Here is a 288,358-nt window from a genome sequence, read left to right on the forward strand (position 1 = left end):
GCAGAAAAACAGCCCCATGATGTTTCCACCCCCATGCTTCACAGTAGGTATGGTGTTCTTTGGATGCAACTCAGCATTCTTTGTCCTCCAAACACGACGAGTTGAGTTTTTACCAAAAAAGTTATATTTTGGTTTCATCTGACCATATGACATTCTCCCAATCTTCTTCTGGATCATCCAAATGCTCTCTAGCAAACTTCAGACGGGCCTGGACATGTACTGGCTTAAGCAGGGGGACACGTCTGGCACTGCAGGATTTGAGTCCCTGGCGGCGTAGTGTGTTACTGATGGTAGGCTTTGCTACTTTGGTCCCAGCTCTCTGCAGATCATTCACTAGGTCCCCCCATGTGGTTCTGGGATTTTTGCTCACCGTTCTTGTGATCATTTTGACCCCACGGAGTGAGATCTTGCGTGGAGCCCCAGATCGAGGGAGATTATCAGTGGTCTTGTATGTCTTCCATTTCCTAATAATTGCTCCCACAGTTGATTTCTTCAAACCAAGCTGCTTACCTATTGCAGATTCAGTCTTCCCAGCCTGGTGCAGGTCTACAATTTTGTTTCTGGTGTCCTTTGACAGCTCTTTGGTCTTGGCCATAGTGGAGTTTGGAGTGTGACTGTTTGAGGTTGTGGACAGGTGTCTTTTATACTGATAACAAGTTCAAACAGGTGCCATTAATACAGGTAACGAGTGGAGGACAGAGGAGCCTCTTAAGGAAGAAGTTACAGGTCTGCGAGAGCCAGAAATCTTGCTTGTTTGTAAGTGACCAAATACTTATTTTCCACCATAATTTGCAAATAAATTCATAAAAAATCCTACAATGTAATTTTCTGGATTTCTTTTCCTCATTTTGTCTGTCATAGTTGAAGTGTACCTATGATGAAAATTATAGGCCTCTCTCATCTTTTTAAAAGGGAGAACTTGCACAATTGGTGGGTGACTAAATACGTTTTACTGTAGAAAGCTGCTCAGAAAGCATCTGCAGGCCATCCACGTAAAAATAAAAAATACAATATAAACATATGAACACTGAATTGAAGATATACCAAACAACATGCTTAAGTGCGATATTATTACAATAAACATCTGATCTCAGGTACGAGCTTCAGAAGATGTAGAACATTGACCACAAAGTCATAGAAAAAACAGCCACCACTTTCCATCACCATTGCATGTTTTTATCTATCACATTTCCAATGCCTAACACTTTTATCCAGAGGCGTTTCTAAGGTTTGCACACATTCATGGCAGGTTAGGGTCCAGGAAAAGGTGTTCCTTTTATAAACGCATTTCATGCCATTCTAAATCATTTTCAATGTTGGACTTGAGAAAATGAAGATGGTAATCTAATCAATTATATTGCATAGTGTAGCAGATGTAGGCTGTGGATCAATCAAAAGCACGTTGTCGACCAGCGCACCGTACTGACGACAATGGGCCTTTTAAAATGGAATTTCTATTTTAGCTGTGACTCCAGTGCCTTTAAGACCAGACGATGCTCAGTAGCAGTATTAGGGAGGAGTGCACCCATGCATAGATCCATTAGGCAAAAACCAATTTCACACAGAGGGAGCCAATGTTATGAATATTGAGTACTAGCCTACCTTTAGCTGTGCTCCAGTAGCTTTTAGAGGGATATACAACACCGTGCACAACAACCCCAGCCTTACCACACCTTTTGAAACCAGCACCTCTTATTAAGGCTGAGTCCCAAGTGGCAACCTATTCCCCATGCAGTGCACTACTTTTAATTGGCTTTCTTCAAAAGTAGTGCACTATGTAGGGAATAGGGTGCCATTTGAAATGCTCCCTAGACTGCCTTGTTCCACACAGTATATGCCCTAAATATGGTTTAATATCACACAGAATGTATCTTACAAGAACAGTGTGCTTTTCCCAATTAGATTTGCTCACCTCCTGCGTCCTTTTTTCTCTCTCGACTCCTTTTGAAAAAGATCAAAGGTAATCGAGGAGATTCGGCGAGGAGAGGGAACGTGGATGGAAATGCACTTCTTTGAAATGAGACGGTCCTTCTCCACTCATGCGTCATCAGGCAACTTACATTTACAGGGGTGGAACACCTAAATAAATGTTTAAAGTTATAAAAACAATTAAGTTACATATGTAGGATCTTAATTTGATCCCTCTTTTGTTGCTGAGAATTTAACTGCAGAGCAGGAAATACCAACAGAGTACTGTCTTCTGTTTGCCTACTAACGAATTGACACACTACTTGACCACTTATCGGTTTCTGGGTCATGGAGGAGAGAGGATGGAGCAGAGAGTACGAAGGATGAACATTTACCCAAATGAGAAAACCCCTATATAAAGATATTACATATGATAACGTATGACATCAACAATGTGCCACTTTTTCAATCAAACACCACTGAAGCTGCAATGGAGATAAAACATACAGTAGGACACAGCTGGTCTCAACCAACTCTAGCTCACTTACTTGCTGACCATCCTCACCAGCGGTCATGTAAGATTATGCAAACATGCAGCCTACTTCAACTAAAGTATGTCATGTATAAAATATGTAAGTCTTATTCTTTTGAGAGTTTCCCTGTTAAAACTCTCTGAAGTCGAATGATGCAGCCCGCAATCAATTTAACACGATAAACAATCCCCATCAAAATCGGTCTGGTTTGGGCCTCCCGGTCGCGGCCGGCTGCGACAGAGCAGCCGGCCGCGACCGGGAGGTCCGTGGGGCGAAGCACAATTGGCTTAGCGTTGTCCGGGTTAGGGAGGGTTTGGCCGGTAGGGATATCTTTGTCTCATCGCGCTCCAGCGACTCCTGTGGCAGGCCGGGCGCAGTGCTCGCTAACCGAGGGGGGCGGGTGCACAGTGTTTCCTCCGACACATTGGTGTGGCTGGCTTCCGGGTTGGAGGCGCGCTGTGTTAAGAAGCAGTGCGGCTTGGTTGGGTTGTGCTTCGGAGGACGCATGGCTTTCGACCTTCGTCTCTCCCGAACGGGAGTTGTAGCGATGAGACAAGATAGTAATTACTAGTGATTGGATACCACGAAAATTAGGGAGAAAAGGGGATACATTTTTTTTTGTAAAAAAAAAAAAAAAAAAAAAAATTCTGTCTGGTTTAAATCAGATAAGTTTTTTCGTATGGGCTGCCACTCAGTCCACCGCATCCGCCTATGTCGGCCTTCCACACTATGGAAAGGGGAGAATCTCACGAACACGATGGTGTTCTCCATTTTGTTCTACAAACCTCACAAGTGTCACGGAACTCATCTGAAGGTAACCCGGTACCGGATTAAAGTTGGAGCAAGAACTCTACAAGGTGACAGAAGAGTCCCACAGGGATGGTGGACCATTCTTGATACACACAGGAAACTCGAGCGTGAAAAACACAGTTGCGTTTCAGTTCATGACACAATCAAACCGCTGCGCTCGGCACCTACTACCAAACCTCTTTTATACTGATAACAAGTTCAAACAGGTGCCATTAATACAGGTAACGAGTGGAGGACAGAGGAGCCTCTTAAGGAAGAAGTTACAGGTCTGCGAGAGCCAGAAATCTTGCTTGTTTGTAAGTGACCAAATACTTATTTTCCACCATAATTTGCAAATAAATTCATAAAAAATCCTACAATGTAATTTTCTGGATTTCTTTTCCTCATTTTGTCTGTCATAGTTGAAGTGTACCTATGATGAAAATTATAGGCCTCTCTCATCTTTTTAAAAGGGAGAACTTGCACAATTGGTGGGTGACTAAATACATAACTTTTGTCTTGCCCATTTAGCCTCTGAATGGCACACATGCACAATCCATTGTCTAAAGGCTTAAAAATCTTTCTTTAACCTGTCTCCCCCCTTCATCTACATTGATTGAAGTGGATTTAACAAGTTACATTAATAAGGGATCATAGTTTTCACCTGGATTCACCTGGTCAGTCTGTCATGGAAAGAGCAGGTGTTCCTAATGTGTTGTACATTCAGTTTATAGTCCCTGTGACAACTGTCTGGCCATGTATTGGGTCCGCGTTATGTCCCATGAACCTACTGTTCAACAGTCTGATGGCTGAAGGAATGAAGCTTGCCCTGCTCCTAATCTTACTGAAACGTGAGACCTTTCATCTCCTTCAGGTGAGCATATTTATCTCCATTTCCTTTCACAGCACACACACATCTATAGGGCTGAACCATGTATATAAATAAATGGTCTGCTATAGAACATATACCATGGTGCTTAACAGACCTGGGGTAGAATAGTATTTAAAATCCTCTGCTGTGCTTGGTTGAATTTGTCTGGTGGATTTTAACCCAAAAGTGGAAACCCAGCCAATCTGGCACTCCAATCTCAAGCAAACAAAAAAAAAGTATTTGAAAGATTCATTTGAACCCAGGTCTGGTACTTACCTACAAAACAGATCTCACCTCACCTTGCTCTCCTGTCTCTAACATGCCCCACTGTTTCTCTCCAAGGACACATAGTCCAGCGGATAGGTGAAATAATTGTTCAATTTTATGATACAAGTATCAACCTTTGTACACTAATACTAGACATCTCAAATCAAATCAAACTTTATTTGTCACGTGTGCCGAATACAAAAGACCTTACAGTGAAATGCTTACTCTAACCAATAGTGCAAAAGGTATTAGGTGAACAATAGGTAAGTAAAGAAATAAAAACAACAGTAAAAAGACAGTGAAAAGTAACAGTCTATAAAAGTAGCGAGGCTACATACAGTCACCGTTTAGTCAGGCTGATTGAGCTAGTATGTACGTGTAGATATGGTTAAAGTGACTATGCATATATGATGGATAGAGAGTAGCAGTAGCGTGAAAGAGGGATTGGTGGGTGGTGGGTGGAGGGTGGCGGGACACAATGCAGATAGCCCGGTTAGCAAATCTGCGGGAGCACTGGTTGGTCGGGCCAATTGAGGTAGTATGTCCATGAATGTATAGTTAATGTGACTATGCATATATGATAAACAGAGAGTAGCATGAGCGTAAAAGAGGGGTTGGGGGGGGCACACAATGCAAATAGTCCGGGTAGCCATTACCTGTTACCTGTTCAGGAGTCTTATGGCTTGGGGGTAAAAACTGTTGAGAAGCCTTTTTGTCCTAGACTTGGCACTCCGGTTCCGCTTGCCATGAGGTAGCAGAGAGAACAGTCAATGACTGAGTGGCTGAGGTCTTTGACAATTTTTTGGGCCTTCCTCTGACACCGCCTGGTGTAGAGGTCCTGGATGGCAGGCAGCTTAGCCCCAGTGATGTATTGGGCCATACGCACTACCCTCTGAAGTGCCTTGCGGTCAGAGGCCGAGCAGTTGCCGTACCAGGCTGTGATGCAACCAGTCAGGATACTCTCAATGTTGTAGCTGTAGAACAATTTGAGGATCTCAGGACCCATGCCAAATCTTTTTAGTTTCCTGAGGGGGAATATGCTTTGTCGTGCCCTCTTCCCGACCGTCTTTGTGTGTTTGGACCATTCTAGTTTGTTGGTGATGTGGACACCAAGGAACTTGAAGCTCTCAACCTGCTCCACTACAGCCCCGTCGATGAAAATGGGGGTGTGCTCGGTCCTCCTTTTCCTGTAGTCCACAATCATCTCCTTAGCTTGGTTACGTTGAGGGATAGGTTGTTATTCTGGCACCACCCGGCCAGGTGTCTGACCTCCTCCCTATAGGCTGTCTCGTCATCTTAAGGAAAATGTAAAAGAATTGGAGGTAGATTTTGTCCATTCCCCCCCTGGTGCTCATTTTCAATATGGCTGATGAAAAATGGGCTAAGAAACCCTAGATATGTAACTGGTTTGATAAATGCCACCTGTGGTGCTATGCTCCGGTCAGAGAGCATGCAGACGAAAGAGACAGAGCCAAAGTTCACATATTTATCAAAGACTTGTGGTTGGACATGGGAAAGTTGGATTTGTGTGTGGTGCTGCAACAGGAGAGACATTTTAAGCACATTGCATAACATACAAGTTAAAGGTGATAAGGATGAATCTAATAAACCAATATATCTCAAATAAGGAAATTACATGAGAGCTTAATGTAATGACTTAACAAAAATATACATGGCAAATAGGAAAGAACCTTACTCTTAACACAACTGGAAAGAAACTGAGGAATGGATTGACAGGAACACTCACTTCTATCATCAGGAAGTGCTTTGAGAGGCTAGTTAATGATCATATCACCTCCACCTTACCAGACACTCTAGACCCACTGCAATTTTCATACCATCCCAAAAGATTCATGGATGATGCAAACGCCATCGGACTGCACACTGCCCTATCCCATCTGGACAAGAGGAATACCTATGTAAGAATGCTGTTAATTGACTACAGCTCAGCCTTCAACACCATAGTTCCCTCCAAGCTCATCATTAAGCTCGGGGCCTCGGGTTTGAACCCCGCCCTGTGCAACTGGGTCCTGGACTTCCTGACAGGCCGCCCCCAGGTGATGAAGGAAAGGAACAACACCACCACTATGCTGATCCTCCTCACAGGGGCCCCACAAGTGTGTATACTCAGCCCCCTCCTGTACTCCCTGGTCACCCATGACTGCATGGCCACGCATGTCTCCAACTCAATTATTAAGTTTGCAGATGACACAACAGTGGTAGGCTACCAACAACGATGAGACAGCCTACAGGGAGGAGGTGAGGGGCCTGGCGGAGTGGTGCAAGGAACCTCTCCCTCAACATTAACAAAACGAAAGAGCTGATTGTGGACTTCAGGAGACAGAGGGAGCAGGCCCCCATCCACATCGACTGGACCGCATTGGAGAAGATGGAAAAGCTCCAAGTTCCTTGGCGTACACATCACCGACAATCGGAAATGGTCCACCCACACAGACAGTATAGTGAAAAAGCGCCTCTTCACCTTCAGAAGACTGAAGAAATGTGGCTTGGCCCATAAGACCCTCACAAAATTTTACAGAGACTGAAAAACAGCTTCTATCTCAAGGCCATCACACTGTTAAATAGTCATGACTAGCTGGCCCCTCCCAGTACCCTGCCCTGAACTTTAGACACTGTCACTAGACATCTACCACCCGGTTACTCAACCATGCACCTTAGATGCAGCTGCCCTATGTAAATAGTCATGGAATACCGGTCACTTTAATAATGGAACACTTGTCTCTTTGAATAATGTTTACATACTGTTTTACCCACTTCATATGTACAGTGCCTTTGGAAAGAATTCAGACCCCTTGACTTTTTCACATTTTGTTACGTTACAGCCTTATTCTAAAATTGATTAAATAAAAATAAAATCCTCAGCAATCTACACACAATACCCAATAATCACAAAGCGAAAACATGTTTTTAGATTTTTTTGCAAATGTATGAAAATGTAAATACAGAAATACCTTATTTACGTAGGTACTCACACCCTTTGCTATGAGACTCGAAATTGAGCTCAGGTGCATCCTGTTTCCATCGATCATCCTTGAGATGTTTCTACAACTTGATTGGAGTCCGCCTGTGGTAAATTCAGTTGATTGGACATGATTTGGAAAGGCACACACCTGTCTATATAAGGTCCCACAGTTGACAGAGCATGTCAGAGCAAAAACCAAGCCATGATGTTGAAGAAATTGTCCATAGAGCTCAGAAACAGGATTGTGCCGAGGCAAAGATCGGGGGAAGGGTACCAAACAATGTCTGTAGCATTGAAGGTCCCCAAGAACACAGTGGCCTCCATCATTGTTAAATGGAAGAAGTTTGGAACCACCAAGACACTTCCTAGAGCTGGCCGCCCGGCCAAACTGAGCAATTGCGGGAGAAGGGCCAACAACCCGCTGGTCACTCTGACAGAGCTCTAGAGTTCCACTGTGGAGATGGGAAAACCTTCCAGAAGGACAACCATCTCTGCAGCACTTCACCAATCAGGCCTTTATGGTAGAATGGCCAGACGGAAGCCACTCCTCAGTAAAAGGCACATGACAGCCCGCTTGGAGTTTGACAAAAGGCACCTAAAGATTCTCTGGTCTGATGAAACCAAGATTGAACTCTTTGGCCTGAATGCTAAGCGTCACGTCTGGACGAAACCTGGCATCATCCCTACGGTGAAGCATGGTGGTGGCAGCATCATGCTGTGGGGATGTTTTTCAGCAGCAGGGACTGGCAGACTAGTCAGGATTGAGGCAAAGATGAACAGAGTAAAGTATAGAGAGATCCTTGATGAAAACCTGCTCCAGAGCACTCAGGACCTCAAACTGGGGCAAAGGTTAACCTTCCAACAGGACAACAACCTTAAACATACAGCCAAGACAACACAGGGGTGTCCTTGAGTGACCCAGCCAGAGCCAGACTTGAACCCCAACGAATATCTCTGGATAGATCTCAAAATAGCTGTGCAGCGATGCTCCCCATCCAACCTGACAGAGCTTGAGAGGATCTGCAGAGAAGAATGGGAGAAACTCCCCAAATCCAATGAAATGTTATTTGTCACAATACAATGGGTGTAGACATTACTATGAAATGCTTACTTACAAGCCCTTAACCAACAATGCAGTTCAAGAAATAGAGTTAAGAAAATATTGACTAAATAAACTTTTTTTTATTTTTTTTAAGTAACAATAACGAGGCTACATACAGGGGGTACTGGTACCGAGTCAATGTGTGTGGATACAGGTTAGTCAAGGTAATTTGTACATAATATAAAAAAACTATGCATAGATAATAAACAGCGAGTAGCAGCAGTGTGTCAATGTAAATAGTCCGGGTGGCCATTTGATTAATTTTTCAGCAGTCATATGGCTTGGGGGTAGATGCTGTTAAGGAGCCCTCAGTCTATGACTTGGGTGACTGGAGTCTTAGACCATTTTTTGGGCCTTCCTCTGACACCGCCTAGTATATAGGTCATGGATGCAGGAAATTATTTGCCCCAGTGATGTACTGGGCCGTACGCACTACAATCTGTAGTGCCTTACGGTCGGATGCCGAGCAGTTGCCATACCAGGCGGCGATGCAACCGGTCAGGATGCTCTCGATGGTGCAGCTGTAGATGTTTTTGAGTATCTAGGGACCCATGACAAATCTTTTCACTCTCATGAGGGCTGTCTTGGTGTGTTTCACGACTGTCTTGGTGTGTTTGGACCATGATAGTTTGTTGGTGATATGGACATCAAGGAGTTTGAAACTCTCGACCCCCGTCTATGTGAATGCGGACGTGTTCAGCCCTCCTTTTACTGTAGTCCACGATCAGGTCCTTTGTCTTGATCACGTTGAGGGAGAGGTTGTTGTCCTGGCACCACACTGTCAGGTCTCTGACCTCCTCCCTGTAGGCTGTCTCATTGTTGTCGGTGATCAGATCAACCACTGTTGTGTCATCAGCAAACTTACTGGTTGTGTTGGAGTCGTGCTTGGCCATGCAGTCGTAGATGAACAGGGCGTACAGGAGAGGACTAAGCATGCACCTCTGAGGGGCCCCAGTGTTGAGGATCAGCGTGGCAAATGTGGTCTACCAATTACCACCTGGGGTGCAGCCCATCAGGAAGTCCAGGATCCAGTTGCAGAGGGAGGTGTTCAGTCCCATGGTCCTTAGCTTAGTGATGAGCTTTGTGGGAACTATGGTGTTGAACGCTGAGCTGTAGTCAACAGCATTCTCATGGGTCCCCCTGCTCAAGCCAGCACATGTCCAGGCCCGTCTGAAGTTTGCCAATGACCATCTGGATGATCCAGAGGAGGGATGGGAGAAGGTCATGTGGTCTGATGAGACAAAAATAGAGCTTTTTGGTCTAAACTCCACTCGCCGTGTTTGGAGGAAGAAGAAGGATGAGTACAACCCCAAGAACACCATCCCAACCGTGAAGCATGGAGGTGGGAACAGCATTCTTTGGGGATGCTTTTCTGCGAAGGAGACAGGACGACTGCACCGTATTGAGGGGAGGATGGATGGGGCCATGTATCGCGAGATCTTGGCCAACAACCTCCTTCCCTCAGTAAGAGCATTGAAGATGGGTCGTGGCTGGGTCTTCCAGCATGACAACGACCCGAAACACACAGCCAGGGAAACTAAGGAGTGGCTCCGTAAGAAGCATCTCAAGGTCCTGGAGTGGCCTAGCCAGTCTCCAGACCTGAACCCAATAGAAAATCTTTGGAGGGAGCTGAAAGTCCGTATTGCCCAGCGACAGCCCCAAAACCTGAAGGATGTGGAGAAGGTCTGTATGGAGGAGTGGGCCAAAATCCATGCTGCAGTGTGTGCAAACCTGGTCAAGAACTACAGGAAACGTATGATCTCTGTAATTGCAAACAAAGGTTTCTGTACCAAATATTAAGTTCTGCTTTTCTGATGTATCAAATACTTATGTCATGCAATAAAATGCTAATTAATTACTTAAAAATCATACAATGTGATTTTCTGGATTTTTGTTTTAGGGGTCTCTCACAGTTGAAATGTACCTATGATAAAAATTACAGACCTCTACATGCTTTGTAAGTAGGAAAACCTGCAAAATCGGCAGTGTATCAAATACTTGTTCTCCCCACTGTACATGTGGGTAGAGTTATTAAAGTGACTTATGCATAGATAATAACAGAGAGTAACAGCAGCGTAAAAGAGGGGGGGCAATGCAAGTACTCTGGGTAGCCATTTGATTAGTTGTTCAGTAGTCTTATGGCTTGGGGGTAGAAGCTGTTTAGAAGCCTCTTGGACCTAGACGTGACGTACTGCTTGCCGTGCAGTAGCATAGAGAACAGTCTATGACTAGGGTCGCTGGAGTCTTTGTCAATTTTTAGGACCTTCCTCTGACCTTCCTCTAAAAAAGACTGGTTTTCCAAAATGACCACCAACCACTTACATTGGTTCTAACTGGACAGGATTCACATGGCCATATTGCCATAAATAATTGGTACATACAGCCAAGTGATGGCTTAAAATGTTTGAAGTGGTGTAGAGAATACAATACTATGACCCAAGTGTGTCTTATGAATGTTACCTTTAAATTTGATGCAGAAATGTGGTGGAAATATCCCCTAAGATTCGTATGTTGTAATTGGGCTTCATTAGTAAGTGGTACAGTATATTAGGCCCAATGATAGCTTAAAACCCCCTAGAGTCGATGTCCGCACCCTCGTGGAAATCTAATTGGCATAATAAAAAAATCCCTATAAAAAAATGTCAGTTTAAGCTAGAGATACTGTATATGTTTTTTAGCATTGAATGGGTCTCAATCCACTGCATCCGCCAATGCCGCACTTCCGCATCTGCGGTGAAAGATGACAGAGCTAAAGTGATGTTTGTCAGACCATGAGACATCGGACTTCTCACAAAATTGCTTGTAGCGTCCGGACAGTTTGGCCTAGAAACTATAAGGACCCCTCTATGGAAAGATGAGACTGTCACGTACATATCGATTGTTTTGCTCTAAGACGCCCACAGGCCTCACAAGACTCGTCTGAAGGTCGCTCAGTATCATGGGTCCTCAGATCCTCAAAAGGTTCTACAGCTGCAACATCGAGAGCATCCTGACAGGTTGCATCACTGCTTGGTATGGCAATTGCTCAGCCTCCGACCGCAAGGCACTACAGAGGGTAGTGCGTACGGCCCAGTACATCACCGGGGCCAAGAAACATTTCTAAAAACCTGTTTTCGCTTTGTCATTATGGGGTATTGTGTGTAGATTGCTGAGGACTTTTATTTATTTAATCCATTTGAGAATAACGCTGCAACGTTACAAAATGTGGAAAAAGTCAAGGCACTGTAGGACAGACACTTCAGAACATCCGTTTGCTTTTTGGGGGGGACTATCTGCTCCATGTAGTGAATCTGTTAATCAATGCATTTGTAACCCCTCTTAGACTGGGCTTAGACTGTTATGGATTTTAAAATGTTCAAGGTATTGTGGAAAATACAATCAAATGGATCATGTTTTTTTGTTGTTGATGGTTTTTTTTTTATATGACCACAAATGTAGCCAAAATGCTGTCCAAATCAATGCTTTTTCACAATATCTGATATCTATGGATTAGAATGATATATAACACGTACCTAAACAGTGCTTGCATAATAAGTAATGGTAGCCCTAGTATCGTGTCCTATACATCTCATTCAAAAAGGTAGAGTTCTGTTGGATTGGTTCCATGTCCATGGTCCATTTTCAGCATTCTAATTATAGGGTAGGAGGTACAGGGAAGGTTTCTTGTCACATTTCTTGAAAATGACAAAATACAGAATATCATGTTTTATATCATTGTAATTAGTATACTTTAGGGAACAGCCATTTGACAGTTTTAAGAGTTTAAATGTAATACTCTAAAAATGAAAGTGTTCAAGAATCAGTCATTTTGGTAGATTTATGGGCACTTTTCTACAAAATATTTAATAACCCTCTAGCAAATTTCCGCAGTCAGTTTCCTGATCTTTAAAAGAAAAAAATCTCTCAGATATAGGACAGACACTTTAAAACAAACTTCCTTTACATATATTTTGTGTGTCTGTTTTTCCATGTATGAATCTGTTATTCAATGCATTTCTATGGGCTAATAGCAGTAAGTCCAAATTCAATGTTTCATCAAATAATTTTTGGGGGATACCTAAAGGTTTCCTAAGATTCCCAATCAAATAGCTAAATGATCCTTGATATGACCATCTTGGTCACGTTCTTTACTCATGATGCGGCCAAAACTAAACAGCATGCACCATAGGATAAATGTGCTCTGATGAAAACAATACAGTAGGCTAGTCTGTAGCTTATTACTGTCATCTACTCTGAAATCCGCACAAAGAATATTTTACTCACATCACTCATCTAAATGCATATTTTCATGAAACCGAGTGAGATAAAATGGTTATGGTTGGCATTCAGAATGCAGCTTGGACGTTTCACCTGTAAAACAAGAAGAATTGTCATTCATGATTGACAGCGATAATGGCCTATTTTGAAATTAGGTAGGCCTAATTTGGTGTTTCTGACAGTATAAAAAATACAAACATTTATTCACATTTATTCAATGTGTGTAGGCATAGGCAGATGTTGCATTTGGATTATGCGTTTTTTGCATATGCAATTATTATTGAGAAATTACGTCATTAACTTTTCTTTGCTCAGCAGCACATAAAAAATAGCACTAATAGGTTAAATCTGCAATGGCACTATTACTAGACATCTTTGTTTAGACTTTAACTTACTTTGGGTAAAGGCTGAAAGGTCTCATCATAAAAGTATTTAGCTAAAATGGGTTACCCGTCTCTCTGCCGGACATAATACATTCCTATGGGATTTTACCTAAAGTGACTTGTGCAGGGCAGGTTTCCTGTAATTTTCCTAAAATTGACACAAACAGAATATCATATTATATATCATTGAAATCAGTAGACTTCAGGGAAAACTCATATTACTTTTTTGTGTTTACATGTAAACTATTTGACCTACTTACAAAAATGTTTAAGGATACATAAAAATGTTTAATGGATACGTATCTATGGATTTGTTTGCCATTTAATTGTATTTTCCAGACTCACTCAAACATTTTAAGCCATCATTGGGTTGTATGTACCAATTATATATGGAGATATGGTCAAGTGGTTCTAGTCCAATATGGACCTACGCAGTTGGTGGCCATATTGGAAATGGACAAAATCTGTGATTGCACTATAGCCAAAAATAAATGGCTGCCTTGGTTGACTGACTTGCTTCCCAGACTGCCTCCAGGTATCTCCGAGTGACGCAGCGGTCTAAGGCACTGCATCTCAGTGCAAGAGGTGTCACTACAGTCCCTGGTTTGAATCCAGGCCCAGCTGCGCACATCTGGCCCAGCGTCGTTCTGGTAGGCCGTCATTATAAATAAGAATTTGTTCTTAACTGACTTACCTAATTAAATAAAGGTTACGTTAAAACAAACAATCTAGTATTAGTGTACCAAGTTTGATACTTGTATAGTAAAGTGGAAAGATCTCCAGTACTTTTGGTTCTTATCCGCTGGACTAACAGAGAGAAACTCATTTAATGGTATTTTTTAACAGTCTAAAAACAGTTTCCCCCACCAACACAGAGCTGTTAGGAAGCAGACCAGTGAGGCAGCAGGGCTAGAGAGATAGTGGGGAACTCAAGTGCAACATGGCTATGAGAGAGAGGTTGCATCCCAAATGGCACCCTATTTCCTATATATAGCACACTGCTTTTGACCAGGACCCATACAAAAGTAGTACACTATATGGGGAATTGGGTGCCATTTGAACTGCAGGCAAAGAGAAGAGAAATCAGTCTAGCCTGAATCTGTAGCTGGAGTCCTCTGAGAACCTACACTACAACAGCCGACAGCCATTGGGATGCAGCACTCCTCTTCTGGCTTGTTTGATCAAAATGCCCTCCCTCCACCGCACCACAGCTTAAATCCACAGTTTTAAAGGTATCGTCCCAAATGGCACCCTATTCCCCATATAGTGCACTACTTTTGACCGTGGCACATAGATCCAAAAGTAGTGAACTATGTAAGGAATAAGGTGCCATTTGGGACGTAGGCTAACAAAGGATCAGCTTGGTTAATTTCTGGTTGATGCTGAAACTTCTAAAAGGCCTATTTTAAGTTTAACAGTAAACAAACATACACTGAGTATACCAAACATTAGGAACACCTTCCTAATATGGAGTTGCACCCCCTTTTGCCCTCAGAACAGACTCAATACATCAGGGCATGGACTCTACAAGGTGTCAAAAGCAGTCAACAGGGATGCTGGCTCATGTTGACTCCAAATTCTTCCCACAGTTGTGTCAAGTTGGCTGGATATCCTTTGGGTGGTGGACCATTCTTGATACACACAGGGAACTGTTGAGCATGAAAAACTCAGCAGTGTTGTAGTTGTTGTCACAAACCAGTGCGCCTGGCATCTACTACCATACCCCATTCAAAAGCACTGAAATATCTTGTCTTGCCCATTCACGATCTGAATGGCACACATGCACAAATCCTTATTAAACCTGTCTCTTCCCCTTAATCTACACTGATTGAAGTGACATCGATAAGGAATCCTAGCTTTTACCTGGATTCCCCTGGTCAGTCTACATCATGGAAAGAGCAGGTGACCTGGATGCAAGGTTTTGTTCTAATGTTTCAGCACTTGAAGGAGGGAGGGGGCTCTTCAGCTTAAGTTGTCGATCGACTTTCATTTTCTAATAATTCCTATAATTATCTCGCTCTTCAACTCTCTCTTTCCTTTCTCTCCCTCTTTCTCTGTCTTTGCTCATAAATATGGTTGGTACTGTTTCTCCTATTGGTGTCATTGGTTGCTTGGCCAGGAGGAGAGGTTTATTAATATTGTCTATTTTCAGTGTTTTTGCACATTCTTAATGACCACAATGTGCCATGGCAGTTCTCAGAGTAAAGCAATAGGGTTTTGTTATAGCAATGTCATCATTTTGTTTTTCAAAACTAACAAAAAAATAAGACATTTCTGCAAGGCTACCAATTTTTCCTTTGCAATTAGAATAGAAATCCTTGCAACAATATCACTCTACATTGGTTCCAAACTTTGCTATGTGAAAGGAAAAATAAGTCTATGGTGAAGGAAGATACTGTATAACCACATCAGACAAATTAAAACATGTTCTGTATGTGATTTAAATAGTCATGTTGCAAATGTGTATGATGAAATAGTCTTCCCTTTCTGACAGACGGGAGGAAGAGGAGGAGTAGCAGGAGGGGTGTGTGCGCATGGGTTGTCCACAAAAACAGTGCCTTTTGCGTCCCTTTGATATTTTAAGTAGAAATTGTGCACCAATATTGACAATGAAGTGCACTTTAATATCGACCATATAGAAGATTCAATAAATCTGTAATCTCTACATTTTGTATATGAATAAAGATCAAATGTATAATTTTGACATGTCCCTCCATGCACCATCTGTGACTTCTGGAAGATTTGAACCCACTTAAGCCCAACATTTCTCAAAGTTTTCACCATCATTGAAAAGCCCTAGTTATTTTGTTGCTATGAAGATTATTATTTATTTAATGTGATTAGTGATTAATTTACATATGTCCCTCATTTAAGGTCAACCCTGTTATGTGAACTGAACTCTCATTTAAGGTCAACCCTGTTATGTGAACTGAACTCTCATTTAAGGTCAACCCTGTTATGTGAACTGAACTCTCATTTAAGGTCAACCCTGTTATGTGAACTGAACTCTCATTTAAGGTCAACCCTGTTATGTGAACTGAACCCTCAATTAAGGTCAACCCTGTTATGTGAACTGAACTCTCATTTAAGGTCAACCCTGTTATGTGAACTGAACCCTCAATTAAGGTCAACCCTGTTATGTGAACTGAACCCTCATTTAAGGTCAACCTTGTTATGTGAACTGAACGCTCATTTTAATAATGGTGAAACTATTCCTTTTAAAATATTTTTTTCAAAAGAAACACAGTCAAATCATAGTGTAAAAGTAGGTGAGCTGATTCTACTCTTTTTGGCCATTTTCTGGTGTTTTGTGGTGGAAAACTGAGTCGAGCATAACAGGTCAGTCACCCTGTTACTCATAGACAGGCTAGACATTTTTTACAATTTCAATATTTTTGTGACACTTCCCACTGGCCAAAAAACTGGTTGAATCAATGTTGTTTCCATGTCATTTCAAACAAAAAAAATCTTTGTGATGACGTTGAATCAACATGGAAAACTGCTTGGATTTGAAAAAAGTGATCAAAGTAAGGGAATTTAGTCTTTTTTTCTACCCAACTTTTACCCTAAATCCAATGACATGGTGACATTTATTTCCTTGATTTCAAGTTGAATTCACGGTAGTTGATAACTCCACCAAATGTAAATCAAAACTAGACGTTGAAATGACGTCTGTGCCCAGTGGGTTGCATTCAATTGCCACTTCCTGTTGCACACAACTTGCTTCCATTTCCTCTGTCAAGGGGATTTATAGCTGATTAAAATGAAGTCATCAACCCTGTTATGGTCAACCCTGTTACTTTATTTGGCACTTAATAGTGTTTTTAATAGTGTTGAACATGTGGTCTTCAGGACAGAATGTCAAAAAATATATAAAATGTGACGGTCTACTTCTCAAAAAGCACTGAATTGGTGGAATGACCTGTATGTGTGTATGTGAATGTTTGTTTGCGTGCGTCCGTTTGTGTGTGTGTGCATGCGTGTGGTGTCTGCATACGCGTGTTTGTGTGTATGTGTGTGTCCGTGCGTGTGAAGTGAAGGAGCGACTGCGTCAACAGCGGTCTTAATAGTGTTGTTGCCCAGGTATTGATTACCTGCTTTATGGTCAATTATCTGACACAGTCCATCAGCTGCTACACACCAACAGCACAACAGACAGGCTGGATAGAGGGGCAAAGAGGGGAGAGGAGAGGTGGAAAGAAGGGAAATTAAAGGTGGAAAGAAGGGAGAGGATAGGTGGTAAAAGGGAGGCAATATGTAGAAAGAGTGGAGAAGATATGTAGAAAGAAAGGAAAAGATATGTAGAAAGAAAGGAGATGTAGAAAGAAAGGAGAAGATATGTAGAAAGAGAGAAGATATGTAGAAAGAAAGGAGAAGATATGTAGAAAGAAAGGAGATGTAGAAAGAAAGGAGAAGATATGTAGAAAGAGAGAAGATATGTAGAAAGAAAGGAGATGTAGAAAGAAAGGAGAAGATATGTAGAAAGAAAGGAGAAGATATGTAGAAAGAAAGGAGAAGACATGTAGAAAGAAAGGAGAAGATATGTAGAAAGAAAGGAGAAGATATATAAAAAGAAAGGAGAAGACATGTAGAAAGAAAGGAGAAGATATGTAGAAAGAAAGGAGAAGATATGTAGAAAGAGAGAAGATATGTGGAAAGAGATGAGAAGATATGTGGAAAGAGGAGAAGATATGTGGAAAGAGATGAGAAGATATGTGGAAAGAGGAGAAGATATGTAGAAAGAGAGGAGATATGTAGAAAGAGAGGAGAAGATATGTGGAAAAAGAGGAGAAGATATGTAGAAAGAGAGGAGAAGATATGTGGAAAGAGAGGAGAAGATATGTGGAAAGAGAGGAGAAGATATGCGGAAAGAGAGGAGAAGATATGTGGAAAGAGAGAAGATATGTAGAAAAGAGAGAAGATATGTGGAAAGAGAGGAGAAGATATGTGGAAAAAAAGGAGAAGATATGTGGAAAAAGAGGAGAAGATATGTGGAAAGAGAGAAGATATGTAGAAAAGAGAGAAGATATGTAGAAAAGAGAGAAGATATGTGGAAAGAGAGGAGAAGATATGTGGAAAGAGAGGAGAAGATATGTAGAAAGAGAGGAAAAGATATGTGGAAAGAGAGAAGATATGTAGAAAAGAGAGAAGATATGTGGAAAGAGAGGAGAAGATATGTGGAAAGAGAGGAGAAGATATGTGGAAAGAGAGGAGAAGACATGTGGAAAGAGAGGAGAAGACATGTGGAAAGAGAGGAGAAGATATGTGGAAAGAGAGGAGAAGATATGTGGAAAGAGGAGAAGATGTGGAAAAAGAGGAGAATATGTGGAAAGAGATGTAGATATGTGGAGAGGAGAAGATATGTGGAAAAAGAGGAGAAGATATGTGGAAAGAGAGGAGAAGATATGTGGAAAGAGAGGAGAAGATATGTGGAAAGAAGAGAAGATATGTGGAAAGAGGAGAAGATATGTGGAAAGAGGAGAAGATATGTGGAAAGAGAAGAGAGTTCGTGCAAGGAAAGGAAAATTGAAATAGAGCTGTTTTCCTCATTTGAGTTTGCTCCTCTCCCTCCTCCTCATGCCCTTGGCAGACACGCAGGGGGAAGACTGTCTGAGACACAATGTTTGCTTATAATTAAATGGATCCAGACACCTCTTCAATAACTGAAAAACATTTGCATCAGAGGAGAGGATAGGGGAGCATGGGGAGGGGGTGTAGACTAAGTGCTGGGTGCTACTTTGACACCATATATTCCATCCTCTAATGGGAAGGGAGTGCTGAGTGTGAATAGTGAGTATCATCTGTATCTTAACCAGAGTAATCAAAGGGCGCTACGATCTTATGATGCATTTATTTTGGTCCGCAGGCGACCATTACTCTCCTCCAGTCAGAGCACTAGCCACTACCCACCCTCCGCTACGCCGCCCTGTCATATAGTACCTGCCACCCACCCCGTTGCCATGGTGGTGGGAGGTGTTCTAAATGTTATTGTTAGTCAGTCAGAGAGTGTTAAATTGAAAATAGATGAAACTATCTGCCTGGGTTGGAAATGGAAGACGCTGACTCTCCCTCTCCCTCCGCTCTTTCTTTTTTGTCTAACTCTTTAGGGTTTTGAAACTAAATATTCAAATCTATTGTTTTGTCTTTTAGGAGACCAGGGGCTGTATGTTTCAAGAATATTAGAGTAGGAGTGCTGATTTAGGATCAGTTTAGGATTTTAGATCATAATGAATAGGATAAGATGGACAGGGGAGAACCTAATCCTAGATCAGTACTCCTACTCTGAGACGGTAGGTTATGTACACTACCGTTCAAAAGTTTGGGGTCACTTAGAAATGTCCTTGTTTTTGAAAGAAAAGCACATTTTTTGTCTATTAAAATAACATCAAATTGATCAGAAATACAGTGTAGACATTGTTAATGTTGTAAATGACTATTGTAGTCGGCACTTTTTTTATGGAATATATAGGCGTACAGAGGCCCATTATCAGCAACCATCACTCCTGTGTTCCATTGGCACGTTGTGTTAGCTAATCCAAGTTGATCATTTTAAAAGGCTAATTGATCATTAGAAAACCCTTTTTGCAATTATTTTAGCACAGCTGAAAACTGTTGTTCTGATTGAAGAAGCAATAAAACTGGCCTTCTTTAGACTAATTGAGTATCTGGAGCATCAGCATTTGTGGGTTAGATTACAGGCTCAAAATAGTCAGAAACAAAAGACCTTTCTTCTGAACTTCTGACCATTCACAAAGACCTCTCTTCAATCTTGGTTTCATCAGACTAGAGAATCTTGTTACTGAGGAGTGGCTTCCCTCTGGCCACTCTACCATGAATGCCTGATTGGTGGAGTGCTGGCAGAGATGGTTGTCCTTCTGGAAGGGTCTCCCATCTCCACAGAGGAACTCTGGAGCTCTGCCAGAGTGACCATCGGGTTCTTGGTCACTTCCCTGACCAAGGCCCTTCTCCCCCAATTGCTCAGTTTGGCCAGACGGCCAGCTCTAGGAAGAGTCTTGTTGGTTCCAAACCTCTTCCATTTAAGAATGTTGGAAGCCACTGTGTTCTTGGGGACCTTCAATGCTGCAGACATTTTTAGGTACCCGTTGCCAGATCTGTGCCTCAACACAATCCTGTCTCGGACCTCTACGGACAATTCCTTCGACCTCACGGCTTGGTTTTTGCTCTGACATGCACTGTCAACTGTGGGACCTTAAATAGACAGGTGTGTGTCTTCCTAATCATGTCCAATCAATTGAATTTACTACAGCTGGACTCCAAGTTGTAGAAATATCTCAAGGATGATCAATGGAAACAAGATGCACCTGTACACAATTTATTTGGAGTCTAATAGCAAAGGATCTGAATACTTATGTAAGTAAGGTATTTCAGTTTTTTATTTTTAATAAATTAGCAAAAATTTCTACAAACCTGTTTTCACTTTGTCATTATGGGGTATTGTGTGTAGATTGATGAGGGGGGCAAAAACAATTGTATCAATTTTAGAATAAGGCTGATGAGACAAAGAGGGAGAGGCACGGAGGGACAGAGACAAAGAAGGAGAGGCACGGAGGGACAGAGACAAAGAAGGAGAGGCACGGAGGGACAGAGACAAAGAAGGAGAGGCACGGAGGGACAGAGACAAAGAAGGAGAGGCACTGAGGGACAGAGACAAAGAAGGAGAGGCACGCAGGGACAGAGACAAAGAGGGAGAGGCACGGAGGGACAGAGACAAAGAAGGAGAGGCACGGAGGGACAGAGACAAAGAAGGAGAGGCACGGAGGGACAGAGACAAAGAGGGAGAGGCACGGAGGGACAGAGACAAAGAAGGAGAGGCACGGAGGGACAGAGACAAAGAAGGAGAGGCACGGAGGGACAGAGACAAAGAGGGAGAGGCACGGAGGGACAGAGACAAAGAGGGAGAGGCACGGAGGGACAGAGACAAAAAGGGAGAGGCACGGAGGGACAGAGACAAAGAAGGAGAGGCACGAAGGGACAGAGACAAAAAGGGAGAGGCACGGAGGGACAGAGACAAAAAGGGAGAGGCACGGAGGGACAGAGACAAAGAGGGAGAGGCACGAAGGGACAGAGACAAAGAAGGAGAGGCACGAAGGGACAGAGACAAAAAGGGAGAGGCACGGAGGGACAGAGACAAAAAGGGAGAGGCACGGAGGGACAGAGACAAAGAGGGAGAGGCACGCAGGGACAGAGACAAAGAGGGAGAGGCACGGAGGGACAGAGACAAAGAAGGAGAGGCACGAAGGGACAGAGACAAAAAGGGAGAGGCACGGAGGGACAGAGACAAAAAGGGAGAGGCACGGAGGGACAGAGACAAAGAGGGAGAGGCACGAAGGGACAGAGACAAAAAGGGAAAGGCAAGGAGGGACAGATCAGACAGTATCCTATGGTCGGTAAAATAGTTACTTGTCCTGGATTCATATCTAATGAGTAAAAAAAGAAAAATGCGTACTTTTGCCAGTTACGTAAGTGGGATCCTGTTGAATATTTAATATGATCTGGTGTTGTTCTAAACTCCCCACTGGCGCTGACACACAAAGTAGTATTTTCTGCATATGAGCTCATTCCACACATTCTCCCAATGATGACATTATCACCCATTCGCCCTCTAGTCTCCTGTAAGATGTAGATTTTACAAAGGCGTCAAGAGACTGGTTGGGTTTTAGATTGTCATCAATAAATGTAGCCTCAATGAGCTTCTCAGCCATGGAACTGATTCCCACGATTGTATCATTATTGTAATTTCAAGACAATGAGTCCTCAATCTACCTACATAGTACCTCTCGAAACATACACAGATCTGTACAGCAAGAACTGAAAGATGATCCTCACTACCATCACAATGAGAGCTAGTACAACCCAAGTGTCCTGGGTTGTGAGATGGCAGCAAGAGAAGTAAAGAACTTAACCAGTGAGCAGGACAATAGGCTTTTTTTATACTTCATTTATATAGACATTAAAATCATGTCATGTCGGCCGGTAATAACCTTCATCAGAATCAATAGAACTACCGCAGTTTTACCATATTAAACGTAACTATTTTACACAGTATCGGCCCTCCTTGCTAGAGTTAAGAACAGAGAATACAGAACACAGCTGCTCTTTGACATTCCAGGAGAGGCTTGAGGTAAGGCCTTACAGGAGCGTGTAGGGAAATCTCTCTCTCCATAGCCATCTGAATACTAAAAAAACATTCTCTATTATGTGTAATTGCACTTTATCCAGCTAAACAAGGGACTTGATCAAACCCTAGCAATGTTTTGTTATGCAAATTGCAAAATTCGCAATAAAAAAAGAACTCCCCTTGAAACTTTACAAAGGGAAATGGCTGAACACATCTTCTCCCTTTTCTCTGCACAAAGTACAGCTAATTAGAATGGAACGTAAACACAAAGACTGTCATTTGAAAAGACAAGTAGTTTAAGTGTTCAAGTCAAGCATGCTAAAGAACATGGTAGTTAGGTATGATGATTCAGAGGTAATTACAGTAACATGTGAACAAAGAGGGTGGCATCCCAAACGGCACTCTGTTTCTCTAAATAGTGCACTACTTTATGGTCAAAAGTAGTGCACTATATAGGGAACATGGTGCCATTTGGGATGAAGCCAGTTTAGCGAATTCGAGGGATGTTGTATATGGATCTGGATGGGCTGTGTTCAGCTCAGTAGCAGAAAGGATACACATGGAACAGGCAGCTGTGGTCACAAAGGTTCACCCATTGGCCTTCTAGTCTCCTGTAAGATGTAGATTTTACAAAGGCGTCAAGAGACTGGTTGGGTTTTAGACTGTCATAAATAAATGTAGCCTCAATGAGCTTCCCACCATGGTTCTGAATCCCACGATCGTAGCTTGGGAGAGAAAAAAGACCCAGCAACTTCCCAATTGCACCCAATTCCTTATGCAGTGCACTACTTTTGACCAGGGCCAATAGGACCCATATACTTAAAACAAACAGGAATGTATTCAGATGAATTGAAGACATACAGATCCCTATGTTCTTATCATACATGTACACTATGGTTTATGTTAGATCTTAGCTCAGTGTTATTATTTGCAGAGCTTAGGGTCAGTGTGTTATTAACGATGGCAGGAAACATAAGTTTGAGCTCAATATAAACTGTCAAACAGCAGGTGGCTGTGCTGTTACAGCAGAGACAGGCATATGGCAAAACTCCCTTTGAGTAGGTAAATGTGATGGAAAGTCTAACCCTATGGCAGCTGGGGAAATGTCTGAGTTCCAAATGGCACTCTATTCACTTTATAGTGCACTACTTAACCATAGGGCCCTGGTCAAAAGTAGTGCACTATATAGGGAATAGAGTGCCATTCGGAACACACTATAAGCGTGCAATCATCATTGCTGGGGTAAAAGCATCAAAGCTCATGGCTAGTGTCTGAAGTCAGCAGAGGATGTGTGTGACTAGTGTCTGAAGTCAGCAGAGGTATGTGTGTGACTAGTGTCTGAAGTCAGCAGAGGTATGTGTGTGACTAGTGTCTGAAGTCAGCAGAGGATGTGTGTGACTAGTGTCTGAAGTCAGTAGAGGTATGTGTGTGACTAGTGTCTGAAGTCAGCAGAGGATGTGTGTGACTAGTGTCTGAAATCAGCAGAGGTATGTGTGTGACTAGTGTTTGAAGTCAGCAGAGGTATGTGTGTGACTAGTGTCTGAAGTCAGCAGAGGTATGTGTGTGACTAGTGTCTGAAGTCAGCAGAGGTATGTGTGTGACTAGTGTCTGAAGTCAGCAGAGGTATGTGTGTGACTAGCGTCTGTCAGCAAAAGAGGTATTTACTGAGAGCATAACAAGACTTACACAGGGACTGACAACAAAAGCCACATGGAACACCACAGGCAATGGAATCTTCATGCTGTTGTATTAAATTGTCATTAAGGCCTGAGTGTGTGTGTGACTAACCTGCTATTGAAGAGGTCAGAGGTTGTTCTCCACTGTGTCTAGTAATTGGTACCCTCACACAAATAGCTTACATGTATCTCATTTCCTCTTAATATGTTTAAATTCATAATGAGTATAGCATGAAAAAGATCTGCAAAAAGCAGAGACCATCTCTGTGGCCCCGGCAGGGCTCCATGTACAGTACGTTCCCCTCCCTCCCTCTTCCACCCCTGTCCTAATCTCCTGTGATTGGTCAAAATACCAATTAGTGGGGGGGGGGGGGGGGGGGGGTGTAGAATTGGGCTGCCTGTCTAAAAGCAGCAAAAGTGATACAGTGATCTCCCCCCAGCCCCAGGCAAAGTACAGTCATTTACATGTGGTAAACAAGTGTTTGAAAGACATCTGAAAGACAAAAAAAACAAATCAATCAATATTGGTGGTGGATAAGGTGTTTCCCACTTAGCGCTTTGTGCAACTGAAAAAGTGCTATATAAACCCAATCAATCAAACATGTACTCACCTGACTAGTAGTGTTAATTCCAGGTCAGGGGAGGGAGACTAAAACAGCCCTCTATGGTCCTGCAAAACCGGATTCCCTAGGGCACTAAAACTAACTTCTATACAGCAGGGTAAACCCAGGGATACAGTCAAATAGACATTAGGTAAAAATAGACTGCAGCTAACACATGGTGAACACTGCTTTTATTAGATGTGTATGTATGCAGAATGCAGATGTTTTTAAAAGGGAGAGTACTTTGAAATGTAAGCTCATATTATTTATAAACATGGACACACAAATACATGTAAAATATAACTAATCAGCTGTTAGGATCGTTAACTAAAATTGTCACCAAAATAACTAAAAACTTTCAGATAGTTATTTTTTTTTAAAGACAGAAGCACTTTGGATAAATTCATAACTTGATATCCGCCTCAAAATATCAAGAATGTAGAAGCTTTCTCAAAGGGTGCCTAGTAAAACACTCAACACACACACTCAACCAGTGGTGTAAAGTATTTCAGTAATAATACGTTAAAGTACTAGTTAAGATGTTTTTGGTTGGTGGTATCTGTACTTTACTTTGCTATTTAAATTTGACAACTTTTACTTCACTACATTCCTAAAGACAATAATGTACATTTTACCTGACACCCAAAAGTACTCGTTACATTTTGAATGCTTAGCAGGACAGGAAAATGGTCCAATTCACGGACTTATCAAGAGAATACATGGTCATCCCTGCTGCCTCTGATCTGGTTGACTCACTAAACACAAATGCATATTTTCTAAATGATGTCTGAGTGTTGGAGTGTGCCCCTGGCTATCTGTAATGATGTCTGAGTGTTGGAGTGTGCCCCTGGTTATCTGTAATGATGTCTGAGTGTTGGAGTGTGCCCCTGGTTATCTGTAATGATGTCTGAGTGTTGGAGTGTGCCCCTGGTTATCTGTAATGATGTCTGAGTGTTGGAGTGTGCCCCTGGCTATCTGTAATGATGTCTGAGTGTTGGAGTGTGCCCCTGGTTATCTGTAATGATGTCTGAGTGTTGGAGTGTGCCCCTGGTTATCTGTAATGATGTCTGAGTGTTGGAGTGTGCCCCTGGCTATCTGTAATGATGTCTGAGTGTTGGAGTGTGCATCTGGTTATCTGTAATGATGTCTGAGTGTTGGAGTGTGCCCCTGGCTATCTGTAAATTATGTCTGAGTGTTGGAGTGTGCCCCTGGTTATCTGTAATGATGTCTGAGTGTTGGAGTGTGCCCCTGGTTATCTGTAATGATGTCTGAGTGTTGGAGTGTGCCCCTGGTTATCTGTAATGATGTCTGAGTGTTGGAGTGTGCCCCTGGCTATCTGTAAATTATGTCTGAGTGTTGGAGTGTGCCCCTGGCTATCTGTAATGATGTCTGAGTGTTGGAGTGTGCCCCTGGTTATCTGTAATGATGTCTGAGTGTTGGAGTGTGCATCTGGTTATCTGTAATGATGTCTGAGTGTTGGGAGTGTGCCCCTGGCTATCTGTAAATTATGTCTGAGTGTTGGAGTGTGCCCCTGGTTATCTGTAATGATGTCTGAGTGTTGGAGTGTGACCCTGGTTATCTGTAAATTATGTCTGAGTGTTGGAGTGTGCCCCTGGTTATCTGTAATGATGTCTGAGTGTTGGAGTGTGCCCCTGGCTATCTGTAAATTATGTCTGAGTGTTGGAGTGTGCCCCTGGTTATCTGTAATGATGTCTGAGTGTTGGAGTGTGCCCCTGGCTATCTGTAATGATGTCTGAGTGTTGGAGTGTGCATCTGGTTATCTGTAATGATGTCTGAGTGTTGGAGCGTGCCCCTGGTTATCTGTAAATGATGTCTGAGTGTTGGAGTGTGCCCCTGGTTATCTGTAATGATGTCTGAGTGTTGGAGTGTGCCCCTGGTTATCTGTAATGATGTCTGAGTGTTGGAGTGTGCCCCTGGTTATCTGTAATGATGTCTGAGTGTTGGAGTGTGCCCCTGGTTATCTGTAATGATGTCTGAGTGTTGGAGTGTGCCCCTGGCTATCTGTAATGATGTCTGAGTGTTGGAGTGTGCATCTGGTTATCTGTAATGATGTCTGAGTGTTGGAGTGTGCCCCTGGCTATCTGTAAATTATGTCTGAGTGTTGGAGTGTGCCCCTGGTTATCTGTAATGATGTCTGAGTGTTGGAGTGTGCCCCTGGTTATCTGTAATGATGTCTAAATGTTGGAGTGTGCCCCTGGTTATCTGTAATGATGTCTGAGTGTTGGAGTGTGCCCCTGGCTATCTGTAAATTATGTCTGAGTGTTGGAGTGTGCCCCTGGCTATCTGTAATGATGTCTGAGTGTTGGAGTGTGCCCCTGGTTATCTGTAATGATGTCTGAGTGTTGGAGTGTGCATCTGGTTATCTGTAATGATGTCTGAGTGTTGGAGTGTGCCCCTGGCTATCTGTAAATTATGTCTGAGTGTTGGAGTGTGCCCCTGGTTATCTGTAATGATGTCTGAGTGTTGGAGTGTGACCCTGGTTATCTGTAAATTATGTCTGAGTGTTGGAGTGTGCCCCTGGTTATCTGTAATGATGTCTGAGTGTTGGAGTGTGCCCCTGGCTATCTGTAAATTATGTCTGAGTGTTGGAGTGTGCCCCTGGTTATCTGTAATGATGTCTGAGTGTTGGAGTGTGCCCCTGGCTATCTGTAATGATGTCTGAGTGTTGGAGTGTGCATCTGGTTATCTGTAATGATGTCTGAGTGTTGGAGTGTGCCCCTGGCTATCTGTAAATTATGTCTGAGTGTTGGAGTGTGCCCCTGGTTATCTGTAATGATGTCTGAGTGTTGGAGTGTGCCCCTGGTTATCTGTAATGATGTCTGAGTGTTGGAGTGTGCCCCTGGTTATCTGTAATGATGTCTGAGTGTTGGAGTGTGCCCCTGGCTATCTGTAAATTATGTCTGAGTGTTGGAGTGTGCCCCTGGCTATCTGTAATGATGTCTGAGTGTTGGAGTGTGCCCCTGGTTATCTGTAATGATGTCTGAGTGTTGGAGTGTGCATCTGGTTATCTGGAATGATGTCTGAGTGTTGGAGTGTGCCCCTGGCTATCTGTAAATTATGTCTGAGTGTTGGAGTGTGCCCCTGGTTATCTGTAATGATGTCTGAGTGTTGGAGTGTGACCCTGGTTATCTGTAAATTATGTCTGAGTGTTGGAGTGTGCCCCTGGCTATCTGTAATGATGTCTGAGTGTTGGAGTGTGCATCTGGTTATCTGTAATGATGTCTGAGTGTTGGAGTGTGCCCCTGGTTATCTGTAATGATGTCTGAGTGTTGGAGTGTGCCCCTGGCTATCTGTAAATTATGTCTGAGTGTTGGAGTGTGCCCCTGGTTATCTGTAAATGATGTCTGAGTGTTGGAGCGTGCCCCTGGTTATCTGTAATGATGTCTGAGTGTTAGAGTGTGCATCTGGTTATCTGTAATGATGTCTGAGTGTTGGAGTGTGCCCCTGGCTATCTGTAATGATGTCTGAGTGTTGGAGTGTGCCCCTGGCTATCTGTAAATTATGTCTGAGTGTTGGGAGTGTGCCCCTGGTTATCTGTAAATGATGTCTGAGTGTTGGAGCGTGCCCCTGGTTATCTGTAATGATGTCGGAGTGTTAGAGTGTGCATCTGGTTATCTGTAATGATGTCTGAGTGTTGGAGTGTGCCCCTGGCTATCTGTAATGATGTCTGAGTGTTGGAGTGTGCCCCTGGTTATCTGTAATGATGTCTGAGTGTTGGAGTGTGCCCCTGGCTATCTGTAATGATGTCTGAGTGTTGGAGTGTGCATCTGGTTATCTGTAATGATGTCTGAGTGTTAGAGTGTGCCCCTGGTTATCTGTAATGATGTCTGAGTGTTGGAGTGTGCATCTGGTTATCTGTAATGATGTCTGAGTGTTGGAGTGTGCATCTGGTTATCTGTAATGATGTCTGAGTGTTGGAGTGTGCCCCTGGTTATCTGTAATGATGTCTGAGTGTTGGAGTGTGCCCCTGGTTATCTGTTAATGATGTCTGAGTGTTGGAGTGTGCCCCTGGCTATCTGTAATGATGTCTGAGTGTTGGAGTGTGCCCCTGGTTATCTGTAATGATGTATGAATGTTGGAGTGTGCCCCTGGCTATCTGTAATGATGTCTAAGTGTTAGAGTGTGCATCTGGTTATCTGTAATGATGTCTGAGTGTTGGAGTGTGCCCCTGGCTATCTGTAAATTATGTCTGAGTGTTGGAGTGTGCCCCTGGTTATCTGTAATGATGTCTGAGTGTTGGAGTGTGCCCCTGGTTATCTGTAAATGATGTCTGAGTGTTGGAGTGTGCCCCCGGTTATCTGTAAATGATGTCTGAGTGTTGGAGTGTGCCCCTGGTTATCTGTAAATGATGTCTGAGTGTTGGAGTGTGCCCCTGGTTATCTGTAATGATGTCTGAGTGTTGGAGTGTGCCCCTGGTTATCTGTAATGATGTCTGAGTGTTGGAGTGTGCCCCTGGTTATCTGTAATGATGTCTGAGTGTTGGAGTGTGCCCCTGGCTATCTGTAATGATGTCTGAGTGTTGGAGTGTGCCCCTGGTTATCTGTAAATTATGTCTGAGTGTTGGAGTGTGACCCTGGTTATCTGTAATAATGTCTGAGTGTTGGAGTGTGCCCTTGGCTATCTGTAATAATGTATGAGTGTTGGAGTGTGCCCCTGGTTATCTGTAATGATGTCTGAGTGTTGGAGTGTGCCCCTGGTTATCTGTTAATAATGTCTGAGTGTTGGAGTGTGCCCCTGGTTATCTGTACATTTTTAATACAAGACAATGGTGCCGTCTGCTTTGCTTAATAGAAGGAATTTGAAATGATTTCTACCTTAAATTTTGACACTTGAGTATATTTTGAACCAAATTTTTAGACTTTTACGTAAGTAGTACTTTACGGGGTGACTCACTTATACTTGAGTAACTTTCTAGGTATCTATAGTTTTACTCAAGTATGACAATTGTGTACTTTTTCCAACACTGCACTCAACACACACATACAATCCTAGTTGGGTCCATAGCACCATTTTTAGTCCATAACCAAAATGCATGAATGCATGAAGCAGTAGTGTGGGTCACTGGCCAAACGGAGTCCTTTAATGTAGCAGGCATTACTACGTACAAATCACACCGTGCCGACCGACGGCTGAAAGCAGCAGCTGGTGGGTTAGTTAGAGACCATCAGTGGTGAGTCAACATGTAGAGTCGCCGGAAAATGAACAGAAAATGATGCCTGATGTTCTGGTCAGAGACAATAGGATGGCCACCCGCTGCTTTTAAACGTTTGTCAGCTAGGTCTGTTTTAGACTTAAAAATGTTGAAGGCTCCTGAACTGGCGAACAAAATATCAAAGGGTTTTTATGTGTTTTCAGTATGAGGAAAATACAGCCATACTAAGAGAAAGAAAATGTGTTTGTGGTGTGTAAACAGGAAAGATACTGCCCTTGGATGTGGTTTAATGAGATCACAAACCAACATACTATGTCCTCTATCCCTAGATGTGAAATGTCTTTAAAACACATGTATAAAGATTTGGCATATAATTATGGGCTACATTTACAGGTGTCAATAACAATTTAACTTCTGGTATAAGAACTATCTTTGCTACAGTAACTATCTTTGCTACAGTAACTATCTATGCTACAGTAACTATGTTTGGTACAGTATCCGCCAGACATCACAGAGGAAAAGAGACATGCAGCAACAGTTGTCATGGAAGACGAGCCCTGTGTCCAAATCTCTGTCCTTCCTCCTAAAGTGTTTGCTTCCCTTCATGGATTTCAGAGGAGTCGACTGATGTAAGAAATATGGTGTAAACTCCCTCTGGCCCAACATTCTTACACCAATCCAACACTTTAAAATCAATGGGGAGGAGTGCGTGAGTGCACACTTCAGGGGAAAGGGGACAAATACACCTCTACTCTGTAAAGAAGCATGTCACGTGAAAGGTCAAGGGTCATCATGGTCACCCTGATGGAGTGTGCTGTACTGTGCTGTGTCTGGGCCCTGTGGGGGAGGGATGGGGGGAGGATGAGGGAGGGTCAGAGATAGGGTCGGGGATAGCGGGAGAGATGAGAAGAGGCGGGGGAAGGAAGGGTGCAGCTCTAGCCCTGCAGTCCGGTGGCAGCGTCCCTAAGGCGGTCAGCTTCCTTTTCGAGGTCAGCGTCCCGTTGGCGGTCAGCGTCCCGTTGGCGGTAGTGGAACAGGCTGGTGGTGTCCAACTCGCTGGCATACTTTATGGCCTCAGCAAACAGCTTGACCACCTGAAGGGACCACAGGGAAAGGTTCAGGGATGGGGTCAATTCAATTTCAATTCAGGAAGTACTCCAATTACAAATAATGCTTTTCTATGAGTAAAACTTGGAATTGCAGTTCACTTCCTGAATTGAAATGAAACTGACTCTGGAAAGGTGTCTCAATCTGTTTAAGAACATAATTGTCAGTTCAATTCTTGTAAGTACTGTAAGTTGCTTTGGATGTGTGTGTGTGAGCTTGCATGTGTCTTGCATGAGTATGCATGTTTGTGTACCTGCATTTGTCCCTCTGTGTGTGTGTGTGTGTGTGTGTGTGTGTGTGTGTGTGTGTGTGTGTGTGTGTGTGTGTGTGTGTGTGTGTGTGTGTGTGTGTGTGTGTGTGTGTGTGTGTGTGTGTGTGTGTGTGTGTGTGTGTGCCTTGTCACTGTGTCTGTGTACCTGGTGGTTGGTGATGAGAGGCACCCCGTGGTCCACAGCCATCCTGCGGATCAGGAAATTGTCCCTGAGGAACTTGCTGTTGTTATTGGGAAGGTTTATCACCAGGTCAATGTGGCCCTCGTTGATCAGCCTACACACATACACAGAGAAAGGTTACAGTGAACCGAGGAGAATAGGAGAGGAGAGAAAGGGAGAGGAAAAGAGAGGAGGAAATATGAGGAGAAGAGGAAAACAGGGCTGTGGATAAACAGACGAGGTAAAGCATCTAAAGATACATTTATATCTGAAGCCTTTTGTCAGACAGAGACACATCAGGATGGAAGGCAAATTATAATATGGAGGGGACACAGATGACAACCACATTAAAACAAAGGTGACATCAAATCCTCTGTCCACACACACACGCACACACCTCTCTCCTGAGGCTGACAGCAGCACTGTGTAAGGAGGAGTAGTGTGTGTGTGTGTGCGCACTCCTCTTTGTTATATTTCATAATTCCTTATAATTCTGTGTAATTGGACTGTGTGTTCTGAGACATCATTCAGAGTTTAATCACACGCCAAATATATTATAGTGATGAAGCAGTAATAGCTGTAAGGAGTGAGATGTTAGCAAAATACTAGGGATGTGCATCTTTCCCTACCATCTAGATACTGTACATGGGCTCCGATACTATACATGATTGATACGTTTTAGCTTGAAACCATTTGTGGGATTCGGTTTGATGCACTAACATTCGTTGCATAAACAAATTCAATTTCCAATCTAAATTATAATCCTCTGCTGATTAGCTCATGAGTTGGGCCTCTCTGATCCGGATCTGTCTGAACGGACTTCTGTGTATGTGTGTGTGTGTGTGTGTGTGTGTAAATGATGCATGTCTATGGTGTATCTACTATTTTGGCACCTGAGCTGAGCCATAAGGGAAACTAGGCACCACCTCACTACCAATATCAGATTAGTGGGGGAACATGTTTTTAGTCCCCCCACTTCGGTTCTGAAATCACCATCACCCACTAAATTAACTTGTCATTTTTGCAGATTAAGTGTTTGAGCTAGTAATGTATCAATATTTATCGTTTACAAATGAGCTATGACATAGCCAATTAACATATAGCACAACTTTGGATTTACCCCCCCCCCCCCCCCCCCCCATCTCAAAATGGAATGCTTATGACCGTTGAAGTTTGTACGGAGTAACCTTATTTTCCCTCCCGCTTCAGCCATCCAGCGTGCCTCACAAAACTTGATTGTTGTTCTTGTTATGAAAATATTAACTTTACCCTGTATATCTAAAAATGACCATAAACACTGATTGTTTAAAGCCAAACTACCTAAAAAACTATTGCTGTTGGTGAACCTGAACAAGCTAAGTAAAATCTCTACTAAGTCCGTTCATCAGGTATAGCCAAATGTCTCCAATAGCTTACATTTATTCCGGTAACATACAATACAATGCATACAACCGCACATAGATAACAATAACAACCTAGCAGATTTCATAGGTTGTCACTCAACTAATAAAGCCTAATATCGCGCAAGCCAATTTAGCATTTGAATGCTGAAGGTGCCGTGTAGATGTTCAAGATCAGGCCGCCAACCTCGCGTTGGTCAGTGTGTGAAGCTGGGCACAGTGCACAGTGGCCACGCACGCCTCCAACTCAATCACCAAGTTTGCAAACAACACAGTAGTAGGCCTGATTACAATGACTAGACAGCCTACAGGGAGCAGGTGTGGGCCCTGGGAGTGTGGTGTCAGGAAAACGTCAACCAAACAAAGCTGATCGTGGACTTCAGGAAACAGCAGAGGGAGCACCTCGCTATCTACATTGACGGGACCACAGTGGAGGAGGTGGAAAGCTTAAAGTTCCTCGCCGTACACATCACTGACAAACTGAAATGGTCCACCCAAACAGACAGTGTGGATCTGGAGAAGTTCTGTATGGAGGAGTGGGCCAAAATCCCTGCTGCAGTGTGTGCAAACCTGGTCAAGAACTACAGGAAACGTATGATCTCTGTAATTGCAAACAAAGGTTTCTGTACCAAAATATTAAGTTCTGCTTTTCTGATGTATCAAATACTTATGTGATGCAATAAAATGCAAATGAATTACTTAAAAATCATACAATGTGATTTTCTGGATTTTTGTTTTAGATTCTGTCTCTCACAGTTGAAGTGTACCTATGATAAAAAATTACAGACCTCTACATGCTTTGTAAGTAGGAAAACCTGCAAAATTGGCAGTGTATCAAATACTTGTTCTCCCCACTGTATGTATATTAGTGGGGCGGCAGGTAGCCTAGTGGTTACAGCGCTGGACTAGTAACCGGAAGGTTGCAAGAGCAAATCCCCCGAGCTGACAAGGTAAAAATCTGTCATTCTGCCCCTGAACAAGGCAGTTAACCTACTGTTCCTAGGCCGTCAATGAAAATAAGAATTTGTTCTTAACTGACTTGCCTAGTTAAATGAAGATAAAAAAATAATATACTGTATTCTATTCTACTGTATCTTAGTCTATGCCGCTCCTGTCACGACTCCCGCCGAAGTCGGCTCCTCTCCTTGTTCGAGCGGCGCTCGGCGGTCGACGTCACTGGTCTTCTAGCCATCGCCGCTCCATCTTTCATTTTCCATTTGTTTTGTCTTGTTTTTCCGCACACCTGTTTTTACATTCCCTCATCACTCTACGTGTATATTATCCTCTGTTCCCCTCATGTCTGTGTGTGTAATTGTTTGTTACGTGTCATGTGTGAGGCTTCATGCTGGATTTTCGCCGGGTCTTGTTTGGAACCCGTGGTATTGTATGCTGTACATTATTTGTGTGACGAGTGCGCTATTTGCTTTTTGCCTTTGGCGGGAGTGTCGTTACGCAGTTGTGTCCGACTGTTTTCCTTCTGCCAAATAAAGTGTGCCTGTTCACTCATCTCTGCTCTCCTGCACCTGACTTCAGTTAGCCAGTTGCGCAAACTTTTGACAGCTCTGACATGGCTCGTCCAAATATTTATATATTCTTAATTCCATTCCTTTACTTTAGATTTGTACATATTGTGTGTATTGTTGTGAAATTGCTAGATATTACTTGTTAGATATTACTGCATTGTTGGAGCAAGAAACACAAGCATTTCGCTACAACCACAATAACATCTGCTAAACACCAATAACATTTGATTTGATTGCCTGGGGTTGTTCGGGATGCAAAATTACTTGTTGATCAATGACTGTCAACACAGTTACATGCTTAGTTCGACACTGAAGGAGATTACGCATCAGTTGTCACAAAAGATCCACATCAAACTAGACTGCAGTAGAGAGAGTCACGAGTTTTAAGTTCTTCGGTGTCCACATCACAGAGAACTTGTCATGGACCAACAATACCACCACTCTTGACAAGATGGCGCAACAGTGTCTGTACTTCCTAAGACGGCTAAGGAAATTTGGCACGCTGCCCCGGGTGTTCTCCAAATACTCCCGCTTCATCATCGAGAGCGTCCTGACCGGTTTCATCACAGCCTGGTACGGGAATTGCTCTGTTCACAACCGCAAGGCCCTCCAGTGGGTGGTGAAGACGGTCCAGTCCATCACTGAGACCGTGCTCCCACCCATCCAGGACATCTACTCAAAACGGTGCCCGAGGAAGGCTTGCAGCATCATCAAGGACCCCACACACCCCAGACACGTGCTGTTCTCCGTAATGCTGACAGTATTGGAGAATGAGGTCTGATACCAACAGGCTCAGAGACAGTTTCTATCATCAGACTACTGAACACTTGAATTGGACTGACCACCTGCTCTGATTCTCCACACCTTAGCACACAGGCACTCATTCATGCACACACCCACACAGACATACACACACACATATACATTCATACTACACACACACATCACAACTGCTGCTACCAGACTCTGTGTATACACTGTCCCCCCATTCCCCCTCTTCCCCAATACACATGTTATTATTGGACTAGAAATTGTACCATCCTGTATTATAATTACGCTAAAATGTTTATTCTATTGAAACATTTACTTTATGTTCGTATTCTTATCTTTTATTTCTTATTGTTGTTGCTTTGTCGAGAACTTGCAAGAAAGCATTTCATTGGACGATGTATACCATGCGTATCCTGTACATACGACTTATAAAACTTACTCTTTATCCCTCCCTCTATTCCAGACAGTCGCCCCTTGCCCTTATCCCCTCTCACCTGATAATACTGGGCAAGCTGGCGTCTCCTCCCTCCTGGCTGGGCCATGCCACAGGGGTGGCGGGCACGTCATTGGCAGAGAGCCAGGCCGAGGTGGCCTCTGTAGCAAAGAGCTGGAGGAGAGACCACACACACACACAGAGGGAGAGAAGCAAATGTCAATTTGCTCTCTTTCTCTTCAGTTCCTCTGTGTTGTGGTGGGTTGTTTTGGGTTGTGCATAGACTATCAGGTCGACTAGCCGTCTAACTCATGACTGAACTTCCAATAGGAGAGAAGCATTTTGCTACACCCGCAATAACATCTGCTAAACACGTGTATGTGACCAATAAAATTTGATTTGAAGAGTAGTAATTGAGAACGATCAGTAGTACTCACCTTAAAGCCTTCTTCATTCAGCTGGTGTGCTGTGGCTAAGAAGTTGGGCCGGAACGAATGCTGAGGGAGGTAAAAACCGAATCAGAATCACAAACTAAGCCCTGGTCAAAAAGTAGTGCACTACATAGGGAATAGGGTGCCATTTGGGATGCACATGAGTCTCTGACCCTCGGTAGCCTTTGCTTTTGAACATCAATAGAGGAGAAACAGAAGAAACACCTCTCTAAGATTCAATCTGTACATTCTTTCCTCCTCTTCTCCTCTCTGTGAGCCAGATCAACAGCAGAGTTGTGTCATCACACTGTGTTAAACAGGACCAAGTAATCAGGTTTGTAAAGGCGTGTCAGATTCACAGCCATGTAGGCTGGTCATTAGGAGGGAAAGGTAGAAGAGAAACACAGCCTCGGTCGCTAATTCTGATTTCACACCACCCTCCGCTCTGTCCCTAGTACCTGCAGACACAGATTTCACACCACCCTCCGCTCTGTTCCTAGTACCTGCAGACACAGATTTCACACCACCCTCCGCTCTGTTCCTAGTACCTGCAGACACAGATTTCACACCACCCTCCGATCTGTCCCTAGTACCTGCAGACACAGATTTCACACTAGTGTCCACCCCTTGCTGAAGTCTTATTAGAGATGGACATGGACCATGACCATTTAACAAACTCTTTCTTCATTCCTCTCTCTCCCTTCATCCTTCCATCTCTCGCCCTCTCTTGCAGGGTTTCCGTAAGCCGGTAATTGACGCCTTTTGGCCGATAAAATAAATGAAAAGTCGATAAATAAAATTGCAGCTGGCCAAGTTGTCCGTAGCAGCATATCATACATCCCGATTTCGTGCTTCAGCAACATTTTCTCACTCCTTGTGCGATGCCTTATGCGCCTGCTGCTGATGATGGAGAGAGAGCAAGAGAGGAGCCTTGGGCTACTGTTTCTAGTGAAGATGGATGCCTTTTTCATTGAAGTAAAACAAAAACGGTTTAAACCAGTTTGCAAGTGTTTTGTTTCATTTTGTTTTCTTGGAAAATGTTTTCCAAATGTAATGTTGTGTTTGTTGCAATATAATATCCTGCAGCCATTTTACAGGCGCAAGACACTAATCTGGACGCTTATAAGAAATCCCACTACGCCCTCAGAGGACCCATCAAAAATTCAAAACGTCAATACAGGACCAAGATCGACTCTTAATACACCGGCTCTGAAGCTCGTCAGATGTGGCAGGGTTTGCAAACTATCACGGATTACACAGTGAAATCCAGTAGCGAGCTGCCCAGTGACACGAGCCTACCAGACGAGCTAAATGCCTTCGATGCTCGCTTTGAGGCAAGCAACACTGAACCAACCATGCATGAGAGCACCAGCTGTTCCGGATGACTGTGTGATCACACTCTCAGTCACTCCGCAGTGACCTTTCCCACCTGGACAAAAGGAACACCTACATGAGAATACTTTTCATTGACTCCAGCTCAGCGTTCAAAACCATTGTTTCCTCCAAGCTCATCACTAAGCTAAGGACCCTGGGACTAAACACCTCCCTCTGCAACTGGATCCTGGACTTCCTGACGGGCCACCCCCAGGTGGTGATGGTTAGGCAACAACACATCCGCTACACTGACCCTCAATGCGTGTGTGCTTAGTCCCCTCGTTTACCCATGACTGCGTGGCCGCGCAAGATGGCAACATTGCCAACGTGGTAGGTGGTAGGCCTGATCACCAACTACGATGAGAAGGCCTACAAGGAGGAGGTCAGACACCTGGCAGTGTGGTGCCAGGACAACAACTTCTGTCTCAACGTCAGCAAAACAAACGAGCTGATTGTGGACTACAGGAAACAGAGGGCCGAGCACACCCCTATTCACATCGATGGGGCTGTAGTGGAGTGGGTCGAGAGCTTCAAGTTCCTCGGTGTCCACATCACAAAGGACCTATCATGGTCCAAACACCATCATCGTCGTGAAGAGGGGATGACAATGCCTCTTCCCCTGCAGGAGGCTGAAAAGATTTGGCACTGGCCCTCATCTTCAAAAAGATATACAGCTACACCATTAAGAGCATGTTGACAGGCTGCATCACCGCTTGGTATCACTGCTTGGCATCTGACTGCAAGTCGCTACAGACGGTAGTGTGTACGCCCAGTACATCACTGCGGCCAAACTCCCTGCTATCCTGGACCTCTATACAAGGCGGTGTCAGAGGAAGGCCCTAAACATTTTTAAAGACTCCAGCCACCCAAGTCATCTCTCTGCTACCACACGACAAGCAGTACCGGAGTGCCAAGCCAGGGATCAAATGGCTTCTGAACAGCTTCTACCCCCAAGCCTTAAGACCGCTGAACAGGTAATCAAATGGCTACCCTGACTATTTGCATTGACCCCCCCCCCTCTCTATACATTTTTTGCACTGGCTCTACGCACACTCACTGGACTGTATCTGATTGCCTAGTCAGTTTTACTCCAGCCTATCATATAGTGGACTAGCGTGACACAGTAGTACTGAAACTTCGGTACTTCTTCAATACTAGAAAGGTTGTTACTTTCGGTAATTCTGAATGTGTCTGACGAATCAAGCCAGTTGATCAGCACAGTGGACCCCTTATTATAGTGTGCACTGTGCCTGCTCCACTTACTCACTGCTAGCCTACACTGGGAGGCTGCATCATGTTAGGTCCACTTACTCACTGCTAGCCTGCACTGGGAGGCTGCATCATGTTAGGTCCACTTACTCACTGCTAGCCTGCACTGGGAGGCTGCATCATGTTAGGTCCCCGGTAATGCTGCACAGAAGTTAACACAGTCTGGAATAATGTCCATTCAGGCTTTACAACGGAAGATGATACCGGTGCCTTCCAGCTTGTAGACTAACTTTCCTTGCTAGCTGACAGCTAAAGCTAACATCAATTCACTACCCTAGTACTTTGTTTGTGATAATATACAAACAATAACGCAAAACATGTTGATTTCAAAGCTAATTGCCAACAAAAACTTTATTCATTCCCTTATTTGGTCACTCTCACGTTTCTCCCAAAGCTGATCCTATTATCATTATTTTGATTTCACCTTTATTTAACTAGGCAATTGTGCACCGCCCTATGGGACTCCCAACCACGGCCAGTTGTGATACAGCCTGGAATCGAACTAGGGTCTGTAGTGACGCCTCTAGCAAAGAGATGCTGAGCCAATCGGGAGCCTTAATTATTAGCCTCAGCGAATAGACTGCCTCGTGAATGACGTCAATACTGGTTTTATCTGAAAACAATCTCAGACTGCGATGTCTTCCTAGCAGCAGACAGTTGCAGCAAACTCAAACTAACATTGAAATACAATCTAGCGTGTGAACTAAATTATATACAGTGCCCTCCGTAATTATTGGGACGGTAAAGCATTTTTTCTACTTTTTGTTCTAAGTTACAGATGCACAAATATCATACCCCCAAGACATGCTAACCTCTCACCATTCCAATAACAGGGGAGGATAGCATGTTTTTGGGGGCTATGATACACTACATGACCAAAAGTATGTGGACACCTGCTTGTCAAACATCTCATTCCAAAATCAGGGGCATTATATGAAGTTGGTCCCCCCTTTGCTCCACTCTTCTGGGAAGGTTTTGCACTAGATGTTGGAACATTGCTGTGGGGACTTGCCTCCATTCAGCCACAAGAGCATTAGTGAGGTCGGGCACTGATGTTGGGCGATTAGGCCTGGCTCGCTGTCGGAGTTCCAATTCATCCCAAAGGTGTTCGATGTGGTTAAGGTCAGTGAAGGCCAGTCAAGTTCTTCCACACCAATCTCGACAAACCATTTCTGTATGGACCTCGCTTTGTGCACGGGGTCATTGTCATGCTGAAACAGGAAAGGGCCTTCCCTAAACTGTTGCCACAAAGTTGGAAGCACCGAACTGTCTAGAATGTCATTGTATACCGTAGAGTTAAAATCTCCCTTCAATGGAACTAAGGGGCCTAGCCAGAACCATGAAAAACAACCCCAGACCATTATTCCTCCTCCACCAAACTTTACAGTTTGCACTATGCATTGGGGCAGGCATCTACTGGCATCTGCCAAACCCAGATTAGTCTGTTGGACTGCCAGATGGTGAAGCGTGATTCATCACTCCAGAGATCACGTTTCCACTGCTCCAATGGTGGCGAGCTTAACACCACTCCAGCTGACTCTTGACATTGCGCATTGTAATCTTAGGCTTGTGTGCGGCTGCTCGGCCATGGAAACCCATTTCACAAAGCTCCCAACGAACAGTTATTGTGTGGACGTTGCTTCCAGAGGCAGTTTGGAACTCGGTAGTGAGTGTTGCAACCTGAGGACAGACAATTTTTATGCTCTACGCACTTCAGTGGTCAGGTTCTGTGAGCTTGTGTGGCCTACCACTTCGCGGCTGAGCCGTTGTTGCTCCTAGACGTTTCTACTTCACAATAACAGCAATTACAGTTGACCGGGGCAGCTCTAGCAGGGCAGAAATTTGACGAACTGACTTTTTGGAAAGGTGGCATCCTATGACGGTGCCACGTTGAAAGTCACTGAGCTCTTCAGTAAGGCCATTCTACTGCCAATGTTTGACTATGGAGATTGCATGGCTGTGTGCTCGATTTTATATACCTGTCAGCAACGGGTGTGGTTGAAATAGCCAAATCCACAAATTTGAAGGAGTGTCCACATACTTTTGTATATATAATGTATTTGTGCATCTAACTTTCTCAGTCATCATAATTCATGATTCATTCAGAATTATCCGTAATCATTGTAGCGTCCACATTCATGTAGTAGTGTTTAGAAACATATTGCATGCTTATTTACAATAAAAGTGACTCCAAAATGACATTAATTTCTACTGAGAGCAAAATAATCTGAAACATTCTAGTCAATTTGAGCCTTTCTAGTCCATTTGACCAAACCTCTACATGTGGCTTTGCTCTGTGTGACCACCCGCCAACGTGGCTGGTGAAATAGACATTCTTACCCGCCAATGTAAAAATATACCTAATTTGGCAGGTGTTCATTTCTAACCCTGACTATAGTGGATCACTAAGCCTATAGGCCTATGCATGCAACGTGCTGATGCATTTAGTGCTCAAATCTCCGACAGCTGAACTGTGAGGTGGACAATTATCGTTTTAGGAAAGTAATATCCCTGGTTTATTGATGCCGTTGTCTGCGTGGGTGGACACCCCAATGGGTTACGCACCCAAAGCATATGGATGACTGGTCCATTTCTCAACTGTCCGATAAATTCAACTCTTCACGGCCACTTGTCCGGCCCCAAATTCTCCTAATGGAAACCCTGCTCTCCGGGTGGGTGAAGAGAATCCAGTGGTCATTTGGACATCAGTAAGTTCCATAGTGGCGAGGCGGAGGAGAGGAGGATAAAAGGATGGGACATGACATTGGTACTGTCAGATCTTTAAGCAGCACCAAGGCCTCCTGGAGTACTAGTAGCACCGGGAATTGCCAGGGACCTCACGATACGATATTATCACCATACTTTGGTGCCGATACGATATGTATTGCGATTCTCACAATTCTATATTGTGATTGAATACTGTGATTTTAGTGCGATTCGCTGTTCTAAACATATTAATCACCATGTCTGCTGCAGAGGGACAAGAGAGAGCCATGAGCAAAATGTTGATCAGTAATGGAAATAAAAGTACTGAAAACAAATTGGCTCCCTATTTAAAAAGAAGATAGGAAACAAGCTATGAAGAAAATACTGTTTTGGTGCAAGCGCAGCCAACTAGCACAACAATTATATTGCGATAGTCAAAACTATACGATATATAAAAATATACAAAAATAATATCCTGATATGTAACTGTATCAATTTTCTTCCCCCATTACTAGGTACTAGGCCTTCATAACGCAAGACATATTCTCCTGGTGGGTAGCAGGCCTTCATAGTGCTAGACATATTCTCCCTGAGCACTTGTGACATGTGGAGCTGAATGCCATGATGAGAAATAACCACTGTCAACTTTCATCTGGCCCTCAAAGGACTTCCTCACACACAGACAGTCTGTCACCGGAGACAGGGAGAATGAGTGAGAGGAGAGGGGGGAGAGAAGGGAGGAGGAAGAAAGGGAGGGAAAAGAGAAGGAGAGAGTGAAAGGACAGGAAGGAGAAAGAGATGGAGAGAAGAAGAGTCTGTCACCAGAGAGAGGGAGGAGACAGGGAGGAAGAGAGAGAGGACAGGGGGGAGGGTAAGAGAGGGGAGGAGGGAGAGAGGGAAAAGAGAAGGAGAGAGTGAAAGGAGAGGAGGGAGAAAGAGGGGAAGAAAGAGAGGAAGAGCGAGAGGGGGGAAAATGTAGAGGGGGCGAGAGGGAGGGCGAAGGAAGAGAGGAGGATGTGGTGACTCTACAGAGCTCCTAATGCCCTGTTTATCCATATCTCTCTCTACCTGATGAAAACATAGACACAGAAGACCTTCCTCTCTCAATACAAGACCACTATGTAAGTATCTGATGTACACACAGGCACAGACATACACACTTTTAACTTTCCATCAGAAGTGCTGTCACAGCCATGGGAGACCAGTCCTTGGATCGATGATCATTTATGATATGAATGCATCAGCCTTTTACAGATCCTGCTATTCAGCTTTAGTGTGGCTAGCTAGGAGCAGGCCTGAGGCACTCATTCATAACCCCACTGACTGGCTCGTTGAGGAGCGCTAGCTACATATTACACATGAACACTACATTAATCTTACTAGCTGCACACGCATGGCTGTTTCTGACACACACATGAGAAACAGCAACCTTTTTAAACTGCATCCCACATGGCACCCTATTTCATATATGGTGCACTTCTTTTGACCAGTATAATAGGGCTCTGGTCAAAAGTAGTGCACTATATAAGGAATAGGGTGTAATTTGGGACGCACATCTTTTTAACCGCTTTTGTCTACTCTGTTTTAGTATCTGTCATGTACCTGAAAACAGCTTTTTACAGAGCAAAGGACTTGGGAAAGAGACTTGGGAAGAAAAAAAAATCCTGACAATTGTGAGATTATGGATTAAACAATTTGAGAGTGTTTGAAAAAGGGAAGTGTCAGTGGACTGAGGCTTGTTAACCCTGATGTGTACTCTCTTGAACCACACACACACAGACCTGGATCCCGATGAGGATGCCTTTTGTAGGCAGCTTGAAGCCAGTGGATAGCATAGCCTTGAGGAAGGCAGAGTAGATGTTTGGTCCAAAACAAGCCACCTGCAAGGAGGGAGACAGACACCTGTTAAGTGTATATATGTGTGTGTGTGTGTGCATGTACATACATGTGTGTGCGAGCGCGTATGTGTGCGTACATGTGTAATCTGTGTCTGTGTAATGTATGTGTCTGTGTAATGTATGTGTATGCGTGCTAGTGCCTATATACACTGCTCAAAAAAATAAAGGGAACACATAAATAACACATCCTAGATCTGAATTAATGAAATATTCTTATTAAATACTTTTTTCTTTACATAGTTGAATGTACTGACAACAAAATCACACAAAAATTATCAAATTTATCAACCCATGGAGGTCTGGACTTGGAGTCACACTCAAAATTAAAGTGGAAAACCACACTACAGGCTGATCCAACTTTGATGTAATGTCCTTAAAACAAGTCAAAATGAGGCTCAGTAGTGCGTGTGGCCTCCACGTGCCTGTATGACCTCCCTACAACGCCTGGGCATGCTCCTGATGAGGTGGCGGATGGTCTCCTGAGGGATCTCCTCCCAGACCTGGACTAAAGCATCCGCCAACTCCTAGATAGTCTGTGGTGCAACGTGGCGTTGGTGGATGGAGCCAGACATGATGTCCCAGATGTGCTCAATTGGATTCAGGTCTGGGGAATGGGCGGGCCAGTCCATAGCATCAATGCCTTCCTCTTGCAGGAACTGCTGACACACTCCAGCCACATGAGCTCTAGCATTGTCTTGAATTAGGAGGAACCCAGGGCCAACCGCACCAGCATATGGTCTCACAAGGGGTCTGAGGATCTCATCTCGGTACCTAATGGCAGTCAGGCTACCTCTGGCGAGCACATTGCGGCCCCCCAAAGAAATGCCACCCCACACCATGACTGACCCACCGCCAAACCGTTCATGCTGGAGGATGTTGCAGGCAGCAGAACGTTCTCCACGGCGTCTCCAGACTCTGTCACGTCTGTCACATGTGCTCAGTGTGAACCTGCTTTCATCTGTGAAGAGCACAGGGCGCCAGTGGCGAATTTGCCAATCTTGGTGTTCTCTGGCAAATGCCAAACGTCCTGCACGGTGTTGGGCTGTAGCGCCTCCATGCTCTGGACACTACGCTGACAGACACAGCAAACCTTCTTGCCGATGTGCCATCCTGGATGAGCTGCACTACCTGAGCCAATTGTGTGGGTTGTAGACTCCGTCTCATGCTACCACTAGAGTGAAAGCACCGCCAGCATTCAAAAGTGACCAAAACATCAGCCAGGAAGCATAGGAACTGAGAAGTGGTCTGTGGTCACCACCTGCAGAACCACTCCTTTATTGGGGGTGTCTTGCTAATTGCCTATAATTTCCACCTGTTGTCTATTCCATTTGCACAACAGCATGTGAAATTTATTGTCAATCAGTGTTGCTTCCTAAGTGGACAGTTTGATTTCACAGAAGTGAGATTGACTTGGAGTTACATTGTGTTGTTTAAGTGTTCCCTTTATTTTTTTGAGCAGTGTATGTGTGTGTTTGCTTATACATGGTTGTTTGTGTGTGTGTGTGTGTGTGTGTGTGTGTGTGTGTGTGTGTGTGTGTGTGTGTGTGTGTGTGCACGCACACACACCTCTCCTGTGGAAGCCATTTCACAGCGCAGGACTGGGTCGGCATCACGAAGGCGAGGCCAGGAGAACATAGGAGCCTATCACAGAGAAGATACAAACAGACAGACCATTTTGGTATTTTAACCTGTCGAGCTCAGTGGTGGAGACCTTCCCCAATCCTAATCTTAACCATTAGTGGGGGAAATGCTAAACTGACCCAAGATCAGTGTCTAGGGGCAACTTCACCCTATATTGTGACTGGAAGAATGGAATGGATGGAAAGGTATCAAACGTGTTCAGTGTAACCTAAAGTATAAGCATTACTGAAAAAAGCAGTGCAAACTTTTCTTCTGCAATCACATATGTTCTGGTGATTTAAATCCTTATATCAGCATTATAATACTTTTTTAATGGTGTTAAAGGATGTGTCTACAGAAAGCTATTGATAAAAAGACATGTGGCTTTGGTTGGAAATTCAATCACACTTTGCTACACTCAACAACCGAGAGGAAATGGAGCATCAGGACTAGTGCTTCAAATCAAACAGGTTTTGTGACAAGGCTGCCATCTAGAGGTGGAAAATCTCTCAAACCCCCAGATCAACCATGTTGTACATGTCATGGCTGGGATCTAAACCCCGGTCTCCCGCTCGGGATGCCAACATCTTTACCACTTGGCCAAGAGGGTATTCCCTCTCAACCAGTGTCGGTGTCAACTGATGGTTATTCAAAGTTACGGTTGCTGAATCTTTGTAGTGACTGCACCAAAAAAAAAAAAAAAAAAGAGAGAAAGAGAGAGAGAGAAAGAGAATGAGAGAAAGACTTGTCATACCCTCAACTCTGACATAAATGTAAGAAGTTAGAGCTTGGCTCACGTATAGACAGCAGACTAGACTATTCACTACTGTTTAATATTCTCTTCTACGCAAGCCTGGATAAAGTTACAGCCTTGAACCTTGAGAAGTTACAGAGAGGAGAGGAGACAGGGATTATACCTGGCCCATTGCCCCCTCCCTCCTCCCAACCACAGCTATTGTGCTGCCTCTCCTTTGTAATTACAACAGGAAATTACTTTGGGAGAAAACAGTGTTCAAGCACCAGCTGGCTGGCTGACTCCCCACTCACACACCACTCACACATTTCAATCTACCAGTAACAGTTTAGTTAGTCACTGCCATAACCGGGGCCTAAAATTAAGACCCGCCAAATGCAAGTATATTTTTGCCACTGGCGGGTAAGAATGTCTAATTCACCAGCCATGTTGGAGGGTGGTCAGACTCAGGGCTTTACAGTGCGAGCATTTCATAAAAAGTCAATATCAACATCTGGGATTTTTTATTTCAGCTCATGAAACATGGGACCAACACTTTACATGTTGTGTTTATATTTTAGTTCAGTATTCTGAAGTTAGACTTTATTTTAGTTTCTTGGCTATTTACATTGTTTTATTTACAAGTTAGGTTGTTTTTAAATATTTGAGTATGCTTCCACTGCTATCGAAGAGATGTTGTCGGCCTCTATTAGTCAAGATTCTCAAAAGGTACAGTGACCACTCGAGTGGCCCCGTTACCACGTTGTCGTGAAGTGACTATCATTAATCTGATGACTGTTATTTATTGAATCAAACTAACTATGTTTAATTGTTACTCGATTAAATTAATCATGTAACAATTAACTCATTAGGAATTTGGGGCACCACGGGAAAAGTTGTTTAACGAGTTACTACCTCCTGACAAACTCTAAAGATATCTGTATATCTCTTACATCAATAATAGTCAATTATTAATTATTACCTCATCAGTCTTATTCTGAATATCGCATAATCCGTGGACCCGCAAGAACCCTAGCCCTTTTGAATATTCAGTACTACACAAATTGATTTAATTATTTATTTATTAACTAAATAATAACACAGAATACCATACACATTTACATGAGATAAAAATCCCTAGTAGACTGACACAATATGACGGCTTGTTACACAATGGAAAGGCGGTGGGGAAAGATAAAGTGAGGGAGACACAACTTATCGTACATACATTTGGAAACTACGGTCAGAGTAACCAGAATACTTAGCCCCCTAACCACTGCTCATTCAGATTAGAAATGCAAAATATATTTACGCATAGATGTCGTTCTCTGTCGTCTCTCTATTGAAACCAATCGATCCGTCTATGGGTAGTGGCTCAATATAAGGCTCTGGTTGTCTACCAGAGGTCACAATGTCTTTCTTAGTTGTAGAGCTTCTCTGGTCTTAGAGTGTTCGTTAGAAAAGATAGTTCAGACGTACCAACAGTTGTATCAGTGGGGATTGTCTTCCCTCGTGTCTTTAGTCAAAGTTCTAGGACCACTTCTTCATGCACAGCTGCAGACTGTTAATGTTCTGGTCTAGTCTACCTTCTTCACTCATGTTGAGAGTTTCTAACCATTTCGTAAAGTTCAGCTCGCGCTGTACGTCGGCTGGTCTGTAGAGTTTAAACCATTTCCCGCTGTGTAGCCACTGCTCCACGCTATCTGGTGTCAGTACAACGTTTTTAACCATTTCGTAACATTCAGCACGCGCTGTACGTCGGCTGGTCTGTAGAGTTTAAACCATTTTCCGCTGTGTAGCCACTGCTCCACGCTATCTGGTGTCAGTACAACGTTTTTAACCATTTCGTAACATTCAGCACGCGCTGTACGTCGGCTGGTCTGTAGAGTTTAAACCATTTTCAGCTGTGTAGCCACTGCTCCACACAGTCTGGCGTCAGTACAACGTTTCTAACCATTTCGTAACATTCAGCACGAGCTGTACGTCGGCTGGTCTGTAGAGTTTAAACCATTTTCAGCTGTGTAGCCACTGGTCCACGCAGTCTGGCGTCAAGACAATGTTTCTAACCATTTCAACGTGTAGCCACCTCTCCATTCTTTCTGGTCTGTATGTTAATTCTTAGCGAGTCCTTTAACCTTTTCTCAACAGGGGGTGCTGTTTGCACTTTGTAATAATTTCGTTCCCAAATTAAACTGCCTCGTACTCAATTCTTGCTCGTACAATATGCATATTATTTTTACTATTGGATAGAAAACACTCTCTAGTTTCTAAAACCGTTTGAATCATATCTGTGAGTAAAACAGAACTCATTTGGCACAAACTTCCTCACGGCGGGGGCGTCTGCCTGCTTGTCAGGGACCAGTGGTGTAAATCGATCCTGGTAAGAGAGCGACTCTGTACCCCCGATATTGAACTGCTTTCTGTGTCACTGCGACCTTACTATCTGCCCCGTGAGTTCCCCCAATTGTTTGTTACCGTTGTGTACATTCAACCAAAAGCTAATATAACAAAGGCATCAGAGATTATTTATAATCTGTCACAGAAACTGGAATCCATCTCCCCGACGCACCCAAATTTATTTTAGGGGATTTTAACAACTGTACCTTGCGCAAAGTCTTGCGCACATACCATCAGTATGTGAAATGTCACACTAGGAAAAATAGGACTCTTGATTTGTGCTATGGGACAATACCAAAGGCGTTCTCTGCCACCACCAGACCTCCTCTGGGGACATCAGACCACAATGTGGTCTACCTCAGGCCAACTTACTGTCACCTCCTGGAGAGGGAGAAACCCACAGTTAAAACTGTCCAGATCTGGAATGACAACAGTATCACTTGTCTCCAGGGGTGTTTTGACTGTACAATGTGGGAGGTATTTGAGGACAGCAGCTCTGATCTGGATGAACTCACAGAGGTTATTTCAGACTATGTAAACTTCTGTGTTGAGTCAGTTGTGCCTACTAAGACCTGTAAAATCTTCCCTAACAACAAGCCTTGGGTATCAAAACATCTAAAATCACTACTTGATAGGAAGAAGGCAGTTTATGCTGGGGGTGATAGACAGGCTTTAAGAGATGTACAACGTGAGATAAAAAGACAGATACTGGTGGACAAGGAGGCATACAAGCAAAGGGTGGAGAGGACCCTCTCCTCAGGAAACGCAAGGGTGGCCTGGCAAGGGATTAAATCCATGGCTAGCGCCCCCCATATAGGCAGGGGAAAAACCAGTGCTGACCTTGGGGGATATGAGGGCCAGAACATGGCTAATGAACTGAATGTTTTCTTCTCAAGATTTGAATCAGACAACTTCGTGTCGGAGGAAAAACAAATGGAAGCATCATTACTAATGTTTGAGAGAGTTGTTGATCAACAGTCTGATGTTCTAAAGTTGTTCAAGGGATGTAACACATACAAAAGCCCAGGCCCAGACAAAATAAGTGGGCATGTGTTACAGCACTGTGCTGAACAACTGGCTGGTGTTTTTACAGACATTTTCCAATCCTCACTCAACCAGCAACACGTTCCAGTATTGTGGAAAAAAATCAATAATTATACCAATTCCTAAAGTATCGAATCCCTCTGTGCTGAATGGCTATCGCCCTGTCGCTTTGACATCCTTAGTTATGAAATGCCTTGAGAAAATTGTGAAAAGTCATATTCTCAGTGTCACCCAGAAGCTCCTCGACCCATTTCAGTTTGCCTATCAGACCAGCAGAGGAGTTGATGATGCCATTCTTACCCTCCTTAACATGGTCTATAGACATCTAGAAGGTGCCAAATCCCATGTCAGGGTTCTGTTTGTTGACTTTTCTTCTGCCTTCAACACAATCCAGCCCTACATTCTGGCACAGAGACCCATTCTGGACTTTTCCTTAGATGGGGGGCTGGTTTTGTGGCTGTTGGACTTCCTGAGCCAACGCTCACAGTGAGTCAAAATAGGTCCCCATGTGTCGGATATACGCAATACCAACACAGGCTCTCCTCAGGGATGTGTTTTGTCCCCACTTCTGTACATCTTGTACACTAATAGCTGTACTAGTTCCCATACTGACAGACACCTCGTTAAGTTCGCTGATGACACTGCCTTGATCAGCCTGTTGCATGATGACGAGGAACATCATGGCCCGGTCCTAGATGACTTTGTAGAGTGGTGTGAGGAATCACACTTGGTCCTCAATACTAACAAGACCAAAGAGATGTGCATAGATTTCAGGAAGCGTACAACACCTACCTCTGCAACATCTATCAGAGGCCAGAATATAGAAATTGTAGAGGAATATAAATATCTGGGTGTCTTTTTGGACAGTAAGCTTCAGTGGAGTAAATGTACAGACCAGATCTACAAAAAGAGCCAACAGAGACTGTACTTTCTAAAAAAGTTGGGTTCTTTTAATATAGACTGTACTATATTGACTGTTTTACAAATCCTTTATTGAGAGTATTTTAACTTTTTGTATTGTTTGTTGGTTTGGCAATGCCACTGTCAGTCAGAGAAACATGCTGAGAAGGATTATTACCACAGCAAGTAAGGTACTTGGAGTCAAACAGACAGGCCTGGATGAGATCTTTAAGGTCAGGGCCCTCCGTAAGGCTCACAAAATCATTTTAGACCCAAGTCACCCCCTGTACCTGGACTTTGAATTACTCCCCTCTGGGCGCAGGTATAGGGCACCCCTCAGCAGGAAAAATAGAACGAGACAATCATTTGTGCCAGGTGTGATATCCCTCTTAAATAGCTCGGGCAAATGTTCCCATTGACCCCGTAAGGCCAGCAGGCTAGTCTTTTCTTCTTTTTTAATTTTTTTTTTTTAATTTTTTTAAATTTTGTATTTAAACGATTTTAACATTTTTAAAAATGTTTTAAATGTTTTATTTCTTACTATTATTATTTTTATTTTTTTATTGGTGCGTGACTGTTATTGAAAGTTGTATTGTCAATCTTGTTTTGTATTTAACGCCACTTTAAATGTGTACATGACACTGCAACAAAATTTCCCCATGGGGACAATAAAGTAAGTAAGTAAGGAAGTAAGTAAGTAAGGAAGTGGAAAGTCTGAAATCGAGGCTCTGTTCTAGGTCCTGCCTATAAATGAGCATGATAAGTATTAGTATACATACACGTCATACACGTTCCCCTAGATGTCAAGAGGCAGTGAGAGAAGAAATGGAGTGTTTATCTTGGTCTGAAGTGGAATAAATCCTCTTGGAATGACGTGTCACCCATTTCCTGTTTTCAGGAAGGCGCGAGAAGGAACCGGGGATTGCCTTCTGAAAAGCTGTCGTTATAGGCGACTACTATCTCCGGCTTTGATTTTATTTGATACATGTGACAATATCATCGTAAAGTATGTTTTTTCAATATAGTTTAATCAGATTATTGACATTTTTTCGGGAGTTTTGTCGTGTTCCGTTCTCTTCCGTTTGTTGACATGGAGAGATTCGCGCCACTTGGCAAATGTGCTTGCTAAATCGAGAGGGAAAAAGGCTGTTCTAAATCCAAACAACGATTGTTCTGGACAAAGGACCCCTTGTACAACATTCTGATGAAAGATCAGCAAAAGTAGGACCCATTTTATGATGCTATTTCATATATCTATCGAACATGTTGTGTTGGTCGTTTGCGCCTAGCTTTTGGGTACTCTCTCGCTATACCTAAGCTGGATGTCGTAATGAAGTTATTTTTAGAATTCTAACACGGCGATTGCATTAAGAACTAGTGTATCTATCAACCTGAGAAAATCTAACCCGGAAGTGAGTATTATTATTATTTTATTTTTAATCTGTTTCCTGGCCCGTCTTTCTTCCATTTAAAGGGGTATCAACCAGACTCCTTTTCCAATGGCTTCCTCAGGCTGTGACCAGGCTTAAGACATAGTTTCAGGCTTTTATTTTGAAAAATTAGCGAGATTTTTCCAAAACTAGTCAGGTGTCCTCTGATTAGTTCCTGCGCGCGAGAGGGGTAGCTCTCCATTTTGTTTTTCTCTCTTATTGAATAGGTTACGGTCCGGTTGAAATATTATCGATTATGTTTGTTAAAAACAACCTGAGGATTGATTATAAAAAACATTTAAAATGTTTTTACGACCATTACGGATACTTTTTGGAATTTTCGTCGAACGGAACGAGGCTTTGGTTTTCTGAACATAACGCACAACACAAATGGCGGATTTTTGTTATAAAAGTAATATTTATCGAACAAAAAGAACATTTGTTGTGTAACTGGGAGTCTCGTGAGTGCAAACATCCAAAGATTATCAAAGGTAAGCGATTCATTTTATTGCTTTTCTGACTTTCGTGACCAAGCTAACCAAGCTAATATAAGGCTAACTGTTCTAGCATTGATTGATACACTCACAAAAGCTTGGATTGCTTTCGCTGCGAAGCATATTTTCAAAATCTGACAAGATAGGTGGATTAACAACAAGCTAAGCTGTGTTTTGGTATATTTCACTTGTGATTGCATGATTATAAATATTTTTAGTAATATTATTGAATCTGATACGTTTGGGAATTTTCTTCTGCCTTTCAGGACCGGAACGAGGCTGTAGTTTTCTGAACATAACGCACAACCCAAATGGCGTTTTTTTGTTATAAAAGTAATATTTATCGAACAAAAATAACATTTATTGTGTAACTGGGAGTCTCGTGAGTGCAAACATCCGAAGACTATCAAAGGTAAGCGATTAATTTTATTGCTTTTCTGACTTTCGTGACCATGCTAATTTGGGGCTAGCTGTTCTAGCATTGATTCACAAAAGCTCACAAAAGCTTGGATTTCTTTCGCTGTAAAGCATATTTTCAAAATCTGACCCGATAGGTGGATTAACAACAAGCTAAGCTGTGTTTTGGTATATTTCACTTGTGATTGCATGATTATAAATATTTTTAGTAATATTTTGCGCCCTGCAATTCAGCGGTTGTTTAGGAAAATGATCCCGTAAAAGGGATCCGTAGCGCAGAGAAGTTAAGTCATAAAACCAACCCCCCCTATCTGTCAGCCATGTGCCAAGCTGATATGGCATCTTTGATCCTCATCAAGGAGAGAGAGTCATGACAACGGTAATGTTAAAGGGGCAGCTGAACATTGTCGTCTCATCTGTGATATTTTGGTTAAAAGACTCAGGTCACAAAATATTACATTAAATTGAACAATGTGTGACTCGTTTCAGGAAACTAGGCGTATGTCGCACGTCACTACTTCACAGGAGCAGCATTAAACGTAAATAATTTTAAAAACTCAAAAGACAATTTTTTTCTCAGAAATGCCTTCTGGAACATGTGAACTTTCATGTGCCTTAATAACAAACTTGTATTCCATCCATAAATACTAATAAACATTTTAAATTACAAGCCTAGTAGGTTTAGCCATGGAAAAAAACAGGAACCTTCCCACTAGCCATGATTGGCTGAGATAATGTATGGTCTGGACATTCCGGGAGATGGGTTTGGATTGAACTGTGATGTAGCACGCTTCTGTCTATAACGTGAGCTGTTCAGTATGTGTTGACAGCCCTTTCTACCTTGACGTTTTTGAAAGATATGTTAGCCATCGAGAACTACAAACGTTTTGCTACTTTTCTCAACAACATTTGATGCCCTGAATTTAGCAGGCGCTATCGACAGAGCAGTAGGATAAAGTGATGGGCTACTTTCTGCACACGCCACGGTCAGTGTGAACCGGAGTGACTTGACACAAGGCTGGTCAAACAAGATGTAGCTACAAACAAAATGGAGTTAAATAGTTCCAGTCTGCCGTGAAGCGTCCATCCATGTATACAAGTAAGAGTACATGCCTAGACAATAGTGACACATCCACTTAGCTAGATGTGGGTGAGGGGTGGTTATAGCATTTCCTCCACATGAAGGAAACACACAAGTGTGTCACTCCGGTTCACATCTAATAACGCTCAAATATTTATCAAATATTTTTATCTGGACACACTGTTTTTGATATCGCTACTATGCAAGTACTATCGCTGTACCGTTTACACCTTCTGTATCCTGTGCATGTGACAAATAAACATACATTTTATTTAATATAGCGTGTTTACCACATGGCCTCACATGTGAATCCTTAAAGAGATGGGTGGGGCTAAGGCTTAAGCGGGTGTGAACGATGCTGAATGGGTGTAGACAAAGAAGAGCTCTCCAGTAGGTTTACCAAATATTCAAGGGCCATTTTCTCAAAAGTGGGGTTACAAGTTTATCAACTTTCAAAGCAAAATTACTTTCCCATTGTTCCTTAACTGCAGTCTATGATATACAATTTTCTAGCTCTGAGTCTCTACTTTTAACCAATGTAAAAAACACAATTTCAAATATCACATTACTTCTTACTAGTAATACATTCCTTGTTTGAGAAACATTACTAAGCAGTCTCATCCACTTTGTTTTGTGTTTTTTTTGAGTAATTAATGAGAAAATATTTTGGCTCGTAAAAAATCTGGGTGGCCCCTAGATTATTATATCTACCTGCTACAGTGGCTGGTAGACAAAAAATGTAGTTTTAGGTCCTTGCCATAACACTTAACAAGTCTTAAATGGCACCCTATTACATTTATAGTGCACTATTTTTAACCATGGCAGCTTATTCCCTATACAAGTGCACTACTTTTGACCAGAGCCCATTGGGTCCACTATACAGGGAATAGGCTGGGTGCCATTTGGGAAGCATCCTTAGGGTCTAGGCAATTCAGCACTAAACTACAGAGATGTAGTTAACCTTTATTTAACTAGGCAAGTCAGTTAAGAACAAATTATTATTTACAATGACGGCCTACCCCGGCCAAACCCAGACAACGCTGTGCCAATTGTGCGCCGCTCTATGGAACTTCCAATCACAGCCAGATGTGATACAGGCTGGATTCGAACCGGGGACTGTAGTGACGCCTCTTGCACTGAGATGCAGTGCCTTAGACCGCTGCGCCACTCGAGAGCGAGTGTCTCCTTTCCACCTCATATTCATTGAAAGGTCCCTGTGTTTAGGTTGTCACATGACCTGGATTTAAACTAGTAGTGTGCTAGTGTGGATATTGGGACAGAGCCCTGTAGTCACAGAGCCTCACCTTGATTCCCACATAGTCAACAGGGATGATGGGGTTCTCCAGAGAGGGCAGAGCAGCCTCATCCTGGGGTTCACCCACCATGACCCGTGTAGCCACACTAATGAAGTCCACACCGATGGTCTTAGACACGAAGGGGAAGGAGCGGGATGCTCGCAGGTTACACTCTATCACCTGGCAGGGAGGAACACACACACACACACATTAATTCTCACTTGCTGACATTTTCATTCTAAACCAGTACAGCTGGAGGAGGATGGGCCGAGGTACTATTACCGTTAAGCACTTAGTGGCAACTGTAAAAAAGGCTAAATTTAATTGATTAATTGAATGATGTGTCCTTTAAACTAACTATTTCCACACTATGTAGTGTGATTCAAATAACCAAATCATCAAGCTTTGATTATTTGAATCAACTGTGTAGTACTAGGGTAAAACCCAAAATGTGCACCCAGCAGGGGCCCCAGGACAGAGTTTGGGGAAAACTGCTATACTGCTATACTGTGCTGTGAAAAGAGTATTACGTCACGTCTCGTCTTAGCATTTTATTTTTGTTGCTTTTACATGCTTATCGAAAGCCTAAGATAACATTTCAAGAAAGAAACTATGATCCCAATCTGGGATTTTTCTGCCATTTAAATCCCCCTAAGCTTTTTTCACAAGTCGCCTAAATCCAGTGTAAAAAATAAAATACATAAATAAATCATTTTTGGGATGGAAAAACGCTTTCAGTGTAAACCATATCCAGTGCATTCAGAAAGTATTCAGACCCCCTGACTGTATCCACATTTTGTTACGTTACAGCCTTATTCTAATTGATTAAATAAATAAAAATCCTTATCTACACACAATACCCCATAATGACAAAGCGAAAACAGGTTTTTAGAAAAAATAATGGACCAATTTATTTTTTAATAATATAGTCTCTGATAACTTCTTATGGCTGCAAGCCCGGTGTCGGTACACATATGACAACAGCCAGTCCAAGTGCAGGGCGCGAAATTCAAAATATATTTTTTTGAAATATTTATCTTTCACACATTAACAAGTCCAATACAGCAAATGAAAGATAAACATCTTGTGAATCCAGCCAACATGTCCGATTTTTTAAATGTTTTACAGCGAAAACACCACGTATATTTATGTTAGCTCACCACCAAATACAAAAAAGCACAGACATTTTTCACAGCACAGATAGCTTGCACAAAACCAACCAAACTAACCAAGAACCAACCAAACTAACCAAGAAACAACTTCATCAGATGACAGTCTTATAACATGTTATACAATAAATCTATGTTTTGTTCAGAAAATGTGCATATTTGAGGTATAAATCATAGTTTTAGATTGCAGCTACAATCGGAAATAGCACCGAAGCAGCTAGAACAATTACAGAGACCAAATTGAAATACCTAAATACTCATCATAAAACATTTATGAAAAATACATGGTGTACAGCAAATGAAAGACAAACATCTTGTGAATCCAGACAATATTTCCGATTCTTTAAGTGTTTTACAGCGAAAACACAATATAGCATTATATTAGCTTACTACAATAGCCAACCACACAACTACATTGATTCAAGGCAACAGTAGCGATAGCGACAAAACCAGCAAAATATATTAATTATTTCACTAACCTTCATAAACTTCATCAGATGACAGTCCTATAACATCATATTACACAATACATATATGGTTTGTTCGAAAATGTGCATATTTAGAGCTGAAATCCGTGGTAATACATTGTGAAAACGTAGCAAATATTTTCCAGAATCTCCGGATATATTTCTGACACTCACCTATTCTGACCAAATAACTAATCATAAACGTTACTAAAAAATACTTGTTGTACAGCAAATGATACACTAGTTCTTAATGCAATCGCCGTGTTAGAATTCTAAAAATAACTTTAGTACGACATGCAGCTTACGTTATAGCGAGACAGCGCCAAAAATCAAGGCGGAAAACACAACAACACATTTTCGACAGAAATAGGAAATAACATCATAAATGGGTCCTACTTTTGTTGAGCTTCCATCAGAATCTTGCACAAGGGGTCCTTCGTCCAGAACAATCGTTGTTTGGTTTGAGAATGTCCTTTTTCCCTCTCGAATTAGCAAGCAAAACTTGCCAAGTGGCGCGAAGCTGTCCATCGTGAACAAACGCAGAGAACGGAACACCCCAAAACTCCCGAAATTTTTTCAATATTCTGATAAAACTATATTGAAAAAACATACTTTACGATGATATTGTCACATTTATCAAATAAAATCAAAGCCGGAGATATTAGCCGTCTATAACAAAAGCTTTTCAGAAGCCAATGCTGATGTACTTTGTGCGCCTTCCTGAACAAAAGAATTTGGGGTCATGTCATTCCAAGCTCTCTCTTTTGACCATAGAAATAGCTATACACTCCAGTTCACCTCTCACAGCCTATTGACATCTAGTGGAAGGCGTATGAAGTGCATGTATACTAATAGATTTCAAGCAAATGATTAGGGAGGCCCTGGAACAGAGCCTCGATTTCAGATTTTTCACTTTCTGACAGGAAGTTTGCTGCAAAATGAGTTCTGTTTTACTCACAGATACACTGCCGATTTTGCAGGTTTTCCTACTTACAAAGCATGTAGAGGTCTGTAATTTTTATCATAGGTACACTTCAACTGTGAGAGATGGAATCTAAAAAATCAAAAATCCAGAAAATCACATTTTATGATTTTTAAGTAATTAATTTGCATTTTATTATATTCTAGAGGAAAACCTGGTTCAGGCTTTCCAACAGACACTGGGAGATAAATTCACCTTTCAGCAGGACAATAACCTAAAACACAAGGCCAAATATACACTGGAGTTGCTTACCAAGATGACATTGAAATGTTCCTGAGTGGCCTAGTTACAGTTTTGACTTAAATCGGTTTGAAGATCTATGGCAAGAGTTGAAAATGGCTGTCTAGCAATGATCAACAATCAACTTGACAGAGCTTGAAGAATTTTTAAGAGAAAAATGTGCAAATATTGTACAATCCAGGTGTGCAAAGCTCTTAACAGACTTACCCAGAAAGATCGCTGCCAAAGGTGATTCTAACATGTATTGACTGAGGGGTGTGAATACGTAAATGACATAATTCTGTATTTCATTTTCAATAAACGATCAAACATTTCTAAAAACATGTTTTAACTTTGTCATTATTGGGTATTGTGTGTAGATGGCTGAGAATTCAGGCTGTTAACAAATTCAGGCTGTTAACAACAAAATGTAGATTAAGTCACGGGGTATGAATACTTTCTGAAGGCACTGTATCCATCTTTTCATCTTTGGAATTCACTGTGACCACCACACCGAGATTCTGTATTTCAATTCATGACCAAATTGCATTTGATTTTTTTACGACTGTGAAAACGTCAAGTGATCATTTATAGCTTTCTCTAACGTATTCCATCATGCGTCACACGCACACACACACAAACTTACCATGACATCGTTGCCTTTCACTAGGAACTGAGTATTGAACGGACCAGAGATCTCAAACGCCTTAGCAATTTTCCGTGTGGCACTCTTCACCTGAGAGTAATGGAGGACAAATAGTAAATATGAAGCTTCCATCAAAGACGAACCTATAACTCAGTATAAATTATTTACATATTCACAGCCTGGGCAATAGATTTCAGTAGTGAAAAATAAATATAAACCACAGCCTAATAATGAATTCCCTGTCAGGAGTCAGTGATCCTAAATATAGGCAGGCCAACAGACTAACAGTCTAACAAATAAAATGTGGAAACTTTTCATAACGATGCACACTTTCATGATTGATGTGAGACATATTTTGAGTGAGTCAGCCCCTAGTAGGTGGGTAAAAAAAACAGCATGATACGCACACACACACACACTGACCTTCTCTAGGGCCCCCTGGCTGATGCTCTGGGTAGGTAGCATGAGGGTGGCATCTCCAGAGTGGACCCCAGCATCCTCCACATGCTCTGTTATAGCATGGCACAGCACCTGAGAAGAGATTATAACTAGTAATGAGGGATTAACATAAAATTATTATTATCCGTTTTTTAAACAACTAATTGATCAACGTTGGTTCAATTATCTGAATTCAATTTTGTTCGGGGGGGGGGGGGTTCTGTGAGATCAATGCACAGTTTCTCTACATTTACATTTAAGTCATTTAGCAGACGCTCTTATCCAAAGCGACTTACAAATTGGTGCATTCACCTTATGATATCCAGACAGAACTCAGATCAAGCCCGAACTGTGCAATATAGTAGGGAGTTGTAGTTTCCAACAGGCCAATATTCTACATAGTTTAGCACAAAAAAATTGGTAATGAACTGCAATCCATTGCGCGCTTCCTTGTCCGGTCTGTGTGGGGCAGTCACAGAGAGGGAGGGTTTCCACTAGTTACAACCACAAAGTTAAAATTGTCCATATCGTGAAAATTGCTTTTTGTTCTTAATTTTAAGCATAAGGTTAGCAGTGTGGTTAAGGTTAGGGTTAGGTTTAAAATCACATTTTAAGAAGATAAATTGTAGAAATATGCAGGCCTTATGACTATGTGGGTGTGGTAACTAGTGACAACCGAGAGGGAGGTATCTTTACCTGAAAATACATGAAGTCATACATGTATAACTAATGTATAAATATGTATGCAGGCATGACTAAGTCGCTTTGGATAAAAGTGACTGCTAAATGGCATATATTATAAAAGTCTGCCTTATTTACTTTGAAGAACTGCTAAAAATAGGGATTTTGTCAGACAGCAAAGGCAGCAAAACTATAGAGATGAGATGATGACTTTGAATTAAATAATAAATTCATCAAATAAAACAAATGTAATATATTACAGACAACAACTTAAATATTTTATTAAAGTAATTGAAATAAATTATGGTTAACAAGTGATAAGCAGTAATGGGCAGTCACTACCATAATGAGTCTTATTAATTGTTTTATTCTGTGTTATTTCAGCCACAAGAGCATTGGTGAGTTTGGGCGCTTAGGACTGGCCCGCAGTCTGCTTTTTCATGAAGCTCTCAACGTACAGTTATTGTGCTGACGTTGCTTCCAGGATAGTGCTGTGGCAGTCACAAAATTTAGTCAGCTGGTGATTGTCAAGCATATAAGTGTCGGTGTCACGGTAATTGACTGTTAATTAACATAAACACATTTAGCAAATCCTGGCTTCCACATATAGCTACAAGCCATTTAAAGTCTAATAAATCCATGTAATATAGCCTACCTTCACAATAAATCCATTATTTATTTTAGACAAGTCTAAAGAAGCATGATATGAAGAAAATGTTGTTTATTTCAGAAAAAAAGAATACATAGCATTATATTCATAGCATACACGAGCTGTCCTTCTGTTAGGTCCTGATGTGACTATGCAAAATGGCTGTGGGCTACAATAGTTCATTTAGCACACAACATTTGCTTATAATTCCGTGGCATTATTTTATAGTATGAAGAATACAATTGAACAAAGCTGAATAAAATATAAATATTTTCTCAATGATTTGAGGGAGTGCGGCTATTCTGTGTTGAGCGGTTAACAGAGAAACAGGTACTCCTTTATGCTTAATTTAGAGTTATTAATGTAACTTTAGTTGTTCTACAAATGTTGGGCTATATGTTTTGATTTTAATACATTGTAAGGCTGCACGATGAGACTAATGATGATTTTAAAAAAGTCACTTGAAAGGCATGAGCTCTGCTTTCCTTTTTACGCAGGCTGTACATACTACAATAGTCTCTCATTCACAATTTGACAAGCACTTGATAATGCCTCGAATTTCACGGCGGCATACCCTTTGTGGCCGTAATGCACCCTAAAAAAAATCCATGCCTTTTGCGGCCCAGAGTGCTGCATTGTGCCCTTCTCCCTGAGTGTGCTGCGCAACCCGAATCGCCTCTCATTCACATTGCTCTCCATCACATGATTGGGTCTTTCTCACAGGCTACAAGTGAAGACATACACATCGGGGACACAACTGCGCGTGTCCTTATCCAATTCCAAGGTGCATATTGAAGATATTGGAAGAACTGACCACATTTACTTTTCGTCAGCCAACAAAATGAATAGGCCTTTCGAACAGCAAAAGCACTAGCCTTGTCAATCTTTTATCCCCCCATAGTACAAAAGTCAACCTTTTCTATTCTGTGTGATAAATAAATACGCCAAACATAGTCTGGGATAGTAGTAGGATGTGATAGATCCCAAATTATTACAACCACTAGCATAAAAAAAATAAGTTTTTATGCAATGTGGCTAACGCTCAGAACATTTATCTTAAAATGTTGTTAAACTAGTAGGCTATTTCTTCATATTATAAGCGCAGCAATGTGCACATGGTAGTTGGCTATAAGCGCAAATGTTCCATTTTTATGGTGAAAATGATCTCTCCCAAACTTGAAACTCACAGACTGCTTACATATGCCAGTTAGGCTCTACACCCCTTGTAAAACGGATAAATGTGCTTAATTTTAAGAAGATATTTGGCCACTTTAGTCGTGATACAAACCCTATTAAAACATATAGGCCCATGGGCTGGCTACATGAGGTGTGTGACTATGATTAGAAAAAGTAGCGATAAAAAAAAAGGCATTGTTTCTTATGCTGGGCATCAATCAAAAGTGATAATATATCAAGTGATAGTCTGATGGGTGACAATATTAGCCTATTAGAATCCAAGATGGCGTAGCAGTCAGATGTCCTTTGTCCTCGTCCTGTCCCGTGTATATATATTTTATATATTTTTCTTCGCATATCTTTTTATATATATATTCTTTTCTTCTTAAAAACTCAACTTCAAAACACTCTCCTGCAACCCACCTCACCAAATGTGGTGCGGATCTGTTTTTTTTTTCTTCCTCAAAAGTATTATTCACCTCGTATCCGAAATCTACAACAGAAGCTAACCAGAAGTTAGCCAGCTCACAAGCTAACGTTAGTAGTTCAGCTAACCACAGCTAGCGCTCATCAGCTATCCTTTAGCTCGGAAAACTATTGCCAGTTTTGTACAACGCGACTCAGACCAGAGCATACCAGACCTATTTTCTCTCCATATCCCCGGATTTTTACCTCAAGCTCTGGACATTTACACCTGGATCTTGCAGCTAACTAGCTGCTATCCGAGTGACTATCGACTATCGGCTAACATCAATTCCGGAGCAAACACCAATTATCCCGGAGCTAGCCAGCTGAAGAGTTCCATCAGCCACTCCTGGGCTACAATCACCTATCCGGACCCGTTTTACTGCCGATGCGGAGCCCCACCGGGCCTTCACGACTGGGATACCGACGTTATCTGCCCGAGGGAGTATTTCAACCGGCCCCTCCATCGCGACGTAACCTGAACGTCCATATACTAACTGCGGCCCGCTAATCGTTAGCTGTCTTGAGCATATCGGCTGCTATCTGAACAGGTCTATCGAACAATCCTCTTAGGCCACTATAACTATTTTGACAATTGGATTGGTCCCCTCTACCACACGGAACCCCACTAATCTACCGACGGAATTGCACGGCGTGGCTATAAACAGACCTCCATCTTCTGCTAGCTTGCTACCCATGACTAGCTGTCTGAATCACGAAGCTAGCACCAGTTAGCAAACACAATTCTACAACTCACAACCTCTCTTTCGCCACCGCCATCCGGCTTGGATTCTCTGTCGACACGACCACATCTGGTCTGCAGACAAATACCCCATCCGCTGTGCCCTCAACCGGCCTCCGTCTGAGCAGACCCCCTCCGTCTGAGCAGACCACCCCCCCGGGCTACTAACTTTAAACGCCGCGGGCTAGCTTAGTGGAGGCCTCACTACTCCATCTACGGCTGCCCCCTGGACACTATGATCACTTGGCTACATAGCTGATGCCTGCTTGACTGTCCATTAATTCACGGTACTCCATTCTGTTTATTTGTGTTTTATCTGTCGGCTCTGTGCCTTAACTCAGGATCTGTGTGTAGTTAATCCGACCCTCTCTGCCCAGTCGTCGCCATTTTTACCTTCTGTTGCTGTGTTAGCTGACTAGCTGCTGTTATCTCACCTGCTGTTTTAGCTAGCTCTCCCAATCATGACCTGCAATCACTTTATGCCTTATTGTATGTCTCTCTCAAATATCAATATGCCTTGCATACTGTTGTTCAGGCTAGTTATCATTGTTTTGGTTTGCAATGGACCCCGTAGTTCCACTCTCCGTACCTCTGATACCTCCTTTGTCCCACCCCCCACACATGCGGTGACCTCACCCATTGAGACCAGCATGTCCAGAGATACAACCTCTCTTATCATCACCCAGTGCCTGGGCTTGCCTCCGCTGTACCCGTGCCCCACCATACCCTGGTCTGCACATTATGCCCAGAATCTATTCTACCACGCCCATAAATCTGCTCCTTTTATTCCTTGTCCCCAACGCTCTAGGCGACCAGTTTTGATAGCCTTTAGCCGCACCCTCATCCTACTACTCCTCTGTTCCTCGGGTGATGTGGAGGTAAACCCAGGCCCTGCATGTCCCCAGTCACCCTCATTTGTTGACTTCTGTGATCGAAAAAGCCTTGGCCTCATGCATGTCAACATCAGAAGCCTCCTCCCTAAGTTTGCCTTACTCACCGCTTTAGCACACTCTGCCAACCCTGATGTCCTTGCCGTGTCTGAATCCTGGCTTAGGAAGGCCACCAAAAACTCTGAGATTTCCATACCCAACTATAACACTTTCCGTCAAGATAGAACTGCCAAAGGGGGAGGAGTTGCAATCTACTGCAGAGATAGCCTGCAAAGTTCTGTCATCCTTTCCAAGTCTATGCCCAAACAGTTCGAACTTCTAATTTTAAAAATTAATCTCTCCAGAAATAAGTCTCTCACTGTTGCCGCCTGCTACCGACCCCCCTCAGCTCCCAGCTGTGCCCTGGACACCATCTGTGAATTGATCGCTCCCCATCTAGCTTCAGAGTTTGTTCTGTTAGGTGACCTAAACTGGGATATGCTTAACACCCCGGCAGTCCTACAATCTAAGCTTGATGCCCTCAATCTCACTCAAATCATCAAGGAACCCACCAGGTACAACCCTAAATCCGTAAACATGGGCACCCTAATAGACATTATCCTGACCAACTTGCCCTCCAAATACACCTCTGCTGTCTTCAATCAAGATCTCAGCGATCACTGCCTCATTGCCTGTATCCGCCACGGGTCCACGGTCAAACGACCACCCCTCATCACTGTCAAACGCTCCCTGAAACACTTCTGCGAGCAGGCCTTTCTAATCGACCTGGCCCGGGTACCCTGGAAGGATATTGACCTCATCCCGTCAGTTGAGGATGCCTGGTCATTCTTTAAAAGTTAGACAGATATAGCCCTTGGTTCACTCCAGACCTGACTGCCCTCGACCAGCACAAAAACATCCTGTGGCGAACTGCAATAGCATCGAAGAGCCCCCGTGATATGCAACTGTTCAGGGAAGTCAGGAACCAATACACGCAGTCAGTCAGGAAAGCAAAGGCCAGCTTTTTCAAGCAGAAATTTGCATCCTGTAGCTCTAACTCCAAAAAGTTCTGGGATACTGTAAAGTCCATGGAAAACAAGAGCACCTCCTCCCAGCTGCCCACTGCACTGAGGCTAGATAACACGGTCACCACTGATAAGTCCGTGATAATCGAAAACTTCAACAAACATTTCTCAATGGCTGGCCATGCCTTCCACCTGGCGACTCCAATCTTGGCCAACAGCCCCGCCCCCCCCGCTGCTACTCGCCCAAGCCTCCCCAGCTTCTCCTTTACCCATATCCAGATAGCAGATGTTCTGAAAGAGCTGGAAAACCTGGACCCATACAAATCAGCTGGGCTTGACAATCTGGACCCCCTATTTCTGAAACTGTCCGCCGCCATTGTCGCACCCAGTATTACCAGCCTGTTCAACCTCTCCTTCGTATCATCTGAGATCCCCAAGAATTGGAAAGCTGCCGCTGTCATCCCCCTCTTCAAAGGGGGAGACACCCTGGACCCAAACTGTTACAGACCTATATCCATCCTGCCCTGCCTAGCTAAGGTCTTCGAAAGCCAAGTCAACAAACAGATCACTGACCATCTCGAATCCCACCGTACCTTCTCCGCTGTGCAATCCGGTTTCCGAGCCGGTCACGGGTGCACCTCAGCCACGCTCAAGGTACTAAACGATATCATAACCGCCATCGATAAAAGACATTACTGTGCAGCCGTCTTCATCGACCTGGCCAAGGCTTTCGACTCTGTCAATCACCATATTCTTATCGGCAGACTCAATAGCCTCGGTTTTTCTAATGACTGCCTTGCCTGGTTCACCAACTACTTTGCAGACAGAGTTCAGTGTGTCAAATCGGAGGGCATGTTGTCCGGTCCTCTGGCAGTCTCTATGGGGGTACCACAGGGTTCAATTCTCGAGCCGACTCTTTTCTCTGTATACATCAATGATGTTGCTCTTGCTGCGGGCGATTCCCTGATCCACCTCTACGCAGACGACACCATTCTGTATACTTCCGGCCCTTCCCTGGACACTGTGCTATCTAATCTCCAAACGAGCTTCAATGCCATACAACACTCCTTCCGTGGCCTCCAACTGCTCTTAAATGCTAGTAAAACCAAATGCATGCTTTTCAACCGTTCGCTGCCTGCACCCGCACGCCCGACTAGCATCACCACCCTGGACGGTTCCGACCTAGAATATGTGGACATCTATAAGTACCTAGGTGTCTGGCTAGACTGCAAACTCTCCTTCCAGACTCATATCAAACATCTCCAATCCAAAATCAAATCTAGAGTCGGCTTTCTATTCCGGAACAAAGCCTCCTTCACTCACGCCGCCAAACTTACCCTAGTAAAACTGACTATCCTACCGATCCTCGACTTCGGCGATGTCATCTACAAAATAGCTTCCAATACTCTACTCAGCAAACTGGATGCAGTTTATCACAGTGCCATCCGTTTTGTTACTAAATGAACCTTATACGACCCACCACTGCGACCTGTATGCCCTAGTCGGCTGGCCCTCGCTACATGTTCGTCGTCAGACCCACTGGCTCCAGGTCATCTACAAGGCTATGGTAGGTAAAGTGCCGCCTTATCTCAGTTCACTGGTCACGATGGCTACACCCACCCGTAGCACGCGCTCGTAGCACGCGCTCCAGCAGGTGTATCCCTAAAGCCAAAACCTCATTTGGACGCCTTTCCTTCCAGTTCTCTGCTGCCTGCGACTGGAACGAATTGCAAAAATCTCTGAAGTTGGAGACTTTTATCTCCCTCAACAACTTTAAAAATCTGCTATCCGAGCAGCTAACCGATCGCTGCAGCTGTACATAGTCCATCTGTAAACTACCCACCCAATTTACCTACCTCACCCCCATACTGCTTTTATTTATTTACTTTTCTGCTCTTTTGCACACCAGTATCTCTTCTTGCACATGATCATCTGATGATTTATCACGCCAGTGTTAATCTGCTAAATTGTAATTATTCGATTTATTGCCTACCTCATGCCTTTTGCACACATTGTATATAGATTCTCTTTTTCCTACCATGTTATTGACTTGTTTATTGTTTACTCCATGTGTAACTCTGTGTTGTTGTCTGTTCACACTGTTATGCTTTATCTTGGCCAGGTCGCAGTTGCAAATGAGAACTTGTTCTCAACTAGCCTACCTGGTTAAATAAAGGTGAAATTAAAAAAAATCTTGATTTAATCGTATCTTAACATATACTTAATAATATATATGTGTGACATTTGTTTTCATTTAGAATGGACCATTATCATGCAACTCTATCGAAACAGGGGCAGCCGGTGAAAATACATAGGAATGGAGGATGCTTTCCCCGTTGGTCATTTTCATGCCAGCCAGGTAGGCTATACTTCTGTTGTAAAGCTAAACAATGTGCTTAATATTAGGAAAGTTGAGAAATAAGTATAGTAAGCCTAGCCTATAGAAATCTGATGGGATCCACATATTTTTATTAGCGGCCATCACTGTGTTTTCTCCGGCAAATGCATAGCCTATAGAAATGTTGAGCAACATGAGCTCATGGGCTCTCATGAAGTGTTTGATTAGATTTTCTAATACATTTGCATTGATGTCAGAGTGATTAGAGGAACAATAGAGTGCTGAGTACCAGGCAGTTAGCAAGGTGGTAGGCTACTAATGGCCAGCAGCAGCAAGAGAGCTTGGAGAAGCCTAATTACCGTGGAAAAACGGTAATGTAGAATTTGACTGCGATTCATAACTCGTGACCGCTGGTGGCAGTAATACGGTCACTGCAACAGCCCTATTCCTGAGGCAGTTTGGAACTAGGTAGTGAGTGTTGCAACCGAGGACAGACAATTTTTACGCACTTCAGCACTCGGTGGTCCCGTTCTGTGAGTTTGTGTGACCTACCGTTGTTGGTCCTAGACGTTTCTACTTCACAATAACATTACTTGCAGTTGACCGGGGCAACTCTAGCAGGGCAAAAATTTGACAAACTGACTTGTTGGAAAGGTGGCATCCTATGACGGTGCCATATTGAAAGTCACTGAGCTCTTCAGTAATAGCTGAATCCACTAATTTGAAGTGGTGTCCACATACATACACTATATATGCAAAAGTAACACTATTATTTCAAGTCATCACGATAAGCAGCCCTTTCACAAAAGTGTACAAAGGAATTCATCAATAGATAAACTATATAATTGATAGCAGGTAATATACGTTAATATAAAACCTTAAATGGATGAATTTCTGAAAGGGCCCTGGTCAAAGGTAGTGGACTATATCAGGAGCCATTTGGTACGCTACACTTAACTCTCCCACCCCTTCCCCTTTCCACCAATCAAAAGGGAGTAGTGTTTCAATGAACTGCGTTGTCGTTAGTACATATTAAACCCCCGATAACTGCAGCACTCATTAGCAACACACTAATTGATGAACACACACACACACACACACAATCCTGGAGGAACACACACTCTAGATAAAGCCTGTAGTTAATATGGGGGAAGGCATATGAAGAGCACACGCACGCATGCACACACGCACACACTGAATAATGAGACCTATTTGCCATTCAGTCAATGGATGGATCTGTAATGTGGGAGGAAAAAGAGAAGAAGACAGACTGAAATACAGAATACAAGGAAACCAGATATAATCTTTATAGCATATTTTGAGAAATCCTTTGATACAGTATGCCTAGAATCTGTTTATGAGTGCCTGGATTTTTTTAACTTTGGAGAATCTCTCATAAGATGGGTAAAAGTAATGTACAACAACCCTTTATGTAAAATAATTAACAACGGATACTTCTCTGAAAGTTTTGAGCTGTCAAGAGGTGTAAAACAAGGTTGCCCTTTATCACCATACCTATTTATTATGGCCTTTGAAGTGTTAGCGATAAAAGTCTGATGATAACATTAAGGGACTAAATGATTCAAGTTCTCTTGAGTCCTTCAACCTTGAAGGGCCTTATTGAGGACCTGGATAATTTATCAAATTTCTCTGGGTAAAACCTAACTATGGTAAGTGTACTATATTACAGATTGGGTCTCTCTCTAAACAGTGGTTGCCAAACTTTTTATAGTCCCGTACCCATTCAAACATTCAACCTCCAGCTGCGTACCCCCTCTAGCATCAGGGTCAGCGCACACTCAAATGTTGTTTTTTTGCCATCAGTGTAAGCCTGCCACACACACACACACACACACACACACACACACACACACACACACACTATACATTTATTAAACATAAGAATGAGTGTTTTGTCACAACCCGGCTAGTGGGAAGTGACAAAGAACTCTTATAGGACCAGGGCACAAATCATAATAATCAATCATTTTGCTCTTTATTTAACCATCTTACATATAAAACCTTATTTGTTAATTGAAAATTGTGAATAACTCACCACAGGTTAATGAGAAGGGTGTGCTTGAAAGGATTTACATAACTCTGCAATGTTGGATGGTATTGGAGAGTCTCAGACTTAAATCATTTTCCATACACAGTCTGTGCCTGTATTTAGTTTTCATGCTAGAGAATCCACTCTCACATAGGTACGTGGTTGCAAAGGGCATCAGTGTCTTAGCGCGATTTTCCAAGGCAGGATACTCTGAGCGCAGCCCAATCTAGAAATCTGGCAGTGGCTTCTGATTAAATTCAATTTTCACAGAACCGCTCGTTGCAATTTAGATGAGGCTCTTCTGTTCAGATATCAGTAAGTGGACTGGAAAGTACCTGCGTAATTGCGCTGCCCATATAATTGCATAATGCAGAAAATACACGAGAGTTCTGGGGCCTTGCTTTAACAAAATTAATAATTTTCACTGTAGTGTCCAAAACGTCTTTCAAGCTGTCAGGCATTCCCTTGGCAGCAAGAGCCTCTCGGTGGATGCTGCAGTGTAACCAAGTGGCGTCGGGAGCAACTGCTTGCACTCCACAATGTCTCCCTGTCATGGCTTTTGCGCCATCGGTACAGATACCAACATATCTTGACCACCAAAGTCCATTTGATGTCAGAAAGCAGTCCAGTACTTTAAACATATCCTCTCCTGTTGTCCTGGTTTCCAGTGGTTTGCAAAAGAGGATGTCTTCCTTAATTGACACCCTATAAACGTAACGGACATATACCAGGAGCTGTGCCAGGCCTGCCACGTCTTTTGACTCATCCATCTGTAATGCATAGAATTCACAGGATTGTATGCGAAGCAGTAATTGTTTCAAAACATCTCCTGCCATGTCACTGACGCATCGTGAAACAGTGTTGTTTGTATAGTTTTTTGGGGCCTTTTCCCCCAGCATTGTCAAATCAAACTTTAATTTGTCACATGCGCCAAATACAACAAGTGTAGACTTTAATGTGAAATGCTAACTTACAAGCCCTTAACCAACACTGCAGTTCAAGAAGAAAATATTTACCAAGTAGACTAAAATAAAAAGTAATAACAAAAAGTAAACACAATAAGAATAACGAGGTTATATACAGGGGACAACGGTACCGAGTCAGTCTGCTGGGGTACAGGCTAGTTGCGGTAATCTGTACATGTAGGTGGTGGTGAAGTGACAATGCATAGATAACAAATAAACAGCGAGTAGCAGCAGTGTACAAAAGGGAGGGGGGGGGGGGGGGGGTCAATGTAAGTTGTCCGGTGGCAATTTTATGAATTGTTCAGCAGTCTTATGGCTTGGGGGTAGAAGCTGTTGAAGAGCATTTTGGTCCTAGACTTGGCGCTCCGGTACCACTTGCCGTGCGGTAGCAGAGAAAACAGTCTATAACTTGGGTGACTGGAGTCTCTGACAATTTTATGGGCTTTCGTCTGACACCGCCTATTATAAAGGTCTTGGATGGCTGCTCTCTTTAGCAGCCTGACGCTCAGATGCCGAGCAGTTGCCATACCAGGCGGAGATGCAACCGGACAGGATTCTCTTGATGGTGCAGCTATAGAACCATGACTGGGAATACAGATATGCATCTGTTGGTCACAGATACCTTTTAAAAAAAGTATGGGCAGTGAGTTGCCTCATGCAATGCAACATATCTCCTTCGCATAGAGTTGATCAGGCTGTTAATTGTTGCCTGTGGAATGTTGTCTCACTCCTCTTCAATGGCTGTGCAAAGTTGCTGGATATTGATGGGAACTTGAACACGCTGTCGTACACGTCGAACCAAAGCATCCCAAACAGTATGCAGGCCATGGAAGAACAGGGACATTTTCAGCTTACAGGAATTGTGTACAGATCCTTGCGACATGGGGCCGTGCTGAAACATGAAATGATGGAGGCGGATGAATGGCACGACAGTGGGCCTCAGGATCTCGTCACAGTATCTCTGTGCATTCAAATCCCCATCAATAAAATGCCACTGTGTTCGTTGTCCGTAGCTTATGCCTACCTACCTACCCACCCATACCATAACCCCACCAGGGGGCACTCTGTTCACATCAGCAAAGCGCTCGCACAAATGTCTCCTTACACGCTATCTGCCATCTGCTCAGTACAGTTGAAACTGTGATTCATCTGTGAAGAGCACAATTCTCCTGCCTGCCAGTGGCCATCGAAGGTGAGCATTTGCCCACTGCAGTAGGTTACGACGCCAAACTGTAGTCAGGTCAAAACCCTGGTGAGAACGACAAGCTCGCAGATGAAAAAGTGAAGAAGCTGGATGTGGAAGTCCTGGGCTGGCGTGGTTACACGTGGTCTGCAGTTGTGAGGCCGGTTTGACATACTGACAAATTCTCTAAAAAATAATTATGTTATGGTAGAGAAATTAATATTCAATTCTCTGGCAACAGCTCTGGTGGACATTTCTGCAGTCAGCATGCCAATTGCACACTCCCTCAAAACTTGAGACATCAGTGGCATTGTGTTGTGTGACAAAACTGCACATTTTAGGGCGACCTTTTGTTGTAACAGCACAAAAAAGGAGAAATGCTCACTGACAGGGATGTAAACTAATTTGTGTGCAAAATCTTTTGTACGTATGGAACAATTTCTGGGATCTTTTATTTCAGCACATGAAACATGGGACAAACTCTTTACATGTTGCGTCTATATTTTGTTCAGTGTACAGTACCAGTCAAAAGTTTGTACACACCTACTCATTCAAGGATTTTTCTTTATTTTTTCTATTTTCTACATTGTAGAATAGTGAAGACATCAAAACTATGAAATAACACAAATGGAATCATGTAGTAACCAAAAAAGTGTTAAACAAATCCAAATATATTTTATATTTTGGATTCTTCAAAGTAGCCACCCTTTGCCTTGATGACAGCTTTACACACTCTTGGCATTCTCTCAACCAGCATCACGAGGTAGTCACCTGGAATGCATTTCAATTAACTTCTTTGGGGTAGGGGGCAGTATTTTCACGTCCGGATGAAAAGCATGCCCAGAGTAAACGGCCTGCTACAAAGCCATAAAAGCTAGAATATGCATATTATTAGTATATTTGGATAGAAAACACTCTGAAAATTCTAAAAAATGTTTGAATGATGTCTGTGAGTTTAACAGAACTCATCAGGCAGGCAAAAACCTGAGAAAAAATCCAACCAGGAAGTGCGAAATCTGAGGTTGGTCGATTTTCAACTCAGCTCCTATTGAAGATACAGTGGGATATTGGTAATGTTGCACTTCTTAAGGCTTCCACTAGATGTCAACAGTCGTTAGAACCTTGTCTGATGCCTCTACTGTTTAGTGAGGCCAAAGGAGAGAGGAATGAGTCAGGTCTGCCATGAGGTGACCATGCTCTGACCATGCGCGTTCACGTGAGAGTGAGCTCTGTTCCATCGCAATTCTGAAGACAGGAATACTCCGGTTGGAACATTATTGAAGAATTATGTTAAAAACACCCCAAAGAAAGTCCAAAGTACGTTTATCTCTAGGAGACAGAACGCATCTCCTTCCTGAGCTGTATGACGGCTGCGTGGTCCCACGGTGTTTATACTTGCATACTATTGTTTGTACAGATGAATGTGGTACCTTCGGGCATTTGGAAATTGCTCCCAATGATGGACCGGACTTGTGGAGGTCTACAATTCTTTTTCTGAGGTCTTGGCTGATTTCTTTTGATTTTCCCATGATGTCAAGCAAAGACGCACTGAGTTTGAAGGTAGACCTTGAAATACATCCACAGGTACACCTCCAAATGACTCAAACAATGTCAATTAGCCTATCAGAAGCTTCTAAAGCCATGACATAATTGTCTGGAATTTTCCAAGCTGTTTAAAGGCACAGTCAACTGGGTGTATGTAAACCTCTGACCCACTGGAATTGTGATACAGTGAATTATAAGTGAAATAATCTGTAAACAATTGTTGGAAAAATTACTTGTGTCATGCACAAATTAGATGTCCTAACCGACTTGCAAGAACTATAGTTTGTTAACAAGAAATGTGTGGAGTGGTTGAAAAATGAGTTTTAATGACTAACCTAAGTGTATGTAAACTTCTGACTTTAACTGTATGTGGGAACTCCATCAAGATTGTTAGAAAAGCTGTCATTAAGGCAAAGGGTGGCACTTTGAAGATCTAAAATATAAAATATATAGTTTGATTTGTTTAACACTTTTTGGTTACTGCATGATTCCATATGTGTTATTTCATAGTTTTGATGTCCACTATTATTCTACAACGTAGAGAATAGTAAAAATAAAGAAAAACCCTTGAATGAGCACGTTTTCCCAAACTTTTGACTGGTAATGTATATATAATGTTTATGTTTTACACCAGGTCCTCCAACCAGAGGAGGGGGTGGTAGAGTAAAAAAAGTGGGATCAGAAATTATGCAAGTAATTGTCACGCCCTGACCTTAGTTATCTGTTTTCTATATATTTTGGTTAGGTCAGGGTGTGACTAGGGTGGGTACTCTAGTGTTGTATGTCTATTGTTTTGTATGTCTAGGGTTGTTGTAGGTCTAGGGGTTTTGTATTTCTATGTTGGCCTGATATGGTTCCCAATCAGAGACAGCTGTTTATCGTTGTCTCTGATTGGGGATCATATTTAGGCAGCCCTGTTTCCCACTTTCTGTTGTGGGATCTTGTCTATGTGTAGTTGCCTGTCAGCACTCGTTTGTATAGCTTCACGTTTTGTTATTTTGTTCAGTGTTCATTCTTTAAATAAATAAGAATGTACGCATACTACGCTGCGCCTTGGTCCGATCCTTATAACGAACGTGGCAGTAATGTTGTTTGATGGACTCATCTGTATGCTAGTTTTTGTCTAAAAGACACAGACTGAAACAAAGAGGGAGATAAACAAAAGAGAAAAAAAGGGAGAGGAGAAGAAGATTACCATGTATATAGAACATATGACTACTCTTTCCTTGATAGTTGTTAGTATTTAGGCTACAATCAGAAATCTAAACATGTCCATACAGGGTCTCAATCATATATAAGCACAGCTTAGCAGTCAAAACTTCGATATTCATTAAATGTATTGCATCGGATCCATCCATGTGTGGCTTTTTTTCTTAATCATGTTTCAACATTAAAATATTACAATGACAGATCCAATTTAACCTGTCTAGGATCAGCGTGGCGCTAGCGGGACGTTTGACAAGAAAAAAAAAAAAAATGGCGGAATGTCATAATTATAAATATTTAGCTTCAATTAAATCAGAAGTGTTATACACAATATCAAATCTATACCTCTTGTTAATCTTGCCAATATGTCCGATTTCGAAAAGCTTCACTACAAAAGCGATTATCGATCAGTAAACAACACATTAGGTACAGTTACAACAAAGTACATTAGTCACAAAAGTCATAAATAGCAATGCAAAGCATCAATTACCTTAGGAAATTTTCTTCTTTTGGCAATCCTAAAGGTCACGACGAAACAATCAAGTGGCTTTTTGATCGATATAATCCATTTTTATAGCCTAAAACTAAACATTTTGTGAACGGCTTGTGTGGAAAATTCAGCGTCCATCAACTTTGGACGTAACATTCATTGTAATTACTCACTCTAAAGGGACGTTTATCAAGTCAAGTTCGGTTTCATTAGAATCCTCTGTTTGTTAGTAATACAACCAAACTTCGTGGTTCTTTTTCCGGGACATATTGACCGAAGAAATTCGATCTGAACACACCTACCAGCTACGTCATTACGCGCCAATCGATTGGCCTGTTCTTCTTTGATTGACTGTATCTCGGTCCAATGACCACTGATCTTTTTGAAATCTAGCTGGATAGATAGCCAATGAGCAGAGGTAAATAGGGATATCAAATGGTTCTACCCGGAAATAATAGGCATCTTTGTAAAGCCATGCGTGTTCGCCGCTATTCCCCATTGAAAATCAGAAAGTAAGGAGCTCACCGTTTTACGCGCCGCGAAAGTTTGTTTTGGAGCATTTTCAAGGATCAATTATGGCAAATAAATCAGCCAAATCAAAGACCAAGACGAAGTACACAGATGTGCAAGATATAATTAGTGAAATTGACCGTGAAAGTGAAAATGAGCATCTAATTGATTCCAGCGAGGTTGAATCCGTTGATTCTGAATTCGAAGACATGTTTCTACACGGTGAAGACCCAGTTTTGGATCGGTGAGTAACGTTGTTTGGAATTAGTAATATCATATATAATTCATTTGAGTTGTTTGAGATATTTGTATTTTATTTGCCTTATATAAAAATATGACTAGGGCATGAAATAAAGGCACATTGTGTATTTCTAATAGGTGCTAATTACACACACACATACTGCAATAGGCAAAAGCTCACCATGGTCACAAATTGTGTATTTCTAATAGGTGCTAATTACACACACACACATACTGCAATAGGCAAAAGCTCACCATGGTCACAAATTGTGTATTTCTAATAGGTGCTAATTACACACACACATACTGCAATAGGCAAAAGCTCACCATGGTCACAAATTGTGTATTTCTAATAGGTGCTAATTACACACACACACATACTGCAATAGGCAAAAGCTCACCATGGTCACAAATTGTGTATTTCTAATAGGTGCTAATTACACACACACATACTGCAATAGGCAAAAGCTCACCATGGTCACAAATTGTGTATTTCTAATAGGTACTAATTACACACACACATACTGCAATAGGCAAAAGCTCACCATGGTCACAAATTGTGTATTTCTAATAGGTGCTAATTACACACACACATACTGCAATAGGCAAAAGCTCACCATGGTCACAAATTGTGTATTTCTAATAGGTGCTAATTACACACACACACATACTGCAATAGGCAAAAGCTCACCATGGTCACAAATTGTGTATTTCTAATAGGTGCTAATTACACACACACATACTGCAATAGGCAAAAGCTCACCATGGTCACAAATTGTGTATTTCTAATAGGTACTAATTACACACACACATACTGCAATAGGCAAAAGCTCACCATGGTCACAAATTGTGTATTTCTAATAGGTGCTAATTACACACACACATACTGCAATAGGCAAAAGCTCACCATGGTCACAAATTGTGTATTTCTAATAGGTGCTAATTACACACACACATACTGCAATAGGCAAAAGCTCACCATGGTCACAAATTGTGTATTTCTAATAGGTGTCTGTCTTTATTTCACAGTCGCAGCGATTCTGATTGGGAGCCAAGCTGCAAATCCCCCACTGAAGCTGGTCCATCCAGCTGGACCCCTGCTGTATCCGGCACCACACCTACTCCCGCCCGGCCATCAAGGGGTGGTAAGCCGGCGGCAAGGAAGCGGAGGAAGGGCAGCGTGGAACCGTCCAGCGTGGAACCTGCCAGAGCGGAGGAGGACCGTTGGCACACTGTTCTTGAGGAGGATGTGGCCCCACCAACTCCACTTTTCCGCCCAAAACGCCCAGTAGGCCCTCAATTGGACCTGACTTCCAAATACACCCCCATGCAACTTTTTCAGTTGTTCTTCACCTCGGCAGTTCTTGATACCCTGGTGATGAACACTAATAAATATGGGGCTAAGAAGCAGGAGAAATGGAAGGACATTTCCATTTCAGAACTGTTTTGCTACCTGTCCATGGTCATTTACATGGGGGTGGTGAAGCTGAAGAACCTCAAACACTACTGGAAAACTGCACCACTCTATCAACTGCCTTTCCCCTCAACGGTCATGTCTTGTACTAGGTTTCTGACAATTTCACGGGCACTTCACATTAGTGACCCAGAGGTTGATAAGGACAACGAGGCGAAACGAGGCACAGCAGGGTTTGATAAGCTCTGCAAGATCAAACCTCTCTACCACGATATCGTTGAGGCATGCAAGACATATTTTCAGCCCGCCCAGAACCTTTCCATAGATGAGAGAATGGTAGCCTCAAAGGCCAGAATTGGCCTAAAACAGTACATGCGCAACAAACCCACAAAATGGGGTTACAAGCTGTTTGTTTTGGCCGATTCTGCGTGTGCATACACGTGCAATTTTTTTGTCTATGAGGGGAAGAACACTTGTGCGAGCGGTAAGGGACTCAGTTATGATTCTGTGATGCAGTTATTAGATTTCCAGCTGCTGGGGAAGGGCTACAAACTATTTGTAGACAACTTCTACACAAGCCCTACCCTGTTCACAGACCTGAGGAAGCTGGAGATGTGGGCCTGTGGCACCATTCGGACCAACCGAGTGGGTTTTCCAAAAACCAGGGTAAATGACATGCCTAAGCGGGCTGAGCGGGGTACCATGAGATGGATCCGTGAAGATGGCCTGCTGTTTGTGAAGTGGATGGACACTCGCGAAGTGGTGATGTGTTCCACTATTCACAAGTCGTTCGGTGGGGATCACGTTGTTCGCCATTTGAAAGGTCCTACAGGCGCTTGGACTGCCAGAAATGTCCCCATTCCAGATGCTGTGAGGGATTACAACAAGAGCATGGGGGGTGTAGACCTATCCGATGCACTGATAGGATATTATAACGTCCTTCATAAAACCATGAAGTGGTACAAAACACTATTCTATCATTTCATTGACATTGCTGTGGTGAATTCCTTCATCCTCCAGAAGGAAATGGCCAAGAGCTGTGGACAGCCCCCCATCTCACAACTAGCCTTCAGGGAGCAGCTCATCCAGGAGCTTGCTAACTACAGCAAGAACACTGTAGCACCTTCTGTCCCCTCTACCTCTGTCCCTTCTGCTCCAACCAGCGGCACGCACATGCTGGATTTCATCATTGCAGGCAGGGATGTGCCTCGGGGGAAAAGGGGCACAGTAGGGCGGCTTCGTTGTGCCCTGTGCCACAAGAAGTCCCCTGTCACCTGCAACACCTGTGCTGTGACCCTCTGTTTCACACCAGAGAGAAACTGCTATGGGATATGGCATCGGGAGCGCAACATTGTGTAGAGGACAGAGTCTTCACATGATTGAACATTTGAAGTGTAAATAGTTCCCCTTGTTATTATTTTTTTGTTGTTGAAATATTCATTTTTTTCCTTGAATTTTTCAAATATATATTTTTGGGGGTATGTTACAATAATTGTTTTGTATTTTGTATATAGGTTTTGTATCATTGTATCATTGTACCAATTCGGCCACTTGGGTACATTTGGGAAACTTGTGAGGGACACCTGGTTGACCTCATGCTCAATGGCATGTACCTCACTCATTCCTGAATGTATCCATCTGAAATTTTGGTAAAATACTGTTGCCTACCTATGTTCTCATTTGAAATGATCCCCAGTATCATAACTGAATGTTTGGCCTTTCTTGTTGATTTTTAAAGATGCAACATCAGTAAAAGAACAAAAAACGTCTGTTGATTTCCTTGTATTTTCTTCTACCAGATCTATTGTGTTATATTCTCCTACATTCAATTCACATTTACACAAACTTCAGAATGTTTCCTTTCAAATGATACCAAGAATATGCATATCCTTCCTTCTAGGCCCGAGCTGCAAGCAGTTAGATTAGGGTATGTTTTCAGGCGGAAATTGAGAAAAAGGGGGGTCATCCCCAACAGGTTAAACACATGAAACTAAGGGAATAATGATGAGCTATTCAGGTTTAACTAAGGCTTATATAACCATACCCATCTCCCTGGCACCATGTTAACTTCTTAACCAATCCCTAGCTTTGACATTTCTAATAAGGCCTCTTAAGCGGTTGTTTTCGCGATGTCGGAGGTGGAACTGCTTTAGAGCTGTCAAATCCACAAGCGGCTCCTGGCATTATGCCACTGGAATGAACATTGGAATGTGGCATGTACTCTACACCTCGATTAGGCTGATAGAAATCCTCATTATTTAGTTTAATTATTTTCTTTACCGAACAAAAATAGAAAAAAAACATGTAGTGTTGGTTCCATGTTTAAGGAGCAGAAATGTTCCATTTGCAAAAAAAGCTTATTTCTCAGAAATGTTGTGCTCAAATTAATTTACATCCCTGTCAGTGAGCATTTCTCCTTTTCCAAGATAATCCATCCACCCGACAGGTGTGGCATATGAAGAAGCTGATTAAACAGCATATTCATTACACAGATGCACCTTGTGCTGTAAACAACAAAAGGCCACTCTAAAATGTAAAAAAAAAAAAAGGCCATCTCTGCCGTACCAGGCAGAGATGCAACCAGTCAGGATGCTCTCGATGTTGCAGCTGTAGAACCGTTTGAGGAACTGAGTACCCATGCCAAATCATTTCAGTCTCCTGGGGGGAATAGGTCTTGTCGTGCCCTCTTCACAACTGTCTTGGTGTGTTTGGACCATGATAGTTTGTTGGTGATGTGGACACCAAGGAAATTGAAGCTCTCAACCTGCTCCACTACAATCCTGTCGATGAGAATGGTGGCGTGCTCGGTCCTCCTTTTCATGTAGTCCACAATCATCTCCTTTGTCTTGATTACGTTGAGGGAAAGGTTGTTATTCTGGCACCACCCGGCCAGGTCCTCCCTATAGGCTGTCTCGTCGTTGATCAGGCCTACCACTGTTGCGTCATCTGCAAACTTAATGATGGTGTTGGAGTCGTGCCTGGCCATGCAGTCGTGGGTGAACAGGGAATACAGGAGGGCATTAAAGTCCCTGGCCACTAGGAGCGCACCTCTGGGTGAGTGGTTTGCTTATTTCCTTATACAGCTGACTCAGTGCGGTCTTAGCGCCAGCGTCCGTCTGTGGTGGTAAATAAACAGCCACGAAAATAATAGATGAAAACTCTATTGGCTGTGGCCTACAGCTTATCATGAGATACTCTACTTCAGGCGAGCAAAATCTAGAGACTTCCTTAGATTTTGTGCACCAGCTGTTTACAAATGTACACTCCGGAGTGTGGTGTTCGGTCTAGCCGGTGCAGCGTATATCCCTCTAGCGGAATGTTTTCCATGTCGTCATTCAGCTACGATTCGGTGAAACATAAGATATTACAGTTTTTGATGTCCCGTTGGTAGGATATTTGTGATCGTACCTTGTCTAATTTATTGTCCAATGATTGTGCGTTGGCAAGTAATATTGATGGTAAGGGCAGATTTCCCACTCGCCGTCGGTGGATCCTTACAAGGCACCCCGCCCTGTGTCCTCTATACCTGTGTCTCTTTCTCTTGCCAATGATGGGGATTTCGACCTTCGGGTGTCTGAAGTACATCCTGTGCATCTTCGTCTAATCCGAGGTGAGTCATCGCTGTCCTGATATCCAGAATCTCTTTTTTGCCATAAGATACGGTGGCAGAAACATTATGTACAAAATAAGTTACAAAAACAGTGGAAAAAAACACATAATAGCACAATCGGTTAAGCGCCCGTAAAACAGCTGCCATTTCTTCCGGCGCCATTGTACATGTTTGATCACCACCGTTCGTCAGCACCCAGCAGGTGTTCATGTCAATGTTCGTGTTGGTCTATCTTCCCTCATACAGTATGTGAGGGAGAGAGTGGTCAAATCTAAGGCTTTATTGGATCTAAGGTCAATGGAGAACATTATTATGCAGTTTCTTTTAAGAACTGGCCTCAGAATGCTATAAAAAAAAAAGGTTAATTGACTCCAAAATACTTTTCAGTACTCTTTACACAACCTACAAAACACCCCAGGATTTTTGAAATTTGTGTCCCCCCACCCATCTTTCAATTGAATATATTCCATTTCCACTATCTGTTTGATATGTATCTGCCAATCCTCTGTTCCTTTCAAAGAGCAGCTGTAATATGTTTCCCTGCTGATAGGATGGGAGAAATGATCTAGTCTTTACTTAGGTTGTGTCCTAAATTCCTAAATGTGCCCTACTTTTGATGAGTGCCCTAGTAGTGCTCTATGTAGGAAATAGAGTGCCATTTGGAACTTGGCCTCATCAGACTGAGGTAATATAATGGAGGAATAAAATGCTACATTAAAGCAGAATGGAGTAATGCTCCAGTGTGGCTCAGTTGGTAAGAGCGTGGAGCTAGCAAATGCAAGGTCGTGGGGTTAAATTCCCCCAGAGGTCACATCCACATACTAAAGATTGAGTCATCAATGTAAGAAGATATAATGAGACAAATGTGAAGGTAAAAGTACAAAACTGCTTTAGTACTAGGATTAAACATACTATGTTGATGTAGAACGGATTAAATTCATTACAGTCTAAACGTGATGCTAAGTAATATAGCCTGTGAGTGTTTTGCTTGCTGAAGCAAATCATTCACCTTGCCCTTCATTCAGGAAATAAGAGAGGAGAGGAGGGAAGAGGGGGATGAGGAGAGCTCCTATAAAAGCCCCCCACGTGTTCCACCTTCTCCATCACGTGAGGCAGATAGATCACACATCTAGGTCCTGTATGGCTCAGTTGATAAAATGGGTTCAAAAAAGGCCACTGGGTTCAATTCCAGCAGGAATCACATACTGAAAAATATGCACATGCTCTCACGGTACTGCAAGGCACTGAAAGCAAGTGTCTTCTAAATAGCATACAGCGCACATAGCATAATGATGTGAGGTGTGTGAGTGTGTGAGGCATATCAAACTGGCTTACTTTTCCCATCTTGGCCACTGCATCCACCTCCACCTCTCTGGCTCCACGGATGAACTTGGTGATGACCACTGGATGCTCCTGTAGGAAAAATAACAACATCAGATATCTAACTCTCAAATGGCACCTATTCCCTATATAGTGCTCTACTTTCAATCTGTGTCTATAGGGCTCTCAACAATAGTGCATTATATAGGGAATAGGATTCCATTTTGGATGCACATTTGAAGTGTGCTCTGCTGCACTATGTTGGAGTAGGGGGCTGCATCCTGTTTATATTAGGATTCTACAGCAGCCCAGCTCAACTCCCCAGCTTACTGATACATACTATTTTTATTTATTTATTTATTTATTTAACCTTTATTTAACCAGGTAGGCAAATTGAGAACACGTTCTCATTTACAATTGCGACCTGGCCAAGATAAAGCAAAGCAGTTCGACACATACAACAACACATAGTTACACATGGAGTAAAACAAACATACAGTCAATAATACAGTGAAAAAAATAAAAAAAATAAGTCTATATACAATGTGAGCAAGTGAGGTGAGATAAGGGAGGTGAAGGCAAACAGATATATGTATAAATAAATAAAAATATAAAAAGGCGAAGTGAGTACAACACAGCAAGTAAAATAAAAACTAAAAAAAAACACTGGAATGGTTGGTTTGCATTGGAAGAAAGTGCAAAGTAGAGACAGAAATAATGGGGTGCAAAGGAGCAAAATAAATTAATAAATAAGTACAGTAGGTAAAGAGGTAGTTGTTTGGGCTAAATTGTAGATGGGTTATGTACAGGTGCAGTAATCTATGAGCTGCTATTATACCAGTTACACATGTGATTTGTACAGCTAGCCGGATGGGCACGGTGAGTCGAGTAGAGTAGAGCTCATTAGAGTCTGCTGAGGGGAGGACGGCTCATAATAATGGCTGAAACGGAGTGAATAGAATGGCATCAAACACATGGAAACCATATGTTTGATCTATTTGATACAATTCCACTCCAGCCATTATCACAAGCCCGTCCTCCCCAATTAAGGTGCCACCAACCTCCTGTGGTAGAGCTCCTCTTGGCGTGGTGAGTGGTATGTGTGTGTGCTGCCCCTGAGAGACAGGTGTGTGATGCTGTGTTCTGTCAAAAGCCAGGCAGGCCATGTGTATTCAGGTCACAGGCCAGAGGGCTGTTCCTCCTCCTCCTGGCTAGAGAAGTGCTGCTTAGCTGACAGTAAGCAAGGGGAGGTGTACGTGTGTGTTTGTGTGTGCATATGACCAGGACTGGTTTAGTGTGAGCAGCATGACAGGGAGGCCGGCTGCTCTGTCAGCCCCAGGCAAGGGCATGTTGAGGGGCCAGGTGGACCACCAGCACCCAGAGGGAGTGTGTTTGTATGTGTGGGCAGAGAGACAGGTAAACAACAAAATTGGCTCTGCCCCACAGCCAACATACTACACTCATCCATACTGAGAAGGTGCCAGTGAGGGGCACGAGCTGATTGAGCTCAGAGGAACTGTGTGTGTGTGTGTGTGTGTGTGTGTGTGTGTGTGCGTGTGTGTGTGTGTGTGTGTGTGTGTGTGTGTGTGTGTACAGTAGGTGAGTAGACATTAGACAAAGGTAGCATCCCAAATTTCAAACTAGTCCCTATGTAGTGCACTACTTTTGACCAAGACCCAATGGGCTCTGTTTAAAAGTAGTGCACTATACAGGGAATAGGGTGCCATTTCCATTTGGGACACAAAGAGATAGTTTTATCTGTGGTTGGCTAGAGAGAACAAATACACTTCATTTCTCCATGTAAGCCTTTTTATAAGAGAGGGGGTTACATGTGCGTGTGCATAATGAAGAAATTGTATTTGTAACTCACAGGGTGGGTGAGTCTGAGTGTGCATGTGTTAAAAGGATTTTGTATGTTGAGTAGGAAGAGGTTTTCAACTGATTACTTCAAGTAGTGCACCATATAGAGAATAGGGTTCAAGTCGGGACACAGATAATAAAGTTCCCTGGATCACCTGAGACACCTGAGTAGCCTCGTCCAAGAAGCCCCTCATCTCTTCTTCACCGTATGCCACGTTCATTGCTGAGCCACTGAAGAGGAAGAGAGAGCGAAAGAGGAAAATAATTAGAAAAATAACAAGGTTTTTTAGCTCAAATGTTGATATCTCCCAGTTGCATCATTATAATCAAGATGAAGAAAGGTTTTAAACAGCAAAACAAAAAAGTGGAGAAAAATAAAAAGAAAGATTTAGGTCAGCAAACACTCCAGGCTCTACAGAATGAGTTTGCTTTCTGAGCTGAGTCATTAAAAAATATGTATTCGGGGTATTTATGTTTTTCTCCCTTCTTCTTTTGGCCGGCTAGTTGGGCATCCACATGCTCCTGAATGCAGCCAGAGGGAGAGTGGATAATCTCCGTCCCAAATGGCACCCTATTCCCAACATTGTGCACTACTTTTGAACAGAGCCCTATGGGTTTCACTATAGGCCCTAGTCAAAAGTAATGCACTATAAACGGAATATGGTGCTATTTGGCACACAGGCGTAGACTAGAGGGACAGGGGAGGGTCAGGCTCAGTCACAACTCCTACCTCCTTTGGCCTGACTGCTACAAGGCACACATATGGCCACACAGCCAGACACCACACCTGTCTTTAAAAAGGACATTATACGGGGTTCAAGGAAAAAATATTCCTCTGTGACTCAGTTGGTTGCAGTGCCAGGATTGTTGGTTTGATTACCGCTGGGACCACCACCCATATGAAAATGCATGCACGCATGACTGTAATCGCTTTGGACAAAATCATTGGCTAAATGGGCATATCACAATCATTGGCCTAGTGATTTCATTCTTTGATTTACAACATACTCAAACAATGGATATCTAGTGTGAGTGGCTGAACTGCATTTAGAGATCAATCCTCTTCCAAGCTTATCATAATAATGGTCTGATGAGAGGTAGGCCCTAACACACTATGCGCAATGACATAATAATAGAGAAAGACAGACAGATGGACAGCCAGGCAGTCAGGCAGGAGAGGAGAAAGGGAGGAGGAAGGGAGGTGAGGGGAGAGGTTCATTCTCCATGTACACAAACCAATAAGGTAATACAGTTTACAGGGTGGTGCCTCCAGTTCCTAAAAGACCATAGACAGCCCTTGGGGACCTGAGATTCCTAATCACTCCATCATAGTTGGAAACTAAAACAAGAAGCAGCAGCCTGACAGCCCAACCCACCTGTCTGATGCTGCTCTTCTCCTGAGCATGCGAGCTGGAGGGGGGGGGTTGTGTGTGTGAGTGTGTGTGAGAGCTGTGTTGAATCGAGAACCAAAATTAGCCACCCAATATGCTTTCAATACACTTTCAAAACCAATGCTGTTGCTTGATTATGTGCAAATTAGCAATCCAGACCTCCCCAATACCAGCCCCGCATTAACACACACACACACTGTAATAAGTTGTGTTGTGTTCTTCTCAGATTGTAGGCTCTCTTTTCATTCTGGTAATTGAGTAGCATCACAGTGGTAGCAATGACAAAATATTAAAGGCTAAATTGAGCCTCCGCTTTAGCTAATCGGTCTCTCGCTGTTTTTTATACCCTCCCTTCCATATTTCATTTTGTGTTTCTTCACGCTGACTGTCGTATTTATTTATTCTTCTGAGATGCATTCAATTACTCAAAAATGTGTTTTCTAGTTGGACATATGGTGAGGCTGTATAAACAAGTTATCATATTAGAAAATACATCACATTACTGTGGATATACTGTAGAGGCCTGGCCAACATAAACAAGGAAAGATTAGTCCATTCCATTTCAATTCAGTTCATACAGGAAGTAAACTGAAATTGCAATTACTGATTTGAAATGGAGTTGACTCCAACCTATGGTTATGAGAGTGCTGTCCCCTCCCCAACACTTAGCTGAGTACATAAGAGGGGCGCAGGAGACAGGAGTAGCTTACCTGAGTACGTAAGAGGGGCGCAGGAGACAGGAGTAGCTTAACGGAGTACGTAAGAGGGGCGCAGGAGACAGGAGTAGCTTACCTGAGTACGTAAGAGGGGCGCAGGAGACAGGAGTAGCTTACCTGAGTACGTAAGAGGGGCGCAGGAGACAGGAGTAGCTTACCTGAGTACGTAATAAGAGGGGCGCAGGAGACAGGAGTAGCTTACCTGAGTACGTAATAAGAGGGGCGCAGGAGACAGGAGTAGCTTACCTGAGTACGTAAGAGGGGTGCAGGAGACAGGAGTAGCTTAACGGAGTACGTAAGAGGGGCGCAGGAGACAGGAGTAGCTTAACGGAGTACATAAGAGGGGCGCAGGAGACAGGAGTAGCTTACCTGAGTACGTAAGAGGGGCGCAGGAGACAGGAGTAGCTTACCTGAGTACGTAAGAGGGGCGCAGGAGACAGGAGTAGCTTAACGCAGTACATAAGAGGGGCGCAGGAGACAGGGGTAGCTTAACGGAGTACCTAAGATTGGCGCAGAAGACAGGTGTAGCTTACCTGAGTACGTAAGAGGGGCGCAGGAGACAGGGGTAGCCCACTTTATTGGCAAAGGCAAAGGCATCTTCCTGAAACGCACAGAATCAGAGTAGATGAAGGTTAAAGCATTGGTTCCAATTACAACTTATACTTATAACATCAAATACCTGTCTGCCTGACCCTCTGTCATTCTCTCTTTATTTCACTCAGTCTCTTTCTGTCACAATCTCTCTCTCCATTTCTCTCTCTCTGCTCTTTGTTTTCTCCATCATAATACAACAGCTCCTGGTGGGATGAACAGAGACGCAGATTGGTTCCTAGGGATACTGGGCTCTGTCGGCTTAAAGTCTAAACACGACTCACCACTTAAAATACAAGTGAGCGCTATAAAGAAGTAAGTAGATAATTAGGGAGAGAAGGTGTGAGAGAAAAACAAATATGGAATGTGTAGGAAGTGTCTAGGAGGAAGTCTAGTCCTCTGTTTTTCTTTCTCTCACTTGGTCTCTTTCCTTCATTCTAATATCAGCATGTCTTCGCTAACCCTGTTTTCTTCCTTCTAGAGTACCTAGCCCTGTCTAAGCCGAGACAGCCTATCCCCTTTCCACTCCTCTCCCTGTAGGTCCAGGAGAGATAGGAGCAGTACAACACTAAGGGAATGGAGAGTCAGACACATTTCAGCAAGTCAGTCGGTCTCCACGTCTCTGCACTTTTGACACTAAGGGGACAGTTTGTTTGTGTTGTGTGTGTGCATGTCTCACCAGTGAGCTGAGGGCCTTCCACGGGGCCTGGGCCACCCCCAGTTCATCCAGGATGGTGGAGAACACTGACCTCTCCTCGGCTCGGTCGATCTGCTGGGGGTTGGTTCCTAGGATCTTGACCCCGTTCAGGTGCAGAGGCATGGCCAGGTTATTGGGGATCTGACCCCCTACAGACACGATGCTGCCTGTACAGCCCTGGAGACTCACGGTAGGACTTTAGTTACAACATTATTCAGTTCAGTTACAACATTATTTATATCTAGAAATGAAATCTGCCATTTTTCTCATGTTTCTGGAATCACAGACTAAAATGTGTTTGACTTTTAGAATAAGGTGAAAGAAGACGGTTGTGAATAGGCTACTGGGTGCTTGTTGAGATGTTTTGTAACAATTATTTGCCTGATAAAAGATTTCATACATTTCAATAAACCTTCATCGAAGAGAGGAAAGGACAGGAGGGATGGTGGTAATGTTATCTCCCTGAATCAACAACCAGTTAATCACCAGGCTGATCTCATATCCACTATAACTGGAGTACATTCCTCTGGAGGGAAAAGTCCATATACCTCCCAAATAGCACCCTATTCCATATTTAGTGCAGTATTTAGTACACTACTTTTGAACAGGGCCTATAGGGCTCTGGTCAAAAGTAGTGCCCTACATAGGGAATATGGTGTCATAACAGCCGCTCACTGAAACCAGGCTACAAGGCTTTGGTTTAACTAGCAGAGCCGAGAGCGTCATTTTGATTCAAAAACAAATGTACTTTTTAATTACTCTGCCATTTTTAAAGTCACGTGTCACCCCTCAACCTTAACTTTTTCTTAATAAGTGTATATAACACAATGTCATTGTTAGAATCTTAATATCACAAACATAATTTGTGTTATAAGCGGTTTTAAGAGGTCATGTCATGTTTCCCCCCTGTTCCTCACCGCAAGTCATTCGCTGGCAGTCAGCCTGACGATGGCCCATCGAAACAACACCTAAACTACAGTCAGGTACAGAATTATTGGCACCCTTGATAAAGATGGGCAAAAAAAGTCTGTATAAAATAAATTATACAAATACTGGACTGTATTGCATGCAATTTGGGGGAGGGTGGGATTATATTATATTACACTAATACAATTGCTCAGAGAAAGACATTTTGTTTAACAAGTTTTTTTTTAAGTGTCAAAATGATTGGCATCGCTGTTTTTAGCACTCAAGCACCATACCCTACCCAAGGATAACCACACTGAGCCTTTTCCTAAAACGTTTTATGAGATTGGAGAACAGATTGGGAGGGATCTCAATGTGTTCTCCATTGGGAGGGATCCAATGGGAGGGATCCATACAGAATCTTTCCAGGTCCTTGATATTCTTCGTCTGTGTTTATAGACTGCCTTCTTCAATACAAACCACAGGTTTTCAGTGTGGTTCAATTCCGGAAAATGATGAGTTTGTGGTCAATAAACCATTTTTTTGTGGATTTTGATATGTGCTTAGGGTTGTCGTCTTGCTGGAAGATCCACTTGTGGACAAGTGTCAGCCTCCAATCAGAGGCAACCAAGTTCATGACTAAAAAGTCAGATGCTATTGTCAGATGAGATGAAAATAGAGCTCTATGACCATGCATACCAGTGGTGGGTTTGGTGTTGTAAAACAGATGCATATGCAGAAAAGTACATCATACCTACAGTAACATATGGTGGTGGATCTTTGATGTTTGCTTCTACACCTGCATTCTAGCTGTTTGGGGTTTTAGGCTGGGTCTCTGTACAGCACTTCGAGACATTAGCTGATGTACGAAGGGCTATATAAAATAAACTTGATTGATGTTATGAGGCTATTTTGTTTCCACTGGTCTCCAAATCAAATCAAATTTTATTTGTCACATGCGCCGAATACAACAGGTGTAGACCTTACAGTGAAATGCTTACTTACGAGCCCCTAACCAACAATGCAGTTAAAAAAAGTTATTACGGATAAAAATTTAAAATAATTACGGATAAGAATAAGAAATAAAAGTAACAAGTAATTAAAGAGCAGCAGCAAAAAAATAACAATAGTGAGACTAAATACAGGGGGTACCGGTACAGAGTCAATGTGCGGGGGCACCGGTTAGTTCAGGTAATATGTACATGTGGGTAGAGTTATTAAAGTGACTATGCACAGATGATAATAACAGAGAGTAGCAGCGGTGTAAAAGGCGGGGAGGGGGCAATGCAAATAGTCTGGTAGCCATTTGATTAGATACTCAGGAGTCTTATGGCTTGCGGGTAGAAGCTATTTAGAAGCCTCTTGGACCTAGACTTGACGCTCCGGTACCGCTTGCCGTGCGGTAGCAGAGAGAACAGTCTATGACTTGGGTGGCTGGAGTCTTCAACAATTTTTAGGGGCTTCCTCTGACACTGCCTGGTATAGAGGTCCTGGATGGCAGGGAGCTTGGGCCCCAGTGATGTATTGGGCCGTTTACACTACCCTCTGTAGTGCCTTGCGGTCGGAGGCCAAGCCGTTGCCATACAAGGCAGTAATGCAACCAGTCAGGATGCTCTCGATGTCGCAGCTGTAGAACCTTTTGAGGATCTGAGGACCCATGCCAAGTCTTTTCAGTCTCCCGAGGGGGAATAGGTTTTGTCGTGCTCTCTTCACGACAGTCTTGGTGTACTTGGACCATGTTTGTTGGTGATGTGGACACCAAGGAACTTGAAGCTCTTAACCGGCTCCACTACAGCCCTGTCGATGAGAATGGGGGCGTGCTCGGCCCTCCTTTTCCTGTAGTCCACAATCTCCTTTGTCTTGATCACATTGAGGGAGAGGTTGCTGTCCTGGCACGACACTGCGAGGTCTCTGACCTCCTCCCTATTGGGTGTCTCGTCGCTGTCTTGGGGCCCTTGTTAAGTTCAGTGGCATCATTAACTTCTTAAAAAAAAAAATGTTTACCAAGTACCAGGACATTTTAGCCAAAAACCTGGTTGCCTCTGCCAGGAGGCTAACACTTGGCTGCAAGCTCTGAGTACGTTCTCCTCTGTGCTTCAATGCAGTTGGGCTACGAACTAAAACCAGCACCGCTACAGACATACATCCATCCATGACTCAAAATGTGCACTTCACATTTCCATCTCATAAAACTCATGTCATATACGGTGTCAATGTTTATGATTACTATGTTTGATGTACAGTTACAAGATGACATGGCGTCATACCCTGGGATGTTCTGAACAGAAAGAGCCTGGTGGCCGACCTGCCTATACTGTGCCGGTCCCCTCTCTATCCGTCCCTCGCTAGTTCGCTATGAATTATGCAAGTGTTTGTGTTCTCCTAGTGGAATCGAATTTTGACACTCAGAAATGGGAGTGGACACCAGGAGTCGACGTGCAAGGAGTCGAGGAATCAATTATTTTGGAGTCGACTCACCACCACTACATCATCGTCGTTAACAGTTGGAAATATTGCAGAAAAAGGGAAGCGATAGCAGCGAAGTCCTTTATTGCAATACTTTAAGAAGTTACTTTGAGAAGACGTTTGATGCGATGCAAGTGCCTCCTCTCCCATGTACTCATTTGTTTTTACGAGCATATACCCATGTGGGTGATTGAAAGATGAAAAAAGTGTGTGTGGATCTCATTCAACAGGACAATGGCACAACACACCTCCAGGCTGTGTAAGGGCTATTTGACCAAGAAGGAGGGTGATGGAGTGCTGCATCAGATGACCTGGCCTCCACCATCACCCGACCTCAACCCAATTGAGATGGTTTGGGATGGACCGCAGAGTGAAGGAAAAGCAGCAAACAAGTGCTCAGCATATGTGGGAACTCCTTCAAGACTGTTGGAAAAGCATTCTAGGTGAAGCTGGTTGAGAGAATGCCAAGAGTGTGCAAAGCTGTCATCAAGGCAAAGGGTGGCTACTTTGAAGAATCTCAAATATAAAATATATTTTGATTTGTTTAAAACTTTTTTGGTTACTACATGATTCCATGTGTGTTATTTCATGGTTTTGATGTCTTCAGTATTATTCTACAATGTAGAAAATAGTATACATAAAGAAAAACCATGGAATGAGTAGGTGTGTCCAAAGTTTTGACTGGTACTTTATGTATACATTTATTTAGCAATGCTCACTCACGCAACGTGGCCGATTTGGTCAGCATGTTATGAGATCTTATAAGTTCTGCTAATGTCACTTTTCGTGAATTTTTAAGCATTTCTGTAATAAAAAAAAGCACATAAAAGCTTCATAATTCATAAAGGTCATATTAACTGACTAATTTGATCTCATAGAACTAAACTTATAAGATTGCCTAAGCCTGTGTGAACATAATTCCTCATTTATCCCAAAACACTATTCTTTCCCCATTCATTCTCCCCATAGGAAGGTCTGAACAAACCAGAGGTAAATCATTTCCGGGTTTTAGGACTACAAGCTGACAAGCTCTATATGTCTGCTGAAGAACGACAAGACAGAGCAATGAGAAAACTAGTTTTTATCAGTCATGGTAATTAAAGTGCTGAAAAAAATTGTCTCCCTATTTAAAAAGAAGATGGAGAACAAGCTGTTAAGGAAATTTTTTGTTTTGGTGCAGGTACAGCTAACTAGCACCAAAATAATATTGCGATATGGTCAAAACGATACGATATATCGTCAAAAATAACATCCCGTTATGTAACTATTGATTTCCCCCCCCATCACTAATGTGTGTGCGTATACGTGTATGTGTGCTTGTGCACATCTGTGCGTCTGTGTGTCTCTGAACGTTCATGTGTGTGTGTTGACTTCTCACCTCTTGCTGTGTGATGTCCAGAATGCGTTCCAGAGTCAACTCTTCAAAGTACAGGCGGTCACATTCGTCAAAGTCCGTGCTGACAGTCTCAGGGTTGTGGTTTACCACCACTGTCCGCCTGCCCATCTGACGCAGGGCTCGGATACTGGACACTGCACACCAGTCAAATTCCACACTGCTCCCTAGTGGACAGGAGGGATAACAAAAACGTAATTATTGTATTATTATAACTCAAAATGTTCAAATATTGATTTGATTGAATTTATTTTGGTTTGATACATGTTAGTTACGACAACGAACACACATGACAGAGGAGTTGGCGGATCGCAAACAGATCTGCTACCATAGAAAATGTTTTTAAAAATGACAAAATAGATATATGTCTGCTACCACCAGGCTAGAGTAAAACCATTCATTAGTATGTTGAGAACACCATGATAATGCATCTCACCAATGTGATAGGGACCACATCCCAGCACCATGACACCGTGGTCCTTGAACTCCAAGTCATGCTCCTGTTGAATGGACACAATGACACAGGTTAGAAAGATTGAAAAAGTGTCTAACTTTGACAAACACAATGCATGGGAAAAAAACATGAAGGACTACATACTCATATCTTCTCAAATAAAGGTATTGCTTATACTATTAAGAATTGCAGTGTGTTTACATCCCTTAGCCGTTTACCAAAAAAAGTGGTGGGGTGTCCACTTTGTTCTTGTTTATACTGCAGATTGGCCTTAAAAAAAAATCAAATTCAGGAGCTAACGTGCGGCACCAAAAAATTAATGGACATTGGACAAATACATTATGAATTCACATCAGTTAAGCAGGATAAGGACTCGCCTGTCCATGGTAGGTACAGTACAGGTAGTTGGTCACAGCAGGGTACTCTGCAGCAAGTGTGTCAATCTGAACAGAAAAGAAAAACTGATGTCTCCTGCAATACAGAACCTACTCATTAGACTACTATGAACACGTGACAATGTGATATGTTTTTTTTGTTTTTTTTGGGGGGGGGTGGATCAGCTTAATATTGCGGAAAGAATGTTGCTTCCAATGTAATTGTCTGCATCATTTCCAATCCCCCATATTTTTTGGGGTAAATATATATATCCATTCACGTATGCATACATATACACATATATACATACACATACCTACATAGACATACATACTTTTTTTAAAGAGTATACCTTTATTATTATTCCCCGCAAACCCTACCACCGATCCCCCAATTGGAGTAAACTGATAAACATTTCTGTTTTTACCTTCAATTTATACATCTTATACACATTTTACAGACACAGTCTACTTTATAATAGTTCTCTCTTGTTTGTTCTTAGTCCTTCCTCTATTTCTGTTGTCCATCCAGTTTGATTTCCACTTGTAACTGTGCTATTTCACAATAGCTCCGCACCTATACACATTTCACAGATCCCGTATGCCCTACATTGTTTATCTTGTTATTAGTCCCACCCTTCAGCTCCACTCAACCTTTCCCATCTATCTTCCAACATCATCCATTTCGGATTTTTATTTGCCATATATTTTTCAACTGTGCTGTGATGCTTCACAAAAGATTTGAATCTTCCTATTCTCATAGCTTCCACGGATTGTAAATTAAAAATATTTTTTTTTGCTAAAATAATTATTATATTATTGATTGATTGACTATGGCTTTTCAGATCCCCCAGTATTGCTATCTGTAGCGTTAGTTCTACGCAAATGTTGCAATTCTTCAACCATTCCTGGACCTGTGACCAAAAATGAGCTACATGCGGACAATACCAAAATAAGTGGTCTAATGCCTCCTCACAGCAGAATCTACAGAGCTGGGAAGATTGTATCCCCCATATATATAACATTCTATCAGTTGCAAGAATTTTGTACAATAATTTAAATTGAAAAATTCGAAGTTTTGAATCCGGCGTTGTTTTGCGTATCAATTCATAAACGATGTGCCATGGAATGGGTACATCGAAAATCTCTTCCCAACTATTTTGCAATTTATATGGCACAGCTGTAAGTTTTTTGGTCCTTAAATGAAATTGGTATATGTTTTTATTTATCACACTTTTCTTTAACCATTTATGTTCTTTAATATAAGGCCGACATACAAGTTCCTTACTTTTATCCCCTTCCACCTGCCTCTTCCATTTTTGTGGTAATGCTGCAATTAATTGGTTGTAATTTTGGGTAGAGCAGACATTTCCATATGTCTGTGTTAGCTGCATGTGTGACATTACTCCACCAGTCCTATTTATGATATCATTCACAAAAATTATACCTTTTTTAAACATTTCTTCGATAAATACAGTTTTCTTATCAATTACTATATTTGAATTTAACCACAAGATTTGTTGTACTATTTGTTCCGTCCTTTCAGGTGGATTCAACTGAAATTGCAACCAACTTTCTAAGGCTTGTTTAAAAAATAAAGATATTTTGGAGATTATTTCCTTTTCAAGCAACCGAAAGTGAGCAGGTGTAATCTGAATAAAGGGGAAAAGGCCCTTCTTGAACATAGGATGAGACATTCGTACCAATCTACTAGAGAACCAGTTTGGATTTAAGTATAACTTTTGTATGACTGATGCCTTTAGTGAGAGGTCTAATGCTTTAATATTTAATAATTTCTGCCCTCCGAATTCATATTCGTTATATAAATAGGCCCTTTTAATTTTATCTGGCTTGCCGTTCCAAATAAATTTGAATATTTTTTGTTCATATAATTTAAAAAGCAGGTCACTAGGTGTAGGCAAAACCATAAGGAAATAGGTAAACTGTGATATGATTAAAGAGTTAATCAGGGTGATTTTCCCACAAATAGACAGGTATTTTCCTTTCCATGGTAGCAAGATCTTATCTATTTTTGCTAACTTTCTATAAAAATTTATTGGAGTGAGATCATTTCTTTCTTTTGGGATTTGTATACAGAGTATGTCCACATCACCGTCAGACCATTTAATTGGTAAACTACATGGCAATGTAAAATGTGTATTTTTTAGTGATCCAATACGTAATATGGTACATTTATCTTAATTTGGTTTTAATCCAGAGAGGATAGCAAATGTATCTAGATCCTCTAAGAGGCCGTGGAGAGATTCTAGTTGTGGTTTTAAAAGAAAACATGAATCATCAGCGTACAATGACACCTTAGTTTTTAGGCCCTGGATTTCTAATCCCTTAATATTAATGTTTGATCTAATTTTAACAGCTAACATTACGATGGCAATAATAAATAGATATGCCGATAGTGGACAACCTTGTTTTACTCCTCTAGATAGTTTAAAACTTTCTGAGATGTAGCCATTATTTACTATTTTACACCTAGGGTTACTATACATAATATTTACCCATTTTATAAGAGATTCCCCAAAATTGAAATATTCTAGGCATTTATATATAAACTCCAGTCGTACTTTATTAAAAGCCTTTTCAAAATCAGCTATGAAAACCAGGCCTGGTGTCCCCGATATTTCATAGTGTTCCATTGTTTCCAGTACTTGCCTTATATTATCTCCAATGTATCGTCCATGTAAAAAACCTGTCTGATTAGGATGAATAATATCTGACAAAACTTTTTTTATTCTATGCGCCAAGCATTTTGCTAGGATTTTTGCATCACAACACTGAAGTGTAAGAGGTCTCCAATTTTTTAAATGGACTGGATCTTTATATATACCACTTGGGTCCTGTTTCAGTAATAATGATATCACACCTTCTTGTTGCGTGTCTGATAATCTATCATTTATATAGGAGTGGTTAAAACAAGCTGATAATGGTCCTTTGAGTATATCAAAAAAATGTTTGTATACTTCCACTGGTATGCCATCCAGTCCTGGAGTTTTCCCATCCTTAAAGGCCCCAATTGCATCAAGTAGTTCCTCCTCTGTAATTAGGCCTTCACATGAGTCTTTCTGTACAGATGTTAATTTTACATTATTATTAGGGAAAAAATCCATACAATTAGTTTCAGTTAGTGGAGATGGAGGAGCCTGAAACGAAAATATATTCTTAAAGTACTTTACTTCCTCTTTCAAAATATCATTTGGTGAATCATGCGTGACTCCATCATTTGTAACAAGTTTTAATACGTTTTTTTTTGGTAGCATTTCTATATTGAAGATTGAAAAAGAATTTGGTGCATTTTTCCCCATATTCCATCCAGTTCGCTTTATTTTTGTAATATATTACACTGGATCTTTCTTGAATAAGTTCCTCCATTTCTTTTTGTTTTTCCTCTAACTTATTCTGTGCCTCTATGGTACCGTTTTTATTGTTATCTAACTGTACTGTTAGTCCTTCAATTTCCTTTGTTAATATGGACTCTTTTGATCGAAATTGCTTTTGTTTTATAGATGAGTACTGAATTGCATGGCCTCTAAAGGCACACTTAAAAGTGTCCCATACAATATGGGGATCTGCTGTACCTATGTTATGTCTAAAAAAGTCAGTTATAAATTCTTCTGTCCTAGTTCTAAACAATTTATCATCTAGTAGGCTTTGATTAAATTTCCAATATCCTCGCCCACGTGGAAATTCTGTAAGAGTAATATATATGCCAATTATGTGATGGTCCGACCGCATTCTGTCCCCTATCAAACACTTTTTAACTTTTGGTGCCAGAGAGAATGATATAAGAAAGTAGTCAAGGCGACTAGCTTGATTAAGCCTCCGCCATGTATATCTCACTAGGTCAGGGTATTTAAGTCTCCATATATCCACTAATTCCAATATATCCATGACATTCCTGATTTCCTTAAGTGCCTGAGGGTGATAGTTTGTAGTGTGATTTCCTTTCCGGTCCATAGAGGTATTTAAGACCGTATTAAAATCTCCCACTATAATAATAGAGTCTAGTGTTGCTTGTAGAGTTGATACATTCTTATATATATTGTCAAAGAAGCTTGGATCATCATTATTCGGACCGTATAGGTTAATAAGCCATATATGTTTATTGTCCAATAACATATTTAAAATAATCCATCTACCTTGAGGATCTGTTTGGACAAGTTGCACATTTGGATCAAAGTTATTATTAATTAAAACCATCACCCCTTTTGAATTTCTTTGCCCATGGGAGAAATATATTTTGCCCCCCCAGTTCTTTTTCCACAAAACTTAATCTAAAACTGTCGAATGGGTTTCCTGTAAACAGTAGATATTATAATCCTTCTTTTAGCCAGGTAAATACTGATCGTCTTTTCTTATTATCTGCTAAGCCATTACAATTGTAACTGGCTATACTTATTTCACCACTTACCATAATGAGACACACCTTTCAATTATTTTTATCAAAATATATGTTTGTAAACGTCCTATTAAAAAGTAACATAATGATTGAGTGTCTATATAGTTGTACCATGACATTTGCATCTCCACTAAGCAAACCTCCAATTGGTCCCCACTATTCCACCCGCCAAAAGCCCCCATCTCGAGTTGGGTTGTCATCCCAATGCCCGGCAGACCACCCCCGACCCCCCGCATCGCACAGCCCCGGACCGACTGGGATCCATCCTTCGAAAAGTGCACACAGCACCATCCACCGAACCGAAGCAGATCCATTGCCAAATGCATTTCCATCGCCCTCACCTCGATTTTTATTACATATTGCTGTGAATCATCCTCTATAGTCCCTAACATCTTTTACTTCTTCCTTCGCAACAGTTGTGGGATACACACATACACCCACACACATTCAGCCCTTACCCCCACACAACCATAAGCTCACCCTCTCAACAATTGCACCATCCCAGAGCCCAACTCAAGATGGGTCATGATTTACAAATGTACTTGCAGTTGCAGCTGCATGAGAAGGCCTGCAAGACCGCGCAAAAAATGAGCATAAATGTAGAGATTTATTTACCATTGTCACATCCTAGATGATGGAGGTCAAATGTACACCTTCTTCCTGAAAACACCCACAATACGGTCATCCATTTTGACCATGTTCCCAAGCATCTCCATGCAGTCCGATTGGTTTCGTGCCACCAGGGCCACAATAATATACCCCCTCTCTGAATGTCCGAGTGTGACCCCCTCCCCATGGGTTACTGCAGCTAGTGTTGCCAGCACTGCCACTGCCTGGGTGGGGGCACCCCACCGGAATCCCCACCGGCTAGGTACAAGGTCGTCAAGGTTCTCATTAGCAGCTTTGAGAATTTCCTTGTTTATTATGCTCTCCCTTTAGGGGGCTTTGGCTTTGCAGGACCAACCCTGCCAAGCAGGCTCAGAATCTTGAGGGGGCAGTGCTGCTCATGGTCCCTGTCCTCATTTGGCTGCATACAGACCGTTTACAGCATGCACATAAAACAGTTAGGGACTTCTCCTTAGTATCTGGGCCATTCATGTGAGTGTCTAGGGTATAGGGCCATGGACCGTACCATTAAAATAGGATAATAAATAATTAGATAAAATTTATTTTAAAAATGTAGTTCCCCATGATAGGACAATAAATAAATAAGACGTATAATTCATTATAAAAGTATATCCATCATTTGAACAACATTGAAAGCCCTCTCATACCCGGCCCACAGCAATACACTGGCTCTGGGATATGCAACTATTTCATTACTCACTCACTCAACTTTCCAAACATAACAAATAAAAATAAACACACACCACACCATCCACACATACTGTGCCTTCTGTTTACTTAGTTTTTATCTTCACTATGTAGAAATAGTGCTTGTGTTCAATTAGTTATATGTGAAGATTTATAGAAAAGCTATATTTTGTATTGTATTGTTACAATCAGTAACCGGGCTTGAATTGTGTTTATTTTCCTCATTTATGAGAACTTTGTAATTTTTAAAATAACCATGGAGTAATCTTTGTGTCTCTGAACAACTGGTTATCAATATATAGTTTATCCACGACGAGAGCTACTCGTTTCGCTTTCAATCTATTTTCTTTGAAAATTGGATACAGAACTTTGCGACGTTCTGCAATTTCTTTCGGAAACTGATCATTCATGCCAATTTTGGTCCCAGCAAGTCTTTTACCCAGGCTTTTAACCATTATTTTATCTTTAAATAAAGCAAATTTGGCAACGATTGGGCGTTCGTACCTCTGCCCTCTCTGTCCGAGGCGGTGTACACGTTCAAGTTGGATCTTATCGATAACTTCGCGTGGAATCTGAAGCGCTGCAAAAAGGAACTCTCTAACTACAGATTCAGGAACCTCTCCTTCTTTCTCTTGGATACCTGTAAGTACCAAATTCTCTCTCATGGATCTAGTTTGTATGTCCAGTAAGCATTCTTTCAGAACGTTGTTCTCCTTTTTAAATTCATTCATTTCGGTTTCAATCTTATTGACCGTCCCTTTTAGCGCGTGTGTTTCCTTCTCCAATGTCGCAGCTTTTTCATCACTCATCTCTAGGCTTGCCTTCAAGTCTTTTATATCTTTACTAACTAATTCAAGTATACCCAGTTTGTCATTTATTGATTTTAACAGATCGGTTTCGACCTTTACCATTGCCGGTGTTGAGAATATTAGATCATCCGTGTCGGTTGAGGAGTCACGTTTTCGTTTTTGATTCGGTTCCCCTGTCTTATTCTCCGTCATGTTTGGGTGTTGCTTGTTTTCGTAATATTTGTCGATAAATGTCTCTAGTCTTAGGATTTGTTTTGTGTTATTATCCAGATTGAAGGTTATCACCCACCAGATTATTTAGTGCTAATATTTTAGTCTAATTTAGCAGATATTTCGAATATTATGTTTTATCTTGAGGTGCTCTACATAACTTCGTTCAGTCCGCCATTACCTTTACGTCCGCCGTCTACGTCCTACGTCTACGTAAAATCCTACGTCTGTGATATGTTTGTGCACAATGCTTTTGTTTAGTAGGCCAAGGTAAGTCTGAAGGTCTGTCGCTAGGAGAGCGATGTCAGAGAGGTGTCACGTGGAGGTGAGGGACGTCGTTAGCCTGAATGTTAATTTCAACTCCTGTGGGAGATACTCAATGCGTCCCAGATGGCACCCTATTCCCAATATAGTGGACTACTTTTAAGAAGTACACTATGTAGGGTAGTGAAAAGGGTGCCATTTGGGACACATACATGGACCATGACCCGGGGGAGGCTGCTCACCTGTTTCACCCAGGGTTTAATGTTCTGACCCAGCCTCAACACTCTGGCCTCCCCCTCACTGGAGCCCAGGGCCTGGCCCACCTGGCGGTCTGAGAAGCCGTCCTGTTTAGCCTTCAGCAGCAGGGTCTGGGGTAATGTTGCACTGAGGAGAGAAACCAAGATCTGAGCTTAAAGGTTAAATACATATGCACACTGAATGTAGCACTTAGAAAACATGTGTGTTGGGCAACTCCCTCTGCACCAGGCCAGTGATTGGAGTCGTTTAACCCTCTAGTCTAAGCCAGGGGGAGGGTTCTACTTAGCTAACATATGACAGTTTTTAAGATGGTCATACCATGGATCATTAAGCTTTTTGATTTAGAATTTTAAAATAATAAACTAATAGTAAACTAATTATATATTTTTGGCATTACTCCTATTAGCTCCTATGCACTGAATATCAGATTCACTACGTGAAAAAAAATTGAATCTAAAGGAAATTCGTATTGTTTTTGTTGACATGTACAGTGCATTCGGGAAGGTATTCAGACCCCTTGACTTATTCCAAATTTTGTTACGTTTCAACAGTTATCTAAAATTGATTAAATCGTTCCCCCCACCATAATCAATCTACACATAAAACCCCATAATGACAAAGCAACACCAGGGTTTTTCAATTTTTTGGCAAATGTATAAAATAAAACTGAAATATCACATTTACATAAGTATTCCGACCTTTTACTCAGAACTTTGTTGAAGCAACTTTGGCAGCGATTACAGCCTCGAGTCTTCTTGGGTATGATGCTACAAGCTTGGGGAGTTTCTCCCATTATTCTCTGCAGATCTTCTCAAGCTCTGTCAGGTTGGATGAGGAGCATCGCTGTAAAGCTATTTTCAGGTCTCTCCAGACATGTTCGATGGGGTCAAGTCCACTCAAGGACATTCAGAGACTTCTGCATTGTCTTGGCTGTGTGCTTTGGGTCGTTGTCCTGTTGGAAGGTGAACCTTCACCCCAGTCTGATGTCCTGAGCGCTCTGGAGCAGGTTGTCATCAAGGATCTCTATACTTTGCTCCGTTTATATTTCCCTCAATCCTGACTAGTCTCCCAGTCCCTGCCGCTGAAAAACATCCCCACAGCATGATGCTGCCACCACCATGCTTCACCGTAGGGATGGCGCCAGGTTTCCTCCCGACACGACTAGGGCTATTACGGTAACCGTATTACTGCCACACCGGCGGTCAAGAAGGCAGTCAAATTCCACGAGACCTTTTAGTCACAGTAACTAGGCTTCTCCAAGCTCTGATGCTGCTGATGGTCATTAGTAGCCTACCAAACTTGCTAACTGCCTGGTACTCAGCACCCCATTGTCCATCTAATCACTCTGACATCAATGCAAATGTGATCGAAAATCTAATCAAACACTTCATGAGAGCCCATGAGCTCATGTTGCTCAACATTTCTATAGGCCATGCAATTGCAAATTGAGAAAACAAGAGCGATGGCCTCTATTAAGAGGAGGATCCCATCAGATTTCTATAGGCTAGGCTATTATATTTATTTCTCAACTTTCCTAATATTAAGCACATTATTTATCTTTACAGCAGGAGTATAGCCTACCTGGCTGGCATGAAAATGAACCGTGGGGAAAAGAGTCCTCCATTCACTATTTAAATACATAGATGACATGTCTTTTTTCCCGCTGCCCGTTTCGAGACAGGTGCACAATATTCTATATAAAAATACATGTCACATATATTATTTAGTATATATAAAGGCAAGAATAAAATCAAGAATAGTCTGATGGATGACAATATAACCCTATCACTTGTGAATTATATATTATCACTTGTGAATGATGTCCAGAGTAAGGCAAGAAGCAATGCATAACTTTTTTTTGCGATGTGTAGCCTAGCCCATAGGCCAATATGTTTTCATCACAACACAAGTGGCCAAATTACTTCTTAAAATGTATCCACAATATGGGGGACAGTAGATTGACATAGGCTAGTGCTTTTGCTGTTCATTAAGTACTCCAAGCGGGCTGTCATGTGCCTTTTACTCAGGGGCTTTCCTTCTGGCCACTCTAACATAAAGGCCTGATTGGTGGAGTGCTGCAGAGATGGGATAACCTTCCAGAAGGACAACCATCTCCACAGAGGAACTCTAGAGTTCCGTCAGTGACCATCGTGTTCTTGGTAACCACCTTGACCAAAGCCCTTCTCCCCCGATTGCTCAGTTCGGCCGGGCGGCCAACTCCAGGAAGAGTCTTGGTTGGTTCCAAACTTCTTCCATTTAAGAATGATGGAGGCCACTGTGTTCTTGGGGATCTTCATTGCTGCAGATTTTTTGGTACCCTTCCCCAGATCTGTGCCTCAACACAATCCTGTCTAGGAGCTCTATGGACAATTCCTTCAACCTCATGGCTTAGTTTTTGCTCTGACATGCACTGTCAACTGTGGGACCTTATATACTGTGTGTGCTTTTCAAAATCATGTCCAATCAATTTAATCTACCACAGGTGGACTCCAATCAAATTGTAGAAACAGCTCAAGGATGATCAATGGAAACAGGATAAACCTGAGCTCAATTTCAAGTCTCATAGCAAAGGGTCTGAATACATATGTAAATAAGGTTTCTGTTAATTATTTGAAATACATTTGCAAACATTTCCAAAAACCTGTTTTCGCTTTGTCATTATGGGGTATTGTGTGTAGATTGATAAAGGAAAACATTTATTTGATCCATTTTAGAATAAGGCTGTAACATAACAAAATGTGGAAAAAGGGAAGGGGTCTGTATAATTTCCAAATGCACTGTATTTAACCCCTTATTTTTGGCACTAAACTATCTCCATATATACACACCTCTATTAATTTTATTAACTGGGCGTCCTAGAGCAAAACAACCGACATGTATGTGTTCATGAGAGACTCACCTTTCTACAGAAGGGTCATATTAGTGTGTAGCCTAAACTGTTCGTACGCTACAGACAGAACTTGGCAGAAGAGGCAGTACCGACTTCAGACGAGTCCCGTGACGTTTGTGGGAGCCGTAAAGCAAAACACAGAATACCATTGTGTTCCTGAGACAAACCGTTCGCATTATTTACACGTTTTGTTTAGAAGACCGATTTTCAGGATGTCTACGGTCTGACAAACACCGCTCTAGCTCTGCCACCTTTCACTGCAGATGCGGAAGGGCGATATCGGTGGATGCGGTAGATTGAGACGCAGCCCATCAAAGAAACTTATATCTCTAGCTTAAACTGATGGATGTTGTTATTATGCTAATTGTATTTCCACAGCACTGTGGAAATAGTAGGAGAAGTGCGTTTTAAATTCCACTGCAGTTTGTCCAGAGAAAAAAGATCTAAAAAGGTAAAGAAAATAATAAGTGAATCACAAGACGTGCTTAACAGCACACGATGAGAATAGCCCTGGTGGTATGGTGTCTGTGTGTGTTTCTTCTGTGTAGGATGGTGGCCGTTCGTGGGTGTGTGTATATAGGGACTATCTGCTGGTAGAGTACAGACAAGCCCACACACACATGCACGCGCACACGCACACACACCAGCCAGGCCATGGGTTATATGACTAAGGTAATTGACATGCCTGAAGCACACCCGTGTCTGCTCTGTATCAGCTGCTCTGCTCTCCTCCCACACAGGGCACAAAATCTCCTCTATCCCTCCATCGCTCCTCTCCAGCATCCCTCCAACCTGGGCATAGCCATGGCAGGAGGGTCATACAAATTTGAATAGAAGAGAGGCGGGTGGACGGAATGGAGACAGGCTGAAGAAGACGATTGGTGGAGAGAGAGAAAAAAAAGTGGAGAGAGGTGCTAAGACACTTGAGGAGAGGAGGACTGAGAGACTGGAGGAGGAGAGGTGGACTGGCTGAGAAGAGGGAGGAGGAGTATATTTCTACAGCAGGAGGGATAGAGTAATGGGTGAGCTGCTAAGGGGCATCAAGAGCACATCCCCATTGGACTGACAGTCTCAGTTTAACTGTGCCCTCATAGCATCACCTAGTGGTAGAAGTGTTAAATGCATCAAGTATTTTTTTCATAACAGTGAAATTCGTGTGTTTGTGTGTGTGTGTGTGTGTGTGTGTGCCTACCTGTTGAACTGGCTCAGGTGCTGCTCCAGCTCTGTGATGCGTCGTAGCTTGTATAGGAACCACTTGTCTATGGCAGTGAGATGGTGGATGTGGTCTACAGTCACACCACTGTGAAGGGCCTAGAGAGATACCGGGAGAGGGTCAGTCAATACAATACGGTTTTACTCATCTCACCTTACCTTCTGCTTTACTCTCAACTCACACACGCACGCACACACACAAACAGAGAATCAAATCATTCTAAACCCTCATGATAATAACACAATTCAACCTGTTCTAACACCTGTGCTTTTAAATGCGCTACCACCTGCTGGTAAGAACAACCAGTCAATCAATTATGATGAGACATTCAAGTCTCACGACTGACAAAGTAAGTTACATGAAAACCATGATGATAAAAACACAACCTATGCAGAACATGAGAAAACATTCAGTTGAGTTGTGTGATGGAGTAATCAGACATTGTTGAGTGGAGTCCTTCTCATACAGGGAATGATGCAGTGTAATTGTGAGCTGTGTCTGCTGCGGTGCCTTCGGAATATAAAGCAGGGCCCAATGAGCCGTGACGGGCCCAGCTCCAACACACACACACATTCCAGCACTGCTCTGTCTGTTACCTGGGCATGTGTGGGACGCAGCACAAGGCAGAAGGACACACGCAGCACTAAGTGGTGCCTTTCAGCCATGTGTGATTCACATGGACAGGCTGTTTAATAGAAGACATAACCAGCTCACAATGAAATTAGGCACTGAGAGAAAGAAAATGCTGAAATTACACACACACACACTCTCTGCTGCCAGGCTAACCTTGAGTGTTATTGGCGTCTCATAGCGTGATACGATTGGGCCCATTACTTCTTAATACATCGTACAAGCATCAATCATTTCACCCAGCACTCAATGAAGTATTCCTCACTCCGTTCCTCTCCCACACATACACCAGGGTTCCAGACTGCCACCATTTGACTTGGCTGTACAAGTTCCATTTTTATTTTAATATTTTTTTTATTTTTTTTCAAGCTCTGTCATGTTGGCTGTTGATCACTGCTAGACAGCCATTTTCAAGTCTTGCCATAGATTTTCAAGCCAATTAAGTCAAAACTGTAACTAGGCCACTCAGGAACATTCAATGTCGTCTTGATAAGCACCTCCAGTGTACATTTGGCCTTGTGTTTTAGGTTATTGTTCTCCTGAAAGGTGAATTTGTCTCCCAGTGTCTGTTGGAAAGCAGACAACCAGGTTTTTCTCTAGGAAGTTTCGCCTGTGCTGAACTCTATTTCCTTCATTTTGATCCTAAAAAAACTCTGTGGTCCTCGCTGATGAACGCATACCCATAATATGATACAGACACCACCCTGCTTGAAAATATGAAGAGTGCTACTCACTGATGTGTTGGATTTGCCTCAAAAATAACACTTTGTATTCAGGCCAGAAAGTGTATTTCTTTGACACATTTTGTTGCAGTTTTACTTGAGTGCCTTATTGCAAACAGGATGCCTTATTCTGTACAAGCTTCCTTCTTTCACTCTGTCATTTAGGTTAGTATTGTAGAATAACTACGTTGTTGATCCATTGATCGATCCTGAGTTCTCCTATCACAGCCATTAAATTGATTTAAAGTCAACACTGGCCTCATGCTGAATTCCCTGAGCGGTTTCCTTCCTCTCCGGCAACTGAGTTAGGAAGTACGCCTGTATCTTTGTAGTGACAAGGTGTGTTGATATACAATCCAAAGTGTAATTATTAACTTCAACATGCTCAAAGGGATCATCAATGTCAGATTTTTTTTTTAACCCATCAACCAATAGGTGCCTATATTTGTGAGGCATTGGAAAACCTCCCCTGGTCTTTGTGGTTGAATCTCTGTTTGAAATTCACTGCTCGACTGAGGGACCTTATAAATGTTAAACACTATTATTGCACACTGAGTCAGTCCATGCAACTTATTATGTGACTTGTTAAGCAAATATCTACACCTGAACTTATTTAGGCTTGCCATAACAGAGGGGGTGAATACTTATTGACATTTCACATTTTCAAAAATGTCTAAAAACATAATTCCACTTTGACATTATGGCGTATTGCGTTTATGCCAGTGACACAAAATCTAAATGTAATCATCTTTTAATTCAGGCTGTAACACAACAAAATGTGGAAAAGGTCAAGGGGTGTGACTACTTTCTGAAGGCACTGTATGTTAAGTTCATGTTTTAAGTATCCCTATATTTCTGTTATTACGGGGCTATCACTCAGTCAAGAGTGCGCATGCGCAGGAGGTCTTGGTCGTTGTTGGACCTAGCCTGGAGTGTGATGGCTACTTGTAGTGTGTTCATATAGTATAGTAAACTTTGTTAAACTGGAACCTTGTGGTTGTGTCATTTGGAGTTAACATTGGTAGCAGAAGATGGCTTCTAACTACAACGTGCCACCTCGCTTCGACGAGAAGAGGTCGTACGAAAGTTGGAAAAATGAACTGGGAATCCGGATACGCGTTACTAATCTGGACGTGAAAAAGCAAGCACTTGCGGTGGTATTATCGCTCGAGGGAAGAGCGAGAGATACAGCACTGGAAATATCCGTTGAGGATTTGAACAAGGATGACGATATGGGAACTTTGATCACAGCACTGGATTCTGTATTTCTCAAAGAGAAAGACCGTGCCTACGAGGCATATTCAAACTTTGACAGTGTTACGAGAGATATTTCGGTTGCAATGGCGGACTACATCATTGATTTCGAACAGAGGTACAATAGGATGCGCAAGTACGACATGGTTCTCCCAGATGCAGTGTTAGCGTTCAAGTTGCTAGACACTGCTTGTCTAGATGGTAGGGAGAAACAGTTGGCTTTGACTGCTTGTACTGTGCTGACTTTTGCATCTATGAAGTCGGCACTAAAAAGAATATTTGGTGAGAAGACGTCTGTCGCGCCAATAACAGATGGAATGCAAGTGAGTGACGCAGCATATTACACCGAGCAGCAGAGAAAAGGCGCCAACAAGTCACGTTCTCAAGACAACCAGAAGAGGGCGCCATTTCCCGGCACAAATCCACTGGACAAATTTGGAAGGAGATCGAAATGTGCAATTTGTCAAAGCACTTACCATTGGGTTAAAGACTGTCCTCATAAAAATGAACAAGTTAAACAGAGGAAAATGTAAACACAGAGATAGAGCAGTGTAACATTACACTGTTTTCAAATGAATCTGCTTTTGATACTGAGATTTTAATAGTTGAATCCTTAGGATCTGCTGTGATTGATACTGCATGTACACGGACAGTGTGTGGTGCAAAATGGCTTGATAGCTATGTCAGTGAACTAAATATGAAAGAAGTACAAAATATGATTGACACACCAAGCAACAGAGCTTTCAAATTTGGAGATGGGAGAATTGTCCATTCTACCAAGAGAGTTAAGATACCAGCAAAAAATGGTCAGACTAAGTGTCAGATTGAAACAGAGGTGGTCCCTACAGATATCCCCTTACTATTAAGCAAAGCTTCCCTCAAGAAGGCAGGGGCTGTACTAGACATAAAAAATGACCAGGCAGTGATGTTTAAACAACCAGTGACTCTTGAACTTACTACCTCAGGCCACTATTGTGTAAACATTTTAGACAAAGACATCACACAGACTCCATGCAAAAATGAGATTCTGACTGACACAGAGAACATGAAGATTCTGACAGTCACAGAGAACATGAGCACTAAAGAAAAACACAAAGTATTGTTAAAGCTTTACAAACAGTTTGGACATGCTACAGTTAACAGACTTCAGAAGTTACTCAGCAGTTCAGGGAATAATGATGATGAGAAGTACGAAACTGGAAACAAAGTGTATTACAAACGAGTTGACTGTCAAGAGTGGAAAGGACCGGGAGTAGTCATTGGTCAAGATGGTGTGGTGATATTTGTGAGGCACGGAGGCATGATTGTCAGGGTGCATCACTCAAGATTGCGGAAAGTAAATGATCAACAAGATAGAGAGGCTGTTGCTGAGAATCAGTCTTCTCATGAAAATGACAAAAAGGACACAGTAACAGACACAAACCTACCAGATGTCGCATCCAATGATATGGACAACGAGACTGACACAGGAAATGGAGTAGAGACCTTCAACCATGCCAAGGGTAATACTGTTGAGCGTTCAAATGAGGAAAACATTCAACAGCCACATGTGTTAAAACCTCTTCTGGCTGCAGGGTGAATATTGAAAAAACTGGAAAATATGCGCACATTTTCGAACGGCCTCTTAAGAAATTTTTGATCTTACAATATGCATATATTTACTACTATTGGATAGAAAACAGTCTATAGTTTCTAAAAACGTTTGAATTATTTCTCTAAGTTGAACAGAACTATTTTTACAGCCCATTTCCTATCCAGAATTGAGATTTCCAAATGCGATGTCTCTCTTTAAGACCTTGTCTATAAAAGGTCATGTCACTTAGGACCGTAGAAACACGTCACACGCCTTCATCTGGGTGTAATGCGGAAGTGAGAGAAAAAAGCAGTTGAATATCTCTTCCAGGGGCTGAACACAACATCTTCTAGTGAGACCTGCGCAGTTAAAAAAAAATTCTGGGCGCGAGGTAGAACCTGGACTCGGCTCCTGGAATACGCTCATTAAAGGTGAATATGACCTCTGGCTACGATATTATTTGATACATGTCACAAAATCATCCTAAAGTATGTTTTTTCAATATACTTTAATTATATTATTGCAATTTATTCTGGACTTTAGACGTGATGCTTTGGAAGAATTTTTTGAAGAAAGAGAGATTAGCGCCGCACGGCCATTGTGCTTGCTAACCCAAGAGGGAAATAGTTCGTTCTGGAACCCAACTAAAGACTGTACTGGACAATGGACCCCTTTACAACATTCTGATGGAATATCAACAAAGATAAGGACCCAATTTGGGATGCTTTTTCATATATCTGTCGAACTGTGCTATGCTAGCGTTTGACTAGAATCAATGCTGCCGTATGCTAGCTAATGTTGTAAGCTAATATAACGATATATTGTGTTTTCGCTGTAAAACACTTCAAAAATCGGAAATATTGGCTCTATTCACACGATCTTTGTCTTTCATTAGCTATCCACCATATGTTTTTCTGAAATGTTTTATGAGGTGTAATTAGTAGTTGACGTTGGTGTCTGTATTTTCTCTGGCTACTCCCGTGCGATTTCAGACTGTAGCTATGATGTAGCTATGATGGGAGCAGTAATGTAAAACTGATTTATAGCTAAAATATGCACATTTTATGAACAAAACATAGATTTATTGTGTAACATGTTATAGGACTGTCATCTGAGGTAGTTTTTTCTAGGTTGTTTAGGTTGGTTCTAGGTTAGTTAGGTTGGCTTGTGCATGCTACTTGAATCATACTTGTGCTGCTGCTACATGTCTGTCCACTTTTTTATTTGGTGGTGAGCTAACATAAATATATGTGGTGTTTTCTCTGTAAAACATTTTAAAAAATCGGACATGTTGGCTGGATTGACAAGATGTTTATCTTTCAAATGCTGTATTGGACTTGTTAATGTGTGAAAGTTAAATATTTAAAAAAAATAGATTTTGAATTTCACGCCCTGCAATAGAGCTGGATGTTGTCATAAGTGTACCGATATCGGGACAGCCCGCCTAACAGGTTAAGAGAACATGGTTGTTCCAATCTGAAAACTGGACAAACTGTTAAATACACGGACAGAGAAAGTGGTATTCCACATACAGCAACCGTCATTGGACGAGCAGAAAAAGCAAAACACAAGAGCTGGTACAACTTGCAGTACTCTGAACCAGCTACACTTTCTGGTACAACAGGGTCAGCTGACCTGCCACTTGTAGATAATATCAGAATTGAATCAATGGAAAATCGAGAAGAACAGCATGACATTCAAAATGATGATGTACTTGAAACAAAGGACGTGTCATTTGACTCAGCTAAGCTAGATGAGCTCAGTAATTGGAGGAAAAATGGAGTGTTTGAGGAAGTCAAAGACATTGGCCAAAAGTGCGTCCCAACAAGGTGGGTGTGTACCCTTAAAGAATCCTTAACTGGAATAGTGCCTAAAGCACGTCTAGTGGCTAGAGGTTTTGAGGAGCTGGCTGCTAAAGAACTCCCAAAAGACTCACCGACATGCACCTCAGAGTCACTCAGATTGCTGATGTCAGTGATCTGCCAGAAAAAATGGAAACTTAATTCCATAGACATCAAATCTGGATTCATGCAGGGAACAGAGCTGTCAAGGGACATTCACATCCGACCTCCGCCTGAAGCTAAAAGCGAAGGAACACTGTGGAAACTAAAGAAGTGTGTGTATGGACTGGCAGATGGATCACTCTACTGGTACAACAAAGTCAAGGCAACAATGCTGAATACAGGTGGAAAAATGTCACAAGTGGATCCTGCAGTCTTCTATTGGCTTGATCAAGACTGCAATGTGACTGGAGTACTTGCCTGTCATGTTGATGACTTTATCTGGGGTGGCTCACAGACCTTTGCTTCAACTGTGATTCCACACCTCAAAGCTGTTTTCTAGGTTGGCCGTGAGGAGCATGATCATTTTTGTTATGTTGGCATAGAGTTTATTACAGTTGATGGAAAAATACTGATGCAACAGGAGAGCTATATCAAGAATCTTCAACCTATCCACATGGATTCTTCAAGAGCCGTACAAAGGAATTCCCCACTGTGGAATTGATGCTGGTCAATTGAGGTCAAAGATAAGACAAATTTTATGGGCTGCGAGACCGAGTAGACCTGGTTTGATGGTTGCAACTTGGCATCTAACACAAAACATGCCACTGTACAAACCATTCATGAGGCAAACAAAGTTGTTCGTAAACTGAAATCACAAAAAGTGACTTTAAAGTTTCAGCATGTTGGAAAAGATGACTCAAACTAGTTGTCTTCAGTGATGCTTCGCTAGGTTAACACTGGTGGGACAAAACGGCACTTTCTACCTGTAGTTTGTGTCACTGTCAACTACACATTAGTTGATGCTGTGAAGTCAACCAAATCTGTCAGAGAAAAGACTTTGAGATTAGCAGCATCAAGGAACTTATTCAAGCACAGAGAATCCAGAGGATTCTGTGGTCAACCACAAAGGAAAAGCTTGCTGACTGTCTGACTAAAAAAGGAGCATCCGGTCTTGTGCTCCTACAGGCTCTCGCTCCTACAGGGTCTCAGTAATGGAAAGTGGCAGCTTGAGTAATACAAATAAAAACTGTCACACAACCCATTTGTAATGGGGGATCTTGAATAATACTTGGACATTTAATTATGTTGTTGATGTTTTATTTGTCTTTAAAGAAAAGGGGGAGATTGTTAAGTTCATGTTTTAAGTATCCCTATATTTCTGTTATTACGGGGCTATCACTCAGTCAAGAGTGCGCATGCGCAGGAGGTCTTGGTCGTTGTTGGACCTAGCCTCGAGTGTGATGGCTACTTGTAGTGTGTTCATATAGTATAGTAAACTTTGTTAAACTGGAACTTTGTCGTTGTGTCATTTCGAGTTAACACTGTATGTGGTGTCTCTACCTTGGCCAGGGAGAAAACCCGTGTGCTGGAGGGTACAGCCAGCTCTTGGTGTAGGTCTTGCTGAGCAGACCAAGGCTTGTTGAGGGGCAGGCGGGGCATGAACCCGTCCACAGAGGGGTGGCACATCCTCAGAGCCTTCTGCATGCTCTCCTCAAACGTACGCCCAACAGCCATCACCTGAGAGCACAGGGGGGAGAGAGAGATGTTAAAACAAGAAGATAAAGAGACAGACAGGTTTCATTTAGAGTCATCCCTATCACTCCCTACATCTATTAATGGTAAACTGAACAGAAGTCAAGATTAAGTAGGCTATCCCTGAATGCCAAATCAACCCCTAGCTCCTACCCCCTAAGCACTACGTGTAGATACGAGAGGATAAAATAGGTGTGAAAGCAATATGGCAGTATCCCCCTTGAAGCGGAGCGCGTGTGTGTCCCGTACCTCTCCAACACTCTTCATGGAGCTGCCTATCTCTCGGGACATGCCCTGGAATCGGTCGAGGTCCCAGCGAGGGATCTTAGTGACAATGTAATCCAGGCTTGGTTCGAAACAGGCTGTGGTTTTCTCTGACACCGTGTTCTTGATCTCCGGCAGAGGGATGCCCAAAGCCAGCTTGGCTGCAACAAACGCCAGGGGGTACCTTGAGGGAGCATGGGGAGTGGGTTAGGAGAGTTGAGATACTATTGTACTGCAATACTGCACTTTAGACAGACCCTATGGGTCCTGGTCAAAAGTAGTACACTGTGTAAGGAATATTTTATGGATAACCCTTTTTTCAGGGGGTGGGGGGGGGGTCAGCATTAATATTGCAGCTAGATTATGGCTTCCATCAATGTAATTGTCTGCATCATTTCCAATCCCCCCATATATTATTTTGTAACTATATTATTTTAAATATATATTTTAAAATATATTTTACTTTATTTTCCCCTAACCCTACCACCCCTACCCTAATTGGAGTAAACGATTTCGATATATTTCCCACATTGATGAGGAACAATAAGGCTGTAACATAACAATCTAAACACAATACCCCATAATGACAAAGTGAAAACAGGGTAGGAAATGTTAGCAAATTTATAAAAGGCACACACCTGTCTATATAAGGTCCCACAGTTGACAGTGCATGTCAGAGCAAAAACCAAGCCATGAGGTCGAAGGAATTGTCCGTAGAGCTCAGAGACAGGATTGTGTCGAGGCACAGATCTGGGAAAGGGTACCTATAAATGTCTGCAGCATTGAGGGTCCCCAAGAACACAGTGGCTTCCAACATTCTTAAATGGAAGAAGTTTGGAACCACCAAGACTCTTCCTAGAGCTGGCCGCCCAGCCAAACTGAGCAATCGGGGAGAAGGGCCTTGGTCAGGGAGGTGACCAAGAACCCGATGGTCACTCTGACAGAGCTCCAGAGTTTCTCTGTGGAGATGGGAGAACCTTCCAGAAGGACAACCATCTCTGCAAAACTCCACCAATCAGGCCTTTATGGTAGAGTGGCCAGACGGAAGCACCTCCTCAGTAAAAGGCACATGACAGGCCGCCAAAAAGGCACCTGAAGGACTTTCAGACCATGAGAAACAAGATTCTCTGGTCTGATGAAACCAAGATTGAACTCTTTGGCCTGAATGCCAAGCATCACGTCTGGAGGAAACCTGGCACCACCCCTACAGTAAAGAATGGAGGTGGCAGCATCATGCTATGGGGATGTTTTTCAGAGGAAGAGACTAGGAGACTAGTCAGGATCGAGGGAAAGATGAGCGGAGCAAAGTACAGAGAGATCCTTGATGAAAACCTGCTCCAGAGCGCACAGACTGGGGCGAATAGTCACCTTCCAACAGGACAACGACCCTAAACACACAGCCAAGAAAACGCAGGAATGGCTTTGGGACAAGTCTCTGAATGTCCTTGAGTGGCCCAGCCAGAGCCCGGACTTGAACCCGATCGAACATCTCTGGAGAAACCTGAAAATATCTGTGCAGCAATGTTCCCCATCCAACCTGACAGAGCTTGAGAGGATCTGCAGAAGAATGGGAGAAACTACCATACATTTGTGCCAAGCTTGTAACGTCATACCCAAGACTACTCAAGGCTGTAATCACTGCAAAAGGGGCTTCAAAAAGTACTAAGTAAAGGGTCTGAATACTTATGTAAATCTGATTCCAGTTTTTTATATATATACACAAACATTTATAAAAAAGTTTTTGGCTTTGTCATTATGGGGTATTGTGTAGATTGATGAGGGGCAAAAAAAAGATGTAATCAATTTTAGAATAAGGCTGTAACAAAACAAAATGTAGAAAAAGTAAAGGGGTCTGAATAATTTCCGAATGCACTGTATGTCGATGTTCTCAGGACCTTTTCAAGTGTCCGAAATCAAAGTGTATTTCTAGTGATCAGGCTGGCAAAACAAGCGTCTTACCCGGTGGCCTTGGATGCGAGGGCAGAGCTGCGTGAGAGGCGAGCGTTGACCTCTATGATGCAGTACTCTAGAGAGCCAGGGTGAAGGGCGTACTGGATGTTACACTCCCCCACGATGCCCAAGTGACGCACTACCTTGATGGCCGTCTCACGCAGCATGTGGTACTCCTCATTGGACAGAGTCTGGCTGGGGGCCACCACAATAGAGTCACCTGGGGTGAGAGAGAGTAGACAAACAGACCAATGAGAAGATAGATTCTATGCATAGTCACTTTACAGATTACCTCGACTAACCTCTATACCCGCTTGACTCGGTACAGGTGCCCCCTGTATATAGCCTTGTTATGGTTATGTAATTTTCTTGTGTTACTTAATTTTTTTAACTAGTTTATTTAGTAAATATTTTATTAACTCTATTGTTGGTTAAGGGCTTGTAAGTAAGCATTTCACGGTAAGATCTACACCTGTTGTATTCGGCACATGTAACAAATACAATTTGATTTAATTTGATTTGATTTAGAGTGGAAAGAATGTGTATGTGGGTGTCTGTCTGTCAAAATCAAATCAAATTGTATTTGTCACATGCTTTGTAAACAACAGGTGATGGTGAAATGCTGACTTACGGACCCTTCCCAACAATGCAGAGAGAAAAATGTAAAAATAATAACACAAGGAACAAACACACAAAGAGTAAAGATAACTTGGCTATATTGAGGTAGATATGTACATACAGTTAAGGGTAAAGTGACTAGGCAACAGGATAGATAAACAGTAGCAGCAGCGTATGTGATGAGTCAAAAGAGTTAGTGCAAAAAGGGTTAATGCAGATAGTCTGGGTAGCTATTTGGTTAACTATTTAGTAGTCTTATGGGTCTGAGGTAGAAGCTGTTCAGGGTCCTGGTGGTTCCAGACTTGGTGCATCGGTACCGCTTGCCGTGCGGTAGCATAGAGAACAGTGTATGACTTGGGTGGCTGGAGTCTGGCAATTTTTAGGGTCTTCCTCTGACACCACCTGGTATAGAGGTCCTGGGTGTCAGGGAGCTCTGCCACAGTGATTCCAAGCAGTTGCCATACCAAGCGGTGATGCAGCCAGTCAAGATGCTCTCAATGTCGCAGCTGAATAACTTTTTGAGGATCTGAGGGCCCATGACAAAACTTTTCAGCCTCCTGAGGGGGAAGAGGCGTTGTTGTGCCTTCTTCACGACTGTGTTGGTGTGTTTGGATCATGTTAAGTCCTTAGTGATGTGGACATCGAGGAACTTGAAGCTCTCGACCCGCTCCACTACAGCCCTGTCGATGTGGATGGGGGGAGTGCTCTGCCCGGTTTCCTGTAGTCCACGATCAATTCCTTTGTCTTGCTGACGTTGAGGGAGAGGTTTTTGTCCTGGAACCGCACTGCCAGATCACTGACCTCCTCCTCGTTGTCTGTCTCTTCGTCTGTGTGTGGGTGGGTGTGCGTGCGTGCGTGCATGTGCTTGTAATACCTGTGTGAATGCCGAGGGGGTCAAAGTTCTCCATGTTGCAGACAGTGACACAGTTATTAGCGATGTCCCTGACTACTTCATACTCCACCTCTTTCCAACCCATCAGAGACTTCTCCACAAGGATCTGACAGCTCATCGCCAGGGCCTACACAAACACACACACGTTTTCTAGTTCACAACTTTTTTAAACAATTTGCTACATTGTGACTGCCTGAACACAACCCAGCATTCATGATTAGGCTAACACTGAATTGATCTTTGACCTACTGAGTAGATTGAGTAGACGGTTTGCCATTCATATGCCCGGCCTAGCCAGCTTGTCAAAAAGATACATGCATAAGAGGCCTGAATGGGTCTTGTGTCCTCAACAAGTCTTTTGACCTACCTTCCGAGCGGTCTCCTCCAGCTTGTCCTTGTTGGCACAGAGTCCTGAGCCCAGTCCGCCCAGGGAATAGGCAGAACGTAGCATGACAGGGTAGCCTATCTGATCCGCTGCCTTCAGGGCATCTGCCACCTATAGGACAAACAACGTCCTTACATCACACTACACTATTCAACTCCGCTCTGCAACTTACCAGACTTGGGTTTAAATACTATTTGAAATCATTTAAAATACTTTAGCTGTGCTTGACAGGCTTACCGGACCAATAGACAAGTCCTAGAACTCCAAATGCTACACATTTGGCACTCTGGGAAGGCTAATTCAAAATATTTCATAGTATTTGAGCCCGGGTCTGCACCTTATACCTATAAATGCCTACACCTGGGTTGAATCTAAAATTTCTTTCCTCATGTCCTTTCTGCCGTCCTCTCCTCACCTCTCTTTCACAAAAAGGGAAGCAAGGAGATGAGGAGAGTGGATGCAAGGAAAGGGGGAAGAATTTTGAGATCTACCCCTGATGTGAGGTTGAGAGCGAAAAACTAAATCAGAACATTGTTGTTGATGTGACTTGTGTTTGTCTAGAAGCCTCACCGTCTCCACAGCGAAGCTGGGAGCGATCTTCTCATTGATCTCGTTGAGCTTGTCAGCAAACAGCTGTCTGTCCTCAGTAGCCATAATGGACTCTACAGGGGTCCCCAACACCTTCACCCCATACTTCTGCAGTACCCCACTCTGGAACAGCTCCACTCCTACACAAACACACAGACACACAGGGAAACACACGTGAGAGAGAGATGGGAGAATGCATGTGACTTCAGAGTGTAGGTGTAATAGTCAGATAGAAGGCACATGTATTCACACACACACCCCCACCTTCACACTCACCACAGTTGGGAGCGGTCTGTCCTTCAACGGGTAGCAATATACCGCCACACACACACACCACCTACCCACCAGAGAATGTGAGCGAAGTCGAGCGGTCGGAAATCCCACTCATCGCTCACAGAGCGGTGCACTGGCGCTCCACGTCCTTTCCAACCGCTCCACTAAAAACCACACCTCGCTCACAGGGGAAAAAATACTGCTACTCCAAATTCGCTCAATTCATTAGAAGCACCATTTAACCAACACCCATCTATGTTTGTGACTACCTGGACCTGCCACCATCTATGTTTGTGACTACCTGGACCTGCCACCATCTATGTTTGTGACTACCTGGACCTGCCACCATCTATGTTTGTGACTACCTGGACCTGCCACCATCTATGTTTGTGACTACCTGGACCTGCCACCATCTATGTTTGTGACTACCTGGACCTGCCACCATCTATGTTTGTGACTACCTGGACCTGCCACCATCTATGTTTGTGACTACCTGGACCTGCCACCATCTATGTTTGTGACTACCTGGACCTGCCACCATCTATGTTTGTGACTACCTGGACCTGCCACCATCTATGTTTGTGACTACCTGGACCTGCCACTTGGTTTTGAAGTACTGAAACCAAACCCTATGATTTCAATGAAAAGTGTTTTAATAAACATGAAAATGTGACCGTAAGAAGCGCTCATCATTTCACATAGGCTACATGTTGCATTAAAACAGCACATAAAACACTAAATAAGTCAGGAGAAGGAAAGAAAATGAATCGTTTTGGCTACATTATTAGCCTATTATTTCAAGGCTATAGCCGACAAAGAATTACATTGTGAAGCATTTGCGAGTGCAACACACTAGGCTGGCAGGAACACTAAACGCTCAGCATTTAAACAACATTTCATTGTATTAAATAATTATAGTTTATAAATTGCGCATATAGGCTGTGACTTACTTAGAATTAAATAAAAATGAAACAAAGGCTTAATTAGGCTTAATGATTTGAATTTGGCTTAATGATTTGATTAGGCTTAATGATTTGAATTAGGCTTAAAGTGATTTGAATTCACTTTAAGAAACAGGAGTTTGGCCAGAGTCTGTAGCTTCAGGCTCATGCGATGGTGCCTGGAGAGCAGGCCAGCAGTGGAGAATATCCTGTCAGTGCTTACAGAGTTGCTTAGATTTTTTCTTTCTTTAGGTAGACCTAATGTTTTTTAGGCAGAAAAATCCTATCAAAACCGAAAGCTCCTTGAAAGAGGTAATATGTCAGGCCTATTGGGCAGAAATCAATGATAGTCTATCGTATAGATAATAGAACCAAAATGAACGAAACTTAAGAGATTTGATTGCTCGTTTATAAATAATTTTGCTACAATGACACACTTAGCTAGCTACCCACCTTGCTCCTTTCTGTTAGCATGTGCACCTAATACACCATCATGCTTTTACGATATGTGTCTTTTCAGATTCCCAATGATTCTTTAGTTGTGGACACTACATCACCACTCGCTCTTTCTCTTGGTCCTCATCTTGTTAACTCATCTTGATTTTGCACCTGTGTGTTTCTTTATGAAAATATTTAGTAAACTCCATGACAGTAGCTAAAGCAATGGGCTATAGCAGCACACAAGCAGCCTACAAATGCAAGCAGTGCCGGGCATGCCCTGAGCTCCTGAAGTGAAATGAGTGCTACTGGAGCAGAACTGGAGTGAAATTGGAGCAGACGAGAAGGCCAACACTCCAGCTTTTGGGATACTCGCACCGCGCTCCAGTCCAGGTCCGCTCACACACACACACACACACACACACACAAAAACACACACACACACACACACACACACACAAAAACACACACACACACACACACACACACACACACAAAAACACACACACACACACACACAAAAACACACACACACACACACACACACACACACCCCTAACTCACCACAGTTTAGAGCAGTCTGTCCTCCCATAGACAGCAGGATGCCGTCAGGTCGTTCGCTCTTAATGACCTCTGTGACGAACTGAGGCGTGACAGGCAGGAAGTAGACAGAGTCAGCCTGTTTAGTCCCCACCTCGTTGGTCTGCACCGATGCTATGTTCGGATTCATCAGCACCGTCCTCACGTTCTCCTCCTGGAACACACACGCACGCAAGGAGGGAAGACACACACACACACACACACACAGAAATGTTGATGTTCGTTTTGACTGAAGACATTTGTGGAGATTGTCATACACACATAGCCTGGTTTAAGTTTGTATTCTCTGCTATCATGACAATGACTATAGGAGTTGGCTGTACTGCACAAACAAACCAAGCTAAAAAACAAGTCAAATACAGTGTATTTAGAAAGTATTCAGACCCCTTGACTTATTCCATATTTTGTTAAGTTACAGCCTTATTCTAAAATGGAATAAATACATGTTTTCCTCATCAAGCTACACAGTACCCCATAATGACAAAGAGTAAACAGGTTTTTAGACATTTTCGCAGATCTATCAAAAAATAAAAAACAAATACCTTATTTACATAAGTATTCAGACCCTTTGCTATGAGACTGCAAAATAAGTTTAGAACCACCACGACTCTTCCTAGAGCTGGCAGCCCAGCCAGACTGAGCAATCGGGGAGAAGGGCTTTGGTCAGTGAGGTGATCAAGAACCAGATGGTCTCTCTGACAAAACTCCAGAGTTTCTCTGTGAAGATGGGAGAACCTTCCAGAAGGACAACCATCTCTGCAGCACTCCACCAATCAGGCCTTTATTGTAGAGTGGCCAGATGGAAGCCACTTCTCAGTAAAAGGCACATGACAGCCCACTTGGAGTATGCCAAAAAGGCACCTGAAGGACTTTCAGACCATGAGAAACAAGATTCTCTGGTCTGATGAAACCAAGATTGAACTCTTTGGCCTGAATGCCAAGCATCACGTCTGGAGGAAACCTGGCACCATCCCTACGGTGAAGCATGGTGGAGCCAGCGTCATGCCGTGGGGATGTTGTTCAGTGGTAGGGACAGGGAGACTAGTCAAGATCGAGGGAAAGATGAACGGACCACAGTATAGAGAGATCCTTGATGAAAACCTGCTCCAGAGCACTCAAGACCTCAGACTAGGGCAAAGGTTTACCTTCCCACAGGACAATGACCCAAAGCACACAGCCAAGACAATGCAGGAGTGGCTTCGGGACAAGTCTCTGAATGTCCTTGAGCGGCCCAGCCAGAACCCGATCGAACATCTCTGGAGAGGCCTGAAAATAGCTGTGCAGCGACGCTCACCAATCAACCTGACAGAGCTTGAGAGGATCTGCAGGGAAGAATGAGAGAAACCCCCCAAATACAGGCGTGCCATCCTTGTAGCATCATACCCAAGAAGACTCGCGGATGTAATCGCTGCCAAAGGTTCTTCAACAAAGTACTGACTAAAAGGTCTGAATACTTATGTATGTGATATTTCCTTTTTTAATATATTTGCAAAAATGTCTAAAAACCTGTTTTAGCCTTTTCATTATTGGGTGTAGATTGATGAGGAAAAACAACTATTTAATCAATTTTAGAATACGGCTGTAACGTAACAAAATTTGGAAAAGTCAAGGGGTCTGAATACTTTCCGAATGCATATGTGAGCCTCTGCTTCTTTGTTTGTTGTAAGTAACTATTTATTTTTTTTGTAACTTTTGGACAATCTTGATCGGATCTGGTTCAGCCTCTCCTGACTGGCTCGCCTAGGCCCTCTCACCTTCATGGCTTTGACGGCCTGTGATCCAGAGTAGTCAAACTCCCCAGCCTGACCAATGGACAGACCTCCAGACCCCAGCACCAGCACCTTGGAAACCTGCATTAAGAAAAACACAAGGACACATCAATAATACAGTATTTGCAGCGCTTGACTTGGGCAGGAGCTCACCAGAGCGGAGTACGGACACCTCAAATGTTCTACTGCTTGAGTTCCTGCACCTCTTATAAAATATTAGCTCAAAAGTATTGTGGAGCTCCTGCACCTAAATATAAACAGACCCGCACTTCAAAATGATTAACGGTACCTATTTCAGTCCAAGTCAAGCACTGAGTATTAGTACATACATGTTAGTATGTTTATATACTGTACATCACCCTTAATTGGGGAGGATGCGTTTATGGTAATAGTGGAACGGAATCAGTGGAATGCTATCAAATACATGGTTTCCACTTGCTCCGTTCCAGCCATTATTATGAGCCGTCCCTCACCTATGACCCTGGCGTTTCAAACGCCATGCTCTTACCAACTGAGCCACAAAGTAGAATCGCACATGAAAAATGCATACAGATTTTTGGCCCTCTATCTTGATGAAGTAGAATGATTTCTTTCATTAGTTAGTATCTTACCTGAGTCCTAGGTGGGATAGCAGGCTTCTTGGGCATGACTGATACAATGTTGGCCTCCTTCCCATTCTTTATCAGGGATATGAACGCATCAAATAGGAACTGCAAAAAAGACAGTGAAAATTAACTATGAATCACAGAAAGGATAGTTTTGTCTGAATTCTACTGTGGACTGTCCATCCTCCGCAGGAAAAAGTATTTCCTGTGTACTTAACTAGCCAAGGCACAACAGGGACTTATAATGGATGCAGTGGTGCAGTTTGCAGTGATCAATAGTTTAATTGTATCCGTTTGTAGAGCAGCTTTACCTCAGTGTCTGTAGGTCCTCCTTTAGCTTCTGGGTGGAACTGAGCCGTGAAGACTGGCTTGGTGTCGTGCATGATGCCCTGGGACACAACAAGAAGATAAAGTTTTGAATGACTAAGTTTGTTGTAAAACAAACATAGCAATAAACTTAGGTAGAAGTTCACTTCATCTTTCTTTAACCAGTATAGTCCATCCATTCGGTAACAATGTTTGTTTTCAAGAGAGTACGGAGCTAAGACAAATAAATACAACTGAACCTAATCGTTCAAAACAATCATGCTGTAGCTATCACAAAACCCAAGAGTGCGTTTTGTGTCGTCAGTGGCCTATGCTCCCTGAAGAGTGATGGGCCCCCTAAGTAAGTAATTAAGAACACAAAGCAGACTTCGTTGGTTCCGTCGTTGGCGTTAACAAACAGCGGGCTCCATCCAGGTGGTAGAGAGGTGCTGTCAATGCCGTAACCGTGGTTCTGGGCTGTGATGAAGGCCTGGCCCGTCATCACGTTGAGTACAGGCTGGTTCTGACCTCTGGAGAACAATAAACATAATTACAAATTATATGTAGTTACATCTTAGTAGCCACAGACTTAGAGGGCCAGTTTCCCAGACCAAGATGAAATCTACTCCTACACTAAAAATAATGCTAAATATAGTATCTCCATTGAAAGTGCTTTTTAGTCCAGAATTAGTCTTACCTTTTGTCAATAGGGGGAGCAGTTAGCATTTATTTTTTCTGGGTGTCGCCAAATTAAACTGCCTCGTGCTCAATTCTTGCTCGTACAATATGCATATTATAAATTCTATTGGATAGAAAACACTCTCTAGTTTCATAAAACGTTGGAATTATGTCTGTGGGTGACCCAGAACTCTTTCTACAGCGAAATCCATGACAGATAGTGCGAAGGTCTGAGAGCGAAGCTCTGGTTTCAGATCAGTTTTTAAGGTCTGTGTGTATCCTATGGAACGACATGAACTGCACCCGCTTTCCCCTGGATGTCAGTAACCAATGAGAAGTGGAATGGGCTTTCTGCGTAGCTCTCAGAGGTTATAAAAGGCCAAGGAGTGAGGGTAGCCCCCCTTTCGACTCTGGCCATTACGCAGAAGAGGACCTCGGGATGCCATTTTCAAAGGCTTGGTTATCAACGTGAAATGTATCCGTCTGTAATTTAATTCGATATAGGAGTTAGAAACATCATAACGTAGTTAATTTAAACCGTTTTATAGCAATTTATATCCGTTTAGTGCGATTTTGAGGAATTTCTATGTGATGCTCTTTGAAGCTTTGGGCACGTTTCGGGGTCCCGGTCGAACGTTAGTGGGCATTTCGACAGACAGAGGACATCTTTCGACCAAAAGAAGATTAGACCCAAGAAAGGATACATTGCCCAAGAATCTGATGGAAAATCACCTCATAGTAAGAAATATTTAATATGATAAATCGTTGTTCTGTCGAAATATTTTAAACGCATATTCCGCCATTTTGTTTGCTATAGCTTCGCTTGGCGAACCCTGTATTGCACAGTAAGGATAATTTTAGAAATGTAAATCAGCGATTGCATTAAGAACTAATTTGTCTTTTGATTCCTATCAACCCTGTATTTTTTAGTCAAGTATATGATTAGCTTTCGATTAAACTAGATCACTATGAAAGATGGCGTCCGACATGTTGAGGCTTGATTTGCTACTATTTTCATTGTATAACCACGTTTTTTTATGGCTAAATATGCACATTTTCGAACAAACAATATATGTATGTTGTAATATGATGTTACAGGAGTGTCATCGGAAGAATTCTGAAAAGGTTAGTGAAAAAAATTATATCTTTTGGCGATGATAACGATATCGCTCCCTTTGGCTTGAATTCATGCTGGGGTGACGTTTGCACATGTGGTATGCTAACTTATCGATTTATTGTGTTTTCGCTGTAAAACGCTTAGAAAATCTGAAATATTGTCTGAAATCACAAGATCTGTGTCTTTCCATTGCTATGCTTTGTCTATTTTTATGAAATGTTTTATGATGAGTAAATTGGTCATACACGTTGCTCTCTGTAGTAATTCTAGTCGCTTTGGTGAGATTTGTGATGGTGGCTGCAATGGCAAACTATGATTTATACCTGAAATATGCACATTTTTCTAACAAAACCTATCCTATACCATAAATATGTTATCAGACTGTCATCTGATGAGGTTTTTTCTTGGTTAGTGGCTATCAATATCTTAGTTTAGCCGAATTGGTGATAGCTACTGGTGTTGAGAAAAAATGCTGGATAAAGAAAAAGGGTGTCTTTTGCAAACATGGTTAGCTAATAGATTTACATATTTTGTCTTCCCTGTAAAACATTTTAAAAATCTGAAATGGTGACTTTATTCACAAGTTCTGTATCTTTCATTTGGCGTCTTGGACTTGTGATTTAATGATATTTAGATGCTACTATTTAAATGTGACGCTATGCTAGTGATGCTAATCAGTGTGGGGGGGGTGGGAGGTGATCACGGATCCGGGTTTCTGAGGCAGTAAAAGTTTTAAGCTAGGTCCAGGAAATCAGCCTATAGAGTTCTAATATCTCTTCAATTCCCCTAAGGTAGAGGGTTAACTTCAACAGAGCAAGACCCTAATGATGAAAGAATCAGCTGGCAAGAAGGACACTAATACGTGTCCTGCAATGAAGGGCTGCGGTGGTCATGGAATTGATCAGAGGGCCTTCAAAAGATGGGCCGCAGGCCACCAGTTGCCCATCCCTGGGTTATAGGGACAATAGAGTCCTCAGTATCAGGCCATTAGCGACATGATGGTTGTTGGGTACGACCAACACATGTCCGTTGAGTCAGAGGAGAACACTGACTCAACGGTCACATGGAATTTTAATGCGGTCATAACTAATGACTGTCTGTAATACGGTCACTGCAACAGCCCTACCTGCAATGCATGTGTAGTTTACCTGTTACCCATGGGCAGTTTGTAGGACTGGGCCCCTGCAGCCAGTGCTGTGATCTGGTTGCCCATACAGATACCAAAGACAGGCTGTGGCCGGTCACTCTCCAGGACCTAGGGATGAACAACACAGCCAGGGAGGTGGTAGGATGAAGGGGAATAGACCAGAGGGACAGCAATAATGAGAATAATGTAGTCGTATGAAACCACTTTCAAACTAGTTTACAACAATTAGTTTACAAGAAATCAAAAGGCGGCAAGCACTCGCTAATAAAGTATGACTCAGATGTATTTTGAGCAATCACAACACAAACGTTGCTCTGTAGTCCAATGGGCAGCTGGTACCTTGAGGATGTTTTGGATGAAATTCCATCTGGCAATGCTAACATCTTTTATCATGGTAACACTTCACACCTAAATGGTTTTATAAGTCCTTTGTAAACTGTTCTCTTCATCTAATTCTCTTCCCTCTGTAGTGCAATAGGCAGCTGGTAATGTTACCTTGCGGACGTTCTGTATGAGGTCTCCTGCCAGAGAGGGATCCCCAGGGCCATTGGAGATAAACAGGCCATCGTACTCCAGACTCATCAGGTCCTGGTTCCAGGGCACCAGATGGACCTCAGCACCACGCTACAGCATACAGACAGAGAGACACTTATTATCATCAATTCTATTCATGCTGCTGTTAGTGACTACCCCAGGGTCAGTATTTATGGTACTCTAAAATAACATCTTTCATTCTTTATTTCACACACAAACCCACAGGGTCATACTGTAGTCTAGGGCTGAACCCAATTGGTCGACTCGTTGATTGTTTGGTCGTTAGGCTGCTGGTCGACCGAGATTGTTTTAGTCGAGCAGTAACAAATATATATATATACACACACTACCGTTCAAAAGTTTGGGGTTGCTTAGAAATGTTAAATAGTATCCGCAAAACACCCGTCTCAACGTCTACAGTGAAGAGGCGACTACAGAATGCTGGCTTTCTAGGCTGAGTTCCCCTGTCCAGTGTCTGTGTTCTTTTGCCCATCTTAATCTATTAATTTTATTGGCCAGTCTGAGATATGGCTTTATCTTTGCAACTCTGATATAGAGAAGTCATTATAAATTAAATGAAACTGTTTCACGAAAATGTGCATATGAAAACCAGAACTGGCAGGCAGATCGGTAGAAATTGTAAGACAACCTGGCATTCCACATGAAAAAGGTTGCAGGCTCCTCTTGTAGCCTATTACCGGCAACTTCAGGAGAGTAATGGCAGAATCTGCGAAAGCCAGCAGGAGCAGGGGGAGATTATCTAGATCTCTGGTGCCCTCTTGAGGCATTTGTCTTATTTCATCAAAGCGTAAGATTAAGCATCGGACAAGCTCAATGCATATAGTTTATTTTATTAAAACACAATGTGTCTATATACGGAAAAATACACGTTTAAAAATGTTGACCAATCTATTGGTCGAAAGAACAGACCACTTTCAGTCAACCAAGATTTATTTTAGTTGGGACAGCCCTACTGTAGTCTAAGTTGTATCACCTACGGACCAGAAGAGATGAGGTCAGTGATCAATGGTGAACTTTCTCCTCTAGTCTCCCTTTCTCACCTTAACAAGCAGCCTGATGATGTTGTGTTTGATGCCACAGTCAACAGCAACCACTTTGATGGGGTTACCTTTCCCAAACACTCTGGTCTCCTGGAAACATACAAGAACAATGAAAGGATATCATCATCATCAACAGGGGGAATATGTTTTGCAGCAGAATCATATCCATAATAACAGCATACACTTGATCGTATAGCAGTCAGAACGTACCTTTGTTGAGACTTCTGCTACAATGTTCTGCTGGTTAGGGTCTGATATCGCTATTGGATGGCCCTCAAACTCTATCTTCCCCAACACTGTACCCTGGTCACAAAATAAAGAGACACATTTTCTGTCAAAAACAGCTTTTTTCTTCAAGAGGACAAATAGTCATGTTTTTTAAATAAAATCAGAGTAAAGCAGTAACAGTGTACTTGTACATCAAGCTGCCTCAAGCTACATAGACAGGAGATCCTGCCCTATAGGCCATTTCTGGCTTTTATTTTTATTTTATTTCACCTTTATTTAACCAGGTAGGCAAATTGAGAACACGTTCTCATTTACAATTGCGACCTGGCCAAGATAAAGCAAAGCAGTTCGACACATACAACAACACATAGTTACACATGGAGTAAAACAAACATACAGTCAATAATACAGTGAAAAATAAGTCTATATACAATATGAGCAAGTGAGGTGAGATAAGGGAGGTGAAGACAAACAAAATATATATATATAAATAAATAAAAATATAAAAAGGCCATGGTGGCGAAGTAAATACAATATAGCAAGTAAAAAAAAGTAAAAAAAGTAGAGATAGTAGAGATAGAAAAAAGTAGAGATAGAAATAATGGGGTGCAAAGGAGCAAAATAAATAAATAAATAAATAAATACAGTAGGTAAAGAGGTAGTTGTTTGGGCTAAATTATAGATGGGCTATGTACAGGTGCAGTAATCTATGAGCTGCTCTGACAGCTGGTGCTTAAAGCTAGTGAGGGAGATAAGTGTTTCCAGTTTCAGAGATTTTTGTAGTTGGTTCCAGTCATTGGCAGCAGAGAACTGGAAGGAGAGGCGGCCAAAGGAAGAATTGGTTTTGGGGGTGACCAGAGAGATATACCTGCTGGAGCGCGTGCTACAGGTAGGTGCTGCTATGGTGACCAGCGAGCTGAGATAAGGGGGGACTTTACCTAGCAGGGTCTTGTAGATGACCTGGAGCCAGTGGGTTTGACGACGAGTATGAAGCGAGGGCCAGCCAACGAGAGTGTACAGGTCGCAGTGGTGGGTAGTATATGGGGCTTTGGTGACAAAACGGATGGCACTGTGATAGACTGCATCCAATTTATTGAGTAGGGTTTTGGAGGCTATTTTGTAAATGACTTCACCGAAGTCGAGGATTGGTAGGATGGTCAGTTTTACAAGGGTATGTTTGGCAGCATGAGTGAAGGATGCTTTGTTGCGGAATAGGAAGCCAATTCTAGATTTAACTTTGGATTGGAGATGTTTGATGTGAGTCTGGAAGGAGAGTTTACAGTCTAACCAGACACCTAGGTATTTGTAGTTGTCCACATATTCTAAGTCAGAGCCGTCCAGAGTAGTGATGTTGGACAGGCGGGCAGGTGCAGGCAGCGATCGGTTGAAGAGCATGCATTTAGTTTTACTTGTATTTAAGAGCAAATGGAGGCCACGGAAGGAGAGTTGTATGGCATTGAAGCTCGCCTGGAGGGTTGTTAACACAGTGTCAAAAGAAGGGCCAGAAGTATACAGAATAGTGTCGTCTGCGTAGAGATGGATCAGAGAATCACCAGCAGCAAGAGCGACATCATTGATGTATACAGAGAAGAGAGTCGGTCCAAGAATTGAACCCTGTGGCACCCCCATAGAGACTGCCAGAGGCCCGGACAACAGACCCTCCGATTTGACACACTGAACTCGATCAGAGAAGTAGTTGGTGAACCAGGCGAGGCAATCATTAGAGAAACCAAGGCTGTCGAGTCTGCCGATGAGGATGTGGTGATTGACAGAGTCAAAAGCCTTGGCCAGGTCAATGAATATGGCTGCACAGTATTGTTTCCTATCGATGGCGGTTAAGATATCGTTTATGACCTTGAGCGTGGCTGAGGTGCACCCATGGCCAGCTCTGAAACCAGATTGCATAGTGGAGAAGGTATGGTGGGATTCGAAATGGTCGGTAATCTGTTTGTTGACTTGGCTTTCGAAGACCTTAGAAAGGCAGGGTAGGATAGATATAGGTCTGTAGCTGTTAGGGTCAAGAGTGTCCCCCCCTTTGAAGAGGGGGATAACCGCAGCTGCTTTCCAATCTTTGGGAATCTCAGACGACACGAAAGAGAGGTTGAAAAGGCTAGTAATAGGGGTGGCAACAATTTCAGCAGATAGTTTTAGAAAGAAAGGGTCCAGATTATCTAGCCCGGCTGATTTGTAAGGGTCCAGATTTTGCAGCTCTTTCAGAACATCAGCTGACTGTATTTGGGAGAAAGAGAAATGTGGAAGGCTTGGGTGAGTAGCAGAGGGGAGGGCAGTGCTGTTGACCGGGGTAGGGGCAGCCAGGTGGAAAGCATGGCCAGCCGTAGAAAAATGCTTATTGAAATTCTCAATTATAGTGGATTTGTCGGTGGTGACAGTGTTTCCTATCTTCAGTGCAGTTGGAAGCTGGGAGGAGGTGTTCTTATTCTCCATGGACTTTACAGTGTCCCAGAACTTTTTTGAATTTGTGTTGCAGGAAGCAAATTTCTGCTTGAAAAAGCTAGCCTTGGCTTTTCTAACTGCCTGTGTATATTGGTTTCTAGCTTCCCTGAAAAGTTGCATATCACGGGGGCTGTTCAATGCTAATGCAGAACGCCATAGGATGTTTTTCTGTTGGTTAAGGGCAGTCAGGTCAGGAGAGAACCAAGGGCTATATCTGTTCCCGGTTCTAAATTTCTTGAATGGGGCATGCTTATTCAAGATGGCGAGGAAGGCATTTTTAAAAAATATCCAGGCATCCTCTACTGACGGGATGAGATCAATATCCTTCCAGGATACATCGGCCAGGTCGATCAGAAAGGCCTGCTCGCTGAAGTGTTTCAGGGAGCGTTTGATAGTGATGAGTGGAGGTCGTTTGACCGCTGACCCATTACGGATGCAGGCAATGAGGCAGTGATCGCTGAGATCTTGGTTGAAAACAGCAGAGGTGTATTTGGAGGGCAAGTTGGTTAGGATGATATCTATGAGGGTGCCCGTGTTTACGGAATTGGGGTGGTACCTGGTAGGTTCATTGATAATTTGTGTGAGATTGAGGGCATCAAGCTTAGATTGTAGGATGGCTGGGGTGTTAAGCATGTTCCAATTTAGGTCGCCTAGCAGCACGAGCTCTGAAGATAGATGGGGGGCAATCAGTTCACATATGGTGTCCAGAGCACAGCTGGGGGCAGAGGGTGGTCTATAGCAGGCGGCAACGGTGAGAGACTTGTTTTTAGAGAGGTGGATTTTTAAAAGTAGAAGTTCAAATTGTTTGGGAACAGACCTGGATAGTAAAACAGAACTCTGCAGGCAATCTTTGCAGTAGATTGCAACACCGCCCCCTTTGGCCGTTCTATCTTGTCTGAAAATCTTGTAGTTGGGGATGAAAATGTCAGAATTCTTGGTGGTCTTTCTAAGCCAGGATTCAGACACGGCTAAAACATCCGGGTTGGCAGAGTGAGCTAAAGCAGTGAACAAAACAAACTTAGGGAGGAGGCTTCTAATGTTAACATGCATGAAACCAAGGCTATTACGGTTACAGAAGTCATCAAAAGAGAGCGCCTGGGGAATAGGAGTGGAGCTAGGTACTGCAGGGCCTGGATTCACCTCTACATCACCAGAGGAACAGAGGAGGAGTAGGATAAGGGTACGGCTAAAAGCTATGAGAATTGGTCGTCTAGAGCATCTAGAACAGAGAGTAAAAGGACGTTTCTGGGGGCGATAAAATAGCTTCAAGGAATAATTTACAGACAAAGGTATGGTAGGATGTGAATACAGTGGAGGTAAACCTAGGTATTGAGTGATGATGAGAGAGATATTGTCTCTAGAAACATCATTGAAACCAGGTGATGTCATCGCATATGTGGGTGGTGGAAATGAAAGGTTGGATATGGTATAGTGAGCAGGGCTAGAGGCCCTACAGTGAAATAAGCCAATAAACACTAACCAGAACAGCAGTGGACAAGGCATATTTACATTAAGGAGAGGCATGCTTAATCGAGTGATCAATAAGGGTCCAGTGAGTAGAGGTTGGTTGGGGTCACGGCGATCCAGACAGCTGGCCGGGAAGATGGCTATCGGTAGCAAGATAGCATAGGATGGAGGTCTATTTTTAGACACCTCGTGCGTTTCCGTCGGTAGATTAGTGGGGTTCCGTGTCTTGTAGAGGGGATCAATCCAATTGGCAAAATAGATATAGTGACCCAAGAAAAAAAATAAAAAAAATTGTCCGAAATACTTATTAAGATAGCAGCCGATAAGACAGCTAACGATTAGCGGGCCCCAGGTGAGCGTTCAGGTAACGTCGCGACGGAGGTGCCAGTTGGATAACTCCCTCGGGCAGATAACGTCGGCAGTCAATCGTGAAGGCCCGGTGGGGCTCCGTATCTGCAGCAAAAAAAAAAACCCGGGTCCGGATAGGTGACTGTAGCCCAGGAATGGCTGATGGAACTCCTCAGCTGGCTAGCTCCGGAATAATTTAAGTTTGCTCCGGGATCGACGTAAGCCAATAGTCACATGGTTTGCAGCTAGCTAGCTGCGAAATCAAGGTGCACATGTCCAGAGCCTGCGGCTGAAATCCGGGGAAACTGAGAGAAAAAAAAAGGCCCGGTATGCTCCGGTCCGAGTCGCGTTGCACAAAAGTGCCGGTAGATTATCGAGCTAAAGGAATAGCTGATGACCACAAAACGTGGGCAGCTGAAACACCAACGCTAGCCAGCAAGCCGGCTAACTTCTGGGCAGCTTCAAATTAGCTTTCGGCTAGCTTTCGGCTAACTTCTGGTTAACTTCTGATTAGCCCCTGGTTAGCTTCACTGTGGATTTTCAGATTTGAGGTAAATAATACTTTTTTGTTGTAATTGGTGAGGCGGGTTGCAGGAAAGCTTTTGTAGTTGAGTTCTTGGATAATAAAAAAAATATAAAAGATATGCGAAGAAGGTGTAAATATATATATACAGGACAAGACAGTACGAGGACAAAAATGACGTCTGAACTGCTAAGCCATCTTGGAATTAATAAGACAAGGCTTACAGTAAAAACACTTTTACCTTGTCTCTGATGATCTTGGTCAGCATCCTAGTATCCACTCCAAACAATGCAGGGACCTTTCAAATAATATGAGAAAATACTAATTGCCATTTGACAACATTAAAATCGAAGTAAGACTTAGAGCTGTTAGAGAAGTAAGACGTAGTGCTGTTAGAAAATGAGTCGGTTTTCAAGAGGTTCTTTAAACCACTGTAATCAGAACTGGTGCATTAGCCAAAAGTAAAACATCAAATTCATTAGTAGTGGGTCTGCACTCAAAAAAGTTATTTTATTTCTCAATTAATAAAAAGAAAATCTCCTTTTTGAGGGCGGACCCACCACTAATGAGAACTGTAACGCTGGGGACTTATGTTATGTTGACTATGTTAGACGGCGTGAAGGTCTGTAATGCTGTCTCTACAACCTTCTCCTCCTGTAGCCACTGTCCCAGGGACTTGACAGAGTTCCAGTGGCTGTACTCATGACTGTAATCCTGCACCAAGAGTCCAGATACCTAGAGATCACAACACAAACCCAACATGAGTCACAACACAAACCAAACACTTGACTTATCGACCTAATAAAGCTATTATTTATTTCCTCTGTAAAGAGTATGAGACCTTGTAATATGCACTTTAAATACCCTAAAAGATTGACTTGACTAACAGCGAAGCAAAGGAGCTGTCAACTTTAAAACATAGCATAACATAACACTGCTCTTTTAGCACATCTTTCCCAAACATTAGGCTACTATTCTGGCCCTCCTATTTATTTCAACTCTCCATTTCGCAGCTTTTCTCTTATTGAATTAAACTCTGACATTGTCCTTTTTGCCTCAGTGGATCAACATTAACTGTTTCTGCCCAAATTCCCAAAAGCATTTGGTGTGCATTTTTGCCAAGCCTCGCTGCTTCTTAACACACCGCTCGCTTAACCCGGAAGCGAGCCAAACCAATGTATCGGCTTGCAGGCGGTCAGCCCGACAAGGAGTCACTAGAGCGAGATGAGCCAATGAAATCCCCGAACTCTCCCCTAACCCAGACAACACTGGGCCAATTGTGGGGCTCCCGGCTGTAGTGGTGCATCAGCACTGCAATGCAGTGCCTTAGACCACTGCGCCACTCGGGAGGCCCCAGAATTATACATTAATTTATTTATTTTTGTTTCATTTTGTACTTTTGTACCCCTTTATCTCCCCAATTTTGTGACATCCAATTGGTAGTTACAATCTTGTCCCATCGCTGCAACTCCCGTACGGACTCGAGAGAGGCGAAAGTCGAAAGCCATGCGTCCTCTGAAACACGACCCGCCAAGCTGCTTCTTCACTGCTTCTTGACACACTGCTCGCTTAACCCGGAAGCCAGCCATACCAATGTGTTGGAGGAAACACTGTACTGCTGGTGACCGAAGTCAGCATGTGCCCAGCCCGCCACAAGGAGTCGCTAGAGCGCGATAGGACAAGGACATCCCAGCCGGCCAAACCCACCCCAAACCCGGAAAACGCTTGGCCAATTGTGCGCTGCCTCATGGGTCTCCTGGTCACGGCCAGCTGTGACACAGACCGCTGCGCCACTCGGGAGGCCCAGAATTATACATTTCTGATATTTTTTGATGCATTGTTTTCTCTTTATTGAACCTGCCCGCCACCCACCCGCCCTTCATACACACAATATTTCATGACCCTAAACCCATCCGCCCACGGATATACCCACTGGGACTGCGGGTTATGAGTCAACCCGCACATCACTAACACAGACATGCTCACACACACACACACACACGATAACATAACAGACCCACCTGTATACGGTCTGACTCGATGTTCCTCCTCAGGCCCAGCTCATCCAGCTCCTGAGTGTTTGGAACGCCGTAGTTCCCCACTATGGGGTAGGTCAGGGTCAGGATCTGACCTCTGTAGCTGGGGTCAGTCAAAGCCTCTGGGTATCTTTAGAAATGTGTAGTTATTATAGATACACATAGGTAACCTATTTGTGCTGGTTGTTGTCATGTTTGGTATGAGAGTGACCATAGGAGTTGGAAAAACTGCTTACCTGTCCCCTGGTTAGGACAAAATTGTATCCCCACAATGTAAACATACTGTGATCCATGCACTTTAGCAATGATGATGACTGACTGTTAATGGTGATTTAGACAAGACTGATCTCTTACCCCACCAGGCCAGTGTTGAAGACCAGCTCCCCAGCAGCAGAGCGTTCATCCCCAAAGGAGAAGCCCTTCATCCGGGTACCATCCTCCAGGACCAGGTGGGCTATCTGGGCCTGGGAGAGGAGGTGAAGGAGGAGGAGCAGTAGGAGAGGGACAAGGATGAAGAAAAATAAGACATAGCATTATACTCAACCGTTGGAAAGCGTTGGTAAATTACTCTTCACGTTAGCCTACACAGTACAGAACACATCCAAGAGTTGGACTGGTAACTGGGCTACTGTGTAAATACAAGAACGTGGTGGGAAAACTACTACGATACATTCACAGACCTATTATATGGCAGTGGCACCTTTTTATATTACAATGACCCTTTGTTAATAATTCAATAGGCTATAGTAAAAAAGTAGCCAGCCTTGCACAAGCCTTGGTTTGTGCTAGCTGAAACAGCTCATAGGAGCAGGAGCCTAATTACAAGTACACCCCCTGGACAGGACAGTAGTTTATCGCAGGGCCTTACCCCCCGTCTATCTCTTTAATGCTGAGTCTCAAGCAGAGACGCTTCAGATCAAACTCCCAACCTTAGGGTGGGCACTTTAATCACAAGGCCACTGAGACAGGCTACACAGTGCATTCAGAAAGTGTTCAGACCCCTTGACTCTTTCCAGATTGTGTTATGTTACTGGTACCTAACAGTGTTCCGTACTAGGGATGCACCGATATTAGATTTTTGGCCGATACCGATATCCGATATTTTCCTTGCCCAAAAAAACCAAACATACCGATACCTGATATAAAAACTAGTACAGTTAAATAGTTAACACACACACACACACACACACACACACACGGACGCAGCAGTCTAAGGCACCACATCTCAGTGCAAGAGGCGTCACTACAGTTCCTGGTTCGAATCCAGGCTGTATCACATCCGGCCATGATTGGGAGTCCCATAGAGCGGCGCAGAATTGGCCAAGCGTCCTCCGGGTTTGGCCAGAGGAGGCCGTCATTGTAAATAAGAATTTCTTCTTAATTGACTTGCCTAGTTAAATAAAAAGGTAACACACACACATCACACTGACCAAAAAGTTATTTTGTTTGCATTTACGCATGTCCCCATTACCAGTAAAACGTCATCAAAACCTAGTTCTTTCACTTACTTGCTGTGCTGTTTTGTTGTTCATTTGTTCAGTCATTTCATTCTCAACCAGGATTTCAACATACATGTCAAGCAGTGAAGTTTCAGCTCTGCCTGTTCTTGGCCTCTCTTCCTCGGTGCGCACTGTCACTGTGTCTGTTTCCATCTTGTCCAGCTGTGTCTGTAACATTTCACGTAAACCCTGTTTCTTGTCTGCATCGAAGTAGCGGTTCTTGTACCTTGCATCGAGCATGGTGGCGACACAGTAAAGAGGCTCAAATGACACCGAATCGCTTGTTCACAGCCTCAAGTACTTTTGTAAGTTTTAACCCCACGGTCTGTGTTGGCAGTTTTGTTGAGCAGGCGTTTCAATTACATGACAGAGGGTATCACATCTTCTGCAGATGCACTTGATTAGCTTATTTCTCAAGTCAATTGTTCGAATGGCGCTAGGATTGTGTTCATGTTTCCAAGTTTCAAACATGTTCTCAAATGCCATTGAAATGGCAGCAGTGGTATGAGAACCAGTACATTCTTGAGCATGCAATACGGCTTTCCTCAGTACAAAATCCTCGACCCACTGTGCTGTCAGACTCAGCATGCTTATGGGGCTGACATCGCTGGTCCAAATGTCAGTCGTGAAGCTAATAGCAGTGACCCCCATAGCAAGTAGAGCATGGATGTGTTTCAACAATACTGTGTAACTCCGGTAGGGCAACATCTGAAAAATAGTGCCTACTTGGTAGTGTGTACCGGTGTTCGACCATATGGCGAAAGCCAACATCATGCACGACAGAGAACGGTTGATTGTCAAGGGCAATGAATTCCATTATCTTGGCGTTAATGGATTTCACCTTTGAGTTGTCTCACTGAAATTCTTACTCTTTCAAATGACTGCTCGACTTGAACTTGTTAAGTTGTTGGAAGTGTGCGCTTAGTATTTTTCTGCTTTTGTTCTGTGTAGTGATGTATTTTTTGTGGCGTCAATACGTCATCTATGCACATCAGCTTAGTCATCGGTTTTGCACATCAGCGTTAAACTAGACATCAGCCAATGCCGATGTTGGCATTTTTAGCAATTATCAGCCTCGTAACCGCAGCATTCAAAACAAGGCTGCAATGAAAACTAATGGGACTGTAGCGACTGTGTTGGCATCAAAATCTGGGGTGTAAACTACGTTTCCATTGAAGCGTTGATTGACATGGTAATGGACCAATAGTATTAGAGGAAATATGAAAGAAACTGACCCCTCTGACGCTCATTGTGTGCCGTACAGCGTCTTTCCATAAGGGGTGGTGCTTCTCTCCCAGATTAAAAACATGCTTAACCATAAAACGGTGCACAAACCTTCATTATTCATGACTTTCATTTAAATGAGCATTAGTATTAATATTATTATGGCTAATATTCCATTATTGCCTTGTTCAGGGGTGGCAGGTAGCCTAGTGGTTGGAGCGATGGACTAGTAACCGAAAGGTTGCAAGATCAAATACCCGAGCCGACAAGGTAAAAATCTGCCGTTCTGCCTCTGAAAAAGGCAGTTAACCCACTGTTCCTAGGCCGTCATTGAACATAATAACTTGTTCTTAACTGACTTGACTAGTTAAATAAAGGTCAAATAAAAAAATATTAATAATTTGACATGAGTAGTGTGCTAATAGCAATGTGGTCATCAATTACACAAACACTGAATCAATCAATAATGAATTGCATAAGACTGATGTGCAGAATCTTAAAAAGAATACCACTGGGCCAACCTCTGATCTGCATTTAAACAAGCAAACCCGTCACCTGCTGACAAAGATATTTTATTTTTTGCTCTCGCGTTTGCTGTGTTGACGTTTTGAAATAGCTTTGCTGTGCCAACCTATTCACGAGAGCTGTGTGTTCAATAATTGTGAAATCTCAATAACGCATGTCCTAAAATCTCAAAGGGTGCTATCTATTAAACTTGTTTGCAAATGACAAATTTGAGATGCCACATTCCTGCATGCCTCTCTTTCTGCTCTTGATTGTGCACAGGTGAAGAAAATTAACTGGATTCCCAAAAGGCATGTTACCCAACTGCAATAGTTGTGGAACTATGTGGAATGTTTTTGGACAATTGGCTACCCTGTAAACAGGTACTGACAGGAGGCATGAGCCACCTCCCTCCGGCTGCTCCCTGCCTTCACCTCCTCGTAAGGAACCTGTAGCTGTTCAGGGGTGTAGCAGTGCTGTTTCTTGGGCTCGTTGGGCCTTTCCCTTCCCAGACATCTCCTGTCATAATACAATTAAATTTGTTTTTTTGTTTTGTTCATGCAACATAATTTATTAAGATGGTGCCAAAGCAATGGACGCACAAATATGGATATCATTTCCATGTAATCCAACATAAGGTTATTGCATATTTCATGGAAAGAGCAGATGTTCATGTACACTCAGTGTGTATGATGGAGTGAGAAGACAGAGGTGAAATGATGTTAGAACTGCTGTTAGTTGTTATATTTATTTTTTATATGAATATTGTTACCTTACAGTAATTGACTAACGTTAAGTCGTTTATAAAAGTATTTACAGTTGAAGTCGGAAGTTTACATACACTTAGGTTGGAGTCATTAAAACTCGTTTTTCAACCACTCCACAAATTTCTTGTTAACAAACTATAGTTTTGGCAAGTCGGTTAGGACATCTGCTTTGTGCATGACATCTGCATCTGCTTTGTGCATGACACAAGTCATTTTTCGAACAAATTGTTTACAGACAGACAGACTGTATCACAATTCCAGGGGGTCAGAAGTTTACATACACTAAGTTGACTGTGGCTTTAGACAGCTTGGAAAATTTCAGAAAATGATGTCATGGCTTTAGAAGCTTCTGATAGGCTAGTTGACATCATTTGAGTCAATTGGAGGTGTACCTGTGGATGTATTTCAAGGCCTACCTTCAAACTCTTGCTTGACATCATGGGAAAATCTAAAGAATCAGCCAAGACCTCAGAAAAAGAATTGTAGACCTCCACAAGTCTGGTTCATCCTTGGGAGCAATTTTTAAATGCATGAAGGTACCACGTTCATCTATACAAACAATAGTACGCAAGTATAAACACCATGGGACCACGCAGCCGTCATACCTCTCAGGAAGGAGACGCGTTCTGTCTCCTAGAGATGAACATACTTTGGTGCGAAAAGTGCAAATCAATCCCAGAACAACAGCAAAGGACCTTGTGAAGATGCTGGAGGAAACAGGTACAAAAGTATCTATATCCACAGTAAAACAAGTCCTATATCGACATAACCTGAAAGGCCGCTCAGCAAGGAAGAAGCCACTGCTCCAAAACCGCCATAAAAAAAGATCGTACTTTTTTGACAAAGATCGTACTTTTTGGAGAAATGTCCTCTGTTCTGATGAAATAAAAATATAACTGTTTGGCCATAATGACCATCGTTATGTTTGGAGGAAAAAGGGGGAGGCTTGCAAGCCGAAAAAAAAACATCCCAACCGTGAAGCACGGGGGTGGCAGCATCATGTTGTGGGGGTGCTTTGCTGCAGAAGGGACTGGTGCACAAAATAGATGACATCATGAGGTAGGAAAATTATGTGGATATATTGAAGCAACATCTCAAGACATCAGTCAGGAAATTAAACCTTGGTCCCAAAAGGGACTTCCAAATGGACAATGACCCCAAGCATACTTCCAAAGTTGTGGAAAAATGGCTTAGAGACAACAAAGTCAAGGTATTGGAGTGGCCATCACAAAGCCCTGACCTCAATCCCATAGAAAATGTGTGGGCAGAACTGAAAAAGGGTGTGCGCGAACAAGGCGGCCTACAAACCTGACTCAGTTACACCAGGTCTGTCAGGAGGAATCACCCAACTTATTGTCGGAAGCTTGTGGAAGGCTACCCGAAACGCTTGACCCAAGTTAAACAATGTAAAGGCAATGCTACCAAATACTAATTGAGTGTATGTAAACATCTGACCCACTGGGAATGTGATGAAAGAAATAAAAGCTGAAATAAATAATTCTCTCTACTATTATTCAGACATTTCACATTCTTAAAATAAAAGTGGTGATCCTAACTGACCTAAGACAGGGCATTTTTACTTGGATTAAATGTCAGGAATTGTGAAAAACTGAGTTTAAATGCATTTGCCTAAGGTGTATATAAACTTCTGACTTCAACTGTATCTATTGCTATTGGAAATTATAGTATTAACTCTAATCATTCTCATGCTTTGTTCATTAACATTATATAAAGTAACATTATATTCCTTCATATCTCTGAAAATAAAGTTCCCTACTTTGTGTAACTTGTATATTCAACTGTATTTATTTACCAATAAATAATCAATAGTAAGTGTAAATTACTTCTAAGTTCATCAATCATCATTTAATTTAATCAATAGTTAATTTTTGCATAATCACTTCGAGCCATCAGCCGTGACAGCAGAAGTTTACTTGTTGAAGATAACTTTAGCGCCGCCCTAAAACCCCAATTCAAATTCAACAAAAACCATCAAATAGGTATGTAATGAGACATTATATAACAACTCTTCATAGAGTTCTATTTACATTTTAGAAGTGATAAATTGGACAAATCAGGTAAAAAAAAAGCAGTTTCCCAACACGACATATCTTCCACTTTCACTATCACTCACTAGCCTTCGCTTCCCCCTTCGCCATTTAAAAAAAGACCCGGTGGAGCTCCATTGCCTTTCTCAATCATGCAGAGATGGGCAGCGTGAAGGTCTCGTCATTGATTTTGCTGGAAAGGGGAGAGATTGTGCTTTACAATGATATTCATATTCAAAGCAAATATTTTGTCACGTGCCGAATACAACAGGTGTAGACTTACAGTGAAATACTTACAAGCTCTTAACCAACAACGCAGTTAAAGAAAGAGTTAAGAAAACATTTACTAGATAGCCTAAAGTAAAACAAATATATATAAAAACTAACGAAACTATATACAGGTGGTACCGGTACACATGTTAATGTGCGGGAGTACAGGTTAGTCAAGGTAATTTGTACATGTAGGTAGAGGTAAAGTGACTATGCATATGTCACGACTTCTACCGAAGGTAACTCCTCTCCCTGTTCGGGCGGCGCTCGGCGTCGCCGGTTTACTAGCTGCCACCAATGCCTTTTTCCTTTTCTGTTTGTTTTGTCTGTGATTCTTTTCACACCTTGTTTCAATTGCGTGTATATAGGGTACCTGTTTCCTGCCTTAGTTTGTGCGGGATTAGACTTGTGTGTATTGCACTCGATTGTATTTTGATGTTTGTTGTGTTCACGATTTACGCACGTGTATGTAAAGTGTCGGAACTGTGTTTGTTCCTCCGTGCGTTTGCACGAGTTGCTGAGTATCGTGAGCGTAGTTTTGGGATTTTCGTCTGTGCCATTTTTGTATTGGTGGACTATATGATTAAACACGCTTCTCAGACATCCCTGCTCTCCTGCGCCTGACTCCTACACCTCTCACCGAGACGCACGTTATCACAGCATAGATAATAAACAGCGAGTAGCAGCAGTGTAAAATCAAGGGGGGGTCAATGTAAATAATCCGGATTAGAGGTCGACCGATTATAATTTTTCAATGCCGATACCGATTATTGAAGGGCCCAAAAAAGCCGATACCGATTAAATCGGACGATTTTTATATATATGTAATAATGACAATTACAACAATACTGAATTAACAATGCACACATTTATTTTAACTTAATATAATACATAAATAAAATCAATATTAAATAAATAATTAAACATGTTAAATTTGGTTTAAAATAATGCAAAAACACAGTGTTGGAGAAGAAAGTACAAGTCCAATATGTGCCATGTAAAAAAGCTAACATTTAAGTTCCTTGCTCAGAACATGAGAACATATGCTAACATATGCTAACATAAACTAGTTAACCTAGTAATATCAACCATGTGTAGTTAACTAGTGATTGTGTTAAGATTTATTGTTTTTTATGAGATAAGTTTAATGTTAGCTAGCAACTTACCTTGGCTCCTTGCAGCCACAGGTCCTTTTGATAGTGCACTCGCGTAACAGGTGGTCAGCCTGCCACACAGTCTCCTCGTGGATTGCAATGTAATCAGCCATAATCAGCATCCAAAAAGGCAGATTACCGATTGTTATGAAAACTTGAAATTGGCCCTAATTAATCGGCCATACCGATTAATCGGTCGATCTCTAGTCAATACACACAATAGGATGACTGGGGAGGTGATTTCACACAGTCACAGTCCCGCGATAAGAGCTACAATGCCAATATTTGCGTAAACTCTTCACAGTTGTGTTCTGTGGGTGTCACCAAGTAGACTGATACCCCCAATTCATTGCATCCCTGTTTAACATTATCTAGTCTAAACATGGCATGATTCCACCAACCTTCTGCATCACTTTCAAAGAGGTACTTCTATCTTGAAGGCAACATGCAAATTCCACTATTGTGCCTAATCCTTATTGTGGCTAGCTTCACAGCACATAACCAGGTCCGGTTGAGCCTCACTAGCCAGAGGAAGCTAGCTGGCTGCTTATAATTTTAGCTTCGCACAACAGGGTTAAGTAGCTGGCTTGCTATTTATTTTCATGAACTGAAGTTCAATTTCAATAGGCGAACAACAAGTGACTACCTAGCTAATACTTACTCACAAGGATTCCAAATCATTACTAAGAATAACGAAAATGACTGCACTTTCTACTGGTCATTGTTTTCAGGCTGGTTGTATTGGTGCTAGCTATGTACCAAACTAAAGCTAGCTAGCTACCACAGCAGTTGCGGTCGAACAAATAATGCTTTATTACCAACGCGGTATTGTAGACACATCGTTCGTGGCCGGTGTTTGCAGACTTTTTTGTACAGCTATGACAGTGCTACTGATAGTAGTGGTGGCTCTTTGCTTGCACGTGCAAATTCAGAACAACATTCTATAATAGAACTGTGTTATTTGACATGTCAAATTAAAAGCGAATTTGACGTGTATCTTTTTTGACACGCAAAGACCCAAACAGCGTTCCATAGTATGTCGTGAAGCTAATAGCAGTGACGCTATTACTGTGTAACTCCGGTAGGGCAACATCTGAAACATAGCGCACTTGGTAGTGTGTACCGGTGCTCGACCAGTCGCAAAAGCCAAAATCGTGCAATGAATTCCATTATCTTGGCGTTAATGGATTTCGCCTTTTGAGTTGTCTCGCTGAAATGTTCTTACTCTTTCAAATGACTGATCGGGTTGTTATCTGCTCATCCACACAGCAGACATTGTGGGCTAGGTTAGGAACGCTGTGTTGCACGTGTAGTGCAACATTTTACGTGGCGTCATATAGGTATGCACATCAGCTTTGACATCGGTTCTGCACATCAGCGTTAAACTAGACATCGGGCCGATACCGATGTTGGCATTTTTAGCTAATATCGGCCGATTCCGATATGTTCACCGATATATTGTGCATCCCTTATTCAGAACCTTTACTCAGTACTTTGTTGAAGCACCTTTGTCAGCAATTACATCCTCGAGTCTTCGTGGGTATGACGCTACAAGCTTGGTACACCTGTATTTGGGGAGTTTCTCCCATTCTTCTCTGCAGATCCTCTCAAGCTCTGTCACATTGGATGGGGAGTGTAGCTGTACAGCTATTTTCAGGTCTCACCAGAGATGTTGGATAGGGTTTAAGTCCGGGCTATGGCTAGGTCACTCAAGAACATTCAGAGGCTTGTCCCCGAAGCCACTCCTGCGTTGTCTTGACTGTGTGCTTTGGGTCATTGTCCTGTTGGAAGGTGAACCTCGCCCCAGTCTGAGGTCCTGAGCGCTCTGGAACAGGTTTTCATCAAGGATCTCTCTGTACTTTTCTCCGTTCATCTTTCCCTCAATCAGTACTAGTCTCCCATTCCCTACCGCTGAAAAACATCACCACAGCATGATGCTGCCACCACCATGCTTCACCGTAGGGATGGTGCCAGGTTTCCTCCAGACGTGACGCTTGGCATTACATTTACATTTACATTTAAGTCATTTAGCAGACGCTCTTATCCAGAGCGACTTACAAATTGGTGCATTCACCTTATGACATCCAGTGGAACAGCCACTTTACAATAGTGCATCTAAATATTTTAAGGGGGGGGGGGGGGCAGAAGGATTGCTTTACCCTATCCTAGGTATTCCTTGAAGAGGTGGGGTTTCAGGTGTCTCCGGAAGGTGGTGATTGACTCCGCTGTCCTGGCGTCGTGAGGGAGTTTGTTCCACCATTGGGGTGCATTCAGGCCAAAGAGTCAAATCTTGGTTTTATCAGACCAGAGAATCTTGTTTCTCATGGTCAGAGTCATTTAGGTGCCTTTTGGCAAACTCCAAGCGGCTGTCGTGCCTTTTGCTGAGGAGTGGCTTCCATAAAGGTCTGATCAGTGGAGTGCTCAAGAGATGGTTGTCCTGGAAGGTTCTCCCATCTCCACAGAGGAACACTGTAGCTCTGTCAGAGTGACCATCGGGTTCTTGGTCACCTCCCTGATTGCTCAGTTTGGCTGGGGGCAGCCAGCTCTAGGAAGAGTCTTCGTGGTTTCAAACATTTTCCCATTTAAGAATGACGGAGGCCACTGTGTTCTTGGGCACCTTCAATGCTCAGATTTTTTTTGGTACCCTTCCCCAGAGCTGTGCCTCGATACAATCCTGTCTCGGAGCTCTATGGTCAATTCCTTTGACTTCATGGCTTGGTTTTTGCTCTGACATGCACTGTCAACTGTGGGACTCTATATAGACAGGCGTGTGCCTTTCCATATCATGACCAATCAATTGAATTTACCACAGGTGGACTCCAATCAAGTTGTAGAAACATTTCAAGAAGGATCAATGGAAACAGGATGGACCTGTGCTTAATTTCAAAGGATTTTTTTTTATCTAACATTTCTAAAAAACTATTTTTTCTTTGTCTTTATGGGATAGCTTGTGTGTAGATTGATGAGGGGAAAAAATAATTTAATCAATTTTAGAAAACGGCTGTAACGTAACAAAATGTAGAAAAAGTTAAGGGGCCTGAATACTTTCCAAATGCACTGTAGGTAATCCTTACGAGGTGTTTTTACAATGCAAGGAACATTTCTGTTTAGACAGACAATAACATGCTATCTTAAATCGGTATGGAGAGAAGGCTTAGCCTAATTCATCGTTAACAAAGGAAACTAGAGGTAGCTATCTACCACCAGCCCCTGACCCACTCAATGAGGGGCCATATTCTCCTGGTCAGTAGTGAATGCTGAGGTAGACTATTCTCTTGTTCTATTTTTCATGGCCTAGCCTAGGATTATCCAGTGTGTGTGTGTGTGTGTGTGTGTGTGTGTGTGTGTGTGTGTGTGTGTGTGTGTGTGTGTTGTTAAAGCCCAATACCGTATCCTACACATATTTATAAAAATCACAAAATGGCAATTAATGTTATGCCAATATAGCTAATAAAGTTGATGGAAATATATTGCCTTGCGTAATCCTGCAATGTTGAGCAATATCTTTGTTTAGCCAGATTTGCCAAACTGCACCCCAAACTAGTAAATCAACATGACGCAACACCACACGGGGATTGGCCACCGTATTCATCCATTAATGTTATTGGCCCCACTGCAACACAAGAACACGACTGTTTCCATGACATGTGTTTCTTTTCCACATGCAAGAGAAAGTTGACCTGTTGTCAACTGCATTTAGCTGACTGAAGCAAGTTCGAGCATGCTTTATTAGTGGGCTAGCTAGCTAGCTAACGTTAGTTACCTCAACAATTAATTGTTTTAGCTATTATTGACAATGAATGACAATTTATGTTAGCTTATCCCTAGCTAGCTATAATGCATGGTCAATGACATACAACTTTCGCAAACTATTGCAAGCTGGGAGAAGTAAGTTGTCTACTGCTCAATTAAAACGTTTAGAATTAAAGAAAAGCAATATTGCTAGTTAGCGAGCTGGCGAATGTATTACCTTAACACTGAAGAGCCTAGCAGACCTCCTCAAACAAGCAGGGTTGCTGCTTCTTCTGGCTGCGAGCCACCCTTGCCTCAGTGATTTGACGACGTTGCAAGCTGTCAATATTTTTGTCATATTCGGTCTTTAATTCACTTATTCTGACTCTGTTAGGTGTTGTCCTACAAGGGAAAAATTAATCCGTGCAGAATGTGTTGTTGTCAAAGTTTTTCTATTGAGAAAGAGCGGTCCACTGAAATGAATGAATTTGGGCTCAAGCAGCCCGCGTGTCTCATCCGAAGGATTCCAGACAGATAACTCCGAATGCATACAGACGACCAACGTGGGTTGGCTGCAATTGGCTGCCACCTTGTTTTTTCTGCGCGTTTCTTTCCGCTCAACATTTTGATTGGCTGCGAATCGGTGAACATGGTGGATTAAACAGTGTAAAAAATTCAGCGCTGTTGGCGTTGAACCAACCATGCTTGCGTTGCATGATGCATATGTCACAGTCACAGAATATTTGTATTATATACAGCATGCTGTTTTACGACTACGTTCCAACATATTCCTAGTATGCATAAACCCCCAAGGAAAAAATGACTTTCATGTGAACTCAGTTCACTGTAACATGACTAACTTCACCTTTTGCTCCATATAATAGGGTCTAGGTTACAGATGCTGATCTTAATTTGAGCCAGTTTGCAACGGCAGCAGGAAAATTACTCAGGAAGCAACAGGAAATATTCATTATTATGTGGATTATAATTAATGGACACTTTTGTAGGGGTTGATACATGTTTTGTTAGGTCAAATCATAGGATGACGCACAATTGGCCCAGCGTCGTACGGGTTAGAGAAGGATTTGGCCTGGGTAGGCCGTCATTGTAAATAAGAATTTGTTCTTAACTGACTTGCCTAGTTCAATAAAGGTTCAATAAAATACATTTTAAAAATCCAGTCTGAAATATCAAAGTGGTCATTACAAACTTTAGAAGCCCTTTTAAAACTAAAATACACTGCAGGTTTCAATCTCCTGCTGTGCAGGAAAATTCTCAGCAACAGAAAAGTGATAATATTAAGATCCTACATCTGAGTATAACCTACGAGCAGAAAGGTTTCTTCTTTATTTAGTGAGTTCCATCAAACATGGCACTTTATTACATGTGTGGTACATGTTTATATGTGATTGCGTTTCCGGATGGTTCGTCTCCATGAGGAATCATCGGCTATAGTCTAATGGAGCAGATAACAGGAAAATAAGTCCAATTAACCATACATTATTAACACTGCTTTGGTGCTTTGACATAAATTGCATTTTACTTTTTCCACCAACCTTTGGTAATTTCTCTATAGCCCCCAGCTGCTGTCTGGCAATGAAGAGCCACCAGCACCACTGACCACTAGTCTGAAGCAAGATGAGAGGAGGTACATCACTGGGTTTGTTGAGCATGGCAAGTCAGTCAGTCACTAGAGAGAGCTGCCTCTGCCTGCCACTCTGCTGGGTTCAGCAATCTCTCGCTCTCCCTGTATATCTGTGTGTGTGTGTGTGTGTGTGTGTGTGTGTGTGTGTGTGTGTGTGTGTGTGTGTGTGTGTGTGTGTGTGTGTGTGTGTGTGTGTGTGTGTGTGTGTGTGTGTGTGTGTGTGTGTGTGTGTGTGTGTGTGTGTGTGTGTGTGTCCATGTTATAAGCCGGTAAAATGGTTCCACCCAATCAACTCACTCTGGGAATAAAAAAAGGTGCAATTTTGACATTTGGTTCTGCATAGGGAGTTTTTCTCTTGTTATGTTAGTCACTGACAGTCACTCAGTTAGCCCTTGTCAGCTAAATGTGTTTAGATTGGTAAAATAGTCCAACCAGCTATTAAAACTCTAATCAAATAAAATGTTATTGGTCACATACACATATTTAGCAGATGTTATCGCGGGTGTAGCGGAATGCTTGTGTTCCTATCTCCAATAGTGCATTACTAACAGTGTGTCACGTTTTGACCATAGTTCTTTTGTATTTTCTTTGTTTTAGTGTGGTCAGGGCGTGAGTTGGGTGGGTAATCTATGTTTTCTATTTCTGTGTTGGTTTCCCGTGTTTAGCCTGATATGGTTCTCAATCAGAGGCAGCTGTCAATCATTGTTCCTGATTGGGAACCATATTTAGGTAGCCTGTTTTCTGCTGGGTTTTGTGGGTGATTGTCTATGTGTAGTGTTTTGTGTTCAGCACTATTTTCTATATAGCGTCACGTTCGTTTTGTTGCTTTTGTAAAGTTTGGTTTAGTGTTCTTCGTTATAATAAATAGAAGATGTATTCATATCACGCTGCGCCTTGGTCCTCCTCTCTTCCACATTACGACGAATGTGACACAGTGCAGTAGTATCTAAAACAATTCACAACAATACACACATCTAAAATTAAAAGAATGGAATTAAGAAAATACAAATGTTTGATCAAGCAATGTCAGAGTGGCATTGACTAAAAAAGCTTGGGTACGGTAGAATAGAATACAGTATATACATATGAGATGAGTAAAGCAGTATGATAACATTATTTGAACCTTATTAAAGTGACTTGTGTTCCATTATTAAAGTGGCCAGTGATTCCAAGTCTTTGTATATAGGACAGCAGCCTCTAAGGTGCAGGGTTGCGTAACCGGGTGGAAGCCGGCTAGTGATGGCTTTTTAACAGTCTGATGGCCTTGAGATAGAAGCTGTTTTTCAATCTCTCGGTCCCAGCTTTGATGCACCTGTACTGACCTCGCCTTCTGGATGATAGTGGTAACAGGCAGTGGCTCGGGTGGTTGATGTCCTTGATGATCTTTTTGGCCTTCCTGTGACATCGGGTGCTGTAGGTGTCCTGGAGGGCAGGTAGTTTGCCCCCGGTGATGCATTGGGCAGACCGTGCAGTTGCCGTGCCAGACGGTGATACAGCCCGACAGGATGCTCTCAATTGTGCATCTGTAAAAGTTTGTGAGGGTTTTAGGGGCCAAGCCAAATTTCTTCAGCCTCCTGAGGTTGAAGAGGCGCTGTTGCACCTTCTTCACTACATCGTCTGTGTGGGTGGACCATTTCAGATCGTCAGTGATGTGTACGCCGAGGAACTTGAAGCTTTTTCCCCCTTCTCCACTGCGGTCCTGTCGATGTGGATAGGGGTGTGCTCCCTCTGCGGTTTCCTGAAGCCCATGATCAGCTCCTTTGTTTTGTTGATGTTGAGTGAGAGGTATTTTCCTTGCACCACTCTCCCAGGGCCTTCACCTCCTCCCTGTCGGCTGTCTCGTCATTGTTGATAATCAGGCCTACTACTGTTGTGTAGTAGGCCTTGATGATTCAGTTGGAGGCGTGAGAGAGCACGCAGTCATGGGTGAACAGGGAGTACAGGAGAGGGCTGAGCTGAGGATCAGTGAAGTGGAGGTGTTGTTTCCTGCCTTCACCACCTGGCGGCGGCCCATCAGGAATTCCAGGACCCAGTTGCACAGGGCGGGGTTCAGACCCAGGGCCCCGAGCTTAATGATGAGCTTGAAGGGTACTAAACTTGTAGCAATCATGGTTGGATTACCGACCGGGGTACTCCCACAGTTTTTTGGGGTCATATTAAAAACTGCAAACATTTCTCTCCACCCTATGACAAAATGTGTAGAAATTAACTGTAAAACTACAAATTCTCTCCGCTGTCAAGAGGGAGCCGTCCCTGATCTAGAGTCATTCATGTGTTACCTTCATGCAGGGCAGAGGCAGCCATGATTATATTTTATTTTGGATCATTATATAGTGTGGAGATTGATTCTTTTCAGTTTGACCTTTCATACCTACTTTTTTTTATGTTGTTGGTTATTATTACAGTATAATAACTGTATTATAAGTTGACAATATTATGTTAAGTTTCAAACCATACAGTATGTAGAGCAGCAGTTTTAACAACCTGACACAGGGGAAATGAGAAAATACTAGGAAATGAATCATACAGCAGCAGAGAAAGAGTACAAAATGGTTGTTAAATATAATATGTCCACATTAACAGTCACACTGGTATTCAGTACAGTATGAATGGCCATGGTCCTAAGACAGATTGGACTGTACCAGAATAAGTGATCCTCTGCAAGGCCCCCTTTTAGCCATTTGCAAGTGTATCCTTTTCTCAAAAGTCACAAGAAATTAGCATTTAAAACCTGTTTTAAACACTAAAAAATGCTGGGGCAAGTCAGCAAAGAGAAAGAGGGAGGGGGAGAGAGAAAGAGAGAAAGAGTAAGAGACAGAAGAGAGACTGAGAGAGATAGAGAAAGAGTGAGAAAGAAAGAAAGAGAGAGAGAGACAGAAAGAGAGAAGAAGAAAGACACTCAGGACAATGAGTATAATCCCTTTGGTATAATCCAGGTCACCTGACATGTGACCCTTGGGTAGACATCATGATGATGAGAAACAAGTTCCAATATATCAGTTGCAGATTCAAAAGTTGCTCCCGCCTTCTTTGTTCAGATCCACTCCAAAACAGATGGACAACGAACATCCAAATAAAATCTGAGTGACTCACCTATACAATCCTCCATGTTTTGCTCTCACACCTACTTTGAGTGAATAAAAAAGGGCTAAGAAAGATTTCATTCACCACCACTATCTGGTATTAGATACTATATAAATGTCAATACATTCATCATGTACAATGCATCCTTAATCTCCTTCTCTCATTTACTGTCCACCTTCCATTCCCTGAGCAACAGTTTTTATGGACCTCTAGAGACATGGGATCACTTATAAACCCGAGTAGGCTTCCACTACACAGGTCAGGTTCCCCCTTGTATCTAAGTTCATCCACATGGATTCAGTCCCAAAAGGCACCCTATTCCAAAGTAGTGCACAATAAAGGGAATAGGGTGCCATTTGGGAAGCAAATGGAGTCAATTCACTTGTAGTGCACTAGTGTCCTCCAGTGGCCATTCTCAGAGAGGACTAAATAACAAATGCTCAGTCTGGCCGCTGTAGGCTACAATGGCAGCAATGTAAAGAAAAGTAGAGTAAGAGATGTAAAGATAAGTAGATTATTGAGTTATAGGGTGAAAATAAAGAGGCTACTTATATAGCTGCCAGCTTGTCACTATGACAGATTTGCACATGGACCTTCCTTTCACACTCAAGACTGTAAGGTACAGTTGAAGTCGGAAGTTTACATACACCTTAGCCAAATACATTTAAACTCAGTTTTTCACAATTCCTGACATTTAACCCTGGGAAAAAATCCCTGTTTTAGGTCAGTTATGATCACCACTTTATTTTAAGAATGTGAAATGTCAGAATAATAGCAGAGAGAATGATTTATTTCAGCTTTTATTTCTTTCATCACATTCTCAGTGGGTCAGAAGTTTATATACATTCAATCAGTATTTGGTAGCATTGCCTTTAAATTGTTTAACTTGGGTCAAACATTTGGGGTAGCCTTCCACAAGCTTCCCACAATAAGTTGGGTGAATTTTGGCCCATTCCTCCTGACAGAGCTGGTGTAACTGAGTCAGGTTTGTAGGCCTCCTTGCTCGCACACCCTTTTTCAGTTCTGCCCATAAATTTTTTCCAATACCTTGACTTTGTTGTCTCTAAGCCATTTTTCCACAACTTTGGAAGTATGCTTGGGGTCATTGTCCATTTGGAAGACCCAAGCTTTAACTTCCTGACTGATGTCTTGAGATGTTGCTTCAATATATCCACATAATTTCCCTTCCTCATGATGCCATCTACTTTGTGAAGTGCACCAGTCCTTCCTGCAGAAAAGCACCCCCAAGACATGATGCTGCAACCCCGTGCTTCACGGTTGGAATGGAGTTCTTCGGCTTGCAAACATCCCCCTTTTTCCTCCAAACATAACGATGGTCATTATGGCCAAACAGTTCTATTTTTGTTTCATCAGACCAGAGGACATTTCTCCAAAAAGTACGAGCTTTGTCCCCATGTGCAGTTGCCAACCTTAGTCTGGCTTTTTTTATGGCGGTTTTTGGAGCAGTGTGTAACAGTTCCAATGGTGGAATGAAAGAGTCAGGTGCAGAGAGCAGGGTAATCTCCAATAAGTGGATATTTATTTCTTCCAGAAATAAATTACATAAACGGCGACGCCACACAAACAACGGGCGCGTCAAAATACTGTCCAATAAAATTAGGACTGAAATCCACTATAAGGAATACCACCAACACAAACAGAAAAACAGAAAAGGGGATCGGTGGCAGCTAGTAGACCGGAGACGACGAGCGCCGAGCGCCGCCCGAACGGGAAGAGGCACCATCCTCGGCGGGATTCGTAACAGTACCCCCCTCCCGACGCGCGGCTCCCGCAGCGCGCCGACCCCGGCCTCGAGGACGACCCGGAGGGCGAGGAGCAGGGCGATCCGGATGGAGGTGGTGAAAGTCCTTCAAGAGGGACGGATCCGGGCCTCCCGGGTGGCGCAGTGGTCTAGGGCACTGCATCGCAGTGCTAACTGCGCCACCAGAGTCTCTGGGTTCGCGCCCAGGCTCTGTCGCAGCCGGCCGCGACCGGGAGGTCCGTGGGGCGACGCACAATTGGCATAGCGTCGTCCGGGGTAGGGAGGGTTTGGCCGGTAGGGATATCCTTGTCTCATCGCGCTCCAGCGACTCCTGTGGCGGGCCGGGCGCAGTGCGCGCCAGCCAAGGGGGCCAGGTACACGGTGTTTCCTCCGACACATTGGTGCGGCTGGCTTCCGGGTTGGAGGCGCGCTGTGTTAAGAAGCAGTACGGCTGGTTGGGTTGTGCTTCGGAGGACGCATGGCTTTCGACCTTCGTCTCTCCCGAGCCCGTACGGGAGTTGTAGCGATGAGACAAGATAGTAATTACTAGCGATTGGATACCACGAAAATTGGGGAGAAAATGGGATAAAAATAAAATAAATAAATAAATAAAAAAATAAAAAAAGAGGGACTGATCCAAAATGTCCCCCACCGGTACCCAGCATCTCTCCTCCGGACCGTACCCCTCCCAGTCCACGAGGTACTGCAGGCCCCTCACCCGGCGTCTTGAGTCCAGAATGGCTCGTATCCTATACGCCGGGGACCTCCGGTACCTCACCTTCCTGCAGGGGACCAGCTACCACCGGCCTGAGGAGAGACACATGAAACGAGGGGTTAATACGATAGTAAGAGGGAAGTTGTAACCTATAACACACCTCGTTTATCCTCCTCAGGACTTTAAATGGCCCCACACTCTGCGGCCCCAGCTTCCGGCAGGGCAGGCGGAGGGGCAGGTTTCGGGCCGAGAGCCAGACCCTGTCCCCTGGTGCGAACACAGGGGCCTCACTGCGGTGGCGGTCAGCGCTCCTCTTCTGCCGTTCACTGGCCTGCCTGAGAGAGTCCTGGACCGCTCGCCAGGTCTCTCTAGAGCGCTGTACCCACTCCTCCACCGCAGGAGCTTCGGTCTGGCTCTGATGCCACGAAGCCAGGACTGGCTGGTACCCCAGTACACATTCGAAGGGCGACATGTTCGTTGATGAGTGGCGGAGTGAGTTCTGGGCCAACTCCGCCCACGGGACGTACCTCGCCCATTCACCTGGCCGGTCCTGGCAATACGACCTCAGAAACCTACCCACTTCCTGGTTCACTCTTTCCACCTGCCCATTACTTTCGGGGTGATACCCAGAGGTGAGGCTGACCGAGACCCCCAGACGCTCCATAAACGACCTCCACACCCGGGACGTGAACTGGGGACCTCGATCAGATACGATATCCTCCGGCACCCCTTAATGCCGGAAGACGTGGGTAAATAGAGCCTCCGCAGTCTGTAGGGCCGTAGGGAGACCAGGCAATGGGAGGAGACGACAGGACTTAGAGAACCGATCCACAACGACCAGAATGGTAGTGTTCCCCTGAGATGGAGGAAGATCAGTCAAAAAATCTACCGAGAGATGAGACCATGGCCGTTGTGGAACCGGAAGGGGTTGTAACTTCCCTCTCGGTAGGTGCCTAGGAGCCTTACTCTGAGCGCATACCGAGCAGGAGGAGACATAGAGTCTCACGTCCTAAGCCAAGGTGGGCCACCAGTATTTCCCTCTAAGACCACGCACTGTCCTCTCCATCCCCGGATGACCCGAAGCAGGTAGTGTGTGAGCCCACCGAATCAATCGATCACGGACACCAAGCGGTACGTACCTAAGGCCAGTCGGACACTGGGACGGCACAGGTTCTACCCTCAACGCCCGCTCGATGTCCGCGTCCACCTCCCATACCACCGGGGCCACCAGACAAGAGGCGGGAAGGATGGGAGTCGGATCGATGGGCCGGTCATCCGTGTCATAGAGACGAGACAGCGCGTCGGCCTTAGTGTTCAGGGAACCTGGTCGGTAAGAGATCGTGAATCTAAAACGAGTAAAGAACATGGCCCACCTCGCCTGACGCGGATTCAGTCTCCTCGCCTCTCGGATATACTCCAGATTGCGGTGGTCAGTCCAGATGAGAAAAGGGTACTTCGCCCCCTCAAGCCAGTGTCTCCACACCTTCAGGGCTTTTACCATAGCTAGTAGCTCCCTGTCCCCCACATCATAGTTCCGCTCCGCCGGACCCAGCTTCTTAGAAAAGAAAGCACAGGGACGGAGCTTCGGTGGCGTGCCCGAGCGTTGTGATAGCACGGCTCCAACACCAGCCTCGGACGCATCCACCTCCACTATGAACGCTAATGAAGGGTCCGGATGCGCCAACACGGGAGCCTCAGTAAACCGTGCCTTCAACTGGTTGAAAGCTCCCTCTGCCTCGGCCGACCACTGTAGACGCACCGGCCCTCCCTTTAGCAGTGAGGTAATGGGTGCCGCCACTTGGCCAAAACCCCGGATAAACCTCCGGTAGTAATTGGCAGACCCTAAAAACCGCTGCACCTCCTTTACCGTGGTTGGAGTCGACCAATTACGCACGGCGTTAACGCGGTCACTCTCCATCACCACCCCTGAGGCGGAAATGCGATAACCCAGGAAGGAAACGGCTTGTTTGGAGAACACACATTTCTCAGCCTTGACGTATAGGTCATGCTCCAGCAGCCGCCCAAGGACCCTGCGCACCAGGGAGACATGCGCGGCGCGTGTGGCAGAATAGATCAAGATGTCATCAATATACACTACCACACCCTGCCCGTGCAAGTCCCTGAGAATCTCATCTACAAAGGATTGGAAGACGGCTGGAGCATTCTTTAACCCATACGGCATGACGAGGTACTCATAGTGGCCTGATGTGGTACTAAACGCTGTTTTCCACTCGTCTCCTCCCCGAATACGCACCAGATTATACGCGCTCCTGAGATCCAGTTTTGTGAAAAAACGTGCTCCGTGGAATGATTCCACCGCCGTAGCGATGAGAGGTAGAGGATAACTAAAACCCACTGTGATTGAATTTAGACCTCGATAATCAATGCACGGACGCAGACCTCCCTCCTTCTTTCTCACAAAAAAGAAACTCGAGGAGGCGGGTGACATGGAGGGCCGAATGAACCCCTGTCTCAGAGTTTCCGTGACATATGTCTCCATAGCCAACGTCTCCTCCTGTGACAATGGGTACACATGACTCCTGGGAAGTGCAGCGTTCTCCTGGAGGTTTATCACGCAATCCCACCGTCGATGAGGTGGTAATTTGGTCGCTGTCTTCTTACTAAAAGCGATAGCCAAATCGGCATATTCTGGGGGAATGCGCACAGTGGAAACCTGGTCTGGACTCTCCACCGATGTGGCACCGATGGAAACTCCCACACACCTACCTGAACACTCCTCTGACCACCCCTGAAGAGCTCCCCGTCTCCAGGAAATGAGGGGATTGTGAATGGCTAGCCAGGGAACCCCCAACACCACCGGAAACCCAGGTGAATCAATAAGGTAGAAACTAATCTGCTCCCTATGATCCCCCTGCGTTACCATGTCCAGCGGAATCGTGGCCTCCCTGATCAGCCCTGACCTTAACGGTCGGCTATCTATGGAGTGTACAGGGAAAGGGGGGTCTATCTGTACCAACGGAATACCCAACTTACGGGCTAGTCCGCGATCCATAAAACTCCCAGCTGCGCCTGAGTCTACTAGCGACTTATGCTGGAGAGAGGGGAAAAACGCAGGGAAAAAAATTACCAAAAACATGTGACCGACAGGAAGCTCTGGGTGAGTCTTGTGCCTACTCACCTGGGGTGACCGAGAAGTATTCCGCCTGCCATCTCTACTCCCAGAGGCGCTCCTCCAGCACTGGTCCGAAGTGTGTCCTCTCCGGCCACAATAGGTGCAAGAGAAGCCACCTCCTCCGGCCCCCCTAGATGCAGCCCCTCCCAACTCCATCGGAGTTGGAGCGGGAGGGCTGGGAGGTGGAACTGATGGAACGTGGAACCCCTGGGAGGTGGGAGGTGGAACCCCTCTGAACGCCCACGGGCAGCTCGCAGGTTGTCCAGTCGTATAGACATGTCAATTAGCTCATCGAGAGAGAGTGTAGTGTCTCGACAAGCTAGCTCCCGACGGACGTCCTCCCGAAGGCTACATCGGTAATGGTCCATCAGGGCCCTGTCATTCCACCCCGCACCAGCAGCCAAGGTCCGGAACTCCAAAGCGAAGTCTTGCGCACTCCTCGTCTCCTGTCTGAGGTGGAACAGTCGCTCACCCACCGCTCGGCCCTCCTGAGGGTGGTCAAATACGGCCCGAAAGTGGCGGGTGAACTCTGGGTAGTGGTCTCGAACCGAGTCTGGGCCGTTCCAGACCGCATTAGCCCATTCCAGGGCTCTACCCGTCAGACAGGAGATGAGGAGGCTAACACTCTCCTCTCCAGAGGGAGTCGGATGAACGGTGGCCAAGTAGAGCTCCAACTGGAGCAAAAACCCCTGGCACCCAGCCACCGCTCCGTCGTACTCCCTTGGGAGCGCGAGACGCAATTCGCCTGAACCAGATGCCGATGTTGAAGGAGTAGGTTGCGACGTCTGTGAAGGAGCTGGTGTAGATGTCGGGATACCACTCCTCTCCCATCGCTCCATCCTCTCCATCATCATGTCCATCGCCGACCCAATCCGATGGAGAACGGCGGTGTGATGAAGGACACGCTCCTCCATCGATGGAAGAGGGGTGGTTGCTGCTTCTGCTGACTCCATGGTTGGTGCGGGCTTCTGTAACAGTTCCAATGGTGGAATTAAAGAGTCAGGTGCAGAGAGCAGGGTAATCTCCAATAAGTGGATATTTATTTCTTCCAGAAATAAATTACATAAACGGCGACGCCACACAAACAACGGGCACGTCAAAATACTGTCCAATAAAATTAGGACTGAAATCCACTATAAGGAACACCACCAACACAAACAGAAAAACAGAAAAGGGGATCGGTGGCAGCTAGTAGACCGGAGACGACGAGCGCAGAGCGCCGCCCGAACGGGAAGAGGCACCATCCTCGGCGGGATTCGTAACACAGTGGCTTCTTCCTTGCTGAGCGGCCTTTCAGGTTATGTCGATATAGGACTTGTTTTACTGTGGATATAGATACTTTTGTACCTGTTTCCTCCAGCATCTTCACAAGGTCCTTTGCTGTTGTTCTGGGATTGATTTGCACTTTTCGCACCAAAGTACGTTCATCTCTAGGAGACAGAACACGTCTTCTTCCTGAGTGGTATGACGGCTGCATGGTCCCATGGTGTTTATACTTGCGTACTCTTGTTTGTACAGAACGTGGTACTTTCAGGCGTTTGGAAATTGCTCCCAAGGATGAACCAGACTTGTTGAGGTCAAAAAAAAAATTTGGAGGTCTTGGCAGATTTCTTTTGATTTTCCCATGATGTCAAGCAAAGAGGCACTGAGTTTGAAGGTAGATCTTGAAATACATCTACAGGTACACCTCCAAATGACTCAAATTATGTCAATTAGCCTATCAGCTTCTAAAGCCATGACATAATTTTCTGAAATTTTCCAAGCTTTTTAAAGCCACAGTCAACTTAGTGTATGTAAACTTCTGACCCCCTGGAATTGTGATACAGTGAATTATAAGTGAAATAATCTCTCTGTAAACAATTGTTGGGAAAATGACTTGTGTCGTGCACAAAGTAGACGTCCTAACCGACTTGCAAAAACTATAGTTTGTTAACAAGAAATTTGTGGAGTGGTTGAAAAACGAGTTTCAATGACTCCAACCTAAGTGTATGTAAACTTCCAACTTCAACTGTATATCATTAACGTAAATTATATGACACATGTAAGAGGATTATTCCTGATAATAAAACGTTATGTTGATTAAACATTCATCTACATGTTGAATACATTTTTTAAATAATATCTCTCCACGTACTGCTATGTTTTATTATCTTGGGACAATACTAAATCATCATAAAACATTCATAAACCTACCGTCTCATCTATCATTTCTCCAACACCAGACAAGGCAGTGCTTGGAAATCTGGCAACAAGGAGGAACAAGCCTACCCTGGTTTATTTTCAGGCACTCACGCATGACAGACATCTGAAAACTGTAACTTGGCTAGCAGATAATGTGAAGGTGCCACCAATAAGACATTGGACCCTCATTAGCACCAAGGCCAACCAATCAACACAGGGGGATCAGTGCATTGCTAACAGTTGCTAATTACAGCTAGGCTTCCTCCAAATGGTGCCTTATCCCCTACATTGTGCACTACTTTTGACCAGTGCACTATACAGTATATGGGCCCTGGTCAAAAGTAGTGCACTGCAGGGAATATGATACCATCTAGACACAGGTCCTACAGTCAGTAAATGCCCTATGTATTTCAGCTCTCATCCTTCTCATGTTCTCCATCCAGTTACTAAGCAATTTTCCATCTTATGAGCAGCATCATGGCCAGCCTTGAATTTGCTGGTAGAGAGGGGCTCAGTCGCAAATTGTACTCTATTCTCTATGTAGTGCATTAGTTTTGGTCAAAACCCTGGTCAAAAGTATGCCATCTGGGATGCAGAGAAGGGATACAGGGGGTACAGTCACAGTGGTTCTCTGAGAATAGTAACAGCAACAGGGAGTAGAGAAGAGAGCCTTCATTAGCATGTGGTATGTTCTGCTATGCTCTGCTCTCCACTCAACAATAAGCTCCCTAATCCCTTCTATCCCCGTCTTCCTCCCTCATTGACCATTTTGCTGCTGGGTTTGGCTTGAATTATACAAATTCAGAGACAGGACATTTCCCCAATATACATAACAGCAGGTATTCCAGTATAATACACCATAAGTTGAAGTTTCATAGAACATTTAGCCTACTTTTCAATAACTTTCCTAATTTCAATATGGACATTCAGGTTGATCATGAATTCAAGTTAGATGAATAGTAGACAATTATTGAAGACAATACAGGAATGTTACGGCAGTGGGAAACTTGCACAATGATAATATCTGGTGGCCAGTTGGTTTCACTTAACCCTTCATGGTCGTGGGAATTGGCCTATATGGATCTTATCTTAGGCATGGTAGCAACTGACAGGGAATATTTTGGAGATTATGGGAAAAGTATTAGTCCAAAATTGAGGACACAACAGTTCACCTGACACCAGACTGGCTCCAAAAATGACCTGTTGATTTGATGTACAATTTACATTTACTGTACTTTTTGCCGTATTTGTTGATAACTAAATCTGAAAATACTCTGGATACATTCAGTAACACGATAAGAATATTCCTAGACAATGTGGGGCAAATGCAACGTAATACAAAGAAATGACCAGGATGAGAGTCTTCAAGTAGCCACACACCTCTCCAAAGTGTGCACAGTTTCTCAGTAATTTCAATGCACTTTTATAACTCAAAGAAGAGTCTTTAACCATAAGGTTATTTTTTAAACTTGCCTAGCTGTGCCGTTGAGGACCTAGAACAAGCACACTTGTATTTGTTTTGTTTAGAACACAACCCTGCATCCCGCCATCACACAATTACTGTTGTTGTTTAGGCAATCCAAAAACAACCCATTTTAAATCGCAAAACTGGGTCAGGGGGGAATCATTTGAAAGCTTGTTCTATTTCCAACATAGCTAGCTAAGTTATAAAACACGATCTTCCAGTTTTAGGCTTTAATTTACAGCATTTCCCTGCAAAAGTTGCCCAATTAGTGGGAGGGATGGTTGCAACTTCTTGTTGCGTGCGGTGCTCAAGTTCAGAACGGCTGTCAGTCAAAATCCCTACAGAGCTGTGAAGTGCAGAGCCTGAGCTCTGATGTAATTTGTCGCATGTTACCGTACAGCCACTGTGCTCCAATTTAGGTGCTTATCAGTGCCCACATCTGCCATTTTCAACCCATATACGGGTATGAGTATAACTTAAGTAGCTTTTACTTCTCTAAGTACTGAAACCATCTGATACAGGACTGATGTACAGCACTAGATGGCAGCACTTAGATTAGTCCTGTTGTCGGTTAGGGTTGGTTTGACTGCACCACAACGGGTGAGATCGGTGCAAAAGCAGGCAGCATCCTGTGAAGATCCAGTGTGACTTTCAACCTGGCAGAAATAAGGTACTCTTAACACTATGTCACACTGGTGGGCCTAGTTGCACTTACTTACTTGTTGCAATAGTTTTTCAGTACCTGCAGCAGCTGATACTATCAATAGCTGCAAACATGTGTCTCATGCTCCTTTTGTGTTTCATTGTTTGTTTTTCATGATCATTAGGGTTCTATAAAAAAACATCAAAGTGATTGAATGGAGAGCCTCTCTTATCTTCTAACTTGTGCACAAGTACCACTAAAACCAACCTTGGATTTCTGTGAAAGTCTGAGTTGTACATGAGCCAACATCAAGTTAGGACCAAGCCCTGTGTGGTGACTGGAGGATAACATCAAGGGAAGCATCCAGAGGACATCATTTATACCCAAAGGACTTCAGTTAATTCTTGGAGTGAAAGATAAAAAAACTTGTGGTGGTGGATGTCCCTCCCTCCGACCATTCCTCAGTTTAGTGTTAGGTTACCACTGCCCCCCCCTCCCCTTTCCAATGTGTCAAGTTATTATCTTTTTGTTTTCTCATGATTTGGTTGGGTTTAATTGTGTCTAATCTCTAATTGGCTTTAATCTCTCTCTCTTTCCCGCTCCCTCCTTCTCCCTCCCCACCCCTCTCTCTCTTCCCCCCTCCTCTCTCTTTTTCTCTCTGTCAGTCACAGGCAAAGGGCAGATTTGGGCTTTGTTTAGCCTGGCCCTGTCTAATCACTGTCTGGCCAGTTGAGGGGTTGTGAGTGTCACAGTGAGCCACCAGCCCACCAGCCCTACAGCAGGCCAGAGAGACTGCATCATTCAGCCCCCTTAAGGAGTCATGGCCCCTTTCTTAGAAATCCCAAGAAACTTCACACCTCTCCGCAGTGCCCTATAAATAGGTCCCATCTGTCCCCTAGACTCAGTTACAGCCTCATTCCTTTTGGAGTGCCTGAATGGCTTGGGGATGGGAGTTGGAGGTTGATGGGGGGCATGAAGGCAGGTGGTGGTGGGTGGTGGGGGGGGGGGAGAACCGAACCACAGTCCAAAAGCAATACAGCAATACACCTACCACTCACCACCAACAACTCAGCACAACAAAGATAGAGGGCTGGCTGCTGACTCGTCTAGTCCTTATCGTACTGTACACTCAAATCGAGTTTGGTGGTTTGCTTGCATGGTTGGTAACTTGGTATACAAAACCTGAACCACTTTTTCATCTACCCTGATATTCACTAGCCCGGATGCCGGACTGTTTCTGCTCTCTTGCTCTCCTCCAAACATTGGTGTGACAATGAGTGACAAGGAGTTGGCAAGACAGCAGAAACAGATCTGGGACCAGGCTAGATGTTCACCATTGTGTCTTAACCCTAAAAGCGTCAATATATTGTTTGCTTAAATGTCAACTGCCCCTAAGAACCAACTTCTCGTGGCATCAATATGAGTCAAACACTTTCATTTGAGTGTCAAAATTGACCAAAGTGTAAATAGGAGAATTTTGATCAGTCTCATCCAAAACGGAGTTTTGTAAATTAGTTTGTCACGACTTACTGGAGAGCTGGGTATGAATTCCTTACACTGAGTATACAAAACATTAGGAACATCTCCTTAATATTGAGTTGCACACCGTTTGCCCTCAGAACAATTCATCAGGGCATGTACTCTACAAGGTGTGAAGGTTGCCAGATGGCCAACGTCGTTTTAGAGAATTTGGCAGTACGTACAACTGACCTCACAACTGCAGACCACTTTTAACAACGTCAGCCCAGGACCTCCACATCCGACTTCTTCACTTGCGGGATCATCTGAGACCAGCGACCCGGACAGCTGATAAAACTGTGGGTTTGCACAACCGAAGAATTTCTGCACCAACTGTCAGAAACAGTCTCAGGGAAGCTAATTTGCGTTCTTGTTGTCCTCACCAGGGTCAAATCCAAATCAAATGTTATTTGTCACATGCGCTGAATACAAAAGGTATAGTAGACCTTACAGTGAAATGCTTACTTACAAGTCCTTAACCAACAATGCAGTTTTAAGAAAAATAAGTGTTAAGTATGTACTAAAATAAACTGAAGTTAAAAAAGTTTTAAAAAGAAAATGGAAAAATAACAAATAATTCAAGAGCAACAATAAAATAACAGTAACGAGGCTATATACAGGGGGTACCGGTACAGAGTCAATGTGAGGGGCACAGGTTAGTCAAGGTTATTGAGGTAATATTTATATGTAGGTAGAGGTAAAGTGACTATGCATAGATAATACCAGAGAGTAGCGTGTGTGTGTGTGTGTGTGTGTGTGGGGTGGGGGAGGGGGGGTAGCCATTTGATTAGCTGTTCAGGAGTCTTATGGCTTGGGGGTAAAAGCTGTTGAGAAGCCTTTTGTACCTAGACTTGGCGCTCCGGTACCGCTTGCTGTGCGGTAGCAGAGAGAACAGTCTATGACTAGGGTGGCTGGAGTCGTTTGAATTTTTTTTGTCCTTCCTCTGACACAGCCTGGTATAGAGGTCCTGGATGGCAGGAAACTTGGCCCCAGTGATGAACTGGGCCGTATGCACTACCCTCTGTAGTGCCTTGCAGTCGGAGGCCGAGCAGTTGCCATGCCAGGCAGTGATGCAACCAGTCAGGATGCTCTTGATGGTGCAGCTGTAGAACTCTTTGAGGATCTGAGGACAAATGCCAAATCTTTTCCGTCTCCAAGGGGGAATAGGCGTGCCCTCTTCACGATTGTCTTGGTGGGTTTGGACCATTATAGTTTGTTGGTGATGTGGACACCAAGTAACTTGAAGCTCTCAACCTGCCTCACTACAGCCCTGTCGATGAGAATGGGGGCGTGCTCGGCCCTCCTTTTCCTGTAGTCCACAATCTCTTTTGTCTTATTCACATTGAGGGAGAGGTTGGTATCCTGGCACCACACTGCCTGGTCTCTGACCTCCTCCCTGTAGGCTGTCTCATCGTTGTCGGTGATCAGGCCTACCACTGTTGTGTCATCTGCGAACTTAATGATGGTGTTGGAGTCGTGCTTTGCCATGTAGTCATGGGTGAACAGGGAGTACAGGAGGGGACTGAGCTCGCACCCCTGTTGTTACCTACGGCCCGTCAGGAAGTCCAGGATCCAGTTTCAGAGGGAGGTGTTTAGTCCCAGGGTCCTTAGCTTAGTGATGAGCTTTTTTGCCTGTAATTCATAGCTTCTGGTTGGGGTATGTACGTATGGTCACTGTGGGGACAACGTCATCGATGCACTTATTCATGAAGCCTGTGACTGATGTGGTGTATTCCTCAATGCAATCGGAAGAATCCTGGAACATATTCCAGTCTGTGCTAGCTAAACAGTCCTGTAGCTTAGCATCTGCGTCATCTGAACACTTCCATATTGAGCGAGTCACTGGTACTTCCTGCTTTCGTTTTTGCTTGTAAGCAGGAATCAGGGGGATAGAGTTATGGTCAGATTTGAGAAATGGAGGGCGAGGGAGAGCTTTGTACGCGTCTCTGTGTGTGGAGTAAAGGTTTTATTTTCTTCTGGTTGCACATGTAACATGCTGGTAGAAATGAGGTAAAACGGATTTTAGTTTCCCTGCATTAAAGTCCCCGGCCACTAGGAGCGCCACCTCTGGATGAGCATTTTCTTTCTTCTTATGGCCTTATACAGCTCGTTGAGTGTGGTCTTAGTGCCAGCATCGGTTTGTAGAGGTAAATAGACAGCTATGAAAATATAGATGAAAGGTATTTAGCTAAATAGTGTGGTCTACAGCTTATCATGTGATAGTCTACCTCTACTTCCTTAATATTAGATTTCATGCACCAGCTGTTACTGACAAATAGACACAGACCGCTAGCCCTTGTCTTACCGGAGGCAGCTGTTCTATCTTGCTGATGCACGGAAACTCAGCTATATGTTATCCATGTCGTCGTTAAGGCACGACTCGGTGATATTACAGTTGTTAATGTCCCTTTGGTAGGATAGTCTTGATCGGAGCTCAGCCAGTTTATTATCCAATGATTGCACGTTGGCTAATAGGAGGGATGGTGGAGGCGGGTTACCCACTCACCGTCTGATTCTTACAAAGCACCCCGACCTATGACCCCTATTTTACCATCTCTTCTGTATGCAAATTATGGGGATTTGAGCCTTGTCCGGTGTCTGAAGTAAATTCTTTGTGTCTGCCTTGTTAAAGAAAAAATCTTTGTTCAGTATGAGGTAAGTAATCGCTATTCTGATATCCAGAAGCTCTTTTTGGTCATAAGAGACGGTACAAAATAAGTTACAAATAACACGAACAAACATACACAATAGCACAATCGGTTAGGAGCCCGTAAAATGGCAGGCATCTCCTCCGGCGCCATTTTTACCTGACTGCAGTTGTAACTGACTTCAGTGGGCAAATGCTCACCATCAATGGCCACCGGCATGCTGGAGAAGTGTGCTCTTCACAGACAAATACCGATCCAACAGATACATATCTGTATTCCCAAGACATGCCACAAGAGGTCTCTTCACAGTCCCCAAGTCCAGAACAGTCTATGGGAGGCGCACAGTACTACATAGAGCCATGACTACATGGAACTCTATTCCACATCAAGTAACTAATGCAAGCAGTAAAATTAGATTTAAAAAGCACCTTATGGAACAGCAGGGACTGTGAAGCAACACAAACATTGGCACAGAAACATGCACACACACACACACACACACACACACACACACACACACACACACACACACACACACACACACACACACACACACACACACACACACACACACACACACACACACACACACACAAGGTAACATATGCACTATACATACACATGGATTTAGTACTGTAGATAAATCAAATCGAATCAAATTTGATTGGTTAGCAGATGTTAATGCGAGCGTAGCGAAATGCTTGTGCTTCTAGTTCCGATCGTGCAGTAATATCTAACAAGTAATCTAACAATTCCTAACAATTTCACAACAACTACCTTATACACACAAGTGTAAAGGAATGAACAAGAATATGTACATATAAATATATGGATGAGCAATGGCCGAACGGCATAGGCAAGATGCAGTAGATGGTATAGAGTACAGTATATACATATGAGATGAGTAATGTAGGGTATAAAGTGGTATTGTTTAAAGTGACTAGTGATACATTTATTACATCCAATTTTTTATTATTAAAGTGGCTAGAGATTTGAGTAAGTTTGCAGCAGCCACTCAATGTTAGTGATGGCTGTTTAACAGTTTTTCAGTCACTCGGTCCCAGCTGTGATACACCTGTACTGACCTCGCCTTCTGGGTGAACAGGCAGTGGCTCGGGTGGTTGTTGTCCTTGATGATCTTTTTGGCCTTCCTGTGACATCGGGTGGTGTAGGTGTCCTGGAGGGCAGGTAGTTTGCCCCCGGTGATGCGTTGTTCGGACCTCACTACCCTCTGGAGAGCCTTACGGTTGTGGGCGGAGCAGTTGCCGTACCAGGCGGTGATACAGCCCGACAGGATGCTCTCGATTGTGCATCTGTAAAAGTTGGTGAGTGTTTTTGGTGACAAGCCACATTTCTTCAGCCTCCTGAGGTTGAAGAGGCGCTGTTGCGCCTTCTTTACCACGCTGTCTGTATGGGTGGACCATTTCAGTTTGTCCGTGATGTGTACGCCGAGAAACTTAAAACTTTCCACCTTCTCCACTACAGTCCTGTCGATGTGGATAGGGGTCTGCTCCCTCTGCTGTTTCCTGAAGTCCACGATCATCTCCTTTGTTTTGTTGACGTTGAGTGTGAGGTTATTTTCCTGACACCACACTTCGAGGGCCCTCACCTCCTCCCTGTAGGCCGTCTCATCGTTGTTGGTAATCAAGCCTACCACTGTAGTGTCGTATGCAAACTTGATGATTGACTTGGAGGCGTGCATGGCCAAGCAGTCATGGGTGAACAGGGAGTACAGGAGAGGGCTGAGAACGCACCCTTGTGGGGCCCCAGTGTTGAGGATCAGCGGGGTGGAGATGTCGTGTCCTACCCTCACCACCTGGGGGCGGCCCGTCAGAAAGTCCAGGTTTCGATCTTAATGACGAGTTTGGAGGGTACTATGGTGTTAAATGCTGAGCTGTAGTCGAGGAACAGCATTCTTACATAGGTATTCCTCTTGTCCAGGTGGGTTAGGGCAGTGTGCATTGCGATTGCGATTGCATCGTCTGTGGACCTATTTTGGCGGTAAGCAAATTGGAGTGGGTCTAGGGTGTCAGGTAGGATGGAGGTGATATGATCCTTGACTAGTCTCTCAAAGCACTTCATGATGACGGAAGTGAGTAATATGGGGCGATAGTCGTTTAGCTCAGTTACCTTATCTTTCTTGAGAACAGGAACAATGGTGGCCCTCTTGAAGCATGTGGGAACAGCAGACTGGGATAGGGATTGATTGAATATGTCCGTAAACACACTAGCCAGCTGGTCTGCGCATGCTCTGAGGACGAGGCTAGGGATGCCGTCTGGGGTTAATACGTTTAAATGTTTTTCTCACATTGGCTGCGGTGAAGGAGAGCCCGCAGGTTTTGGTGGCGGGCCGTGTCAGTGGCACTGTACTGTCCTCAAAGCGAGCAAATAAGTTGTTTAATTTGTCTGGGAGCAAGACATCGGTGTCCTCATGTCTGAGCCGTTTAATTGCGACTCTACCTTGTCTCTATACTGACGCTGAGCTTGTTTGATTGCCTTGCAGAGGCAATAGCTACACTGTTTGTATTCGGTCATGTTTCCGGTCGCCTTCCCTGATTAAAAGCAGTGGTTGCGCTTTCAATCCACAGTTTCTGGTTGGGGAAGGTTTTAGATATGTGGTAGGGGTGTGTGGCAGTGGTATGTGGTAGTGAAGGAGTACGTGCCTGAGGGCACACAGTGTGTTATGAAATCTGTGGATGTATTGTAATGCTTTAAAATTGTATAAACTGCCTTATTTTTGCTGGACCCCAGGAAGAATAGTTGCTGCTTTGGCAGCATCTAATGGGGATCCATAATAAATACAAATACATACAAATCCATAGATTAGGGCCTAATGAATTTATTTCAATTGACTGATTTTCTTATAAGACATGTAACTCAGTAAAATCTTTGAAATTGTTGCATGTTGCATTTATATTTTTGTTCATTGTACTGTATGTGTTTTTGAGCTTGGAAATGATTGAGGTATGTCCATTTTAAAGTGGTTAAAATTCATACATATGTTGATAACGTTAGCCACAACAAATTGGAATTCATAACATAACATTTGTTTTGCATATGTTATCCCCCCACATCCTCCTGCATCTCACATGTGCCTTTAGTTATTGAACTCTACCTGGTGGAATCATGGGTTAAGGCAAACTCTGTCATATCGAGGATGGAGTGTCATGCACTCCACCCCTCCTGCCACCTGAAGGCACCTGTCCATAACTTGTAACACATTACACAGATGGAAGTGACTTCATCACCCACTGGAGACTTGAAGACAGAACCTCACCCTGAGAGCTGTACATGTCAGTGTGTGGCTAGACAAACAGACAAATAGAATGCCATTCTTGTTCTGGTTAGACTGAAGTTGAAGTTGTACTCTACACACAACTCGGTTTTTGTTGCTAGGTAAGTGTAGGCATACTGTCTTTATAAGCACATACTTTTCTAACAAGGTGCTGTAGAACGAGTGTCTTTTGAAACACATTCCAGACACTGACTCTTGCTATCGAGACATAACTGATTTGACAGAGAAATATCAGATAGATAGGATAGCCAGCTGCAGCTATCACCAAGATATGCTAGCTAGCTGCTATCAGCTTGGCTAGCAACAAAAAATTAGTTGTGTGTAGAGTATAACTTCAGCTGCTATCAGCTTTTCTAAACACAAGGTCAGCGCATGCTTTAGGATGAATTAGCAGACCATCGTGAGATGGCGACTCAAGAGGGGAGATCCTCAACTTCAAAATTTGTTCTCTCCATAGCAAAGCTAGTTTAGTTTACCTCACTGTACTCACTACTGCCCTTGTATGTTGTAATTGAATGGCAAAGACACACCCAATAAACGCCCACATCAAACCACACAGTCATGGCCACTAGCACTTCTTAATGAGCTTTGATAAAAAACAAGGCCAAATCAAGAAGTGCTGTAGCCATTTAAAAGCGTCAAATTAGTAATGATTGCAAAGAGACACTGTCTGTCAATCAGTAACACTTTTTATTTTATAAGCCTTTTGTAACACAATAGAATAGTTTAAATTATCCAAAATAAGCATTTACAGTACCAGTCAAAGGTTTGGACACAAGGTTTGGATTCAAGTTTTTTTCCCTTTGTTTTACTATTTTCTACATTGTAGAATAATAGTGAAGACATCAAAACTATGAAATAACACATATTTAATTATGTACTAACCAAAAAAGTGTTAAACAAATCAAAATATATTTTATATTTGAGATTCTTCAAAGTAGCCACCCTTTGCCTTGATGACAGCTCTTGGCATTCTCTCAACCAGCTTCATAAAGTAGTCACCTGGAATGCATTTCAATTAACAGGTGGGCCATGTTAAACATTAATTTGTGGAATTTCTTTCCTTCTTAATGCATTTGAGCCAATTAGTTGTGTTGTGACAAGGTAGGGGTGGTATACAGAAAATAGCCCTATTTGGTAAAAGGCCAAGTCCATATTATGGCAAGAACAGCTCAAATAAGCAAAGAGAAACGACAGTCCATTATTACTTTAAGACATGAAGGTCAGTCAATCCGGAAGATTTCAAGAACTTTGAAAGTTTCTTCAAATGCAGTCGCAAAAACCATCAAGCGCTATGATGAAACTGGCTCTTATGAGGACCGCCACAGGAAAGGACAACCCAGAGTTACCTCTGATGCAGAGGATAAATTCATTAGAGTTACCAGCCTCAGAAATTGCAGCCCAAGTAAATGCTTCACAGAGTTCAAGTAACAGACACATCTCAACATCAACTGTTCAGATGAGACTGCGTGAATCAGGCCTTTATGGTCTAATTGCTGCAAAGAAACCACTACTAAAGGACCCCAATAAGAACAAGAGACTTGCTTGTCCAAGAAACACGAGCAATGGACATTAGACCAGTGGAAATCTGTCCTTTGATCGGATGAGTCCAAATTTAAGATTTTGATTTTTGGTTCCAACCGCTGTGTCTTTGTGAGACGCAGAGTAGGTGAACGGATTATCTCCGCATGTGTAGTTTCCACAGTGAAGCATGGAGGAGGAGGTGTGATGGTGTGGGGGTGCTTTGCTGGTGATACTGTCAGTGATTTATTTAGAATTCAAGGCACACTTACCCAGCATGGCTATCACAGCATTCTGCAACAATACGCCATCCCATCTGGTTTGCGTTTAGTGGGACTATCATTTGATTTTCAACAGGACAATGACCCAACACACCCACAGGCCATGTAAGGGCTATTTGATCAAGAAGGAGAGTGATGGAATGCTGCATCAGATGACCTGGCCCCACAATCACCCGACCTCAACCGAATTGAGATGGTTTGGTTTGAGTTGGACTGCAGAGTGATGGAAAAGCAGCCAACAATCCTTCAAGACTGTTGGAAAAGCATTTGAGGTGAAGCTGGTTGAGAGAATGCCAAGAGTGTACAAAGCTGTCATCAAGGCAAAGGATGGTTACTTTGAAGAATCTAACATCTAAAATATATTTGGATTTGTTTAACACTTTTTTGGTTATTTCATAATTTTGATGTCTCACTATTGTTCTACAATGTAGAAAATAGTAAAAATAAAGAAAAACCCTTGAATGAGTACTGAAGGAGGAGCAGTGTTGCTTATGAATATGTATCTTAAAGAATATACTATGTTTACTACTTATAAGATGTTTATTGATGGTTGACACTCTTGATTCTTCGAAGGTATTAAAAGAATCAAGTAACTACAAAGTAACAGTAAATAACTTCCTAACAGATGGTATGCAAATGCTGTATTATTTTCAGGGCTTTAAAAAAGTGCAAAAAAAAAATATCAAGACAATTCTGGCTGAGCAACAATCATACAAAACCACCCTCAGTGCATTGAATAAAAGTAAAGACATTTTTAACATAACCCATTAATAGTCTGGGAGGATCTAGTTTACAAGCCCCCATTTTAGGAATGCGCTGATTTGTAATTTCTCCCCTGCCCATAATAACATAGCAGGTGTTCGTCACTACAGTTTGGTGACGCCTTGCGACTGTTTATTTTTAAACCCATTCCACTTTAGTGGACAATTCCGGTGGAATACCGTGCAGAAGCAATCTTGAGACACCAGGTGTTAGGTGCGCTACTCCCCCCACCCCCCCCCCCCCCTTCCCCCCCAAGGCTGGCAGGCTCTGCTTGCGTCCTTATTAAAGCTGCTAAAATCATTTTTAAAATGAAGTGGGTTTGGGACCCTAGGGACAGGTGCAGGCCAGGGAGAGAGGAGGTAAGGTTTTGGGGAGTGGTGGAGGTGGGGATCCTGTTGGAGTAAGGTGCTGTAGGATGCCAGGGGAGATGACTGATGACAGCTGTAGGGAGGGAGCCTTTCTCTGGCTCTGCCTCCATGCAGCCATGGGGTCAGGGAAAGCGGGTGAGCAGGGGGCGGAGGGTGAAGGTATTTCTTCGGTATCGTATTTACGAGGCCCTTGTAATGGGTGGGGGTGGGGTTAATGCCCCAGCCGGCCTCTTCGGACTGATATAGACAAGAGGAAGGAGCTAGAATTCGCTCCGTTGGTCCTGCCTAGTTACTGGCATCGGCAGCTGAGGCTCCTACCCCTAATACCTCGCACATCTCCCAGACATGGAGAACACCCAAAGTTCAGTGGTCATTCTGACCCCTACCCTTGCGACCTCATATGGGGTCATTCAAAGGGAGCTGGCTAATCCTCCCCTGCCTCCCCTGGTCTAGTCATGGGTGACTATGGCCCTGGTTCAAAAGTAGTGCACTATAAAGAGGTGCCATTTGGATCATAGCCCTAGTCTTGTTTCTGGGTTCCAAGATTACTAGCTTACCCCTGTCCACCCTCTTAACTTTCATCCCCAGAAGACAGATCAGTGAGGTGGATCATTACCCCATTCACAGGCTATCGAAATGTACTGATGAAACTCTCTTCCATTGCAGCAAGACAGTGTCTAAAACATGCATTACTCTATCTGGACACCATTACATGTATTCTTTAAAAAAAAAATCTACTATGTGTGTGTTTGTGTGTTTTTAATCTTCAAAGATAAACTAATAGTCTACAATAAAGATAAAGGACACATAAATACCATACAAATCTAGTTGAAATAGAAATTTGCACATACTGGTAGCCTAGACTTACTTGTGTGACCCACTCCCCCATTTCCCCCATCATCCCCTCAGGTCAACTGCAGGAAGTGCCATGCCCCTGTCATTAGGTCAGCTACAAATAGAAACGGTTCCTTTTTTAAAACTGAGGTCTTCTGATTGATTTCTACCAAGTAGAGTGGTTGCCTTCACATAATCATTTTGACAACCCATGAAGCACGACTGAGTGAGGAGCTGATTTCACTGTCATTAATCATAGAGAGATATAAGATGTGTCACCGAATGTGGGATTGTATGTCTCTGACTGTGTTTGCGTGTTTGTGTGCGTGCGTGAGAGAGAGAGGGGGGGGGGGGGGGGGGGGAGTAGGCATTTACATTCCGGTTTTACATTTCGTCTCAAGACATGAAAATAGCCTAGGCTATACTAGAGGTGATAACATAACAGTGGCAGTGACATCAGATATAGACCACATTAGAAGTAGTCATATCCCTGATTTGTTATTCTCTACTTGGGCCTATTTGACTCTATTCTCTATCTTATGTAGTTTTAAAAATGAAGGTTTGGTGAAGCCCATGAAAGAAATCCACCCTTGGCTGGTCAAAAAGTTATATTCAATTCCCACTTATTGTAATGCTTTCTATTCTATTTATATTCTGTTCATCAAGTAGCCTTGACTATAGGGAAAATGCATGAATGAGAAAACAGTCAGAGATAAACAAACCTGCATCTCACTGCATGCATATAACCCACATCTGACTAGAAGAATAGAAAGCTACATTTTATTAACATTGAAAACTGAACCATCTTATTGTCCCTGATAGCCCCATAGATACATTTCCTCATACCGAGAGACACAGGAAAGATACTGCGCGATGTTGTGTGTCATCACAACACAAGACTGATGCATTCCTTGGCTCAGCCGATATAAAACAGTGGCTGTAAAAACTAGGCTATCGTTACCGGGCGGCTGCCCTTTAGACTACCGGGTAACCCAGGACAACCTCAATCACTGCTTCCCATGTTTTCCTTTTTTTCCCACAGCTACAGTAGCATTGTTTTAAATAAACATCTTCTGACGCTCATCCTTGGCCGCGACTTACATGGGGTGTCCCTATTCCATGTATATGCTTTTTTATTAGCTTTTATGGTTTTGACAATTCTGAATTTGCTTTTGACAATTGTCATTAGAACTGAAATGAGAAAGGGTTCAACCAAGTTTATGGGTTCAACACTGAGTGCACAAATCAATGAGAGTGTAGCCGCTCACTCAAACCACCACAGAGGGCTATTTGAGTAGCAGAGTATGACACCTGTGGCATAAGGAAAAAGACAGAGAGAGAGAGAGTTGAATACGAATGATGACATCTTAGCCATGCGACTACGACCTCCCGAAAGGCCTGCAGTCAGATGACCTCATGAACCGGGCTCAGAAGCAGGCGTTCTGATAGGCCCAGAGTAGGCAAAGGCGGACAGGGGTGTGACTCCGCAGCAGGCCAAATCGTAGCTTTACCTGGCTATTCTTGCAGTTCTCTTTAACCAGGAGGTTTCTAGGATCATCCAACACACTGCTGTACTTATCCTTGGTCTTCTCATAGGCTGCTCTATAGCGCCTCTGCTCAGGATGTCAAAAAGTTAAAGACAACTGACAAACAAACAGTGAGCTGCGACAGTCAGGAAATAAGAAGACTACCAGGAAAGAAAGGTTAATGGCATGTGATAGAGGAATGAAGCGCAGACAAGAGAAACTTGAGTGACAACGACACAGTATTGTGGGTAGCACCACCACAGGAAGAAGGATGGTCCATTCATCACCATTTACAGTACATCTACTAAATGTTATGAACTAATCATGATCATGTTACCCTCAAAGCTGAGAATCCAAATGAAATAGAAAGAGAACACGTTATACTCATAACTGTATCTGGTTTTCATAAGAAATAGACCACATTAGAAGTAGTCATATCCCTGATTTGTTATTCTCTACTTGGGCCTATTTGACTCTATTCTCTATCTTATGTAGTTTTTAAAAAAAAAATTAAGGTTTGGTGAAGCCCATGAAAGAAATCCACCCTTGGCTGGTCAAAAAGTTATATTCTATTCCCACTTATTGTAATGCTTTCTATTCTATTCTATTTATATTCTGTTCATCAAGTAGCCTTGACTATAGGGAAAATGCATGAATGAGAAAACGGTCAGAGATAAAAACAAACCTGCACCTCATTGCATGCATATAACCCACATCTGACTAGAAGAATAGAAAGCTACATTTTATTAACATTGAAAACTGAACCATCTTATTGTCCCTGATAGCCCCATAGATACATTTCCTCATACCGAGAGACACTGGAAAGATACTGCGCGATGTTGTGTGTCATCACAACACACAAGACTGATGCATTCCTTGGCTCAGCCGATATAAAACAGTGGCTGTAAAAATCAGGCTATCGTTACCGGGCGGCTGCCCTTTAGACTACCGGGTAACACGACCTCAATCACCGCTTCCCATGTTTTTATTTTTTTCCATAGCTAGCATTGTTTTAAATAAACATCTTCTAACGCTCATCCTCGGCCGCGACTTACATGGGGTGTCCCTATTCCATGTATAGCACAGCCCCCCACGCCTCTCCTTGCGCTGTCCAATCCCGTCCCTTGGGCTGCTTTGACGAGGGTACTTTGTAAAATATACTCATATATATACGCCCAGATGCTCCCTTCATGCTCCGAGTCTTCTCCAAGCTTACGCGGGAACAGTCTGAATTATCGGTGAAGTAGCTAACTAACTTACTCTCTGCTAAAATGGCACCCAAGAAGGACGCTAAGGCGGCACCCGCCAAGAAAGCCGAGCCTGCAAAGGCAGCCGCACCTGCTCCCGCACCCGAGCCTGATGTGGTCGCTGCTCCCCCCCCACTTGACTTGTCCACAGTCAAGGTAACTATGTTCTTTCTGCTTTACCCTGCCTCCCCTAGCCTATGCCCTGCATCCTCCCGCTATCCTATTGGGCACTTTGCCTGTCTGCAAAATACAAATGTTATTGTAATGTTAAATTATGCTATTCTTTCATGAGTCACAATATAATTTAAATATTTACATTTACTAGGCTTTATTTGTTACTATGCTTCTTTAGAGTCTCTCCGTTGCATATGTGAGATGTAGCCGGTGTTTGACCTGGTCGTTCGTTGGGAGTGTTTTTCTGAAGCTACAGTATGGTATGGTTGCCAGTGAAGGGCCATTATCACTACATGCTTGATGCTACAATCATATGGGCCTAGACTACATATTATATGGGAATGTAAATCCCTATTCAATTTAAATATACAAATTGATAACCAATCTATTTGTGTGCTGTTAGGATATTGTAGGCACATGTTACTTATTAGGCTACCTATTTCAACCTATGGAGTTACCACAGTTTTGAAATAGTTTAACAAAGTAGGCCTACTGTTGTATTTTGACAAATAATTATGTTGGAATTATTTTGTCATGTTTTCCATAATGTATTCTATGGCAAATGTTAAGAGTGCTCTCTGAGACGGACCTAATTCTGATGCAGGATTAAAAATGTTGAGACAGAACCTCGGATAGCTCCGGAGAGGCGATGCTCGCGCTCATCTAAGCCACGCCCTATGCCCCTCGGCTCCCCTGATAGGCTGAACGAGTTTGTAACAAGGTGAAATGGCAATGGAACTTGTCACCAAATGTGGACATGTTCAAGTATCTAAAGATGGACCTCAAAGACCGAGTACCATCATAAGAGTATAGCTGTGGAGCTAATTTTGTCTCAAGGATTTGTAGGGGTAATATTTCTTAGCTGATGGGAGCATAACTCTTTATCATTTCTTTTACTTGCTTTCCACTGGGCCACGCTTGTTGAATGAACGTTGTTTCCACACAATTTCAACGAAATTACTTTGAACCGATGTGGAATCGATGTTGAATTTATGTCTTTGCAGAGTGGGATATGTGGTGTTTTTGTTGGATTAGTCCAATTTATAATCCAATTGACTGTGTTATTTTCAAGCAAAATCCAATGGTCAAAATAACCTACACACAGTAAAGCAGGCTACAATACAATCAGTATTGTTTATGCAGCAATACAAGATTAAGAGATGCATATTAAGCTATATATCCCTTTTGCAGTTAGTCATTTGCAAAATTATTGTAAAATGTTTTTCTACACTGTAAGGAGTCAAAGGAAAATCTACTGGTACATAATCACTTGAAAATGTTTTGTGTTTGATCTCAAGGTAGTGAGCCTGGTGTGTATAGCCTAGGCCTACTCCAACAGCCCAATAGCAGATGGCCTCACATTTGAGACAGTATGAGACCTAAAGTAAAACTGGGAGACTATTGCAGACGGGTACCCCAAAACCTCATCCCCTTCTTATGGCACTCAGTTTCATTGGTGTGTAAGATGGACTGTAAAATAGTAAGGAGATGACCCAAGCCCCCTGTAAGTCAATATCTGGACCTGGAAGTGGAGTTAAGTAAAGTGGAGTTAGCCTACTACACTGGTAGTCTTGCGATACCAAGACTCTCTTTCTAGAATCAGGTTTAGGAGAGAAACTGTTCTGGGGAGTTATAGAAAGGCTGTAGTTGAGGCTACTCAACAATTTCCCTAGACAGTATGATAGGAGGGTTTAAGTCCATAGAAAGTCTCAGATCTGATATAGCAGACAGTGGAATTGTGCCAGGATGGTATTACTACACTGGCTGTAAATGTTCCAAAGTGGGCCCCCACTTTCTTTCAATGTTCTGATTGCTTTTCTCTGCTTTCCTCTATAGGTGGAGTTCACTCCCGACCAGCATGAGGGTAAGTTCACTAAACCATTTACTAAGGGACAGTTTAAAAAGCATGTTAAATGATCTATTGAAAGTGTTTCTTAGGCCAATACTATAGGCTAAATATGTGTCTTGAAAACCCGGCCATATTACTATTACTGTAAAAAAAAAAAATCAGATATCGCTGTCACTGCTGTAAAAATGTATCACTATCACTGCTGTAAAACAGATCACTAACCCTGCACCTTCGCAGACCTGGGTTAAAATACTATTTGAAATCATTTAAAATAATTTTTCAGAGCGTGCCTGGCTTAATGGACCAATAGAATAATCCCAGAACCGCAAACCGCAAACCTCGCTCACCTGGCACTCCAGGCAGGCTAGAGCAAAGATTTCAAATAGTATTTGAACCCAGGTCTGTACCTCTGACGCCGACTAAAACCCACTATAATAAATCCACTTTAGGTCTTTTTACATAGTATTTACCCAAAATGGATTAGCTGCCACTGATTTATATCTCAATGTTACTTTTCCTACACCTGGACTAAGTAGTGTTTAAAAATATAACAAATACCCCAAAAAATGCAATAGTAATATTTTGACTAGGCTTACTTTTGATCTGAATAACCCAAAGAACTTGTAACATTAAACAACCTCGGGAGGGTATTTACAACTTGATATTTCCTATAGAGGTGAACGTTGCACCTGCAGCCAATCTCAATACATTTTCCAAAATTGCAATGGTCAAGCCTCTAAGGTTCTTAGGACACAGTTCACCCCTCTATATGAATGTAAACACATTATGGCTAAATTAACACTGGGCAAAAAAGCCTGATATATTATATAAACAAACAACAAAACTATTCAATTAAATTCATGGTATCTGATATCTGGTTGGACCACAGATTAGGGCACCACAGATTAGGGTACCACTTGACCCGTTATAAACTGTCACAATGAGTTATAACCTGTTATAACATAAAGGCTGGTTGCAGTCAACTGACCAAATCGCCCCCTAATGGCCTCATGGGTGGAATGTTATAAATATTTTTCATAATTTCATAATTAATTAACATTATAATTTTTTTTAAACTGGTGTTTCTATGTTAATTGGTTTTGTGATATTAAAGTATTCTGTAATGTACAGTACCAGTCAAAAGTTTGGACACACCTACTAATTCCAGAGTGTGCAAAGCTGGCATCATGGCAAAGGGTGGCTACTTTGAACAATCTCAAATATAAAATATATTTTCATTTGTTTAACACTTTTTTGCTTACTACATGATTCCATATGTGTTATTGCATAGTTTTGATGTCTTCACTATTATTCTACAATGTAGAACATAGTAAAAATAAAGAAAAACCCTTGAATGAGTAGGTGTGTCCAAACTCTTGATTGGTACTATATATAAAGTGTCATATTGGGATGCAAACTCAAAATTCAATACATTTCAACTCTATATCTGAAATGGTACAGGCGTGCTCTTTGTTTAAGCCCATAACCATGTGTTAAGCCCATCTTGATTTAGCTCACAGCAGTAAAAGGTTTTAAAGTTGTCAAGCAATATGGAACAGCAAAAAAACGTATCCGTAGGCCTAATAACACATGTATGATTTCCAATTTATTATTCCATTCTCATTGACATTCTAAATGTCAAACACTTATGCATCCTGTCTCATATTGTCACCCTTTGATAAAGCTGAGCTTATTACCAGAGAATGCCCTGGAGGATGCCAACTGAGATCCATTTTAACTCCTAAATTCGGAAATCCATTGTTGCTTCGCCCTCATGTTGGTGCTAGCAAGCGAGCAAGCATGCCAGGCAGTGCTAGATATCAACAGCCAATCCAGTAGGGGCTGGACACTATAGTGAGCTTCGATTGGTCAATAGCAACACGATGTTGTGGAATATTTGCATAAAGTTCAACTTTGGTCACTGCGCCCTGTTCACCTCCCTCGTCAGCATGCGATAGCGCAGTCATCGCCCTCGCTGGATGTTGGTTACGCCACTGTCAGCATTCTCTTGGTTTACTCAGTCCATTCACAGCATTGCCTTATAAAGGAGCGGGGCTCATATTCTCTCTGCAGTATCGATTCCAAGTTGGTGCTTTAAATGCTTTCGTCCTGGGCGGCCCGCAAGTGATAGAGAGAAAGAGACAGCTGGGGCTTGCGCGAGCAGGAAATCACATAATAACTATTCCTCTTTCAACGGATCACTTTCAATTGAGTTCCATCAAAAGCACATAAATGTTTAGGCTAGGTAGGTAACTCTTGTTATCTTCTCCCCGGGCTGGTGTCGTCTCTCCCCATTGCACGTGCGCAATTGTTAGTGAGCAGTGGTGTAAAATACTTAAGTAATAATATCTGTACTTTACTTTTACTATTTATATTTTTGGCAACTTTTACTTTATACTTCACTACATTCCTAAAGGAAATAATGTACTTTTTACTCCATACATTTTCCCTGACACCCAAAAGTACATTTTGACAGGAAAACGGTCCAATTCACACACTTATCAAAATAACATCCCTTGTCATCCCAACTGCCTCTGACCTGGCACTCACTAAACACAAATTCTTCCTTTGTAAATTATGTCTGCGTGTTGGAGTGTGCCCCTGGCTATCCATCAATAAACAATTGTGCAATCTGGTTTGCTTAATATAAGGAATTTGAAATGATTTATACTTTCACTTTTGATACCTAATGACATTTTAGCAATTCCATTTACTTTTGATGCTTAAGTATATTTAAAACAAAATACTTTTAGACTTTTACTCAAGTAGTATTTTACTGGGTGACTTTCACTTTTACTTGAGTCATTTTCTATTAAAGCTTTACTTTTACTCAAGTATGACAATTTAGTATTTTTTCCACCACTGTTAGTGAGGATGAAGAGTGACGTGCGCACCCCACCTAGAGGATAAGTGCAACAGCCTGCTGTTACGCAAGTGCGCATGTGCTGACACAGAAAGCAGCCCTACAAAGATATTTCTCTCAATTTACCTAGATCCATTTTCTCATAAATGACCTGCTCTGCTTGATTGAAATTATATATTTGGCCAGGTCTCCCTTGTAAAAGAGGTATTCTGACCTCAACGGAACTTCCTGGATAATTACAGGTTAAATCAAATATAAACAGGAGGCAATTCTACATCAAGATCCAATAATAAAAAGGATAGGGCAAAACTCTCATCATTGATTTGAGATATTTACAATAATCCCTGCAAAAACACCAAAGACGGTCTGCATGTTTGTTTCATAGATCTCTTGGTTTGTTACAATAGCTTCTGTTGGCCTCTAGCCCAGGTACTCTGATAATAAAACCCTCTCTCTCTCTCTCATATCTCACCTCACCACACCACAGACTACAAGGAGGCTTTCGGTCTCTTTGACAGGGTGGGTGACGCGAAGGTGGCTTACAACCAGGTCGCTGATATCATGCGCGCCCTGGGACAGAACCCCACCAACAAGGAGGTGCGCAAAGTCCTGGGCAACCCCTCCGATGAAGGTAAGACACACACATATACAGTACGTAAACGGATACAAGGACACACAAGTGCAGGCATACGCACACACACACACATACACAAACGGATACAAGGACACACAAGTTTGTCCTACTATAGCACACTAGGGAAGAGAACATGTCCTTCAATAAGTGACCGCACCATAGAGATAGATAGAAGACAAAAGACGGTTTCGGTATGGGCTGCGCCATTGAGGACTTCCACCATTTTGAAGTAGTCAACTGAGTAGGACTTCCTATGGGTTAGGAAAGGATCACATAATTCAACCGAGGTCATCAGGAGAGATCAGCCAATTAATTATACTCGTGAGCAAACATTCCACAACTGCAGGTGGTAGTAAATCACCAACCATACCTGTTCAAATAACATACTTCAGGAGGCAGTATGCACCGTTTCAGTTTGTTTGCCAACTCATAGAAGTAGTAGAAGGACTACCGTCGCTGCTCGCGCTCTCACAGACGCCATAATGAGACAAATACAATGATGCGATGTCTATCAAAGTCTATGGATTACACCTTGGCATTTGTCAGATCCATTATATAGCACATTGTAAAAAGTCAGCACCTGTCATGATGGACAGATGCCTCCATTTGTGGTGTTAAGCCTGAGTAGCTGACAGATCCCTCCATCGGTGCTGTTAAGCCTGAGTAGCTGCAGAAGGTCTTTGAAGTAGGGTTACAATACCTGCCAGTGTGAAACGTGATATACCTTTATGTTATTTCACTATGTATGTACAGTATCTTTTAATATTTTTTTTACCATTATTTAACTAGGCAAGTTGGTTAAGAACAAATTCTTATTTTCAATGATGGCCTGGAACAGTGGGTTAAGTGGGCAGAATGACAGATTTTTACCTTGTTAGCTCGGGGATTTGATCTTGCAACCTTTCGGTTACGAGCCCAACGCTCTAATCACTAGGCTACCTGCCGCCCCATCTATGTATGTAGTTATATTTTGACACACGCACACGCACACGCACACACACACACACACACACACACACACACACACACACACACACACACACACACACACACACACACACACACACACACACACACACACACACACAGAGTTTAGTCTCAATGGTATAACTGCTAGTAGTGTATTGTATGATGTAGGCCAGGGTGAAGTTGCCCACACACACTGATCTGGAGTCAGTTTGTCATATTCCCCACTAATGGTTAAGGTTAGGATAGCTGGAGAAAAAGCTGATCCTAGGTCTGTACCTAGGCGAAACTTCACCCGGAGCGTACTGTATACTTATAGTGCATTTCCTCTCACTCTGGCTGCCCACAGACATGGCCGCCAAGAGATTGGAGTTCGAGGCCTTCCTTCCCATGCTCCAGCACATTGTCAACGACCCAAACAAGGGAACCTTCGATGACTACGTTGAGGGTCTGCGCGTCTTTGACAAGGAGGGCAATGGCACCGTGATGGGAGCGGAGCTGCGTATTGTCCTTGGAACATTGGGTGAGTGGCTGCCTTGGTTTAGTTTTAACATGAAGTTTGTGTATGAGTGCATGAGTTCCTGTCTGCGTATATTATATGACACCAGACCAGCTGGTGACCTGACCTTTCTCACCTCTCCCTCCCTCTAGGTGAGAAGATGAGCGAGGCTGAGATTGATGCCCTCATGCAAGGACAGGAGGACGAGAACGGCAGTATTAACTTCGAGGGTAAGCTTTCAAGTCTTCCAAGTCTTAGGTCACATCCCAAATGGCACCCTATTACATATAGGGAGACATTTTCGTAGTGCACAACCAATGTCAAACAATTACCATAAACCTCAGTATAATCTGGCAGCGTGATTTGATACTTTTCTTCAACAATATGTATTATAAGTAGGTGACTTCCCACTGGCCACAGACATCAGTTCAACGTCTAGTTTTGATTTCAGTTTATGTGACAAAACAAGGAAGTATAGTGTATTGCAGTGATCATCAACTAGATTCAGCCACGGGATGATTTGTTCTTTCATGGAAGGTCAGGGGGCCTGAACATAATGACAAATCATTTGCAGACTGCAAATGGACTGGAAGAAGCTCAAACAGATATATTATTTGACTAAAACATTATCATTTGAAACTTTGTATACATTTGTATACGATCACATAGATTCTATATCATGTGTGGAAATACTTTGGAACAGATTTCCTAAATTAAAATCACTTGGAGCTGATTTGCTATATATATAATAATATATATAATTTTATATATAATTTATTTGTTTTTGCTCAGAAATCTTGGGGGGCCAAATAATATCACCTGCGTGCCAAATTCGGCACACGGGCAACCAGTTGGTATAGAGAATCATTGCACCATCCAAACTACTGTGAAATATTTTTTCCATAACCTTAAATATTGTATTTTCAGCTGTTTGAAGCTGGTGTATAAAACCGAAAGTAAAAGACACAAAAACTAAACTTAAAAATGAGAATCATAGAAATAGCACACATGTAACATGTGCTTCTTCGACTTGCTTTTAATGAGAATGTCAGATCTATAACTCACAGTTTTTGTCGGGGTCACCCAAAAAGTTACGTATTGCAGCTTTAACATTTGGTTGAGTTGTCAACAACAATAAAAAATGTCACCATGTCATTGGATTTAGGTTAAAAGTTAGGTTAAAAAAAACAAAGACAAAATTCCCCTACATTGATGACTTTTTAAAAATCCAATCACAATGCACATTGCTTTTGCCGTAAGAGAATCGCCCATAGTGTACAACATTATACCAGGGCCCATAGGGAATAGGTGCAATTTGGGAGGAAAACTTACATCATACAGGTCTTTGGATATGTTATATTGTACATAAGATAGAACCATATTTCAGTCCAAAAACATTTATTAGATTATACCGTAGTTATAGATTTGTATTGTCTGTTTTTATTTTTAATGTAGATCAAAAAGCTTTACGTGCTTACTCACTCCTCTTTTTCTATCTTTTTTATTTCACCTGTGACCACCTCCTAACCCTCCCTCCTCACCCCTCTACCTCCCCCTCCTCCCTCCTTTGCCTCCCCTCACTCCTCCCTCCTCCTCACCCCTGCAGCCTTTGTCAAGCACATCATGTCTATTTAAGGATCCTCCAGCTGCAGTGGCTAACGAGGAAGCTAACGTGTTATCTGCAGACCCAACGGTGTCAGGACATCCACTCCCCCACGGTTACTTCACCACCACCTGATAAAGAGACAGGGGGAAAATGGACTATGAGATGTAATTTTTGTTGTTCGTTTCATTCTTTTTTTTTGTTGGTCTGACTCCGACCTCCGACTCTGCTCTCTATTTTCCTCCATTGGAAGCCATCCTTTTTTCTCTCCAGCCAACCGTCAGATGCTCTTGTTGTTTGTCCCCTGGTATGCCTCTCCACCGTGGGTCGGTGAGGGAAAAGAGGTAGGGATGACTCACCGAAACGTTGCAGTAGTTAAGCTAAACCTTCCATCACTTACTTACTGCCTGGATTGGGCCAGTAGAGGTGACTGGCTTTGCTCAAGACTGGCCATCAAAACTCACTCTCCCTATCTATCCCCTCAGTCTTAATTTATTTATCTCCTCTGCTATTTCACATAATAAACTTTTCAAAAACCCTCTGGTGTCGCAGCTCTTATTCTTTGCTCTGCGGGAGAGTGCAGACAGTGAGGGTATGTCCCAAATGGTACCCTATTCCATATATAGTACACTACTTTTGACCAATAGGCTGCCATTTGAGAAGCATCTTGAGTGTAGCTACAGGGTAGAGGTTAAAACAGACCAACACTGATGGTGGCCTAGCAGCCGAAACGTTTGTTTTCTTGTTGCATCTCAAAGAATGATTAAAAGATTTTAAAAACATGTGTCACTCTCTTTCCTGCACTTTAGAGGGGGGTAAACCAAGGTTATTATAGTTTTTTTTTAATATTCCTATTTATTTCTATTAGTTTTAAGATTTTTATTTGAAATTCAGTTTCAGATCCACTTTACTAGATTTTATTTAGTTAAAGTTTTAGAAAAACATTTTCTATTTCGTTTTTATATGATTTAGTTTCAGTTTTAGGGACAGAAAGAAGCCTAACACGGAACCCAAACCGGCTGCGTGCCTGCGCTATCGTGCATAAATGTATTTTGTCTCCCTACACTAAACGCGATCACGACACGCAGGTTAAAATATCAAAACAAACTCTGAACCAATGACATTAATTTGGGGACAGGTCGAAAAGCATTAAACATGTATGGCAATTTAGCTAGCTAGCTTGCCCTTGCTAGCTAATGTTAATTTGTCCTATTTAGCTAGCTTGCTGTTGCTAGCTAATTTGTCCTGGGATATAAACATTGAGTTGTTATTTTACCTGAAATGCACAAGGACCTCTACTCTGACAAATAATCCACACATAAAACGGCAACCGAATCATTTCTAGTCATCTCTCCTCCTTCCAGGCTTTTTCATCTTTGAACTTATATGGTGATCGCATCTAAACTTTCATTGTATTACCACGACAACTGGCAACAAAGTTCGTCTTTCAGTCACCCACGTGGATATAACCAATGAGGAGATGGCACGTGGGTACCTGCTTCTATAAACCAATGAGGAGATGACTTTCAGCGCGATCTGCGTCAGAAATAGGAACTACTTCTATTTTAGCCCTTGGCGTCGCAGACGCTTGTTGGCGCGCGCAAGCAGTGTGGGTGCAATAATTGAATAACATGGATTTCTAAATTTATTTTGCGAAGTGTCCGGTCTGGTCAGCATGTGGCTAGGAGCCTTTTATGTGTTTTATAGTTTTTGTGTTTTTTGGGATGTCATTTCTTGCCACTGTGGGGCAGTAATGCATACGGGGATGGGTCAGGTCATAGGTTTGGTTTAAAGATACACTCAACGAGATAATGTAGATCAGGAGTTCTCAAACCTCTCCCCAGAGACCCCCAGCCGTTTCATGTATTTCAACTATTCCACAGGTAGCATACCTGATTCAAATGGTCAACTAATCATCAAGCGCTTGACTAGGTGAATCAGGTTTGTTAGTTCAGGGTTATAACAAAATTGTGAAACATCTGGGGGTTCCAGAGGAGAGGTTAGAGAACCACTGACGTAGATGCACAAGTTAACAGTAGTAGTGGGTCAATTTCCACAACAACCAGGAGCGTTGAAGCGCGAGACTAAACTTCTCCACTGTTTTGGTCCCATAGCTACCATGTTGTAGTGGTGTGAAGCACACCCGTGCACATGCGCAGATATTATGTGTGAATGTGGGATAGGAGTCTTGCGTCTGCTCATCTCAATGGACACATTCGTGCGGATCATTTTTGTCAAGTCGGTGGACCCTTTCAAAGTTTGTTGCGTTCTGGAGATAAAAAACAGGTAGACTGAATGAACTTTACAAAAAAGCGTGATCAAAAGTCATGACGTTTTTCTGCAGCTGCTCTTCACCAACTTCGTCCTGCATTCATCGCCTGCATTGTGGGAGGCTTTGTCAACCAGTCATTAGTGTGTTTTTGTTTGACCCACGCAAACGTGACCAAAGACATGACTCAAATTGTTTTTCATGATTAGTTTTTGTTTCAGTTTTAGTTTACTATAAAAACATTGGTGGTAACTACAAGTTCAGCAAAGTTTGGAAATAATCAAAACGAGAGTGTTCTTCATAGTTTTTTTATTGTCATTAATTGTTAAGAGCATTTTTTTATTAGTACCTTATCAACAGGAGAAAAAACTGCGTACATCTAACTTTAATGACATTAACAGTTGCTGTAGGTTGGGGCAGAGGATAGGAGATAGGGGGATGCAGAAAGTACACAGAAGCAAACAAACATCAGGAATACTAGGAGAGGAAGGAGGGCTAAATACCACAACGGCAACAGAAAAAATACACCGTAACACTTTATCAAACAGATGCAACATGATTTGTTGAGTTCCTTTTTTAAAAGTTTGTTTATATGAAATTTATTTTTTTAATGCATTTTCCCACTTTATTTCCCCACCCTAAATGTTTTACACAAAACAAACCAAGCATCTAGAAGTGAACTGTAAGGATACAGGGACCAGAGTTCCACAGCTGCTTCCTAAATTGAATATTTAAATAATAGTCATAGTTTCATTCACAATATGGTTCAGACAACTGCAAGCCCTCTTGAGTGCATTCTCAGCCTGCTCTAAGAGCCTTGGGGTGTTCATCAAACACTATGGACTAAAATATCTTACAGCCATCCAATGCCTACTGTAGCTAGCATTAGTGAATGGATCGTGATCACAGCTTCTGTGAGCTTTCAGCTACATCAAAGTTTCTTTTGAACTGAGATTTGTGAGATGAGAATCACTGCAGCCTCCTCTTAAACTTAACCAGGACTGCCAAACCAGCCTTCTAGAAGAAAAACTCCCAGAGAGAACTCTTGAGAGTAGCATTATTTAGTACTCTGTAAGTAAAATATATTTTATAATCAGAAATATGTCATGTGTATCTGAGAATTGTATTATGGCATTGTCATTGCCATTGAGATTTTATGTTTGGACTCTTATGAAACTATGAATATGATATGAATATGAAACTACCCTTCCCAGACTCACCTACGTGTGAGGAGGATTCACGGGAGAGATGTGTGAGTGACAGAGAAGTGAAGTAATGGAGATGTAGCCTAATGTGTTGTGCTACTGAAGTATGTGCTGCTGCAAATTGGAATGATTCAATTATAAAAAATATCTTGATTGTAACCTGACTCTTTATCATCGAAATCCACGGGCTCTTCGGACAAGGTGATAGATAGTTAAGTAAAATAATTAGGGTACATGTAATACTCTGTAAGTAAAATAAGCCTTGTTCGAGCCAGAATGGCCCATATGGGCAGGAGCCTAACTCCTGTTTCTGTAGTGTGAGGCAGCTTGATGTACAAGTACACCCCCTGGACAGGTAGCTAGTCTGGCACAGGGCCTTTAGTACTCTATTGCAGGCCTGAAAAATGCACTTCTTAACAATATCAGCACAGTTGTCTGAAGTCAACTTCAACAAACATAACATACTAGTCAACTAATATCTACAAAAACATGAAGAAGTGTTCATATCTTTATCCAATGATTCAGTAAATAACTTACTCAAATCCTTTTATTTGAAATAGAAAATAGCCTCTTTCCATAACTAGAATTGATACATGCTCATCATACCATTATCTAGTGCTTGCAGTAATGCAATTGTACAGGTATAAGTTATACTTAAAGGACTTATCACTTTTTAAAATAGTTTTTTGAAGAGATGTTGTTGCTGACAAAGAGCTGGCATATATATATATATATATATATATATATATATATATATATATATATATATACAGTACCAGTCAAAAGTTTGGACATGCCTACTCATTCAAGTTTTTCTATTTTTTAAACTATTTTCTACATGTTAGAATAATAGTGAAGACATCAAAACTATGAAATAACACATATGGAATCACGTAGTAACCAAAAAAGCCACCCTTTGCCTTAATGACAGCTTTGCACACTCTTGGCATTCTCTCAACCAGATTCACCTGGAATGCTTTTCCAACAGTCTTGAAGGAGTACCTACATATGCTGAGCACTTGTTGGCTGCCTTTCCTTCACTCTGCAGTCAAACTCATCCCAAACCGTCTCATCCTTCTTGGTCAAATTGCCCTTACACAGCATGGAGGTGTGTATTGGGTCATTCTCCTGTTGAAAAACAAATGATAGTCCCACTAAGCACAAACCAGATGGGATGGAGTATTGCTGCAGAATACTGTGGTAGCCATGCTGGTTAAGTGTGCCTTCAATTGTAAATAAATCACAGACAGTGTCACCAGCAAAGCACACCCACACCATCACACCTCCTCCTCCATGCTTTACGGTGGGAACCACACACATGGAGATCATCCGTTCACCTCATCCGTTCACCTCAATTGTAAATGAATCACTGACAGTGTCACCATTAAAGCACCACCACACCATCACACCACCTCCTCCATGCTTTACTGTGGGAAACAAACACATGGAGATCATCCGTTTACCTACTGCCATGTCTCACAAAGACAAAAAATCAAACATTTGGATTCATCAGGACAAAGGACAGATTTCCACCAGTCTAATGTTCATTGCTCATGTTTCTTGGCCCAAGCAAGTATTTTCTTCTTAATGTTGTCCTTTAGTAGAGGTTTCTCTAAAGCAATTCAACCATGAAGGCCTGATTCACACAGTCTACTCTGAACAGTAGATGTTGAGATGTATCAGTTACTTGAACTCTGAAACATTTATTTAGGCTGCAATTTCCGAGGCTGGTAACTCTAATGAACTCTGCAGCAGAGGTAACTCTGGGTCTTCCTTTCCTGTGGCGGTCCTCTTGAGAGCCAGTTACATCATAGAGCTTGATGGTTTTTGCGACTGCACTTCAAGAAACTTTCAAAGTTCTTGACATTTTCTGGATTGACTGACCTTCATGTCTTAAAGTAATGATGGACTGTCATTTCTCTTTGCTTATTTGAGCTGTTCTTGACATAATATGGACTTGTTCTTTTGCCACCCCTGCCTTGTCACAACACAAACACATTAAGAAGGAAAGAAATTCCACAAATTAACTTTTAACAAGGCACACCTGTTAATTGAAATGCATTCCAGGTGACTACCTCATGAAGCTGGTTAAGAGAATGCCAAAAGATTCTTTATGTGTTATTTCAACATTTTGATGTCTTCACTATTATTCTACAATGTAGAAAATAGTACAAAAAAATGAATGAATAGATGTGTCCAAACTTTTGACTGGTACTATATATATATATAGTTGTTAATATATTTAATATAGATTGGATGTTGGACAAGCATGATTTGCCTCAAGGATGCTTGATGTATGGTGAATGTTGAGTTTGGCATCCATTCACATTACTGAGAAAAACAAGACGTGTTGGCGAGATGGCACGGGTATTGTATGGGTATGGCCACGTGACTTTCTACCTGTGGCAAGAAAAAGCTGCTTCTAAGCACTGAACAGAGACTACCCCACCCTATACCTGGCCCAAACCCCGATTATTTTGCTAAAGCTGATTTGGGGTCAGTGCTTCAACATCATCTATATATTTATATACCTATCTATCTATATGCAGCATAAATAAAAACAATACACCAAATACAGGTACTTGGAATGGATATATCAACAAAAATGGACCAAAAGTACTTTGTAAATATTCTGTAGTTCCCTCAGGGTTGTTGTTGTTGTTTCTTCATGTATCTTGTTGACATAGGGCAGGGTAGGCAGCACCATCGGGCGGCGGATATGAGGCTGCTGCAGGATGGCGGTGTCTGAGTGTCTGGGCTGGGGTTGATGAGTAGCAGGATTGAGGAAGTCTGAGGCCTGGGACAGGGTGAGGGAGTCTAGGGTGGACTGGAGGTCGGGTGGGATGAGGGTGTCCAGGGCCTAGGATGGACGGGAGGCAGGGTGTGGTAAGGGTGTCAGGGATGGACTAGCAGGAAGAGTAGAGGCTGAGTGGAGGCAAAGGGAAGGTGTCTGGGGGGCTGAGCAGTCTACAGGCAGAGTGGACTAGAGGCAGAGTGGTCTAGAAGCAGAGTGGGGTTGAGGCAGGGTGAGGTTGAGGCAGGGTGGGCTGTTCGGTACCCGAGGCTGGAGGTGGACTTGTGGGAAATTGAAGGCTGGGTGTGGAGCCTGGGGTGGACTAGAGGAAAGTGAGGGAGTTCAAGGCTTGGGGTCAGGTTAAACTGGAAGCAAGTTGAGGGTGTCAGGAGTCTAGGATTAGTCGTCTGGAGACAGGGGAAAGCGTCCAGGGCTGCGGTGGACTGGAGGGAGACTGTAGGCAGGGGGGAAGTGTTCAGGGCTGGGGTGGACTGGAGGGAGACTGTAGGCAGGGGGAAGGTGTTCAGGGCTGGGGTGGACTGGAGGGAGACTGTAGGCAGGGGGAAGGTGTTCAGGGCTGGGGTGAACTGGAAGGAGACTGTAGGCAGGGGGAAGGTGTCCGGGGCTGTGGTGGACTGGAGTGAAACTGGAAGCAGGACGGGGTGAGGGGGGTCCAGACCTTGGGGACATGGTGGCTGGAGGAAGGGTGAAGGTGTCCGGTGCCTGGGGTGTCTGGGTGCCTGAATATCTGGGCTGGGATTGACTGGAGGCAGGGTGGTGGTCAAAAGATCCAGTGCCCGGGCAGAGGTTGTCAAGCCGCTCACAAACCCTGCATGGTCAGGGAAGCGGTGACATCGTCAGCCAGAGTGGCTAGCTGTGGAGACTCCAGCAAGTTGATGCTGTCGGAGGAGGACAGGTGGCTGTGGCGGTGGGGGGACAGCGTCCCTGACATGCCCGTTACCGGTGACTGGGTCATGATGATCTCCACCCCGTGGTCCACCCGGGCCTTGGCCGTGTCACGGAGCAGCAGCTTGTGGCTCTCGATCTACAAGGAGTTAGGGTAATTGAGATAGACGGGAGGTACACACACACACACACACACACACACACACACACACACACACACACACACACACACACACACACACACACACACACACACACACACACACACACACACACACACACACACACACACACACACACACAGGTTGGGGATACACACACACAGGTTGGAGATACGCACACACACAAAGGTTGGGGATACACACACACACAAAGGTTGGGGATACGCACACACACAAAGGTTGGGGATACACGCAAACACAGAGGTTGGAGATACACACACAGGTTGGAGATACACACACACACACACACACACACACACACACACACACACACACACACACACACACACACACACACACACACACACACACACACACACACACACACACAGGTTGGGGATACACACACACAGGTTGGAGATACGCACACACACAAAGGTTGGGGATACACACACACACAAAGGTTGGGGATACGCACACACACAAAGGTTGGGGATACACGCAAACACAGAGGTTGGAGATACACACACACACACACAGGTTGGAGATACACACACACACACACACACACACACACACACACACACACACACACACACACACACACACACACACACACACACACACACACACACACACACACGTTGGGGATACGCACACACACACAGGTTGGAGATACACACACACACACAGGTTGGAGATACGCGCACACATAAAGGTTGGGGATAAGCACAAACACATAGGTTGGGGATATGCACACACACAAAGGTTGGGGTTAAGCACAAACACACAGGTTGGGGATACGCGCACACATAAAGGTTGGGGATAAGCACAAACACATAGGTTGGGGATATGCACACACACAAAGGTTGGGGATAAGCACAAACACATAGGTTGGGGATATGCACACATAAAGGTTGGGGATAAGCACAAACATAGGTTGGGGATATGCACACACACACACAAAGGTTGGGGATAAGCACAAACACATAGGTTGGGGATATGCACACACACACAAAGGTTGGGGATAAGCACAAACACACAGGTTGGGGATATGCACACACACACAGGTTCGGGATAAGCACAAACACACAGGTTGGGGATATGCACACACACACAGGTTGGGGATAAGCACACACACACAGGTTGGGGATATGCACACGCACAGGTTGGGAATACACACACCGATGCACGCACACATGTGAGGGATACCCACACACACACACACACAGATGTCATATGGAGGGTTCGAGTGGTGCTAACCTTGGAGGAGACTGTTTGAGACTGATGTCCGACTGATCAGTCGTGCGTCCCAAATGGGACCTCATTGCCTTTATTGAGCACTACTTTTGACCAGAGCACATAGGGCCCTATAAAGGAATAGGGTGCCATTTGGGACTCAACCAATCTTCGTTGTGATGAGGTTACAGTATGATGGGACTTACTATAATGAGGCCTCCACCAGGGGTGTGGTGTGCATTATCCAGGGAACCCACCTTGGGCTGGGCCTTGTCTTTGAAGTCCAGCTTCACACTTTCTATGCGCACGTTGCCTCCCCCTAGTGGAGCAGATGGAGAGAGGGAGAAGGGGGGCAGAGGGAAGGGGAGAGAAAGTCAAGAAGACAAGGAAGGGTAAGATGGTGAGAGAGAAAGAGAGAGTTGTTCCAATAAATCATTATACTTTATCATCAATAATTAGTCAAACCGATGAAAAGACAGACGAGACCCTTAGTCCTTATCAGGATCCCCATTAGCTGTTGCCATGATTACAGTCTTCCTGGGGTCCATACCCTGCTGATATATCACTTGATAATGTAATTGAAAAGGTGCTTTGGAAATCAATCACTACCTCTATGGGTTAACTAGGACACAGGGAAATACAGACATTGTCATCCTACAAGACACATTGTATAGAGAAGACGGACCATTTGTTGCCCTCTAGGTTACAGAGAGCTGGTAGTCCCATCCACCAAACTACCAGGTGTAAAACAAATCAAATCAAATTGTATTAGTCACATGCGCCCGAATACAACAGATGTACCTTACAGTGAAATGTTTACCTACGAGCCCCTAATCAACAATGCAGTTAAAAAAAATATGAATAAGAAATAAAAGTAACAAGTAATTAAAGAGCAGCAGTTAAAAAAAATATGAATAAGAAATAAAAGTAACAAGTAATTAAAGAGCAGCAGTTAAAAAAAATAGCGAGACTATATACAGGGGGGTACCGGTACATAGTCAATGTGTGGGGGCACCAGTTAGTTGAGGTAATTGAGGTAATATGTACATGTAGGTAGAGTTATTAAAGTGACTATGCATAGATAACAACAGCGAGTAGCAGCGGTGTAAATAGTCTGGGTAGCCATTTGATTAGATGTTCAGGAGTCTTATGGCTTGGGGTAAAAGCTGTTTAGAAGCCTTTTGGACCTCGACTTGGCACTCCTGACTAGGGTGGTCTTTGACTAGTCTGACAAGTTTTAGGGCCTTCCTCTGACACCGCCTGGTATAGAGGTCCTGGATGGCAGGACTTTGCCCCAGTGACGTACTGGGAAGTATGCACTACCCTCTGTAGTGCACTACCCTTACCACCTGGGGGCGGCCTGTCAGGAAGTCAAGGATCGAGTTGCAGAGGGAGGTGTTTAGTCCCAGGGTCCTTAGCTTATTGATGAGCTTTGAGGGCACTATGGTGAGGGCACTATGACTACGCTAAACTGTAGTCAATGAATAGGATTCTCACATAGGTGTTCCTTTTGTCCAGGTGGGAAAGGGCAGTGTGGAGTGCAACAGAGATTGCATAATCTGTGGATCTGTTGGGTCGGTATGCAAATTGGAGTGGATCTAGGGTTTCTGGGATAATGGTGTTGATGTGAGCCATGACCAGCCTTTCAAAGCACTTCATGGCTACAGACGTAAATTATACAGGTTCTATTAGCTATGTAGACTATGACATTACTTTAGCATATATGGTGACAACGATGTAGGCTATGTGTAGCGGTTATGTAATGGTTTGGCTTGGAAAGGTTTTTTCGCATGGTCACATACAGCTGATGTGTTGTGCACTGAAGTCCACAAGCGAAGGGAAAAGGTGAGAGGAGGAAAGCGCATTGATGCAAGAAGGAATACAACATGGCTGCTAGGAAAGTGAACTGTGTTTACGTTTTATCAGGGGTGTATTTATTCTGCCTATTCTGTTGTAAAATGTTTCTTAAACAGAAGCAAACAGAACAAAACAGGGATAAACATAACATGATTTGTCACAAATAGAAACTCTCGTTTGCAAATGTTGGACTATGATTACACCCTAGATCAGCTAGATGCAGGCAAGAGTTTGCAAGGCGGTATTGAACGTGTCACTAACATTTTCCTCTCGGCCTGTGTACGTTGTAAACTTTCATTCATAGGCTAGGTTGTAGCAACCTCATGATGGGTTTAGGGAAAATGTGAGTATCATATAGTAGCTTAAACCTATCGATGTTACATTGAACTGGGTGAATGGAATATGAATGACAGTCATTCAATATGCTGTAATAGAAATAAGGCCATGCTCATGAGAAAAAAAGAATCGTCCTGCCTCATCTTAAACGGCATTGACCACCACTGATTCCCTCAGTGAAAACAATGTACTGAGCAAATGTCAAATTAGCTTTTTACCAAATGACTATATATGACAGACCACGTATTCACCACGCACACCCTAAATGACAAACAAACAAACCAAACCAAAACAAAGGCAAAATCTTCTCATGCTTTGTTGATTTCAAAAAAAGCTTATGACTCAATTTGGCATGAGGGTCTGCTAAACAAATTGATGGAAAGTGGTGTTGGGGGAATGACATACAACATTATAAAATCCATGTACACAAACAACAAGTGTGCTGTTAAAATAGGCGAAAAACACACATTTCTTTCCATAGAGCCCCGCCCTCTTTAACATATATATCAATTAATTTGCGAGGGCACTAGAACAGTCTGTAGCACACGGCTTCACCCTACTAGAATCTGAAGTCAAATGTCTACTGTTTGCTGATGATCTCATGCTTCTGTCCCCAAACAAGGAGGGCCCACAGAAGTACCTAGTACCTAGTCAGACCTGCGCCCTGACAGTAAATCTCAGTAAGACAAAAATAATGGTGTTCCAAAAAACGTAAAGTTACCAGGACAACAAATACAAATTCCACCTAGACACCGTTGCACTAGAGCACACAAAAAACTCTTCAACCTACATCGGTCTAAAAATCAGCACTACAGGTAACTTACACAAAGCTGTGAACGATCTGAGAGACAAGCCAAGAAGGGTCCTCGACGCCATCAAAAGGAACATAAAACTTGACATCCCAATCAGGATCTGGCAAAAATTATTGAATCAGTTAAAGAACTCACTGCCCTTTATGGTTGTGAGGGCTGTGGTTTGTTCACCAACCAAGAATTCACAAAATGGAACAAACACCAAATTGAGACATCCTCCGTGCACAACGTTAAACACCAAACAATGCCTGCAGAGTAGAATTAGGCCAATACTCGCTAATGATCAAAATCCAGAAAATATCTGTTAAATTCTACAACCACCTAAAAGGAAGCGATTCCCAAACCTTCCATAACAAAGCCTTCACTTAACCTAGAGAAGAGCAAGCGGGTCCTGGGGCTCTGTTCACAAACACAAACAGACCCTACAGAGTCCCAGGACAGCAACAGCAACACAATTAAACCCAACCAAATCATGAGAAAACAACAAGATAATTACTTGACACATTGGAAAGAATTTACCAAAAACTGAGCAAACTGGAATGCTATTTGGCCCTAAACAGAGAGTACACAGTGGGAGAATACCTGACCACTGTGACTAACCCAAAATGAAGAAAAGCTTTGACTATGTACAGACTCAGCGAGTATAGCCTTGCTATTGAGAGAGGCCGCTGTGGGCAGACATGGCTCTCAAGAAAAGACGGGCTATGTGCACACTGCCCACAAAATGAGGTGGAAACTGAGCTACACTTCCTAACCTCTTGCCAAATGTATGACCAAATGTCAGACATTCGGTGCATGTGACTAATAACATTTGATTTTGATTTGATCTATTGGGTGAAATACCAGCGTACCATCACAGCAGCAAGATTTGTAACCTGTTGCCACAAGAAAAGGGCAACCAGTGAAGAACAAACATGATTGTACATACAACCCATATATTTATTTTCCCTTTTGAACTTGAACTATTTTCACATCGTTATATCACTGTACACAGCCATAACATGACTTTTGAAATGTCTCTATTCCTTTGAAACCTTTGTGAGTGTAATGTTTACTTTATATTTTTTATTGTTTATTTCACTTTTGTTTATTATCTATTCCACTTGCTTTGGCAATGTAAACATATGTTTCCCATGCCAATAAAGCCCTTTGAATTGAATTGAATTGAGTGTGGCAGTGTGAATGTATTATATTGAACAGAAGCTGATCATCAGTATGACCACCAGATGGCGGTGTAGGACTCTGACGCAGCAGTCAGTCACCACTCTCAGAGCAGGGGGGATTTTTCCGCATCACAAACCACACGTGATTTACTTACTGTACGTACACATCCTAAATGGCACCATTTTCCTTATAGTGCACTAATTTTGACTACAGCCCATACCCATATGTCTCTGGTCAAAAGTAGTGCATTATATTGGTATTAGTGTGCCATTTGAGATGCATCCTATGATGCTCTATCACTCCTTTATCTACAGTAAGGTAAAAGTCGAATTCCTATACAAGCCCGACATGGTTTTAGTGCGTTGTAGATTGACTGTAGGTCCCCATATATCTCAACTGTCAGTGTGGGGTGACCCAGGTAGATAAGATCAATATTTTGTCCAACTTTATTGTCCAAGACAGAGAAATACGCCTTGGACATACCAGCACTGCTGCTCCCATATAAAATACACATCACATAATACACATCACATAAATAATCAACAGAAACACATCACATACACGTATAATACCGGTACACAGGTAGAGCAGGTTGTTTACCTGGCCGGTGGCGAATGTTGTCCAAGGATCCACACTTGGAGGTCACATGACTCAGGTCAATCTTCTTGGTCTGTATCTGCACCTGTAGAGGAACACCTGGTCAGAGGTACCTGGTTCTGGTGATCACCTGTTTACCCATTATCCTGGGAGGGATCAAGAGGCAACGACCTCGAAGAACTACAGTAACATCTCCTGTCTCTGATGAAAATGACTGGATCTACCCATCTATCTATCCAGTTGACTAGCTCTGTAATGTGTGATCTGTGATAGAATGATCTGATTGAAGTGGATTTGACAGGTGACATCAATAAGGGATTATAGCTTTCACCTGGATTCACCTGGTCAGTCTGAAAAGAGCAGGTGTTCTTACTGTTTGGTACACTCAGTGTATGTATTATTATCAACCCAAGTCAAGCACTGACTACTATCTGTTTGTAGTAAACGTCAGGTGCACATAAGGACAATTTACGACAACCCTCTCATTCTGTTATGAAGAGCTGTTGCCTTATGACAACCAACCCAACCACGGTTAGGAATGAAAAAGAGACGTTTTACTTCTGGCTTTATCTGTGAAAACTGAGGCTGAAAAGACAAAGTGCACATTCAGAATATTAGCCATAGATTATTAGCCAATAAAAATGCACATTTGGAATTAGCCACAGGCAAAGACACAGAAGAGGTTATGCAGCAACTATGCACATAAGTGATCTGAAGAGAGAGAGAAGGAAGGAAGGACACCAACATCCAACAGGCACAACAGATACCGTGTGAGTGAGTGAGTGAGTGAATGAGTGAGTGAGTGAGTGAATGAGAAAGCAAGCACAACAGAAGCATATGCATCTGTCAATAAAACAGTGACAAATCAGAAGGGGAAAATGAAGATGATTTAATAGAACATAACTACTGTGTGGCCTACCATCAATTTACCTGTTTTCTAATCTTGTACCGCCACGCATATAGGCTTGGGTTGCAATAGTATCTGATAGATACACGCTGTACTGGAACCTGACCATGCAGAATGCTAGTGAACGTATTGAGAAAGAAGGAGCTGTGGTTGGTGTTAGTGAAAACAATGGGTGTGAGTTGGCTGGCGTCTGCATAACTAATCTACCCATCAATCTTTTCATTTTCACATTGCTTACACTAGCTAGACCTTTCACCTCTAAGAACCAGAAATCCCAGCCGTAAAGGAGATAGGCTGGTCCAAGATCTGTTTGTGCTCTTTCCAACTCCATTGCTTTCACTGTCAAGCCAAACGGTGTGGCATGACAATTTCATAGAGGTGTCAATGCCAGTTGTCAATGCCAGGTAGAACCAGGTGAAAAGGTGAACACGGGTCACATCCCAAATGGCACCCTATTCCCTATATAGTGCCTTATGGGCCCCGGTCAAAAGTAGTGCACTAAATAGGGAATAGGTTGTGATTGTTTGAGATGCTGTACACAGTCCTGCATCTCCCTAGCACTCTAATGGGTGACTGTGTGAGAGAGATACCATAAAACGAGAGAGAGAGAGAGAAAAAGAAAGAGAGAGAGAAAGAGAGATAGAAAGGGGTACCATAACACAAAGAAAGAGAGGAGGTATGTGTGTAAGAGAGAGCATAGTACAACGAGAGAACAGGAATGTGTGTGTGTGTGTGTGTGTTGGGGGGGGGGGGGGGGGGGGCTTACTATCCACGTGGGTACTGGAAATCCCCAAAAGTCCCCACAAGGACAGTCAAACAAGAACAATTCTCTCTCGTGAGGACAATTTCCAGTTCCCCACGATGACAAAGGCTATCTTAGGCTTAGAGGTTAGGTTTAGGGTTAGGTTTACAATTAGGGTTAGGGTTAGGGTAAGGGTAAGGTTTAGGGGTTATGGAAAATAGGATTTTGAATGGGAATCAATTTTAGGTCCCCACGAGAATAGTAAAACATATGCTGTATGTGTTTGTGAGAGAGGGATGGATGGAGGAGAGACACCAGGTGTATTAGGAGTAAGAGACTCACGTTTCCTCCTCCTGCAGAGTACTGTCTCAAATTAGCTCTGATATAAGACACAGCCCCTCTTACTTCGACCATGGCTAGCATGGTCATTACATCTTTACAGTTAGAAAATATCAGCCAAGAGAGACCTGTTTGTCTCTCACTGACGGCCATGACACTTTGTGTTTGCTTTCTTTATGTAACCACGGTGACCTTTGAGCCTTGTGTCTACAGTTGAGCTAGTCTGATCCTCAGGGAAAGCTAGCTAGTGTAAACATACTGTAGATATGCAGTACAATGAATAGAATAGGACAAAAGCCCCTGAGAGCACAGCAATTGACTTAAATGGGGATGGAGCTGTTCTAGTGAATCTAATTCTATGAGCGTAATGTAACATCCCCTGACATGCTGTATGTACTGTATGCCTGTCAGCAGGGAGACAAGGTGCTGAATCTGCCACGATTACTCAGACTGTCTGTGCCAAACAGAGACTGTGCCTGCTCTGCAACCCAAATGGCACCATATTCCCTATATAGTACACTACTTTTGAACAGAGCCCTATGGGTCCTGATCAGATGTCTATTTAGGGAATAGGGTGATGTTTGGGATGCATCAAAAATGGCTGAGACACAGGATTTCTTTCTAAAACAGTCACACTTTTTGGGCCGGGCCTGCTATAGCTGTAAGGAGACAAAGCAAGTTTGATTGCGACACAAACATGAAATAGCAGGATTGGTCGGGCTGCGGAGTACAAAACATCTTAAGACATTTACAACATTTATAACATGTACCACGCTAGACATGCAGCGAGTGGGGAAAAGAACCAAATGGAAAGTCAGAGGCCAGCAGATTGTCAAGAGAGGAAGAAAAACAGTGAGCAGTGGATTGAAGCGGAGAGAAAGAAAGAAAGAAAAAGTTAGAGAGAGCAGAGGAAGAAGAGAGAGATAGGCAACGAGGTAATCTGGTTGGCGGTCACAGCTGGAGCTTCATAGAAAAACAGTAGAAAACATTTTTCCTCCTATTGTATTTCTCTCACCACAATTTGGATATATCCTCTCATGTTGTACTTCTCTATATACCACGTATGCTTATAACACACATCCGTATACATATGCATGTTCTCTACAGGCCTACGCCACCAATACTGTGAAGTTTTAATACTTCTCTAGGTTTGAATATTCCATATTGCGTTCCATCTCATAAAAGGTACAGTGAGGTACAAGTGATTGTTGGATTCTGAGCACAAGTAGGTGGACTGCATGGAAGATTGATGCACAAGTGTTGATGATACTGCATCAACACCCTCATTGTTGCATTGAATATATATATACATCCATCACTAGAGTGGGTATATATTACAAATGAATGACGAACAAGAAGTGGAGACTTCAGTTTTGATCATCAGATAAGATACTGAACCATACAGGGCAAAGTGCTCAGGAAAGGGATTCAGTGATTTATGTAGTTTGAGTCTTGTGCACATAACAATGGAACTGTACTCCCATGACAGTAGCTAGCTAGCTAGTAGTAGCTAGACAGGAGCTAGATAGATTTGTTTCTGGGTTCAGAGATAAATGGAACTGAGTCTACTGTTTGCTTTTCAAGGCAGAGACCAGGAGAGATCTTCACTCACAGTCAAATTGGAGAGTTCTCTAAACATGCCAAGGTGGGATTTGGTTCATCTCAGAGCTAACTGCATTGTAGATTTGGTTCTGGGTCTATAAAGTATTTTTTGTTGTCGGACCCCAGTAAGACTAGCTGTCTCTATTGGCGTTGGCTAATGGGCATCCTAATAAAAGTTCAAATCAATGTAGAGGACCGAGGAGCAGATTGAGCATGTAGGCAGACAGGCTGATCTAAGACTGTGGGCTGGGGTTGGAGAGACGGATAGGAGCAGGGGTGGTGGCAGGGTTTGAATTATACAATGACTTGATATTAGAATTTTCTTGATATTTAAATTGTTATGGGGAGGACCCTGAGTTATTAAGGGGCTGCCCAGTCTCCCCCACCCCCCTGTAATTGGAATACTGGCTGATGGTGGGGGTGCCCCTTGTACGAACGTGTGCTAGAGAGGGACACAGTCCACTCATCTCCCAATAGAGGGACAGAAAATGAGGCCTAGTACATACTCAGGTTGTACAACTGATGCACTAGGCAGTATGACACAATGGTTATGATATACAACACATTTTTTGAATGAGTTTTTACGCACAACAACGTTTGCATAACCGTTGTGTGGTAGTGTTGCAGATTTCTGGGAACTTTCCCCAAATTCCAGGGAAGTTTTGGAACGTTACCCGAATTTTGCAATTCTGACCAGGGGTGTCTCCATCAGTGCATCAGTTGTACAATCTGAGTTTGGACTAACTAGGCCAGAGAGAGGAGACGGGAGAGTGGGAACAGAACGGTAGGTACAGGTACATACATTGCCTCCACGAGGAGAATGCTTCATGTTATCCTTGGATCCACATTTTGACTGTACGTGACTGAAGTCCAGCTTCTTGTTTAAAATCTGAATCTAGAGGAAATACAGAGATATAATGTGGCTATTTAGGTGGGGATGACGATGGATGCTTAGTTATTCTATGTTATGGAAGAGATGTATAGGCACAACGTGAAGAGAACAGGTATGTATGAATGCAGGACAACTGTTCATGATGATCAGAGGAGTGCTGAATGGAGATTCAATAGAGGGTTACATGTTTTTTTGCAGGGATCATCAACTAGATTCAGACGCAAATTGACCACAAGAAGCCAAATGAGATACAGTATAATTAAAACATATACGATCACATACAGTATATCTATCCATATGCATGGGAATACTTTGGAACAGACTCTAAAAATGTAAATCAATTGGAGCTGATTTGCTGATGTTTTTACAGTATTTTATGCCCCCACCCCCCCAAAATAAATAAAATCCCCTGCGGTTGAAATTCGGCCAGCGGGCTGCCGGTTGGGGAACCCTGCATTATAGTGATGATATGTCAGTGGATACAGCATGTAGGTGGAGTTCATGACCCTTTCTATCATTCCATATAGGGGTGGTAGAATAGAGCATTAGCCCTTTGATACACAAACAAATGGAAAAGTACTCTGAAATGAACTCTGGGTCCAAGACGGACTTCAGTTCCTACCAAGATTTGACATGTGTTTGTATCTTGTGTGTGACAGAGTGTGTGAGGGGATAAGAGGGGGCTTGGTAGACGGAGGTACTGTATACCAGTGGGTCGTTGGCTGGCATGTGGGCCCATGTCACACTGTGTGCAGCAGACAGACATAAGATGAGAGAGACCAGGCGTAGGAGCGATCTCCATATCAAATCAAATCACATTTTATTTGTCACATGCGCCGAATACAACGAATACAACAACCTTACAGTGAAATGCTTCCTTACAAGCCCTTAACCAACAATGCAGTTTTAAAAATAAAATCATAAATAAAAGTAACAAATAACTAAAGAGCAGCGATAAAATAACAATGTGGAGACTATATACAGGGGGTACCGGTACAGAGGGAGTCACTGTACTGTATATGGGATACTGTAGGTCTGCTACTGGTACTGGCTTGATTGGAAGTACTGTATAGGTTCTGCTATGCTACATGACTGTATATGTATCAGGGTCTACTGAAGTATCCTGTAAGTGTACATCCCAAATGGCACTCTATACCCTATATAGTGCACTACGTTTGACCAGGGTCCATAGGGCTCCATATAGTGCATTACTTTGACCAGGGTCCAAAGTAGTGCACTACATAGGGAACAAGGTGCCATTTGGGACACAACCTAAGTGTGTAGACCAGTGATTGGCAACTTTGATGAGGGTGGGGGCCACAAAAAATCTGAACTCATCATGAGGGGCTGAAGTGGCTCGCGGGTCTGTGTATCCACATCCCATACCCATCCCTGGTGTAGACCTACACGGAAAGTGGGAACAGTGCCTACATGTGGTGGAGATAACTAGAGCCAGGATGAGGTGGCAGGTTGACAGACAGAAGCCATTGGTGCTCTCTAGAAGGTCTGAATCCCCATAACAACAGTCCTGTGAAAGGGGATGGAGTCCTGACAGAGTAAGGGGTCTCTGTAATGGATGATGAGAATGGTGACATAAACACTCTCCAAGGCCGAAGAGGTGGGAGACCTCGGGTGCGTCCAAAATGGAACCCTATTCCCTATATAGTGCACTACTTTTGACCCGGGCCCATAGCGCTCTGGTCAAAACTACTGCCCTACGTTTCCACAGAACATACTGAATAAAGATGGAAGGCTGCAGGATCCACAACCCTGAGAAAGGCTTATAAACTGTAGCTTAGTACTAAGAAAATACTTATACATTATAGCAGTGGTCACCAACCCGTTGATCGCTATCAACTGGTCGATCTCTATTGACTGGTCGATCTCCAAGATATTCCTAGTTGATCGCCAAACATTTCTGTAAAAAACCAAACGATAAAGCCTTGCATTCCTATTTTTGTCTCGTGCTGTTAGAGGTAGGTGCAACCAATTCAGCCTCCCTCGCTGGGTAGGCGAAGTGTTCCAATTTTGAACCATTACATGTGTCTGAAGGTACAAACTCTGCCTTCCCGGCGGGCCCTGATAGCAAATCAAGTGCACTATAGGCCTACCACTGGCCAATCAGATGGCTCAGATTACTGTGTCTGCAGTAACGTATCAGGCGCATAAGAAAGCTACAGCAAAGTTAATACACTGAGATTTCAAAACTTTTAAAACCATGACCAGAGAGAAACTGTCAACAAATGCAGCAAAGAGCTGCTGTTTTTATGAGTGAGTTCATGTTTAAGTTCTTAGTCAGCACTGTCAACACCTTTTATTCAACACTTTTTTAAACCATAAAATGAGCGTTCTTCCTACTTCCACTTGCGCTACAACCAGCAATGCAGCTGTAATGATAGGCTTGCATTATTATAATTAGCGGCTTGGGTCTTTTTTAATATTGAGGAATACTTTTTCTGTTAATAGGAGAAACAACATGAATTTGTGAATGAGGCAGAAATAATGCGGTGCGACTCGAGTTTTGTCATCAGCTGGAAGACGGTGTCCCTTTTTGGTCAGTGTCAGCGGAGGAAAGGGAGAGCGGAGGGGATGTTGAGAGCTGCTCTCTCCCTCCGTTGAGACTGACCTTAAAGCCCAGTAAAATAAAAAATAAAATAAATGTATGCTCACTCAGCTGTGCCTCACAAGTAATATAAAAACGGATCTATTATCGGTGTGATCATATTATAGTCTACCTCATATTTTGGCAGGGCGATTCAACCAAAGCCAATATGCGGTGATAATATATTGGGCCTATAGCCTACTGCATAAACCTCATTGCTACAGTACTGTTTTTAATAGGTTCATGTTGCATAGGCTTACATTTAAGTCATGTTAAAACAAATCTGAGCGGTAGATCTCGACTTGCATTTTGACTCAGAAAGTGATCTTGAAACAGAGAAGGTTGGTGACCACTGCACTATAGCCTCCTACTAAAGATGCACAATGTATGAGACATTCAGCAGCAATGGACACACAAAGACAACAGACTCCCCCATACAAGACGACACACTTGAGATAAGATGGAGAACACGTCAGCAGACAGGAGTAAGCCCACAGCCAGTGTTGGCGTTTAAAGATTTTCAAGTGCTGAAGGTAGACCAGTTTGTAGTAACATCTGAAAGACATTCGGCCTGTAAGAACCACACAGACAGAACATGAGGTGATCCCAGGTGAATGAAAGATAACCAGAAAGTTGTGTTGTCTGGTAAAATATATACAGACTTCTCTCTGTTACCTGGATAAGAATCAAAGTCAAACTAAAATAGTAGCCAACAGCAGTTCAGGCAACAAAGAAGGAAATCAAACTAAAGGGATTACCTTAATCCATCCTAGACAGGAATTCCTCTTAATTCAAAGCTTCATAGACAGTGAATGCTTAAGAAGAAATATTCTACCATAATTAATGACATTAAGACTAAGACATTATACTAAGACCAGAAACCCCCAACTCCTCCTCCTTCCCCATTCTACCTCTATTCCAGTAACTGTATGGTCAGTTTCAAAATGATTAATCAGCTTCTTGAACACTTTACTCACTTACGGGCACAAATAGAGGAGTTTCTAAGTGGCTGTCTAGGGTTGTGCTACTGAGACTCCTAACAGATTCATCATACCCCTGACAAAACACTCCAACAGTTTCCCAGCCATCGAGTCAAAAGAGCCGAAGCAAACCCCATTGCATCAAAGGGAGGACTAATATTTAACGCAGTTTAATGCAGAATCAGGCACAGACTGTGTCCAAAATGGCATCCTATTCCCTTTATTGCACTACTTTTGACCAGGGTCCATAAGCTCTGCTCAAACGTAGTGCAGTTTATAGGGAATAGAGTGTCCTTTTGGATGCAGACACTGAGAGGTTGGGAAATGGCAGCATAGCAGCCTTGACAACCCCGTGCCCAGACAGTCACCTCAGGTTGTTGTCACTTCCTGTTGGAACCTCTATCAGAGACACTTGCAGCCAGCCAGCCACCCAGGAGTTGAGTCTAGTTTGCCAGCGGTGGTGGGAAGACACTACCCAGGGGTGTAAGCCTTGTTTTGGCTGAGCCCGTATGGGAGGCAAGAGAGGTAGAGGTGTTCCAGAATATTCTCTAGCTTCGATGGTGAGCTACAGAGGGATATTACAGAGAAAATGCCACAAGCACTGATCCTCCAAGAAGATTCATACTGTGTAGGTCTTCCTTCATCACAACAATGTCCTTTTCCCATCTCGCCCATCTGAAAAGCTCAGCTGCTACTCCAAAATGAGGTGTTTTTCTCATTGCCCTCCTTTTAAAACCCAGCAAACAACGACCAGACAGACAGACTGAGGGAGGGATGACAGAGCTACAGTAACAATGGAGCGACAGACTATAAACGTGGAGAGGGACACAAAAGACAGGGAGAGGAAGGGACTGAGGAGGGTGGAACAGGGGATAAAAGCCTGGGAGGAAAGTCTGAAAAAAGGAACCAGCAGCTACAGCATTAGTCAAATACAAAACAAGACTGAGGTAGAAAGAGAGGCAGAAACAGAGCATAAAGAGGTAAAAAGAAGGGAAGATAAATAAGGGAAGGAAGAAAAGAGAGCGAGGGAGGAGGGGTATAGTAGAAACCCAGGGACGATCACTAACCTGTCCCCCCTTGGGCTGGTAATTGATGTTGTCTGTGGAGCCGATCTTAGACTTGACGTTCTTGAGGTCTGGCAGGGGCTGGTTGAGGACGCGGAGCTGTTTGGGGGTGGTGGCGGGGGACTTGGGAGGGGTGCGGAGCAGAGCCACCTTGAATAAATTAATTGCCAAAAGTTGAATTGATACCATGATATACTCAGGTTTCATTTGGAAAAAATATTATCTAATCTCAATATGATCTCCTGAATAAATAAAGGATAAATCCATAAAATACAATTATATACAGTGCATTCGGAAAGTATTCAGACCCCTTGACTCTTTCAACATTTAGCTACATTACAGCCTTATTCTAAAATGTATTAAATAAATGTTCCTCATCAATCTACACACAATACCCCATAATGACAAAGTGAAAACAGGTTTTTATACATTTTTGCAAATGTATTAAAAATATAAAACAGAAAAACCTTAATTTCAGTGGTATTCAGATCCTTTGCAATGAGACTCGAAATTGAGCTCAGGTGCATCCTGTTTCCTTTGATCATCCTTGAGATGTTTCTATAACTTGATTGGAGTGATTGGAGGTAAATTCAATTGATTGAACATTATTTGGAAAGACACACACCTGTCTACAGTTGACAGTGCATGTAAGAGCAAAAACCAATCCATGAGGTCAAAGGAATTGTCCGTAGACCACCGAGATAGGATTGTGTCAAGGCACAGATCTGGGGAAGGGTACCAGAAAATTCCTGAAGCATTAAAGGTCCCCAATAACACAGTGGCCTCAATCATTCTTAAATGAAGAAGTTTGGAACCACCAAGACTCGTCCTAGAGCTGGCCACCTGGCCAAACTAAGCAATCGGGGGAGAAGGGCCTTGGTCAGCGAGGTGACCAATAACTCGTTGGTCACTCTGACAGAGCTCCAGAGTTCCTCTGTGGAGATGGGAGAACCTTACAGAAGGACAAACATCTCTGCAGCACTCCACCAATCAAGCCTTAATAGTAGAGTGAACAGACGTCAGTAAAAGACACAACAGCCCACTTGGAGTTTGCCAAGAGGAAGCTCAAGGACTAGGGCCATGAGAAACAAGAAGCTCTAGTCAGATGAAACAAAGATTGAACTTTTTGGCCTGAATGCCAAGCGCCACGTCTGGAGGAAACCTGGCACCATCCCTACGGTGAAGCATGGTGATGGGATTATCATGCTGTGGGGATGTTTTTTCAGGAGTGGCTTCAGGACAAGTCTCTGAATGTCCTTGAATGGCCCAGCCAGAGCCCAGACTTGAACACGATCGAACATCTCTGGAGAAGCTGTGAAGCGACGCTCCCCATCCAACATGACAGAGCTTGAGAGGATCTGCAGAAGAAACTCCCCAAATACAGATGTGCAAAGCTTGTAGCGTCATACCCAAGAAGACTCAAGGCTGTAATCACTGCCAAAGGTGCTTAAACAATGTACTGAGTAAAGGGTCTGAATACTCATGTAAATGTGATATTTCCGTTTTTTTTATTTTATTTGATAAATTAGCAAATATTTCTACAAAACTTTTTTTGCTTGGTCATTATGGGGTGTTGTGTGTAAATTGATGAGGGGGGAAAACGATGTAATCAATTTTAGAATAAGGCTGTAATGTAACAAAATGTGTAAAAAGTCAAGGGGTCTGAATACTTTCTGAATGCACTGTATTCGTCTAATTGAAAACACATATAGAGTAGCTGCCTCAGCTGAGTACAGTATAACAGCATTGGTTCCTGGTCAAAAGTAGTGCACTACATAAGGAAAAGGGTGCCATTTGGGATGCACACTGTACCTTCTTCTCCTGCAGCAGGCTGAGTGAACGTGGTGTGCCGGGGGTGCGAGGGGTCCCGGGTGTGCGGCAGGAGTAGCTGTAGCTGGGAGGGGTTCCAGGGGTGATGGCTGTGGACCCTGGGGTGCGGGGTGTGGTGGGGCCGCTGCACAGCGAGCGGGAACGCATCGACTGTGTGCCTGGGTGTGGGGAGTTCATAGAAAGGTCATAGAGGTCATACAGAGAGGTTACACAAAGGTCAATCAGAGGTTGGGCATCTCTCACCATTACTCTAGCCTGGTCCCAGATCTATATGTGCAGTCTTGCCATTTTCTGTTGTCTATGGTCCATATGAGTTGGCAAGACAGAACAAACAGATCTGGTACCAGGCTAACATTACTCCAACAAAGTATTTAAGTTAGTAAGATGAAGAATGGCTCAAAACACACACAAACGGGATGAAACAGTGTAGTTACTAGAATGAAAGACGTAAATGATGCCCAAACTATAGGCTTGAACAACTTGATTACTAACTACTAAGGATGAGACAGAGATGGGATCTTGAACACACAGAGAGACGAACTGGGTCAGATCATGTGAGACAAGATGAGACAAGGTGAGACATTGCAGGACTAGGTGAGATACTGCAGGACTAGGTGAGATACTGCAGGACAAGGTGAGACTGGATGACAAGGTGAGACTGGATGAGAATGGAAGTGAATCCAGTTGAAACGGGGGACAGTGTGAGACATGGATGAGACTGGATGGGATTGAGAGTTCCTCTCTACCTGTCCAACTAGGGGCGCGTCCTGTCCTATGCTCCGCCCTGACCTCTGTACGGAACGCTAGAGGAGAGCAGGAGCGGAAGAGGATTAAACAAAGGAGAGAGATAGAGCGAGAGAAAGATCAAGAGAAAAATCAAGAGCGAGAGAGACAGGCAGAAAGAGAGAAACCAGGAGAAGGGACTTACACGTAGGTCTGCGGGGTGCGGTGGAGCCGGAGCTGGTGATTGAGGTGGAGCTCTCCTCCTGGTCGTGTGGGTGGTGGTGGGTACGCCGGCTCAGGATAGAGGCAGGCCGCGGCAGGGATGACCTCTTTGGGCTCTGAGAACCACCATCCTGTCACATACAAACACACGCACACACACAGGAAGGCAAACAGGCACAGAAACACACATAGAATCACACATTTAGCTTAGTACTGTAGTTACAGAAGTGCACAAGTCAGAAAATGCCCCAGCTTTAGCCTGGGTATTAATTTACAGATGTGAGATCAGTTGATCAGTTCAGGGCCATATGCTAACCTTACCACGTCTATCAGTCTGTGTAGTGTTGGGGAGTCACGAGGCCCGCAGGAGGAGGGACGGGGCCTATCAAGCTCCACCTCCACCAGGAAGTTATTTTTATTGTGGGAGGAGAAAGAGGAGATAAGGCGAGGGGGCAGGAGGGTGGCCACTCGCAATTTACAGGTGGGGATCTTTGTCAGTGGTGGCGACTAAGTTACAGACAGACATATGGGGGAGAGATGGGGGATATAGGGGTGAGAGATGGGAGAGATACAGGAGAGAGATGGGTGAAAGATGGGGGAGATACGGGTGACAAATGGGTGAGAGACAAGGGAGAGATGGGGGAGAAGATGGGGGAGATATGGGGGAGAGATGGAGGAGATACGGGTGAGAGATGGGAGAGATACAGGTGAGAGATGGGGCAGATAAGGGGGGAGATACGGGTGAGAGATGGGTGAGATATGAGTTAGAGATGGGGGAGAGATGGGTAGATACGGATGAGAGATGGGGGAGAGATACGGGGGAGATACGGGTGAGAGATGGAGGAGAGATGGAGGAGTGATGAGGAGATATGGGTGAGAGATGGGGGAGAGATGGGGAAGATACAGGTGACAAATGGGGGAGAGATGGGGGAGATACGGGTGAGAGACGGGGGAGAGATGGGGGAGATACGGGGAAAGATGGATTAGAGATGAGTGAGAGATGGGTGAGAAACAGACAGTGCAAACCAAACCACAAGTAAACAAGGATAAAAACAATGACAGTGGAACCAAAGATGACTGTACTGAACATAATTTCCTCGGCAATTGTGCACACAGATATATACAGTATATATCTGAGAGGTGCAGTTAACTCTAATGAACTTATCCTCGGCAGCAGAGCTAACTCTGGGTCTTCCTTTCCTGTGGCGGTTGTCATGAGAGCCAGTTTCATCATAGCGCGTGATGATTTTTGTGAATGCACTTCAAGAAACGTTCAAACTTCTTGAAATCTTCCATATTGACTGACCTTCATGTCTTAAAGTAATGATGGACTGTCACTTCTCTTTGTTAATTTGAGATGTTCTTGCCATAATATGGACTTGGCCTTTACCAAATAGGGCTATCTTCTGTATACCACCCCTACCTTGTCACACAACTGATTGGCTCAAATGCGAAAGAAATCCCACAAATTAACTTTTAACTAGTCACACCTATTAATTGAAATGCATTCCAGGTGACTACCTCAATGAAGCTGGTTGAGAGAATGCCAAGAGTGTGCAAAGATGTCATCAAGGCAAAGGGTGGCTACTTCGAAGAATCTCAATTATAAAATATTTGTTTTACACTTTTTTGGTTACTACACGATTCCATATGTGTTATTTCATGGTTTGATTGTCTTCACTATTATTCTACAATGCAGAAAATAGTACAAATAAAGAAAAACCCTGGAATGAGTAGGTAAGTGCAAACTTTTGACTGGTACTGTTTAAATATAGCCAATTGTCTTTGGGTTCTGGTTCCATAATATAATCACAGAATACAGTGTGCATGCATATGTATGTGTGTGTGTGTCTGTGTGTTGTTAGCTAGTGTGGGCAGAGAATCCCAGGCCGCACTATACAGAGCAGAACTGAACAGTCCTGGGAGATGTGGCATTTAAAGCGCTGTGCTAGGCTATGCTGTCTTTATTATTCTAAAAGAATGACTGTTATTATGTGGAGGAGTGACTGACAGTCACGACCACAGATAATGAAGGATAATTACGGCCCAAATGCATCCCAAATGGCACCCTATTCTCTATATAGTGCACTACCTTAGACCATCACTGAATGATGATTACATCTCGGAGGGAAGAGAACAGAAACACTTCTATGTTTATCTGGCCTGGATGTTTAGTCCACTGTGACATAACCATCAGGGTGGATGGACATGCAGCTAAACAGGCAAAAGGGGATTCATTAAAAGGGGGACAGGAGAGAGAAAGGATTTATGTTAGTTGATGTTAAGGGATTTTTTGCATAGAGGGATAAAACTGTGAGTTGATATGGACAGAAAAATTTGGTTCAGGCAGGGAAGCAGGTTTAAGCTGGTAAGAGGGACTTATTTCTGACACTGTATCCAGAGTGTGTTTTTTGGTGTGCTCGGTAGGTAGGAAACAGAGGGGCAACGAGGAGATAGCCTACTACCTGAACTTGACCAATACTACAAAATCAACTTGTTTACCATTTCAAAAAGTTTTGCTACAGTGTGTCCTAGTGAACATGACCATGCACAGGTGACTTGTATTCTGTCATGTAAATGGAAATTAAGTTATTGTATCGCATTGTGACGCAGTGTGTCGTACTTACTGAGGCTCTGTCCCCAGACTGTCTAGCAACACTGAGGGGCCGACGACCCTCTGGTACACCCACTGAAAGGAAGAGGAGTGAGGAGGAGAAGAAGAGGAGAGACAGAGAGAATGAGAGAAGGAGAGAGAGAGGGAGAAATAGAAAAGGGAAGGAGAGAGGAGGAGAGGACAATAGTGAGGAAGAGAGGAAGAGAGAGAAAGAGATGAGGAGAAAGGAGAGCGAGAGAGATAGACAGAGTGTATAGTTAGACGTGATTTAAACATTAGGACAGATTGACAGAAACACAAAAATGCTCTCCCACACACACAACAGCTGTGGCTGAAGCACGCCACCCACTCTACAGTCTACCAGCACAGTCTAACTGACAAGTATTGGGCTAACAGTTACCCCTCTTCTGTAAACAACTGCAGCTAACTTTGTGAGAGTAAATCTAGCCCTAACTGGGTTATAGTATTGTATAATTATATGGTATTACTGTATACTATGAGGGAATTGGCTGATATCCTATTTGAGCTGCTAGAGAAAAGCTCTGTTGTCCAATGCTTTAGCAGGAAATCATACAGAATATAGGATTTTGGATTACATACAGTAAGTGCATCCGTCCATCCCACCCCCTGAACAATTTAATTGGGGCAATGCAGCAATTTAGAGGGTTTACATTGAACATAATCTATTTATCATACACAGTTACTAGAGAGCTTCTGGAGGAAATGGCAAAGAAAACCACAAAATCAAAAAAAGTACACAAGTACGATTATTTATTATACAGTACCAGTCAAAAGTTTGGACACACCTACTCGTTCCTGGGTTTTTCTTAATTTTTCATTATTTTCCACATTGTAGAATAATAGTGAAGACGTCAACACTATGAAATAACACATATGGAATTATGTTGTAATCAAAAAAGTGTTAAATAAATCAAAATATATCTTATATTTGAGATTATTCAAAGTAGCCACCCTTTGCCTTGATGACAACTTTTCACACTCTTGGCATTCTCTCAACCAGCTTCATAAGGTAGTCACCTGGAATGCATTTCATTTAACAGGTGTGCCTTGTTAAAAGTTAATTTGTGGAATTTCTTTCCTTAACGCATTTGAGCCAATCAGTTGTGTTGTGTCAAGGTAGGGGTGGTATACAGAAGATAGCCCTATTTGGTAAAGACCAGGTCCATAATATGGCAAGAACAACTCAAATAAGCAAAGAGAAATGACAGTCCATCATTACTTTAAGACATGAAGGTCAGTCAATCCAGAAAATGTCAAGAACATTTTAAGTTTCCTGAAGTGCAGTCGCAAAAATCATCAAGCGCTATGATGAAACTGGCTTTCATGACGACCGCCACAGGAAAGGAAGGACCAGAGTTAGCTCTGCTGCCGAGGACAAGTTCATTAGAGTTAACTGCAATTCAGATTCAAGCCCAAATAAATGATTCACAGAGTCAAGTAACAGGAGAGGAGAGTGACGGAGTGCTGCTTCAGATGACCTGGCCTCCACAATCACCCGACCTCAACCTAGCTGAGATGGTTTTGTATGAGTTGGACCGCAGAGTGAAGGTAAACAGCCAACAAGTCCTCAGCATACGTTGGAACTCCTTCAAGACTGTTGGAAAAGCATTCCTCATGAAGCTGGTTGAGAGAATGCAAAGAGTGTGCAAAGCTGTCATCAGCAAAGGGTGGCTACGTTGAAGAATCTCAAATATATTTTTATTTGTTTATCACTTTGTTGGTTACTACATGATTCCATATGTGTTATTTCATAGTTTTGATGTCTTCACTATTATTCTACAATGTAGAAAATAGGAAAGAAAAGAAAAACCCTTGAATGAGTACGTATGTCCAAACTTTTGACTGGTACTGTATATCTACAGAGCATTCGGAAAGTATTCAGACCCCTTGACATTTTCCTTTCTTTTTTTTTTTTACATTAGTCTTATTCTAAAATGTATTTTTTATTAAATCTCATCAATCTACACACAATACCCAATAATGACAAAGCTAAAACAGTTTTTTAGATTTTTCAGACCCTATGCTATGAGAATCGAAACTGAGCTCAGGTGCATCCTGTTTCCATTGATCGTCCTTGAGATGTTTCTATATGTTTCTATAGATTGGAGTCCACTTGTGGTAAATGTAATTAATTTGACATGATTTGGAAAGGCACACACCTGTCTATATAAGGTCCCACGGTTGACAGTACATGTCAGAGCAAAAACCAAGCCATGAGGTCAAAGGAATTTTCCATAGAGCTCTGAGACAGGATTGTGTCGAGGCACAGATCTGGGGAAGGGTAAAAAAATAAAAATAAATGTCTGCAGCATTGAATGTCCCAGAGAACACAGTGGCCTCCATCATTCTTAAATAGAAGAAGTTTGGAACAACCAAGACTCTTCCTAGAGCTGTCCGCCCTGGTCAAACTAAGCAATCAGGGGAGAAGGGCCTTGGTCAGGGAGGTGACCAAGAACCCTCTGACAGGGCTACAGAGTTCCTCTGTGGAGATGGGAGAACCTTCCAGAAGGACAACCATCTCTGCAGTACTCCGCCAATCAGGACTTTATGGTAGAGTGGCCAGATGGAAGCCACTCCTCAGTAAAAGGCACAGTTTGCCAATAGTTACCTAAAGGACTTAGACCATGAGAAACAAGATTCTCCGGCCTGATGAAATCCAGATTGAACTCTTTGGCCTGAATGCCAAACATCACATCTGGAGGAAACCTGTCACCATCCCTACAGTGAAGTATGGTGGTGGCAGCGTCCTGCTGTGGGGATGGTTTTCAGCAGCAGGGACTGGGAGACAAGTCAGGGTCGAGGAAAAGATGAACGGAGCAAACTACAGAGAGATCCTTGAAGAAAACCTGCTCCAGAGTGCTCAGGACCTGACTGGGGCTAAGGTTCACCTTCCAACAGGACAACAACCCTAAGCACACAGCCAAAACAATGCAGGAGTGGATTTGGGACAAGTTTCTGAATGTCCTTGAGTGGCCTTGAACCCGATCAAACATCTCTGGAGAGACCTGAAAAGAGCTGTGCAGCAACGCTCCCCATACAACCTAAAGGAGCTTGAGAGGATCTGCAGAGAAGAATGGGAGAAACTACCTAAAAACAGCTTGTAGCTCATACCCAATAAGTCGTGCTGCTGTAATCACTGCAAGGTGCTTCAACAAAGCACTGAGTAAAGGGAATACCTATATAAATGTGATATTTCAGTTGTTGTTTTTTTACAAACATTTCTAAAAACCTGTTTTTGCTTTGTCATTATGTTGTAATGTGTGTAGATTGATGAGGGGAAAAAAAACTATTTAATCCATTTTAGAATAAGGTTTTAACAAAATGTGGGGAAAAAATCAAGGGGTCTGAATACTTTCCGAATGCACTGTATATTGTGGAAACTCACTCTGTCAGGTGAGGTAAACCAGTACCTGTCTCCTTACAGCAAGCGGAGCCAAACTACCAGTTGCTTGGCAACCTCTACTTCCTGAATGACACTCTATTCCATTTATAGCGCATTACTTTTAACCAGACTCCTATGGGTCCTGGTTAAAAGTAGTGCACTACATAGGGAATCGGGTGCAATTTGGGACCAATATCATGCTCTGGGGAAATGCAGTGAAAACCTACTAATTGCACTGTAGTTCTTTCACAACTGTAGTTCTTTCAAAGCAAACAACCAAAAATTATACAGGTTAAAGAGACACAGATTGAGTTAATAAGTGAGATGGTGAGAGATGGACAACTGGTGTTATATACAGAGAAAATAAAAAGTATTGCATATTGCAGGTACACATAACAATGAAGCAGTATCATTGACCAAACCATCTCAAACAAAAAATAAACCAAGAATGAACATAACATGGAAGCTGAGGAGAACAAAAAAAATATAAAATACAAATACAAATAATAAAATAAATGTACAAAGTTGAGCTGTTCACAACAAGCCAACAACAAAGTCAAATAAAAAAATGTAGAGAAAATTTGTTTTTATTCTAATAAAATTCAGACACTGAACATGACAAACAAATGCAACAGAATAAAAATGGATAGATTAACAAAATAATTGATCAAATTGAACAAAAATAGAAGTTAAAAATTACTGTAATGATGAGTTAACTGTAAAGCACTTTGTGATTCTGCTGATGTAAAAAGGGCATTATAAATACATTTGACTGATTGACGAGATGTGAATGTTGATATTTGCAGGCTCATTGCAGATTTCTAGCCTTCCTGGCCCCGGCCAGCAGTTTTGTGTTCCAAATGGCACCCTATTTCCTATTTAGCGCACTACTTTTGACCAGAGCACATTGGGCCCTGGTCAACATTAGTGTGGTATATAGAGAATAGAGTTCCATTTTGGACGCAGCCCAGGAATGATTGGTCACCTGTAGGTTTCCTCCTAGCACAGGGGTGGGCCTGGGCAGGACGCGAGTGTCGGACCGCAGTAGACTTTAACACACTCTTCCGAGACGGAGAGGAGCGCATCTGAGTCTCAGCTTTCTTGGTCAGCTCAGTCTTCTTAATCACGGCTAGCAGAAGAGGGAGAGACATAGTTAAAGAGAGAAAGGGAAAGACAAACAAGTAACATAAGAAGAAAGAGAAGGAAGAGGGAGAGATAGTCAAAGAGAGAAAAGGAAGGAAAGGATAGTGTGACACGGAGGTTTGGTAGGACAGAACCACTCACCTGATTCCCAGTTAACACTCACTTGAAATCTTAAAGGCTTTTAAAGATGATTATCTTTGACAATTATAATGAAAGAGAATAACAAAATTTGTCAATTAATACTATATAACTACAAAGAACTATATAGAAATTAAAAGTGTTGTTGGTTTCCAAGACACATATCCAGCTTAGTCCTGGACTAAAACGTTATTTCAAAGAAGGTTCTACACTGAAGTGTCCGGGAAACTGGCCCTCTAGAGTAACACACTGAGCAGAGATCTACACCAAATAAAATCAAACAGAATTAAATAAGCTGTCAATAATAATGAATAACTAAAAATATATTTTTTAAATATTTAAAAAGCAGAGTAACAAACTAATTTGGAGAGATATTGTAGTTCTAAACCTTTCTTCTTCTTGACGTCCTCCCTGGGGATATAGACCGGCTGCTTGTGAATGGGTTTACGTTCTGGTGTGGAGACGTGCCCCTCGCGCCCTTTCACCCGTCCCCCTTTAGCCTTGGGATTCACCGGCTGCTTCTCCTGCTTCTCCTGCTTCTGGGGAGTCTTCTCCTTCTTGACTGGTGGGGCTGGGACCCGGTCGGCTCTCAGGGGCTCGATCTGCTCTGTAGCCATGCTCTTGTCATCATCCACATCTACAGTGCAGAGATCTAGGTATAAAATAGACATGATAAGATCATCATGCAGTAGTACTACGGACACAACACAATACATGGGAACAACACTCATAAATTGGGTAAAACAGTGTTATCGTAACTTTATGATGATAAAATAAAAGGCTGTAATAAACATGAATATGCATATGTACTATTTCATTTTCTAACCTCTGATTATATAATTCCTAGTGGTCACTGAAACATAATTTATCTGTCATTGAAACCTATATTATGGGATGATAACAGAGAGAAATCTCACCTTGAGTGTCGACCCAAGAGCTGTCTAGGATTGAGTCGTCCATGGTGGTCTCATCTCTGTCGTAGCTCTCTGTCTGTCCCTCGGTCTCTGTCTGCACCTCCTTCTCTGGTGAGGCCTGCACCTCCTTCTCACGGACCTCCTCTGAGACATCCCCCACCTCCTCAAGACTAGCTGCCTCCATGATCTCCACCTCCTGGGACTCCTCCTCCTCCTCCTCCTCTCCCTCATGCTCGTGGAGAGCCTGTGGTGTCTCAGGCTCAGGCGGAGCAGAGAAACGCACGCTGTGTCCTGGCTCCTCGCCCTCGTCGATGGTCTGGACTACAATGATAAAGTCATCTTCCACAGTCACCACTGACTCTATGGCAGCTCTGGGTTCTGGAACGTCATCCACCGCTGCTCCTGCCCCTGCCCCTGACAGAACTTCACCATCTTCCTCTTCTTCTTCTTCCTCCTTGTCTTTCATTATATCCTTCTCAACCTTCTCTTCTTTCTCTCCAGGCTTTGTTGGTTTTATCTCTATCATGATTTCCTCCTGTTCCACCTCCTGCTCTATATCCTCCTCCTCCTCCTCCCCCTCTTCCTTTTTCTTTTCTTCTTTGTTCTTCTCTTTGACCTCTACAACCTGCTCCTGCTCCTTCTTCAGCTTCTCTTCGCTAACTTTCCCCTTCTCTTCTTCTGTGGTGCTCACATCACCACCTGACACAGACGGAGATGTCGCCATGACGTCAACCTTCGGAGGCGTTGTCTGACCTCCCGTCTGTTTAGGTTTCTCGGTGTCCGTAACTGGAACCTTCTCTTCTTCTGTGGTGCTCTCCACGGAGGAGGCCGGGGAGGGCCTCGCGGGCCTGCTGATCCGGTCCTTGGCAACCCCAGTCAGTTGGTAGACGTCTTCGGCATCCACCTCCTCGTATGCCTCCTGGTGCACCAAGAACTTTTCCGTCACCTTCTCCCTTAACTCCTGCAGCTCTCGCTCCTCCTCCATGCTCAGGGGCCTGTCCTCCATCTCCAGCCGGCGGATCTGCCTCTCGTAGGCAGCCATCTCAGCATCTGTCTCTGGTCCCTCGTTCCCTGCCTTTCCCTCCTCATCCAGGGTGACCATCACTGTAGGAGTCACAAAGGACTCTGCTGACTTCAGAGCTGAAGCCGGTTTGTCGTTTTGGTCCTCCATGGCAGATTTTTCATGGCTGATCTCTTTGTTGTCTTTTTCCTCTGAAGCAGAAGCTTTCCGTCCCACTTGTTTAGCTTCTTCCTTTTCTTTGGAACCGTCACACACAGTTAACTGATTTGTCTTCTCGTCTTCGGCTAGTTTGTCTCTAGCTTCGATCTTCAGTTTTTCCTCTGCCATCTTTTCCTCCAGAGCCATAGGGGTGAAGCGCTGGGGCGGGGAGTCAATTGGACTATGGAGGTCAGCAGGGGAAGGCATGGGCCCTGAGTACTCACTGAACACACAGTAACCCAACTCCTCCAGCTGGCTCTCACTCTTGGCAAGACTCTGGCTCTGATTCTGGTCCCCCAGGACCAGGTTGGCCAGGGAGTCGCTCCCAATGCCTTGGGCGTCTGCAGGAACAGACTTCCTCCTCATGGTCTCTGGGTCATTGTTCTCAGAAGTTAGTCTAGACCTGGTGCCTGCCAGGTCCAGCATCTCAGGTAGGTCAGGAGCCATAACTGTCCCATTTTTGTAGTAGTATTTGGGTGGAAAGGGAGACTCTGGGGACTCTGACCCCTGGGGGCTGGTCTTTTCGCCGGGGATCTCTCCTGTGTTGTGGGGAGGAGACGAGGAGTCAGACGTGACTGAGGCGGCCGTCTCCAGGATCAGGGGAGGGAAAGGCGGGGGCACCTTCTCCGCAGACAGGGTGGTAACTGGGAGATAGTTGACAGACTCATCCAGACTGCCACTGGTAAAAGACATGATGTCCGTGGCCAATGGAGAGAAGTTCCTAGGTAGGCCCTGGCCGCTGGGATCCATCGATCCAATCGTAATGTTGAGAGAGTAGCTTCTCTGATCCAGGGCCAACTTCCCGGGGGAAAGCCTACATTCGTTACTCCTGTCCAGGGCCGGTAAGGTATCCTTTTGATATCCCATCGGCTTCTTCTCCACTGACTGTGTTTGTGCCAACATGCTGTAGTTGATCTCAGGGGGTGACGGAACTGTTGGGGAGCTTCTCTCTAAGCTCGTCTCTTGACCTGCGGTGCTCAGTTCATAATAACCTTCTGCTTGAGCCCCCTTGGATCCCTCATCTGCCTTCAGGGCCAAAGTCTCGAAATAAGACGACATGCCAGATTTGTCTTTGTTAGAGTCAGAGGAGACACCTTGATCTTTGTCTCCAGCTGTAGTGAATCCAGACCCTGCAACCGTTGTGAGGTTACTGGACTCAAGAACTTCCACAGACGGCTGCTTCTCTGAGACTGTTGTAGGTTCATCCGGTATAGACATTTTGGTAGGCTCTTTGGCTTGGCTCTGGCTGTTAGAAAGGAAAGCTGACGGAGAAGGGGATGGAGAAGCCATTTCTATTTTGGGGTACCGGGGGGGTGCTGCGTGGTCCCCGCTGGAGAAAGCTGGACACTCTGGTTCAGTGAAGTCTGGGCTGAGGCATCCACTCTCACTGCCTGGTTTCTCCATGTCCATCTTTAAGTCTGTAAGTTAAATCTTTAGTACTTTGTTTGGTTTTGCTTCAACATTCAACTATTAATTGTAGGCTACTTTGTTTAAGGACAGCCATTTTAAATAGGGCCAGCCATACTATCACAGACACAGGCAAAGCTCTGCTTATTGTTGCACAGTACAGAGGGCATCGCACGCACATCACTGAGGAGGCGGGACAGGAGCATGAGCCGGAACCCACTCTCATATGGACGGAACAGAGGCATGGAACGTGATGGAACGTGATGGAACCGGAATGACGGAATTGGAATGCGCAGGCAGCCATACTGTTGATGGATGAGAAGAACCAAGCAATGAGGTACGACTTGACAATCTAATAGAGGTCAAATAATAGCCTTTCTGTCATTCTGTCAATTCTTAGTGAGAAATCATAATGATTTGCATTTAGCTAAATAATTACTTTACACCATGATTTGTCAGTGTGTGTAGAATAATTTGATGTTTGATGAATTAACATCGAGTACATATTTAACTATTAACTTTGAGGACGATATACAATAACGGATCATCAAATTTAGCTAGTATAAGTATATTTTTATTACAAGTTGTTAGTATAAAATTCTTAAGTTCAACTAAGAAATAAACATTTGAACAACAGGAAAAATGACAGAATAACACAATATCGAACAGATGAAAACCAGTGAAATGGCACAAATGAATACAATGACAAAATAATGAGAACACTCTGATAGTATTACAATGACAGCTTAAGGAAAGTTGAACAGAAAATAGTGTTGAAACCAATAGAGAACGGATGATTTACATGATAAATAAATGAGACGTCTATATGGGATACAACACTGCCAGAAAGACACTGAGTGATAGGTTAACACCAATGAGACATCAATGCATTGATAGGTAGCATCAGAGAGGGGAAAGCACGGTTAGGAGGATCGACAACATTTCATTCCTTAATACACAGACACGAAAAGGCCGGCCTCAAAATCTGCAACTAGAAACAGAAAACACAAGCAAGGAAAAAGCAAAAATAAATAAATCAGGAGGAAAGTTTTTAAACATGTCTCCTAGCTTTCACCGTCAAGCCTGTGTTGCCTTACGGCCTTTAGCAGAGCGTAGAGCGGGGGGGGGGGGGGGGGGGGGGGGACTTTGAGCCATTCCACCTCATTTAATCACTGATGAATTCCCTTGAAGCCTAAACATTCTCATTTTCTATAAACAATACAATAACATGCATCCTGGGAGACCAGAAAGAGGGCAGACAGACACACCTTCATCAAGGATCTCCTCCTTCCCCTCAGGCACTGCCACCTCCTCCTCCTCCTCAACCTCATCCTCCCTCCTGTTAGGGCCATCAAGAGCAGCACTAACTGCCACTGCCTGCACAGGGGGCCCAGCCTGGGCCTCGCCTACAGTCGCAGCCTGTTCTAAGGGCTTGGTCGGGGTGCCGTCTGGCTCAGGCTCATCCCCACTCCACAGCTCCTCAAGAGCAGCCACGATTTCTGCTGCTGCCCCTTCCATCTCCTCATCCTCCTCCAACATCAACACTTCTTCTTCCTCCTCCTCCTCCTCCTCTTTGAAGTTATCTGTAAGAGCCTCGACAGTCTCTACTTTGCATAAAAGAAGGGGAGAGGTGGACAGTACACATCAAGACTATGGGTTGGCAACACAGACTTGGGTTACATGGGTACACATCGGTGAGACACTTTCAGCTCTGTAAAGGTGGCTCAAAGATATAGATGCACGTCACAGATGTTGTAGCATATGAGTGAGTGACGTTTCTCCCCTGGCCATGTGATTTGTTTGGGTTTGGACTGGATGGATGTTTTGGATCAGAGTAAGCAGGCAGAGGCTTTTCTTTATAATAAAGATCTAAAATAATATCAAATAACCTTGAAAGAAAGACAGATACAGGTACAGCACACTGTTGAATGTTCCTGCAGTTTTATTGAGTGCAACTGTGACAGAGAGGTCCAGAAAGTCTTTGTCAGGCTATAAAAGAACCCTATCCTCTGTCTGTCCAATCTGCTGTGGCTCTAAGTTATCAAAAAGGCACACAATGGCCATAGTCTTTCTCTGTCACACACACCACGCCAACACATCACATCAGGTTATTTCCATTCAGATGTACTGTACATTTATCAGTAAGAAAATGCATGCATGATACACTATAACAGTATTTTGCAAGCAAAGTTGTGTGGCTATACATACAGTTGTGGCAAAAAGTTTTGAGAATGACACAAATATTAATTTTCACAAAGTCTGCTGCCTCAGTTTGTATGATGGCAATTTGCATACACTCCAGAATGTTATGAAGAGGGATCAGATGAATTGCAAATTTTTGCAAAGTCCCGCTTTTCCATGCAAATGAACTGAATCCCCCCAAAACATTTCCCTGCCACAAAAGGACCAGCTGACATCATGTCAGTGATTCTCTCGTTAACACAGGTGTGAGTGTTGAATAGGTCAAGGCTGGAGATCACTCTGTCATGCTGATTGAGTTCGAATAACAGACTGGAAGCTTCAAAAGGAGGATGGTGCTTGGAATCATTGTTCTTTCTCTGTCAATGATGGTTACCTGCAAGGAAACACGTGCCGTCATTATTGCTTTGCACAAAAAGGGCTTCACAGGCAAGGATATTGCTGCCAGTAAGATGGCACCTAAATCAACCATTTATCGGATCATCAAGAACTTCAAGGAGAGCGGTTCAATTGTTGTGAAGAATGCTTCAGGGCGCCCAAGAAAGTCCAGCAAGTGCCAGGACCGTCTCCTAAAGTTGATTCAGCTGCGGGATCGGGGCACCACCAGTACAGAGCTTGCTCAGGAATGGCAGCAGGCAGGTGTGAGTGCATCTGCACGCATAGTGAGGCGAAGACTTTTGGAGGATGGCCTGGTGTCAAGAAGGGCAGCAAAGAAGCCACTTCTCTCCAGGAAAAACATCAGGGACAGACTGATATTCTGCAAAAGGTACAGGGATTGGACTGCTGATGACTGGGGTAAAGTCATTTTCTCTGATGAATCCCCTTTCCCGATTGTTTGGGGCATCCGGAAAAAAGCTTGTCCGGAGAAGACAAGGTGAGCGCTACCACCAGTCCTGTGTCATGCCAACAGTAAAGCATCCTGAAACTATTCATGTGTGGGGTTGCTTCTCAGCCAAGGGAATGGGCTCACTCACAATTTTGCCTAACAACACAGCCATGAATAAAGAATGGTACCAACACATCCTCCGAGAGCAACTTCTTCCAACCATCCAGAAACAGTTTGGTGACGAACAATGCCTTTTCCAGCATGATGGAGCACCTTACCATAAGGCAATACTAAGTGGCTCGGGGAACACAACATTGATATTTTGGGTCCAAGGCGTGGAAACTCCCCAGACCTTAATCCCATTGAGAACTTGTGGTCAATCCTCAAGAGGCAGGTGAACAAACAAAAACCCACAAATGCTGACAAACTCCAAGCATTGATTATGCAAGAATGGCCTGCCATCAGTCAGGATGTGGCCCAGAAGAGAATTGACAGCATGCCAGGGCAGATTGCAGAGGTCTTGAAAAAGAATGGTCAACACTGCACATATTGACTCTTTGCATCAACTTCATGTAATTGTCAATAAAAACCTTTAACACTTATGAAATGCTTGTTATTATACTTCAGTATTCCATAGTAACATCTGACAAAAATATCTAAAGACACTGAGGCAGCAGACTTTGTGAAAATTAATATTTGTGTCATTCCCAAAACTTTCGGCCACGACTGAACATTTTACACATAATATACTAAGTGGACATTGCCTTCCCCTTATAAGTTGAGAGAAGAGCCACAGAAACATATCATAAATCCCACTCCCAGCTCATCCAAGATCTGTAACAATTTTCTGACTTGATGTAGGCAGTGTAGGCACTAGGCAGAGAATGTGTCCTGTATCACTGTTCTAGGACCAGTCCTCAACCCTCCTCAACCCTCCAAACCCAAACCATTAGATGATAGAAACAGATCTAGCCCCCAAACAAGCATATCCACGCATCCTCTCTCTGTCACCATGGAGCTGGGTGCCTCTGCTCCTAACTCCTAAGCTGTTATGCCGCCTACGATTCTGAAATCCTGCTTAGAGGCAGAAAGACGCTGCTCAATTCAGCAGGCTTTATGTGGCGGCACTATGCCTCGCCATGTGGCACGGTGCTCAGGGTTTTAGATGTGATGGTCTGGCGACTGTGCTGCTGCTGCTGTGTGCGTGCGTGCGTGCGTGCGTGTATAGCAGGGCCGTGACCGGATGTGGCAGCATGCAGCAGTGTGCTGGGTCACATCACAGCAGGGACTCTCTCTGCCCAGGAAGAGACAGAGCGGAGGAGTGATGCCATACAGTCTACAAGCTGGAGAGAAGAGGACTGCTAAACCTACAGATGTGTGATCTTAATTTGAGCCAGTTCTCTACAGCAGGACAATAATCCTGAAGCAACAGGAAATGTGAATTATTATGTGGATTCTAATTAATGGACATTTTTGTAGGGGTTGATACATTTTTCATAAAGGGAAAATCAAGTCTGAAATTTCAAAGTAGAAATGACAAACTTCAGAAGCCTTTTTAAACCTCAAATACACTACATTTTTTACATTTCCTGCATTGCAAAGTGATCAAATTAAGATCCTACATATGTAACTTCAGGGGATCTCTCTGCCCAGGGAGAGACAGAGAGGAAGACTGATGCCGTATACTGTAACACTTCCAGCTGTCTCCTGGAGACAGAGAGGAGACAGAGAGGGGAGGGCTGCTAAACCTCCAGCCTAGTACAGCCCTGATGAGGTGTTAAGTAAGGACATGTTTTTGTTTACTAATACTATAAGCCTTTGAGAGTTGTGAGAGAGCATATTGAGAATGTGTGTGAAGTGTGTCCTTTAAGAGCTTGTGTGTCTATATGCAGAGTGTTGAGTGTCGAGCTGAAAGTCGTCCTGTGATTTCTGTGATTGAATAGTGATCTACAACGGGTGTGTGTGTGTAAGGGCGGTGGTGGGACGAATGAGGAGGGGCCTGATGGGAGGGATCAGGGATGAGTTTGTCTTTGAGGGAGAGATGACAGACAGACACACAACACGCATGAAGCATTAAGATGACACGGACAGTCAGAGAGGAAAACGTGCATGAAACAAGTCTTAGATCATGCTCAACAATCCACTGTATATTGCTGCAAGCCATTTGGACCTGCATGCCACTCTATTTACGTGATATGCATATGACGTTGTTTGACCTGTATGCATAAACATGTGAACACTTCATGATATGCATCCTTGCAAGTATGCACATGTATGTTTAAGAATTTCCTCAGCCCAGTTTGTATTCAAATTATGAATCAATACAGTTATTGATTAGTTATCTCTATTGGATCACTTTGATAAATGATGCTTATATTTATCAGATTACTTTCAGAAGGTATGGGGGGCTTCCGGTGGCAACATTGACTAAAGGGAACACATGGCTTTGATTGAGAAATAAATAGAAATTAAAACAAACTAGATAATCAAAACCTGAAAGCTCAGATTATTTGAGCTAATTGACACCACAGGGACACAAACGCACAGACAGTAAGACATAGGTTGTTGGTCAAACCACAGAAAAGGTGGATCAGGGTAAAAATCGAGAAAGAGGAAGATAGAAGAAGGGGCGATAGGAAGGAAGAATGGCGTACGTAGAGGAACCATGCGCGGTTCACCTTGGATCTGTCTAAAGGCAGCGGCCAGCACTGTGGGCCGAGAGGAGACGGAGCGATCCCACTCAGGGCTGAACAAGGGGTGATCATAGTATTCCTCGTCAGAGTGGTAGGGGTCATCCTCGGGCACAGACACAGAGATGGAGGGGGCGAGGAACTTGCACCTCTCCCGAGAATTTTGGAAGCGGCGGAGAGGGCAGGCCTCCTTCTCCTCATCCCCTACATCTACAAACAACAGAAGAACGTACTGCAGGGGAAATTTGGACACATACACAGAGAGAAACACACTGGGAGAGAGGGAGGGAGGGGGGAGGGATGGAGGGAGAGGCACACACACACAGAAACAGACAGGGAGGGAGGATAGAGGGATGTAGTGTTGGGGGGAGAGAGAGAGAGAGAGAGAGAGACAGAGAGAGAGAGAGGCAACAAGACAAAGACACAAGGACAGTGACCAGCAACTGAAAGTGAGTTTGGAGCCTGCCACTCGAAGAGAAGATGGGCGGACCACACAGTCGGAACAACGTAACAGAGACAACAATGTAAAGCGATGTAACAATGAAACCCATTGAAGGCTAGTGTTAGTGAACCGACTGCTGCAGTGCTGATAGACAGTGTTCCAGCGGTGGGCTGCTAGTGGGCCACTACATGCTTGCTGGGTGTTTGGTCACCGCCCCTAATACAGTAGCACAGTGGTGCCAAGGTGTTCCCTTATAAGGGAGATGGCTATGACTCATTATATAGGAAGAGAGGAAGCTATGTAGCTAACAAGTCAATTCAAATACCAATAACCAGTCTGTCTGAGCATGGCTGGATCCTCACACAAAATCTGTCATAAGTCACATGTCCACTTCAGTCAGAGTAGACTAGACAAACATAGACAACAGGCCAGGCACAATCAGAAACAAACCAGGAAGACAAAAAAGCATGGTCCAACAACAAGGAAAAACCAACAAGAAGACATGCTTAAACGCAGGACAGAAGAGTAAAGACAAAGACACGTAAGTAGAAACAAAAGAGGTTAGGAGGGCAAACAGGCTACCAGAGGTATATCTGCAAAGGCAGTAGGGGTGGATGATCAAAGTTAGAGGGGAGGAAGGATGCCAGTGGGGGGTGAGGAGGGACAAGGTCATGCAAAGGTCATGCACTGGCATTCCAAGATGCATGGTCAGGGAAGGGGGGAAGATAAAGGAGTATGGGCTTGTGGATGGAGTGATTGAGTGATTGAGGTAAAGACGTGATGAAGGTGAGATGATTTCTAATTCTGTGGGAAAAGGAAGATGAGGAGGAGGGAGAAGACTTCTGTTTACTTCCACAGAAAGAGAATGAATGTCTAAGATACACTTCCTGGGTTTCTGTGTAACAACATGATCCAGGTAGAGAGCCTCTCTGATTGGTTCGCCCAAAGGTAACACATACTGTATCTTCCAAGGCAGCAGCAATGGGGTTCCAAGGGTCTCAGCACAGTCAAATACAACACATACAGTCTTGATGATAACATATCATTCACTCACATTCTCTCGCTCTCTCTCTCTATTTCTATCTCTCTCTCTCCATTTCCCTCCCTCCCTCCCTCCCTCCCTCCCTCCCTCCCTCCCTCCCTCCGGACCTTACCTTGCTCCAGGGGTCTGAAGCAGTGCTCAGCAGCAGGTGAGGGAGGAGGAGAGGGGGGCAGGTTTGCCGTATCTTCAACTACAGAAAGACAAACAGATGGGGACAGACAAACATGGACAGATGAGAATTTATCGCGAATGAAGTTTGAAAACAGCTAACTAATAGCCAACCCTTTGTGTGTTGAGATAGTAGCTAATTAAGCCTGGAGAGGAGAGGATGAAATTAATTAGTCTTTCTGCTCTCTCTCTCTCTCTACCTGTCTCTCCTGTTAATCCTTTAAAGCTTCTTTGACAGTCTCTGTGAACAGTAGAGATGTGAATTAATACTACAATGGCTGTTTTTCGCTGAGTAATTCCTCCAGTGAGGATTGAGGAAATTCCTCCAGTGAGGAAATTTTATGAAATGCGAGGTAATTCCAAGAAGCTGCATTTATATTATCAACTGTAATAGTGAATTAGCTAATAGCAGTAATACAAATGCATTACTGTAATACAAAATAGGTTAACAACAGACAGCCTCTGTTGGCTCTGTTGTAGCCTCTACAGTATATCCCCATTTTGATGTGTATCTGTCAGCTCCACACTCCATAGATGTAGTGTGAGGTAGATTTGCTGACAGACAGAGTCCTCACTGCTGGTTAGTATGAACTCAGCAAAAAAATAAACGTCCCTTTTTCAGGACCCTGTCTTTCAAAGATAATTTGTAAAATGAAAATAACTTCACAAATGTTCATTGTAAAGGGTTTAAACAATATTTCCCATGCTTGTTCAATGAACCATAAACAATTAATGAACATGCACCTGTGGAACGGTCGTTAAGACACTAACAGCTTACAGACGGTAGGCAATTAAGGTCACAGTTATGAAAACTTAGGACACTAAAGAGGCCTTTCTACTGACTCTGAAACACACCAAAAGAAAGATGCCCAGGGTCCCTGCTCATCTGCGTGAACGTGCCTTAGGCATGCTGCAAGGAGGCATGAGGACTGCAGATGTGGCCAGGGCAATACATTGCAATGTCCGAACTGTGAGACGCCTAAGACAGCGCTACAGGGAGACAGGACGGACAGCTGATCGTCCTCCCAGTGGCAGACCATGTGTAACAACACCTGCACAGGATCGGTACATCCGAACATCACACCTGCGGGACAGGTACAGGATGGCAACAACAACTGCCCGAGTTACACCAAGAACGCACAATCCCTCCATCAGTGCTCAGGCTGTCCGCAATAGGCTGAGAGAGGCTGGACTGAGGGCTTGTAGGCCTGTTGTAAGGCAGGTCCTCACCAGACATCACCGGCAACAACATCGCTGATGGGCACAAACCCACCGTCACTGGACCAGACAGGACTAGCAAAAAGTGCTTTTCACGGACGAGTCGCGGTTTTGTCTCACCAGGGGGGATGGTCGGATTCGTGTTTATCATCAAAGGAATGGGCGTTACACCGAGGCCTGCACTCTGGAGCGGGATCGATTTGGAGGTGGAGGGTCCTTCATGGTCTGAGGCGGTGTGTCACAGCATCATCGGACTGAGCTTGTTGTCATTGCAGGCAATCTCAACGCTGTGCGTTACAGGGAAGACATCCTCCTCCCTCATGTGGTACCCTTCCTGCAGGCTCATCCTGACATGACCCTCCAGCATGACAATGTCACCAGCCATACTGCTCGTTCTGTGCGTGATTTCCTGCAAGACAGGAATGTCAGTGTTCTGCCATGGCCAGCGAAGAGCCCGGATCTCAATCCCATTGAGCACGTCTGGGACCTGTTGGAACGGAGGGTGAGGGTTAGGACCATTCCATCCAGAGATGTCCGGGAACTTGCAGGTGCCTTGGTGGAAGAGTGGGGTAACATCTCACAGCAAGAACTGGCAAATCTGGTGCAGTCCATGAGGAGGAGATGCACTGCAGTAATTAATGTAGCTGGTGGCCACAGCAGATACTGACTGTTACTTTGGATTTTGACCCCCTCTTTGTTCAGGGACACATTATTCCATTTCTGTTAGTCACATGTCTATGGAATTTGTTCAATTTATGTCTCAGTTGTTGAATCTTGTTATGTTCATACAAATATTGACACATATTAAGTTTGCTCAAAATAAACGCAGTTGACAGTGAGAGGAAGTTTCTTTTTTTGCTGAGTTTAGATGTGCTGACAGAGAGACGTCCCATCAGGGGATAGAGAGGCTCAGGTGTGTGCACAGACCCTATTTATTACTGCAACAACACACTCACTCATTGCAAATCGAAAGCAAGCTAGTTACAGTGCCTCCCAAAGACATGAGTGACATTTTGAAAAGAGGGAAGGCTATCAGCTGATCGTTGATGTTGATGATTTATGTAAATCTTCTAGTTAGCTAGTTAGTTTTTATGATTGTGATTTAACTTCAATGCTCTTAAGTATTGACTTCATAATATAGCCATATATTCATGATCTTCTAACTCATGATATATGGCTGTCTGGCTAGTGGCTTGTGTGGATTGTTTAGTATAGGGAGGTTAGCTAGAGTCTAGACTACCTGTGTTCAGTGCTTAATAATTAAATAATACATTATTTGGAAATCAGGAGTTGCTGGAACAAAACGTGGGCATGAGAGGTTGGTGACCTGGGGAGCTCTGATGTTCCGGAACACATGAGGAAAAAGAAATGCACCTTTATAGTAGCGCATTACATGCATAGCCTATCAGCACACTTCCATATAGTGGCATAGAGTAGTGGAGTAGAGGCGCTTGCAAGTTGCACACACAAGGAACATTCTTAGTAGCCTAGTGTCCTGGAAAAATGTGGCCTTTTCTAAATGCATTTAATGCAATTCTAAATCATTTTTTATGACTGGAGTATTTGGCAGAAACTTTTTTCATAGGCATACCGGACAAATAATGGAAATGACAGGCTACTTTGACACTGACAAGCTGAGAATCTGAGATCAATAAAAACAACCTAGTCTTGATCCATCAACAGCCAAGGCCTAGGTGAATGGAGACATGTTGTAATATACTGTGAGGAGGAAATGATAGTCCTAACAAAGCTTTCCCGTTTCACATCCATGCCTAAAGCCTATCTCTCTCTTGTTTTATGGCTGCAGCCCGAGGCCGCCCACAATATGACAACAGCCAGCTCAAGTGCAGGGCGCGAAATTCAAAATATATATTTTTTAAATATTTAACTTTCACACATTAACAAGTCCAATACAGCAAATGAAAGGTACACATCTTGTGAATCCAGCCAACATGTCCGATTTTTAAAATGTTTTACAGCGAAAACAGCACGTATATTTATGTTAGCTCACCACCAAATACAAAAAAAGGACAGACATTTTTCACAGCACAGGTAGCATGCACAAAGCCAACCTAACTAACCAAGAACCAACCAAACTAACCAACAAACAACTTCATCAGATGACAGTCTTATAACATGTTATACAATAAATCTATGTTTTGTTCGAAAAATGTGCATATTTCAGGTATAAATCATAGTTTACATTGCAGCTACAATCAGAAATTGCACCGAAAGCAGCCATAATAATTACAGACACCAACGTCAAATACCTAATTACTCATCATAAAACATTTCTGAAAAATACATAGTGTACAGCAAATGAAAGACAGGCATCTTGTAATTCCAGCCAATATTTTTGATTTATTAAGTGTTTTACAGCGAAAACACAATATAACGTTATATTAGCTTACCACAATAGCCAGAAAGACAAGCCATTTCCCAGCAGTAAAAGTTAGCGATCGTAACAAACCAGTAAAAGATATATAATTTTTGACTAACCTTGATATTCTTCATCAGATGACAGTCCTATAACATCAGGTTATACATACACTTATGTTTTGTTCGAAAATGTGCATATTTAGAGCTGAAATCAGTGGTTATACATGTTGCTATCGTAGCTACTTTTTCCATAACGTCCGGATATTTTTCTGACACTTTTTCTGACACACATATTCTGACCAAATAGCTATTCATAAACATAACTAAAAAATACATGTTGTATAGGAAATTATAGATCCATTAGTTCTTAACCTGTTTGGGCTGCAGGGGCAGTATTGAGTAGCCAGATAAAAGGTGCCCATTTCAAACGGCCTAGTACTCAATTCTTGCTCGTACAATATGCATATTATTATTACTATTGGATAGAAAACACTCTCTAGTTTCTAAAACCATTTGAATTATATCTGTGAGTCAAACAGAACTCATTTGACACAAACTTCCTGACCAGGAAGTGGAAAGTCTGAAATCGAGGCTCTGTTCTACTTCCTGCCTATAAATGGGCATGATACGTATTAGTATACGTGCACTTCATAGACCTTCCCCTGGATGTCAAGAGGCGGTGAGAGAAGAAATTTAGTGTGTATCTTGGTCTGAAGTGGAATACAAGCTCTTTGTATGACGTGTCCCGCATTTCTTGTTTTCTGGAGAGCGCGAAGAGGAACCTAGATTTGCCTTCTGTTTAGCTGCCGTTATAGGCGACTAATATCTCCGGCTTTGATTTTATTTGATACATGTAACCATATCATCGTAAAGTATGTTTTTTCAATATAGTTTCATCAGATTATTGACATTTTTTCGGGAGTTTTGCCGTGTTCCGTTCTCTTCCGTTTGTTGACATGGAGAGATTCGCGCCACTTGGCTAGTGTGCTTGCTAAATCGAGAGGGAAAATGGACGTTCTAAATCCAAACAACGATTGTTCTTGACAAAGGACCCCTTGTCCAACATTCTGATGGAAGATCAGCAAAAGTAAGAAACATTTTATGATGCTATTTCATATATCTGTCGTACATGTGATCTAGTCGTCGGCGCCCAACTTTGGGCTACTCTAGCTATACCGAAGCTGGATGTCGTAATGAAGTTATTTTTTAGAATTCTAACACTGCGATTTCATTAACTTTTTATGGCTGCAGGGGCAGTATTGAGTAGCTCTGATTAAAGGTGCCCATTTCAAACGGCCTCGTACTCAATTCTTGCTCATACAATATGCATATTATTATTACTATTGGATAGAAAACACTCTCTAGTTTCTAAAACCGTTTGAATTATATCTGTGAGTCAAACAGAACTCATTTGGCACAAACTTCCTGACCAGGAAGTGGAAAGTCTGAAATCGATGCTCTGTTCTACTTCCTGCCTATACATGGGCATGATACGTATTAGTATACGTGCACTTCATACACCTTCCCCTGGATGTCAAGAGGCGGTGAGAGAAGAAATTTCGTGTTTATCTTGGTCTGAAGTGGAATACAAGCTCTTTGTATGACGTGTCCGCCCATTTCCTGTTTTTTGGCGAGTGCGAAGAGGAACCTAGATTTGCCTTCTGTTTAGCTGCCGTTATAGGCGACTAATATCTCCGGCTTTGATTTTATTTGATACATGTGACCATATCATCGTAAAGTATGTTTTTTCAATATAGTTTCATCAGATTATTGAAAATTTTTCGGGAGTTTTGCCGTGTTCCGTTCTCTTCCGTTTGTTGACATGGAGAGCGTCGTGCCACTTGGCTAGTGCGCTTGCTAAATCGAGAGGGAAAATGAACGTTCTAAATCCAAACAGCGATTGTTCTTGACAAAGGACACCTTGTCCAACATTCTGATGGAAGATCACCAAAAGTAAGAAACATTTTATGATGCTATTTCATATATCTGTCGTGCATGTGAACTAGTTGCCGGCGCCCAACTTTGGGGTACTCAGCTATACCGAAGCTGGATGTGGTAATGAAGTTATTTTTTAGAATTCTAACACTGCGATTTCATTAAGAACTAATAGATCTATCATTTCCTATACAACATGTATTTTTTAGTTATGTTTATGAATAGCTATTTGGTCAGAATATGTGTGTCAGAAAACGTGTCAGAAAAATATCGTTGCTGTTTAGACGTTGTGGAAAAAGTAGCTAAGTTAGCACAATGTGTAACCACTGATTTCAGCTCTAAATATGCACATTTTCGAACAAAACATAAGTGTATGTATAACCTGATGTTATAGGACTGTCATCTGATGAAGAATATCAAGGTTAGTCAAAAAATATATATATTTGACTGGTTTGTTACGATCGCTAACTTTTGCTACTGGGAAATGGCTTGTCTTTCTGGCTATTGTGGTAAGCTAATATAACGTTATATTGTGTTTTCGCTGTAAAACACTTAATAAATCGGAAATATTGGCTGGAATCACAAGATGCCTGTCTTTCATTTGCTGTACACTATGTATTTTTCAGAAATGTTTTATGATGAGTAATTAGGTATTTGACGTTGGTGTCTGTAATTATTATGGCTGCTTTCGGTGCAATTTCTGATTGTAGCTGCAATGTAAACTATGATTTATACCTGAAATATGCACATTTTTCGAACAAAACATAGATTTATTGTATAACATGTTATAAGACTGTCATCTGATGAAGTTGTTTGTTGGTTAGTTTGGTTGGTTCTTGGTTAGTTAGGTTGGCTTTGTGCATGCTACCTGTGCTGTGAAAAATGTCTGTCCTTTTTTTGTATTTGGTGGTGAGCTAACATAAATATACGTGCTGTTTTCGCTGTAAAACATTTTAAAAATCGGACATGTTGGCTGGATTCACAAGATGTGTACCTTTCATTTGCTGTATTGGACTTGTTAATGTGTGAAAGTTAAATATTTAAAAAATGTATATTTTGAATTTCGCGCCCTGCACTTGAGCTGGCTGTTGTCATAAGTGTACCGACGTCGGGCTGCAGCCATAAGAAGTTAAAAGTTAAGGATTGGCGTTCCGTCAACGGGACAGTTGTAAATCATACAGCGTGTTGTGTCAAGATCACTGATTTTAGAGAAACAACAAATGTCGGTACATAGAAGTGTCTTATATCTGCTGAAAGCTTCAATTCTTGTTAATATAACTGCACTGTCCAATTTACAGTAGCTATTACCGCGAAAAAATGCCATGTTTGAGGAGAGCTCCTAACAACAAAACACTTTTTTTCACCACAATAGGTATGATAAATTCACCTCTGAAGGTGAAATGTGTACTTACATTCTGAAATATTGCTCTGATTTATCATCCAAAGGGTCCCAGAGATAACATGAAGTGTCAGTTTCATATCCTAAAAAGGTCCCTATAGCATGCACGATCGATTTTGTATTTCCACTCGTTCAATTTGCAAAGAAAGGAATCTGTGAAAATCTCACCTTAAACGTTGTTTCAACGAGTCAAATCACGTTCGTATGTATTCCTCAGAGATCCTAGAAGGTAACAAGACTTCACTATATCATTAGGGGTGTAGTATATCCTATAGGACACCATATTTGGTCAGAGAACGACGCCTTCATGGCACGCCGATGACGCGGGCGATCATCACTTGATCGACTGTATCTTTGTCAATTAAGCACCAATCGGTGCTTAACAAAACTAGCTATATAGCCAATGAGCTGGGCTTTACGGGAGTATCTGGAAACCATGTATATGTCGTAAAATGTAGCTACTAACCTTGTATGACAGCATGCATTTTCATTTTGGACCAAAATTAGTTATGTTATGAATGATGAAGTTATGAAAACTGGTTGCTTTGCAAATGTTGAACTTATAATATGGCTACTAATACTTGGAAAGCTAAATCAAAGTCCAAGTATACAGATTTGACGATATTCTTGCAGAAAAATGTAATATGAATGCGAATGTCTCCTTCACGATTTGCCCAAATGTACCTGGGGACTTCACACTAAAAGTATTGTAGTTCACTCATACTTCAAGTTATCCATCTGAAACTTTACACATACACTGCTGCCATCTTGTGGACACTATCGGAATTACAACCAGAGTGATGGCTAGAATGGATGACCTGCACTACCTGAGCCACTTGTGTGGGTTGTAGACTCCGTCTCATGCTACCACTAGAGTGAAAGCACCGCCAGCATTCAAAAGTGACCAAAACATCAGCCAGGAAGCATAGGAACTGAGAAGTGGTCTGTGGTCACCACCTGCAGAACCACTCCTTTATTGGGGGTGTCTTGCTAATTGCCTATAATTTCCACATTTTGTCTATTCCATTTGCACAACAGCATGTGAAATTTATTGTCAATCAGTGTTGCTTCCTAAGTGGACAGTTTGATTTCACATAAGTGTGATTGACTTGGAGTTACATTGTGTTGTTTAAGTGTTCCCTTTATGTTTTTGAGCAGTGTATATACCACCACCCAAAAGGGCACTTGGCGAGTGGGAAGGCAAAGGGGCATGTGCTCAGGCAGACCCTTATCTGTGCACGTGCATGGAGAGGCTACTACATGTTGAGGGTCAATGTTGCTATGTGGACTCCAGATGGCTGATCTGGGATCTGTTCTGCTTTGCTCTGGGCTTACTCCCCCACCACTACCACCATGTTAGATCTTCTCTGACAGCTGTCCGGTCCAAGCACTGCTCTCTAACCCCTACGCACGCACGCACGCACGCACGCACACACGCACACACACACACACACACACACATGCACGCATGCATACACAGATGTACCCAAACACACACACCCCAACAGCACCATTTTAGTCCATTGACATCAGCCAAAAGGACTTCTGTGTCACTTTCAGATTAGCTATGCTCCCTCTGGAGGGGTGGGGAGGGAAGAGACGGGTGAACCGGGACATGTCTTGTGTGTGTGTGTGTGTGTGTGTACCTGACTGCAGTCTTGTCTCCTGTTCTCCCTTCAGTACTGCCACTGCTTCTGCTGTCACCTCCTGCACGATTCGCGCAGACACTTGCTCTGTGGGACACACACACACATAGACACACACATACACACACACAGTTAGACACACAGGCACCCACAGTCATCAGTGATGTCTAGTCCAACTAGATCTTGCTAATCATAGTGTGTCAAGGAAATATTTACTTATGGTCAGTACTTATTGATTGATCATTCATTTAATGATTGCTTTCTGTCTATCTAAGGCTAAAGGTTTAATATGCAGAGAACCGTGGTGAGAAAAAATTACAAAATTTAAATATGAAATAGGCAATCTATACTTGTAGAATTGGCAGCATTCTAACTGCAGGCATCACCATGGAAACACTGGTTCAGACAGGAAGCAGCGAAACCTACTGGCCAATCAGAAATGGCTCTGGGCATGGGCCTGTGATTGGCTGATAACTTTGAGTCAACAACAGTGTGGGATGCCCAGGGTTATACTCACTAGGAACCAAACGGAAGCAACGGAAGCATGTTTTTCGTCACAAAATGTTTGCTATGGTGTGCACTAATGAACATGACCCGGATACCCTCCACTGGTCAACAACAATTTCATCTAGATGACACCTTTACCCATTAGACATAGGTTTACAGTACAATGATTAAAATAGCATAACAAAGATGTCAAGTAATTGTAAAACAGATGTGGAGTGGACTGAGTTCAGAAGAACATAGATTTATATGTTATTGTGTGTGTGTGAGTGTGCTTGTGTGTGTATGTAGAGTTTGTGTATATATGCTGTAATGTAAACCTTAGTGAGCAATACATCCATGATTCTTGTGCATATGGAATCCAATATATACTGTAGATCCATACCACATCCTTTATTTTACACTCATGACTTTTACTGTCATCATTTAGAATTTTTGAGAATGTCAGTCTCCTAAACCGTGTAATTGACATGGCAAAAGTGTATTTCAGTGGGATTAGTTAGTTGGAGGTGGAAAGCTTTTGTTGTCACGACGTGGAGCTGTTTCAGAACCATTTTCCACCCACCAGACACTCACGCGCACATGCACACACACATGCACAAACACACACACAAACATACGTAACTCTTCTGGTAACACTCACCCACTCAAATGAGCCTGCTTTCTGTGGTTCCATTTTACAGAGAAAATGACTGTCATCCACACATGGACAAATACATACCATTGCCAAACCCAACTGTCATTACAGTCAGTTTAATCCATTAATAAACAGAAGATATTCAAGAAAACGTAAAAACCTGAGCGAGATTGTTTTAAAGACTTCAGTAGGAGTTATACCTGCCAAGTAGTCAAAAAATACAACAGAACAGTCAATGCTGATAATCCAGGAGCATCAATCAACAGCCTATCAGATACTGGTCAACGCTCTCAGATCTCCACCCTGAGATCACATCACGAAACTGTGTTTCATGTCTTGAATCTCAATCCCTCCCAGCTCAGTGATGTTGTGCTTGATGCATTGATGCAGCTCTAACGAGCTGAACAGGAGAGTCAAAAGATGGACAGGGAGGAGAACAAAAAGAAGAGATGCTTTCACCACAGAGCCACTGAGACAGTATTAACAGATTCCTCCAAATCAAATCAAATTGTATCGGTCGCACATTCTATTGGTCCAGCCTTCGCCTCTTTGATCTCGGTCAGATTGACCTAGCAGATCAACCACATGGCATGACATTCCAACAAACACAGTCCAGGGCTGCGTCTCAAACGGCAACCTATTGTCTATGTTGTACTTCTTTTAACCAGAGCCTTATGGGCCATTTTCAGTGTCTGCATAGAAGCAAAGCAAATTGCCATCGTCAGCGGTTCTATGCCCTTTCTAGTCACTCTTCCTTTGTCTCTATCCTGATTAGACACCATAATGTCATTCTATTCTAGAGCCCATAGCTTGGCTATGATGAACTCCCTCCCTCCAAACAGACAGACATACCCTCACCTAGACAGATAACCACTCCCTCCCTCCCTCCCCACAGACTGGGCAGTGATGTGTCCTGCATCCAGATCAAATTCTGCCTCAAAAGGCACACGACGACACATGCTCACACACACTTCCAACACACACATGCACACACAGCATCACCAGGTCGTTGTGTTCATTCCAGTGAAACAGCAGTTTACTAGCTGACAGACACAAACCACACACACACACACACACACACACACACACACACACACACACACACACACACACACACACACACACACACACACACACACACACACACACACACACACACACACACACACACACACACACACACACACACACACACACACACACACACACACACACACACGTCTACTCTAATTCTAATGATAGCTGTCTTCTTCAGTCTTGTTTCAGCCCTTCCCGACAGGATGATGTTGAGTCAAAAACCGTTCACAGTGACAGCTCTTACTTCTCTTACCAAGTTTGTCTCATTGGCCTTAACACATTAATAAATAAATAAAAAACATGATCAATTAAAAATAAGGCACATTATATGTCAATAAAACCCCAGTATAAAAGAGAAGAACAGTTATATTCTATTCCAAAGCCACAACAACTACAATCCTCCCAGGCATGCAGACAATGCTGTACTAAGCTACACTACCAGGACAGAAAATGTTTTTTTATTACCTGTACTGGTCAGACCAGACTAGACCAGTAGAGCAAAGCGAAAACGGACTCCCCTTGAGTAGAGACCTGAGGCAGCCACAGAGTCAGACACACTGCCAAACGCAGGCTTGCACCTCACCGCAGGGTGGAGAGGGGAGAAAGAGAGAGAGAGAGAGAGGGAGGGCAGAGAGAGAGAGAGCGAGAGAGAGAGAGACAGCCGGCGAGATACCACCGCCAAAACTCTGTGTGAAGGGAACAGAGCTGTTGCCACAGCAACACACAACCTAAGTGGTCTGGGCCCGGTCTAATTCTGAGCTTTGGTTGCTCTGTTCCCATCCTCAGTCCCTCCCCTCATCTCCCCTCTCTCTCAATGTCTGAGAGCTCAGCTGCCACACCCATCCCCAACATGATGCTGCCAAAGGTACTGACTGACTAACTGACTGAATAACTGTACCTCTGTACATGGTGAAGCTCAAGAACACCATGACAACTGTGTCCTCCACAACTACCTCAAAATAAAACCATGACAACTGTGTCCTCCACAACCACTTCAAAATAAAACCATGACAACTGTGTCCTCCAAAACCACCCCAACAGACAAGAGTCAAAACAACAGAGTCAAATATCAGTTAACAACATCCTAAAACCCAATACACAGATATATGTTGGTGGTTATTAACAGTATAGTTAATATTGAAATTACATTACAGTTTGTGTTGAAGTGTTATACAGATGTGAAAGTCTGTAACTGTTCACAGCATACTACATTGGATGACTAGCAATGCGGCAGGTATTCAAACTACACATCTCACTTATCCAGTGGACACAGCAGGCCTCCTAATAGGGTAATACCTCTTTACATCTTCAGTTCCATGCTTTAGTTCTTTGAAGCCATGGACAAATCTTTGTTGCTCAAGGACATTACACGTCTCTTCTCAACGCAATCACCCTAGTTCAACCCAACAGCTGCTGCAGCATGCAGTACCAACCTAGCGTCCGTCCGCCCCCCCCAAATAGGTCCAACTCAAGGCCCCCTGTCACCTGTTTGTACTCCCATCCTGGCCTCCCTGCCCTGGCCTGACCTTCCTACTCCCTCAGACAGACACAAATCTGAGGTGGATCTCTCTGTATGATATTGGCAGTGGTCGAGGGCCCATATTCACAAAACCTCTCAGAGTAGGAGAGATGGTATAGGATCAGCTTTACCTTTTAGATCATAATAAATACGATTCCATGGACAGGGAGGTCCTGATCTTAGATCAGTACTTGTACTCTGAGAGGTTTTGTGACTATGAGTTCAGGTCCTAACTGACACTATCAAACACAGAGGATTGGCACTGCTCTATGGTCAAGACTTGTATTCAGCAGCATTAGGTTTGATACCAGTTGATTGTGAGATGATGTTCCAGTGCCTTTAATATGTCTTGGTGATAATGAGGGAAAGGGAAAACTGCTGGTGTTAGATCTAGTCATTATGAAAGACCAGAGAGGAGCAGGATGTTCTGTCTTCTAAAACGCTGACAGACAGGGAACCATGCTGCCCGCTGCCTTCCTTAACAAGCACCGTGAGAGAAGCTGTAAGATGCTAAAACAACATCAGAAGTGAGATGCTAATTAGCCAATGTCTTTCCTCTCATCAGCACTCACTGGCATAGTGTTGTGCACGTTCATGGATCTTAGTGATCCAAGATGGCGTAGCAGTGCAGACGTTGTTTGTCGTTCTCCCCGTGTAAATGTATTTTTTTTCCGTTTAAAAAAAATTATATTTAAATATAATTTATATTTTTTAATTAAATATACCTTCCGGCAGCCCGCCTCACCCCATGTGATACGGATCTGCTAACCAGCTAATTAGCTACTAGCTATTTAGTCATTTTTAGCCACGGCTAGCGGCCTTTACCTTTACACAGACACCAGCCGCTTTTAGCCTGGATAATACTTGCCAGTCTGCACAGTGCGTTATCAACCCTGAGCATACTGGACTGTTTTTCTCCACTACAACACCGGATTCCTGACATAAGCCCTGGACCATGCCTCCTGATCATCGCAGCTAGTTAGCTGCTACCGAGTGGCCCAGCCCCGAAGCTAGCCTTCAGCCAGGCCCATCTCCCGGCCTGCTCAGTGGACCCTATGATCACTCAGCTACACAGATGATGCCTCCCGGACTCTTCACTAACAGGACTAGAATCCACTACACAACCGGATTTTTGCCGTAAACTCTGGACCTTTGAATCGGATCATCGCTGCTAGCTAGCTGCTACCGAGTGGCCATAGTGGCTAACAACCTTGTCCCGAAGCTAGCACCAGTTAGCCTCGAACTAGGCACATCTACCGGCTAGCAAACTAAATTACTCCAGCTACAATACCTCTTTTGCCAACTGGCCTGGACCCTTTGTCGACACGGAGCCCCGTCGTTCCATCACAACTGGTCTGCCGACGTAATTCCACCCGTTGTGCCCTCAACCGGCCTTTGCCGGACGTCGGGGCAGACGCTTCTACTAGCCCTGGCCTGCTAAGTTTTTTGGAACGCTGTGTCTCCGGCTTGCTAGCATAGTAACGACTACCTAACGGCTTCCCTGTCATCTATTGCTGTTCACTGGACCCTATGATCACCTGACTACATAGCTGATGCCTGCTGGACTGTTCATTAATCACGGTACTCCATTTAGTTTGTCTGTCGGCCCCAGCCTCGAACTCAGGCCCTGTGTGTAGTTAACTGACCCTCTCTGCCTATTCATCGCCATTTTACCTGTTGTTGTTGTCTTACCCGTTGTTGTCTTAGCTAGCTCTCCCAATCAAGACCTGTGATTGCTTTATGTCTCTCTCTAATGTCAATATGCCTTGTATACTGTTGTTTACGATAGTTATCATTGTTTACGTTTACTGAGAAGCCCCTAGTCCCACTCAACATGCCTCAGATACCTCTTTTGTCCCACCTCCCACACCCTCGCTACATATTCGTCGCCAGACCCACTGGCTCCAGGTCATCTATAAGTCTTTGCTAGGTAAAGATCCGCCTTATCTCAGCTCACTGGTCACCATAACAACACCCACCTACGTAGCACGCGCTCCAGCAGGTATATCTCACTGGTCATCCCCCAAAGCCAACACCTACTTTGGCCGCCTTTCCTTCCAGTTCTCTGCTGCCAATGAAACGAATTGAAACGAATTGCAAAAATCGCTGAAGTTGGAGACTTCTATCGCCCTCACTAACGTTAAGCATCAGCTATCTGAGCAGCTTACCGATCGCTGCAGCTGTACACAGCCCATCTGTAAATAGCCCATCCAACTACCTACCTTATCCCCATATTGTTTTTATTTACTTTTTTGCTCTTTTGCACACCAGTATTTCTACTTGCATACCATCATCTGCACATTTATCACTCCAGTGTTAATTTGCGAAATTGTAATTACTTCGTTACTATGGCCTATTTATTGCCTTATCTCCTTACGCCATTTGCACACACTGTATATAGACTTTTTTTTCAATTGTGTTATTGACTGTACATTTGTTTATTCCATGTGTAACTCTGTGTTGTTGTTTGTGTCGCACTGCTTTGCTTTATCTTGGCCAGGTTGTAGTTGTAAATGAGAACTTGTTCTCAACTGGCCTATTTGGTTAAATAAAGATGAACTATATATATATTTTTTTTAAACATAATACATAACACAGCATAATGTCATTGTGTCATGCAGTGTTCTGTAATGGTTGGGTGGAGCTGGATTATGTGTTTGCATAAGTAAAAGGATTCAAAACTGTGAAAAAAATGTACATTTACATACATCATATTCTTCATATGCCAAACACTTACCTGAAGACCATAGAAAGCACTTGGCATTTAGACAACACATCATAGTACAACGGCTTCAGTGACCTCGCTAAAAGTCAATGTCTTTGAAAGACAGTTGTAGTTATACGTTCCATCGCTACAGAGTGGGAAGTAAATGTCAACAAAATTGTAAATGGACGTTGATTAACAGATGCTCTAGGCAATGTTTGAAACAGACTATTTGAGCACTAGCCACACTATCCAGGCTAGACACTAATGGAGCTCATCCCACAGGGTACAGTGTGCTTGTGGTGATAAAACAGAAGATACTCTTTGGCTGACTTCCTTACTGCTTCTTCTTGACCAATAGTATGGCAAGTCTGGTCTTCAACAGTGCATGGTATTCAATCTAACAGGCTATGTGACTGATGCAGTCTAAATGAATAATAGACATGAAAGGTCCTGGCAACATACTGCAGTTAAAATAGAGGTACATGAGGTTAATACGACTCCTGTCAGAGATGTTGAATGGGTTTCTGTTCGGTAAATGGTGGAAAGTGGAGGTAGTAGGTAGTGGAAGGTTCTGTGTGTCAGCAGAAATAGAAATGTTAAGGCAGAAAGATTGCAGGGACAATAGACAATACAATAGAGCTTTGGCACACTAAATTGTAGAGGAGCCGCTGCCATGGCAACAAGAGGAGGGAACAGAGCGGGGTACAGTCAGTGTGTGTGGAGAGGGATGTGTGTGTGTTTGTGTGTGTGTCTCGCTCTGGGAAAACAGAGATTTTCACCCTTAATTGCCACAGTAATAATGGATAATGAATCTACTAAGGGTGCTTCAATGTTCACTGTTCCTCCCACACAGTGAGAGGTAGGGGCCCGCTTAGTGCCTGCTGGAGCCACACACGCACACACACTCAGAAAGACCAACCAAACAGCATGACCAACCCCTGTGTGTGTGTGTGTGTGTGTGTGTGTGTGTGTGTGTGTGTGTGTGTGTGTGTGTGTGTGTGTGTGTGTGTGTGTGTGTGTGTGTGTGTGTGTGTGTGTGTGTGTGTGTGTGTGTGTGTGTGTGTGTGTGTGTGTGTGTGTGTGTGTGTGTGTGTGTGTATTCTAATTGACAGGTACAACTCGACCACATTGTATAGACACACAACGTTTTGTCAATACTGGTCAATACCGATTAAGTATGTGGGTATAATACAGTAGTTATAAAAGCTCTGTCCCTGAGTCTGAGATATCAGGTGTCCTTACCAGCCGTAACTGCATGGTCTCCGTTGAAGCCGTTCTCTCTGGAGGTGTAGGAGGGGGGTGCTGCTCCATGGGCCGTCCCTGGTTGGCACGCCCTGTAGGAGGGGGGGTAGCCGTTAGCCCCGTGGGCTGGGGGGGGAGAGGGGTCCTGTGCCCCCGACGGGTCCCAATGGGGGTGGCTGTCTTCAGGTTGGCGACTGTCTGCCATGATGGGGGTCAGTGGCGGCCAGGGAGGTCTTTCCTTATGGCTGGGAGAAGAAGAAGGAGCTTATTACTTTATTTTCTATCGTCACTGTACAGAGAGATGAATCTTTCTACATTTTCCCAAACCCCCTTGAGACACACACCCACACAGAGGTTGGAGCACAGGGTGAGCTGCAGTAAGAGTATATGGTCATGTCATGGCCAATAACAGTGGTGGCATAATGGATATTAACATTAGAATCGCCACAGCCATTTTTTAGGTGTTATGGCACACTGGCTATGGTCATGTCATGGCCAATAATAGTGGTGGCATAATGGCTATTAACAGTTTGGCAGGGAGAAGAGACTATACAAATGTGTTCCTTAGATGGGGTATGAAAAGAAACTGTGATAGCATGGTCATGTCACTGTCTTTATAATAATGGTGGCACATAATGGCTATAAACACTTTTGGTAGGGATACAGAAGGTATTGGTGGGGTGGAGGAAAACCAAAGGACATCATTCAAATTCAAAACACTGTTTCGCCTCAGGTCACGAATCACCCCCCACATCTATAGACAGACTGGAGAGCTGGTTTATGGACATCAGAGACCTCTCTCTCTCTCTCTCTCTCTCTCTCTCTCTCTCTCTCTCTCTCTCTCTCTCTCTCTCTCTCTCTCTCTCTCTCTCTCTCTCTCTCTCTCTCTCTCTCTCTCTCTCTCTCTCTCTCTCTCTCTCTCTCTCTCTCTCTCTCCTCTCTCTCTCTCTCTCTCTCTCTCTCTCTCTCTCTCTCTCTCTCTCTCTCTCTCTCTCTCTCTCTCTCTCTCTCTCTCTCTCTCTCTCTCTCTCTCTCTCTCTCTCTCTCTCATATACTCAGGGCTGTGATTGAGTTACACAGACACTGAAGGTCTCGGCTGCTGCCTTGGTGTCATCCTGTTCTGATTCACAGCTAGCTGCACCACTGACATGAAATAGAGCCTCAGCCCTCTCTGAGAAATCAATAGGACTTTATGGAGCTGCTGTCAACCATAGCACCTCCGTACAACCCAGGGAAATATATATGACCAACATACACACCCATGCGGCATGCACACAGACATACACACAAGAAATCGTAATTTGTCAATAGGAGTATAAAGCAACTGTCACGCCCTGGCCTTAGTATTGGCTTATTTTCCAAATGGCTTATTTTCCAAATGCTGCGTTTTGGTCCGTCTCTCCCCCACACGATCGTGACAGCAACATGCAATATTGTGAACCAATCACAGGGAGGAAATAGATATGTTCACAGTAAATCTGTTGTAGGGGTCAAAGGACAGAGGATAATGCCCTCCTGCTCATTGAGTGAGTGTGTGTGTGTGCCCAAGAGTACAGGCCAGCTCTCTGAGGTCAGAGCACAGCAGCCTCATCGCCACGACACCCCACTGAATGGAAGATTGCCCACGGGCAACATGGGATAAAAAATCTAATAAACAGCAACAGAGAGGATATCTTTTCAGCCAATCACAGGCCAGGAGCTTGGTGGGTAAAGCAAAGCACTAGATAATGGAACCAAAGACCGATGCCTTGTTTCAGTAAGGTGCTTACAGCTTACAGTATACAACACAGCCAGCCCCACAGTGCCATTTAGTTCAACCACTGCTATACCATCGACAGAATAGTAGTGACTGACTCCAGAACAGACCAGGCTGGTTAAGCATCAAAATGATATATCTTTTGGCGTAAAGATGGCACCGACAGATATGGCAGCTCTGCTTCTAGCTCCGAAGCAACTTTGTAGGATTTTGTTTTTTGTGTGTTATTTCTTACATTATTATCCCAATTTTTTGTGTGTTATTACATACAGCCGGAAATATCTTTTGGATATTAGAGCAGTGGTAACGCACCAGCATTACGACCAGGAATACTACTTTCCCGAATTGCATCCTTTGTTTGTACAGTACCCCCAGGTCAATTTAACTTATTCCAGAGGCTGCTCCAAAACACTGCCGGCGGAGAAGGAGAAGAGGTATTCGCAGTGGACCTTTAGTCCGACACAGGAGGCGTGCACACCATCCACCGCTTCTGAGTATATTACTCACTAATGTTCAGTCTCTAGATAATAAAGTAGACAAGCTCAGGGCAAGGATCTCCTTCCAGAAAGACATCAGGGACTGTAACATACTCTTTTACATGGAAACATGGCATCTCGGGATATACTGTCCCTGTCCATACAGCCAGCTGGGTTCTCAGTACATTGCACAGACAGGAATAAAGAACTCTCCGGAAAGAAGAAAGAAGGGGGTGTATGTTTCATGATTAACTACTCATAGTGTGATTGTGATAACATACAGAAACTCAAGTCCTTTTGTTCACCCGAACTAGAATACCTCACAATCAAATGCCGACCGTATTACCTTAAAATAAAATAATCTTCGGTTATAGTCACAGCCGTGCATATTCCCCCTCAAGCTGATACCACGATGGCCCTCAAAGAACTACACTGGACTTTATGAAAACTGGAAACCATATATCCTGAGGCCGGATTTATTGTATCTGGGGATTTTAACAAAGCAATTTTGAGCAAAAAGCGACCGAAGTTCTACCAACACAATGACTGTAGTACTCGCTATGGAAAAACATTGGATCACTGCTACTCAACTTTTCGAAATGCCTACAAGGCCCTCCCCCGCCATTCCTTCGGCAAATCTGATCAAGACTCCATTTTGCTAAATCTTCCTATAGGCAGAAATTCAAACAGGAAGTACCCGTGCTAAGGTCTATTCAACGCTGGTCTGACCAATCGGTGTCCATGCTTCAAGATTGTTTTGATCACACGGCCTGGGAAATGTTCCGTGTAGCCTCTGAGAATAACATTGAAGAATACACAGATATGGTGACTGAGTTCATCAAGAAGTGTATAGGAGATGTTGTACCCACTGTGACTATTAAAACCTACCCAAAACAGAAACCGTGGATAGATGGCAGCATTCTCACAAAACTGAAAGCGCGAACCACCGCATTTAACCATGGCAAGATGACTGAGAATATGGCCGAATACAAACAGTGTAGTTATTCCCGCCGTAAGGCAATCAAACTGGCAAAACGTCAGTACAGAGACAAAGTGGAGTCACAATTCAACGGCTCAGACACGAGACAGATGTGGCAGGGTCTACAGACAATGACAGATTACAAAGGGAAAACCAGCCACGTTGCGGACACCGAAGTCTTGCTTCCGGACAAGCTAAACACCTTCCTCGCCCGCTTTGAGGATAACACAGGCTTGGCGTGGGCTAGCCTGTGCTGGGCTTGGTGTGGGCTAGACCATGTTGGGCTTGGGGTGGGCTGGCCCATGTTGGTCTGGTGTTGGCTAGCCTGTGCTGGGCTGGTGTAGGCTTGTTGTGGGCTAGCCGGTGTCAGGCTGATGTGGGCTTGGTCTGGGTTAGCCCGTGTTTGGCTGGTGTGGGCTTGGTCTGGGTTAGCCCATGTTTGGCTGGTGTGGGCTTGGTCTGGGTTAGCCCATGTTTGGCTGGTGTGGGCTTGGTCTCGGTTAGCCCGTGTTTGGCTGGTGTAGGCTTGGTCTGGGTTAGTCCGTGTTTGGCTGGTGTGGGATTGGTCTGGGTTAGCCCATGGGCTTGGTGTGAAATAGCCGCTGTTCACCTTGCCCACCAAATAACCACATGGGTCCAATGGGGTAATGTTTGCTGGGATGACACACACACATACTATCCACAGTAATGGAGTCCACAGCCATATTAGGGCTCAGAAAAGCCCTACTCTACACCCTCACCAGACACCAGACAGTATCTTCCAACCAAAGACATGGGCCTGTATTCACAAAATGTCCCAGAGTAGGAGTGCTGTTCTAGGATCAGTTTAGTATTTTAAAGCACTCGTACTCTGAGATGCTTTGTTAGTATGGGCCAGCCCATCTCTTTATGACCGTGGTGGGAAGATGCGGTCAAAGACTATACTGCAAGGTTAAAACACTGCTTAGGGTGTTGTTGTATCGGACTGATTTCAGGCCCTTTATCAAATTCTCACAAATGCAGCATTGGGTGTGTCTGATCACATCTTCCCTTGCCGGATATAAAGGCATTGTGTGTGTCCCAATTGGTGCACGTACCTACATGTATAAAAGGCCATAGGGCTTTGGTCAAAAGTGCACAATAAAGGGAATAGTGACGTAGACATGGTCACTCTGCCTGTATCCCACCAGGGTAATAAATCTCTCCTTATTTATGACTAGAACAACCTGAACCTCCACAAAGAAGACCCTTCGTCATCTTTCAACTCTTCTTCCCAGCACTTTTGGTAGACAGACCGTAAAACAGACTCACTCTCTTCTTTTTGCACCGGATCTGGACGTAAAAATGTGTTCCTCAAAGGAGGTGTGAGGTTTTTTCTCACAGGTAGCGCCTAAGGAGACGCTGGTGGACGGCGGGGGTGATAAGGGACATCATTAATTGACCTAGTGGATGTTTAAAGAACTAGACATCCCAACACAAAACAGTATACACTGGTGAAGGTCTTTGGGGCTAGGGTGAGTGCAGCCTGACTCGATCGGTTTTACATGACCAGGACTCCCGGCAATAGGCTGTTGGGCGTTGTGGCATAAACTGGCTGCCCTCAACCCCCCAGACCTGCAACGCAAGCTGGTGGATCTTTTGTCGTCGGGCCATCACTGGGTGAGGGCGGCAGTGTTGTATGTCCGTCCACGAAGGTGAACAGGGCCTGGTGGAACTGGAGAGCAGGGTGGCTGCATTCTGCTTAAAGGTGGCGCAGAGCCTGCTGTACCATACTGATGTCGGTTGGAGGGATGAGGGAGAGCTGGCGGATTAGGGTTGGACCGGCAGCTTTTCCTCATGAGGCTGGAGAGGCTGAGTACAACAGATCTCTCTGATTTTTACTCTGCGGTGCTGAGGGCCTGGCAGCTGCTAAGGCCCATACGAGAAGGAGATGGGGAGCCTGTGCTGTGGATGTGGGAGGAGGCTGTCTTCCACAACCCAGCCATATAAAATGATAAACAGTGTGGAGATGTTTCAGTAGATATGGTGTGTCGGGGGGGGGGGGGGGGGGGGGTCTGTACAGCTGGGGAAGTGGTGAGGTTTTGGTTATTGTGATGTTTGGTGTTGTTTTGTATCGTGGGGTAGAGGGCATGGTGAGTATGCAGCACAAGGGATATTTGTTTTTTTAAAGGGGGGTGGGGGTGAGGTTTTAATTAAATGAAATGAGGATGTATCATTAAAGAAATACAAAAAGTCTAAAGTCTCTCTCTCTCTCTGTCTGCCTGGTCTGCTGCGAAGGTCACTTTGAGCTGTGCCGGTGGCAGACTTCCATAAATACCCAGACCGCCTCAGACCGTAGCCAGCATTGGAGTGTTTGTGACAGGGACGTGGGATAAGGACGGAAGGCTTGGGGTTCAGATTCCTGGAGCCCCACAGGGCTGATTAAAGAGCATGTGGTGTTGGTGGCCCATGAGGGGAGTGTTGCTGAGTCCATCTGGCTGAAACAGCATCCTCTAGTGGACGGATTCTTTTTTACAACACTGGGGTAAAGGGAATGAATATGTAGCAATGCTGAGCACTGGTGTAGGGTGGAGGCCAAGGTGTTCCCTCTATCCAGTCCCACAGAGAAAAGATGATAAGATTTTCAGAGCCTGGATGGCAAGAAGGACATCTGGTGGAAAGGGGGGGGTCAGGTGTCTGAAGCAGTATGTAGATTCCACATCGGACACGGCTACCCATCCTCACCCTTCTCATGCTTCCCCACCTCTCTTTCTGTCTGGATAATAGAAACTGGGTTGTTCAGTTTACCTCCCTAGAGTACGCCTGCTGCCAGCCAGTACTGTTATAAAGGGAGCTGAACTAAATATGACAACCACTGGAACTCAATGTGCTTTTAGGTGAGTAGAGAGAGGAAGAGCAGAAATAGACACCGAAATAGAGAGGGTGCTTCAATCTTATATATATCACTATCAAATCTCCCCAATTAAAGACAAACATGTTGGTAAAACTATATTTACCTGGAATTAAAGACAAACATGTTGGTAAAACTATATTTACCTGGAATTAAAGACAAACATGTTGGTAAAACTATATTTACCTGGAATTAAAGATTTTAATTAATTTTATGAAAAAGTGATATTTGGGATATGACATCAACATCAGCTAGTTGATAAATACCGAGTCAGTTCAGATGTCTCTCAGTCGCAGTCAAATCCAGGACACCCACCTAATACTGAACAAAAATATAAACGCAACATGCAACAATTTCAAAGATTTTATTGAGTTACAGTTCATATAAGGAAATCAGTCAATATAAATAAATAAATTAGGCCCTGATCTATGGATTCACATGACTGGGAATACACATATGCATCTGTTGGTCCCAGATATCCAGATCAGACAAGCAGTCAGTATCTGGTGTGACCACCATTTGTCTAATGCAGCACAACACTTCTCCCTAGCATAGAATTCCAAATCAAATCAAAGTTTATTTGTCACGTGCGCTGAATACAACAGGTGTAGTAGACCTTACAGTGAAGTGCTGATTTACAGGCTTTAACCAATAGTGCAAAAAAGGTATTAGGTGAACAACAGTAAAAAGACAGGCTATATACAATAGCGAGGCTATAAAAGTAGCGAGGCTACATACAGACACCGGTTAGTAAGGCTGATTGAGGTAGTATGTACATGTAGATGTGGTTAAAGTGACTATGCATATATGATGAACAGAAAGTAGCAGTAGCGTAAAAGAGGGGTTGGCGGGTGGTGGGTGGGACACAATGCAGATAGCCCGGTTAGCCAATATGTGGGAGCACTGGTTGGTCGGCCCAATTGAGGTAGTATGTACATGAATGTATAGTTAAAGTTACTATGCATATATGATAAATAGAGAGTAGCAGCAGCGTAAAAAGAGGGGTTGGGGGGAGGGGCACACAATGCAAATAGTCCTGTTCAGGAGTCTTATGGCTTGGGGGTAAAAACTTTTGAGAAGCCTTTTTGTCCTAGACTTGGCACTCCGGTACCGCTTGCCATGCGGTAGAAGAGATAACAGTCTATGACTGGGGTGGCTGGGGTCTTTGATAATTTTTAGGGCCTTCCTCTGACACTGCCTGGTGTAGAGGTCCTGCTAATTATGGCCTGCGGAATGTTGTCCCACTCCTCTTCAATGGCAGTGACAAGTTGCTGGATATTGGCGGAAAATGGAATACGCTGTCGTACATGTTGATCCAGAGCATCCCAAACATGCTCAATGGCTGACATGTCTGGTGTGCAGGCCATTAAAGAACTGGGACATTTTCAGCTCCCAGGAATTGTGTACAGATCCTTGTGACATGGGGCCGTGCATTTGTATGCTGAAACATGAGGTGATAAATGGCACAACAGTGGGCCTCAGGATCTCGTCGTAGTATCTCAGTGCATTACAATTGTCATAGATAAAATGCAATTGTGTTCATTGTCTGTAGTTTATAACTGCCCATACCATAACCCCACCGCCACCATGGAGCATTCTGTTCACAATGTTGACATCAGGAAACTGCAAGCCCACACTGCGCCAGATGGCAGACAGCGTGTATGGTTGAAACCGGGATTCATCCGGGAAGAATACACTTCTCCAGCGTACCAGCGGCCATCGAAGGTGAGCATTTGCCCATGACGCCATACTGCAGTCAGGTCAAGACCCTGGTGAGGATGACGAGCACGCAGATCAGCTTCCCTGAGACAGTTTCTGACAGTTTGTCTAGAAATTCCCAAGCCCACAGTTTCATCAGCTGTCCGAGTGGCTGGTCTCAGACGATCCCGCAGGTGAAGAAGCTGGATGTGAAGGTCCTGGGCTGGCATGGTTACACGTATTCTGCAGTTGTGAGGCCGGTTGGACGTACTGACAAATTCTTTAGAACAACGTTGGAAGGGAAATTAACATTAGAATTATCTTGCAACAGCTCTGGTGGACATTCCTACAGTCAGCATGGCAATTGCATTGTGTTGTGTTGTGTGACTGCACATTTTAGAGTGGCCTTTTATTGTCCACAGCATAAGGTGCACCTGTGTAATGATCATGCTGTTTAATCAGCTTCTTGATATGCCACACCTGTCAGGTGGATGGAATATATTGGCAAAGTAGAAATGCTCACTAACACGGATGTAAACAAATTTTTTCAGCTCATGAAACATGGAAACAATACTTTACATGTTGCGTTTTTTTTGCAGGCAAATGGTTACAGGTCAAAGTAGTACACTATAGGGTGCCATTTGGGAATTGCCAAGCTGGTAACACCATTTTACATTTGATGTTTTAGTTATTTAGCAGATGCTCTTATCCAGAGCAACTTATAGGAGCAATTAGGGTTAAGTGCGTTGCTTAAAACTTCTTCGGGATCCGTGTCCCATCCACGGGACAGTTGAGCTAACGTAGGCTAATGCGATTAGCATGAGGTTGTAACTAACAAGAGAATTTCCCAGGACATTGACATATCTGATATTGACAGAAAGCTTAAATTCTTTTAAATCTAACTGCACTGTCAAATTTACAGAAGCTATTACAGTGAAATAATGCCATGCTATTGTTTGAGGAGAGTGCACAGTTTTGAACATGAACATAATAAACAAATTAACACATTTGGGCAGTTTTGACACAACATTTTGAACAGAAATGCAATGGTTCATTGGATCAGTCTAAAACTTTGCTCATACACTGCTGCCACCTAGTGGCCAAAATCTAAATTGTAGCTGGGCTAAAATAATTCATTATGGTCTTTTCTCTTTTCAAAGATGACGGTACAAAAAAATACAAAAGAACTGTTGGTTTTTTCTTTGTATTATCTTTTACCAGATCTATTGTGTTATATTCTCCTACATTCCTTTAACATTTCCACAAACTTCAAAGTGTTTCCTTTCAAATGGTACCAAGAATATGCATATCCTTGCTTCAAGGCCTGAGTTACAGGCAGTTAGATTTGGGTATGTCATTTTAGGCAAAAATTTAAAGGTTACAGCACATCGACAGATTTTTTACCTAGTCTGCACAGGGATTCAAACCAGCAACTTTTTGAGTACTGGCCCAACACTCTTAAGCGCTAGGCTACCTGCCTCCAACAATTGCACCAACTGACCAGGGATGGGGTGGAAATTAGCATAGGGTGGTCATCGTTTTAGAGCTAAGCTCAGTCACATATACTATAGAGAGTGATAATAATGGCGTCTTTTTGTTGGCACTAAGTCCGCCATGGTTCGTTGAACAAAGCCTATGAGAAAATGAATGGAACTTTTGTAGGGTTTTTGGATAAACGCCGAAAATAAGGTCTGTGGTAAACACAGGCTTAGTAGATCTTACTAGTTTTGTTCCAGGACTTTTTGTGAATTTTGAAGCATTTATTGTAATAAAAAAAACACGACGCACATACAGACTTCCTAATTCATAAAGGTCATGTTAACTGACTGATATTATATCACTGAACAAACCGTATAACATCTCAAAAGCCTGTGTTAATCTCAGACCTTATTTTCAGAGTTTATTCCAAAACCCTATTCTTTCCTCCCTACCTACCACAGGAGGTTGGTGGCACCTTAATTGGGGAGGATGGGCTTGTGGTAATGACTGGAGCGGAATCAGTGGAATGGTATCAAATCCATTTATTTTAAATGTTTATTTAACTAAGCAAGTCAGTTAAGAACAATGACGGCCTACACCAGCCAATCCCTGACGATGCTGGAACAATTGTGCGCCGCCTAATGGGACTCCCAATCATGGCTGTTTGTGATACAGCCTGGATTTGAACCAGGGTGTCTGTAGTGACACCTCTAGCACTGAGATGCAGTGCCTTAGACCGCTGTGCCACTTGGGAACATGGTTTCAAGGTGTTTGATGCCATTCCATTTTCTACATTCCGGCCATTATTATGAGCCGTTCTCTCCTCAGCAACCTCCTGTGCTCGCTCCCTGCATCCCTCTCTGCCTGCCTGCCTCCCTCCCTCTCTGCCTGCCTCCCTCTCTGCCTGCCTCCCTCTCTCTCTCCCTCTCTGCCTGCCTCCCTCCCTCCCTCCCTCTCTGTCTGTCTGCCTCCCTCTCTCTCTCCCTCTCTGCCTGCCTCCCTCCCTCTCTGCCTGCCTCCCTCTCTGCCTGCCTCTCTGCCTGCCTCTCTGCCTGCATATCTCTGCCTGCATATCTCTGCCTGCATCCCTCTCTGCCTGCATCCCTCTCTGCCTGCATCCCTCTCTGCCTGCATCCCTCTCTGCCTGCCTTCCTGCCTCTCTGCCTGCCTGCCTCCCTCTCTGCATCCCTCTCTGCATCCCTCTCTCCCTGCCTCTCTGCCTCCCTTTCTGCCTGCCTCCCTCTCTTCCTCCCTGCCTCTCTGCCTGCCTCCCTCTCTGCCTGCATATCTCTGCCTGCATCCCTCTCTGCCTGCATCCCTCTCTGCCTGCCTTCCTGCCTCTCTGCCTGCCTGCCTGTCTCCCTCCCTCTCTGCATCCCTCTCTCCCTGCCTCTCTGCCTCCCTTTCTGCCTGCCTCCCTCTCTTCCTCCCTGCCTCTCTGCCTGCCTCCCTCTCTGCATCCCTCTCTCCTTCCCTCTCTGCCTACCTCCCTCTCAGTGTGTCTCAGTGTGTTTCAGTGGGTGTTTCAGTGGGTGTCTCAGTGTGTGTCTCAGGGTGTGTGTTTCTGAGTGTGTGTGTGTTTCTCTGTATGTCTCGCTGTGTGTCTCAGTCTGTGTGTCTCAGTGTGTCTCAGCCTGTGTGAGTCACCCGGCTGCTGCATTGCAGGGTTATCCACTCACAGCTGGCTCACTGCAGGTGACAGGGAGCCCATAGAAGGAACATAGGGGGGCATGGGGAGCTCAGTTCCTCTATGTGGATACTACAGTTGGATGGTGGGCAGTGAGGGCAGAGTGAGGTAAGGCTGCCAGCAAGACAAGTGATTCATTCATTGATTTCACCATCTTCACACACATACAAGTAAACAAATTGCTGATGCAAATCGACGCAAAGATCCCCATAGGAAATACAGGGAGCAGCTCCCTATAAAATGAATGGCTTTGACTGTTTTTTTACCTGTTGTCCTTTGTTTTCTAGTAGCAGTTAGAAGCAGCATCACAGACTAGAGAGTCAGGATCTACAGTTGGAAGTTTACATACACCTTAGCCAAATACATTTCAACTGAGTTTTTCACAATTCCTAACATTTAATCCTAGTAAAAATCCCCTGTCTTAGGTTATTTAGGATCACCACTTTATTTTAAGAAAGTGAAATGTCAGAATAACAGTAGAGAGAATGACTTATTTCAGCTTTTATTTCTTTCATCACTTTCCCAGTGGGTCAGAAGTTTAAATACACTCAATTAGTATTTGGTAGCATTGCCTTTAAATTGTTTAACTTGGGTCAAACCTTTGGGGTAACCTTCCACAAGCTTCCCACAATAAGTTGGGTGAATTTTGGCCCATTCCTCCTGACAGAGCTGGTGTAACTGAGTAAGGTTTGTAGGCCTCCTTGCTCGCACACGCTTTTTCAGTTCTGCCCACACATTTTCTATAGAGTTGAGGTCAGGGCTTTGTGACGGCCACTCCAATACCTTGACTTTGTTGTCCTTAAGCCATTTTGCCACAACTTTGGAAGTATGCTTGGGGTGTTTGTCCATTTGGAAGACCAATTTGCAACCAAGCTTTAACTTCCTGACTGATGTCTCGAGATGTTGCTTCAATAAATCCACATAATTATCCTTCCTCGTGATGCCATCTATTTTGTGAAGCGCACCAGTCCCTCCTGCAGCAAAGCACCCCCACAACATGATGCTTCCACCCCCGTGCTTCACGGTTAGGATGGTGTTCTTCGGCTTGCAAGCGTCCCCCTTTTTCCTCCAAACATAACGATGGTCATTATGGCCAAATAGTTCTATTTTTGTTTCATCAGACCATCTTAAACATCTTTGTCCCCATGTGCAGTTGCAAACCATAGTATGTTTTTTTTATGGCAGTTTTGGAGCAGTGGCTTCTTCCTTGCTGAGTGGCCTTTCATGTTATGTCGATATAGGACTCATCTTACTGTGGATATAGATACGTTTGTACCTGTTTCCTCCAGCATCTTCCCAAGGTCCTTTGCTGTTGTTCTGGGATTGATTTGCACTTCTGCACCAAAGTATATTCATCTCTAGGAAACAGAACACGTTTCCTTCCTGAGTCGGATGACGGCTGCGTGGTCCCATGGTGTTTATACTTGCGTACTATTGTTTGTACAGATGAATGTGGTACATTCAGGCGTTTGGAAATTGCTCCTAAGGATGAACCAGATTTGTGGAGGTATACAATTTTTGGGCTGATTTCTTTTGATTTTCCCATGATGTCAAGCAAAGAGGCACTGGATTTGAAGGTAGGCCTCGAAATACATCCACAGGTACACCTCCAATTGACTCAAATTATGTTAATTAGCCTATCAGAAGCTTCTAAAGCCATGACATCATTTTCTGGAATTTTCCAAGCTGTTTAAAGGCACAGTCAACTTAGTGTATGTAAACTTCTGACCCACTGGAATTGTGATACAGTGAATTATAAGTGAAATAATCTGTCTGTAAACAATTGTGGAACAATTACTTGTGTCATGCACAAAGTTGATGTTCTAACCGACTTGCCAAAACTATGGTTTGTTAACAAGAAATTTGTGGAGTGGTTGAAAAACAAGGTTTAATGACTCCAACCTAAGTGTATGTAAACTTCCGACTTCAACTGTATAAAATATTACTGGTCACTATGCACACACAAGTGCGAGTCTGCCGCACACACACATACACAAACACACAAATGCGAGCGCACAAACGTTGACAAGCGTGAGCTCACATACACTCAAACATTTACACACCGACCCACCCACCCACACACACACGAACACACACACACAAACCTACACACATACTCACTTAAACATTTACATCCACATGCAGGCACACACGCAGGCACTCACACGCGCACAAGCAAGCACAGAGGTTAGCAGCAGCAAATGCCAGCCTGTGCCTGAGCTGGAATAACAAAGAGAGAGTGAGTATATAACGTTTTTTGTTTTGTTTGGGTTTCATGGTCGTGCGTCATGTTCACTTCCTCTGGTGGAGCAGCTCTTCTCTTCGGCCCACTCATGGCTCCTAGCATTGGGAAGGCTACAGAAACAACAGACACTCACACATACACCCACCCACACATAGCCATTTTACACCATTTCACAGTCTCTCTCTGCCTCTCTCTGCCTCTCTCTGCCTCTCTCTGCCTCTCTCTGCCTCTCTCTGCCTCTCTCTGTCTGTCTCTCGCTGTCTTTCGCTGTCTCTCTCTCTCTGTCTCTCTCCCTGTCGCTAGCTCTATTTTTAGGGATTCACAATTATTCTCTTAATTCTTCTTATTATTTTTTCCTTGACAATCAAATAACTCAAGCATAGATTGGTCACTTTTTTCCAATTTGGCACACAGAAACTAGAGGCCATGAGTAAATTGGTCAAAAAGAATGGCACCGATTGGCCTATTGGCTATTATAAGGTCTAAAAAACACCCTTTGCTATGTAAGCCTAGTTAAATAAAGGTTCAATTCAAATCTTGACTTAGTTTGAGAAACGCTCAGGGATTGGTTAAGAGATGGCTGAGTTATTGATGAATCCGGAAATCTGATTTTACATGTTCTTTTAAATTCCTTTGTAAACCCACTCCACAGAGACCTATCAACTTAATGAAGCATGTTATGCTTGGCATTGATATCTTAAAAAATAAGGAACCAATTTACTTGTTTGACTATGAAACGCTAATGCTTAAAATAATCATACAAAATATTATTCTCATGGACTAAAAGTCAGATTCACTCCAAATGTGGTGTTTGGACTCAAATTTTGTGCGCAAATTTGTTTACATCACTGTTAGTGAGCATTTCTCCTTTGCCAAGATAATCCATCCATCTGACAGGTGTGGCATACCAAGAAGCTGACTAAACCGCATGATCATTACACAGCTGCACCTCGTGCTGGGGTGGGTGGACAAAGAGACCAGAGGTGGCAGAATGGAGTCCTTGAGTTGGGGTGTAGTGTTTGAGCATAGCCTGAAGGTAGGGAGGGGCAGTTCCTCTTGCTGCTCTGTAGGCAAGCACCATGGTCTTGTAGTGGATGTGAGCTTCGACTGGAAGTCAGTAGAGTGTCCGGGTGACATGGGAGAACTTGGGAAGGTTGATAACCAGGCGGGTTGCAGCATTCTGGATAAGTTGCAGGGATTTGATGGCAACAGCGAGAAGCCCAGCCAACAGCGTGTTGCAGTAGTCCAGACGGGAGATGACAAGTGCCTGGATTAGGACCTGTGCCGCTTCCTGTGTGAGGTAGGGTCGTACTCTATCGATGTTGTAGAGCATGAACCTGCAGGAGCGAGTCACTGCTTTGATGTTTGCAGAGAACGACAGGGTGTTGGCCAGGGTCACACCAAGGTTTTTTTGCACTCTGGGAGGGCGACACTGTGGAGTTGGCAATCATGATGGAGAGGTTTTTGAGCAGGCAGGCCTTCCCCAGATGGAAGAGCAGCTCCGTCTTTTCGCAGTTGAGCTTGAAGTGGTGGGCCGACAAGCAAGCTGAGATGTCTGCTTGTCATCGGCAAGGACTAGGGAGTTTTTTTAGGATACAAATAAATGGAATAGAGCTAAGCACAGGCAAAATCCTATAGGAAAACCTGGTTCAGTCTGCTTCCAACAGTGGGTGATAAATGAACTTTTCAGCAGGACAATAACCTAAACACAAGACCAAATGTACACTGACTTGAAAATCTATGGCAAGACGTGAAACTGGGTGTCTAGGAATGATCAACAACCAACTTGACAGAGCTTGCAAATATTGTACAATCCATATATGCAAAGCTCTTAGAGACTTACCCAGAAAGACTCACTGCTGTAATCGCTGCCAAATATGTTAACATTTTTCTTCCACTTTGACATTAGTGTATTTTGTGTAGATCGTTGACATAAAATAAAGGCAATTAAATACATTTTATTCCCACCTTGAAACACAACAAATGTGGAACAAGTAAAGGGGTGTGAATGCGTTCTGTTTGCACTGTAATGTTCATGCTCAAAATCATCTGCAATCATCTTCTCCTCATGTACCATATGTACCTATACATGCATGTTAGCACATATGCTATTGTTTAAAAAATACAAATAAATCTTCTTTACATGAACCATAAATCAGATTGACTCCAGATTTGGTATATAGACTCAATGAATGAGCTTATAATGAATTTGAGAACGATTAGTTGCTGCATTCCAAGTCGTCCACGCTACACCACTAGATGGGACCATATCACACCAGGGCTATGACAACAGAACCGATGGACATGGGGCCATGAAATGTGCTAGTTAAATCTTATGTACATGTCATTAGAAGCTCTGTGAATATAAGTCACTGCAACCTTAGATGGCTGCACCAGACCAGTTGGTGGCACTATAGATGGCATTGGCACCAGTGTCACCATATGATACAAGAACAATAAATATTTATCATGTGGACTTTGTCTCGTGCAAATTAATGTTCGATATAAATTATGCAGACAAACAATGTGAAATATCGTGATTACTATATCTGTATAATCACATATTGTTGCCCTATTATGTGGTCTGAATGTAGTGAAAAGTGGATATCTTATCCAGGAAAATTAGAAAACAGAAGTCCATGCCGATTGTGCAGTTAGCATATTACAGCTGTGAAAGTGTATTGTATTTTGGTATGCTAATGTGGAGTGTACCAACTGAGATATAAATCATGTACAAAAACAGATTTTCACAAAATGAAGTCCCAGAATTCATTAATCAAATTGAACCCAGAATTAGTACATTAATTAACATTAAGTCATGTCTTTATAAATGATTACCTGCTACATTCAAAGATAACCAACTTACAGTACTAGTCTAAACGTTACTTGCGTCATCCTTGTGGTATTGAGAAATCAACATGGTAATGCTTTCACTGATTGCACATAAAGGAAGAGTTCCTACATGATAGAGTGCTTGCTTTGTTATCCAACTGATCTTGCATTCTTTCTGTCAAAATGTGAACCCCGTTCATTACTGTTTGCAGATACATTTTTAAATAGTGTTTTAACTATTTTTCTCTCTCTCCCTCAATTAGAGACAGTGGAAAAAGGCAAATCACGTCGATGGGACATCATTGATCAGCATTGTGAGGCTTAGTTTACCTGGTAAGGCGGTGTGGGACTCCCGGTGGTGAGTCAAGGTCTGTGCAGACACGTCCTCTATCGTCAGAAGTACAGTACGGGAAAGGACAGAGATGACCAAGGAAAGACACAATAACAAGGGACAACTTCCTATTCACACCTGGAAAGAAGAAAGGGTGGATAAGTTTAAGTAAGACTGGGACTAATATACTACAGTGCACGAACATACACATTTAGGCAAGTTATAGACAGTCAAGTGTGTACATACAAACAGAGAGAAAGAGGGAGCGAGAGAGTGAACAATGTTCTCATCATAAAGATTTCCCCTTACTGAGCACAGTCCAAAAACCTTGTGTTTGTTTATTTCATATCTTGGCAAGAGATGTAATCAATTTCCCTCCCAGAAGTTAGAAAGAAAGAAACATTTAAATTTCACATGTATTTGAACATGTATTAAAGCAGGTAGCCTAGTGGTTACAGCTTTAGACTTGTAACCGAAAGGTTGCAAGATCGAATCCCCGAGCTGACGATAAAAATCTGTCGTTCTGCCCCTGAACAAGGCAGTTAACCCAATGTGCCTAGGCCGCCATTGAAAATAAGAATTTGTTCTTAACTGACTTGCCTAGATAAATAAAGGTAAAAAAATAAAACCTTTTTTTAATGTATTAAAGTTACTTTCACTTCAGCCAGCCCAGTTCCCTGGTGGCATGTTGTGTTGTCTGGTATTGTAGTCAAATGAAATTTAATTTGTCACATGCTTGGTAAACAACAGGTGTAGACTAACAGTGAAATGCTGAATTACGGGCCCTTCCCAACAACGCAGAGAGAAAGAGAATAGAGAAATAACAGCAAAGTAATAACATGTAATACTAAATGCACAATGAATAATGATAACTTGGCAGGGTACCAGTACCAAATCGATATGCAGGGGTACGAGGTAGATACAGTATCTACATATAACTAGGAATAAAATGACTAGGCAATAGGATAGATAATAAACAGTTGCAGCAGTGTATGTGATTAGTAAAAAAAAAGTTTGCGCGAAAAGGGTCAATGCAGATAGTCCGGGTAGTTATTTGGTTACTATTTAACTAAAGATTTAGCAGTCTTTTGGCTTGGCGGTAGAAGCTGTTCAGGGTCCTGTTGGTTCCAGACTTGGTACCGCTTGCCGTACGGTAGCAGAGAAAACAGTTCATGACTTGAGTGGCTAAGGCCTTCTTCTGAAGGTCCTGGATGCCAGGGAGCTCGGCCCCAGTGATGTACTGGGCCGTGCACACTCCCCCCTGTTGCGTCTTGTGGTCGGATGCCAGGCAGTTGCCATACCAAGCGGTGATGAAGCCAGTCAGGATGCTCTCAACGGTGCTGCTGTAGAACTATTTGAGGATCAGCAGGCCCCTGCCAAATCTTTTCAGTCTGCTGAGGGGGAAAAGGCATTGTCGTGTACTCTTCACAACTGTGTTGGTGTGTTTGGACCATGATAAATCTTTAGTGATGTGGATGCCGAGGAACTTGAAGCTCTCGATCTGCTCCACTACAGCCCCGTCGATGGGGGTGTGCTCGGCCCTCCATTTCCTTTAGTCCACGATCAGCTCCATTGTCTTGCTGACGTTAAGGGAGAGGTTCTTGTCCTGGCAACTCACTGCCAGGTCTCTGACCTCTTCCCTATAGGCTGTCTCATCGTCGTCAGTGATCAGGCCTACCACCGTCGTGTCATCAGCAAAATTAATGATGGTGTTCAAGTTGTGAGTGAACAGGGAGTACAGGAGGGGACTAATCACACACCCCTGAGGGGACCCGGTGTTGAGGATCAGCGTTCATATGTTGTTGCCTACCCTACCCTCACCACCTGGGGGCATCCTGTTAGGAAGTCGAGGAACCAGTTGCAGAGGAAGGTGTTCAGTCCCAGAATCCTTTGCTTAGTGATGAGCTTGGAGGGCACTATAGTGTTGAACGATGAGCTGTAGTCAATGAACAGCATTCTCACATTGGTTTTCCTCTTGTCCAGGTGGGAGAGGGCCGTGTGGAGTGCAATAGAGACTGCATCATCTGTGTCTTGTTAACCCCCCCCCCCCCCCCCCCCCCCCCCCCCCTCCGTGATCTACCCATACAGCTGAAGCTTTTATCCAAAGCAATTTACATAATTTCCCCCATTGACAGTGATGGCCCATGAGGGAATCAAATGCATGCTGCTTGATAGCACAAGGCTCTAACTCAGTGAGCCATTGGAACCAGAGTGAAGTTAGACAAGTTGCACTAAGTTCATCAATACTAATTCCATCCTATCTGAGAGGCAGCCATCCTATTCTACCTCCAGACAGATCTATCTAATCCTAGAGAGCATGGGAGACTGGCCCATCCTCAATCCCATTCCCATCCTCTCCCACTTCACATAGTACACTTCACAAGACAGCTCACTTTCCCTTGAAAACCCTCCCCACAATGAAATAGAACAAGAGCCCCGGAAAGAGAATCCTTACGTTGACAGTCTCTGTGTTTCTGATTCCAACTTGGCTCATCTCTCTTGCAGTAGGAATACGACAGATGGTTGTTAGCATGTACCCAGCATCACCCTGTGAACTGTTGTCTCATCCTCGTTCTCTACTGCAGTGATCTTAAATACGCTACTCTGAGGACAGACTCACAGTCATGCTGTTTGCCTGGTCTTCACGAGCCAGGCGACTTGTGTTTACCTCACACACTCTTCCTCGCTTGCAACCTGAGAGATCATACACCCTGTGTATTTCAGGCTTTCATGTGAGCAGCTGCCAATACATGCTGCAGTACTGTAGGTAGAGTAGTTAATACAGTGGGGACAACTATTGTATTTTTTTTTACAGGAAATCTCATGAATTTACAATCTCTCTCTCTCTCTCTTTCTCTCTCTCCCCCTCTCTCTCCCTTCATCTCTTTCTTTCTCTCTCTCCTCTCTGTCCAATCTCTCTTTCCCTCTCCTCTCTCTCTCTATCCCTCTCTTTCTCCCAAAGAAGAAAAGAGGAATTGATCTTTCACTGCCTTTGAATTGCAAAAGAAAGCTGGTTTGCACTTCCAGACTCCTTGGAGGATGGCTCCAGATATGATGTTGCCTTAGATGACTCCACAACCAGATTAAACGTTTGGTTTGGATGCTTGTTTACTTGACATAGCTCATTCTAAATGAACACACTAGGTATATTAGTGACAGACATGAATTGCAACACCATGCAAACCCTAGTGTTACATTAGGTGTACAGACATCACATTGCAAACCTTTCTAGTGACCGTAGCTACTGGAGTAACTCTTCTGCTTCCAAACAATGATGATTACATACTGTATGTTCCCACAAATCACTCCAGATGAGGTTATATTGGAGAACCGCAGTCCAATTCACTAGATTCTACATATGGTTATGTTTTTATATGGAAGAGCAAAGGAGTTTGACAAATACCAGCAGCATGTCTTTGGGTATTATACATCGAGAAAGAAAAAACACAGCAGATCTATATTACTGAGAGGTAAGCCAGGATAATTAATGATAATGTTCGATTAGCACACATTATTAATCAGACTCAACAGGCAGCCTCCCCTAGAGTAGTCTAGTGCACACACACACACACACACACACACACACACACACACACACACACACACACACACACACACACACACACACACACACACACACACACACACACACACACACACACACACACACACACACACACACACACACACCATGGGATCATACACTGGGTTCACCCTGTGTAAATCGAGATGTATGTGATGACCCGGTGTGACTTCCTCTCCCTCTAGTAGGTCATCTTCACCCCCAGGGGCTCTTTACTTCACGCTGCATCAATATAATATCATTATCAACCCACCAGGCCTCCATGGGACATTATCACCCCCATCACTTTGCCTCCAGCAGAGAGACCACACAGGGTAGGCCTACAGACAGTGAGTAGGTGGAGAAAACACAGTCTACCGTTCGTTCCCCGTTTGTTCATTTGCTGATGGAGCAGAGTATTTTAGGGACCACCCCGCCGGTGGGTAACTGACTGCTGACATTTTCACCCGTTTCTACATGTGAATCGTTTTGCACAAGGTTTGCTAATTATGGCCGGCACTCTGTTTAGAGGTGCTAAGTACTCTCGGCCGGCAAACACTACCTGTGTGTCCGAGCTTTTAGATGTGTATTAGGCCTAGTACTTCCTTCCCATGACTGTAATTTACTTTCTGCAAGGTGCCAGACCATCAAGTTATGGGTACAGACCAGTAATCCATTTTCCTGCTTATCAGTATGGTGAGGGAGAGGGAGAGAAGGGGGAAGGGAGAGAGAGAGGGGGAGGGGGTATATAGAGAAAGAGGGAAAAGGGGAGAGGGAGAATGACAGAGAGAGGGAGAGGGAGAAATAGGGGGATACCAAAGGGGTCCTTGTCTAGGACATTACATCATTGCCCCACCTGCTGCAGTGGCTGACACAGCAACCAGTTAGCTAACTCTGCTCACACACACGCACACGCACACGCACACACACACACACACACACACACACACACACCAATATTTCTGTTTCTACACGGTGAATGGTTAGCTCCTTGCTCTCACGGTGGGTGAAGAGTTTGTATAGAGAACCATTAGAGCACAGTGACAAATGAGGTGACAAAGGCAATATGACAAATAGAAGACCATCAGCAAAGACTTGGCTCTCCTGAGAACAACACCAGGCTTTGCATTGCAATACTTTTACACTGAGTCAATGTGCTGGAGAACATAGTAGGATATAGTCAACCATTTGATGTATAAATATATATAGAAATACAGCGAGAACATTTTGGGAGGTTTCAGCTGACACACACACACACACACACACGTACACACAGCCACATGCGCACACACATTGTAACATTTAATCCTTGGTTTGCCAGATAGTCAAACTGAAAGACAGCTTCAGAAGGTCTAATTGCTATCTTGTTTCAGCTAACACACACACACACACACACACACACACACACACACACACACACACACACACACACACACACACACACACACACACACACACACACACACACACACACACACACACACACACACACACACACACACACACACACACACTTGTTCTGAGCTGGGGGTGTGGGCCACTCTCTCTCTTTAGGTCCAATCCACTACCCATTGATTGGTTCTGCGTGTGCCTGCCTCAGAGGGAGGCTGGGTGACTGAGAGGAAAGAGGCTAAACGAATAGGAAAAGGTTCATCAGAAATGTCACTGCTTATTTCACTCATGGGAGGGATGGATGGAGGGAGAGAGGGAGGGACAAAGACAGGGACAGAGACAGAGAGACAGAGATAGATAGAGACAGAGAGAGCGAGAGCGAGAGCGAGAGAGCGAGAGCGAGAGCGAGAGCGAGAGAGAGAGAGAGAGAGAAATGATTAATCGATACTCAGTGCTCAGGCATTTTGTGTGCGACGGGGATGAAGGACATATTAGCAGAAGTGAAATCTGCCTGAATGTCAACAACCACCAGGAACAGTTCAACTTGAAGTGAGCTGTTACAAAATATAAACGAGAAGACTAAGACTGCATTTGAAATGGCACCCTAATCCCTACATAGTGCACTCCTTTCGACCTTGACCTAAATAAGTAGTGCACTACATAGGACATAGGTTGCCAAAGGGGAAAAAAAGCACATACCTGCAGCGAACCATAAGACAAAGAAATGATCCACCTGCTCCGTCTGATCTGAACCTAGAGGGAGTCGTGTGTGTTCTGTCCTACCCCATACACCAACGAGAGAGAATCCTGGCTGCACCTGGATTGTGTGTTCTGTCCTACCCCATACACCAACGAGAGAGAATCCTGGCTGCACCTGGGATGTGTGTGTTCTGTCCTACCCCATACACCAACGAGAGAGAATCCTGGCTGCACCTGGGATGTGTGTGTTCTGTCCTACCCCATACACCAACGAGAGAGAATCCTGGCTGCACCTGGGATGTGTGTGTTCTGTCCTACCCCATACACCAACGAGAGAGAATCCTGGCTGCACCTGGGATGTGTGTGTTCTGTCCTACCCCATACACCAACGAGAGAGAATCCTGGCTGCACCTGGGATGTGTGTGTTCTGTCCTACCCCATACACCAACGAGAGAGAATCCTGGCTGCACCTGGTATGTGTGTGTTCTGTCCTACCCCATACACCAACGAGAGAGAATCCTGGCTGCACCTGGGATGTGTGTGTTCTGTCCTACCCCATACACAAACAAGAGAGAATCCTGGCTGCACCTGGGATGTGTGTGTTCTGTCCTACCCCATACACCAACGAGAGAGAATCCTGGCTGCACCTGGTATGTGTGTGTTCTGTCCTACCCCATACACCAACGAGAGAGAATCCTGGCTGCACCTGGTATGTGTGTGTTCTGTCCTACCCCATACACCAACGAGAGAGAATCCTGGCTGCACCTGGTATGTGTGTGTTCTGCCCTACCCCATACACCAACGAGAGAGAATCCTTCCTGCACCTGGGTCGTTTGTGTTCTGTCCTACCCCATACACCAACGAGAGAGAATCCTTCCTGCACCTGGGATGTGTGTGTTCTGTCCTACCCCATACACCAACGAGAGAGAATCCTTCCTGCACCTGGGTCGTGTGTGTTCTGTCCTACCCCATACACCAACGAGAGAGAATCCTTCCTGCACCTGGGATGTGTGTGTTCTGTCCTACCCCATACACCAACGAGAGAGAATCCTTCCTGCACCTGGGATGTGTGTGTTCTGTCCTACCCCATACACCAACGAGAGAGAATCCTGGCTGCACCTGGTATGTGTGTGTTCTGTCCTACCCCATACACCAACGAGAGAGAATCCTTCCTGCACCTGGGTCGTGTGTGTTCTGTCCTACCCCATACACCAACGAGAGAGAATCCTTCCTGCACCTGGGATGTGTGTGTTCTGTCCTACCCCATAAACCAACGAGAGAGAATCCTGGCTGCACCTGGTATGTGTGTGTTCTGTCCTACCCCATACACCAACGAGAGAGAATCCTGGCTGCACCTGGGTCGTGTGTGTTCTGTCCTACCCCATACACCAACGAGAGAGAATCCTTCCTGCACCTGGTATGTGTGTGTTCTGTCCTACCCCATACACCAACGAGAGAGAATCCTTCCTGCAACTGGTATGTGTGTGTTCTGTCCTACCCCATACACCAACGAGAGAGAATCCTGGCTGCACCTGGTATGTGTGTGTTCTGTCCTACCCCATACACCAACGAGAGAGAGTCCTTCCTGCACCTGGGATGTGTGTGTTCTGTCCTACCCCATACACCAACGAGAGAGAATCCTGGCTGCACCTGGTATGTGTGTGTTCTGTCCTACCCCACCCCATACACCAACGAGAGAGAATCCTGGCTGCACCTGGGATGTGTGTGTTCTGTCCTACCCCATACACCAACGAGAGAGAATCCTGGCTGCACCTGGGATGTGTGTGTTCTGTCCTACCCCATACACCAACGAGAGAGAATCCTTCCTGCACCTGGTATGTGTGTGTTCTGTCCTACCCCATACACCAACGAGAGAGAATCCTTTCTGCACCTGGGATGTGTGTGTTCTGTCCTACCCCATACACCAACGAGAGAGAATCCTTCCTGCACCTGGTATGTGTGTGTTCTGTCCTACCCCATACACCAACGAGAGAGAATCCTGGCTGCACCTGGGTCGTGTGTGTTCTGTCCTACCCCATACACCAACGAGAGAGAATCCTGGCTGCACCTGGTATGTGTGTGTTCTGTCCTACCCCATACACCAACGAGAGAGAATCCTGGCTGCACCTGGGTCGTGTGTGTTCTGTCCTACCCCATACACCAACGAGAGAGAATCCTGGCTGCACCTGGTATGTGTGTGTTCTGTCCTACCCCATACACCAACGAGAGAGAATCCTTCCTGCACCTGGTATGTGTGTGTTCTGTCCTACCCCATACACCAACGAGAGAGAATCCTGGCTGCACCTGGTATGTGTGTGTTCTGTCCTACCCCATACACCAACGAGAGAGAATCCTTCCTGCACCTGGGTCGTGTGTGTTCTGTCCTACCCCATACACCAACGAGAGAGAATCCTTCCTGCACCTGGGATGTGTGTGTTCTGTCCTACCCGATACACCAACGAGAGAGAATCCTGGCTGCACCTGGATTGTGTGTGTTCTGTCCTACCCCATACACCAACGAGAGAGAATCCTTCCTGCACCTGGGTCGTGTGTGTTCTGTCCTACCCCATACACCAACGAGAGAGAGTCCTTCCTGCACCTGGATTGTGTGTGTTCTGTCCTACCCCATACACCAACGAGAGAGAATCCTGGCTGCACCTGGGATTTGTGTGTTCTGTCCTACCCCATACACCAACGAGAGAGAATCCTGGCTGCACCTGGGATGTGTGTGTTCTGTCCTACCCCATACACCAACGAGAGAGAATCCTGGCTGCACCTGGGATGTGTGTGTTCTGTCCTACCCCATACACCAACGAGAGAGAATCCTGGCTGCACCTGGTATGTGTGTGTTCTGTCCTACCCCATACACCAACGAGAGAGAATCCTTCCTGCACCTGGGATGTGTGTGTTCTGTCCTACCCCATACACCAACGAGAGAGAATCCTGGCTGCACCTGGGATGTGTGTGTTCTGTCCTACCCCATACACCAACGAGAGAGAATCCTTCCTGCACCTGGGATGTGTGTGTTCTGTCCTACCCCATACACCAACGAGAGAGAATCCTTCCTGCACCTGGGATGTGTGTGTTCTGTCCTACCCCATACACCAACGAGAGAGAATCCTGGCTGCACCTGGGATGTGTGTGTTCTGTCCTACCCCATACACCAACGAGAGAGAATCCTGGCTGCACCTGGTATGTGTGTGTTCTGTCCTACCCCATACACCAACGAGAGAGAATCCTTCCTGCACCTGGGATGTGTGTGTTCTGTCCTACCCCATACACCAACGAGAGAGAATCCTTCCTGCACCTGGGTCGTGTGTGTTCTGTCCTACCCCATACACCAACGAGAGAGAATCCTTCCTGCACCTGGGATGTGTGTGTTCTGTCCTACCCCATACACCAACGAGAGAGAATCCTGGCTGCACCTGGGATGTGTGTGTTCTGTCCTACCCCATACACCAACGAGAGAGAATCCTTCCTGCACCTGGGATGTGTGTGTTCTGTCCTACCCCATACACCAACGAGAGAGAATCCTTCCTGCACCTGGGATGTGTGTGTTCTGTCCTACCCCATACACCAACGAGAGACAATCCTGGCTGCACCTGGTATGTGTGTGTTCTGTCCTACCCCATACACCAACGAGAGAGAATCCTTCCTGCACCTGGGTCGTGTGTGTTCTGTCCTACCCCATACACCAACGAGAGAGAATCCTTCCTGCACCTGGGATGTGTGTGTTCTGTCCTACCCCATACACCAACGAGAGAGAATCCTGGCTGCACCTGGGATGTGTGTGTTCTGTCCTACCCCATACACCAACGAGAGAGAATCCTGGCTGCACCTGGGATGTGTGTGTTCTGTCCTACCCCATACACCAACGAGAGAGAATCCTGGCTGCACCTGGTATGTGTGTGTTCTGTCCTACCCCATACACCAACGAGAGAGAATCCTTCCTGCACCTGGGATGTGTGTGTTCTGTCCTACCCCATACACCAACGAGAGAGAATCCTTCCTGCACCTGGGATGTGTGTGTTCTGTCCTACCCCATACACCAACGAGAGAGAATCCTGGCTGCACCTGGGATGTGTGTGTTCTGTCCTACCCCATACACCAACGAGAGAGAATCCTTCCTGCACCTGGGATGTGTGTGTTCTGTCCTACCCCATACACCAACGAGAGAGAATCCTTCCTGCACCTGGATTGTGTGTGTTCTGTCCTACCCCATACACCAACGAGAGAGAATCCTTCCTGCACCTGGGATGTGTGTGTTCTGTCCTACCCCATACACCAACGAGAGAGAATCCTTCCTGCACCTGGATTGTGTGTGTTCTGTCCTACCCCATACACCAACGAGAGAGAATCCTTCCTGCACCTGGGTCGTGTGTGTTCTGTCCTACCCCATACACCAACGAGAGAGAGTCCTTCCTGCACCTGGATTGTGTGTGTTCTGTCCTACCCCATACACCAACGAGAGAGAATCCTGGCTGCACCTGGATTGTGTGTGTTCTGTCCTACCCCATACACCAACGAGAGAGAATCCTGGCTGCACCTGGTATGTGTGTGTTCTGTCCTACCCCATACACCAACGAGAGAGAATCCTTCCTGCACCTGGGTCGTGTGTGTTCTGTCCTACCCCATACACCAACGAGAGAGAATCCTTCCTGCACCTGGGATGTGTGTGTTCTGTCCTACCCCATACACCAACGAGAGAGAATCCTTCCTGCACCTGGGATGTGTGTGTTCTGTCCTACCCCATACACCAACGAGAGAGAATCCTGGCTGCACCTGGGATGTGTGTGTTCTGTCCTACCCCATACACCAACGAGAGAGAATCCTGGCTGCACCTGGTATGTGTGTGTTCTGTCCTACCCCATACACCAACGAGAGAGAATCCTTCCTGCACCTGGGATGTGTGTGTTCTGTCCTACCCCATTCACCAACGAGAGAGAATCCTTCCTGCACCTGGGATGTGTGTGTTCTGTCCTACCCCATACACCAACGAGAGAGAATCCTGGCTGCACCTGGGATGTGTGAGTTCTGTCCTACCCCATACACCAACGAGAGAGAATCCTTCCTGCACCTGGGATGTGTGTGTTCTGTCCTACCCCATACACCAACGAGAGAGAATCCTTCCTGCACCTGGATTGTGTGTGTTCTGTCCTACCCCATACACCAACGAGAGAGAATCCTTCCTGCACCTGGGATGTGTGTGTTCTGTCCTACCCCATACACCAACGAGAGAGAATCCTTCCTGCACCTGGATTGTGTGTGTTCTGTCCTACCCCATACACCAACGAGAGAGAATCCTTCCTGCACCTGGGTCGTGTGTGTTCTGTCCTACCCCATACACCAACGAGAGAGAGTCCTTCCTGCACCTGGATTGTGTGTGTTCTGTCCTACCCCATACACCAACGAGAGAGAATCCTGGCTGCACCTGGATTGTGTGTGTTCTGTCCTACCCCATACACCAACGAGAGAGAATCCTTCCTGCACCTGGGTCGTGTGTGTTCTGTCCTACCCCATACACCAACGAGAGAGAATCCTTCCTGCACCTGGATTGTGTGTGTTCTGTCCTACCCCATACACCAACGAGAGAGAATCCTGGCTGCACCTGGGATTTGTGTGTTCTGTCCTACCCCATACACCAACGAGAGAGAATCCTGGCTGCACCTGGTATGTGTGTGTTCTGTCCTACCCCATACACCAACGAGAGAGAATCCTGGCTGTACCTGGGATGTGTGTGTTCTGTCCTACCCCATACACCAATGAGAGAGAATCCTGGCTGCACCTGGTATGTGTGTGTTCTGTCCTACCCCATACACCAACGAGAGAGAATCCTTCCTGCACCTGGGATGTGTGTGTTCTGTCCTACCCCATACACCAACGAGAGAGAATCCTGGCTGCACCTGGGATGTGTGTGTTCTGTCCTACCCCATACACCAACGAGAGAGAATCCTTCCTGCACCTGGGATGTGTGTGTTCTGTCCTACCCCATACACCAACGAGAGAGAATCCTTCCTGCACCTGGGATGTGTGTGTTCTGTCCTACCCCATACACCAACGAGAGAGAATCCTGGCTGCACCTGGGATGTGTGTGTTCTGTCCTACCCCATACACCAACGAGAGAGAATCCTTCCTGCACCTGGGTCGTGTGTGTTCTGTCCTACCCCATACACCAACGAGAGAGAATCCTTCCTGCACCTGGGATGTGTGTATTCTGTCCTACCCCATACACCAACGAGAGAGAATCCTGGCTGCACCTGGTATGTGTGTGTTCTGTCCTACCCCATACACCAACGAGAGAGAATCCTTCCTGCACCTGGGATGTGTGTGTTCTGTCCTACCCCATACACCAACGAGAGAGAATCCTTCCTGCACCTGGGTCGTGTTTGTTCTGTCCTACCCCATACACCAACGAGAGAGAATCCTTCCTGCACCTGGGATGTGTGTGTTCTGTCCTACCCCATACACCAACGAGAGAGAATCCTGGCTGCACCTGGGATGTGTGTGTTCTGTCCTACCCCATACACCAACGAGAGAGAATCCTTCCTGCACCTGGGATGTGTGTGTTCTGTCCTACCCCATACACCAACGAGAGAGAATCCTGGCTGCACCTGGTATGTGTGTGTTCTGTCCTACCCCATACACCAACGAGAGAGAATCCTGGCTGCACCTGGGTCGTGTGTGTTCTGTCCTACCCCATACACCAACGAGAGAGAATCCTTCCTGCACCTGGGTCGTGTGTGTTCTGTCCTACCCCATACACCAACGAGAGAGAATCCTTCCTGCACCTGGGATGTGTGTGTTCTGTCCTACCCCATACACCAACGAGAGAGAATCCTGGCTGCACCTGGGATGTGTGTGTTCTGTCCTACCCCATACACCAACGAGAGAGAATCCTGGCTGCACCTGGGATGTGTGTGTTCTGTCCTACCCCATACACCAACGAGAGAGAATCCTGGCTGCACCTGGTATGTGTGTGTTCTGTCCTACCCCATACACCAACGAGAGAGAATCCTTCCTGCACCTGGGATGTGTGTGTTCTGTCCTACCCCATACACCAACGTGAGAGAATCCTTCCTGCACCTGGGATGTGTGTGTTCTGTCCTACCCCATACACCAACGAGAGAGAATCCTGGCTGCACCTGGGATGTGTGTGTTCTGTCCTACCCCATACACCAACGAGAGAGAATCCTTCCTGCACCTGGGATGTGTGTGTTCTGTCCTACCCCATACACCAACGAGAGAGAATCCTTCCTGCACCTGGATTGTGTGTGTTCTGTCCTACCCCATACACCAACGAGAGAGAATCCTTCCTGCACCTGGGATGTGTGTGTTCTGTCCTACCCCATACACCAACGAGAGAGAATCCTTCCTGCACCTGGATTGTGTGTGTTCTGTCCTACCCCATACACCAACGAGAGAGAATCCTTCCTGCACCTGGATTGTGTGTGTTCTGTCCTACCCCATACACCAACGAGAGAGAATCCTGGCTGCACCTGGATTGTGTGTGTTCTGTCCTACCCCATACACCAACGAGAGAGAATCCTTCCTGCACCTGGGTCGTGTGTGTTCTGTTCTACCCCATACACCAACGAGAGAGAATCCTTCCTGCACCTGGGATGTGTGTGTTCTGTCCTACCCCATACACCAACGAGAGAGAATCCTTCCTGCACCTGGATTGTGTGCGTCTAGACAGTCTAGACAGTCCTTTTGGCACAGACCGTGTGTGTCTCCCCCCCAACACACACACACTCAAAAGGCCCTCTCAATGCCAAAACATAAATCGTAGAAACAGTATGATGCTGTGATATACCATACCTCCTTTGGCTACAACTACATGGTCCTCAATAATTATGCCAAACACAAACATTGAAACAGAAGGCAGTAAATGAGAGGGTGTGAGAAAGAACGAGGGAGAGAGAGATTGATGAGAGGGCTTGAGAAAGAACATCAGCAGATAGAGAGATTGATGAGAAAGGAGAGCAGCAATATGCCAGTGCTTCCTGTAGCTAGCTGTCTCAGCTAGCTCGGTAGCTCCCCTACAGAGAGAGATAGAGGGTTAGGTTATGCCAGAGAAACAGGCACAGTGACGCAGCATCTTTGCAGCTTCATACATAAGATATATACACAGAAATATATTACACAGAGGGAGAGAGAGAGCGAGACATACATTGTGAGTGAGATAGAGAGACCTACCTGGTGAGAGAGGAAGGAGGAGAGGTTAACCATTTTCCTTCCAGCATACAGAGGAGAAAAAAACACTTCCAGAGACCTAGAGAAAGAGCGAGAGAGAGAGGGGTGTCATAATTACAGAAGGATAATACTACCCTTGTCTCTTTGTTTCCTCACAACTGCAGACGGTGCGGTGGCATAAACCAGCCTGGTAACTGGTTAGCAACATCCCACACTGAGAGCAGCCATGCTTTCATCTAAAACACTGTCAAATACACATTGCCCAAATCTCATGCACAGACACACACACGCCAAAGACACTGCCCACAGCAGGATAGTGACAGCACACAGAGGAGACTGACTAGTAAGGAGGTTGTCCTGGTTCTTGTGTGTGAAGGGGTGAATGATGGCTTTCAGAGCCACTAATCATCCCTGTACCCACGGTGAACACAGAGACATCCCCAGTCAGGCCGCAGCAAGGTTCATATAACCAGACCCTAACCAGGCCCCAGGACACAAGGACATCCATCCCCTTAGCTAGGGACAACCCACGTGCACCGGCCACAGACACCCAATTAGCCTCTTCAGATGGGTATGCTCCCTCTAAGCAGGGGATGCTCTGCTCCATGTGTGTCCATGTGAGGGTGTATCATGTGAATGAGAGGGGCTACCGGAGGCTATAGTCAAGTAAAGGTCAGAATATAATGTATGTAAAAGTATATGAATGTTGCAAACTGCTCTCCCCCTAGATTTGCCTGACGACTCAAACTGAATTATTTCTCTGCTCTATGTTCGCTTCGTACTGCCATCGTTGCAGTAATTTGTGGTAACGTCAAAATGAGAGGTGTTGTACAAAAGTCATCAGCGATTGGATCGTCTCTAACCAATCAGAGTATCAAAGCCAATGACACATTTTCCTAACACTGCTTTACCCCATGTGTGTTCTGGTTCTGTCCCAACATCATGTTATCTGACTGTTCTGGGGACCAATCAGAGGTACTCAGATCCAGACTCATTGCAGAGAAGAAACTAACATATATGGGAGTGGCGTTTGGGTAGCCTAGGTGGCTCAAAGGGTCAAAACGGTATCCAAAGATAACGGAGAGTATATGTCAATTAGTCAGATAACAGAAAGTATATGTTAATTAGTCAGATAACGTAGAGTATATGTCAATTAGTCAGATAACGGAGAGTATATGTTAATTAGTCAGATAACGGGGAGTATATGTTAATTAGTCAGATAACGGAGAGTATATGTCAATTAGTCAGATAACGGAGAGTATATGTCAATTAGTCAGATAACGGAGAGTATATGTCAATTAGTCAGATAACGGAGAGTATATGTCAATTAGTCAGATAACGGAGAGTATATGTTAATTAGTCAGATAACGTAGAGTATATGTTAATTCGTCAGATAACGGAGAGTATATGTTAATTAGTCAGATAACGGAGAGTATATGTTAATTACATTTACATTACATTTACATTTAAGTCATTTAGCAGACGCTCTTATCCAGAGCGACTTACAAATTAGTCAGATAACGGAGAGTATATGTTAATTAGTCAGATAACGGAAAGTATATGTTAATTAGTCAGATAACGTAGAGTATATGTCAATTAGTCAGATAACGGAGAGTATATGTCAATTAGTCAGATAGCGGAGAGTATATGTCAATTAGTCAGATAGCGGAGAGTATATGTCAATTAGTCAGATAACGGAGAGTATATGTCAATTAGTCAGATAACGGAGAGTATATGTTAATTAGTCAGATAACGTAGAGTATATGTTAATTAGTCAGATAACGTAGAGTATATGTTAATTAGTCAGATAACGGAGAGTATATGTCAATTAGTCAGATAACGGGGAGTATATATCAATTAATCAGATAACGGAGAGTATATGTTAATTAGTCAGATAACGTAGAGTATATGTTAATTAGTCAGATAGTGGAGAGTATATGTTAATTAATCAGATAACGTAGAGTATATGTCAATTAGTCAGATAACGGAGAGTATATGTTAATTAGTCAGATAACGGAGAGTATATGTCAATTAGTCAGATAACGGAGAGTATATGTTAATTAGTCAGATAACGGAGAGTATATGTTAATTAGTCAGATAACGGAGAGTATATGTCAATTAGTCAGATAACGGAGAGTATATGTCAATTAGTCAGATAACGGAGAGTATATGTTAATTAGTCAGATAACGGAGAGTATATGTCAATTAGTCAGATAACGGAGAGTATATGTCAATTAGTCAGATAACGGAGAGTATATGTTAATTAGTCAGATAACGGAGAGTATATGTCATTTAGTCAGATAATGGAGAGTATATGTTAATTAGTCAGATAACGGAGAGTATATGTCAATTAGTCAGATAACGGAGAGTATATGCCAATTAGTCAGATAACGTAGAGTCTATGTCAATTAGTCAGATAACGTAGAGTATATGTCAATTAGTCAGATAACGTAGAGTATATGTTAATTAGTCAGATAACGGAGAGTATATGTTAATTAGTCAGATAACGTATAGTATATGTTAATTAGTCAGATAACGGATAGTATATGTTAATTAGTCAGATAACGGAGAGTATATGTTAATTAGTCAGATAACGTAGAGTATATGTTAATTTGTCAGATAACGTAGAGCATATGTTAATTAGTCAGATAACGGAGAGTATATGTTAATTAGTCAGATAACGGAGAGTATATGTTAATTAGTCAGATAACTTCAAGTATATGTCAATTAGTCAGATAACGGAGAGTATATGTTAATTTGTCAGATAACTTAAAGTATATGTCAATTAGTCAGATAACGGAGAGTATATGTCAATTAGTCAGATAACGGAGAGTATATGTCAATTAGTCAGATAACGTAGAGTATATGTTAATTAGTCAGATAACGGAGAGTATATGTTAATTAGTCAGATAACGTAGAGTATATGTCAATTAGTCAGTGAGGTGTCCAGTCCAGTCTGTCCAATACTATTAGCAGATTAAGACCAGAGTTGTCAATGAAAGCAGGCTGACCAGTAACTTAATGAACTGCAAGCTGATTGGCTGTGACTCAGTCCAGTTAGGCAGTCCAGGGGCCCCGTAGAGCATGGAGCTCATGAACTGACTGACTGGAGACGTGTCCCAAATTGCACCATATTCCTTATATAGTGCACTACTTTAAACAGGGCTCATATGGCTCACATGGCTCTGGTCAAAAGTAGCGCCCAGCCTGAAGCCTCATTTGCAGCAAATCAAAGCCTTATTGGTTGAGCAGGATGAGATGTGATGAGATTTGATCAGTCATCGAGTCGAGAGAATCCAGTGAGTCAGATCTGATCCCTTTGATGAAATGGGTTTAAACATGATGAAACTACTGAGATCCAATTGATTATACGACAGGACTCTGAGATTGACTGGACTAATGAAGGAACACCCACACAGGACTGGGCTAATGAAGGAACACACACACAGGACTGGGCTAATGAAGGAACACACACACAGGACTGGACTAATGAAGGAACACCCACACAGGACTGGGCTAATGAAGGAACACACACACAGGACTGGGCTAATGAAGGAGCACACACACAGGACTGGACTAATGAAGGAACACCCACACAGGACTGGGCTAATGAAGGAACACACACACAGGACTGGGCTAATGAAGGAACACACACACAGGACTGGACTAATGAAGGAACACCCACACAGGACTGGGCTAATGAAGGAACACACACACAGGACTGGGCTAATGAAGGAGCACACACACAGGACTGGGCTAATGAAGGAGCACACACACAGGACTGGGCTAATGAAGGAGCACACACACAGGACTGGGCTAATGAAGGAACACCCACACAGGACTGGGCTAATGAAGGAACACACACACAGGACTGGGCTAATGAAGGAGCACACACACAGGACTGGACTAATGAAGGAACACCCACACAGGACTGGGCTAATGAAGGAACACACACACAGGACTGGGCTAATGAAGGAGCATACACACAGGACTGGGTTAATGAAGGAACACACACACAGGACTGGGTTAATGAAGGAACACACACACAGGACTGGGCTAATGAAGGAACACACACACAGGACTGGGCTAATGAAGGAACACACACACAGGACTGGGCTAATGAAGGAACACACACACAGGACTGGGCTAATGAAGGAGCATACACACAGGACTGGGTTAATGAAGGAACACACACACAGGACTGGGCTAATGAAGGAACACACACAGGACTGGGCTAATGAAGGAACACACACACAGGACTGGGCTAATGAAGGAAGACACACACAGGACTGGGCTAATGAAGGAACACACACACAGGACTGGGCTAATGAAGGAGCTCTGTTCTCAAATCCTGGAATGCTCCCTTGATCCAGCTTTACCTCTCTCTTTCTCTCTCTCTCTCTCCCTCTTAATCCCTCTGTCGATCTCCCCCTCTCTCTCTCCCTCACTCGCTGTCACTTGCTCTCACTCGCTCTACCCTCTCTCTCGCTCTCTCTCAACCCCTCTGTCGTTCTCCCTTTTATGTTGCTGTTTTAAAGCTGCAATCTACAGTAAGCATTCTTCCATGTATTATGTGTGTTTATATGATACCAGGGGTCCAAGCTCGACGGTCCGTTTTGACCACGTTCTGGGTCGGATCCGGTCCGCCAGTTGAGTATGAGGGTATAGAACATCATGCCAATGTAGTCCAACCTTTTGGCTTTTATCAGAACAGAAGGTTGAAACTGTTCAAAGTCTATCCATGATAGAGTCATAACCCTTTTTATAATAACTGGAGTCATATCCTCTCTGGGTCAGGATGTGTGAGGTTTACAGTGTTTATAGTAGGTACACAGACAGACTATATACAAAAGTATGTGGATTTCCCTTCAAATTAGTGGATTCAGCTATTTCAGCCACACCCGTTGCAGACAGGTGTACAAAATTGAGCACACAGCCATGCAATCTCCATAGACAATGATTGGGAGCAGAATGGTGTTACTGAAGAGTTCAGTGTCTTTCAATATGGCACCGTCATAGGATGCCACCTTTCCAACAAGTCAGTTCGTCAGATTTCTGCCCTGCTAGAGCTGCCCCGGTCAACTGTAAGTAATGTTATTGTGAAGTGGAAATGTCTAGGAGCAACAACGCTCAAAAGCTCACAGAATGGGACCGCCAAGTGCTGAAGCACGTAACACTTAAAAATCGTCTGTCCTCAGTTGCAACATTCATTACCGAGTTCCAAACTGCCTTTGGAAGCAACGTCAGCACAATAACTTAATGAAAAGGGTTTCCATGGCCGAGCAGCCGCATACAAGCCTAAGACCACCATGTGTAATGCCAAGCATCGACTCTGGAGCAGTGGAAATTTGTTCTCTGGAGTGATGAATCACGCTTCACCATCTGGCAGTCCAACGAACCTGGGTTTGGCGGATGCCAGAAGAGCACTACCTGCCCGAATGCATAGTGACAACTGTAAAGTTTGGTGGATGAGGAATAATGGTCTGGGGCTGTTTTTCATAGTTCTGGCTAGGCCCCTTAGTTGCAGTGAAGGGAAATCTTAACGCTACAGCATACAATGACATTGCGGAGGATTCTGTGCTTCCAACTTTGTGGCAACAGTTTGAGGAAGGCCCTTTCCTGTTTCGGCATGACAACGCCACCATGCACAAAGCAAGGTACATACAGAAATGGTTTGTCGAGATTGGTGTTGAAGAACTTGACTGGCCTGCACAGAGCCCTGACCTCAACCCCATCGAACACCTTTGGGAGGTATTGGAACCCCGACTGCGAGCCAGGCCTAATCGCCCAAAATCAGTGCCCGACATCACTAATGCTCTTGTGGCTGAATGGAAGCCAGTCCCCGCAGCAGTGTTCCAACATCTAGTGGAAAGCCTTCCCAGAAGGGTGGAGGTTTTTATAGCAGCAAAGGAGGGACCAACTCCATATTAATGCCCATGATTTTGGAATGAAATGTTCGACGAGCAGGTGTCCATATACTTTTGGTCATGTAGTGTACATACACACCCCTCCTAGATCAAACATAAAGCTGCTGCCAAAGCCACAGGCATCATCAGAGCAGATAGACTTGAGACATGGGAAGAGACAACCTGTCACAGCCAGCCCCGCCATCACAGAAGATGAATTGCACCCTATTCCCTATATAGCTGAAGTCAAAAGTAGTGCACTATACAAGGAATAAGGTGCCATCTGGGACGTAGTCTATCAGTATTCGTGGATAAACACTAGACTTAAGGTCTCTTCCAGACCCCCACACACATCCACTGTGGTCAGACAGATCCAAGAACAAAGCTATTCACTATGTTTAGAGTGTCAAGCCTCTTATGACACCGCCCCATACACACAGTCTGGTCGGGGAACACAGAATAAGAGCTGAAAAGGACAGGCAGCAGAGAGAGAGAAGAGCACGGGCCAATAGAATAGCAGGCAGTGGAAAGAGGTGAAAGCAGCAGGACCTATAGAGAGCTCCAGTAGTCTCATACCTATACCAAATGGCACCCTATTACTTTTTAAAGAGGCCTATAGGCTTTAGAGTGCCATTTGGAACACAGCCCAGGTGTAAATTCTCTCAGCTTGACTTCCTCTATGGGATATAAACATCACTTTGACAAATTACTTTACAGTGTGATACACAGCAGAGCTGAAGGGCTTACACACACAGAGACAGAAGATGATGCTTTTGGCTAGGGTGTCAAAAGACACCCTAGCATTATTATTTCCTCTCTCTCCCTCCCTCCCTCCCTCCCCTAGAGGACAGGAAATACCTTCTATGGGAACAATATTTTCCAGGGGCTAATTTTGAACTGGGACCTAAATAAAGAGAGGAGGAAGGACGTGCTGAAGAGAAGCGCAGCACCTTGGAGAGAGGGAAGAGACAGAGAGGGAGGAGGGAGGAGTGGGGCAGGGTAGGAAAGGGGAGGGAAGAGACAGAGAGGGAGGAGGGAGGAGTGGGGCAGGGTAGGAAAGGAGAGGGAAGAGACAGAGAGGGAGGAGGGAGGAGTGGGGCAGTGTAGGATGAGAGAGGGAAGAGACAGAGAGGGAGGAGTGGGGCAGGGTAGGATCAGAGAAGGAAGAGACAGAGAGGGAGGAGGGAGGAGTGGGGCAGGGTAGGATAAGAGAGGAAAGAGACAGGGAGGGAGGAGGGAGGAGTGGGGCAGGGTAGGAAAGGAGAGGGAAGAGACAGAGAGGGAGGAGGGAGGAGTGGGGCAGGGTAGGAAAGGAGAAGGAAGAGACAGAGAGGGAGGAGGGAGGAGTGGGGCAGGGTAGGATAGGAGAGGGAAGAGACAGAGAGAGAGGAGGGAGGAGTGGGGCAGGGCAGGGTAGATTAGGAGAGGGAAGAGACAGAGACGGAGGAGGGAGGAGTGGGGCAGGGCAGGGTAGGATAAGAGAGGGAAGAGACAGAGAGGGAGGAGGGAGGAGTGGGGCAGGGCAGGGTAAGATAAGAAAGGGAAGAGACAGAGAGGGAGGAGGGAGGAGTTGGGCAGGGTAGGATGAGAGAGGGAAGAGACAGAGAGGGAGGAGGGAGGAGTGGGGCAGGGTAGGATAAGAGAGGGAAGAGACAGGGAGGGAGAGGGAGGAGTGGGGCAGGGTAGGAGAGGGAAGAGACAGAGAGGGAGGAGGGAGGAGTGGGGCAGGGTAGGAAAGGAGAGGTAAGAGACAGAGAGGGAGGAGGGAGGAGTGGGGCAGGCTAGGAAAGGAGAGGGAAGAGACAGAGATGGAGGAGGGAGGAGTGGGGCAGGGTAGGAAAGAAGAGGGAAGAGACAGAGAGGGAGGAGGGAGGAGTGGGGCAGGGTAGGGTAGGAAAGGAGAGGGAAGAGACAGAGAGGGAGGAGGGAGGAGTGGGGCAGGGCAGGGTAGGATAGGAGAGGGAAGAGACAGAGAGGGAGGAGGGAGGAGTGGGGCAGGGCAGGGTAGGATAAGAGAGGGAAGAGACAGAGAGGGAGGAGGGAGGAGTGGGGCAGGGTCGGATGAGAGAGGGAAGAGACAGAGAGGGAGGAGTGGGGCAGGGTAGGATCAGAGAGGGAAGAGACAGAGAGGGAGGAGGGAGGAGGGAGAAGTGTGGCAGGGTAGGAAAGGGGAGGGAAGAGACAGAGAGGGAGGAGGGAGGAGTGGGGCAGGGTAGGGTAGGAAAGGAGAGGGAAGAAAACAGTGAGGGAGGAGGGAGGAGTGGGGCAGGGTAGGATGAGAGAGGGAAGAGACAGAGAGGGAGGAGTGGGGCAGGGTAGGATCAGAGAAGGAAGAGACAGAGAGGGAGGAGGGAGGAGTGGGGCAGGGTAGGATAAGAGAGGGAAGAGACAGGGAGGGAGGAGGGAGGAGTGGGGCAGGGTAGGAAAGGAGAAGGATGAGACAGAGAGGGAGGAGGGAGGAGGGGGGCAGGGCAGGGTAGGATAGGAGAGGGAAGAGACAGAGAGGGAGGAGGGAGGAGTGGGGCAGGGCAGGGTAGGATAGGAGAGGGAAGAGACAGAGAGGGAGGAGGGAAGAGTGGGGCAGGGCAGGGTAGGATAAGAGAGGGAAGAGACAGAGAGGGAGGAGGGAGGAGTGGGGCAGGGCAGGGTAGGATGGGAGAGGGAAGAGACAGAGAGGGAGGAGGGAGGAGTGGGGCAGGGCAGGGTAGGATGAGAGAGGGAAGAGACAGAGAGGGGGGGGGAGTGTGGCAGGGTAGGAAAGGAGAGGGAAGAGACAGAGAGGGAGGAGGGAGGAGTGGGGCAGGGTAGGGTAGGAAAGAAGAGGGAAGAGACAGAGAGGGAGGAGGGAGGAGTGGGGCAGGGCAGGGTAGGATAGGAGAGGGAAGAGACAGAGAGGGAGGAGGGAGGAGTGGGGCAGGGTAGGGTAGGATAAGAGAGGGAAGAGACAGAGAGGGAGGAGGGAGGAGGGAGAAGTGGGGCAGGGTAGGATGAGAGAGGGAAGAGACAGAGAGGGAGGAGTGGGGCAGGGTAGGATCAGAGAGGGGAGATACAGAGACGGAGGAGGGAGGAGTGGGGCAGGGTAGGATAAGAGAGGGAAGAGACAGAGAGGGACGAGGGAGGAGTGGGGCAGGGTAAGAAAGGAGAGGGAAGAGACAGAGAGGGAGGAGTGGGGCAGGGTAGGATCAGAGAGGGAAGAGACAGAGAGGGAGGAGGGAGGAGTGGGGCAGGGTAGGATAAGAGAGGGAAGAGACAGAGAGGGAGGAGGCTGATCATTAGGCTATGGACAGGTTGATCATTTTAGTGAAGCAATCAGTGGTTATGATGTTTTAATTTGATTGCTTTATCTAAATCTGTGCAACCAATTATTGATAAGGGTAAATTCATGCAGATTTTTTTCTTCTGTCTTTTAGGGTTGCCTATAGTACAGGTGGTTGTCTAGATTCACTATAGCAGGCCTATAATATATAGCCTAATACTGTAGGCTATACGAATGATGCATTCGTGAATTAATTAATTTCTAACCTAGACATCTCTCGGTCTAACTTACACATCTCTCGGTCTAACTTACACATCTCTCTGTCAAACTTACACATCTCTCTGTCTAACTTACACATCTCTCTGTCTAACTTATACATCTCTCTGTCATTACATTTTTATTTTACCTTCCTTTAACTAGGCAAGTAAATTAAGAACAAATTCTTATTTTCAATGACAGCCTAGGAACAGTGGGTTAACTGCCTATTCAGGGGCAGAACGACAGATTTGTACCTTGCCCGCTCGGGGATTTGAACTAGCAACCATTCAGTTACTAATCCAGCGCTCTAACCACTAGGCTACCCTGCCGCCCCTCTCTGTCTAACTTACACATCTCTCTGTCTAACTTACACATCTTTCTGTCTAACTTACACATCTCTCTGTCTAACTTACACATCTCTCTGTCTAACTTACACATCTCTCTGTCTAACGTACACATCTTTCTGTCTAACTTACACATCTCTCTGTCTAACTTACACATCTCTCTGACTAACTTACACATCTCTCTGTCTAACTTACACATCTCTCTGTCTAACTTCCACATCTCTCTGTCTAACTTCCACATCTCTCTGTCTAACTTACACATCTCTCTGTCTAACTTCCACATCTCTCTGTCTAACTTACACATCTCTGTCTAACTTACACATCTCTCTGTCTAACTTACACAATCTCTGTCTAACTTACACATCTCTCTGACTAACTTACACATCTTTCTGTCTAACTTACACATCTCTCTGTCTAACTTACACATCTCTCTGACTAACTTACACATCTCTCTGTCTAACTTACACATCTCTCTGTCTAACTTCCACATCTCTCTGTCTAACTTCCACATCTCTCTGTCTAACTTACACATCTCTCTGTCTAACTTCCACATCTCTCTGTCTAACTTACACATCTCTGTCTAACTTACACATCTCTCTGTCTAACTTACACAATCTCTGTCTAACTTACACATCTCTCTGACTAACTTACACATCTCTCTGTCTAACTTACACATCTCTCTGTCAAACTTACACATCTCTCTGTCAAACTTACACATCTCTCTGTCAAACTTACACATCTCTCTGACTAACTTACACATCTCTCTGACTAACTTACACATATTTCTGACTAACTTACACATCTCTCTGTCTAACTTACACATCTCTCTGACTAACTTACACATCTCTCTGACTAACTTACACATCTCTCTGACTAACTTACACATCTTTCTGACTAACTTACACATCTGTCTGTATTCTTCCCTGTTACCTTTTTGTGCAGTTCACTCATCTCCGCTGGCAACTACACTGGCCTACGTATCTATCTCCCCTCTCTCTAGCTCTTGAACAAGTAGCCTATATACAGTGCATTCGGACCCCTTGACTTTTTCCACATTTTGTTATGTTACAGCGTTATTCTAAAATTGATTAAATAGTTTTTTCCCCCTCATCAATCTACACACAATACCCAATAATGACAAAGCAAAAACAGGTTTTAGAAATATCTGAAATATCTGAAATATCACATTTCCATACCTAAGTACTCAGACTCTTTACTCAGTACTTTGTTGAAGCAACTTTGGCAGCGATTCCAGCTTCAAGTCTTCTTGGGTATGACGCTACAAGCTTGGCACAACTGAATTTGTGGCATTTCTCCCATTGTTTGCAGATCCTCTCAAGCTCTGTGAGGTTGGATGGGGAATGTCGCTGCACAGCTATTTTCAGGTCTCTCCAGAGATTTTCACGTCTCTCCAGAGAAGTCTGGGCTCTGGCTGGGCCACTCAAGGACATTCAGACACTTGTCCCAAAGCCACTCCTGTGTTGTCTTGGCTGTGTACTTAGGGTCATTTGTCCTGTTACTTTCGCTTGGGAAAAGACGAACAAATCAAACCTGTTCTGAATAAATAATTGACGGATTGTGGCAGGACGATATTTCGCAATTGGTGTGAACGGTGTCATAAACGAGACGTGCTCATATTAATTTTTTCTTCCCATTTATTCGGACGAAAGTAACGGACTTGGCGAGAAAGGGTCTCTACTGAAATCTGCCTTTTACAAGATTAAATCATGACAGAAGTGTTTGATTCTTATTAAAGAGATAGAATCCAGACAGGCTACTTTAGGATACTTTCTGAATGGACATACAGTATATGCCTATAGAGAGAATCAGCGAACTCACACGTGCACATCCCCGTAAAAGAAGCAGTCAATCAAAGCCACAAGAGTAAATATTTTTTTTAAATGTATTAAATAACCTAGGCCTACATTAAGCTTTCCAAAAGTAGGCTATTACATCATGAATTGACAAAGAAAGTATGAAGGGGAGAGAGACTGCTATGCGATAGTATGAAGATGAAATTGACAATCATTAAAATAGAAACAAATACATGCAACATTTCCATAGCCTATTTATCAACATTGATTAGTTTATAAGTACTACCTGGCCTGATGACTCCTGACTGTGCCCAGTACATCTGGTCGTGCTGCTGCATAAGTTTTAAACTGTTCTGCCTGCGAATATGGAACCCTGACCAGTTCACCGGACGTGCTACCTTGTCCTGGACCTGCTGTTTGACTCGCTCTCTCGCTCTCTCTACCAACCTCTGAATGACCCTGCTATTAATCTATGAACGTTTGAACATCTTGAAGAACAATCTGGCCTTAATGGCCATCCTGTATCAAATTATACCACACCAGGTTGGATAGAATTTGAGCACTGCCTTGGGGTGCTGTGCTACATACCCCACTGCTTATAAGTTAAGTATAACTATAAGAAATCTAAGATGTGTAAAAAATGTATCCAGCTAGGCATTTGGTTTGTGGCTAGATGTCAAAATCAAGCTTCTTGGTTACAACAAAGACATTCAATCTCCTCCTGGATCAAGATCCCTGTTGCCGAAATAGTATTGTGCGTCAAATAGTATTATGAAAAAAATATAGCGCCCCTTGTGTGCACATGTAGTATGGTGGAAATTACAAGATTATGTTATAATGCTGTTATTGCATCAAATGGTTGTTTTATGCAACATAATAAGGGGTTGTTAGAACGCTCAGCTGTGTGTATTCTACTGAGGATGGACCTCTAGAAGATTTCATGAGTTAATGTTTCTGTGCTGGTGTACGAGGAGGAGATGTCTCCAATATGGAGTTGGAGGGCCAGACACTGGTCTCTACACAATGAGAACTGTTTTTACAGCAGATACTGTTTGCTGTGAATTATAAGTATCTTTCATACAAATATTAACCTTGTGACCCATGACCCAGATACATCTGTTGTTTGTCATGTAGACTGAAGGAGGATGGACTTTGCTTTAAAATGCTGTGGCTCAAACCAGCTCATTGAGTTCTCAGTGATCACCTCCAGAGGTATTTATCGAGCAGCTCCATTACTGCACTAATTAAATAATAAAGTTTGATTGTTTTGAAGAAATCTAAAAGTCTCTCCTTTTTATTACAGAAATTCCACCACAGCGGTAATACCGTATACCCTGGTATGGCACAGAAACTGTATGTCGAATGAAAATATGGATGCCGCCCAACCCTACTCAGAGCCAGAACAACCTTGTCGACTGCTTTTGAATAAAGTCAGACACATTCAACGTTTTTTAAAAGAAGACCATTTATCTGTTTAAAAGAAGACCATTTATCTGTTTAAAAGAAGACCATTTATCTGTTTAAAAGAAGACCATTTATCTATTTAAAAGAAGACCATTTATCTATTTCCCTCCCTCCATCCCACTCCCCTCCCTCTCTCTATTCCTCCCTCCCTCTCTCCTTTGCCCCTGAGTTAGCTAATCTCACCTTCGCCGCTTATAGCTCAGCGGAAGATGTTAGCGTGTGATGTTAATCTGTGTTCCATGACAGTCATGATGTGACGCATAAACCCACATTGTCCCGTCAGCCAGCCGAGGGAAAGGAGAATTCAGGAAAACAATACTAAACAGGTGTTTGATCAAAGACAGTGTTTTGTTGCTCAATGTGACTGACTGATGTAGTGTACCTTCCAGAGCCATACAGTATATTCATCTACCTTTAGAAATTCCACAATGGTTCAGACTGAACTTCATCCCTCATCCTGTATACAAAACAATTTGAACTGTACGATAACAGGATCATTACATAGTCAGAAACATGACATAACAAATGTTTTATTATAAACCATTCAACAACCTGCTCAGCTAAGATATATGATATATGGGTTACATACAGTACCAGTCAAAAGTTTGGACACACCTACTCATTCAAGGGTTTTTCTTAATTTTGACTATTTTATACATTGAAGATGAATAGTAAAGACATCAAAACTATGAAATAACACATATGGAATATGTAGTAACCAAAAATGTGTTAGACAAATCTAAATATATTTTAAATTTGAGATTCTTCAAAGTAGCCACCCTTTGCCTTGATGACAGCGTCATACACTCTTGGCATTCTCTCAACCAGCTTCACCTGGAATGCTTTTCCAACAGTTTTGAAGGAGTTCTCACATATCGGGCGGCAGGTAGCCTAGTGGTTAGAGCGTTGGACTTGTAACCAAAAGTTTGCAAGATCGAAACCCTGAGCTGACAAGGTAAAAATCTGTCGTTCTGCCCCTGAAAAAGTCAGTTAACCCACTGTTCCTAGGCCATCATTGAAAATAAGAATTTGTTCTTAACTAACTTGCCTAGTAAAATAAAAATAAAAACATATGCTGAGCACTTGTTAGCTGCTTTTCCTTCACTCTGCAGTCCAACTCATCCCAATCCATCTCAGGTTGAGGTCGGGTGATTGTGCAGGCCAGGTCATCTGATGCAGCACTTCATGACTCTCCTTCTTGGTCAAATAGCCCTTATGTAACATCTGCTTCCAACTCACACTCTCAAACACGTAGATCCCCTTAATGCAGCTCACTTTCCAGACCACTTTCCAGCTCACACTCTCAAACACATAGATCCCCTGAACGCAGCTCACTCTTCAGATCCCAATCACCTGAATTCTGATCACCTGTTCACATACCTGTATGTCATTTACACAAACTATTTAGTTCAGTTCTTTGCACCCCATCACTGTGAGTTATTGTTTGTTTTGATACACATTTCTATTTGGAGCTCTGTTTTTTCCTGTATTAGTCCTCCTTTGTATCATAGTTTTGGCCACCCTCACTAACGATGCCTTTTTGCCCATTCCCTGCCTGTACTTTTGCCTATCGGATATCCTGTCATCAACCTCTTGCCTGATCTCCCAGACTACGTTACTAGCCTTTTCCCTGCCTGTACAGTTGCCATTTTGACTTTCTGCCTGCCCCTGGACCCAGCTACCTGCCTCATCCTGTGGTCCTTTACAAGTGAACACCTTCTGCGCTCTGTGCTTGAAACCAGCTTTCTGTCTCCCATCGTATTCATTACACAGCATGGAGGTGTTGGTTCATTGTCCTGTTGAAAAACAAATGATAGTGTCACGACTTCCGCCGAAGTCGGTTCCTCTCCTTGTTCGGGGCGGCGTTCGGCGGTCGACGTCACCGGTCTTTTAGCCATCGCCGATCCACCTTTCATTTTCCATTTGTTTTGTCTTGTTTTCCCACACACCTAGTTTACATTCCCTCATTACTTGTCATGTATTTAACCCTCTGTTCCCCCCATGTCTGTGTGTGAAATTGTTTGTTGTATAGTGCTTGTGCACTCTGACTGGTTCGCGACGGGTTAATTTGTACCCATATTTTGTTGTTCTGGGTGCCGTTGGTTTTGCTTATTAAACTGCTCCGGTTATTACCCAGTTCTGCTCTCCTGCGCCTGACTTCCCTGCAGCCAGTCACGCACCCCTTACAGATAGTCCCACTAAGCGCAAACCAGATGGGATGGCGTATCGCTGCAGAATGCTGTGGTAGCCATGCTGGTTAAGTGTGCCTTCAATTCTAAATAAATTACTGACCGTGTTACAAGCATAGCACCCCACACCATCACACCTCCTCTTCCATGCTTCACGGTGGGAACCACACATGCGAAGATCATCCGTTCACCTACTCTGCGTCTCACAAAGACACAGCGGTTAGAACCAAAAATCTCAAATATGGACTCATCAGACCAAAGGACAGATTTCCACCGGTCTAATGTCCATTGCTCATGTTTTTCGGCTCAAGCAAGCCTCTTCGTCTTATTGGTGTCCTTTTGTAGTGGTTTCTTTGCAGCAATTCGACCATGAAGGCCTGATTCACTCAGTCTCCTCTGTACAGATGATGTTGAGATGTGTCTGTTACTTGAACTCTATAAATAATTTATTTGGGCTGCAATTTCCGAGGCTGGTAAATCTAACTAACTTGTCCTCTGCAGCAGAGGAAACTCTGGGTCTTCCTTTCCTGTGGCGGTCCTCATGAGAGCCAGTTTCATTATAGCGCTTGATGGTTTTTGCGACTGCACTTGAAGAAACGTTCAAAGTTCTTGAAATTTTCCAGATTGACTGACCTTCAGTCAGGTCTTAAAGTAATGATGGACTGTACATTCTCTTTGCTTATTTGAGCTGATCTTGCCATAATATGGACTTGGTCTTTTACCAAATAGGGGTGGTATACAGAAGATAGCCCTACCTTGTCACAACACAACTGATTGGCTCAGACACATTAAGAAGGAAATAAATTACACAAATTAACTTTTAACAAACCTGTTAATTGAAATGACTTCCAGGTGACTACCTCATGAAGCTGGTTGAGAGAATGCCAAGAGTGTGCAAAGCTGTCATCAAGGCAAAGTGTGGATACTTTGAAAAATCTCAAATATAAAATATATTTTGATTTGTTTAATACTTTTCTGGTTACTAGATGATTACATATGTGTTATTTCATAGTTTTGATGACTTCACTATTATTCTACAATGTAGAAAATAGTAAAAAATAATGACAAACCCTGGAATGAGTAGGTGTGTTCCAACTTTTGAATGGTACTATATGTATTGTTGTGTGAAGGTAAAATGCTCAACAACACATGGTTACTGCTGGCTGTATGGAGTGAGTCAGAGCTTGGATAGGCCCCAGAGCAGGGCTGATACTTCAATAGAGGTGTGTGGGTGGAGCTTGCCCTCTCTCGTTTCTCTCTTTTCTCCCTCTCGTTTTTCCGTCTTTCTCTCACTCCCTCTGTCTCTTCTCTGTCCATCTCTTACCCTTTCTCTGTCTCATCTCTGTCCATCTCTTACCCTTTCTCTCTGTCTCTTCTCTTTCCATCTCTCACTTTCCCTCTGTCATCTCTTTCCATCTTCCACACTTTCTTCCTCTCTATGTCTCTTCTCTTTCCTTCTCCCATCCTCTCTATGTCTCTTCTCTTTCCTTCTCCCATCCTCTCTATGTCTCTTCTCTTTCCTTCTCCCACCCTCTCTCTTTCGCTCCCTCTGTGTGTCTTTGCTCTTGCTATATTCTCTCTCGCCCTCTCTCATGCGTCACCCTCTCACGAGCCCTCAATCTAAATCAACACCACAAACACAAAACAAGCTCTCTAACTTCACTTCCAGGCAGCCACTCCTCTCACAACATTCCTCTGGAGCGGAGGCTCTGCAAGCATCTGTAGTGACAGTCTCAGAAGAAAATTAGGAACACAGTCATCTTCCTCTCAGGATACGTTCAGTCTCTCTCTCTCTCTCGGTCATGTTTTTGACCGCCGCAGGGTTACAGAGTAGCTTATTGTGTGGCAATTTGCTTCCATAGAAAATATATATGAGGAGGTTATAGTGCCTAATAAAAAAACATCACAACAGTTTTCCGTGGAAAACATCAAAAGGTCTCTAGCCACCGCCTGGGTTGCGTTCCAAATGGCAGCCTATTCTCTATTGAAGTAGTGCACTAAATAGGGAATAGGGTGCCATTTGGAACAGTGGCCTTTGTGCTCAGGGAAGTTAAACATACAGTTGAGTCAGAAGTTTACATACACTTAGGCTGGAATCATTAAACCTCGTTTTTCAACCACTCCACAAGTTTTTTGTTAACAAACTATAGTTTTGGCAAGTCGGTTAGGACATCTACTTTGTGCATGACACAAGTAATTTTTCCAACAATTGTTTACAGACAGATTATTTGACTTATAATTCACTGTATCACAATTCCAGTGGGCCAGAAGTTTACATACACTAAGTTGACTGTGCCTTTAAACAACTTGAAAAATTTCAGAAAATTATGTCATGGCTTTAGAAGCTTCTGATAGGCTAATTAACATAATTTGAGTCAATTGGAGGTGTACCTGTGGATGTATTTCAAGGCCTACCTTCAAACTCAGCACCTCTTTGCTTGACATCATGGGAAATTGAAAAGAAATCAGCCAAGACCTCAGAAAAAAAATTGTAGACCTCAACAAGTCTGGTTCATCCTTGGGAGCAATTTTCAAATGCCTGAAGGTACCACGTTCATCTGTACAAACAATAGTATGCAAGTATAAGCACCATGGGACCACGCAGCCGTCATACCACTCAGGAAGGAGACACGTTCTGTCTCCTAGAGATGAACGCACTTTGGTGCGAAAAGTGGAAATCAATCCCAGAAGAACAGCAAAGGGCCTTGTGAAGATGCTGGAGGAAACAGGTACAAAAGTATCTATATCCACAGTAAAACGAGTCTTATATCGACATAACCTGAAAGGCCGCTCAGCAAGGAAGAAGCCACT

General features: G+C 43.6%; 3 protein-coding genes across 17 annotated transcripts in view; 1 reads left to right on the plus strand and 2 right to left on the minus strand.

The window, feature by feature from the left end:
- Window positions 1–24,686: 24,686 nt before the first annotated feature.
- cps1 (carbamoyl-phosphate synthase 1, mitochondrial) lies at window positions 24,687–143,719 on the minus strand. Its single transcript, XM_055878266.1, has 38 exons — window positions 143,430–143,719; window positions 132,348–132,457; window positions 131,979–132,123; window positions 130,603–130,692; window positions 130,199–130,255; window positions 125,148–125,240; window positions 124,938–125,027; window positions 123,838–123,966; window positions 123,344–123,450; window positions 120,789–120,930; window positions 120,406–120,483; window positions 120,101–120,199; window positions 119,475–119,570; window positions 117,685–117,874; window positions 115,451–115,608; window positions 114,863–114,991; window positions 114,478–114,622; window positions 112,995–113,205; window positions 111,021–111,219; window positions 110,580–110,756; window positions 103,036–103,154; window positions 98,938–99,079; window positions 91,688–91,753; window positions 91,293–91,356; window positions 90,842–91,023; window positions 86,074–86,268; window positions 85,337–85,404; window positions 82,852–82,927; window positions 80,852–80,929; window positions 58,344–58,451; window positions 57,921–58,010; window positions 54,447–54,617; window positions 44,593–44,667; window positions 42,910–43,008; window positions 35,786–35,845; window positions 35,410–35,522; window positions 31,207–31,336; window positions 24,687–30,777 (listed from the first exon to the last, which is right to left on the minus strand). Exons 1-38 carry the CDS (start codon window positions 143,547–143,549, stop codon window positions 30,619–30,621), a joined length of 4,560 nt encoding a protein of 1,519 aa, XP_055734241.1. The 5' UTR covers window positions 143,550–143,719; the 3' UTR covers window positions 24,687–30,618.
- Window positions 143,720–171,762: 28,043 nt separating this feature from the next.
- Window positions 171,763–180,945, plus strand: myl1 (myosin, light chain 1, alkali; skeletal, fast). The gene is made up of 6 exons (XM_055878298.1): window positions 171,763–171,975; window positions 173,830–173,857; window positions 177,193–177,336; window positions 178,655–178,828; window positions 178,957–179,034; window positions 180,411–180,945. Exons 1-6 carry the CDS (start codon window positions 171,844–171,846, stop codon window positions 180,437–180,439), a joined length of 585 nt encoding a protein of 194 aa, XP_055734273.1. The 5' UTR covers window positions 171,763–171,843; the 3' UTR covers window positions 180,440–180,945.
- Window positions 180,946–182,968: 2,023 nt separating this feature from the next.
- The window catches only part of map2 (microtubule-associated protein 2), a 139,803-nt gene continuing 34,413 nt past the window's right edge, over window positions 182,969–288,358 (minus strand). Inside the window, exons 2-22 of one of the 15 annotated variants that reach the window (XM_055878271.1) lie at window positions 270,320–270,395; window positions 256,470–256,608; window positions 246,465–246,519; window positions 240,119–240,363; window positions 232,433–232,519; window positions 223,800–223,877; window positions 222,192–222,413; window positions 217,757–218,095; window positions 213,866–216,499; window positions 213,337–213,600; window positions 212,653–212,796; window positions 208,278–208,339; window positions 205,972–206,046; window positions 205,634–205,781; window positions 205,452–205,508; window positions 204,688–204,863; window positions 202,879–203,025; window positions 198,140–198,232; window positions 193,751–193,832; window positions 189,188–189,300; window positions 182,969–187,720 (exon numbers count right to left, since the gene is read on the minus strand). In XM_055878271.1, the coding sequence (XP_055734246.1) occupies window positions 187,496–187,720; window positions 189,188–189,300; window positions 193,751–193,832; window positions 198,140–198,232; window positions 202,879–203,025; window positions 204,688–204,863; window positions 205,452–205,508; window positions 205,634–205,781; window positions 205,972–206,046; window positions 208,278–208,339; window positions 212,653–212,796; window positions 213,337–213,600; window positions 213,866–216,499; window positions 217,757–218,095; window positions 222,192–222,413; window positions 223,800–223,877; window positions 232,433–232,519; window positions 240,119–240,323 (5,151 nt within the window). In that variant the 5' untranslated portion in view covers window positions 240,324–240,363; window positions 246,465–246,519; window positions 256,470–256,608; window positions 270,320–270,395 and the 3' untranslated portion in view covers window positions 182,969–187,495. Of the gene's footprint in view, window positions 187,721–189,187; window positions 189,301–193,750; window positions 193,833–198,139; window positions 198,233–202,878; window positions 203,026–204,687; window positions 204,864–205,451; window positions 205,509–205,633; window positions 205,782–205,971; window positions 206,047–208,277; window positions 208,340–212,652; window positions 212,797–213,336; window positions 213,601–213,865; window positions 216,500–217,756; window positions 218,096–222,191; window positions 222,414–223,799; window positions 223,878–232,432; window positions 232,520–237,460; window positions 237,843–240,118; window positions 240,364–246,464; window positions 246,520–256,469; window positions 256,609–270,319; window positions 270,396–288,358 lie in introns of those variants that run through there. The other 14 variants (XM_055878272.1, XM_055878270.1, XM_055878277.1 and 11 more) reach the window with 14 other exon arrangements.

Source organism: Salvelinus fontinalis, chromosome 23 (assembly GCF_029448725.1).
Source record: "Salvelinus fontinalis isolate EN_2023a chromosome 23, ASM2944872v1, whole genome shotgun sequence".
Classification (NCBI taxonomy): domain Eukaryota; kingdom Metazoa; phylum Chordata; class Actinopteri; order Salmoniformes; family Salmonidae; genus Salvelinus; species Salvelinus fontinalis.

Coding starts and splice junctions, on each gene's coding strand:
- cps1 (XM_055878266.1), bottom strand. CDS start 143,549: ATGACAAAAATATTGACAGCTTGCAACGTCGTCAAATCACTGAGGCAA. Junction 132,458..143,429: donor CTAGGCTCTTCAGTGTTAAG/GTAATACATTCG, acceptor CTCCTCTCCCAG/GCCCAGATAGCCCACCTGGT. Junction 58,452..80,851: donor CAGTGGCCAAGATGGGAAAA/GTAAGCCAGTTT, acceptor ATCTCTTCTCAG/GTGCTGTGCCATGCTATAAC.
- myl1 (XM_055878298.1), top strand. CDS start 171,844: ATGGCACCCAAGAAGGACGCTAAGGCGGCACCCGCCAAGAAAGCCGAG. Junction 177,337..178,654: donor GGGCAACCCCTCCGATGAAG/GTAAGACACACA, acceptor GGCTGCCCACAG/ACATGGCCGCCAAGAGATTG. Junction 179,035..180,410: donor CGGCAGTATTAACTTCGAGG/GTAAGCTTTCAA, acceptor TCACCCCTGCAG/CCTTTGTCAAGCACATCATG.